This window comes from Rhinopithecus roxellana, chromosome 15 (genome assembly GCF_007565055.1).
Source record: "Rhinopithecus roxellana isolate Shanxi Qingling chromosome 15, ASM756505v1, whole genome shotgun sequence".
Classification (NCBI taxonomy): Eukaryota; Metazoa; Chordata; class Mammalia; order Primates; family Cercopithecidae; genus Rhinopithecus; species Rhinopithecus roxellana.
The window spans coordinates 48,531,429-48,792,736 of NC_044563.1; the positions used below are offsets into that span (position 1 = coordinate 48,531,429).

A 261,308-nucleotide genomic window follows, 5' to 3' on the forward strand; every position below is an offset into this window, starting at 1 on the left:
TTTGTTCTGTTATTTGACTGTCTCTTCCACCACACAAACATCCTCTCTCTTCTCTGAGACTCTTGATGATGGATATGAGAAATGTTTATTCTCTCATTTTTATTTTTTATTTGTTCTTTCAATCTTCTTATCTCTTGTACCATGTCATCTTTTTTTACCATCATGTTCCCAGTGCATAGCACCATGTACATATTAATCATAGTAGGAATACATCTCTGCATCTTGTTTGATCACATATTTGGTGAACAAATGAATTAATAAATAAACATGTATTGCATATATACTGTAAGCCAGACACTGTGCTAGACTTTGAGAATTCAGAGATGAGCCAGGCAAGGCATGGTGGCTCATGCATATAATCCCAGCACTTTGGGAAGCTGAGGCTGAAGGATCACTTGGGGCCAGGAGTTAAGACCTGCCTGGGCAACATGGCAAGAACTTATCTCCATAAAAAATTTTTAAAAATTAGCTGGGCATGGTAGTGCATGTTTGCAGTCCTAGCTAAAGGGGAGGCTGAGGTGGTAGGATTGCTTGAACCCAGGAGGTCAACACTGCTATGGGCCATGATTGTACCACTGCACTCCAGCTTGAGTGACAGAGAAAGACCCTGTCTCTAAAAAAAGAGAAGAGCCGGCCGCTGTCTTCACCCTTGTGAAACTGACAGTTCAACAGGAGAGGTGTCATGCACACAGAGAAGTGACTTTAAAAGCTAAGAGAGTACGGCAGAAGTTGGGACTAAGTAGAGAGTAGGTATAAAGGGGGCATGCTCAGGTCCACCCTGGAGGGAGTGGGCCTATCAGAAAATGGTAGGAGATGATGCTCAGGCTAAGCCTTGACAGGTAAGCAGTTACTATGAGGTAGACATAGTGGGAAGAGGCTTTCCTTAACCCCCAATTGAATTCAGGTCCTATTTTCTTGTTATATCTATTACTAAGGTAAATATATGTAATATATATATAGTTTATATATTTACCTTTAAATATAATATATATATATACACATTATTTTTTAAAATTGAGATGGAGTCTTTCTCTGTCGCCCAGGCTGGAGTGGAATGGCATGATCTCGGCTCACTGCAACCTGTGCCTCCCAGATTCAACCAATTCTGCCTCAGCCTCCCAAGTAGCTGGGATTACAGGTGCCCACCACCATGCCCAGCTAAGTTTAGTATATTTAGTAGAGACGAGTTTCACTATATTGGCCAGACTGGTCTCGAACTCCTGACCTCAGGTGATCCACCTGCCTCGGCCTCCCAAAGTTCTAGGATTACAGGCGTGAGCCACCACACCCAGCCGGTAATTTAAATTTATATCAGTGATTACTTAAAGTCTGTCTCTCTTACTACATACTCCACAAGGCTAGGATCATCATCTTGTTTCAGCATTGCATCTCCAGTGCTTGACTTTTAGTAACTATGTAATAATATCTGTGAATGAATGAATGAGGAACTTCTAGGTGAAAAAGTAACAGGCAGAAACATAAGTGATAACAAATCTTGACAAGTTTGAGGAAGGCAAGCTGGTTACTAAGACTGTAGTGAATATAGGGAGGTAGGGTTGCTGTAACTGCAAAAAGCTCGTCAGAAACCACTCAATATGAAAGGTTGTATGGCCCTCTTATTTAGGATTTGAGATATACCCAGCTTATGCTGAAATTGGCTTTAGAGCAAATCATGTGACTCGTGATTTTGAAAATTAGTTTCTGAGGAAGTTTTGTTATGACATATTATATTTTAAATCTGCTTTTCTCTGTTATGTTGATTATATTCACTTACTAATTCTGCAAATACAACTGAGCATCTACTATGTACCAGTCAGACACTGGGGGTGACCCTCATTCATAGGAACATGATTCAATGTGGGTGACATTCTTAGGAACATGAAACAGGAAGTGATCCTGCCCTTAAAAGGGCCTACTCTCTAGTAAATGGCAATATAAGTAAGAAAGCAACTACTTGTCAAAAAATATTGTTCAATATGGCTGAAGCTTCTAGATCCAACTACCAGTTTTCAGGAAATGGAGAAGATGGAAGAACATAATACTCCACTATGGGGATTCCATCAGCAAAATGTAGACTCTGGGGAATTTATAGAATGAAAAACTCCGTTTCTTCAACAAAAGAATTGCAAGAAAAAAATTGATGGAGATGGAATCTGTAGAGTAAAAGAATCTCAAAGACATAGCAACCAACTGGAATGACGGGATTTATTTGGATTCCTGATTCAAACAAGCATAGTGCTAAAAAACATGACATTTATGAGATGTTTGGGAATGTGAACTTTGACAGGAGATTTGATGATTAAGAAATTATTCCTGCTGGGCGCAGTGGCTCACGCCTGTAATTCCAGCACTTTGGGAGGCCGAGGCAGGCGGATCACAAGGTCAGGAGTTCGAGACAAGCCTGGCTAATATGGTGAAACCCCTTCCCTTCTGAAAACACAAAAATTAGCTGGTCGTGGTGGCGGGCACCTGTAGTCCCAGCTACTCGGGAGGCTGAGGCAGGAGAATCGCTTGAACCCAGGGGGTGGAGGTTGAAGTGAGCCGAGATCGTGCCACTGCACTCCAGTCTGGTGACAGAGTGAGACTGTCTCAAAAAAAAAAAAAAAGAAATTATTCCTAATTTTTTAGTCGTGATAATGTTAAAGAGTCCTTCTCTTTTTAATATACATAATGATATGTACACATGAAATAATGTGATGAAATGGTTTGATATTTGGGATTTGCTTTAAAATAATACAGTGGGGAGGGATACGGATGGGCATCAAAATGAAGAGAGATTGGCCATGAATTCGTAATTGTTGAATCTGAGTGATGGGTACATAGGAATTCATTACATTATTGTGTTTACATCTTTAGATGTCAGAGCCTTTTCATGATAAAAAAAAATTACAAAAAGACAAATTACAATATACCCTTTGAGTTCAGTAAGACTAGGGTATTATGGAAATACACAGAATGTTCATGTGACTCAGACCAGAAGGGACAGAAGACTTCCTGGAAGAGAAGTGTCTGAAGCTCTTCATGCCCAGTTCTCATGGACAACAGGTTTCTTCCTCCAGGGCTGGGAGATAGTTACAGTCTCATTCTCAGAGATAGTTGCAACCTCCTCCACAGCCCGTGGCCATGTGTAGCCCTAGCAGGCTTGGTGCTCTGTCTTTGGCTCACTCTTCTCCTATAGCCTCCCTTTAGACTCAAGATTACAGTGTCAGGCCAAGGTATATTCGCCTCTTTGGCTTTGAGGCAGAGCAGACACACAGCAGCAGCCTCTTGGTTAGAAACAGACCGGCTTTGGGTTTTAAAAATTTATTTTATTTTTTTAGAGAGAATGCCTCATTGTGTTGCCTAGGCTGGATTCAAACCCAGGGTCAAAGCATCTTTCTGCCTCAGCTCCCCTAGTAGCTTTACACGCGTACGTACGTGTGTGTGTGTGTGTGTGTGTTTAAACAAGGAGATCCATAAGCCACCACTGTTAGCTATACTAAACCTACAGAAACCAGACTCAAAGATGAACCTCAGAGATTATCCAGAACAACTCTCTTAATTTTTAAGGGTGGGATAATTGAGACCTGGACGCTTATAACACTTTGCCCAAGTGCCCTTACCTTCCTAGCAGTGGGATTTTGACAGAATGCAAAGGATTTGCCTTGTCTTGTTTCTCTCTGTTACATTTTTCTCTACGCCTCCCTCTCCAAAAAAACAGCTGCCTGATTTCATAATATGCATATTCTCATGTTAAAGGCTCTGAGAATAATTGTCATTCTATTTAACTGAACATTTCTTAAATTCGAGTACCCTCCCACGCCCACATGTTTGTTGAATACCTATTGTCCTTGAGAATTTGTGCTCTACAGAGGACACTTTGGGGGCTCCTAGTCTACACTTTGTTAGTCTCTCATTCCTCCATTTATCTATCCCTGATCTCCATTGCTGTGATAAGCAAAGAAGGAGTTGTAGCAGTTGGCAGTTGGGCCCCTTCCCCCAACAAGGAGCTCTTCTTTTATCTGTGTTTCCCATCTGCTCTTCCCTGCAGCAGAAGCTTTTCAGTGTGGATGTTTCTCAACTGGAATGGGAGCACATGGTTTGGGTAAATGTAATTAGTGTATTCCTAGGGAAATACAATGAGGTATGCAGAATCCAAGTGCTTTGCATGCTTAGAGAAACGTCATAAAATATGTGCTCCAGTACTTTTCTCTTTATTGAAGAAAAAAGGCAGATGGGGATCATGGTAATTAAAATGTAGGATCAGTAAAAAAAAAAAAAAAAAAAAAAATAGGGATAAACACACTTTCTGGTTTTGTATTCCTTCAGTCCCAAGCATTTGAAACTCCTTTCATAGGCATGAATAGCTATAAAGAAATCTGCTGATCAGAGTATCCGAATAAGAAAAACTACACGAGAGCCCCATAGCTATAATCCCTACCAAGGACCTCAGGGAGGGAGGCAGCAGGAAGATGGCACTATTTGCACCGTCTGGGAGAAAGCAGGTACTGACCTGGGCCAGGGTCCTTGTGTGGGCTGCAGCTTCTCCCAAAACACCAGTTCCCCAGATGGAAGACAACCTATAAGGGGCACATCTGAGAGTTTTGTGACCTTGGCAAGTCATCTTAACTCCTTGGATTTAGATTTCTACTTATAAACTTGAAATAAACAATTTCAAAAATACTTTGTGGTTCTAACTTTTCTTGAATTGAGAAGGACATTGGAGACATGCTCGTAAAAACTAAATTTTATGTGTTGCGTCATATGGTTTTGTTTTGTGTCCCCACGCAGATCTCATCTTGAATTATAATCCCCAGGTGTTGACGGAGGGATCAAGTGCAAGGCTATCGGATCATGGGGGCAGTTTCCCCCATGCTGTTCTTGTGATGCGAGTTCTCACAAGATCTGATGGTTTTATAAGTGGTTGATAGTTCCTCCTTCACACACTCTCTCTCCCCTGCTGCTTTGCGAAAAAGGTGACTGCTTCCCCTTTGCGATGATTATAAGTTTCCTGAGGCCTCCCCAGGCATGTGGAACTGTGAGTCAATTAAACCTCTTTCCTTTATAAATTACCCAGTCTCAGGGAAGTTCTTTATAGCAGTGTGAAAATGGACTAATACGGTATGTTATCTCGTTATTTTCTCCCATAGCAACTTGGGATGATAAGGGCCCATCATCCACAATTCCCTGATGAGGACAGGAAGGTTCATAGTCCTTAGCTGATTAGGATTAGGCAGCTATTAAGTGATCAAATCTGAATTTGAACCCAGGTCTGTCTGAGTCACTAAATTATACTTTTTTCACTTCAGGAAATAATGTTTCCCTGGGTCCTAAAAATTAGGAAAATGGAAATGCCTGTGAATTTATTAAGCATCTACAGTTGCCAGCCCCCGTGCTAGGAGGTGGAAATATAGTGGGAGCCCTGATGTAGCTAACAGCCTTGAGAGGCTTGAAGGTGTGATTTTTAAGGTTCTTCCTTGTGGCTAAAGAAGAAATACAAAAATACACTTTGATCTACCTTAAACTTATGCAGCCCTCTACAATTTCCAGGTTCTTCAAGTTCATTTTCTTATTGTGATCTTCACAATAAGTGAGAGAGGAAATAGTATAGACAGTATTAAACCCATTTTCCAGATAAGAAAATTGAGGCTTAGAAAAGTTGTAGCATGGCCAGGCGCGGTGGCTCATACCTGTAATCCCAGCACTTTGGGAGGCCTAGGTGGGTGGATCACCTGAGGTTGGGAGTTCGAGACCAACCTGACCAACATGGTGAAACCCCTTCTGTACTAAAAATACAAAAATTAGTCAGGCATGGTGGTGTGTGCCTGTAATCCCAGCTACTCAGGAGACTGAGGCAGGAGAATTGCTTGAACCCAGGAGGAGGAGGAGGTTATAGTGAGCTGAGATCTTGCCATTGCACTCCAGCCTGGGCAACAAGTGAGACTCCATCTCAAAAAAAAAAAAAAAGAAGTAGCAGAACATGAGCCTTCCTAGGCCACATCCAGTGCTCTTCTATTATACAAGGCAGCCTTTTGCATTCAGTAGGAAATCATAATTACTGTTTAATTCAGCCAGTAGTTTTTTTGTTTGTTTAGCTGTTGTTTTATGTGGTGCCAAGTAGCTTTGGTGGCAGTTTTCATTTTTCTTTGGCCTTTGTAGGCATAGAAACATCTGCCTGAAATGTTCCTGGGCAGAGGCCCACTCTGTCTGTTTGCAGGCTTCTGAGCTGGTGCCTCACAACCCAGGCAGTGGTAATGGCCCCAACTGTCACTGCCTCTTAGCAAGGCCACATTGTATTGAATAAGACCTACCTCTAGCCCAGTTCAGCCTGCATCCACACACATGGTGTCCAAAATGGTCCCAGCTAGGGCTATAATTTCTGGATCCCTCATTCAACCCACCACTCTTTTCCAGGGCTGGGCACCATGCTTGAGGAGAGGCACACATAAGTGGAAATGAATTAGGATGTATCCCAGAGTCCATGCTGCCTGAGAAGCAACTGAGGGGACTACAGAGGTTTTGAGAAGCAAACACATAGATGGATGAGGGAGGAGAAAGTGAAAATAAATATTGATTTAGTATTGTGTGTCGGGCATTGTACTAGGGTCTGGAAATAGAGCAACATTCTTGCCCTCATGGAGCATATGCTAAGTAATAGAAATAATAACTTATGTTTTTCTGAGAGCTTATCTCAGCCAGATATTGATCTGAGAGCCTCATATAAATAATCACATTTAATCTCCCCAAATCCCCTATGAAGTAGCTATTATTATCATGCTCATTTTGGAGGTAACAAACACTGAGGCACACAGGTAAAGAACTTGATCCAGATCTTCTTTTTTCAGAGACAGTGTTTCTCTCTGTCACCCAGGCTGGAATGCAGGGGCATGCTCATAGCTCACTGCAGCCTCAAACTTCTGGGTTCAAGTGATCTTCCCACCTCTGCCTCCTGAATAGCTAGGACTGCAGATGCACATACCACCATGGTCCACTAGTTTTTTGTCTTGACCAGGCTGATCTGAAACCCCCAGGCTCAAATGATCCTGCTGCCTCAGCCTCCCAAAGTGCTGGGATTACAGGCATGAGCCCCCACACCTGGCCTTGCTCCACATATAATCAGCACAAGGCAGCTGGAGGCTGACCCTGTGCTTTCAGGCTGCAACATCTGTGTGCTGAGCCACCACCAAGCACGCTGCTTTTCTAGAGTCTAAGGAAGCAGCGATAGTGTGTAAAATCCTTGCACACACAGTCTGTTTGATCCTCACAATAGGTCTGCAAGGTATGTTTTAATGCCACGATTTTATAAGTGACAAATCTGGCCGGGCGCGGTGGCTCAAGCCTGTAATCCCAGCACTTTGGGAGGCCGAGAGGGGCGGATCACGAGGCCAGGAGATCGAGACCATCCTGGCTAACATGGTGAAACCCCGTCTGTACTAAAAAATACAAAAAACTAGCCGGGCGAGGTGGCGGGCGCCTGTAGTCCCAGCTACTCGGGAGGCTGAGGCAGGAGAATGGCGTGAATCCGGGAGGCGGAGCTTGCAGTGAGCTGAGATCCGGCCACTGCACTCCAGCCCGGGCGACAGACAGAGCGAGACTCCATCTCAAAAAAAATAAAAAATAAAAAATAAAAAAAATAAAAAAAATAAGTGACAAATCTGTGGCTTGGAGAGATGAAGGGATTCGCCCAGCAGGTTAGTGTCCCACAGCCTGACCTGGAGCCCACCACAGGACCCAGACAGCGGGATCTCCTTTGTGCTGTAGTTTAAACACTCCCTGCAGTGATGACAAACTGCTTTAATAACTATAAAACAGCATTAAGGCAAAGAAAGTGGCTTTTCCTTTTGTTTTCTATAGTTAACTTTCAGGAATGAGGGCTGCCTGTATCTCAGAGACGGCATCCAGGATGCTTTGTGATCAGGTCATCTTCGGGAACAAGGTGCTCTTTCTTTCTTTCTTTTTTATTGAGACGGAGTCTCACTCTTCTCACCCAGGCTGGAATGCAGTGGCGCGATCTGGGCTCACTGCAACCTGTGCTTCCTGGGGTTCAAGCAATTCTCCTGCTTCAGCCTCCTGAGTAGCTGGGATTACAGGCATGTGCCACCATGCCCAGGTAATTTTTGAATTTTTAGTGGAGACAGGGTTTCACCATGTTGGCCAGGCTGGTCTCGAATTCCTGACCTCAGGTGATCTGCCCACCTTGGCCTCCCAAAGTGCTGGGATTACAGGCATGTGCCACCACGGCTGGCCTTCTTTCATTTCTTTATTTGCAATTTTATACTTGTGAATTATGTGCTGTGGAGAACTCAGCAGTGAAATTTCTGGAGGTATCAAGAACCATCTCAGCATTTCTGGTCAGGAGCACTCATGGATGCCTTTCCTTCTGTGTGCCCTGTGGAGTGCATGAATCTCAGAGACAACACATTTTTCTTCTCAGTTACTCACATGTCTTAGGGCAGGTTGTCCTACCTTGAAAACAACATTGGCTTTGACCAATCATATCCTTTTTTTTCACTCCACATTTTGGTAATTAGCCCTGAATATTATGGGGTGGTGGTGGCAGGGTACAGATTTTGTAGCTTTTAGAGCTGGAGAAGGTGAGAGGCCATTTGGGCCAATTCCCTTGCTTTACAAGACAAGGAAACTGGGGAAACTGAGGAATTGGAGGGGGCTTGACTTGCTTATCTAGCAAGCAGTGGCTTTTTCTGCTATCTATACTTCTTAGCTCTCTTAGTCCAACTCCTTCTTTTAAGAGATAACTAAATAGCTATTAAAATGCATGTGACTTGGTCAAGGCCAACAAGTGGATGGTACAAATGAACTAGAAGCCAGGCCTTTTAGCTCCCACTGTCAGCAGTAAAAGGGAAATGGGGCAGGTAGTTTATCTGGAGGTGATCCCAAGAAGCACAAGTGAGGGAGTAGGGAGAGTGGTGGAGAAGGGAGAATGCCCCCAAAGGTGCTTTAGTGAGGAGGCTTCACAGGGACAACTGGGGCTCAGCCCCAAGGGGACCAAGGAACTGTGTTAAATTGCCTCATCTGGAGTCGCCATCCCACCCAAACTGCATGAGCAGATATTTGTCCCAATAATGGGAAAACCATGTCCATAATCAGTGCTTTGGCCAGAAATAACTCATTTCCTCATCTAGAGTTGGAGAAACTGGAGTATTTTTCCAGACTCTTGTTCCTCATTGGTTGAAGATGATTATTCCTGGCTGGTGTTTCTGGGCTGTCCTGTATGAGTGGAGCGAGCTTGGTGTCCTGGAGAAAGCCTGCAGGTGGAGAAGTAGAGAGGTGCAGATAGAAAGCTTAAGTGTTCTGCAAACTATGTATTGAAGCTGCTTGTGGACTCCAAAGTGGCCCAACGGTATGTGGGCTGGAGTCTTGTAGTGTCTGTTATGGAATGTGATTCAGATTGGAGCCAGGAGATAGTAGAAGCCTGCCCTTTCTGTGATGCACAGCACCAAATGCTTAGCATGAGTCAATTATCTTGGGGAAACAGATGAAGGGACTGAAGCATGCATCTGAGGTGATGAGTGGCAAAACAGAGAAAGTTGCACAGACCCAAGAGCTGGATCATGAGAGAAAAAGCCTCAGGAATTGCCCAATCCTGAGCAGAGACTCATATACTTCCATAGGGTAGGTGACTAGGTCTCTAAGGGGCAACTCAGTACACACACAGCCCTTCTGTGCCCACTCCAGGCATTGGAATGAGATGTGTTGGAACAGGCGAGGTTTTCTCCCACCAGAATAAGGACTCCAGATGCAGTCTCCTGACCTGGGCCTGGCAGCAAATCCCCTCTCCTCTGCCCAGATCCCACCTGCTCTTTGAAGTCTGTGAGCAGTTCCAGGTTTGGACAAGCTCACTCACCATTTCCAGGTGTCAGCAGGGCACTTGAGGCTGCAGGAACTTTCCAGCTGAGATGACCCTTCATGTCAAATGATTTTTTGCCACACTGAAACACAGGTATTCATAGTGAAGTGTGTTAGGAAGGAGGCAATGAGAGAGCTATTTCTGGCCAAAGCACTGATTATGGACATGGTTTTCCCATTACTGGGACAAATATCTGTTCATGCCGTTTGGGTGTGATGGTGAGAGAATAAACTTGATTCTCTCGTTTTCTTTTTTTTTTTTTTTAATTGAAGTCAAGGAAAGACTGCTAAGAGCCCAGAGGAGGAAGCTGGACAGAGGAACTCAGTCCCTTTGGGTTCATTGTGTCCCTCAGCTACCAGGGCCAAAAACAGTGACTGACACAACTGGGCTGGTGGATACTTGGCCTCTTTGCTCTTGGCACAGTGGATAGGAAGACAGATGCCGTGCTGCCAGCTCTCCTAGTATTTTATCATCATTTCCTTCTCTGTCAGTGTCAGTATCCAAACAACTGAACTACTATCCAGAGAAGCAGAGAGAGGCTCTGTATGCTAAACAAGACACTGTGTTGGACTGGGAGGCAGGGGACCTGCCACTAACTGGCTCTCTGGGCCTCAGGGTCCTCATCCCCAAGCCAGGGAGAAAGATGAGAGGGTATATGTCTCCTCTTCCACATCAGAAGGTGATGCTTTCTCATTTTATTTTTATTTTTTCCCTGGGAAGGAAATCTGAGATTGAAGTTCTACTGTGAACTAAGGTTTTGTTACTTACTGTGGCAGTTACTTTGCCCTCTCTGAGGTTGTTTTCTCATCTGTAAAGTGAGGATAATAAATAAAGCCTGCTGTTTCTAGCTCAGGAGGGTTTTGAGGGAAAATCAAGTGAGATGATGATTATAAAAACGCTCTATAAACTATATAATGTTTCATTAATTCATCCATCCATTCATTCATATGATTAACGAGCATCTATGCATGCATTGGTTCCTGAGAACCAATCAGCACATGTATAGATGCAGTCCCTGGCCTTGAGGGGGTCTCAGTTTTATGTAAACATAGACAAAAAGCACACAGATTACTGTGGCTTATACTAAAATAGCTATGAGAGCACAGAAGACCTGGCAGCTCTCAGGGGCAAGCTGACACACACCCCTAACAGGAGAGTAACACATATATCCAATCTACAGCCATTTACAGAATTCGTGCTCAATATGTGTGTATCTGTCTCCTGGTTGAGGCCTGCACTTCCCTGGCTCTTATGTCACTACTTTTTTCCCCAATTCTCTCCTGTTTCTTGATATGTCTGTTTTTGGCCAGCCCTCCTTCCCAGGCCACAGTGACAGAGCAGGTGTGCTGTTCCTTCTTGGGCAAACATCCCATAGAGGGAGTGGGGCCAACTTTCCAGGTAGTACAGGCTGTTCTTATGTGCACACAGCCTCAGGGACAAGTCGGCCAAGCCTAGCATGCTTTTTTGCATATACATTGTTTATGAAGTCGTAGCATGCCATGGAATAGAAGACCAGAAATCCTAACATTTCCCCTCTCCTCATGAAGTGCAAAACTCCCTTATATCTACTAAGTATATAAGGAGCTGGGCACTGGCTCAGCGTCATGGCCACCAGCACTTTTTTCCAGATAGCAGGAAGCAAGCCTGCAGGAGATCAGAGGAACTGTGTCTGTAAGAACCTTTGAGCTTGTGGGAAAGGGCATATCAGTAGTGACCAATGGTGAGACTGCCCACTGATGACTAGTCTGAGGGGTGATCACTGCCCAGAAGAGAGAAGCCGTCTAAGAAGCATTTCTTTCTCATCCTGTTCACTTCTGGAAGTGTTGCTATATCTCTTCTACTCATCTTTTCTCCGCAAAGACCCCAGAAGTATTCCTGTGCCTTTTGTTTTTGTACTAGAAACTCTCCTAACAAACCTTCATGTTACTGCCTAACCAGGTAAACTGGGGCTCTCTCTCTCATCTGCAAATGTTCTGATTGATACCTGTGGGAGGTGAAGTTCTTGCAGCTAAGAGGCAACTCTGTTTGCATGTAGACTTTCACTCCCACTAATTGAGTTATTTTTACGCATTCTTATTGCTTACCAAGAATTAGGTCTATTGGATCCTAAACTGTTTATTCCAATTGTAGTTACTGTTGTCATGTAATTCAATATAATATTAGGTAAACTGATGAAATACAAAATAAAGCTTATTTTCACAAAAACTAAGTAGCATTTTTAAAACCTTCAATAAAAATGAGGAGTTTATAAAAATTGATATAAAGGTATAGCTGAAACAACTGGACATGATATAATAAAATTTGGACCTGTTACTTTTGTCACATCCCATTGGCCAGAGCTTGTTTCCATGGCCATGTTTAGTTGCTTGCAGGCTGGAAAATGCCTAGGAGGCCTCATGCCCAGCTCAAATCTGGGTTTCCATGACTTCAAGAAAGACTGGGAGAAGAGATACTGGGGACATGTAGCACTCTATATAAAGGCACTTTTTTCTACGATTCAGTGATTTGACCAAAAATTTTTTGACTAATGGATTATTGGCCAAGACATCCTCAGATAAGAGGATTCTTACTATATAGCTACTTTCCCTGCACCCTCACCATACTCTTCTCTAGTTTAAGTCCTATTCAGCCTTTGTCCATTCATTGGCCTTTCAATCATTCATTTATTTACTCCACAGATATTTATTGTTGTACGAGGCACTGGACACTGAGGAAACAGGAACAGGCAAGGAAGACAGGTCTGAGGTATTTTGTTAGAGCAGTACAAGAGGACTAAGACGTCATCTATAAAATAAGAGGCTTAGATTTAATAACTGCCATGCTTGTCACTATGCCATAAGTCAAAATGCTTACACTCCTATTACCAGCTTCCTAGGGCAGAAGTTGCTGGGTTTTGAGTCATGGGACTTTGCAGCCATGGTCATTGCTAAAGACTGGATGTAAGAGAGGCTAGTGGCTTCAGAGTTGGTCTGGTCTGAGATCTGTGCTTTAGGGGAAGGGGGGTCTGAGTAACTACACCAATAAAATCCTTTCTGTCAAGGAATTTGAAGGCACTCAGTGAGACACAAAGGACAGAGAAGCTCAGAGTTAGGCAGAGAAGCCAGTGACAGAGCCATGTGACTGATACAGAAGTGAAGGAACAAGGAGTTGCTGGGAGAAATAAAAACCAAGGAATAAGGGGTGCTGGTGGATCATTAGAAGAGTTGTGGTACCCAGAGTGACCATGGCTGCGATAGGTCCCTCTGCTTCCTTATTTCCCACATGGCAGTTTAGGTAATGTATGAGCTCTTGGCAATTTATTTAACAAACATCTTCATAGTGCCAGGTACAATTTTAGGCATTTTATAATTCTTATATAGGTACTATCTTTTATTTTATTTTACTTTATTATATTATTACTTTAAGTTCTAGGGTACATGTGCACAACATGCAGGTTTGTTATATATGTACACATGTGCCATGTTAGTGTGCTGCACCCGTTAACTCATCATTTACATTAGGTATATCTCCTAATGCTATCCCTCCCCTACCCCACCCCACGACAGACCCAAGTGTGTGATGTTCCCCACCCTGTGTCCAAGTGTTTTCATTGTTCAATTCCCACCGATGAGTGAGAATATGTGGTGTCTGGTTTTCTGTCCTTGTGATAGTTTGCTCAGAGTGATGGTTTCCAGCTCCATCCATGTCCCTACAAAGGATATGAACTCATCCTTTGTTATAGCTGCAGAGTATTCCATGGTGTATATGTGACACATTTTCTTAATCCAGTCTATTATAGATGGACATTTGGGTTGGTTCCAAGTCTTTGCTATTGTGAATAGTGCCTCAATAAACATACATGTGCACGTGTCTTTATAGAAGCATGATTTATAGTCTTTTGGGTATATACCCAGTAATGGGATGGCTGGGTCAAATGGTATTTCTAGTTCTAGATCCTTGAGGAATTGCCACACTGTCTTCCACAATGGTTGAACTAGTTTACAGTCCCACCAACAGTATAAAAGTGTTCCTATTTCTCCATATCCTCTCCAGCACCTGTTATTTCCTGACTTTTTAATGATTGCCATTCTAACTGATGAGAGATGGTATCTTATTGTGGTTTTGATTTGCATTTCTCTGATGGCCAGTGATGATGAGCATTTTTTCATGTGTCTGTTGTCTGCATAAATGTCTTCTTTTGAGAAGTGTCTGTTCATATCCTTTGCCCACGTTTTGATGGGGTAGTTTGATTTTTCCTTCTAAATATGTTTGAGTTTTTTGTAGGTTGTGGACATTAGCCTTTTGTCAGATGGATTTTGTAAAACTTTTCTCCCATTCTGTAGGTTGCCTGTTCATTCTGATGGTAGTTTCTTTTGCTGTGCAGCTCTTTAGTTTAATTAGATCCCATTTGTCCATTTTGGCTTCTGTTGCCATTGCTTTTGGTGTTTTAGTCATGAAGTCCTTGCCCACGCCTATGTCCTGAATGGTATTGCCTAGGTTTTCTTCTAGGGTTTTTATGGTTTTAGGTCTAACATTTAAGTCTTTCATCCATCTTGAATTAATTTTTGTATAAGGTGTAAGGAAGGGATCCAGTTTCAGCTTTCTACATATGGCTAGCCAACACCATTTATTAAATAGGGAATCCTTTCCCCATTTCTTGTTTTTGTCAGGTTTGTCAAAGATCAGATGGTTGTATATGTGTGGTATTTCTGAGGGATCTGTTCTGTTCCATTGGTCTATATCTCTGTTTTGGTACCAGTACCATGCTGTTTTGGTTACTGTAGCCTTGTAGTATAGTTTGATGTCAGCTAGCGTGACGCCTCCAGCTTTGTTCTTTTTGCTTAGGACTGTCTTGGCAATGTGGGCTCTTTTCTGGTTCCATACGAACTTTAAAGCAGTTTTTTCCAATTCTGTGAAGAAAGACATTGGTAGCTTGATGGGGATGGCATTGAATCTATTAATAAACTTTGGGCAGTATGGCCATTTTCACAATATTGATTCTTCCTAGCCATGAGCATGGAATGTTCTTCCATTTGTTTTTGTCCTCTTTTATTTCATTGAGCAGTGGCTTGTAGTTCTCCTTGAAGAGGTCCTTCACATGCCTTGTAAGTTGGATTCCTAGGTATTTTATTCTTTTTGAAGCAACTGTAAATGGGAGTTCACTGATGATTTGGCTCTCTGTTTGTCTGTCATTGGTGTATAAGAATGCTTGTGATTTTTGCACATTGATTTTGTATCCTGAGATTGCTGAAGTTGCTTATCAGCTTAAGGAGATTTTGGGCTGAGACAATGGGGTTTTCTAAATATACAATCATGTCATCTGCAAACAAGGACAATTTGACTTCCTCTTTTCCTAATTGATTACCCTTTATTTCTGGCCTGATTGCCCTGGCCAGAACTTCCAACACTATGTTGAATAGGAGTGGTGAGAGAGGGCATCCCTGTCTTGTGCCAGTTTTCAAAGGGAATGCTTCCAGTTTTTGCCCATTCAGTATGATATTAGCTATAGGTTTGTCATAAATAGCTCTTATTATTTTGACATATGTCCCATTAATACCTAGTTTATTGTGAGTTTTTAGAATGAAGGCTGTTGAATTTTGTTGAAGGCCTTTTCTGTATCTATTGAGATAATCATGTGGTTTTTGTCTTTGGTTCTGTTTATATGATGGATTATGTTTACTGATTTGTGTATGTTGAACCAACCTTGCATCCCAGGAATGAAACTGACTTGATCATGGTGGATAAGCTTTTTGATGTGCTGCTGGATTCGGTTTGCCAGTATTTTATTGAAGATTTTTATATCAATGTTCATCGGGGATATTGGTCTAAAATTCTCTTTTTTTGTTGTTGTGTCTCTGCCAGTCTTTGGTATCAGGATGATGTTAGCCTCATAAAATGAGTTAGGGAGGATTCCCTCTTCTTCTGTTGATTGGAATAGTTTCAGAAGGAATGGTACCAGCTCCTCCTTATACCTCTGGTAGAATTTGGCTGTGAATCTGTCTGGTCCTGGACTTTTTTTGGTTGGTAGGCTATTAATTATTGCCTCAATTTCAGAGCCTCCTATTTGTCTATTCAGGGATTCAACTTCTTTCTGGTTTAGTCTTGGGACGGTGTATGTGTCCAGGAATTTATCCATTTCTTCTAGATTTTCTATTTTATTTGTGTAGAGGTGTTTATAGTATTCTCTGATGGTAGTTTGTATTTCTGTGGGGTTGGTGGTGATATCCTCTTTATCATTTTTTATTGCGTCTATTTGATTCTTCTCTGTTAGTCTTGCTAGTGGTCTATCAATTTTGTTGATCGTTTCAAAAAACCAGCTCCTAGATTCATTGATTTTTTGAAGGGTTTTTTGTGTCTCTATCTCCTTCAGTTCTGCTCTGATCTTAGTTATTTCTTGCCTTCTGCTGGCTTTTGAATGTGTTTGCTCTTGTTTCTCTAGTTCTTTTTAATTGTGATGTTAGGGTGTCAATTTTAGATCTTTCCTGCTTTCTCTTGTGGGCATTTAGTGCTATATATTTTGTCTATACACTGCTTTAAATGTGTCCCAGAGATTCTCGTATGTTGTATCTTTGTTCTCGTTGGTTTCAAAGAACATCTTTATTTCTACCTTCATCTCGTTGTGTACCTTGTAGTCATTCAGGAGAAGGTTGTTCAGTTTCCATGTACTTGAGCAGTTTTGAGTGAGTTTCTTAATCCTGAGTTCTAGTTTGATTGCACTGTGGTCTGAGAGACAGTTTGTTATAATTTCTATTCTTTTACATTTGCTGAAGAATGCTTTACTTCCAACTATGTGGTCAATTTTGGAATAAGTGTGATGTGGTGCTGAGAATGTGTATTCTGTTGATTTGGGGTGGAGAGTTCTGTAGATGTCTGTTAGGTCCACTTGGTACAGAGCTGAGTTCAATTCCTGGATATCCTTGTTAACTTTCTGTCTCGTTGATCTGTCTAATGTTGACAGTGGTGTGTTAAAGTCTCCCATTACTATTGTGTGGGAGTCTAAGTCTCTTTGTAGGTCTCTAAGGGCTTTATTAATCTGAGTGCTCCTGTATTGACTGCATATATATTTAGGATAGTTAGCTGCTCTTGTTGAATTGATCCCTTTACCATTATGTAATGGCCTTCTTTGTCTCTTTTGATCTTTGTTGGTTTAAAGTCTCTTTTATCAGGGACTAGGACTGCAACCCCTGCTTTTTATTTTTTTTGTTTTCCATTTGCTTGGTAGATCTTCCTCCATCCCTTTATTTTGAGGCTATGTTTGTCTCTGCATCTGAGATTGGTCTCCTGAATACAGCCCACTGATGGGTCTTGACTTTTTATCCAATTTGCCAGTCTGTGTCTTTTAATTGGAGCATTTAGCCATTTACATTTAAGGTTAATATTGTTATGTGTGAGTTTTATCCTGTCACTATGATCTTAGCTGGTTATTTTGCTCGTTAGTTAATGCAGTTTCTTCCTGGCATTGATGGTCTTTACAATTTGGCATGTTTTTGCCATGGCTGGTACCGGTTTTTCCTTTCCATGTATAGTGCTTCTTTTAGGAGCTCTTGTAAAGGCAGGTCTGGTGGTAACAAAATCTCTAAGCATTTGCTTGTCTGTAAAGGATTTTATTTCTCCTTCACTTATAAAACTTAGTTTGCCTGAATATGAAATTCTGGGTTTGAAATCCTTTAAGAATGTTGAATATAGGCCCCCACTCTCTTCTGGCTTGTAGAGTTTCTGCCGAGAGGTCTGCTGTTAGTCTGATGGGCTTCCCTTTGTGGGTAACCCGACCTTTCTTCCTGGCTGCACTTAACATTTTTCGCTTCATTTCAACTTTATGAACCTGACAATTATGTGTCTTGGAGTTGCTCTTCTCAAGGAGTATCTTTGTGGCATTCTCTGTATATCCTGAATTTGAATGCTGGCCTGCCTTGCTGGGTTGGGGAAGTTCTCCTGAATAATATCCTAAAGAGTGTTTTCCAACTTGGTTCCATTCTCCCCATCACTTTCAGGTACACCAATTAGACATAGATTGGGTGTTTTCACATAATCCCATATTTCTTGAAAATTTTGTTCATCTTTTTAATCTTTTTTTCTCTAAACTTCTCTTCTCACTTCATTTCACTCATTTGATCTTCAATCACTGATACCCTTTCTTCCACTTGATCGAATCAGTTACTGAAGCTTGTGCCTGCATCACGTGCCATGGTTTTTAGCTCCATCAGGTCATTTAAGGTCTTCTCTATGCTGTTTATTCTAGTTAGCCATTCATCTAATCTTTTTTCAAGGTTTTCAGCTTCCTTGCAATGGGCTCGAACCTCCTCCTTTAGCTCAGAGAAGTTTGTTATTACCGATCCTCTGAAGTCTTCTTCTTTCAACTCATCAAAGTCATTCACCATCCAGCTTTGTTCCATTGCTGGCGAGGAGCTGTGTTCCTTTGGAGGAGAAGAGGTGCTCTGATTTTTAGAATTTTCAGCTTTTCTGCTCTGGTTTCTCCCCATCTTTGTGGTTTTATCTATCTTTGGTCTTTGATGATGGTGATGTACAGATGGGGTTGTGGTGTGGATGTCCTTTCTGTTTGTTAGTTTTCCTTCTAACAGTTAGGACCCTCAGCTGCAGGTCTGTTGCAGTTTGCTGGAGGTCCACTCCAGACCCTGTTCGCCTGGGTATCACCAGTGGAGGCTGCAGAACAGCAAATATTGCAGAACAGCAAATGTTGCTCCCTGATCCTTCCTCTGGAAGCTTCATCTCAGAGGGGCACCTGGCTGTATGAGGTGTTCTTCGGCCCCTACTGAGAGGTGTCTCCCACTTAGGCTACTTGGGGGTCAGGGACCCACTTGAGGAGGTAGTCTGTCCATTCTCAGATCTCAAACTCCATGCTGAGAGAACAACTACGCTCTTCAAAGCTGTCAGACAGGGTCATTTAAGTCTGCAGAAGTTTCAGCTGCTTTTTGTTCAGCTATGCCCTGCCCCCAGAGGTGGAGTCTACAGAGGCAGGCAGGCCTTCTTGAGCTGTGGTGGGCTCCACACAGTTCGAGCTTCCTGGCTGCTTTGTTTACCTGCTCAAGCCTCAGCAATGGCAAACGCCCTTCCCCTGCCTCGCTGCCACCTTGGAGTTCAATCTCAGACAGGTGTGCTAGCAGTGAGCGAGGTTCTGTGGGCATGGGACCCTCTGAGCCAGGCACAGGATATAATCTCCTGGTGTGCCGTTTGCTAAGACTGTTGGAAAAGCACAGTATTAGGGTGGGAGTGTCCCAGTTTTCTAGGTATCATCTGTCACAGCTTCCCTTGGCTAAGAAAGGGAATTCCCTGACCCCTTGTGCTTTTTGGATGAGGCATTGCCCTGCCTGGCTCCATGGGCTGCACCCACTGTCCAACAAGCCCCAGTGAGATGAACCCAATACTTCAATTGGAAATGCAGAAATCACACATCTTCTGCATCGCTCATTCTGGGAGCTGCAGGCTGCAGCTGTTCCTATCCGGCCATCTTGGAACTGGCTCTATTTTATTTCATTATACTTTAAGTTCTGGGATACATGTGCAGATGGGCCGGTTTGTTACATAGGTATACATATGTCATGGTGGTTTGCTGTACCTGTCATCTACATTAGGTATTTCTCCTAAGCTAGCCCTCCCTTTACCCTCCACCCCCCAACAGACCCTGGTGTGTGATGTCCCCTTCCCTGTGTCCATGCATTCTCATTGTTCAACTGCCACTTATGAGTGAGTACATGTGGTGTTTGGTTTTCTATTCTTGTGTTAGTTTGCTGAGAATGATGGTTTCCACCTTCATCTGTGTCCCTGCAAAGGACATGAACTCATTCTTTTTTATGGCTGCATAGTATTCCATGGTGTATATATGCCACATTTTCTTTATCCAGTCTATCACTGATGGGCATTTGAGTTGGTTCCAAGTCTTTGCTATTGTAAGTAGTGCTGCAATAAACATATGTGTGCATGTGTCTTTATAGTAGAATGATTTATAATCCTTTGGGTATATACCCAGTAATGGGATTGCTGGGTCAAATGGTATTTCTGGTTCTAGATCCCTGAGGAATCACCACACTGTCTTCCACAATAGTTGAACTAATTTACACTCCCACCAATAGTATAAAAGCATTCCTATTTCTCCACATCCTCTCCAGCATCTGTTGTTTCCTGACTTTTTAATGATTGCCATTCTAACTGGCGTGAGATGGTATCTCATTGTGGTTTTGATTTGCATGTCTCTAACTTGTGATGATGAGCTTTTTTTCACATATTTTTTGGCCACATAAATGTCTTCTTTTGAGAAATGTCTGTTCATATCCTTTGCCCACCTTTTGATGGACTTGTTTTTTTCTTAAATTTGTTTAAGTTCCTTGTAGATTCTGGATATTAGCCCTTTGTCATATGGATAGATTGCAAAAATTTTCTCCCATTCTGTAGGTTGCCTGTTCACTCTGATGATAGTTTCTTTTGCTGTACAGAAGCTCCGTAGTTTCATTAGATCCCATTTGTTGATTTTGGCTTTTGTTGCCATTGCTTTTGGTATTTTAGTCATGAAGTCTTTGCCCATGCCTATGTCCTGAATGGTACTGCCTAGGTTTTCTTTTAGGGTTTTTATGGTTTTAGGTCTTACTTTTAAGTATTTAATCCATCTTGAGTTAATTTTTGTATAAGGTATAAGGAAGGGGTAAAGTTTCAGTTTTCTGCATATGGCCAGCCAGTTTTCCCAACACCATTTAATAAGTAGGGAATCCTTTCCCCATTGCTTGTTTTTGTTAGGTTTTTCAAAGATCACATGGTTGTAGATGTGTGGTGTTATTTCTGAGGCCTCTGTTCTGTTCCATTGGCATATATACGTGTGTGTGTGTGTGTGTGTGTGTGTGTGTGTGTGTGTGTGTGTGTGTGTTTTGGTACCAGTACCATGCTGTTTTGTTAACTGTAGCCTTGTAGTATAGTTTGAAGTCAGGTAACATGATGCCTCTAGCTTTGTTCTTTTTCCTTAGGATTGTCTTGGCTTTATGGGCTCTTTTTTTGTTCCATATGAAATTAAAGTATTTTTTTCTAATTCTGTGAAGAAGGTCAATGGTAGCTTGATGGGGATGGCACTGGATCTATAAATTACTTTGGGCAGGACAACCATTTTCACGATATTGATTCTTCCTATCCAAGAGCATGGAATGATTTTCCATTTGTTTGTGTCCTCTCTTATTTCCTTGAGCAGTGGTTTGTAGTTCTCCTTGAAGAAGTCCTTCACATCCCTTGTATGTTGGATTCCTAGGTATTTTATTCTCTTTGTAGCAGTTGTGAATTGGAGTTCACTCAGGATTTGGCTCTCTGTTTATTATGTTGTGTATAGGAATGCTTGTGATTTTTGCACATTGATTTTGTATCGAGACTTTGCTGAAGTTGCTTATCAGCTTAAGGAGATTTTGAGCTGAGACGAGGGGGTTTTCTAAATATACAGTCATGTCATCTGCAAACAGAAACCATTTGACTTCCTCTTATCCTATTTGAATACCCTTTATTTCTTTCTCTTGCCTGATTGCCCTGGCCAGAACTTCCAATACTATGTTGAGTAGGAGTGGTGAGAGAGGGCATCCTTGTCTTGAGCTGGTTTTCAAAGGGAGTGCTTCCAGTTTTTGCCCATTCTGTATGATATTGACTGTGGGTTTGTCATAATTAGCTCTTATTATTTTGAGATACATTCCATCAGCACCTAGTTTATTGAGAGTTTTTAGCATGAAGGGGTGTTGAATTTTGCTGAAGGCCTTTTCTGCATCTGTTGAGATAATCATGTGGTTTTAATCATTGGTTTTGTTTATGTAACGGATTATCTTTATTGATTTGCATATGTTGAATCAGCCTTGCATCCCAGGTAGGAACCCAACTTGATCATGGTGGATAAGCTTTTTGATGTGCTCCTGGATTTGATTTGCCAGTATTTTATTCAGGATTTTTGCACCGATGTTTATCAGGGATATTGGTCTAAAATTCTCTTTTTTTGTTGTTGTGTCTCTGCCAGGCTTTGGTATCAGGATGATGCTCACCTCATAAAATGAGTAAGGGAGGATTCCCTCTTTTTTGTTGTTTGGAATAGTTTCAGAAGGAATGGTACCAGCTCCTCTTTGTACCTCTGGGAGAATTCAGCTGTGAATTCATCTGGTCCTGAACTTTTTTTGGTTGGTAGGCTATTAATTACTGCCTCAATTTCAGAACTTGTTATTGGTGTATTCAGGGATTTGACTTATTCCTGGTTTAGTTTTGGGAGGGTATATGTGTCCAGGAATTCATCCATTTCTTCTAGATTTTCTAGTTCATTTGTGTAGAGGTGCTTATAGTATTCTCTGATGGTAGTTTGTATTTCTGTGGGATCGAAGGTGATATTCCCTTTTGTTTAGAGCAAGTCCCCCAAAATCTGGCCGTAAACTGACCCCAAAACTGGCCATAAACAAAATCTCTGCAGCACTGTAACATGTTCATAATGGCCCTAATGCTGATGCTGGAAGGTTATGGGTTTACCAGAATTAGGGCAAAGAATACCTGGCCTGCCCAGGGCAGAAAACTGCTTAAAGGCATTCTTAAGCCACAAACAACAGTATGAGTGATCTGTGCCTTACGGACATGCTCCTGCTGCAGTTAACTAGCCCAACCTAGCCCTTTAATTCCGCCATCCCTTCGTTTCCCATAAGGGATACTTTTAGTTAATTTAATATCTATAGAAACAATGCTAATGACTGGCTTGCTGTTAATAAATATGTGGGTGAATCTCTGTTCAGGGCTCTCAGCTCTGAAGGCTGTGAGACCCCTGATTTCTCACTTCACACCTCTGTATTTCTGTGTTTGTGTCTTTAATTCCTCTATCACTGCTGGGTTAGGGTCTCCCTGACCGAGCTGGTTTCAGCACCCTTTATCATTTTTTATTGTATCTATTTGATTCTTCTCTCCTCTCTTCTTTATTAGTCTGGCTAGTGGTCTATTTTGTTGATCTTTTCAAAAAACCAACTCCTGGACTCATTGATTATTTGAATGGTTTTTCATGTCTCTATCTCCTTCAATTCTGCTCTTAGTTATTTCTTGTCTTCTGCTAGCTTTTAAATTTGTTTGCAGTTGCTTCTCTAGTTCTTTTAATTTTGATGTTAGTGTGTCTATTTCAGATCTTTCCTACTTTCTCTTTTGGTGTATTATACACTCATTTAGTGTATAAATTTCGCTCTGAACAATACTTTAGCTGCGTCCCAGAGATTCGGGTACATTGTGTCTTTGTTCTCATTGGTATCAAAGAACATCTTTATTTCCACCTTAATTTCAATATTTACCCAGTAGTCATTCAGTAGCAGGTTGTTCAGTTTCCATATAGTTGTGCAGTTTTGAGTGAGTTTCTTAATCCTGAGTTCTAATTTGATTGCACTGTGGTCTGAGAGAGTTTGTTATAATTTTCATTCTTTTGCACTTGCTGAGGAGTGTTTTACTTTCAATTATGTGTTTTAGAATAAGTGTGATGAGGTGCTGAGAAGAATGCATATTCTGTTGATTTGGGGTAGAGAGTTCTGTAGATGTCTATTAGGCCAGTTGGTGCAGAGCTGAGTTCAAGTCATGAATATCCTTGTTAATTTTCTGCTTCATTGATCTGTCTAATATTGACAGTGTGGTATTAAAGTCTCCCACTATTACTGTGTGGTAGTCTAAGTCTCTTTGTAGGTCTCTGAGAACTTGCTTTATGAATCTGGGTACTCCTGTATTAGGTGCATATATATTTAGGATAGTTAGCTTTTCTTGTTGCATTGATCCCTTTATCATTATGTAATGCCCTTCTTTGTCTTTTTGATCTCTGTTGGATTAAAGTCTGTTTTATCCGAGACTAGAATTGCAACCCCTCCTTTTTTTTTTTTTTTTTTCCATTTGCTTGGTAAATATTCCTCCATCCCTTTATTTTGAGCTTATGTGTGTCTTTGCATGTGAGATGGGTCTCCTGAATACAGCACACCAATGGGTCTTGACTCTTAATCCCATTTGCTAGTCTGTGTCTTTTAATTTTGGGGCATTTAGTACATTTACATTTAAGATTATAATTGCTATGTGTTAATTTGATCCTGTCAATATGATGCCAGTTGGTTATTTTGCCCGTTAGTTGATGCAATTTCTTCCTAGCATTGATGGTCTCTACAATTTGGTATGTTTTCACCATGGCTGGTACTGGTTGTTCCTTTCCATGTTTAGTGCTTCCTTCAGGAGCTCCTGTAAGGCAAGCCTGGTGGTGACAAAATCTCTCAGCATTTGCTTGTCTGTAAAGGATTTTATTTCTCCTTCACTTATGAAACTTAGTTTGGCTGGATATGAAATTCTGGGTTGAAAATTCTTTTCTTTTAAAGTGTTGAATATTGGTCCCAACTCTCTTCTGGCTTGTAGGTTTCTGCAGAGAGATCTGCTGTTAGTCTGATGGACTTCCCTTTGTAGGTAACCTGACCTTTCTCTCTGGATGCCCTTAACACTTTTTCATTTGTTTCAGCCTTGGTGAATCTGACAATTATGTGTCTTGGGGTTGCTCTTCTTGAGGGGTATCTTTGTGGCATTCTCTGTATTTCCTGAATTTGAATGTTGACCTGCCTTGCTAAGTTGGTGAAGTTCTCCTGGATAATATCCTGAAGAGTGTTTTCTAACTTGGTTCCATTTTCCCCGTGACTTTCAGGTACACCAGTCAAACATAGATTTGGTCTTTTCACATAGTCCCATATTTCTGGGAGGCTTTATTTGTTCCTTTTCCTTCTTTTTTCTCTAATCTTGTCTTCACGCTTTATTTCATTAAGCTGATCTTCAATCTCTGATACCCTTTCTTCTGCTTAATCGATTTAGCTATTGATACTTGTTTATGCTTCCCGAAGTTCTCGTGCTGTGTTTTTCAAGCCTCAGCATGGCAGACACCTCTCCCTGCACCAAGCTCGACCATTCAAGGTTGACCTCAGAATGCTGTGCTGGCAGCAAGAATTTCAAGACAGTGGATCTTACCTTGCTGGGCTCTGTGGGGGTGGGACCTGCCAAGCCAGGCCACTTGGCTCCCTGGTTTCAGGCTCCTTTCCAGGGAAGTGAATGGTTCTGTCTTGCTGGCATTCCAGGTGCTACTGGGGTATGGAAAAAAAAAAACTCCTGCAGCTAGCTCAGTGTCTGCCAAAATGTCCACCCTTTTTTGTGTTTGAAACCCAGGGCCCTGGTGGCATAGGCCCTGGAGGAAATCTCCTGGTCTGTGGGTTGTGAAGAGCATGGGAAAAATGCAGTATCTGGGCCAGAGTGCACCATTCCTCATGGCACAGTCCCTCATGGCTTCCCTCGGGTAGGGAAGAGAATTCTCCAATCCCTTGCACTTCCTGGGTGTGGAGACACCCCACCTTGCTTTGGCTCACCCTCCATGGGTTGCACCCACTGTCTAACCAGTCTCAATGAGATAAACTGCATACCTCAGTTGGAAATGCAGAAATCAACCACCTTCTGCATCGATCTCACTGGGAGCTGCAGAACAGAGCTGTTCCTATTCAGCCATCTTGCTAGCAAATCCTAAATTATATTTTTCATAAGCTGTGGAAAATTGTCAGTCATTATTTCCTGAATGTTACCTATTTTTTGAAGCTCGTCATAAACCTACTAAGCTTTTCCTTCCATTCTTCCCATTTATTAATATTTCCACTGTATTTTCCATATCTTTCTCTTTCAATGCTCATTTTCTCTGTGCTCATATATTAGACTCAGAGGATAATTTTAAAAGGTGTTTAAAGAGTCTATTTTACCCATGTGCTGAGTTTTAAAAATATTTTTAATTATAATATCTTTCATTTTTCAGGATCTAACCCACAACTTTTTGTTTTTATTTTTATAAACTCTACTTAGTACTTTTCAAATCTGTCTGTTCTTTTTGCCCAAACTTGTCTTTTTATTTTCTAAGGTTTTGATTTCTATTTTGTATTTGTTTAACTATCTTTTAAAATACTTAGTTTCTCATATTGCTCTATGCTACACAATTCTTGGAGCTCTAATTCTGCTGTTTTTGAGTCTGTTGATTCTTGTTCATGTGTTTCCTTGTGGGTTTAAAAATTTGTGATCTTCAGAATGAGAAAAAAAAAAAAAAACTATTCCAAAATTCCTTTGGAACTAAAAAAGAGCCTGAATAGTCAAAGCAATCTTAAGCAAAAAGAACAAAGCTGAAGACATCACACTACCCAACTTCAAACTATACTGCAAAGCTACAGTAGCTAAAACAGCATGGTATTGGTACACAAACAGACACATGGAACAATGGAACAGGTTAGAGAACCCAGATATAAAGCCACACACCTACAACCATCTCGTCTTTAACAAAGCCAACAATAACAAACAATGTGGAAAAGACTTCCTATTCAGTAAATAGTGCTGAGATAATTGGCTGGTCACATGTAGAAGATTGAAACTGGACCCTACCTTTCAAACGGTAATTTTTGATGTACAAAAATCAACTCAACATGGATTCAAGAGTTAAATATAAAATCTAAAAGTATAAAAACCTTAGAAGAAAACCTACTAAATGCCATCCTGGACATCAGCCCTGGCAAAGACTTCATAACAAAGACTCCAAAAGCAATTGCAATAAAAACAAAAAGTGACAAGTGGGACTTAATTAAAGAGGTTCTGCACAGCGAAAGAAACTATTAAAAGAGTAAACAGACAACCTACAGAATGGAAGAAAATATTTGCAAACATTGCATCTGACAAAGGTGTAATATCCATAATCTATAAGGAACTTAAAGAGGCAAAAAAAAAAAAAAATCAAAAAATGGGCAAAGGACTTACTTGAACATACACTTCTCAAAAGGAGACATACACAAGGCCAACAAGCATGTGAAAAAAATGTTCAACATACACTAATCATTATAGAAATGCAAGTTAAAACCACAATGAGATACCATCTCATGCCAGTCAGAATGGCTATTGCTAAAAAGTCAAAAAGTAACAGATGCTGGTGAGGTTACAGAGAAAAGGGAACACTTACACACTGCTATTGGGAATGTAAATTGGTTCAGCCACTGTGGAAAGCAGTCTGGAGATTTCTCAAAGAACTTAAAATAGAACTACCACTTGACCCAGGAATCCCATTACTGGGCATGTATCAAAAGGAATAGAAAGCATTCTGGGCCGGGCACGGTGGCTCAAGCCTGTAATCCCAGCACTTTGGGAGGCCGAGGCGGGCAGATCACGAGGTCAGGAGATCGAGACCATCCTGGCTAACACGGTGAAACCCCGTCTCTACTAAAAATATACAAAAAACTAGCCGGGCGAGGTGGCGGGCGCCTGTAGTCCCAGCTACTCGGTAGGCTGAGGCAGGAGAACGGCATAAACCCGGGAGGCAGAGTTTGCAGTGAGCTGAGATCTGGCCACTGCACTCCAGCCTGGGTGACAGAGCAAGACTCCTTCTCAAAAAAAAAAAAAAAAAAAAAAAAAAAAAGAAAGCATTCTGTCATAATGAAACATACATGTGTATGTTCATTGCTGCCCTATTCACTATAGTAAAAACATGAAATTAACCTAGATGCCCATCAATAGTTGACAGGATAAAGATAATATGGTACATATACACCCTGGAATACTACATAGTTATAAAAAAAAGAGCAAGATTATGTCCTTTGCAGTAACATGGATGGAGCTGGAAGACATTATCCTAAGTCAATTAATGCAGGAACAGAAAACCAAACACTGCAAGTTCTCATTTATAGGTGGGAACTAAACACTGAATACACATGGACACAAAGAAGGGAACAATAGACACCAGGGCCTAATTGAAGGTGGAGGTTGGGAGGAGAGTGAGAATTGAAAAACTCCCTATCAAGTACTATGCTTATTACCTGAGTGACAAAGTTATCTGTATACCAAACCCCCCACAACATTCAATTTAGCCATGTAAAAACCTACAGATGTACCCCTTTGAACCTAAAATACAAGTTGTAAAGAAAAAATAAAATAAAATTTGTGATGTTAAATAATCTACAGCCAGGCTTTGCCTATAAGAATCCTATACAGCTTGGGGGAGGGAGTGTTCCTCTAGGATGGGGTCATGGCAAAAGTACTCAGGAGCCAACTTGAAGAGGCTTCCATCTGCCAAGAATGTGAGAATTTGATAATCAAGAAGAATAATATCTATAACTGGTTTGAGCACATCATTTATGTTTAAAGCCATAAATATGATACTTTAAAAACATTTTTAGTCATTTATGAAGGATGTTCTTTCCTGCACATACTGTACCTAAAGGTAACACAAAATTGATGAGGGGGGGACGGAACAAGATGGCCGAATAGGAACAGCTTCAGTCTCCAGCTCCCAGCCCGAGCGACAGAGAAGACAGGTGATTTCTGCATTTTCAACTGAGGTACTGGGTTCATCTCACTAGGGAGTGCCAGACAATCGGTGCTGATCAGCTGCTGCAGCCCGACCAGTGAGAGCTGAAGCAAGGCAAGGCATCACCTCACCTGGGAAGTGCAAGGGGGAAGGGAATCCCTTTTCCTAGCCAGGAGAACTGAAACACACAACACCTGGAAAATCGGGTAACTCCCACCCCAATACTGCGCTTTACCAAGGGTCTTAGCAAACGGGCACACAAGGAGATTATATCCCACACCTGGCCTGGAGGGTCCCACACCCACGGAGCCTCTCTCATTGCTAGCACAGCAGTCTGTGATCTAACGGCAAGGCAGCAGCGAGGCTGAGGGAGGGGCTCCCGCCATTGCTGAGGCTTAAGTAGGTAAACAAAGCTGCTGGGAAGCTCGAACTGGGTGGAGCTCATAGCAGCTCAAGGAGGCCTGCCTGTCTCTGTAGACTCCACCTCTGGGGACAGGGCACAGCTAAACAACAACAACAAAGCAGCAGAAACCTCTGCAGATGCAAACGACTCTGTCTGACAGCTTTGAAGAGAGCAGTGGATCTCCCAACACAGAGGTTGAGATCTGAGAATGGACAGACTGCCTGCTCAAGTGGGTCCCTGACCCCTGAGTAGCCTAACTGGGAGACATCCCCCACTAGGGGCAGACCAACACCCCACACCTCACACTGTGGAGTACAGCCCTCAGAGGAAGCTTCCAAAGCAAGAATCAGACAGGTACACCCGCTGTTCAGCAATATTCTATCTTCTGCAACCTCTGCTGCTGATACCCAGGCAAACAGGGTCTGGAGTGGACCTCAAGCAATCTCCAACAGACCTACAGCTGAGGGTCCTGACTGTTAGAAGGAAAACTAAAAAACAGGAAGGATACCCACACCAAAACCCCATCAGTACGTCACCAGCATCAAAGACCAGAGGCAGATAAAACCACAAAGATGGGGAAAAAGCAGGGCAGAAAAGCTGGAAATTCAAAAAATAAGACTGCATCTCCCCCTCCAAAGGAAAGCAGCTCATCGACAGCAACGGATTAAAGCTGGACGGAGAATGACTTTGACGAGATGAGAGAAGAAGGCTTCAGTCCATCAAACTTCTCAGAGCTAAAGGAGGATTACGTACCCAGTGCAAAGAAACTAAAAATCTTGAAAAAAGAGTGGAAGAATTGATAACTAGAATAATTAATGAGAAGGCCATAAACGAACTGACAGATGAAAACCATGACATGAGAAATATGTGACAAATGCGCAAGCTTCAGTAACCGACTTGATCAACTGGAAGAAATAGTATAAGCAATTGAGGATCAAATGAATGAAATGAGTGAGAAGAGAAATCTAAAGAAAAAAGAAGAAAAAGAAATGAACAAAGCCTGCAAGAAGTATGGGATTATGTAAAAAGACCAAATCTACGTCTGACTGGGGTGCCTGAAAGTGAGGGGGAAAATGGAACCAAGTTGGAAAACACTCTTCAGGATATCATCCAGGAGAACTTCCCCAACCTAGTAGGGCAGGCCAACATTCAAATTCAGGAAATACAGAGAATGCCACAAAGATACTCCTCGAGAAGAGCAACTCCAAGACACATAATTGCCAGATTCACCAAAGTTGAAATGAAGGAAAAAATCTTAAGGGCAGCCAGAGAGAAAGGTTGGGTTACCCACAAAGGGAAGCCCATCAGACTAACAGCAGACCTCTCGGCAGAAACTCTACAAGCCAGAAGAGAGTGTGGGCCAATATTCAACATTCTTAAAGAAAAGAATTTTCAACTCAGAATTTCATATCCAGCCAAACTAAGTTTCCTAAGTGAAGGAGAAATAAAATCCTTTACAGATAAGCAAATGCTTAGAGATTTTGTCACCACCAGGCCTGCCCTACAAGAGCTCCTGAAGGAAGCACTAAACATGGAAAGGAACAACCGGTACCAGCCATTGCAAAAACATGCCAAAATGTAAAGACCATCAAGGCTAGGGAGAAACTGCATCAACGAACGAGCAAAATAACCAGTTAATATCATAATGACAGGATCAAGTTCACACATAACAATATTAACCTTAAATGTAAATGGACTAAATGGTCCAATTAAAAGACACAGACTGGCAAACTGGATAAAGAGTCAAGACCCAGCAGTTTGCTGTACTCAGGAGATCCATCTCACATGCAGAGACACACATAGGCTCAAAATAAAGGGATGGAGGAAGATCTACCAAGCAAATGGAGAACAAAAAAAAGCAGGGGTTGCAATCCTAGTCTCTGATAAAACAGACTTTAAACCATCAAAGATCAAAAGAGATAAAGAAGGCCATTACATAATGGTAAAGGGATCAATACAACAGGAAGAGCTAACTATCCTAAATATATATGCACCCAATACAGGAGCACCCAGATTCATAAAGCAAGTCCTTAGAGACTTACAAAGAGACTTAGACTCCCATACAATAATGGGAGACTTCAACATCCCACTGTCAACATTAGACAGATCAACGAGACAGAAAGTTAAAAAGGATATCCAGGAATTGAACTCATCTCTGCAGCAAGCAGACCTAATAGACATCTACAGAAATCTCCACCCCAAATCAATAGAATATACATTCTTCTCAGCACCACATCACACTTATTCCAAAATTGACCACATAATAGGAAGTAAAGCACTCCTCAGCAAATGTACAAGAACAGAAATTATAACAAGCTGTCTCTCAGACCACAGTGCAATTAAACTAGAACTCAGGACTAAGAAACTCAATCAAAACCGCTCAACTACATGGAAACTGAACAACCTGCTCCTGAATGACTACTGGGTACATAACAAAATGAAGGCAGAAATAAAGATGTTCTTTGAAACCACTGAGAACAATGATACAACATACCAGAATCTCTGGGACACATTTAAAGCAGTGTATAGAGGGAAATTTATAGCACCAAATGCCCACAAGAGAAAGCTGGAAAGGTCTAAAATTGACACCCTAACATGACAATTAAAAGAACTAGAGAAGCAAGAGCAAACACATTCAAAAGCCAGCAGAAGGCAAGAAATAACTAAGATCAGAGCAGAACTGAAGGAGATAGAGACACAAAAAAACCCTTCAAAAAATCAATGAATCCAGGAGTTGGTTTTTTGAAAAGATCAAAAAATTGATAGACCGCTAGCAAGACTAATAAAGAAGAGACAAAAATCAAATAGACGCAATAAAAAATGATAAAAAGGATATCACCACCAACCCCACAGAAATACAAACTACCTTCAGAGAATACTATAAACACCTCTGCGCAAATAAACTAGAAAATCTAGAAGAAATGGATAATTTCCTGGACACTTACACTCTCCCAAGACTAAACCAGGAAGAAGCTGAATCCCTGAATAGACCAATAGCAGGCTCTGAAATTGAGGCAATAATTAATAGCCAACCAAAAAGTCCAGGACCAGATGGATTCACAGCTGAATTCTACTAGAGGTACAAGGAGGAGCTGGTACCATTCCTTCTGAAACTATTCCAATCAATAGAAAAAGAGGGAATCCTCCCTAACTCATTTTATGAGGCCAACATCATCCTGATACCAAAGCCTGGCAGAGACACACACAAAAAAAAGAATTTTAGACCAATATCCCTGATGACCATCAATGCAAAAATCCTCAATAAAATACTGGCAAACTGGATCCAGCAACACATCAAAAAGTTTATCCACCATGATCAAGTGGGCTTCATCCCTGGGATGCAAGACTGGTTCAACAAAAACAAATCAATAAACATAATCCAGCATATAAACAGAACCAAAGACAAAAACCACATGATTATCTCAACAGCTGCAGAAAAGGCCTTTGACAAAATTCAACAGCGCTTCATGCTAAAAACGCTCAATAAATTCGGTATTGATGGAATGTGTCTCAAAATAATAAGAGCTATTTATGACAAACCCACAGCCAATATCATACTGAATGGGCAAAAACTGGAAAAATTCCCTTTAAAAACTGGCACAAGACAGGGATGCCCTCTCTCACCACTCCTATTCAATATAGTGTTGGAAGTTCTGGCTAGGGCAATCAGGCAAGAGAAAGAAATCAAGGGTATTCAGTTAGGAAAAGAAGAAGTCAAATTGTCCCTGTTTGCAGATGACATGATTGTATATTTAGAAAACCCCATTGTCTCAGCCCAAAATCTCCTTAAGCTGATAAGAAACTTCAGCAAAGTCTCAGGATACAAAATTAATGTGCAAAAATCACAAGCATTCTTATACACCAGTAACAAACAGAGAGCCAAATCATGAGTGAACTTCCATTCACAATTGCTTCAAAGGAATAAAATACCTAGGAATCCAACTTCCAAGGGATGTAAAGGACCTCTTCAAGGAGAACTACAAACCACTGCTCAGTGAAATAAAAGAGGACACAAACAAATGGAAGAACATACCATGCTCATGGATAGGAAGAATCAATATCGTGAAAATGGCCATACTGCCCAAGGTAATTTATAGATTCAATGCCATTCCCATCAAGCTACCAATCAGTTGCTTCACAGAATTGGAAAAAACTGCTTTAAAGTTCATATGGAACCAAAAAAGAGCCCGCATAGCCAAGACAATCCTAAGTCAAAAGAAGAAAGCTGGAGGCATCACGCTACCTGACTTCAAAGTATACTACAAGGCTACAGTAACCAAAACAGCATGGTACTGATACCAAAACAGAGATATAGACCAATGGAATAGAACAGAGTCCTCAGAAATAATACCACACATCTACAGCCATCTGATCTTTGACAAACCTGAGAGAAACAAGAAATGGGGAAAGGATTCCCTATTTAATAAATGGTGCTGGGAAAATTGGCTAGCCATAAGTAGAAAGCTGAAACTGGATCCTTTCCTTACTCCTTATATGAAAATTAATTCAAGATTGATTAAAGACTTAAATGTTAGACCTAATACCATAAAAACCCTAGAAGAAAACCTAGGTAATACTATTCAGGACATAGGCATGGGCAAGGACTTCATGTCCAAAACACCAAAAGCAATGACAGCAAAAGCCAAAATTGACAAATGGGATCTAATTAAACTAAAGAGCTTCTGCACAGCAAAAGAAACTACCATCAGAGTGAACATGCAACCTACAGAATGGGAGAAAATTTTTGCAATCTACTTATCTGACAAAGGGCTAATACCCAGAACCTACAAAGAACTCAAACAAATTTACAAGAAAAAAAACTCCATCAAAAAGTGGGCAAAGGATATGAACAGACATTTCTCAAAAGAAGACATTCATGCAGCCAACAGACACATGAAAAAATGGTCATCATTACTGGCCATCAGAGAAATGCAAATCAAAACCACAATAAGATACCATCTCACACCAGTTAGAATGGCAACCATTAAAAAATCAGGAAACAACAGTTGTTGGAGAGGATGTGGAGAAATAGGAACACTTTTACACTGTTGGTGGGACTGTAAACTAGTTCAACCATTATGGAAAACAGTATGGCAATTCCTCAAGGATCTAGAAGTACCATATGACCCAGCCAGCCATCCCATTACTGGGTATATACCCAAAGGATTATAAATCATGCTGCTAAAAAGACACATGCACACGTATGTTTATTGCGGCACTATTCACAATAGCAAAGACTTGGAATCAACCCAAATGTCCATCTGTGACAGACTGGATTAAGAAAATATGGCACATATACACCATGGAATACTATGCAGCCATAAAAAAGGATGAGTTTGTGTCCTTTGTAGGGACATGGATGCAGCTGGAAACCATCATTCTCGGCAAACGATCACAAGAACAGAAAACCAAATACTGCATGTTCTCACTCATAGGTGGGAACTTAACAATGAGATCACTTGGACTCGGGAAGGGGAACATCAAACACCGGGGCCTATCATGGGGAAGGGGGAGGGGAGAGGGAGGAGGGATTGCATTGGGAGTTATACCTGATGTAAATGACGAGTTGATGGGTGCTGACAAGTTGATGGGTGCAGCACACTAACATGGCACAAGTATATATATGTAACAAACCTGCACGTTATGCACATGTACCCTAGAACTTAAGGTATAATAATAATAAAAATAAATAAATAAATAAAAATACAAAAATTTAAAAAATTGATAAGAGGTCTCTCTTTATAGAAGGATCCACTTAATAAATGAGGAAATGATACAATCAGAAATCACCATTTTGCAGCTTCAAATGATATAATAGATCTAGTCAATGATCATCAATGTTACAAAGAGAAAGACAAGCAAGACAAAATGTTCTTTCAAAGGACCTACAGAACTTCACTATAACCAGTGTAACCCTTTAACACAGAGTACTTAAGTGCCACCAAGTTTCAAGTCTTAAATGGGAAAATATGGTTTTAAACATTTAAACACATGGATGGACCATCACCTACTTTGTACTGAGTTGTCAATTTTTTTGAAAAAGGAGCACTCCTTGAGATGAAACCACTTTCCTGTAACATGTAACTGTACAATTCAAATGTATCTCCTATATTCTGAAGGCCCAATTATTTGGGTGCCCAGAAACCTCAATGTGCTTCCTTTATGTGCTTCACAGGTAACAACCCATGCCTACCCATTGGGTAACCATCTGGTGTCCAGAGCCATTTGGATGACAACTTCCTGCTCTCATTGACTCTTCCCCTGGGCATATAAACTCAACCTTAAATGACCTCATATAAATAAACGGGTTGAGAAAGATGCTTTAGACACAGACATCTGCTCTTCCGCCTGCAAGTCTTAGTTGGGGCAGCAGCAGAATTGCAGCATCTAGACTTTCTGTAAACCCAAGAGTAATGAAACAATAGCACAATAGCAGTTTATTACTCATAGTCATGGGGGACACTCAGAGCCACAGATGGGAAGTAGCCAGGCCCTTGGTGAAAAAGAAAATCAGGCTTTTCCAGAGGAAAAAACCCTAGAAAAACACATTATACATGTCTTCTCTCATTACTGATATAATGAAGTTTATCAGTTTCCTTCAATTAATGATGTAAGGACCTAAGCTTTTTTTTTTTTTTTTTTTTTTTGAGACGGAGTCTCGCTCTGTCGCCCGGGCTGGAGTGCAGTGGCCGGATCTCAGCTCACTGCAAGCTCCGCCTCCCGGGTTTACGCCATTCTCCTGCCTCAGCCTCCCCAGTAGCTGGGACTACAGGCGCCCACCACCTCGCCCGGCTAGAAGTGCTGGGATTACAGGCTTGAGCCACCGCGCCCGGCCGGACCTAAGCATTTTAATTAAAGTCCTCATTTTGAATCCTCTGTGTCATTTGTTTCTGGTACATTTGGTTCCTAAGTCCTTATGTGGAGAGTTGGGGATGAAAGGTAAAGCGTTACCATTTGAATGGAAATCAAGCCTGAGAACTGATTACAGATCCAGGTGAAGTGAAAATGTAATAAACAGGCACTATCCTCTAAACAGGAAACCACTAATTAGATTTTTGAGCTTAGCATAAATGCCTCCTAAATTGCATGTTAATACAGAACCTCACTGTATATTGATTCGATTTTTCTGATGCAAAAAGTGTGCGCTGGTTGGATGTGTCCCTAGAGGCTTAATTGTGCTGGGTATCCTACAGCAATGGTTGTATTGAAATGTAAATAATAATGCCAAGAGCCATCATTTGTGTCTGCAGTGATTGGAAGCTGTTCATTCTAAATTATTATTTTTACATTTCTCTTGTCTTTGGCCTTGGAAATATGTCAGAAATGTCCCAAATGCATTTCCAGGTCAAACAAATAAATCTATATTAATTAAACACAAATCAAGTCTGTAAGTTTAAGTTTCTGTATCAGCATGATAATTCATTAATTAAGAAACCGCAGCCATCAAACAGTCTTCACTGAGGATGTAGGGTCCACAAGCCTCAAGATTGGCATCAGATCACTGAAGGAACAAAGAGCATGACCTGCTATTGACAACTGCATTGTTTCAGGAAGGAAGTCAGGAAGGATCTGAAGAGAGATCAACAAGGATAAACCTAAAAGAAGATAAGGGAAAATAAATGCAAAGTGGGAGAACTATTTGCTTGGTAGAAGTGGAACAGGGGAAATTTATAGCATTTGAAAACAAAAACCTAACAAACATTTCATCTTGAAACAGCACAACTCAGTTCACCACTGGAGTGAACTGAGGGCCAATCAGGCATACACTCAGTTCAGAGCTTGGCGAAAATATTTATATATAACTCTCCTTGAATTAGCTGTCAATCAGAGCAGTCTTCTGCCCAGGATGTTCTGGGTTTGGAGAACAATAGCAGCTGCCTGATTTGAATCTCCCCTACACTCCTCCTGACCCCACTCCACTCGACCTCCCCCCAAAAACAAAATTGACAATGAGAATGAATAAAACCATACCTGATTTGAGTCATCAGCATAACCAGAAAACAAAACATCACGACTTTCAAGTTATCTGTAAGTAAAAGGGAATAAAATTGTAATGGACTACCATGGTTTTTCGGGCATTGCAAACCTGTGAGGGGAAGGAGTGAAAGGGGAGATGTTTAAGAGATTTCATGAAAAAAGAATAGAGAGGAGCAAAGAACTTGGATAACATGTAGACAGAAGCACTTCCAGAGAGTGCCAGTCCAACAACAAATGGCAAAATACTGAACATAGGCTGGGCCTTGATAGCGTATGGCACTAATTATAGATAAGGGGCTTGAAAATGTGTAAAACCCAAAGAAGGAAATAGTAGACACTAATAGGGTCTACTTGAGGAGGATAGAGGAGAGTGGGAGGAGGGAGAGGAGCAGAAAAGATAACTATTGGGTACTGGGCTTAATACCTGGGTGATGAAATAATATGTACAATAAACCCCAGGGACATGTGTTTACGTACGTAAAAACCTTCACATGTGCCCCCAAACCTAAAATGAAAGTTAAAAAAATGTGTGAAACCAGATGAGGTAGCCCCAGGAAGGTTACTTTGTGGGGAGTATCAGGTACAAAGAAAATTGGTAGTATTAGTTGAATACAAGGCAATAAGAAGTAGATAAGGAAATAAAAGGAAAAAAAATAAGGATACTACAGAAACAACAGAAAAATAAGACATGCCAATCCTCCCCGCCACACTGCCACTGATGATACTATTTTCCACGAAAGAGACTGCAGAGAAGAAGGCATAATTGACATAAGACGTAACAGAATGCTCTCAAACTAGAATAACTGTTCATGAAATGAATTGGCGTAGAGAGAAAGCAAACCACAACCACACAAAACTATTGAAAAAATCATAAAACACAACTCAAAGAATTAATCTGTTGAAAACTTTCTCCAAAAACCAACCATAAAACTGAAGAAACCTGTAACACAAAACTCTAAGCTGTATTAAAGATACTCAAACAAGTATTTGGGAATATGGAAAACAGCATGATTCAGAAATGCAAAAATTAGGAGTAGATACAAACCTAAAAACAGAGGTGTGGAGGGAATGATATGACAGTTGATTAAACTAAGAATGGAAGTAGAAGAAAAAGATCAAATTATGTCATAAAAAAAGATATCAGAATCTGCCCCCCACTCATAGCTAGTAGGAGGAGCCTCTCAATGATCTCCATTCTTTTCATTTTTACCCTTCCTCCCCAAGTTTCCAACTCCTTCCTTCTCTGCTCTCTGTGTTTATGAAAGTAAGTCCCATATCACTCTACTACTGTTACAGCCGTTTCATGAAATTGCTAAGTGTCCTCAATACTGGAGCTTCCTTATCATCAGAGTGGAGCACCTACAAAATAATCTACTCAGAACATAATTTTATAGTATTCTTAGGCTTAAAAAAAACTCATCCAAAGAATGTCAGTTTCATTTCTTCCACATTCTCCCCTACCCCTACCACCAACCAGGATTTTCAAAGGTTGATACCACAGGGGAGAAAAAGTAGTGTCTCTTCCTCGCCCATCACAAGGTTCATTGCTGACCCCCTATAACAAAGGCAGATTAACAAGAGAAAAGGATAACAAATTTGTTTAATGAAAGTTTTAAGTGACAAGGAACCAATGACCCAGGGAAAACTATATTTTTATGGACAGTTGTACAAAAGTATGATTGGAGAATAAAAGTAAACTTAAAGAGAATCTAATAGTAATCAACTACAGAGAACTTAGCAAGGCCAGTTTGTTCAGATTCCTCTTTGAGTCTCTGTGTGACATTTATTTCCTCTGGGTATAGGAGAGACACCTGTCACATGAGGGTTTCAGGGGAGAAAGGTAGGAGAAGATCATAGAGTGACCTTTGTGTTTCTGCAGTTTTCTTAATTCCCTTCAATTTAAAATAGCCGACATTCCATACTTTGGGGTATCATAGTCTGAGCCCCAACAGTATCTTTTAAACTTGTTTTTTCTAAATAATTTAAAGTTTTATTATAAAGTGTACACGTGCAGGTTTGTTACATGGGTATATTGCATGATGTTGAGGTTTGGGGTAAAAATGATTCTGTCACCCAGGTAGTGAGCATAGCACCCAATAGGTGGTTTTTCAGCTCAGTCCTTCCTCCCTTCCTCCCTTCCTTCCTCCCTTCCTTCCTCCCCCATCTAGAAGTTCCCAGTGTCTTTTGTTTCCATCTTTATGTCTATGTGTATTCAATGTTTAGCTCCCATTTGTAAGTGAGAACATGTGCTCTTGCATTAATTCACTTAGGATAATATCCTCCAGCTCCATCCATGTTGCTGCAAAGGAAATTATTCTGTTCTCTTCTGTGGCTGCATAGTATCCCATGGTGTATATGTACAACATTTCCTTATCTAGTTCATTGTTGATGACCACCTAGATTGATTCCATGTGTTTGCTATCGTGAATAGTGCTGCAATGGACATATGAGTGTATGTGTCTTTTTTTTATTATTATCATTATACTTTAAGTTCTAGGGTACATGTGCACAATGTGCAGGTTTGTTACATATGTATAGGTGTGCCATGTTGGTGTGCTGCACCCATTAACTCATCATTTACATTAGGTATATCTCCTAACGCTATCCCTTCCTCCTCTCCCCACCCCACAATAGGTCCCAGTGTGTGATGTTCCCCTTCCTGTGTCCAAGTGATCTCATTGTTCAATTCTCACCTATGAGTGAGAATATGTGGTGTTTGGTTTTCTGTTCTTGTGATAGTTTGCTGAGAATGATGGTTTCCAGCTGCATCCATGTCCCTACAAAGGACAGGAACCCATCATTTTTTATGGCTGCATAGTATTCCATGGTGTATATGTGCCACATTTTCTTAATCCAGTCTGCCACAGATGGACATTTGGATTGATTCCAAGTCTTTGCTATTGTGAATAGTCCTGCAATAAACATCCGTGTGCATGTGTCTTTATAGCAGCATGATTTATAATGCTTTGGGTATATACCCAGTAATGGGATGGCTGGGTCAAATGGTATTTCTAGTTCTAGATCTTTGAGGAATCGCCACACTGTTTTCCACAATGTTTGAAATAGTTTACAGTCCCACCAACAGTGTAAAAGTGTTCCTATTTCTCCACATCCTCTCCAGCACCTGTTGTTTCCTGATTTTTTAATGATTGCCATTCTAACTGGTGTGAGATGGTATCTCATTGTGGTTTTGATTTGCATTTCTCTGATGGCCAGTGATGAAGAGCATTTTTTCATGTGTCTGTTGGCTGCATGAATGTCTTCTTTTGAGAAATGTCTGTTCATATCCTTTGCCCACTTTTTGATGGCGTTGTTTGTTTTTTTCTTCTAAATTTGTTTGAGTTCTTTGTAGATTCTGGATATTAGCCCTTTGCCAGATGAGTAGATCTCAAAATTTTTCTCACATTCTGTAGGTTGCCTGTTCACTCTGATGGTAGTTTCTTTTGCTGTGCAGAAGCTCTTTAGTTTAATTAGATCCCATTTGTCAATTTTGGCTTTTGCTGTCATTGCTTTTGGTGTTTTGGACATGAAGTCCTTGCCCATGCCTATGTCCTGAATGGTATTACCTAGGTTTTCTTCTAGGGTTTTTATGGTATTAGGTCTAACATTTAAGTCTCTAATCCATCGGAATTAATTTTCATATAAGGAGTAAGGAAAGGATCCAGTTTCAGCTTTCTACTTATGGCTAGCCAATTTTCCCAGCACCATTTATTAAATAGGGAATCCTTTCCCTATTTCTTGTTTTTCTCAGGTTTGTCAAAGATCAGATGACTGTAGATGTGTGGTATTATTTCTGAGGGCTCTGTTCTGTTCCATTGTTCTGTATCTCTGTTTTGGTATCAGTACCATGCTGTTTTGGTTACTGTAGCCTTTTAGCATAGTTTGAAGTCAGGTAGCATGATGCCTCCAGCTTTGTTCTTTTGGCTTAGGATTGTCTTGGCAATGCGGGGTCCTTTTTGGTTCCATATGAACTTTAAAGCAGTTTTTTCCAATTCTGTGAAGAAAGTCATTGGTAGCTTAATGGAGATGGCATTGAATCTATAAATTACCTTGGGCAGTATGGCCATTTTCATGATATTGATTCTTCCTATCCATGAGCATGGTATGTTCTTCCATTTGTTTGTGTCCTCTTTTATTTCACTGAGTTGTGGTTTGTAGTTCTCCTTGAAGAGGTCCTTCACATCCCTTGGAAGTTGGATTCCTAGGTATTTTATTCTTTTTGAAGCTATTGTGAATGGGCATTCTTTCATGATTTGGCTCTCTGTTTGTCTGTTACTGGTGTATAAGAATGCTTGTCTCCAGCTTGGGAGGCAGAGTGAGACTCCGTCTCAAAAAAAAAAAAAAGAATGCTTGTGATTTTTGCACATTGATTTTGTATCCTGAGACTTTGCTGAAATTGCTTATCAGCTTAAGGAGATTCTGGGCTGAGACGATGGGGTTTTCTAAATATACAATCATGTCATCTGCAAACAGGGAAAATTTGACTTCTTCTTTTCCTAACTGAATACCCTTGATTTCTTTCTCTTGCCTGATTGCCCTAGCCAGAACTTCCAACACTATATTGAATAGGAGTGGGGAGAGAGGGAATCCCTGTCTTGTGCCAGTTTTCAAAGGGAATGCTTCTAGTTATTGCCCATTCATTATGCTAATGGCTGTGGGTTTGTCATAAATAGCTCTTATTATTTTGAGATATGTTCCATCAATAGAGAATTTATTGAGAGTTTTTAGCATGAAGGACTGTTGAATTTTGTCAAAGGCCTTTTCTGCATCTATTGAGATAATCATGTAGTTTTTGTCTTTGGTTCTGTTTATATGCTGGATTACGTTTATTGATTTGCATATGTGGAACCAGTCTTGCATCCCAGGGATGAAGCCCACTTGATCATGGTGGAGAAAGCTTTTTGATGTGCTACTGGATACGGTTTGCCAGTATTTTATTGAGGATTTTTGCATTGATGTTCATCAGGGATATTGGTCTAAAATTCTCTTTTTTTGTTGTGTCTCTGCCAGGCTTTGGTATCAGGATAATGTTAGCCTCATAAAATGAGTTAGGGAGGATTCCCTCTTCTATTGATTGGAATAGTTTAAGAAGGAATGGTCCCAGCTCCTCCTCCTACCTCTGGTAGAATTCAGCTGTGAATCCGTCTGGTCCTGAACTTTTTTTTGTTGGTAGGCTATTAATTATTGCCTCAGTTTCAGAGCCTCCTATTGGTCTATTCAGGGATTCAACTTCTTCCTGCTTTAGTCTTGGGAGAGTGTAAGTGTCCAGGAAATTATCCATTTCTTCTGGGTTTTCTAGTTTATTTGTGTAGAGGTGTTTATAGTATTCTCTGATGGTAGTTTGTATTTCTGTGGAGTCGGTGGTGATATCCCCTTTATCATTTTTTATTGCATTTATTTTATTCTTCTCTCTTTTCTTATTAGTCTTGCTAGCAGTCTATCAATTTTGTTGATCTTTTCAAAAAACCAGCTCCTGGATTCACACATTTTTTGAAGGGTGTTTTTGTGTCTCTATCTCCTTCAGTTCTGCTCTGATCTTAGTTATTTCTTGCCTTCTGCTGGCTTTTGAATGTGTTTGCTCTTGCTTCTCTAGTTCTTTTAATTGTCATGTTAGGGTGTCAATTTTAGATCTTTCCTGCTTTCTCTTGTGGGCATTTAGTGCTATACATTTTGTCTACACACTGCTTTAAATGTGTCCCAGAGATTCTGGTACGTTGTATCTTTGTTCTCATTGGTTTCAAAGAACATCTTTATTTCTGCCTTCATTTTGTTATGTACCCAGTAGTCATTCAGGAGCAGGTTGTTCAGTTTCCATGTAGTGGAGCAGTTTTGAGTGAGTTTCTTAATCTTGAGTTCTAGTTTGATTGCACTGTGGTCGGAGAGACAGTTTGTTATAATTTCTGTTCTTGTACATTTGCTGAGGAGTGCTTTACTTCCAATTATGTGGTCAATTTTGGAATAAGTGTGATGTGGTGCTGAGAAGAATGTATATTCTGTTGATTTGGGGTGCAGAGTTCTCTAGATGTCTATCAGGTCCACCTGGTGCAGAGCTGAGTTCAATCCTGAATATCCTTTTTAACTTTCTGTCTCGTTGATCTGTCTAATGTTGACAGTGGGGTGTTAAAGTTTCCCATCATTCTTGTATGGGAGTCTAAGTCTCTTTGTAAGTCTCTAAGGACTTGCTTTATGAATCTGGGTGCTCCTGTATTGGGTGCATATATATTTAGGATAGTTAGCTCTTCCTGTTGTATTGATCCCTTTACCATTATGTAATGGCCTTCTTTATCTCTTTTGATCTTTGGTGGTTTAAAGTCTGTTTTATCAGAGACTAGTATTGCAACCCCTGCTTATTTTTGTTTTCCATTTGCTTGGTAGATCTTCCTGCATCCCTTTATTTTGAGCCTATGTGTGTGTCTGCATATGAGATGGGTCTCCTGAATACAGTAAACTGATGGGTCTTGACTCTTTATCCAATTTGCCAGTCTGTGTCTTTTAATTGGAGCATTTAGTCCATTTACATTTAAGGTTAATATTGTTATGTGTGAACTTGATCCTGTCATTATGATATTAGCTGGTTATTTTGCTCATTAGTTAATGCAGTTTCTTCCTAGCATCAATGGTCTTTACATTTGGCATGTTTTGCAATGGCTGGTACCAGTTGTTCCTTTCCATGTTTAGTGCTTCCTTCAGTATCTCTTGTAGGGCAGGCCTGGTGGTGACAAAATCTCTCAGCATTTGCTTGTCTGTAAAGGATTTTATTTCTCCTTCACTTATGAAACTTAGTTTGGCTGGATATGAAATTCTGAGTTGAAAATTCTTTTCTTTAAGAATGTTGAATATTGGCCCCTACTCTCTTCTGGCTTGTAGAGTTTCTGCCGAGAGGTCTGCTGTTAGTCTGATGGGCTTCCCTTTCTGGGTAACCCAACCTTTCTCTCTGGCTGCCCTTAACAATTTTTCCTTCATTTCAACTTTGGTGAATCTGACAATTATGTGTTGGAGTTGCTCTTCTCGAGGAGTATCTTTGTGGCGTTCTTTGTATTTCCTGAATTTGAAAGTTGGCCTGCCTTACTAGGTTGGGGAAGTTCTCCTGGATGATATCCTGCAGAGTGTTTTCCAACTTGGTTCCATTTTCCCTGTCACTTTCAGGCACACCAATCAGGTGCAGATTTGGTCTTTTCACATACCCCCATATTTCTTGGAGGCTTTGTTCATTTCTTTTTACTCTTCTTTCCCTACACTTCTCTTCTTGCTTCATTTCATTCCTTTGATCTTGAATCACTGATACTGTTTCTTCCAGTTGATCGAGTCAGTTACTGAAGCCTGTGCATTTGTCATGTAGTTCTCGTGTCATGGTTTTCATCTCTATCAGTTCTTTTATCGTCTTCTCTGCATTGATTCTTCTAGTTATCCATTCATCCATTCTTTTTTCAAGGTTTTTAGTTTCTCTAAGCTGGGTATGTAGTTCCTTCTTTAGTTCTGAGAAGTTTGATCAACTGAAGCCTTCTCTCAACTCGTAAAAGTCATTCTCCATTCAGCTTTGTTCCATTCCTGGCGATGAGCTGCTTTCCTTTGGAGGGGGAGATGCACTATGATTTTTTGAATTTCCAGCTTTCCTGCACTGCTTTTTCCCCATCTTTTTGGTTTTATCTGTCTTTGGTCTTTGATGATGGTGATGTACTGATGGGGTTTTGGTGTGGGTGTCCTTTCTGTTTGTTAGTTTTCCTTCTAACAGTCAGGACCCTTAGCTGCAGGTCTGTTGGAATTTGCTTAAGGTCCACTCGAGATCCTGTTTGCCTGGGTATCAGCAGCAGAGGCTGCAGAAGATAGAATATTGCTGAACAGCGAGTGTTGCTGTCTTCTTCTTGCTCTGGAAGCTTTGTCTCAGAGGTGTACCCAGCCATGTGAGGTGTGAGGTGTCGGTCTGCACCTAGTGGGGGATGTCTCCCAGTTAGGCTACTCAGGGGTCAGGGACCCACTTGAGCAGGCAGTCTGTCCATTCTCAGATCTCAGCCTCTGTGCTGGGAGAACCACTGCTCTCTTCAAAGCTGTCAGACAGGGACATTTACATCTGCAGAGGTTTCTGCTGCTTTTTATTTAGCTATGCCTGTCCCCAGAGTTGGAGTTTACAGAGGCAGGCAGGCCTCCTTGAGCTGTGGTGGGCTCCACCCAATTCAATCTTCCTGGTGGCTTTGTTTACCTACTTAAGCCTCAGCAATGGCGGGCGCCCCTCCCCCAGCCTCGCTGCTGCCTTGCAGTTAGGCCTCAGACTGCTGTGCTAGCAATGAGGGAGGCTCCATGGGTGTGGGACCCTCTAGGCCAGGTGTGGGATATAATCTCCTGGTGTGCCATTTGCTAAGACTCTTGGTAAAGCACAGTATTAGGGTGAGAGTTACCTGATTTTCCAGGTGTTGTGTGTCTCAGTTTCCCTTGGTTAGGAAAAGGAATTCCCTTCCCCCTTGCACTTCCCAGGTGAGGGGATGCCTCGCCTCGCTTCAGCTCTCGCTGGTCAGGCTGCACCCGCTGACCAGCACTGACTGTCTGACACGCCCCAGTGAGATGAACCCGGTACCTCAGTTGAAAATGCAGAAATCACCCATCTTCTGTGTCTCTCACACTGGGAGCTGGAGGCTGAAGCTGTTCCTATTCGGCCATCTTGGGCGAACCCCCCTCCGATGTATGTGTCTTTTTGATAGAATGAATTATTTTCCTCTGGGTAGATACCAATAGTGAAACTGCACAGGTAGTAGGATAGAATGGCTGATGGAGGTACCTATTAGATGAGCCTTAGTTCCCTGTGATCTGTTTCCAAAGGGATCCAGAAGTTATCATGTGGCCATAGAGTTGCATAATAGTGCACAGTAGTTGAATGGTTGTTCTGTTTTAGTTCTTTGAGAAATCTCCTAACTGCTTTCCACAGTGGCTGAACTAGTTTGCATTCCCACCAACAGTGTATAAGTATTCTCTTTTCTCCATAGCCTTATCAGCATCTGTTATTTTTTGACTTTTTAGTAATAGTCATTCTGGCTGGTGTGAGATGGCATCTCATTGTGGTTTTGATTTGCATTTCTCTGATGATTAGTGATGTTGCTATTTTTTCATATGTTTATTTGGCTGCTTATAGGTCTTTTGAGAAAAGTCTGTTAATGTCTTTTTTTCATGGGGTTGTTTGGTTTTTGCTTGTTGATTTGTTTAAGTTCCTATTAGGTTCTGGATATTAGACCTTTGTCAGATGCATAGTTTATGAATATTTTTCCCAACAGTATTCTTTATCCTTCAATTCTTTAGTACAGCGCCGCTATTCACATAAATGAAGCCTGTCAAATAGAAAATCTCCTGGATGAGTGTTCAGAAATATTCACTGGTTTAACATAGACTTCTAGGTCTCTATAATATGATCCAACACTCCATATTCAGGTGAGCCTGAGGGGAGATTATTTAAGGAGCACTGTGTAAAACCACACACACCCAAGGCCCGAGATTTGTGATAACTGAAACTCAACCATTGGAGATTATTTTATGTTGATCACTATTATTATTTCACCTGAAGCTCTAGAAAAGGATATTCAAATAGAACTCCTTCAGTACATTTCTATTAGCTTGTTTGTGAGCCCTGTTCTTCCTCTAAGCTCCCTCTGGGCCTTTCTCCCACTGAAATTGAAGACTAATGTCTTGCTCACTGGGTTGGCCCCACCTTGGCTCTCACTGGAACTACTGGACCTCTGCGGTCTCTGCAGCTGTGTTGAGGTTGCCGGTGTGGGTGGCCTGCTCTGCCCTCTGCCTCAGCATCTCTTCATGGATGCTGGCCACACTCACTCAAGCTTATCTTATAGAAAAACTGGAGGACACCATATAGAAGGTGACTTGCATCTGAACTTTGCCTCCCTTCTTCTCTCTCACCTCTTCTACCCAGTACCAGAAGGTCTTTGTCCTCTTACCTCCAAGAAGGGACACTCCTCATATTATGTTATAGCCCTCTCCCCTCATTTCAATCTCTTAGTCTAGTCCTGTTAGAGAAAACACTAGGGGAAAAGAAACAGAATTCGTAAGAGGTAAAAATGCAACAGGAGTTACTTCTAAAATATTATCATCTTTGTCACACACATAAAATGTTAAGCAGTCCAAGAGGCTTGTGTTAAATACTTAAGTACTTAAGGTGTTACAGAAGTTCATATGAGTTCAAAAGAAGAGCAATCATCAAAGTTAACATAGTTCAAGAAGGCTTCATGAAGACGATAGATTCAAGCTGGGTTTGGAGATTTTCATATTCCTCGTACATTCAGAAAAAACAAGAGCATTCTAGGAAGAGAAAACAAGGTGAGCAACAGCATGGCAGGTAGGAGGTGTCATGGCCCACCAGCTTGGATGGAGCAAAGGGGTTGCTTAGGGGAAGAGTGCAAGACAAGGTGAGGGCATCAATGGCCCAGTTATGATCTTTGAATGCTAGACTAGGTGCTGTCACAAGTGTTATCTTTTTCATCCTCACAAAAACCATGTGAGGTACGCAATTCCTGTATCCCACTTTAAAGATGAGGACCTAGACACTCCAAGAGATTAACTGACTTAAGAGCAAACAGCCAGTTAGTTGCAAAACTCTCTGTCATCAAGTCTTAATCTTCACATAGATAAAATAAACTCGTACTGGATTGCCAATACTTTATCTTAACCCATGATGCCCTGATGAGAAGAGGTTGGTGGTGATGTACCAGAGTCATTTTTGACCTCACCAACACACACATGCACACATATGTGGACACACACAGAGTTACTCCGAGATCAGCATAAACTCTGTGCAGTTTGAACTTCCATACATGTGTTGTAGGCATGATAGATGCCATTTTCACTGAATGCTGAAGGCAAATTGAATTTTCTTCTTGACATCTTGACATTTTTGATTGGATGTAGTTTACCAAGCAAAGGCCTTTCCATATGCCACAGGCTCTGAAAACATGACTACACAAGGTATAATAATGTAATGTTGCTGATACAAGCTCCATTTGATTTACTTTGAAATGTCATTAAAAATTGCTTCTGTCAGAGTGCAGGCATTGGATCTGAGACAGGTTTCTAGGGGTGTTGCTGGAGTTGATGGGTGATTATTGCCGTAGGCCACAGATGAAAGTCAAGCAAGACAAAGAAAGGGAAAGCCTTCAGACAGGAGGTAAATATAAGCATTTGGGGGAGCTAACAGGCATCCAAGTGGTGGGAAAGGAGCTCAAAAGGGTCCAACCTAAGACAAATCCTCCTTCCAGCCTCCACGCCATCTTATCACCTATCCTTATGATGGATAAGATTCTCAAAGCAATGTCCACCCTCTACCCAACATCTCCACTTGGAAAACTGATACAGATCTAGGTGTAGTTGAAATGTTAACACTCTACATTTCCCTTAACCTAATTACAGTTACTGCATCACAATTAGGTTAAGTGTGTCTTCTTTCAGTCCAAATCAATCTCTAGTCTAGAGGTATGGACGTTTTGATTCACATTTCTATCATTTCATTCTCAGTGTCTATTTTTAGCTTTTTCTCCGAAACTTCTTTCAGAAAGTGAGGCAGAATTATCTACTGACTCTGTATCTTAATGAACTACTGGTTCTTGCTTCTTTCTTTAAGGCCATTTTTTTATATTATGTAATCATAGTCATAAGAATAAACCCTTGCTTCCAAGCACCAGTGCATTCAACACAATGAGCAAGTGTACTAAATGTTGGTGCTTTTTAACAAATATTCAAACTGAGATTCAGCCCTGGAGTGCCACATAGAGAAGGCTATCCTAGTCATGGATGTTTACGGGAAACCCACTCCTGTACTTGAAGCTCCCTCCAGCTCTCAAATTCTCTAAAGCAGGCCAGTTTCATCTGGGTTTGACATGAGTGTTGCCGCAGTGTTTGTTTGCCTTGTTTTCTGGATTCTAGTGCAGAAAGAGGCCCATTCCAGTCCTTGTCCCTAAGGAGAGCCTGTCCACTGGTGCATATACAGAAAGTCTATTGTTGCTTTCTCTTAACTTCTGAGCATGTTCTTCCAATGACACACTCTGAATTTCTATTTTGTGCCACTTCCTCCTGTACAGATGATCCTTAAGAGCAATCTTCACACTGGATTAAAATGGCTTGTTTGCATGTCTGTTTTAAGAGACACTGAGGTACTTGAGAACAGGAACTGTATTAGAGTCTCCAGAGAAACAGAACCAAAAAAATGTGTATTAAATGTGTGTGTATAGTGATTCATTTTAGGAACTGGCTCACACAATTGTAGAGACCTAATGAGTCCAGTATCTGACTGGGGAGGCTGGAAAGCTGGAGATTCAGAAAAGAGTTGCAGCTCAAATCCAAAGGACGCCTGCTGGCAGAACTCCCTCTTGCTAGAAAGGTCAGTCTTTTGTTCTATTCAGGCTTTCAGTTTATTGGATAGCGTTCACCCACATCATGAAGGGCAATCTACTTTACTGAAAGTCCACTGATTTAAATGTAAGTCTCATCAAAAAACACTCTCAGAGAAACATCCAGAATAATGTTTGACTAAACATCTGGGCACTGTGGTCCAGACAAGTTGATGCATAAAATTAACTATAAAAGGGACTCTGTCTCATTTGCCTTTAACATCCTCAGCACCCAGCAAAGCCTTAATATACAGGGTGTTTGTTGAATGAAATGATGTCCAATGAATGCATAGTGATGCAACCTTCTCAGCAACTTGAAACATCCAGTTCACTACAGCCCCAGACATTATCATTTTCTTTTGACTTTGTATAATTATTAAAAAAAAAAAAAAAAAAAAAAAAAAAAAAAAAAAACCCTTAAAGCAGTGGCAATGTCCTATTTAGAGATGGATGAATAGTCTTAACCTTTAGGCAAAAATGTTAAGAACAAATCCTGCAAAGAGAAAAAAACGCCTGTGTCCAGGAATGAGAAAGGGTATGCCATGCCCATCCCTAAAGCTAAGACCACGTGACATTTGCTTTTGTAGCTGGTCTCTTTCACTGGGCCTCTGAGTGGGAATGGAACTGCATTCAGCAAAGGCTCTTGAGCCATCTGAACTGCAGGTAGAGATTGTGATTGATGGAGTGTAGGATTTTGTCCAATAAATTCAGAGGCTACTTCTCCACTTCCCCATCTCTTGGTCTGTATTTGACTCTTCAAATAGCCCCTGAAGCCAAGGTGAGTGTGGAGGGGAGTTGGCAGTACCTGATTTATATTAACATTATACTTAAAAAGTAATAGAATGTCCTTTGAAAGGCCTCACTGTTATAACAGAGAGACACCTGAAGGCAATCTATCTAATGAACAATAGAGGTAATTTCTACTAGAGTTGCTTGGGGATTTTGTTTATGTGATTTATTGCGGTAGTTTTTTAAAGGTATTGGTGAATTGAGCTTCTATCTTTGGACTAATTTTTGTGGTTGAAATAGAGATCTATAATTTTCAAGAAGGGAAAAGTAAGCACTTATTAATTCATTCAAAACATATTTACTGAGGCTGGGTGCTAGGCCATGAAGATACCAAGATGAATAAGACCCAGTCCCAGCCTTCAAAGAGCCTCCTGGAGGGGGACAGGCATATATGGATGGTTTTAGTAACATTACTTGTAATAATGAAAAACTGGAAGTCAACTAAATATCTCCATCAAAGACAGAATAGAAAAATAATCATTAAATAGGCTCACAGTTCCTAAACTCTGAAAGCTAAAAGTGATTTTATAACTCATTTGGCAGCAAAGCCCAACATGAGCTAACATGAGGTTATTTAGTGTCTTTATTATTCCATTTAGTGTGAATATTTTCTATATTTTAAGGAGGAATATTTATGTATTTAATCAGAAAATGCTTCTCCAGACCCTACTGGGAGTGCCATGTTATTGATGGAATAAGTATCCTATTACCTTTATGGAAACAAGCAAAAAAGTCTTTATTTGTAAACACATCTGGCCCCAGGAATTTGGATTAAAGACTTGAGGGCTATAGCCAGGTGCCATGGCTCACGCCTATAGTCCCAGCACTCTGGGAGGCCAAGGCAGACAGATCATGAGGTCAGGAGACCATCCTGGCCAACTTGGTGAAATCCCTTCTCTACTAACAACACAAAAATTGGCTGGGCGTGGTGGCATGTGCCTGTAGTCCCACCTACTTGGGAGGCTGAGGCAGGAGAATCACTTGAACCCGGGAGGCAGAGGTTGGCAGTGAGCCGAGATTGCACCACTGCACTCCAGCCTGGCAACAGAGCAAGACTCCATCTCAAAAAAAAAAAAAAAAAAAAAAAAAAAAAAAAAGACTTGAGGGCCTGTATAACCGAACAGTGGGATTGGGATTCCACTAGCTAAGAAAATGAATGATTTACAGTTACATATATCAACGTGAATGAATCTCAAAAGCAGGTTGAATGAAAGAAAGCAAGTCAAAAAAAAATTCAGCATGATACATGTTACATTAAGTTTAGATTCTAACAAACTTAACATGATACCGCTTAGGAATGCATGCATTTTATCAGTAACTAAAAGTAAAGGAATCATAAAGATACATTCTGAATGGTGGCTCCTCTCTGGGTGGGTAGGGGCCCAATTTAAAGGTGATAGCGTGGGTGGCACTTTGGCAGTACACTGGCACAAATGCTTGCTAAAGCTTCTGCAGGTAGGGTTCCTACTTGTGGCTAGTAAGAGCCAGTGGGGTAAGAGAAGGAGTTACAGGTTTTATAACCAGAAGGCTGTTGTAGATCTCCTACAATGACTTCTTTCCAAAGTTGGGGTTTTGAAACTGTGTCCAACAGGACTCTTGACTCGGTTTTCTAGGTTTTCCCTTCTCTTTGCCCTAGATTTAACTTCATATTCCCTGATGAGACTAAAGTAGAATGGGTTCAGATAGGAGCTGGCAACAGATAGTGTTCTAGAAATAAAGGCTGCAGTTGCATGGGGAGCTCTGATGAGAACGGATGCAATTAATGATCTCCACTCAACAGGAAGCCAAGGTAGAAGTGATTCATCTCTAAGTTTGCAATCCTGACTTTATGAGAAAGCATTTCAAACAATTTATGAAAACTGCTAATGAGAATGCAAACCAACTTGATATTCAGAATGATTAGCCTCATTAAAAACTAATCACATTTCTACTCTGCCCCCCTACCTCATCCTACTTATGCACACAGAAAGTTGCCTTATTGAATCTGACTGTGATGGGCAGAGCCTGGGGATGGACTTGCAGAACTCTGAGATAAATTTTACATTTAGATTATAGTGCCATCAGCAGTACTTGGAGGAGATGCAGATGTGATAGAGAACAGTGAATGATGAAAAAGAATATTTATTACATAGTCCTGAATGTATCTCACTGCAAATTTTCATTCATTCATCCATCATTCATGCTTTCCATAGACAATGTTCCAGGCACTGTGTTAAGCACTAGAGGATAAAAACACTGAATGTATTCCTTTCCATTTAAAGAGCTCCCCATTAGACAGGAATACAAAGATGAGAACGGATTGTTTATGTCATGTAAAGCTACCTTCCATTGTCAAGTAGGGCCACCTATAAAATAACTCCAGGGCCACCAGTCATAAAATACAACATGACACTGATCCCTGGAGATGTCTCTCAGGAGTACTGAGGATGGCACTGAAATTCAGGGAAGGGCTGGTGAGGACAATAAAGACCTTTAGAAGATGGTAGTGACCTGGGTTTGGAGAATGAATACAGCTGACTGGATAAAGGAGAAATGAGGGAGATACGCTTCCTGGTATACTTTTGTTCCTCATAAAATAAGGTTTATTCCTCACCTAGAATCATTTATTCATGAAGATATGTCTACTTCCTGTCAGTTCCCTTCATTCTTGAGAGAATCCAGGGGTTGAGAATCTGCAACTCCACTTTGGACAGGAGAAAATTCTACAAGTTCCAACAGACAGCGCATATGTAACTATCCTAGGAGATCCAGAATTTGAAAGCCTACAAGGAAACAAATAAATTTAAAGAATAATAAAAATAGCTTCCATTACTTGAGAGCCAACTCTGCACCAGGCCCTGGACAGGGCACTTTATAAATAACATCTTAATGAATCTTTGAAAAACCCCAAGTGGTATGTTTTACAGATATTGCAACTAAGGCCCAGAGAAATGAATTTACCTGCCCAAAGGCACAAATATAGTTGGTGGAGAACCAATATTTGTTTGATGCCAAAGCTTTGCTCTTCAGGAAATGAAGTGAATAAAGAAATAGTAAAGCTTCAAGAAATCATGCAAAGTTCTCCTTGTTCCAGACCTTTCCAATTGCAGCTTTGTAGGAGAATCTCATACATCCTACTACCTCCTATGACTCACCGAAGTACACACTTCTCTTTCCATAGGTGAAATTGAAGTGCTAGTCTTGAACTCAAGTGCTGCATATTTCTGAGAAGCATCTCTAGCACTTCCTTACAAGTACAAATCATCTATATAAATTCTAAAGAAACCAGCCAACAACAACTCTAGCTTCATTAAACTAATAGTAAGTTCTAGTGTATGGTGCATTTCATTACTAGTGAGAATTACACATTCAGATATCCCACATTCTCTAACATACAACAACAGAAGCCTAGAAGGGACATTGTCCAACAATTCAAAGGAATAAATAAACAACATTGATATTGAACCACAGCACTCCCTGGCATAAACAAAAATAAGCCGTCATTTTCTCTTTTAAAAATCCTGAGCCTTTGCTTCAGCAAACCATTTCTGTTTTTTATCTTTTATTTTTAATTGGCACAAGATAAGCATACATATTTATGAGATACAGAGTGATATTTCAATAAATGTGTAATGACCAAATCAAGGTAATTAGCATATTTATCACCTCATTTATCATGTCTTTGTGTTGTGAACATTCAAAATCCTCTCTTCCAGCTTTTTGAAAGTATGCACTAAATTGTTAACCATAGTCACCCTGTACTGTGCTACAAAACATTAGAACTTATTTCTCCTATCTAGCTATAACTTTTTAAGTGTTAAATATTCTTTATTTAATACTACACATAAACCACACTAAAATACCTTTCAATGAGTAAAAGAAACCATTTTAGATACAGGGAGTTCTAATTGGACTGGCATAGTTAAGACCAAAAATGTAAAGTAGACATTGCTACCTTATCTTCAGCCCTTGCCTTTAAAAGGCAAATGAACACAAAGCACAGATGAATCTTGCTTGGTTCTGAGATAGTGAAGGAATTTCCTCAGTATTTAAATATATTCATATAACCAGTTACATAAATCTAAATATAAAACTAATTTCCAATAGATTTTAAGATGGCATTCACCATCTTTGTGAAAATGTGAACATTACTAATGAAGTTCAGTCTTCTCTTTAGAAGTGGAAAACCATGACAGCATTTACTGAATTAGAATTACTTGACCGGGCGCGGTGGCTCAAGCCTGTAATCCCAGCACTTTGGGAGGCCGAGACGGGCGGATCACGAGGTCAGGAGATCGAGACCATCCTGGCTAACATGGTGAAACCCCGTCTCTACTAAAAATACAAAAAACTAGCCGGGCGAGGTGGCGGGCGCCTGTAGTCCCAGCTACTTGGGAGGCTGAGGCAGGAGAATGGCGTGAACCTGGGAGGCGGAGCTTGCAGTGAGCTGAGATCGGGCCACTGCACTCCAGCCTGGGCGGCAGAGCGAGACTCCGTCTCAAAAAGAAAAAAAAAAAAAAAAAGAATTACTTGTAACATTTAAAAAGGCAAGCATATTCATTTAACCACAAGTCAGTCTTAGTTAAACCAGGACTGCTCAACAAAAAATATTCTGTCATTCATGATATGAATTCTGGTTTATGAAATCAAATATTAACATACATAAAAAAGTTATGAGACATTTCTGTTTTGTAATAAATAAGGCAGTGGCCAATTCTTACTCCTTAGTAGCTTTTTTGAGATAAGCTATCAAGCCTACCCTTTCTGCCTTTCTTCTTAATGCTGCTGAAGCTCACTTTTGTTCCAGGGATATACTTCTTGGTATTCTCCAAATACTCCATCAGCGAGTACATCCTCTCCCTAGGTGGTGCCTTTATTCTTATTGGCATCTGTGTAAGAGAATCCAGCATCCTGACCTGTCTTCTGCCCAAAGATACCGTGGATATTTGACCCAGTCTTGTGCTAGCCTCCCTTTTCTATGGTGTGGCACTGGACACACTTCTCAACAAAAGTCTTCTTGCCTTTCTCAACATCACCTGTATTTAATTCTCTTTTTTGTCACTGGTGCTACGAAGATTCCCATTTGGAAGCTGGACATCCCACTCTCTCTAGCTGTGTTTTTTGTATCCATTAAGGTACCTTTACTTATCTTTCTTTCTCCAACATTTCTTATGCTCTCACAACCAGAATTCTACTCTTTACTTCTACAGGGTGTCTCTCCTTCTCCTTTTTTTTGGGAGGGGGGTCCCACTGTATTAGTCCATTTTCACACTGCTATAAAGAACTTCCTGAAACTGGGTAATTTATCAAGGAAAGAAGTTTAATTGACCCACATGCCCACACGGCTGGGGAGGCCTCAGGAAACTTACAATCATGGCAGAAGAGGAAGGAGGAACCTTCTTCACAAGGCAGCAGGACAGAGAGAGAGGGTGTGTGAAGGAGGAACTGTCAACCACTTAAACCATCAGATCTCATAAGAACTCACTATCATGAAAACAGCAGGGGGGAAACTGCCTCTATGATCCAGTCACCTCACACTGGGTCCCTTCCTTGACACATGGGGATCATGGAGACTATACTTCAAGATGAGATTTGAGTGGGGACACGGCCAAACCCTATCACCCACACATGAAGGAGAAGATGTGGCATTTATCTTTCTGCACTTGATTTACTTCACTTAACATAATGTCCTTCGGGTATATTTGTGTTTAGCAAAGCAATTATCAACTACAAACCTGAACAAAAAGAAATCCTCCTGTGTTAGTCAAGATTCTCCAGAGAAACAGAACCAATAGGGTGCGTACATAGATTCATTTTAAGGAATTGGCTCACATGATTGTGGGGACTGGCAAGTCTGATACCTCCAAGACAGGCCAGCGGGCTGGAGACTGAGGGAAGAGTTGATGTCATATTCTTGAGCTTGAAGGCAGTGTGGGGGCAGAATTTCTTCTGCCTTGTGGGACCTCTGTCTTCTCTTAATGCCTGCAACTGATTAGATGAGGCCCACTCCCATTATGGAGGGTAATCTGTTATACTCACAGTCTACTGACTTAAATATTAATCACCTCTAAAAAATACCTTCACAGCAACATCCAGATAGGCATTTGACCAAACAACTGGATATGATAGCCTAGCCAAGTTGATACATGAAATTAACTATCACATTTTCCATTTTCCAAATCTCAGTAAATGGCAGTATCTTGTACACAAATGCCCAAGTAAAAAACATAAACTCTTCTAGATCCTTTCTCCTCCCTCACCTTGCATACCCAAGTACTGAAAATATGAATTCCCAAATATTTCTAGACTTCATTCCTTCCTTTTCTTCCCTATGCCTACTGAAAAACCATTGTCTCTTACCTGAATTGTTAAAATAGCCTCCTAATAGTTCCTCCTGCCTCAACTCTCACCTTCCTGTTAAATTTCAAAACCATTAAATTGATTTCTCTCTGAAAATGCTTCAGTTACCCTCCACTGTTTACTAAATAAAATTTAACTTCCATAAGGCATGGCCCACAAGGCTTTTCATGATCTAACCCCTGATCACTTACCCAGCTTCATCTCTTATCACTGCATCTTATTTACCCCAAACCTAGACACCTACTTGCAGGCTCCAAATGCCCTGTGACAATTCAAGTGCTGCTCCCTCTACTAGTAATGTCTTGCTCTTCTGGAAAATGTTCACTCCTCCATCATCACATTCCAAATTTTCCTTCTTCCCTGGCCATGCCCACCTTCCACCCACACTTCCTATAATACAGACTTACATTCTCTTTTTTCTGAGTTTCTTTAGTATTTGGCTTACACTTCTATTGATCACATTTCATATGGACATTAAAATATGCTTACATGGTTGTCATCACCATTTGTATGTGATCTTGTTAAAGGATTATGTTTTTGTCTTTATTCATCTTTTTACCCTCAGTTCAAAAGACAAAGCCCAAGAGGGGCTTCAAGATAGCCGACTAGAGGCATATTGTACTTGGCTTCCTCCAAAAAGAACCAAAATAGTGAGTAGATCATCACACTTCAAATATATTGTCCAAGAGAAAACACTGGAATTCAATTGAGGCATGACAGGAAATACCTAAAGCAAGGCAGAAAGGGAAGTAAGGTGGCCTGCTTAGGCGAGACTGGCTGGAAGCCTGGAGAGACTCCCCAGTGTGGGGAAAGAGTAACTGAAAGACCCTCCGGTGGTTCACATTTCCACTGTGGACTACTGCAATCCTAGCCACAGGAGAACCCCTTAACCTTTGTGGCCCTAAAACTGATATAGAGAGCTGCCTAGGGAGCACACAAAGGCACTGCTCCAGAGTGGGAGCTCATGCTTGGCCCCCCAAACACCCTGAGTCATAAACAGGTATAACATGGTGCCATTTTGAAAGCCCAACCACCAACAGACCACACACTGCCCTGAGGCTCAACAGCACCTGCATCGCCACATTCCTGGAGCTCCACTGACATTACCCACCTGTATCACTGCCATGGCTGGCTGCTGCCACCTGGGCCAAGGTGCAAGCCATAGGCAGTCACTCTATGGCCTCCAATAGTGGAGCCATCACATATTTTAGTGTACCCAGAGAGAGTCCCCCAGCCTGGCTTTGCCTACATCCACCCACTCATGTCAGAGCACGTAGTCTGGGGACCTGAGGATCACCTAATCCATCACCAATGGCACCTGAGCACTCCTGCTGGGGGCCTAAAGTTGGGTCCACCCACCCTGCTGCTACCACCACAGCTGGCACCTACTTGCATACACGACTTGCAGGCCTGCAGAGTGGCCTGTCTAGTCTATGACAGCCACTGCTATCACCAGCACACATCACTCGAGACACAGAGGGTTTTCTTGCCACTGCTAGTGCCATCACTCACACCACACCTGTTGCCCATGAGCCCAGGAACCCATCCACTCATCCAACTCACTGCTGACCCTATGCAGCATCTGAGCAAGCCACTCGGATGCCCAAGAATCAGCCCACTTAGACCTGCTGACACCAGGGCCAGCATATGCCTCTCAGGAGCCCAAGGACGAGAATGCTCAGCCTACTACTGCCACCACTGGGGCCCAAAAACTGGCCCTCTCATTGTTCCAGTCCTCAGCAAAACTTCATCACAGCCTCCACCAATAACCACACCCTAAGTTGCCGAGGAAATCACAGATACCACTGACACTATTTACAGCCAAAGAACTCACACGAAGAATGCACAAAGACTAGACTACTATGTGCATTCAGTATCAAAGCCAAAGTGCCCTGTCTAAACAATACCATAGATATGTCTTCAGGAAAAAGTCTTCCCCTACAAAAGTAAATTCAAAAAATTGAAAGAAGCAACTGTTACACCAGATGTGCAGACATCAATGTAAAAACAGGAAATATGAAAAAATAAGAAAATATGACCCCTGCAAAGGAACACAATAATTCTCCAGCAACAGATACCAATGAAAAAGAAATTTACAAAATCCTATAAAAATAATTCAAAACGTTGGATTTTTTAAATTTCAACATTTGAAAAATTCAACAATAGACTAGAACAACAAGAAGAAAATGTCTCAGAACTTGAAAACAGGTCTTTTGCAGTAACACAGATAAAAAAAAAAAAAGAATGAGCAAAGCCTAAATAACATATGGGACACCATAATGTGACCAAATATTAGAATTTCTGGAGTCCCAGAAGGCACCGATCAATAATAACCTTAAATGTAAATGGATTAAGTTTTTCACTTAAAGATATAGACTGGGTGAATGAATTTGATTTAAAAAAAATGGCCCAGTGATTTACTGGTTACAAGAAACATCTCACTTGTAAAGACACATATGACTGAAAGTAAAGGGATGGAAAAAGACATTCCATGCAAATGGATCAAAAGCAAGTGGGAGTAGCTATACTTTTATCAGATAAAACAGACTTTAACTTAAAAAGCATGACAAAGAGACACATAAAGGGATCAATTAAGGAAGATGATATAATAACTTTAAACATAGACTTATTTATGCACCCAGCATGGGAGCACCCATATGTATAAAGCAAATATTACTAGATTTAAAGGGAGAAATAGACTCCAATACAATAACATTTCAAGACTTAACACCTCATTCTCAGCATTAAACAGATCTTATAGACAGAAATTTAACAAATACTGGTTACACTGTATTAAGCAAAGTAAAAAGTAAAAATAAGAAGGAAACATTGGATTTAAACTGCACTTTAGACCAAATGGACCTAACAAACATATACAGAACATTTCATCTAACAGCTACAGAATGTAGATTCTTCTCATCAGCACATGAAACATTCTCCAGGATAGACCATACGATAGGATACAAAATAAGTCTCAAAATTTTAATATCAAAATCATATCAAATACCTCCTCAGACCACAACAGACAAAGCTAGAAATCAGTAACAAGAAGACTTTGGAAACTGTACACATACATGGAAACTGAACAACATGCTCCTGAATTAGACCAAGGAAGAAATTAAAGAGTAAATCAAAAAAATTTTGAAAGAAATGAATATCAAAACATAACATACCAGAACCTGTAAGATCTAGCAAAACCAGTGCTAAGAGGAAATACTATAGCAATAAGGGCTTACATCAAAAAAAGAAAGATTTCAGATGAACAATCTGGTGCACCTCAAGGAACTAGAAAAGTAAGAACAAACTAAACCAAAAATTAGCAGAATGAAATAAATAGTAAAGATCAGAGCAGAACTAAACAAAACAGAGACTTTTAAAAAATTACAAATGATCAATGAAAAACTACAAAGGATCAATGAGATGAAAAATTGAAAAGATGAACAAAATTGATAAACCACTTGCTAGACTAATCAAGAAAAACAGAATAACTACATAAACAAAATCCGAAATGAAAAAGGAGACATTACAACTGACATCACAGAAATACGAAAGATCATCAGAAACTATTGTGAATAACTATACACTAACAAATGGGAAAACCAAGAGGAAATGGAAAAAATTCTGTGCATACACAACCTACCAATATTGAATCAGGAAGAAACAGAAAACCTGAACAGACCAATAACAAGTAATGAGAATAAAGCAGTAATAAAAAGTCTCCAACAAAGAAAAGTCCAGTACCAGATGGCTTCACTGCCAAATTCTACCATACTTTCAAGGAAGAACTAATACCTGTTCTCCTCAAACTATTCCAAAAAATTTAAAAGGAGGGAATTCTTTCTAACTCATTCTACCAGCGTTACACTGATACCAAAACCAGACAAAGACACAAGAAAGAAAGAAAGCTGCAGGCCAATCTTCCTGATGAATATAGTTGTAAATATCCTCAAAATACTACCAAACTGAATTCAACAGCACATCAAAAAATAATATAGAGCAATCAAGAGGGATTTATCCCAGGGATGCAGGGATGATTTAAAATATGCAAATCAATAAACATAATATATCACATCAACAGAGTGAAGGACAAAAACCATATGATCATCTCAATAGATGCAGAAAAAGCATTTGATAAAATTCAAAATCCCTTCATTGTTAAAAAAAACTCTTAACAAACTAGGCGTAGAAGGAATGTACCTCAACATAATAAAGGCTATACACAACAAAATCTCAGCTAACATCATACCAAACAGGGAAAAGCTAAAAGCCTCTAAGAACTGGAAAAAGATAAAGACGCCCACTTTCACCATTCCTATTCAAGTTATTACTGAAGTCCTAGCCAGAGCAATCAGGCAAGAGAAGGAACTAAAATGTATCCAAATTGGAAAAGACGAGGTCAAATTGCCCCTCTTTGCTGATAATATGATCTTACATTTAGAACAACCTAAAGATTTCACCAAAAAAAAAGCTTTTTTAGATCTGATAAATAAATTCAGTAAAGTTGCAGGATATGAAATCAACATAGAAAAATCAGCATTTCTATACACCAATAACGAACTAGTTGAGAAAGAAATTAAGAAAGCCAACCCATTTACAATAACTACAAAAAAATTAACATACCTAAAAATAAAGTTAACCAAGGAGGTGAAAGATCTCTACAAGAAAAACTACAAATTGCTGATAAGAGAAGTTGAAAAGGACACAAACAAATGGGAATAAATCCCATGCCCAATGATCAGAATTAATATAGTTAAAATGATGACCATTCTGCCCAAAGCAACCTACAGATTCAATGCCATCCCTATCAAAATACCAACATCATTTTTCAGAGACTTATTTTTAAAAATCCTAAATTCATGTGGAACCAAAAAAGAGTCCAAATGGCCAAAGCAATCTAGAGGAGGAAGAACAAAGCTGGAGGTATCATACTGCCTGACTTCAAAATATATTACAAGGCTATAGCAACCAAAACAGTGTGATATTAGTATAAAACCCACAGACTAGTAGAACAGAATAGAGATTCTTAAAATAAACCTACATATTTACATATTTACTTTGATTTTCAGCAAAGTCACCAAGAACATACATTGGGGAAAGAATATCCTCTTCAATAAATGGTGCTGGGAAAAATAAATATCCGTATGCAAAAGAATGAAACTAGATTCCTGTCTCTTACCATACACAAAAATCAACACAAGAGAAATTAAAGACTTAAATATAAGTCCCCAAATTATAAAACCACTAGAAGAAAACATAGGAAAAACACTTCAGGACATTGATCTAGGTAAAGATTTATGGCTAAGACCTCAAAAGCACAGACAACCAAAACAAAAATAGACAAATGGGACTACATTAAACACAAAGCTTCTGCACAGCAAAAGAATCAACACACTGAAGAGACAATCTGTTGAATGGGAGAAAATATTTACAAACCATTCAGCAAGGAATATCCAAAACATACAAAAAAACTCAATAAGAAAATGAAATAATCCCATTTAGACATGAGCAAAGGACATGAATAGACATTTCTCAAAAGTAGACACACAAATGATCAATAGGTATATTTAAAAATGATTACCATTAGTAATCATCAGGTAAATGCAAATCAAAACTACAATGAGATACCATCTTACCCCAGTTAAAGTGGCTATTAGTTAAAAAAACAAGAAGCAGACACTGGAGAGGATTCAGATAAAAGGGAACTTACACACTATTCTTGAGAATGCAAATTAGTATAGCCACTGTGGAAAACAGTATGGAGATTTCTCAAAACACTAAAAATGGAGCTGCCATATGATCCAGTAATCCCACTACTAGGTATTTACCCAAAGGAAGATAAATCAGTACATCAAAGGGATACCTGCACTCACATGTTTATTGCAGCACTATTTACAAGAGGAAAGGCCCTTTCGCAGCCATCACCGAAGCAGGAGCGGCCAAAATGAAGTTTAATCCCTTTGTGACTTCCGACCGAAGCAAGAATCACAAAAGGCATTTCAATGCACCTTCCCACATTCGCAGGAAGATTATGTCTTCCCCTCTTTCCAAAGAGCTGAGACAGAAGTACAATGTGCAATCCATGCCCATCTGAAAGGATGATGAAGTTCAGGTTGTAGGAGGACACTATAAAGGTCAGCAAATTGGCAAAGTAGTCCAGGTTTACAGGAAAAAATATGTTATCTACATTGAACGGGTGCAGCGGGAAAAGGCTAATGGCACAACTGTCCACGTAGGCATTCACCCCAGCAAGGCGGTTATCACTAGGCTAAAACTGGACAAAGACCACAAAAAGATCCTTGAACGGAAAGCCAAATCTCGTCAAGTAGGAAAGGAAAAGGGCAAATACAAGGAAGAAACAATTGAGAAGATGCAGGAATAACGTAATCTTACGTAAAAGCTTTGATTAAAACTTGAAACAAAGAAAAAAAAAGGAAAGATATGGAGTCCATCTACAGATGAATGGATAAAGAAAATGTGGCATTCATACACAATGGAATACTATTAAGCTATAGAAATGGATGAAATCCTGTTAGTTGCGCAACATGGAGGAAACTAGAGGTCATTATGTCAAACGAAATGAGCCAGGCACGGAAACACAAACATCACATAGTCTCACTCATATGTGAGCTAAAAAGTTGATCTCATGGAGTTAGAGAGTAAAATGACTGATAGCAGAGGCTGGAAAGGATGTGTGTGTGGGAGTGAGAGATGAAGAGGGGTAAAAACATATGGTTAGATAGAGATAGAAGATATACATTCTTGGGGAAAAATCTAATTGGATTAAAAATGGGCAAAAGATCTGAATAGACATTTCTCAAAAGACATGCAAATGGCAAACAGGTATATGAAAAGGTATTTAACATCATGAATCATCAGATAAATGCAATAAAAACTGTAATAAGATATTATTTCACCCCAGTTAAAATGATATATCAAAAGACAGGCAATAACAAATGCTGGTGAGGATGCAGAGGAAAGGGAATCCTTGTACACAGCTGGTGGGGCTGTAAATTATTACAACCACCATGGAGAGCAGTTTAGAGGTTCCTCAAAACACTAAAAATAGAACTACGAATGATCCACAATCCCACTGCTTGGTATATATCCCAAAGAAAGGAAATCAGTGTATCAAAGAGAGATCTGCACATCCATGTTTGCTGCAGCACTATTCACAATGGCCAAGATTTGGAAGAAACCTGAGTGTCCATCAATAGACAAATATATAAGGAAAATGTGATACGTCTACACAATGGAGTGTATTCAGCCATAAAAAGAATGAGATCCTGTCACTGGGAACAACATGGATAGAACTGGAGATCATTACATTAAGTGAAATAAGTCAGGCACAGAAACTTTGCAAGTTCTCACTTATTTGTGGGAGCTAAAAAAAGTTAAAACAATTGAACTCATGGTGATAGACAATAGGATGATAGTTACCAGAGGCAGGGAAGGGTAGTGGTGGATGGGAGAAGTGGGGATGGTAAATGGATATAGATACACAGTTAGATATAATGAATAAGATGTAGTATTTGATAGCACAATAGGATAACTGCAGTCTACAATAATTTGTTGTATATTTTAAAATACCTAAAGAGTACAATTGGATTGTTTGTAACACAAAGGATAAATGTTTGAGGAGATGGATACCCCATTTATCCTGATGTGATTATTATGCATGGTATGTCTCTATCAAAATATCTCATGTACCCCATAAATATACACATCTCTTATGTACCCACAAAAATTAAAAATTAAAACATTTTAAGTAGAAGTTCTAATGTGCAATAGCAGATTAGGGTGACTGTTATCAGCAACAATGTATTGCATGTTTCAAAGTAGCTTGGTGAGAGGACTTGAAATATTCCCAATAAATAGAAATGATGGATAACCCTAATACCCTGACTCGATTACATATTCTGTAACAAATACTCAAATGTACACCACAAATGTGTATAATATTATGTATCAATAAATACATCAAAGGGAAAACTTATAAGACAAAATCCAGTATGGTGCTTATCACTTAATAAACACCCAACAAAGGTTTACAATGACCTTTTCACTTGTTTGTAAACATCTCCTTCTAGAACTAAGCTTCTTTTGGGGAATAACTGGTTTACCTTGTGCCTTGCAAAGTACTTGGCATATAAGAGACATCTAATAAAGATACTTCAAATGAATGAGCACTTAGTCATTAAATTTGATCATCTCAACCTCATGTATGTTTCCCATTTTTCTTATACTAAAATATTCAACTAGGTAGAAAGGTTCTCCTTGGCATGGACTAGTCTTCCACCTTTTTGTGTTCTTTTTTCTACCAATCCCCACCCATCTTAGGGAGTAGCATGGTATCAGGTACATGGTAGGAATATAATTATTTTTGTGGATGAAATGATGAATAGGTTATACATTTGTGCATTCTTTTCTCTGAATCAGAGCTTTCTCATGTCAAAACTTATGCCTGACCCTTGCATCATGAACTATGGAAAACCAGGCTGAGAGAGTCTATCCAACTAGGTCAACTCTGCCCAGGAGAGATGAAATCACTGTCTCTTGTGATTAACCTATACACATCTCAAGAAGGCATGCACTCATACTCTCCAGGAGGATTATATTTCATCTTGATGATCAGATGAAGGATGAGGACAGGAAGAGTCAGAGGGAGGAAAGCCACTGCTAAAGAAGAGATACATGTACCTTGGGACTAAAATGAAGCCATAGCTAACCAGGGTGAATTAACTCAAAGGAAGTTGCAGCTTCATATAGAGCCAAAAAGCAATAGCTCACCTTGAATGCAGAAACACTATTACATCTTGGGCAAGCAGCACCAAGGTGATAAGCCCTTTATATGGTCTTTTATCAGAGTTCCGGGTTTCCTGTCCCTATTTACAGCTAAAGTCCTGGACTCCCTCAGCTTATTCCCACCTTTACTACTTACTTCTCTATTCCTTCTGACTGTATCTTCTCTTTTGAGGTCCAAGGTCAACTCTCCAGACAAATATGACTTCTCCAATGTGGTCCTCAGCCCCTCTCTTGGAAATGCTTTTATAGGATAAGCAGTGTAGCAGAATGGAAAGAGTAGGGGCTTTGGGGTAATCAGATCGGCACTTAAATTCCACTCACAAGCTGTCACCTTGGATAAGCATCTTAACCTCCAAAGCCTCTGTTTCTTAATGAGCTTAATAATATCTACCCCATAGGGTAGTTTTGTGTATCAAATGAGATTAAAAAGAGTAGTTGCTATAATCAGCATCATTAACCCTCTTTCTTTATTGGCATCTGTCCTGAGGTAAACACCTTTCCCACCCGGCTTCAGTCCTGGAGAATCAACCCTACTTTTCCAGGTACCCCTGGTGAGGAATAAATTCGACAGAAAAGTTATCTGTTTGGGTTATTGTTGGTTCCTTAAAACCACCTTGCTGTTCACAAGACAGCTTTTAAAACTTGAGCACTTACTATATACACACACCTCAATGAACATGCCCATCTAAGCCCATCTACTTGTAAGGTTCTTAAGGTGCTCTGCCCTAAAATGGTGGATGAGAATGAAGTCCCCACCTTTCCAGACAGGGCTGAAAGCTTAGGAAAGTCACACAGATTGACACAGATCCAATAGCTGCTGTCTCCCTCCTGTTTAAAGCACAGCCTGGAGAGTCTGACCTTGCAGCTGCCCAGGTTTCTGGTGCTAATTCACAGTCCCTAAGAAAATCAGCACCCTAGGGCACATTAATCATTCTCTTTCACAGAGATAAAATATTTTCTCTACTGATCCTGGACACGGGGCTTGCCTAGGAATGATCTGCATTCTAAGGTCACTCCTTTTAATCTTCTTGTCTCATGGGAATGTCTTTCCATCCAGGGTTCTGCCTGCATCCTGGCACTTCTCATAATTTACCATGGTACTATGGTATTCAGAGATCTCAGAAGTTATGTAATTTAACCCCAAATTTGTACATAGAAAGAAACTGAGGCTCAGAGAGGGGATAAGGCATGACCAAGAGGCAGAGCAGTCAGAGGCAGACTCAAGTCCAGATACTTGTCCAGCTGCCTGTCCCACTAGACAAAGGGCAATCATGCATTGCCAGTACCGCCAATACCACACATTAGAAACCAGCTACTGTTAAGAGACTAGGCTTCAAGGATCTCTTTCTTTCTTTCTTTCCTTCTTTCTTTCTTTCTTTCTTTCTTTCTTTCTTTCTTTCTTTCTTTCTTTCTTTCTTTCTTTCCTTCCTTTCTTTCTTTTTTTTTTTTTTTTTTTTTTGAGACGGAGTTTTGCTCTGTCACCCGGGCTGGAGTGCAATGGCACATACTCAGCTCACTGCAAGCTCCGCCTCCCAGGCTCACACCATTCTCCTGCCTCAGCCTCCTGAGTGGCTAGGACTACAGGTGCCCACCACCCTGCCTGGCTAATTTCTTTTTGTATTTTTAGTAGAGACGGGGTTTCACTGTGTTAGCCAGGATGGTCTCAATCTCCTGACCTCGTGATCCACCTGTCTCGGCCTCCCAAAGTGCTGGGATTACAGGTGTGAGCCACTGTGCCCAGCCTGTTCATTTACTAGAAAGGTAAGCTTGAGCAAGCTTTTACCTTCACCAACCTCTGTTTCTACACCTGTAAACTGAAGCTAATAATGCATCATGTGGTGGTAATGCATCATCTCAGGGAGATAATCAGTAAAGTACTTAGCACAGGGCCTGGCACATAGTATACATTCCCACCATCATTGTAATCTTCGTCATCATCATCATCATTGACAATCATGTCAATGTCACTCAACAACTGCAACTTGGGAAGGTTTCCACATAGGAAATTTGGGGAAGGCTTCCTCATCAAGAAACCATTCCACTTGGGACGTCTTCTTGATGAGAGACAGGACAGGAACTTCTCCTTCTAATGTGAATAATCAACTGCAGCCTTCATTTCCCTCCTGTGAAGACATGTTTATGAGTGGTAAGTAAATGCAGCTTTCTCCTATTTAAGCCAGACTTCTTTAACTCCTTACTAGTTTCCTTTAGCCTATTAAGTAAAATTTCATTTTTGTTATAGGTTTTTGTAGGGAAGAGTTCAAGATACTTACACATAGCCTGACAAATGTCCTTTTCTCCTTCTCCAACTGCACACAAATAATGGCATTTCAGCAACTGAACAGCTATGTTCAGTTTACAATTACTAACTAGATTTTGACCAAGTTTTCATGTAATCTGCAATGTGAATTCTCCATGAGGGCTTTGCAGAATACTAGGATTCTAACTCCCTAACTTATGCCCCTGCCCCCAAAATTATACCAATTGAGCTGCCTCCATCTTTCATATCAGAATAAGTTCCAGAAAAGGAGATTCAACTCAGCTCACATTTTAGTGTAAACACTATATTAGCTCAGTGCAATCCTTAGGAATAAAACTTAGAGACCTTTGATAACTTAGTAAATGATATCTGAGTGACCTTGGTAACTTGCCCAGAGTCACACAATTGGTCAGAAAAGATGACACCCAGGTCTTAAAACATACTAAAGTTGCAGAGTGCAGTGTCTCCTAATTCCAAACACCATGTTTGTTCTTCCCGGTGTTTAACCTAACCTCTCCTACTTTGGTCTAAGCCTATCTATCCACTCTTACTTTGCCACTGACATAGCACTAAAGATTTCTAAGTCCAACCCCATTGGTCTCAGAGTTCACTACCTTTGACTGAGAGGAGGTGAACCAAGGTGTGGTATGTTCATTCCCTTAAGAGCTGGGGTAAAGAAATGGGCATCCTGTGAATTGTGAGGATCCTGACATGATAATCTAGGTATCTGTCTCCGAGCAACAGAGAGCACAGGGAGTAATTATAGGCTCTTGCTTTTGTACTGCACTCAACAATGTTCAAAGGACATCCACATCCTGTTGAGCCTTCCAACCATCCCATGAGGAGGGCAGAGCAGGAATTATGATTAATGAGGCTCAGAAAAGGCTAAATGATTTTTCCAAAGTCAGAAAGCTAGTGAGCAGTCAGGCTGGGACCAGAGCCTAAGCCAGGGCTTTCTCTCACACACATTGGAAAAGAAAGCTCAGGATGGATCATCCCTTAAGCTATTATTAGAAATTCTCTGATCATCAGCTGATGCTTTAATGGGGCTGAGCTAGTGGTCAGCTGTGAATAAGAATGGTACACAAATCCACCACCATGAGAAAGCCTGGGGAGGGGTAGAATAGAGAAAAGGAGAGAAGAAGAGGGTTCCAAGGACAAACATCTTAAACTCCAATCCACCCTTTTATTGAAGACTAGATCTGACAGTGCCAAACCAACCCCTTTGCAAGCTTTTCCTCCCTCGGTTCCTAGACTAGGTGCTCCTGGGAAACAAGAGCTTTGCATCTCCAATAGTCAGTGCCTTGCTGGGCACAGGGCAAAGTCTCATATAGATTTGATGAATGGATAAATGAATGAATCACTATGTGTCCACACTAACTCCAGGTTTTGTCTTTCACAATGATTCTTGCACACACCTCTGGTTCCACCCCTCCCCAACCCTGCATCCTCTCCAATGTCTGACCCAGGTCAGTGTCAGGGCTCCAAATCCAGAAAAGAATTATAGTCTAATAAAGGTCTGAGCACAAGCCCCTGTCATCCTGAGACAGCAGTTTTCAGTTGAGACAACCCAAGCAATTCTATTCCTCATTCCCTTCAGGCATATCAGATTGACATTTCTCCTAGCAGGGGTATTTCTTGTTTCAAAGCAAAAAATCAATACAGTTTTATTAGCCATCCAATGTAATAAACTTGCCACAGATGACAGCTTCTAGGTCCAAATCTGATCAATCCAAGATGAGTCTGAGATACCAAAGGAGTATATCCAAATAGTCTCCAGTTCCCCTGCCCTCCCCTCTCTCTCCTGAGCACCATCAGCCTGATCTTGTTCTTTATCACGTCTGCCTGACCTTCTGCACAGTCTCTTAATCACTCTCCAGGGCTCCAGGCTCTCCGCTCTCCAGTTTTTCTTCCATCTCATATGAATTTTTTCCTCATCTGTATTATATTTGAGGTCCTTCCTAATGTGACCTACCTCTCCTGACTGATTTCTCTCCACTCCTCCCAATCATGCTACAGATCAACAGAAGCATTCCCCAGAGAGCACATGAATTCCCTATTAGGAATTCTCAGCAGGAGAACTCCTCATTTTTCAAGGCCCACTTACTCTGGGAAACCTCCTTCAAAGGCCCCCAAAAAGGAAGTTACTCTCTTTTCCATGATCTGTTAGTATTTTATTCATATCTAATACCTGGCACATTATCATAATTTTGGCTTACAGGCATACTTCATTTAATTGCACTTTGCTTTACTGAACTTTACAGATATTGTGTGTTTTTTAACAAATTAAAGGTTTATGGCAGCCCCATGTTGAGTAAGTCTATCAGTGCCATTTTTTCTGATAGCGTATGTTTACTATGTGTCTGTGTCATATTTTGGTAATTCTCACAATATTTCAAACTTTGTCATTATTATGATGTCTGTCATGATCTGTGATAAGTGATCTTTGATGCTACTGTTGTAATTGTTTTGGGGTGCTATGAATTGAACCAATATAAGACAGCAAACTTAGTTGATTAATGTTGTGTGTGTTCTAACTGCTCCAGTGACCAGCCATTCCTCCAACTCTCTCCCTCTCCTTGGGCCTCCCTATTCCCTGAGAAATAACAGTATTAAAATTAGGCTAATTAATATCCCCACAATGACCTCTAGTGTTCAAGTGGAAGGAAAAGTAGCATTTCTCTCACTTTAAATCAAAACCTAGGAATGATTAAGCTTAGTGAGGAAGGCATGTTGGAAGTCAAGATAAGTGGAAAGCCAAGCCTCTTACACCAGTTAGCCAAGTTGTGAAAGCAAAGGAAAACTTCTTGAAGGAAATTAAAAGTGCTGCTCCAGTGAATACACAAATGATGAGAAAGCAAAACAACCTTATCACTGATATGAAGAAAATTTTAGTGATCTGGATAGAAAATCAAACCAGCCACAACATTCCCTTAAGCCAAAGGCTCATCCAGTACAAGGCCCTAACTCTCTTCAGTTCTATGAGGGCTAAGAAAGGTGAGGAAACTGCTAGCAGAGGTTGGTTCATGAGGTTAAAGGAAAGGAGTTGTCTCCAGAACATAAATGCGCAAGGTGAAGTAGTAAGTTCTGATGTAGAAGCTATGAAAATTTATCAAGAAGATCTAGCTAAGATCATTGATGACAGTGGCCACACTAAATGACACATTTTCAATACAGATAAAATAGCCTTCTGTTGGAAGAAGATGCCATTTGGGACTTTCATAGCTAGAGAAGTCATTGTCTGGCTTCAAAGCTTCAAAGGACAGACTGACTCGCAGAGGCTAATGCAGCTGGTGATTTTAAGTTGAAGCCAGTGCTCATTTACCATTCTGAAAATCCTAGGACCCTTAAGAATTATGTAAAATCTACTCTGCCTGTGCTCTAGAAATGAAAAACAAAGCCTGGATGACAGCACATCTGTTTACAGCATAGTTTACTGAATATTTTAAGCCCACTGTTGAGACCTACTGCTCAGAAAAAAAAGATTTCTTTCAAAATATTCCTGCAGGCCAAGCATGGTGGCTCACACCTGTAATTCCAGCACTTTGGGAGGCCAAGGCAGGTGGATCAGTTGAGGTAAGGTGTTCAAGACCAGCCTAGCCAACCTGATGAAATCTCGTCTCTACTGAAAATACGAAAAAAAATTAGCCAGGTGTGATGGTGCATGCCTGTAATCCCAGCTACTAGGGAGGCTGTGGCGTGAGAATCACTTGAACCTGGAAGGTGGAGGTTGCAGTGAGCTGAGATCGCATCACTGCATGCCAGCCTGGGTGAAAAAGCGAGACTCCATCTCAAAAATATATATGTATTACTTCTCACTGACAATGCACCTGGCCACTCAAGAGCTCTGATGGAGATATACAAGATTAATGCTGTCTTTATGCCTGCTAACATAACACTCATTCTGCAACCCATGAATCAAGGAGCCATTTCCATTTTCAAGTCTTATTGTTTCAGAAATATATCTCCTAATGCCAAAGCTGCCATAGATAGTGATTCCTCTGATGGACTGGAGCAAAGTAAATTGAAAACCTTGTAGAAAGTTTTCACCACTCTAGATGCCATTAAGAACATTCACGATTCATGGCAGGAAGTAAAAATATCATTAACTGGAGTTTGGAAGAAGTTGGTTCCAATCTTCATGGATGACTTTGAAGGATTAAGCGGAGCTCAGGTTGGACTCAGTGGCTCATGCCTGTAATCCCAGCACTTTGTGGGGTGATCACTTGAGCCCAGGAGTTCAAGATCAACCTGGGAAACATGGCAAAACTCCATCTCTATAAAAAATACAAAAATTAGCTGGACATGGTGGCACATGCCTGTAGTCTCAGCTACTCGAGGCTAAGGTGGGAGGATTGCTTGAGCTCAGGAGGCAGAAGTTGCAGTGAGCCATGATGGTGCCACTGCACTCCAGCCTGGATGACAGAGTAAGACTGTCTCAAAAAGAACTGGAGAGATGTGACTAAATTGTGGCAATCTCATGATAAAACTTGAATGGATGAGGAGTTGGAGTTGCTTCTCATGGATGAACAAAGAAAGTGGTCTCTTGAGATGGAATCTACTTCTAGTGAAGATGCTGTGAATATTGTTGAAACAACAATATTAATAAAGCAATAGAAAGCTCTGAGAGAATTGACTTCAGTTTTGAAAAAAGTTCTACTGTAGTTAAAATGGTACCAGACAGCATCATGTGCTACAAAGAAATCTTTCCATGAAAGGAAGGCTCAACTGAAGTGGCAAACGTATTTTATTTTACTTTATTTTATTTTATTTTATTTTATTTTATTTTATTTTATTATTTTATGGCAGGATCTAACTCTGCCACCCAGGCTGCAGTGCAGTGGCACAACCTTGAATTCCTGGGCTCAAGCAACCCTTCTACCCTACCCTCCTTAGTAGATGGTAGTATAGGCATGCACCACCACGCTCAGCTAATTTTTTTTTTTTTCTGTAGACACAGGGTCTCACTATGTTGCCCAGGCTGGTCTTAAACTCCTGGCCTCAAAAGATTCTCCCACCTCAGCCTCCCAAAGTGCTGGGATTTACAGGTATGAGGCAATATACCCAGCCTGTTGTCCTATTTTAAGAAATTGCCACAACCACTCCAACCTCCAGCAACCACCACTCTGATCAATCAGCTGCCACCAAAATTGAGATAAGACTCACCAACAGTAAAAAGATTACAAGTAGCTGAAGGTTCAGATATCATTAGCATTTTTAAGCAAATAAAGTACTTTTAAATTAAGGCATGTACTTTTTTGTAGATATAATGCTTCACGCACTTAATAGAGCTTATAGGGTAAGCATAGCTTCTATATGAACTGGGAAACCAAAACATTCTTGTTACTCACTTTATTGAGATATTCACTTTATTGTGTTAGTCTGGAACTGAACCACATTATTTCTGAGCTATGCCTGTACTTGTCTCTTCCCCTACTCATAAATTCCTCTAAGGAGAGAAGTTGTCTCCAGAACATAAAAGTACAAGATGAAGGAGCAAGTTCAGGTGTAGCAGCTGCAGCAATTTATCCAGATGATCTATGATTATTGATAATGGTAGCTGCACAAAACAACAAATTTTCCATGAAGATTAAATAGCCTGCTGTTGGAAGAAGATGCCATCCAGGACTTTCATAGCTAGAGACGAGAGTACAAAGCCTAACTTCAAAGCTTCATAGGACAGACTGTAGGCTAGGTTTGGAGTGTTATTCAACCTTCAGACATTCTTGAACACCCCATGCCTACCATAGTATCTGTACCGAGCACACAAAGTGTATTGGGCTGGACTGAAAGAGGTTACTGAAGATTGTCAAAATGTCAGGCAATTCACATGTTGCATACTCGTAAGAGCTCTTGAAAGCTAAAGAACACCTACCTAAGAGTATGTAAATTATTAAAACATTTTAGAGGGCAATATAGCAATACATTCCAACATTTTAAATATGCAAACTCTTTGACTCAGCCATTCCATTTCTAGTGCATTCTTACATACATGCACTAAGAAATATCTACAAGGATGTGCAGTACAGCTTTGTTTTGTTTATAATAACAAAAAAGAATACAAAGTATCCATTAATAGGAATACCAGTTAAATATATAATGTATTACATGCTTATACCATGTAATACTATTGAGTTATTAAGAATGAAATAGAATCATATGTGCAAACTTGGGAAAATGTCCAAGATATAATGATAAGTGAGAAAATTAAGCTGCAACACAATGGAAAGAAAGTGCACCAATCCATTAACAATATTATCTTCAGGGTAAGGAATTAGAGAATAATTTTATTCTGAACTCTATACATTTTCATACCTTTTTATTTCTAAGGAAGCAATACATTTATAATAAAAAAAATGCATTTTCTTAAAAAGTAGAAGCCCACCCTCCACTCCATCCCCAGCTTCCCTTTTGGATGCAGCGGAAGATGATAAGCACTGGGCTGTTCATGGGCTGGAAAAGCTAGAATCTGCTTTTCTCCAGGTGCTCCATGAGAGAGGCACAGCTCTGATGGCCGCTCCCTCCCAGCTGTCAATCACGCCCTCTCTTCCTCTGATGATTCTACTGTGGGATGGGGGGAGAGCATAGAACAGGATAGGCAGGAGAGGGGCAGGTAGGTGGGAGAGCTCTAACATCAAAAACTGCCTCTGCCTGTCTTTCCTCTCAAGTCTGACTTGTCAAGTCCAAAATTAGAAGAGAAATGAACTGTAGCTAAATCAGCTAACTGAACCAAGAAACAGCCCTCCACCTTTACTTCCGGTGACATCGATCCAGTGATATGGACAGGGTCCCCCAGCAGTAGAGAGTTCTGCAGACACACAGGCTGACCTGCCCAAGTACTGCCTGTAGAAGACAGATGGGAACATAGCTACTTGAAAAGGAAAGGACAGAAACAATTGAATGAATTCCATGATTGGGAAATTGCCTAATCTAATTTTTCTCTTTGGATGAGTGTCCTTTGTCTCTGCTTCAAATGGTGGAAAGGGGCACCAGAGTGAGGCTGCTGCTAGCTTTCTTTAATGACATGCTGGGACCTAGGCCTGGTATTACCAATATTCCAGAATCTAAGGAAAGGGCATTATGCCAGATGAGCCTCTCCCTCCCTCCCACTGTGTAAGCTTTAGAATCTGAACTGGACTGAGAGGGCCTGAAGATTACACTTCTGGTAAATAAAAATAATTCTAATATTATATTATTAGCTCTAGTAATGCTATTATTAGTTAGGTAATAGCTCAATAAATATCACCTTCTTACTCTGTGTCAAATACTGTGTCAGGTGCTTTGTATGCGTTATCTCACTTTAAAACAATCCTATGATAAGTACGATTATTATTCCACTTTTAAAAATGAGAACACTAAGGCTCTACTAAATAACTTTCACAACATCACTCAACTAGTAAGAAGCAACACTAAGACTGGTTTAGTTCCGTTTTTAATCATGAAACTGTGGTGGTTTGCACAGCAGAATCTTGGCATTCATGAGGAATACACCAAAATGAAACCAAAATACCCTACTAAGAAAACAAACTTACCTCCCTCTTAAAATTTTGCAAAACTGCAGGGAAGGATATTTTGAAAAAAATAATAAACCAATTAACATGAGAGGCATTGGGTATATTGGGTAAATACCCAGACACTAGAGTCAGACTACCTAGGTTCAAATCTCAGCTCTCTACCATCTACCAGCTATGTGACCTTAGCAAACCATTTAATCCTCTGAGCCTCAGTTTCTTCATTTTTAAAATGGGTTGTTTTGGCCGGGCATGGTGGCTCACACCCGTAATCCTAGCACTTTGGGAGGCTGAAGCAGGCGGATCACTTGAAGTTAGGAGATCATGACCAGCCTGGCCAACATGGTGAAACCCCGTCTGTACTAAAAATACAAAAGTTAGCTGGGCGTGGTGGCACACACCTGTATAATCCCAGCTACTCAGAGGCTGAGGCGAAGGTTGCAGTGAGCTGAGATTGCAACACTGCACTGCATCCTGGGCAACAGAGCGAGACTCAATCTCAAAAAAAAAATAAGGATTGTTTTGAGGGTTAGAAGAGTTCATATAGTAAGTGTATTTGTTTCCTATTGCTTCTATAACAAATTACCACAAACTTATTGGCTTAAAACAACACTAATTTATTACCTTACAGTTCTGGAGGTCAGAAGTTCCAAATGGGTTTTACTGGGCTAAAGTCAAGGTCTGTGTTTCTTCTGCAGGTTCTAGGGGAGAACTGATTTCTTTGCCCTTTCCGGTTTTTATAAACCACTTGCAGTCTATCTTCAAAGCCAGAATCTTCACATCACTCTGACCTCTGCTTTCCCTGCGCATTCCTTTTTCCAACTCTGACTCTCCTGCATCCCTCTTTCCCTCATAGATATCCTCGGGTCCACGTGGATAATCCAAGGTAATCTCCTCATCTCAAGAGCCTTCATTTGCTCACATCTGCAAAATCCTTTTTACCATGTAAGGTAACATATTCATAGGTCCCAGGGATTAGGATTAGGATGTAGACATCTTTGGAGTCATTGTTCTACCTGTCACAGCTAGATATATATAGAGATAGAGATATATATAGATATATACGTACTAGTAGCAACACTAAAAATGTAAAAGATTACCCATAACCAAATCAGAACTTTTAGGGAATTCCTGAAAGATTAAAACAACAACAACAACAACAACAACAAGTGCGATTATATTGACAATATAATCATAGCTCAAAATAACGATGAGAAGATTACTAGGGATAGTTCCAGAGAAGCACCAAGCTTGGAGTCAAAATATATAAGGGATAGAAAGGACCCTGCTCAATTAAAGCACTTCAGTGCAGTATTTGAGTCTGTGGGTCCTGCTGCACCCCCTGCTTCTTCTAAGAGGCAGATGCAGAGTTTTCCCGGTGAGGGTGAGTTGTGTGGCGTGATGGTCTAGACAGATGGGGAGCCCCACACTCAGCACACAAGCTACCAGCACAAGCCTATTAGCAGCACCTCTTGCCTCTCCTCTGCCACAGTCACAGAAGCAGAAAACATAATCAGCATTCAAAGACTCTAACACTGACAAGGTATCAAGAAAAAAAAAAAACTACAGCCCCAAATGTATTTATTAGAAAATAAAATAGAAACTAGATGGAGGAAGAACAACAGTAATTAAACCCATGAAAAGTAAACAGAAATTTTAAAAGTTTTTAAAAAGCAGAAAAAGTTAAGCTGATTAACAAAAATCAAAAGCTAATCCTTGAGAGAACTAATAAAATAACAAATCTCTAATGAGTCTAATCAAGAAAAATAAGGCATCAAAGCTAGTGTTAACACAAACATAGGGTGATAACTATAGCTATGGGGAAGATTAGAAGAATACTTTTTCGAATAGATTTGAAAATCTATGTGAAAGGGACTCTTCTGCTAAAAAACATAAATAATCAAAAATGACTCAAGAAAAGGTATGATTCCTGAATAGACCACATATAACCAGAGAAAATACTAAAAGTCTCAAAATATCCCCTTTCAAAAGACACCACATCCAAACAGTTTTGCCAGGGAATTCTACCAAACCTTTAAAGGAATAAATAAAATGCAATAATAACAACAAAGAGCTATAAAATATAAAGAAATAAGCTTACAAATAATATAAACAATAATAGTATAAAATATTAATATGAAATAATAACATGAAAATAAAACTTATTGAATGACATACAGTAAGGTTAGTCACACTATCTACTGAATTGGAAGGCTCAATAATATCAAAACGTCTATTCTCCCCAGTCTGTAAATGTAGTTCGCAATCTTAAGTTCATTTCCAAGGGTAACTCCAGCTGGATTTTTAATGGAATTTGAAAAGAATACAGAATACAAAGATCTTTCAAGTCTTCAAGTTACAAATATCATCTCTGCTTATAATTTTCTTTAGAAAACTTCTATTTCCCAGCTAAAATAATCACTTCTGTATTTCCTCTTGATTTCCATAAGCAGTAATAACAATTGGTTTTCTTTTAACTATATTCTGCAAAAAGACTACATTTATGATATTTATGAGATCAATGTATTTAATATTGATTATATTATTTGCATGATATTTATTACATGCCTCACCCTCTGCATGAATGTATAAGGCATATATTATCTCATGTAATTCTTGCAATCCTGTGTTAAGATATCTTCCATTTTAAGAGGTACCATTGCCAAATGCGGTGGCTCACACCTGTAACCCAAGCACTCTGGGCGACTGAGGCAGGTGAGTTCAAGATCAGCCTCACCTTTTAGAGATGAAATTCCGTCTCTAAAAAAATACAAAAGATGAGCCAAGTGTGGTGGCACATGCCAGTATTCCCAGCTGCTTGAGAAGCAGAGATGGGAGAATTGCTTGGGCCCCAGAAGTCGAGGCTGCAACAAACCATCATCATGCCACTGCACTCCAGCTCGGGTGACAGAGCCAGAAATATCATTTATTTATGTACCACCAAGAAAGAAACATCCTTGTCATCTTGTCATTTAATCTACACATATCCATTTTACAGTTGATAAAACTAAGACAAAATGCATCTTGGAATCAATGAAGGATGGTAATATCCCTGTGGTAAAAGTAAGAACATGGAAGCTTGTTCGGGGATTGAAGTAACTTCTCCCTGTTTCTTCTGTGCTCTAGCTTGGAATTGTCCTGCATGGATTGCATTTCTCCTCCCATCCCTGCTACACACCTAAGAGACAGTTGGCGTTTTTTCATTTGTTTTCAATCAAGCATGTCCGTAAAAATTACACCACACTTTTCCAACTAGAAGCATCCCTAACTGAGCAACTCCAAAAACAAAAACAAAACAAAAATACTACAGAAGCCCTTCAAATAGTTTAAGAACACAGTCCTGTCCCCCTAGGCTTATATAGATTAAACTACACAGTCCCTTCAATCCTATTTTGTGTTATGTGATTTTTCGACACCTCAAGGACCCAGCTACCCTCATGGAAAATTCCATTTGAAAATGTCCCTTTAGAATGATACATACCACTAATGGTCAATATAGAAAGAAAAAAACTGACAGATCCCCAAAAAATATTCAGAACCTAAAAAAAGAGGAAGAATTATTAATACTATCTCTCTGTTTTAGAAGTGGGAAAACATTCTATGCCATACATTACATTAAAAAGAAAAAAAATCAGACCAGGTGCGGTGGCTCACGCCTTTAATCCAAGCACTTTGGGAGGCCAAGGCGGGAGGATCACTTGAGGTCAGAAGTTCGAGACCAACCTGACCAACATGGTGAAACCTCGTCTCTACTAAAACTACAAAAGAAATTAGCCAAGCATGGTGGCACGCGCCTGTAATCCCAGCTACTCAGGGGGCTGAGGCAGGAGAATGGCTGAAACAGCCAAGATTACACCACTGCACTCTAGCCTGGGAGACAGAGCAAGACTCTGTCTCAAAAAAAAAAAAAAAATTAAGAGCCCCAATTATATGGTTTGGCTCTGTGTCTCCACCCAAATCTCACCTCAAATTGTAATCCCCATGTGTTGAGGGAGGGACTTGGTGGGTGATTAGATCATGAGGGTGGATTTCTCCCTTGCTGTTCTCATGATAGTGAGTGAGTTCTCACGAGATCTTGTTGTTTGATAAGGTCTGGTGCTTCCCCTTCTCTCTCTCTCTCTCTCTCTCTCTCTCTCTCTCTCTCTCTCCTGCCTCCATGACTGTAAGTTTCCTGAGGCCTCCCCAGCCATGCAAAACTGTGAGTCAATTAAGCCTCTTTTGTTCATAAATTACCCAGTCTCAGGTAGCATCTTTATAACAGTGTGAGAATGGACTAATATACTAAATGTTAACTAGAAAAAGGATATGAACCCAAAATTCAAACAAGAGGAATTACAACTAGTGAAAAGTTAGAGAAATAATTAACCTCAATAATCAAAGAAATGAAGACTTGACATGATTATGAGATGCCATTCTATATGTCAAATTAGGAAAAAAAGGGGTTTTACAATGAGTACACATGAACATACAGAGTAGAATAATAAACATTGGAGACTTCAAAAGGTGGGAAGATAGGAGGAGGGTGAGAAAAATTACCTATTGAGTATAATGTTCTATACTAAAAGCTCAGACTTCACCACAATGCAATATATGCATGTAAGAAATCTGCACTTGCACCCCCAGAATATATAACAATTAAAAAATTAAAATGAAGAGAGTTTTGTCATGATAATATCCAGTGTGGGTGAGGGTATAAGACACTGATGCATTTGAAAATACAAACAGCACGATAAATTTATACCACCTAATTGGAAAACAATTTGGCAAAATATATAAAGAGCAATCATAAATGTTTTTTGTTTGTGTGAAACAGTCTCGCTCTGTCACCCAGGCTAGAGTGCAGTGGCACAGTCATGGCTCACTGCAACCTCTAACTCCTAAGCTCAAGCGATCCTCCCACCTCAGCCTCCCAAAGTGTTGCTATTACAGATGTAAGCCACCGCACCCAGCCTCATAAATGTTTATATTCTTTGATCCAATAAAGTCAATTTTGGGAATTTATCTTTAAAAATAAAAACATTTTATATTGTTTATAAAAGAAGACCAAAATGACCAACAATAAGAGATTGGTTTAAAAAATTCAATCTACATTGTTTAATGGTTTAAAAGTCCCTATAGCCACATAAGAAAATGGCAATAATACACAATTTGCATTGAATAGTGAATCAGCAGTTAATAGTTTCTTTAAAAGAAAGCTATAAAATTATACATATACACTGTTAAGTATTGTAACTATATTTTAATGAAAAGGACTCATAAAAGACTGTAAAGAAATACACTAAAATGTAAACATTGTTTAATTGGGATAGTGGATGATTTTTATTTTCCTTTCACTTCATGGAGGAATACATGGTAATTGTACTCTGGTGTAGTGTGTATCCATGTACTCTAGGAGGCTATAACTGCAGAAATATCTAACACCTCCACAGGAAAATTCAGTTAAATGAATATTTGCTTTGACTAAGGAATTTTATCAAAAGGGCTTAAGAAATAACAACACATTTATTTCAAAAGCAAGAATGCCAAAAACAATTTTCTTAAAATCACTTTCCTCCTGTATCTGAAGTGTGGTAAAACATACCGGTTTTTGAAGGATGCATACATATTTGTATGAAAAGATGCCATGGCTATTTTCATTTGGGAACAGATCTTGTAGTGGGGATTATAAAGCCACTCTGTTTTTCTGTTTTACCAGAAGAAGATAAAAATATTAAAAGGACAACCTGGGTAATATCTCATTAGGAATAACTTCTCAAGCAGCTCTTTGAGAATATTTTACTCTAATTCATTTGTTAGGGATGGTAGAGATGGTCTGAGAAACTTGGAACCTAATCCTAATTTTGACAATAAATAACTATAAGACCTTGAGCAAGTTATTTAACTTCTGTAAGCCTCAGTTCTCTCATCTGTAAAATGGGAATGATGATAGTTACAAAGGTGCTGCAAAGAATAAATGAGGCCAGGTGCGGTGGCTCATGCCTGTAATCCCAGCACTTTGGGGGGCTGAGGCAGGCGGATCACCTGAGGTCAGGAGTTTGAGGCCAGCCTGACCAACATGGAGAAACCCCATCTCTACTACTAGCTGGACGTGGTGGCGCACGCCTGTAATCCCAGCTACTCGGGAAGCTGAGGCAGGAGAATCGCTTGAACCCAGGAGGCGGAGGTTGCAGTGGGCCGAGATCGCACCATTGTGCTCTAGCCTGGGCAACAAGAGTGAAACTCCGTCTCAATCAATCAATCAATAAGAAAGGGTATGACCTTTCAAGGACTTACCAAAGTGTATGAGGCAAATAGTTGGGTACAGCACCCCATGCCCTCCCAATGCACAAGGTTCCTGAGGGAATATGCACGCATGGCAAGGTCTGGCAAAAGAATACCCCTGGCTATGAGGCCACACAGGCCAATGCAGCCAGGACTAGGTGAAGCATTCCTTTGTCTAGACAGCCTGGATCATGGTTTCAAAGCTAAGTGGCCTCTGTTAGCCTACAGAAGAATGCCACATCCTACCACTTGGGTAGGGAGGACAGACCAATGCAGAAAGAAAGAGTACAATCAGATAAAAGAGCATGCATAGCTTGCCACGGTGGCTTACACTTGTAATCCCAGCATTTTGGGAGGCTAAGGCAGGCAGATTGCTTGAGCCCAGGAGTTTGAGACCAGCCTGGGCAACATGGTGAAACCCTGTCTCTACAAAAAATGCAAAATTAGCTGGGCATGGTGGTAAACAGCTACTTGGGAGGCTGAGGTGGAAGAATAGCTTAAGCCCAGGAGGCAGAAGGTGCAGTGAGCAAGATTGCATCATGGCACTCCAGCCTGGGCAACAGAATGACAGAATGAGACCTTGTTTCAAAAAAAAAAAAAAAAAAAAAAAAAAAATATGCATGGCCAGGCTAGAGAGCCTAGGCAGGCCTGCCTATGCCAGAGCTGGTCTGGGCTGCATTGTCAAGGCCTTCACAGGCTGGGGCAGTAAAATCAGCCCCTGTCCTGTTCTTGCCTCCACAGAGCATGGGAAAGATGCTAAAAGGGCATAAGAGACCAAGAAAGAGAGAAAGCTGTGGTCTTCACTAAGCAGGAGAAACCCAACCCTTCTGGAAGGAAGAGGCTCCCAAGAAACCAGCCCTACCTAAGCTCTGACTTTAAATACTTAGCTAAACCCAGTGGACGCTCCACTCTCCAGTCCAACAAAATGAGTTCAGACATGAGTGATCTGTACAGCTCTCCTCCTATGTAGGGTGGGGAGAATGAGGCAGCAGCAGGGACTGGTGAGTCTTCCCCAGTGATTCATACATAGGCCCAATGCACAGTCAATTGCACAAATGCTGTTTCTCTTCCCCCACTGAACTCCTGACGTTACTAATAGAGAAGTAACTGTAGAGCTTCTCTATTCCAGGAAGCAGGGCTGGGTCACAGTTAATTAGGAGTAGAGAGGATTCCAGAGCAAGTCTTCACCAACTCTCACTTGGAAAAGCTCCGAAGAGTGTACCAACCCTGTTGCTGATCTCCTCCTCCAGTCTTGTTCTCCTCATACCCATCGTCTACACTACAACCAAGTTACTTTCCAAATTACTCATTTGATAATGAGGTCTTTCCAAATTACTAATTTGATCATGCTACTCCCCTGCTGAAGGTGCACCACTGTTCTCACTGTATACAGAATACAGCTCCAGTTCTTCGGCCTGACATTCCAGGCCCTTGCCTTCCATGTCAGCCTCATCTCCCACCTCACCCCTGACACTCCATGCTGTTGCATGCTCTGCCACTTACTAGCTCTATGGCCTTCAGTGAGTTCATTAACCATTCTATGATTTTGTTCCCTCATTTGAAAATTAAAATAATATGGTCCCTATCTCACAGAGATTTGTGTAAGGATTAAATGAGATAACACATGTGTGGTACTCAGAACAGTGCCTGACACATGGGAAACACTCAAGACTTTTTAGATATCATCATCATCAACACTATCAATATTATATGTTTTTCCCTTTATATGGAATAACCTACTTGCCCTTGTATATCACCCGGCTCCTACTCACCCCTCAAGATTCAATCCAACACTGTCATACTGTCTTCTCCAAGCCCTGCCTGGATCCCCTAGGCTGGGCTAAGTGACCCTTTTTGTAATGCAAAGTTCTCATTGCTTAGTTCTATGTACGTGTCTCTAACCTGTCTCCCTCTCCAATCTGGTGAACTCCTCAAGGACAGGGACTGAGTCTCATTTATCTTTGAAGTGACAGGCCCAACAGCATAAATGATACATAGTAAGTAGTCAGTAAATGTTTGCTGTATTGAAATGATACTGAAAGTATCACGCATCCAGCAGCATGTAACATACTGTGAGGGAGATAAGAGGAGACAAGAATGAATCCTTGGACTGGAAGAGTAGATACGCTTGTTGGCCAATCCCAAATCTCTGGGTTGTACATAGAAGAGCTCCAAGGTGGTTGTGAGATGAGGTACATTCATTCCTAAGGCCTGAGGACACATGGACTGCCCACCCTGGGTCAGACACCAAGTCAGCCCATGCAGCCTGGGCTCCAAGGGTCTCATCGTCAACAAGCCGAAAAGGAGGCTGGCTGTGACCACACACTTAAAAGCATCTCAGAGGGCTGTGGGGCCATAAGTCAGGTTCTTGCTGCTGCTGGCTCTGTAAAGTTGTCATAGCATTTGGACAAGCTCAGTTTACTAAGGCCATTTCTGAGGGAAATTGCCCTGCCCACACTCCCTACTGAGGAATGAAGTCCTGCTCTGAGCCCCAGATTTGTCCTTCCTTCTCTGGCCAGGTGGTTTAGAAGTGAGGGGACAAGGATTAAAGGACAGCCAATCCAGAGACTGGCCAGCAACCTGTAGAGGAAACTCTACCCAGACAGGGACAATGGTAGTTAACTGAATCCATCTGATTCCCTCAGGAACTTGGCTGGAGAGGAAGAAAAGTCAGACATCTGGGAGAGAAGACTCTAGAATACCTTGCTGGTTATTCTCTGCTTGCCCTTGGCCCCACCACCCCTGATCCATTCTCTATTCTCCTCTCCTCTCCTTGCCTGTGGGGCTGACCTCTATGAGTGCATTCCCAGGGTCCCTTACCCTCTAGCTTCTAGCCAATGGGGCAACTGGCAGGAGGCTGAAGACTTGAGGGGGGAAATTCCATGGTATTTATTCCCCCACCCACTCCATCCCACCATGTCTGCCTTCCTCTGTGGCCACAGTTCCTGTCAGGCAGCCTTTAAATGGCTCCAACTTCCAATCAGCCTCCAAGACCACCATCTCCCCAGGCCTCAGAGTGATAATGGCTCCTAGTGTTGTGAGTGTCTCTGCCAACACCTTTGCAAATAGTCCCTGCATTAAAAAGTTGCTTCAAAAATCCTAGCCAAGGAATGCCATCTGTGTCCTGCTGGTCCCTAGAATGATCCAAAGACTTCCAAGAGAAACCTAGTGGTGCAGCAACATGGTGAGAAGCTACAAGGTCCTACTCCTGCAGCCCTGGATCTTGAACATCCCTCCTGTCCCAGGGCTCATTCTGCCAAGCTGTGCTGAGGACCCCTCCCTTCCCCTGAGCAGAGGCTGTGTCTCTGCACCTAGGGCTGGGCTCATACCTCTGTTTTCCATATTACTATCTGTCTTTTTAATAAATATTACTGACAGGCAGTTCCCTCACAGCTGCTGTGGCTGGGAGCGCTGGCATAGCATTTGGGAAAGCCTGCTTTATGGCAGCCACCTTTAGCTTAGCTCTGGGCTCATCAGAAGGAGGAAAGGACCACTCGGAGCCTGGATATGGACTCAGACTTGGGCCCAGAGACACCACACAGTTATCAAGGAGACAAAAATAGACAAAGCAGGAGCAATTAGTGCCCTGTTAAAAGGGAGGCTCATCCACACACATTTCCTTCTGTTTAAGGTGGTATCCCCTCAGCTGTTTTTCCTGTGATGATTATCTTCCCATCTCATGTCCTTCAGAGGGGACTCAGCTCAACCTCACAGATTTGTTCACAGCTTCAAAAACCTAGCATATTAACGAAGCTGCTGTGGGAACTAAACTGTTGCAATTCCTTTGTGTCCTGATTTCATTAACATTTTTAAATTCGCTGTTACTAAATTTTCTATTACACCTGTTTGCATATTTTATCTGGGAGGCAGCCTGCCACAGAGTATTGACCTGTAAAATGAGAACCTAAAGACTAAAAAAAACAAACCAAGAATCTAGATAAAAGCTAAAAATAACTTCAATCACTCTTCAGAGATGCTGGAGAGGAGAAAGTTTGTGCAGCCATCACCGTTGGATTAATGAACTTCTAAGTCCCCTTTCAGCTCTGAGAATGTTTGAGAGAGTGGCTTTTGCCTAAAAGGTTCAGTATCATGCTGGTAGGCCCAGCCACATCCATTGCCAGGATCTGCACCCCTCGTACTCCGGTGATGAGTTGGAGAGTGTTCCTTAGCTTCTATCTGAAGTAACATTCTCACCCAGCCTCTGAAACAGGCATGATAGTTTCTTCCTGACCATCTCTGCATTGTTCCCTTGGATTGTCAGTGTCCCAAGGGCAGGGACTGTGTCTCTGCACCTCTCCTTGCTCAGGTCCTGGACACGTAGGCTCTCAGAGAATGTGTGCTGAATGAATGAGTGACCCTCCCTATGCCTAACCCATATCCTCGTAGGCTTCCTAGCAGCCCCAGACACCATGAGTTGGTTTATTCGAGCCCCTCTTTGGTGTTCCACACGAAGACTACAATACTAAATACACTATTTTCCAAACCTTTTGTCACCTAGATTATGACTGTGATTCAGTTTCTCTAATCAGAAGCATTAGTCTGAGGCTAAAATTCAGAACTGAGTTGCATGGGGAAAGAGCCATAGCAGGAGGCAACAATTACCTTGTACAGATCAGAGCTGAACTGACTTGGCTGTGGAGCCAAGAACTGGGGCAGCAGCTTCCTGATTTTGGCAGAGGCAGCAACTCTGCAGTGTGATTTTGGGGAGCCATTTCTAGAAGGTCAATTTAGATTGCTTCTTCAACTCTCCCAGCAATTCTGTGAGCTACAAATGCTTTTTCATAAACCTCTTCCTGCTTAGCCAGGTAGAACAGATTCTGTTATTTCTAATTGCACTGCCCTGACTGATCCCTTCACACCCTCTCAAACTGTTCCTGGCCTTCTACCTTTCAAAGTTTTTTCCCACACTCAAATTCTCAAACTCCAGTGCAGCTTAGCTTACCTAAGCTATATTAAGAACTCATTCTGCTCCAGGCCCTGGGCTAGATGCTGTAATACATGACATTATTTATGTGGTCCCTGACATTATTATGGGTCCCTACCGTCCTGGAGTTTGCAGTCTAATGAAGCAACTAACCATGTAATCAAATAATTTGTCAACCAGAGACAGGGAATCCAAGACCATTTAAATGGAAGACACTGATGTTTCTGCATGTCTTAAATGGGAGATGCTTACATTTTGGGAAGGCAGCTCATCTCTGGTCCACAAGTGTTCATGAGCACTACTCTGAGCATCTTCTAGAAAGTAAACCAAGGACCAGTAAACATTTTATGAGGTGATGGATTTTGAAATCTACCACAAACAGAAAAGAAAACACGGCTCACCACAGTCAGGCTGACTTCCACGAGCACAACAAAATACATCCATGCTCCACTGACTCTAGCCTGTTCCTTAGTAACAAAGGCTTTCTCACTCATTGCTTACAACAATGCATGGGACCCTCAAAACTGTTACCCACATTTTCCTTGGAAGGAAAATGCTGTCTGTCTTGGGGTTCTGAGGATTTTGTAGTATTCCAGCTTTATCTCCCATTAATTGCTCCATTCATCCTGAGCTTTGGGCATATCTGACCTTCCCCACCCTGAAAATACAAACTGCCCTGTCCCCATCCCTATGCCTCACTCTAATCCTCCATACCACTCTCCTGCTTTGTCAAAATCCTACCTACCCTCCATGGCTCTGATAAATGCCACCTGCACCAAAAGCCTTCAACCAATTACTAGAGACAGTGTTAATTTGTTCTACATCTGTACTATAGACTCTTGACATTTACAAATTTTAACATTTTCTATTTTGACTATTTTCAAGCAACCCTAAAAGTCCAAGACCCAGACTGATTCAGAATTTCGTTGAGGACAGAATTTGAATCACAGCTATTGAAAGGCAGGTGTACAGGAAAATGTCACTGAGCCAAGAGGGTAGTGAGAAGATTTGGTATAAATGAGGCCCTGGAGAATAAAAAGGACAGAGAATGACAGAGCATCCTATTTCTACCTTCACCTTTAACCCACCCAGATAGAGAAGATGGGATTGGAAAGAGAGTGGGATCGGTAAGAGAGTGGGATCTAGTTTTTAAACCACAGTAAAAGGGTCTGGGGGTATCAGAAGTTACAGGCCAGGCCCTCTAATAAGGCAAAAAAGGAAGGCTGCCTAGGGGAAATGGTCAAACACTGAGGGAGCAGGACTGAAGTACTGCTGGTCAGGGGCCAGGGCCCAGGCACCAATTGTTAAGTAGGAGCTCGGGGCTGTAGAGCCAAAGGACTGACCAGGTACCCAGGAGTCATGCATCTCTATTTCCATAAGCCCTTGTTACATCTACTGATCAAGCCTGTCCTATAGAGGATGCCCCAAGAGAATAGGTCCCAGAGGCCTTGGCAGTTACCCTCTAAATGTGAATGTCTACTGGATTTGGTGAGTGCCTCCCTCGCAACACCCATCATCTAGGGAAGAGGGGATCCTGCCTCTTCCCCCTCTAGACTGGCCAGGGCCTCATCGTAGTGAACCTTGTATCTATATATAAGATCACAGATCAAAGTGGAATAATCATGCACTTGTCCACTTGACCAGGTTGATTGGGCCAAGAGTGGAACCAAACTTAACTTGGCCTCCAACTCTTTTCCCCTCAGATATTTGGACTTGGAACTAGGGAACATTTAGTCAGTATCTCTCTGGTGCCTGAAGTCAGATGTAACATGTAAGAGCTGTCAGAGCCTATTTTCCTACCATCTGGAAAAAGCCAGTCTGCATTCAAATAATATAAATAACACCAATAACAGCTAACACTTATTAAGCGCCTTCTATGTATCAGGGACTGTGCCAAACCCTTTAAGTGCATTAACTCATTTAGTCCTCGCAACAACTCCAGGAGATAAATGATATGATCGTTCTTGTTTATAGATGAGAAAACTGGGGTGCAGCAAGGTTAAGTGACTTGCTCAATATCACACGGGTAGTAAGTAACAACAACCCTCTGGCTCCAGAACCCATCATCTCAACCACTACTCTATACCTGGCAGAGCTGGCAGGGAGAAGGGAGTACCACTGAGAGATGGCAAGAGGCGTGGTCATTTTCAAGCCCCTGTTCCAGTAGTTTCTGAAGCCAGACTGCATCTGCAACCATGCTGCCATGTATCTATAGAGGAGGAAGTTTGTGCGACCAAAATGGGGTTGGTTCACAACATAAGTTTCTGTCACTAGCAACTAAAAAATTCCTGACAAGATACTATCTCTCTAGCATGTAGCATGCTGCCCACCAACAACCTTCTCACCCTGCATCTTATTCTTCCCATCTCCACCGGGCAGCCAAAATGAGATTTCAGTTCCAAATGAAACTGTATTCTTAAAACCCTTCTATATCTTTTTAAAATCCCAGGAGAAAGTCCAAACTTTTCTTTGTAACATACAAGGCCTTTCAGGATTTCTCTCCTGCTTCATTTCTCACCATTCCCTTGCCCTTGCCTCCTTTCCATGGCACTCTACACCTAGAGGGAGAAAACAATAATTTCTGAACTCCCCTGGGTTCACCTCCCTGCCACCATTTTGTATAAGTTCTCTCCAGGGGCTCACAAATGGCTCTCCTGATTAGCATCTGCCTTGCTATTTCCTACTCCAGAGGCAAAAGCCAAAGACTATAAGGTCAGGACCTCAGCACACCCACATAAAGACTGCTTACCTGGCTGACTCCCAAACATTGTACCTCGTCATTTCTGTCCACTGTGCCTCAATTCCCTGGGACCCTGATGCCTAATTGAAATGACATATGAGGAAATGCGTTGCACGGTACCTAGATCATAGTAGTCGCTCATCATGTGATGTTTCGCTTCCCTCCTTCTTCCCTTCTTCTTCTGGTAACCCTATTATCAAAGGATTATTGTCCTCATCCTGCCCTGTGAAAGCATCTCAAGCCAAACTCCCCACATCATCTGCCCTGTGGCATATCTGAGAAATACCAACTCCTGTCCAAGTTCAGGGATCTGACAAGAAAAACTTTAAGCCCTAAGGCCTTGGGTCACAATTGGTGCTACTTTGGGGTCTGGTTCTGTGTCTGCAGGTGGGTGTCAAAGGGTCCGGCCATGCAGAGAGAAGAGGGAAGAGTTCCAGTGGTGCTCACACAGCTCCTTTCCCTGACCCTAAATTCACTATAAAAACAACTAGCTCAAAGCAAGCTGTTCTTGAAGCATCATTCCATCTTCATAACAATTCTATTTGTGTCTGCAGAAGAGGGCTGGAGCACCTCATTCTGCTACAATTGGAACAATTACCCCATAAATGTGATAATTACAGTTTGATCATTTTGTAGGCAAAGGGAGACTGGTTCCAAGATTTGCTCCTCCTTGTTGTAAATTTCTATGAAGAAACTGCTTATGTTCCAGGGCCACAGACTTCATATTTCAGAATCAGATGAGTGTCTTCTAGTTCTTTCCTTTCCAAAATGACACAGATTTGGACATTTCTCTTTTGTGCTGGCTGGACTGCTAAATTTAAGGGTATTGTCTAAGGTAATTGTCTCAATATTTTAAGCCAGTAGGATTAGGTTCTTTGCACATGCCCGTCAACTCAAGAGCCAGCTGTCTTGTCAAAAACCATACTGTCATCTTGGCACCAATTTGACCAACGTGGCAACATAAGTGGTGTCTCTCTCAAGGCCCTAAATACAGAAAAAAGCTATATTCAGATTGCATTTTTTATGGCAAGCTGTGTACCCGGTGTGCCCATTCTTGAAAACAGAAACTTATCTGTAAAATTCAAAGTTTGGAACCTTATAATGCCTGCAAAAAAGTTGAGAATAAGCAAGCCCATGCTATGGAATAACCTCTATACATACTACTATGCAATTTATTTAACCTTAAGTATACATATTAATAAAACCAATTATATCCACCACAGTGGAGTAGGACTGGATCTTTAGGAATGGTGAATCCCTTTATCTTTAGCTATACCTTCAGGTATGTCTAAAGACACATTTCTGCCCCATTCTTGTCCAGAAGGTCTCCATCTGTCATCCTGATTCTGCATTACGATTCTTCTCTAGGCCCCACAGGGCCCATGTTCTACACATCTGACTTTAATGTCCACCTCCCAGTTTTGAGAATTTGAGAATTTTTAGTCTGTCTATTTGTAGCAGTTCCAAGTTCATACCTTAAGTGTGAATTGGGTCACTACCTCAATGTTCTAATGGGTCTAGTGGCTTTTATTCCTAATATACCAATGCAAATAACCACAAAATGTTCAAAGAGGTTCACAGCCCTGCTGGCATATCTGCAGCTGCTGTGGAGCTGAACAGTGTTGCATGTGTCTCCTTCTAGAGAGAAGAACACCACTTACAGATGCAAGTACTACCTTTAGAAGTTTCCTACACTATCCAGAGGTCCTCTACTATAGAGGCTACTTCCAGTGTTTCACAGACATCCCTGTCTGCCTATAACAGCTTAGAGTATTGGAGTTTCTCCATTTCAAATTCTCTCATGTCTGGTTCACAGATGTTCTCGTGAAAGCTGAAAAGGATACGCTTTGTCATCTCTGGGTCTTCCACCAACAAATGTTCACCTCTTTCACAAAGGATTATCAATCCACTTCCCTCCAAATGGTCTTAGCAGGAATGTATAATGTGGCTCTCACAGTTTTCAGTCAAAGATTAGGTGACCAATCTAAGTGGAGCCAATCAAAGTCCCTTCCCTGGCAACTTGAAATTGGAACTAAGTAATGCCAGACTCAGCTGGCTACTCCCTTAAACAGGTGAGATAAAAATGCAGACATTATGGCATACCATTTTCTATCCCATGCACTAGATATCAGAGAAAACCAATCAACGTAGAGAAATAAGGCAGCAGACATGAGAGAAGTATGGGTAAGAGATAGAGATAGAAAATTTCCTGGTTCTTAGAAACTTTCCAGGCTCCACTTCCAATCCTTTCTGAGACCTTCATGCATTACTGCCTTTGGATTTCCTGAACTATTCTTATAGAGTTATTATTTTATATTCTCCTTCTATGATTTCTGCATTTACCAGTCAAAGTGATCCTGATAAATGCTATGCTGTTATTGTGAAAAATCCCATAACAAAAGCTGGCCATTCATTTCTCATGAAAGGTCAACAACATAGCTGACAGCAGCAGCCTAGAAAGTTCTTGAGGAAGACTGCTTGGTGTAGCAGAAAGATGTTCTTTGGGGTCAGACATCCAAAGCTTCAAATCCCACCACTAGAAGCTACATGGCACTGAACAAGTTCTCTAACCATTCTAGACTTCAGCTTCTTTATCTATAAAAGGGGTATAATAATTACCATTAGGCAGTGTTATTCTGGGGACTAAAGCTCATGTCCAAAGAGTGCCTAGCACTGTCCTTGGCACATAGGATGGATGTGGTAAGAGAGAACTACTATTTCTTTAAATGCCTATTTTTGGGTTTGCCTCAGAGAAACTGTAACTGTAATGGATAACCCTGGTTTAAAAGTTTCCAAAGTAAAGCCAGATGTCAAAATTATACAGCTCAGAAAAGACTGCCTTTCTTCATGATCAACATGTACATCTACATCCAATAAGATCAAACAAATAGAAGTGGATCTTTTAAATGTAGAATTACCACACGACCCTGTAATTTCACTCCTACATAGATACTTAAAAAACTGAAAAAAGATATTCAGACAAGTACATGTATGCACATGCTCATAGTAGTATTATTAATAATAGCCATAAAGTAAAAAGACCCCAAGTGTCTACCAATGAATGGATGGATAAACAAATCACGGTACTGTATTATGTGCACTAGAATACTGGCCATGAAAGGAATGAAGTACTGATGCATGCTGCAACGCAATGAACTTCCAAGACATTTTGCTAAATGAAAAAAGCCATATGCAAAAGGTCACATGTATGATTCAATTTACATGATATATCCAGAATAGATGAATCCATAGAGACAGAACGCAGATCGGTGTTAGTCAGGGGCTGAGAGGAGTGGGGAAGGTGAAAAACCTGCTAAATAGGTCAGGAATTTTACTTTGGAGTGATGGAAATATTTTGGAACTAGATAGAGCTGGTAGTTGCACAACACTGTAAGCGTACTAAATGCTACTGAGTTGTTCACATTTAAATGGTTAATTTTATGTTAGGTGAATTTCTCAACAATTTTTTTAAGAAATGACCTAAATTACACAAAGAGCTGACAATAAAAGAAAGACCTTCTTGATGATAAGAGCTGAAAACAGGGTAAGGCTGGCAGGAGTAAAATCAATCAAGGGCCTCCAAATTCTCCCCACAGTAGTATACATCAGTTCTTAGAGACAGCTTTGTGGAGTCAAGGGCTCTTCCCCAGAGCCTAAGGAAATAGCAGGAAAAGGCCTGAGGTAGGAGTCAGGAGCTGTGACTGTGTCACTAAATAATCAGTGCCTCTCCCCTGAGCTTCAAGCATCCTCAATTGCAAACCCAGAGAACTACCTCCTGGGGCTGTTGTTGTGAGGCTCAAAGCACACAGTGAATATGAAGATTTTCATTACCCATTATAAAAATGCAAAGTTTTCCACGTGGTTCAGGGTTGAAATTCCAGCTTGTTGTGTGTCCCTGGACAAGCTACTTAACCTCTCTAAGTCTTGTTTTTGTCTCTACCTACCTTACATGATTGTTGGAGAATTAGAAATAATACACGCAAAGTGCCTGGCACCCAGTACAGTTGTTGAAGCTATTGTTAAATGGGTGGGAACAGTTTCAGCAAGGAAGGGAAGGAATAAGAGAAAATGAGCAAAATGGGTGTTGGGATGATGGTGGGAGTCAGTGAAAATGTCATGGCCAGTGCAGGATTATGGCAGCCCAAGGGGAATATAAGGTCTAGAAATGGCTTATGTGCTGCCTCCTTTCTCTCCTGCATTCATAGCAGATATTACCAATCAATCATGTATTCTTTACTGCTGCACCAAGGTGTGGCCTCACAACACTCATCACTGTGTTCTAAGCAGCCACGGTCAATTGAAGGGTGTTGGCATGAAGATGAAATCCATTTGTCATTCCTGTACTAACAGTTTCTTGGAGGATGAGAGATGATGTGTCCCTAAGAGTACACATAATTTCACAATTTGTGCCATGTACCAAGTGAAAACAAATTGGGGGAAGGAACAGGGGTAAGTTACCTGTGCATGTGCAGCATGATCAATTATGAGTTCTACCACGTACTAACTCTGTGACCTGGGACAAATCACTTCAGCCTTCTGAATCTCAGTTTTCCCACCTATAAAACAGGAGCGATGGTACCCAGCTAATGGAGTTGCCCAGGAGCTCAAATGAGCTCATGTGTGTGAGATAGGAGATAAGGCAACACCTACATATGAGGAATTTTTGAGGAAGAATGCCCCACATTTTTGTTGGGGACAGGAAGGATACAGGCCATGCTGAGAGTTTAGTGAGATTTTTCAGCTCTGCTATACCCCAGTGCAGAAAATGAACTCCAAAGTTAAGACCCCAAAGTCCTATTTCCCTGGTCTTTACCAGTGAGGTCCGAGGCAGCCAAGTCATACAATGCGGAGGACTTCTCCAATCAGGTACCTTGAGGCTGGAGCTGTAGGCTCTGCCAGGCTAGGGGTCTTCTCTGACCAGGAAAGGGGCAGATGTCTAGGATTTTCCAGATCAGTACATAGGACAGGGAACCTAGGTGAAATACACAGCTTTGATGGCTAAAGGACTCAGCAAAGGGCAGGAAAACACCCTTTTGGTTTTTTTCCTTTTCTTTTCATGTTTTTGTTTTTGTTTTTGAGACAGGGTCTCTGTTGCCCAGACTAGAGTACAGTGGTGCAATCAGGGCTCACTGTAGCCTTGACCTCCTGGGCTCAAGAGATCTTCCCGCCTCAGCCTCCTGTGTAACTGGGACTATAGGCATGTGTCCCATTGCCTGGCTAATTTTTTTAAAAATTTTTATAGAGACAGGATCTCACTATGTTGCCCAGGCTGGTCTCAAATTCCTGGGTTCAAGTGATCCTCTCACCTCGCAAACTGCTGGGATTACAAGGTGAACCACCATGCCTAGCCACCTTTCTTTTCAAAGCTACTCCCTAGCCTAATGCCCTTCAGTGATTCCTCTTACTCATGGATTAAGTAAAAAAGACCTTGAAGTCACCTTTTCCAACCTCACTTTCTGAATTTCCCTACCCTTAACCCATTCCAGGCATTGTCTCCATTCCCAAATGAACCAGGCTCTCTCGCACACACTTCCTGGCTTTTGCAAGTGCTGTTGCCTTTTCCACACAACATACTCCACACCACCATTCACCACATCCATTTAACCAAACTATCTTTCACACATCCTTTCAAACTAAAGCCTTCCCACGGATCCCTGCTTAGGGTAATATAAGCCTCTCTCATGCATTGCCTTGGAAGCCGATACTACCCTTCATCATATTTATTACAATAGACTGTTGACAATCTGAGAGCAGGACTGTGTTTTATGTTTATATCTTCATGGCTTAGCACAGTGCCTGGCACAATAAATAGTGTTCAATAAAGAGTCATTCAAAGAATAAATGAGTAATCAATGAGAGATACCAGGTTATGATGTAACATTGCAAAGTATATAATGTTTTCACAGCTCTTTCTTCTTGTTTTCCACCATTCTTTTAACCATTCTTTGATTTATTTTAATGGGCAAACTCAGAATCAGGTGTCATTGCCAGCCTCCCTGTAAAATTAGGGGAAAAAGAAATCCCCAGATTTGCAGGGAATAGGGGCTAATAGTCACTTTCAAGCCACGCAAACTGTGAAATTAACATAAAGCTACACAAAGCTTTTGTGACAATGGGCCCTCTGACTCAGCTTCGGAGACCAGAGCAAAGAATTGTCTTTTGTTCTTTTCATATACTCCCCCTAGTGGCAAGTAAGCTAAGGAAGAAAATGAAACCCATTTGGTCCAGAGCTCTCTCTTTCTCAATTCCTTATTCACAGGCTTTAAAACACATCGAGATTCCTTCACATCACCTATTACAAGAGAAAATGACAAACATGAGTGGTCCAGGCTGCATCCTCTCTCCGTGAGGTCACCAGAGCTACAGTCGTAGTCCTGAGTGATCTCTGGTCATCTGATAGAACTGTGCCCAAGCTGGGACCCCGACCTCTAAACATCAGAGGAAACAGTATTGGGGCAATGGGGTCCTCAAGAGGATTTGGACATATTAAAATGCCTCAAAAAATTGTATTATCGCTGGAGATGAAATTGGAAACCACCGAAGAAATTGGCAAGTATCTTCACCTTCCTCTGTAAATTTATCAGCTTACTATTCAATCAGCACTGCTTATCTCCCACTCACCAACAGTAGCTTATCTTGAATTAATGGAAAATAGGAAAATAAGTAGTGGCTTCATACATGTTGTTGGTAAAGAGCATAAGCTGTGTTTAAATGGGAGCTTATAAAGGTAAAAAATAATAAAAGTGGTTCTTTGCAATGAAAAAAACCAGGACCCACTTCCCTGCTACCCTGTTGGCCTTTGAGGTTTAGATAAACTAGGCTGCTTTCAGCAGGGGAGCATTTCTCATGGCCAGGCCACCTCACCAGACATTGGAAGAGGAAAGGATTCATTTGCCTACACTAGCGAATGGCAAATAGTTATTTTCTAGAAAGAAACTCAAACTGATTTTTATCTATGTTAGCTCAAAAAATTTCAAAATCTCCTGCAAGTCCACTATATGAAATTCAATTTCCTTGGTCTTTTTTTATTCTACCTTTTTCATTTTATTCACCCCAATTCCACCCAATCTCCATAAAATTCCTACGCCCCAGCCTACCAAGTTTCCTTACCAAACTATGACCATATTTTGAACATTTATTCATTCAACACATATTTACCAAAAGTTTGGTATGGCCCAGGGGTGGTAAGCACTGGAGACACCATGACAGATATGGTCTCTACAATCATGGAGAAAACAAATATTAAGTGCAGAGACATGGGAAGACTGGGCTGCTGTATGAGTCCATAACAGAAGTACCAAATCTGCATGTTGTTTGAGTGGGAATGACTTCTTAAAGAGTCACTCTAAAGAGTCACCATTTAAACAGGGATCTGAAAGATATAAAGGAATTGGCCAGATAAAGAGGAGAAAGGGCTCTGAGTAGTGATGCCTTACCATATGCAAAGTCCCTGAGGAGGACGGAGCAAAGAGATGAGTAAATTGTACTTGCTTACTCCAATCCTCTCTCCTGGACCTTTTGCCTTACAACCTCTACTAACGAAAAACCTTTAGGTTCAAATCCTATCTCTTCTTGATAACCATTACCAAAAAGCATTTAACCTTCAACTGAATTGTAGGATTTATTATTTTCTTAACATTTACATGACACTGATCTATTAAAGCTGTGTTGAAGGCTGCTAAAATGCTTTTTCTATTCTCTCAGTTATTAATATATTACAAATTACTGGAGAACAGAATTTTTTTCTATCTTTGTGTATCCCAGCAGAAATCATTGAACATAGTAAGAACTTGAATAGTTGTTGGATTGAACTGGTTTTCTTTACACTCCTCACAACATCTAGCCTTAAACCTAGCTGGCACTCAGATATTTCTGTAAGTAAAATTGGAAAAATGAAAAATGTTTAAAAGTTCAGAGAAGAATAATACTGTGAAGGGTCTGAGATCTTACCCTACTGGCAAGCTATCAGGTTATCCTGTCATGGTTGCATGCATGCTGGTAGAAGACATGAGACTCCTTGCTAGAAACAAAGAACTCAATTACTGATGGTGCAGCGAGCAGCATGAGTATCAGCATACTTGTGTCAGCTCCCCTTGGCCCCAAGTTCCATGGGGATGATGCAGCTGGGGCTACATAGACGCCTGAGCGTGTGCAGTACATTGCATTACAGAGAGGAACCCTGACCTATATGAGAACACAAATCTTTTATAATAGGCAATAAGCATGAGGGCTTTTGCTCCAGAGAGAGATGCTATATTTCCTAAGGTTGCTCATTATACAAAACTGCCACAACAAAAGGCAGAGAAGACCTCTGGAATTTGCAAAACATACAGAAACATAAGAGACCTATGGAAATTATTTCCTAACACTGAGTAAGCAGATATTATTATTGTTTATTGGGTGCTTGTATGTGCCAGGTCCAGTGCTAAGTATTTTATATGAATCATCATCTCTATTCCTCTCAACAAACATATGAGAAAACATTAACAAAGTTATGGAAAAATATTTTATAAATTAAGATGCTTAGCAAACAAACCATCGCAACAAAGGAGAATCTGAAAACACACAGGAGCATTAGGAGGTCCCTGAAGGGGTGGCCTGCCCCTCCACACTTGTGGGCATTTCTCATTAGGTGGAACAAGAGACTTGAGAAAAGAAATAAGACACAGAGACAAAGTATAGATAAAGAAAAAGTGGGCCCAGGGTACCGGCGCTTAGCATACAGAGGACCCGTGCCAGCATCAGTCTCTGAGTTCCCTCAGTATTTATTGATCATTATCTTTACCATCTTGGAAAAGGGGAAGTGGCAGGACAATTGGGTCATAGTAGGGAGAAGGTCAGCAGAAAGACATACGAATAAAGATCTCTGTGACATGAATAAGTTTAAGGAAAAGTGCTGTGCCTTGATGTGCATATGCAAACATCTCCATAAACATTTTCAATGCATAAAGAGCAGCATTGCTAGCACGTCCCACCTCCAGCCCTAAGGTGGTTTCCTCCTATTTCAGTAAATGGAACATACAATCGTCCCACCTCCAGCCCAGAGGCGGTTTTCTCCTATCTCAGTAAATAGAACATTACACTAAGACGTTCCATTGCCTAGGGATGGACAGGAGACAGATGCCTTTGTCTATCTCAACTGCCCAGAGGACTTCTTTCCTCTTATACTAATCCTCCTCAGCACAGACCCTTCACGGTGTCGGGCTGGGGACGATCAGGTCTTTCCCTTCCCACGAGGCCATATTTCAGACTATCGCATGGGGAGAAACCTTGGACAATACCTAGCTTTCCTAGGCAGAGGTCCCTGCAAACTTCGGCAGTGTCTGTGTCCATGGGTACTTGAGATTAACAGAATGGTGATGACTTTTAACCAGCATACTGCCCTCAGGCACTTGTTTAACAAAGCACATCCTGCACAGCCCCAAATCTGTTAAACCTTGAGTCACCACAGCACTTGTCTCTTGCAAGGACAGGGTTGGGGGTAGGGTCACAGATTAACAGTATCTCAAATACAGAACAAAATGGAGTCTCTTATGTCTACTTCTTTCTGTATAGACACAGTAACAGTCTGATCTCTCTCTCTTTTCCCCCGCAGTTCTCAGAGAGGAGCTGTATCTATTAGCTGAATACCATCTGAACTCACTTCATCTGCTATTCCTGCTTTTCCTTCCTGTACTCCTCTGGCCCGCATGGTAGGTTATGGATGCCCCAAGCGCCTGAACTCACTTGATATAGTTCCAGCCAGCCTCAGAGAATGATTAAGAATCCCTGGATCTAATTGCAGTTCCATCAAAGAGAACATAATTGGCCCAACTTTGATAATTAACACTGTATATTTGTGTTACGGAGATAGCTTTATCATAAAATAAATAATAGTAACATGTATTAATATATAAAGAGATCCACTTTTTTCATAATTACTTAAAGTAAGTAAAATATTGTGATAACACTTACTGGTCTGTATCTTCCACTAGCCTGTGAGCTCCTCCAGAGCACGGATCCTATCATTTGACAGAATTATAATCATGTATATAATTATAATTATAATCTTGTATATAAGAATTATACAGAATTATAATTACGTATACACATGTATAAGGATTTTCCTGTCTCTAAGATTATTTTTAAAAATACTTAATTTTTGTATAATATTCCAAATTGGTACGCTTCTGCAAGTTATTTAATCACTTTTGAATAGACTATTTTCAATTTTTCACTATAAATAACATTGCAATAGTCATCCTTTTCAAAAATCTTAGCTACAGATGTGATTATTTACTTTGGATAGCTTCTTAGAAGTGAAACTCTGGGCCGGGTGCGGCGGCTCACACCTGCCTATAATTCCAGCACTTTGAGAGACCGAGATGGGTGGATCACCTGAGGTCAGGAGTACAAGACCAGCCTGGCTAACATGGCAAAACCCCATCTCTACTAAAAATACAAAAGTTAGCCGGACGTGGCGGTGCATGCCTGTAATCCCAGCTACTCGGGAAACTGAGGCAGGAGAATTGCTTGAACCTGGGAGGCAGAGGTTGCAGTGAGCCAAGATCACACCATTGCACTCCAACCTGGGTGATACAGCAAGACTCTGTCTCAAAAAAAAAAAAAAAGTGAAACTCTGGCTATTCACTTTTTGGAGTTTCATAAATATATTACTAAATTGCTACAGGCCAAAACTGGAAGCACATTCCCCTTGAGAACTGGATACAAGAAAAGGATGCCCATTCTCACCACCCTTATTCAACACAGTGCTGGAAGTCCTAGCCAGGATAATCAGGCAAGAAAAAGAAATAAAGGTATTCAAATAGGAAGAGAGGAAGGTAAACTATCTCTCTTTGCCAACGATGTGATTCTATGGCTAGAAAACCCTAAAGACTCTCCCAAAGGCCCCTGGAACTGATAAACGAATTCAGTAAAGTTTCAGGATACACAATCAATGTACAGAAAATCAGTAGCATTTTTATATACCAATAATGTTCTAGCTGAGAATCAAATCAAGAACACAATCCCATTTACAATAGGAACAAAGAAAATGGAATACTCAGGATCACCTAACCAGGGAGGTGAAAGATCTCTCTGCAAGGAGAACTACAAAACACTACTGAAAGAAATCAGAGACAACACAAATAAATGGAGAAACAGTCCAAGCGCATGGGTTGGAAGAATCAATATAGTTTAAATGGCCATATTATCCAAAGCAATTTACAGATTTCACGCCATCCTTATCAAAATACCAACATCATTTTTCACAGAACTAGGAAAACCTCTTCTAAAATTAATTTGGAACCAAAAAAGAGCCTGAATAGTCAAAGCAATCTTAAGCAAAAAGAACAAAGCAAGATTTCAAACAATACTATAAGGCTAAAGTAATCAAAACAGCATGATAATGGTACAAAAACACACATAGACCAGTGGAACAGAATAGAGAATGCAGAAATAAAGCCACACACCTAAAACCATCTGGTCTTCGACAAAATCAACAAAAATAAGCAATACAGAAAGCATTCCCTATTCAATAAATGGTGGTGGGATAACTGGCTAGCCATATGCAGAAGAATGAAACTGCACCTCCCTACCTCTCACCATATACAAAAATTAGGCTGGATTAAAGATTTAAAAGTAAGACCTCAAACTATAAAACTCCTAGAAAAAAACTAAGAAATACCCTTCTTGACATAGTCTTTGGCAAAGAATTTATAGCTAAGTCCCCAACAGCAATTATAACAAAAATAAAAACTGACAAGTGGGACCTAATTAAATTAAAGAGCTGCACAGCAAAAGACACTATCAACAGAGTAAACAGATAGCCTACAGAATGGAAGAAAATATTTGCAAACTATGCATCTGACAAAGGTCTAACATCCAGAGTCTACAATGAATTTAAACAAATCAAGAAGTAAAAAACAATCCAATTAAAAAATGAGCAAAAGACATGAACACACACTTCTCAAAAGAAGACATACAAATAGCCAACAAATGTGAAAAAATCCTCAACACCACTAATCATTAGAGAAATGCAAATCAAAACTACAATGAGATGCCATTTCACACCCATCAGAATGGCAATTATTAAGAAAAAAAAAATCCACATATTGGTTAGGCTGTGAAGAAAAGGGAACGCTTACACTCTGTTGATGGGAATGCAAACTAGTTCAGCCACTATGGAAAGCAGTTTGGAGATTTCTCAAAGAAGTTAAAATACAACTACCATTCCACCCAGCAATCCCACTACTGGGTATATACCCAAAGGAAAATAATTCATTCCATCAAAAAGACACAGAGCTGGGCACCGCAGCTCACGCCTGTAATCCCAGCACTTGGGAGGCCTAGGCGGGTGGATAGTTTGAGCCCAGGAGTTCTGGACCAGCCTGGGCAACACGGCAAGTCTCCATCTCTACAAAACATACAAAAATTAGCCGGTTGTGGTAGCGCACACCTGTAGTCACAGCTACTTGAAGGCTGAGGCAGGAGGATCAGTTAAACCCAGGAAGTTGAGGCTGCAGTGAGCCATGTACGACTGCACTCCAGCCTGGGTGACGCAGCGAAACCTTGTCTCAAGACAAAAAAAAAAAAAAGAACACATGCAATTGTATGTTCATTGTGGTGCCATTCACGATAGCAAGGACATGAAATCAACCTAAGTGCCCATCAACAGTGGACTGGATAAAGAAAATGTGGTACATATACACCATGGAATATTATGCAGCCATACAAATAAGGAAATTACACTCTTTGTAGCCACATGGATGGAGCTGGAGGCCATTATCCTATGCAACCTAATACCAAGAACAGAAAACCAAACACACATGTTCTCACTTAGGAGCTAAACATTGAATATATGATGGTAAACATGGGAACAAGAGACATTGAATATCATTAGATGAGGAAAGGGGGAGAGGCACAGAGGGGTATGGGCTGAAGAAGCACCTGTTGAGTACTATGTTGGGATCGTTGGGACCCCAAACTTCGACATACTCTAAGGTTCTGCTTTTTGTTTTTTGAAACTGGTGAGATTAAACTTTTTTCCCTTTTTTTTTTTTTTTTTTTTTTTTGATGGAATCTCGTTCTGTCGCCCAGGCTGGAGTGCAATGGTGTGATCTCGACTCACTGCAACCTCCGCCTCCAGAGTTCAAGCGATTCTCCTGCCTCAGCCTCCCGAGTAGCTGAGATTACAGGCATGTGCCACCACGCCTGGCTAATTCTGTATTTTTAATATAGACAGGGTCTCTTCATGTTGGTCAGGTTGGTCTCGAATTCGCGACCTCAGGTGATCCGCCCACCTCGGCCTCTCAAAAGTGCTGGGATTACAGGTGTGAGCCACCACGCCCAGCCATCCTAATGTTTTTAATAGCGATTTATATTTCCTCTTCATGAATTGTCTGTTAAAGCACTTGTGGGCAGAAATCAAGTTTTGTTCTTCTTTCAATGTACTTCGGGCCTTAGAAATGGTGTTTGTTATGTAGCTCTCACAAAGCTTTGAATACATATAGATAGAAACCTAGCCGTAATTGTTTAGAATCTTGCGAGAATAAGCCACTGCAACCGCACAACTGTGTGCCATTTTAGGATTTACCGAGAATATTCATGAGTATTGGTGCATTTTAATACAACTACTGTGCATTGTTGCTTTCAGCATTTTACTATGCGGAGTAAAGTCTTGAGTGAGGTCTGGGAAGGATAAATGGTGAAAATTTAAGGAATTTTTCGTAGAAACGGAGGAATTCATCTTCCCTAAGGAAAGGATATACCGACCAAAATTAATTGGTCCTCCCGTGCACCAGACGGCGAAGCAGCAGGATGTGACGCTGCACGATAAGTGAGCGACTGGCTGGACTACACTTCCCAGAAGGTTTGTTTGGCATCCGCACTACGCAATCACCCAGAATGCTCAGCGGCCGAGAACTTCAGGTCCCAGGCTGCTGTGCGGCTAAATACGACTCCATTTCCCCCGACCCAAGCGCTTAATGGCCGCTGGCAATCTTGGGGGAGCCAGCTGTTGGACTATGCCCCGCTGGCAAGAAACAGGCGCCAGAAGATTCTCCCACAAGATCCCGCTTTCCTAGGACGGTAAAGGCGTTCACAGGTCGGGAAGGGGCGGTGGGAGTAGCGGGAGAGCGCTGAACATTGATCGTGAACTGTGGGTCGGCCTGCGAAGAGGCCCAGTTTCGTGGCACCACGGTGGCGCCCGCACTGGAAGGTGGTCATGTGACAGAGCGAAAACTACAATTCCCAGCATTCCTGCGGTGCCAGAACTACCTTGCCCGAAAGCCTGTGCTAGATTTACCCCGTCTTCCGCCTCCCGCCCGCCGGAAAACTGAGGACATGAATAGTCGCCAGGCTTGGCGGCTCCTGCTCTCCCAAGGCAGAGGGGATCGTTGGGTTTCAAGCCCCCGCGGGCATTTCTCGCGGGCCCTGCGGAGAGGTGAGGCAAGGTGTCGTGTCATAGATGTCTGAGTGCTCTCTAAGGAGACGATGCCCGTGGGTGGCGCTTGCTGGAGCGAACGCGCCTGCTCGAGCGAACTGGAAGAGAAGGTGCCACGCCTTCCTCCCCGATTCACGCCTTGTGCTGGCGACACAGCTGCCTGCTGCCCCGACTTGCCCAGCTCGCCCCAAGGGGCGAGGACTGAGGAAATCAGTGCCTTTCTGTTCTTAAAGCGAACCTTTGAAGGCCAGGGCTTCGCGCCCAGCTTCTTTCTCAGCCCTTGTTTCCCTTTTTTGGTGACAAGAGGCTAGTAATCTGGTAGGTTTGTCTGGAGGCAGCGTAAGGTAGTCTGTGCTTGACGGTGTCCTGATTTCTTTTGTGGCCTGATCTTTAGATATTGTTTTTTTAGGTGCTGGCCTCGAGCCCAGGTTTTTGGTAGACAGCATCATAAATTTCAGGTCACGTCTGCCTTATTCTCGCTGGAATTCTCAGTACTTTTCAGTCACATTGTAGACTTTGGAAAAAAAAGTGAATACTGGAACCTACAAGTTTCCAACCGGTTGGCACCCTGTTAACAGGGTGTCCTGAAGACATCTAACTTTATTCCGAGAAATGTTTCTAGGGCTAGGTTTTTCTTGTCGTTTTTTACCCCCCGTTTTTAAACTTCCCTCCTAGTTTTTAAACCGTTTTAAGGTTGTCCACAAAATAGGCGAATAGGCACCTCTTATCAACCTTAGCATTCTCTGTTCACCTTCTTGAATCTTCAGTGCCAGGTACACTGAGCCAGTCGGTACCCAAACACTTCCACGCTGTTATTTATGCTCCATATTGTTACTTGTGCTGTTTTGCTCATTGTTTCATTTTAATCCACACCAGTAACAGCTGCAGTCAAAACTGCAGTTGTTGATCCTCCGTCTGTAAGATTGCTCTTTAGCTGCCAGGGTCATTCACAAGGTCTCTTTTGTTAGGTATTTGGGTGTTTAGCATACATACACATGATGGATTTTACAAAAAGGAGGGAGCACTTTTGAATTCCAGGAAATCGTCCAACTGTCATCTTTGTTGACTTTTACAGGCGTGCTTTACATATCCAAATGAAAACAAAATTAAATGTTTTTAGAGAATGAACTTTGAAGTGCATATCATAATGGGAAATACATGACCATAAGTAAATGTTAATGTTTTAACATAAAAGTTTTCCCACTTGAGTCTGAGTGTTCTTGGAGAAACCTTAAATCTCTTCTTACAACTAGTAGGATTTGTATCCTTCCTCACTAAACAAATATTGAATGTTTATTGTGTACAAGTAGTTTAAACTTGCCTAATAATGTCAATAATCGGGATTTGAAAACCTTGACCTCTGACCAATGGAAGGACCTTAGTTATTATGATGAAACTAGTGTAGCACGTTAGTAGACCAGCATGTAAGAATATATGCTGTAATGCCTGTTCTTTTGAGTTCCTGACAGAAAAGTAACTGACTATACACTGAAGTGTTTCAGCTGTAAAATTAGCAGTAAATTCATATAAAACTTGCAACTTAAATTTAGTGGGACAACATTTTACATGTTTGTTTGGTCGTTTGTTTGTTTGTTTCAAAAGTAAAATTTGAACTTTTCCAGCAAAGAGGAGCTTGGTGCAAGATAGGCCAGAGTTCCAATCCACAATCTATGACTTAGTAGTTTTGCCAAACTGATTAAACCTTTAAACCCTTGAGTTTGTATCTCACTATTACAAACAGACAAATCCGCAAGATATAGCTATCAAAGAATCAAAAGTAGTAACAAGGAAAGTAAAGGTTTGGAGGTTTGTACAGATGTTTGAGCCTGTACAAAACTTTTCAAGCTATTAAGGATCTGTTATTCCACTATGAGCTGGAAACACTGATTCTGGGCACTTCATCTCCCCTACCTATTAATATGGCTGCGAAGACTTATTTTTTTTATTATTTTTTATTTTTTTGAGACAGGGTCTCTGTCACTCAGTCTGGTGTGCCTTGGTGCCGTCTCGACTCACTTGCAACCTCTGCCTCCCAGGCTCAGGTGATCCTCCCACTTCAACCTCTCAAGTAGCTGGGACTACAGGCTCACGCCACTATGCCCAGCTAGTTTTTGTAATTTTTATAGGGACAGGATCTTGCCATGTTGCCCAGGCTGATCTCGAACTTCTGGGCTCAAGCGATCTGCCTGCCTTGGCTTCCCAACTGCTAGGATTACAGGCATGAGCCACTGTACCTGGCCTGTAAAGACATTCTTAATGAGCGCTTATGCATTGAACTGCTCATGACCAGTTGGAATAGTGATTATGAAACCCTACCATGAATATCCAGTGGTTTTTCCAGTTGCTTATGGCTTCCAAAGTGGAGTGAAACTCAAAGTTCTACTGCCAGTGGGTGTCAATACCTACCTCATAGGATTGGGAGGACTAAACAAAATATTATGTGAATATCTTAGCACATTTAAGGAATAATGTTTTACATATCCTTCTGCATTCTCAGCTCTCCTTAGCCCCATAATAAATAGAAGCCAAGAGAATAGCAAAGGCAGCCCATGCCTAGATTTTGCTGATTTCATTCATCCTGTCTGGATAACTTCTTTTTTTTTTTTTTTTTTTTTGAGACGGAGTCTCGCTCTGTCGCCCAGGCTGGAGTGCAGTGGCCGGATCTCAGCTCACTGCAAGCTCCGCCTCCCGGGTTCACGCTATTCTCCTGCCTCAGCCTCCCGAGTAGCTGGGACTACTGGCGCCCACCACCTCGCCCGGCTAGTTTTTTTGTATTTTTTAGTAGAGACGGAGTTTCACCGTGTTACCCAGGATGGTCTCGATCTCCTGACCTCGTGATCCGCCCGTCTCGGCCTCCCAAAGTGCTGGGATTACAGGCTTGAGCCACCGCCCGAGCCACCGCGCCCGGCCGATAACTTCTTTAATATTTAATGTAGCTCTACCATCATCCAAATAGTCATTCTCGATCCTTTATTCTCAAGTAGGGCCAAATGCGTCTCCTTTGTATTATTCATCATGGTGTATACATAATGCCAAGCACAGTGCCTTTCATTCAGCAAGTATCTATGTAGCATCCAGATTTGTGTAGGCATTGGGGATTCAGTAGTGAGCAAGAACAAATGTGGTCCCTGCTCTCAAGAACTGTATAGTTTAGTGCAGGGGTTGACAAACTTTTTCTGTAAAGAGCCCAATAAATATTTCAGGCTTTGTAGGCTGTAAGGTCAGTCACAACTATTTGCTTTGCCACTGTGGCATGAAAGTAGCCATAGAGTAATCCATAAATGAATGAGCTGTGTTCTAATAAAACTATCTAGTTCTAATGAATAAAACTAGAAAAACAGGTGGTGGTAGTCTACAGGCTATAGTTGGCTGACCGCTGGTCTCTTGGGGAGACAACTGAGAGTCACATAAATGTGTGAATTGTGAGAGGGTTTGCAAAAGAATCCTATGCAGTACTATGAAAAACCATCACAAAAGAGACATAACCCAAAGGAGTCGTCAGGCTTTCCAGAGGAAGAAACATTCAGACTGAGCTCTGAAGGATAAACATGAGCAGGCAAAGAAAAAGAGAGCTTTCTGAACAGGGCAGGGGCTGGGCAAAGGCCCTGAGAAGGTAAAGCACATGGCATGTTTGTGGAATTAAAATCAAAGAGCCCTTGAAAGAGGACCAGAGAGAGCATAGCAGGACATGAGACGAGCTACACCCTACAAAGATTTATTGGCTTGTTAAGGTATTTGGTCTCTATCCCAAATTTAGTAGGAAGCTGCTCTTTGTGCAAGGTATTCAGAGTGTTTGTTGACTAAGTCAGAGGAACTGTACTAATCCGCCTAGCTATGAGACCGTAAGATCTCGGACTGATTACATACAGACAGTCCTCAACTTAAGATAGTTTAACTTAAAATTTTTCGACTTTATCATGGTGCAAAAACAGTATGCATTCAGTACAAACTGTACTTTGAATTTTGATCCTTTCCTAATCTAACAATAATGCATTGGCAGGGGCAGCAAGCCGCAGCTCCCCCAGTTAGCCATGGATCACAAGGGCAAATAACCAATACTTAGTATTGCCAGGGTTTTTTGGGTTTTGTTTTTGCATCCCATAATGTTTACAAAATGCCCATTTGGGTGTCTACATGAAATATTCAACACTTTATTGTAAAATAGGTTTTGTGTTAGATGATTTTGGCCAACTATAGGCTAATGTAAGCGTTCTTGGCATGCTTGAGGTGAGCCCAGCTAAGCTGTGATGTTCAGCAGGTTAGGTGTATTAAATGCATTTTCAGCTCAGGATATTTTCAATTTATGATGGATTTAATGGGACATAACCCTTTTATAAGCTGAGGAGCATCCATACTTAGCCCTGAGCCTCAATTTACCTCATTCATAAAATGAGAATTTTAAGGATGGGGTAATAGATGTGAAAACAGTAAAATATTATATAAATATTATTACTGATTTTTTTTCTAAATCCAAATAAACTTCTAATCAGGGATATGTAACTAAGAGTACCATCACTACTCCTAATGCAGTTGTTATTGAAATTACTGAAATCTGCCCCTCTTTCCTCTAATTTTTCTTTTTCTCTCCTACCTTAGGTCTGGTATTTACACACAAAGGCATGTTTCTTTACCCTACTAGATGACATTCAAGTGAAAAAGATTACTGACCAGTATACCAATATGTGTGTTTTAAAAAATTGCGCCACTTTTATTTACAGCTACTTTTATCTCTTCAGTTAAATAGAATTTTTTGGAATATTTTAATGAATCTTTTATCATTTGAATTTAGAGTTGATTGTTAGGTGTTTTTAAAAAACAGTATCTCTTTCCTACCTTCTAGTCTATAAAATCAGTGAGAACATCATTCATGTCTGGTTTTGCTTATCATTTTACCCCTGTGCCTGGCACAAGTTCTAGCACTCAATAAATATTCATTAGGCTAGAAGGATATAAAGAAGGAATCACATTTGTCCTACACAGTACTGGTGGAAAAATAATGCCTGCAGTTGCAGTCTTTTTTCTTTCTTTCTTTTTTTTTTTTTTTGAGAAAGAGTCTCGCTCTGTTGCCCAGGCTGGAGTGCAGTGGCGTGATCTCAGCTCACTGCAAGCTCCGCCTCCCAGGTTCACGCCATTCTCCTGCGTCAGCCTCCCTAGTAGCTGGGACTACAGGCGCCTGACACCATGCCTGGCTAATTTTTTTGTATTTTTAGTAGAGACGGGGTTTCACTGTGTTAGCCAGGATGGTCTCCATCTCCTGACCTCGTAATCCCCTGACCTTGGCCTCCCAAAGTGCTGGGATTACGGGTGTGAGCCACCGCACCCGGCCTGCAGTCTTTTAAATATCTGGATATTTTAAGTGGCTTAGGATAAATAAGAGAGACAGCATGGAGTGTAAGATTTGGAGTCAGAAGAATCTGAGTCTGAATCCTAATTCTACCATTGGCTCTATAAAGGTAACTCCTTTACCTTTCCTAGAAGTTGTTTATGGGCAGAGTACCTTATAATAAATTCATCAGCAATATACAGAAAAGGTCTTTACTGTGTCTAGGTTAAAACTTGGGGAATTTATTGAAATAGGACAAGAAGGGTTATTTCAGAAATGAGAATTTTTTCTTAGGGTTCTTATATTGATAACAGTAAATATGCCCATGATTTCAAATCAAATTCATTGATTGAATCAACAGTAAAACTTTGTGGCCCAAATATGTGCCAAAGCACTGTTCTAGGTGCTAAAGATACAGTAGTGAAAACCACAGTCAAAGCATCATGGAACTTCCATTCTGATCCAGAGATACAAACAGCAAACAAGATAATTTCATATTGGAGCTGAGAACTATGTAGGAAATAAACTATGTAGGATATACAAGTGAGTGGGAGTATGGAAAGCTACTTTAAACAGGGATGTAAGTGTAAAAAATTTTCATAGCTCTTGAAAGACTGAGCACAGAGAAAAATTGAATTGTGTAGTTTCTGCTTTACAGTAATTAGAGCTGAGGTGGTGATATCCAAAGCATTTGATGTATTTTATTACAAGTTTATACTAACTCTTAACATTCCTGAATACCAAAGGAGGGAAAAGAAACATTTATTGAATGTTTAGTATGTACAGAAAAACGTCAGAGACTTTTCGGATAAAAGAGAGGCTCAGAGGAGTCAATTAACTTGGGTGAGATGACAAAACTAGAAGAGCTGGAACTATATCATAAATGGATGGGGAAAACGCTTTGTAAGCTAAAGTAGGAAACCTCTATCAGTTACTACAAGAGAAAAAAAATGTCTTCTCTTTTCAGATTTCTTCACCACCACATCCAAGGAGGGATATGATAGGCGGCCAGTGGATATAACTCCTTTAGAACAAAGGAAATTAACTTTTGATACCCATGCATTGGTTCAGGACTTGGAAACTCATGGTAAGAAACATGGATACCTCCTGAAAGAAGAAAATTAATAGCACTCATAATAATTGCCTAGTCAAGACAGTATCACTGTTATGAACAATTAAGAGTAACTATTTAAATAGACCATCCAATGAAATATTTTATAGTCACTAAAAATGATACTGTTTGAGAAATATTTACTGATATGAGGAATGTTCAAGATATGTTAATTGAAAAAAGCATATGAAATATGTACAGAATGATTCCAATTAAGTGAAAAAGAAACTAGTTTCTAGGCTAATACTAAAGTCCATGTGGAAGTACAAATGTTTGAGATTAAAAAATCAGAAAATAAGCACAAAAAATTACCTGATAGCAAAACAGTAATTTAAATTATGTGATATTAAAGGAATAGACTAATAGAACAAAATGGTATTCAGAGACACAGACATGAATTTAATGTGATGAAGGCATTACAAATTAGGGAAAGGAAGGACTACTTAATAAATGAGATAATAAATGACTAGCCACTGGGAAAAAATATATTAGATCCCCTTACTGAAAACTAAATTTCAGATAGATGAAAAGCTAAATAAATGTAAAAGAATAAGCAGTTTTACAGAAAAAAGGGGGCAAATGCTATAAACAAGCATAACACAGAAAAATAAATATAAATAACAAAAAGTATATGTAATGCTTAACCTCTCTACCAACCAAGGAAATGCAAATTTAAGTAACATGAAAATAACAATGTAATACAATTTTTTTGCCAATTACTCAAAATAAAAAGTCATATCTAGTGTTAATGTAGATGTGGGGAGATACAGAATGGGAATTAAAATTATAGAGTACTTTTGGAGAGTAATTTAGCATTATCTGTCAATTTTTAAATTGTAACCATTATTTTAAAAAGAGTATAACAATTTAAATGTTGAGGAGTTACACGCTGTTTATTTTGATACGGATATACACTTTAAAATACCTATTTGCTGCCTACAGGATTTGACAAAACACAAGCAGAAACAATTGTATCAGCATTAACTACTTTATCAAATGTCAGCCTGGATACTATCTATAAAGAGATGGTCACTCAAGCTCAACAGGTAATACACTGATTACTACTATTTCTGATACTTTCATTAGACAGTCATTTCATAACTACGTCTCTGTCTACCTAGTGACCTTCCAAACACGCTCGTATCTTCCTTGTTCTCTCTAAAGGGACCACACACACACACACACACACAAAACACTGAATAAAGTCAATATTTAGACAGACTGAATAGTTAGAATAGTTGTAATAATGTTGTGGTAACAGGGATGGTATTTTGCCAAATCTTTGATGGGATGAGATCATTATATTGTGTTATTCATGAGTGGTGGTAGATTGTTAGTGAAACAACTTTTTCCCTCAAGAAAGCTCACCACAGAAGAGCTAATCTTTCTATATATTAAGTATGTTTTATTGCTGCTATACATACTGGTTAATTTTCACAGACATAGCTGGAAAGGACTTACATGGCTGAGAAGGACTTTATAAATTGCCTAAGATGCCTTAATTTGACTGAATATAAAAATCCTAAAGTCAAATGTAAGAATTTAACATGTAAGAGGCACAATGCTGTGTACTTTTCATATATTATTTAATCTCTAACAGCCTTGAAAACTAAGCAGAATTCTATTTGGCCACTGAAGACAGGCGTAGAGAGACTGAGTAGTTTACAGGAGTTTTCACTGTGGTGATATGGACAAAAAGCAATAATTTTACATAAAGGACTGAATAAATGAACGTAACTAGAATAATTTCATACTTGATATGAAAGCAAGTCAGCTAGCAGGATGAGGGGGGAAAAAAGAAAATAAAGTAATAAAGTCTTCTTATTCTGAGAATTTGATTATATTGTGATTGTGATTCAAATCTGAATATTCTCTGATGGATCCATACTAGTTACAAAAATCACACTTTTAATATATTTGGCTACTTAACAATGGATTATGTCTTTACATTTAAAGTTGTTAAAGATGGACACCTGTGCAGTTTTGTAGGCTTTTTGAGTCTGTATTTAAAGGAAGAATGAGGTAAAAAGAGGCTCTTAAGAGCCACATTAAGGCCGGGTGTGGTGGCTCACGCTTGTAATCCCAGCACTTTGGGAGGCTGAGGTGAGCAGATCACTTTAGGTCAGAAGTTAGAGGCCAACATGGCAAAATGCTGTCTCTACTAAAAATACAAAAAAAAATTAGCTGCGCATGATGGTGGGTGCCTGTGGTCCAAGCTACTCGGGAGGCTAAGGCATGAGAATCGCTCAAACCCAGGAATTGGAGGCTGCAGTGAGCCAAGATCATGCCAGTACACTCCAGCCTGAGCGACAGAGCAAGGCTCTGTCTCAAGGAAGCCACAATACAATCCCTTATTTTCAGGTTCAGACTCCACAAGTATGAAGTCTGTAATTAGCTTTCCAACTTTTGCCTATGTAATAGGCAAAAATCTCAGTAATAAGAATATATTATTTTTAATGTCATATAATTCCTTTATAGTGATATTTGGGGCAAACAGGACTGCCAGCCCCTAGAGGCCACATCTGTGTGACTTCTGAATTCTCATAAATATGTCAAGCAGAATTGAATAAAATGAACAACCCTCCTGAGTAATATATGAGGTTTAGAAAAGGCATGAGTCAGCAATGTCTGTTGTACACAGTTAAAAAACTTGTATATAAGAAGTCCAAACTTCCTCCACATTAATACATTAGCATTAGACTATCGTGCTTCAGTCATTAGATCTCTGTCCCATCGGTAATAATAATAGTTAACATTTCAGTGATAACCATATGCCAAGTACTATCTTAAGCATTATACATACATAATCTCATTTAATCCTCAAAACAACTCTTCAAGGTATACCAGGAACTGTTACTATTTCCATTTTACCAGTGAGGCGACCAGAGAAGTTAAATGACTTGCTAGCATCTCACAGTAAATGGCAGAGTTTGGATTCAAAGCTTGACAGCCTGACTCCAGAACTCATACTGTTTTTTGGGGGGGCTTTCTTGTTTTATTTCTAAACTGTTATACAGAGTCCTTAATAAGGTTATACCTCATCTGCTTTTTCTTTTGGTAAAGGATAGATAAATTAGCAAGCTACATGATTTTAAGAAGTATAGTGCTACAGGTTGAATATCCCTTATCTGAAATGCTTGAGACCAGAAGTGTTTTAGATTTCAGATTTTTTATTTTAGAATATTTCCTTTACACTTACCAGTTGCACATCCCAAATCTGAAATCCAAAATACTCCAATGCGCATTTCCTTTGAGTGTCGTGTTGGCACTCAAAAAGTTGCGGATTTTGGATTTCAGATTTTTGGATTAGGGATATTCAACCTTAACAGTTATATTTTCTTTGTAAGGCTGTCTTAAATCATTTCTACAAAATTGTCCTCCCTAACGAAGCAAAAGCATATAGATCTATCAGGTAAATGCTACCTTTTCTTTCACATATTCTTTGTAGTGCCAAATATAGGGAAGATACCCAGGAATTTAAACAAAATTGGTTATGTTGTGCTGACAAAGGGCAATTATTTTAACTATACATCTATTTTGTTTTACTACCTGACTTCTGAGTCGTATCCAATACCATGGAATTTTCCAGTGGTAGAAAATCTCAAAATCAAAGTAATAAGAGATAAAACCCTTTCCATTTGGTTATTCAAAAAACAAGAACAAAACATTATTTTTTTGAGGAACTCTTAGGGTGTAAGGAAGCATTTTATTGAGATTCTTTTCATTCAAAGACTTACACATTTCTCTCCCCTAGGAAATACCTTTTTCTTCTTTGAATCTCTTTCTTTTCATATTGATATTTCAGATATGTAAGTTTCATATTTACTTAACCAGTCAGCATTATACCTTGTAGCATGTTAACAAATTCATTTAAATTTCATGAAAACAATTCCATAAATAAAAGATGGCTTTCTGTGAATCACTAGGTTATTTTTATTTTGTTTTCTAGGAAATAACAGTACAACAGCTAATGGCTCATTTGGATTCTATCAGGAAAGACATGGTCATCCTAGAGAAAAGTGAATTCGCAAATCTGAGAGCAGAGAATGAGGTGATGCAAATTTTAATTTATTACTCATAAAATAACTGATCTCATAATAAGCATCCTACTTAGTGAATAAGTTAGTAAGACCAAGTAATAATTCCATGTGGTTAGTAAACAATAAGTTTTTAGATTTAAAAAGTACTATTTGTTTAACCATACCTAATCTTTTTCTATATAAATCATAGTGCTTTGCATACTGAAGAGAATAAGAGTTACATTTTATACATGTAAAACCACATAAAACAGAAAATCTTTGAGCTATATATATAAAATTTCTATATAATGGTTTCAGAGCTGAGAGTAATGTGGCATTTTCTATTTTATTTAATCCTGTACTAAATGTCTTTGTGACTTGAGAAAAGTATATTTCTGTAATTAAGTCAGAATTTTAAGTTATGTTATCCACTATAGCTTTTTAAATTTAGAAAATCAATTTTTAAAAGTATAATACAAAAACAAATGCATTTTGCTCATAAGAATTATTTTCTGAATACAGTGGCTTAGTAGTTTCTTTTGAAGATTTTTTTCCTTATCAATTGTGTATTAGAAATCCATAGATTGTGCAAATTTTGGTAATCTAGGGTTTCAAATTTTTTTAATCATAATATAGACTTGGTTTAATGCTAATTACATATGATCTTTCCTGTACCTAGAAAATGAAAATTGAATTAGACCAAGTTAAGCAACAACTAATGGTAAGTGAATTTTTTTCTAGCTGTTAATTTCAGAACAAATATTCATTATAAGATCATTTTTTAAATATCTTTATTTTCTTTAAAGCATGAAACCAGTCGAATCAGAGCAGATAATAAACTGGATATCAACCTAGAAAGGAGCAGAGTAACAGATATGGTATTGTGCTTTTAAATGTACTTTCTTGGTTACTTATTCCTTTTTAATTTTAGTCTTTTTTTTTTTAACTTCCTGCTGCTTCATATCCTATAGTTTACAGATCAAGAAAAGCAACTTATGGAAACAACTACAGAATTTACAAAAAAGGTAAGGTAATATGTAAAAATGTCTCTTTTGTACAGTTCCTGTGCCTTGTATAACTGCTTTTATGTGTACCAGTTTATAAGTCTGGACTTTTAAAAACTAGCCCTATAGAATCTCTGGCTTCCTCATAACTATTATAGTTAGCCAGCACTTCCGGGGAACCTGGCACCAAGTAGATCGTCATCCATGAGCCATGACCTTGAAGTAAGAATCAAGCTTTCCACATAGTGTGCTTTTTTAAACGAAATTACTTCTATAATAGAAAATAACTATTTTTTGGGCTAGGCACAGTAGCTCACACCTGTTAATCCTGCACTTTGGGAGGCTGAGGCAGGAGTTCAAGACCAGTCTGGGAATAGAGCAAGACCCTGTCTCAAAAAAAAAAAAAGAACTATTTTTTAAAAGACAAAGATTCACTATTGGTATTTCATAATTGGTACTTAAATTAGTGCCTAGGTTCAGTTAAATAATTATCTTAAGGTTTTAAAAAAGCTACATATTAATAATATATAAATACTCATATTTAGTATTTATTAATGTGCCAGATACCATTTTACATGCTTTACTTATATCTGTTATATTTGTTAATTCACTTAATATTCATATCAGTCTGTGTGACATAGGCACTATTATTCCCATTTTAACAATTTGGAAAATGAAGCACAGAGGGGTTAAGGTCCCACAGTTAATAAGTGGTGTCACTAGGGAAAGAACCTGGATTCTAAATCCCTAACTTGGAAGTACTGCTCTCCTTCTCAGTAATCCTACAATGTAATCATGACTTCATCTCTGTGGCTTGAGTAAAACCCAGCTTTCTGACTCAGCTTTGTCCTTTTCTTAAAAGTTCAAAGCCATTTGTCCACATTCTAACAGAAAATATGTCACTCTTGCTTATAATTTAATAGAAGAGAAGGTCACATTTGTTCTTTCAAAGATCTTACTCTTTTCCCTTACTTCTTGGCCAGATAAAGGAGACAGGCAAGGAAATCATCTTATATATTTAGGTATCAAATATGTTATTATGAGGTTTTTAGAATATGCCCAGTATGTGATACTCCTAAAAGATGATCTCCAAATATGAAAGTAGAGGGAATGTAATTCGTCAGTTTATAGTGTTTTTTTGTAATTTTTTTTTGATACTTTAAGTTCTAGGGTACATGTGCACAACATGCAAGTTTGATACATAGGTATACATGTGCCATGTTGGTTTGCTACACCCATCAATTCATCATTTACCTTAGGTATTTCTCCTAATGCTATCCCTCCCTCAACCCCTCACCTCCCAACAGGCCCCACTATGTAATGTTCCTGTATCCAAGTGATCTCATTATTCATTTTCCACCTATGAGTGAGAACTTGTGGTGTTTGGTTTTCTGTCCTCGTGATAGTTTGTTGAGAATGATGGTTTCCAGCTTCATCCGTGGCCCTGCAAAGGACATGAACTCATCCTTTTTTATGGCTGCATAGTATTCCATGGTGTTTATGTGCCACATTTTCTTAAACCAGTCTGTCATTGATGGACATTTGGGTTGGTTCCAAGTCTTTGCTATTGTGAATAGTGCTGCAGTAAACATATGTGTGTATGTGTCTTTATAGTAGCATGATTTATAATCCTTTGGGTATATACCCAGTAATGGGATGGCTGGGTCAAATGGTATTTCTAGTTCTAGATCCTTGAGGAATCACTACACTGTCTTCCACAATGGTTGAACTAGTTTACAATCCCACCAACAGTGTAAAAGTGTTCCTATTTCTCCACATCCTCTCCAGCACCTGTTGTTTCCCGACTTTTTCATGATTGCCATTCTAACTGGCGTGAGATGGTATCTCATTGTGGTTTTGATTTGCATGTCTCTGATGACCAGTGATGAAGAGCATTTTTACCTGTGTCTGTTGGCTACATAGATGTCTTCGTTTGCGAAGTGTCTGTTCATATCCTTTGCCCACTTTTTGATGGGGTTGTTCTTTTCTTGTAAATTTGTTTGAGTTCTTTGTAGATTCTGGATATTAGCCCTTTGTCAGATGGGTAGATTGCAAAACTTTTCTTCCATTCTGTACGTTGCATGTTCACTCTGATGGTAGTTTCTTTTGCTGTGCAGAAGCTCTTTAGTTTAATTAGATCCCATTTGTCAATTTTGGCTTTTGTTGCCATTGCTTTTGGTGTTTTAGACATGAAGTCCTTGCCTATGCCTATGTCCTGAATGGTATTGCCTAGGTTTTCTTCTAGGGTTTTTATGGTTTTAGGTCTAACATTTAACTCTCTAATCCATCTTGAATTAATTTTTGTATAAGGTGTAAGAAAGGGATCCAGCTAGCCAGTTTTCCCAACACCATTTATTAAATAGGGAATCCTTTCCCCATTTCTTGTTTTTGTTAGTTTTGTCAAAGATCAGGTGGTTGTAGAAGCATGGTGTTATTTCTGAGGCCTCTGTTCTGTTCCATTGGTCTATATCTCTGTTTTGGTACCAGTACCATGCTGTTTTGGTTACTGTAGCCTTATAGTATAGTTTGAAGTCAGGTAGCGTGATGCTTCCAGCTTTCTTCTTTTTGCTTAGGATTGTATTGGCAATGCTGGCTCTTTTTTGGTTCTATATGAACTTTAAAGTAGTTTTTTCCAATTCTGTGAAGAAAGTCATTGGTAGCTTGATGGGGATGGCATTGAATCTATAAATTACTTTGGGCGGTATGGCCATTTTCATGATATTGATTCTTCCTATCCATGAGCATGGAATATTCTTCCATTTGTTTGTATCCTCTTTTATTTTGTTGAGCAGTGGTTTATAGTTCTCCTTGAAGAGGTCCTTCACATCCCTTGTAAGCTGAATTCTAGGTATTTTATTCTCTTTGTAGCAATTGTGTATGGGAGTTCTTCACTCATGATTTGGCTCTCTGTTTGTCTGTTATTGGTGTATAAGAATGCTTGTGATTTTTGCACATTGATTTTGTATCCTGAGACTTTGCTGAAGTTGCTTAGCTTAAGGACATTTTGGGCTGAGACAGTGGGGTTTTCTAAATATACAATCATGTCATCTGCAAACAGGGACAATTTGACTTCCTCTTTTCTTAATTGAATACCCTTTATTTCTTTCTCTTGCCTGATTGCTCTGATTGGCCCGGCCAGAACTTCCAACACTATGTTGAATGGGAGTGGTGAGAGAGGGCATCCCTTGTCTTGTGGTAGTTCTCAAAGGGAATGCTTCCAGTTTTTGCCCATTCGGTGTGATACTGGCTGGGGGTTTGTCATAAATAGCTATTATTATTTTGAGATACAACCCATCAATACCTATTTATTGAGAGTTTTTAGCATGCAGGGCTGTTGAATTTTTCAAAGGCCTTTTCTGCATCTGTTGAGATAATCACGTAGTTTTTGGTTTTGGTTCTGTTTATGTGATGGATTACGTTTATTGATTTGCGTATGTTGAACCACCCTTGCATCCCAAGGATGAAGCCGACATAATGGTGGTGGATAAGCTTTTTGATGTGCTGTTGGATTCGCTTTGCCAGTATTTTATTGAGGATTTTCGCATCAATGCTCATCACAGATATTGCTCTAAAATTCTTTTTTTTGTTGTGTCTCTGCCAGGCTTTGGTATCAGGATGATGTCAGTCTCATAAAATGAGTTAGGGAGGATTCCCTCTTTTTCCATTGATTGGAATAGTTTCAGAAGGAAACTATTTTGTACAGCTCTTCTTTGTGCCTCTGGTATAATTCAGCTGTGAATCTGTCTGGTCCTGGACTTTTTTTGGTTGGTAGGCTATTAATTATTGCCTCAATTTCAGAGCTTGCTATTTGTCTATTCAGGGATTCAACTTCTTCCTGGTTTAGTCTTGGGAGGGTGTATGTGTCCAGGAATTTATCCATTTCTTCTAGATTTTCTAGTTTATTTGTGTAGGGGTGTTTATAGTATTCTCTGATAGTAGTTTGTATTTCTGTGGGGCTGGTGGTGATATCCCCTTTATCATTTTTTATTGCGTCTATTTGATTCTTACCTTTTCTTCTTTATTAATCTAGCTAGCGGTCTATCAATTTTGTTGATGTCTTAAAAAAATCAGCTCCTAGATTCATTGATTTTTTTTGAAGGGTTTTTTGTGTATCTCCTTCAGTTCTGCTCTGATCTTAGTTATTTCTTGCCTTCTGCTAGCTTTTGAATGTGTTTGCTCTTGATTCTCTAGTTCTTTTAATTGTGATGTTAGGGTGTCAATTTTAGATCTTTCCTGCTTTTTATTGTGGGCATTTAGTGCTGTAAATTTTCCTCTACACACTGCTTTAAATGTGTCTCAGAGATTCTGGTATGTTGTGTCTTTGTTCTCATTGGTTTCAAAGAACATCTTTATTTCTGCTTTCATTTCGTTATTTACCCAGTAGTAATTCAGGAGCCAGTTGTTCAGTTTCCATGTAGTTGTGCAGTTTTGAGTGAGTTTCTTAATCCTGAGTTCTGATTTGATTGCACTGTGGTCTGAGAGACAGTTTGTTGTGATTTCTGTTCTAAGTCTCTAAGGACTTGCGTTATGAATCTGGGTTCTCCTGTATTGGGTGCATGTATATTTAGGATAGTCAGCTCTTCTTGTTGAATTGATCCCTTTACCATTATGTAATGGCCTTCTTTGTCTCTTTTGATCTTTATTGATTTAAAGTCTGTTTTATCAGAGACTAGGATTGCAACCCCTCCGTTTTTTTTCTTTCCATTTGCTTGGTAGATCTTCCTCCATCACTTTATTTTGAGTCTGTGTGCATCTTTGCACGTGAGGTCAGTCTCCTGAATACAGCATACTGATGAGTGTTGACGCTATCCAGTTTGCCAGTCTGTGTCTTTTAATTGGGGGCATTTAGTCCATTTACATTTAAGGTTAATATTGTTATGTGTGAATTTGATCCTGTCATTATGATGTTAGCTGGTTATTTTGCCCATTAATTGATGCCCTTTCTTCCTAGCATCAATGGTTTTTACAATTTGGCATGTTTTTGCAGTGGCTGGTACCGGTTGTTCCTTTCCATGTTTAGTGCTTCCTTCAGGAGCTCTTGTAAGGCAGGCCTGGTGGTGACAAAATCTCACAGCATTTGCTTGTCTGTAAAGGATTTTATTTCTCCTTCACTTATGAAACTTAGTTTGGCTGGATATGAAATTCTGGGTTGAAAATTCTTTTCTTTAAGAATGTTGAATATTGGCCCCCACTCTCTTCTGGCTTGTAGAGTTTCTGCCAAGAGATCCACTGTTAGTCTGATGGGCTTCCCTTTGTGGGTAACTCAATCTTCCTTTCTGGTTGTCCTTAACACACTTTTTCCTTCATTTCAAACTTTGTGAATCTGACAATTACGTGTCTTGGGATTGCTCTTCTCAAGGAGTATCTTTGTGATGTTCTCTGTATTTCCTGAATTTGAATGTTGGCCTCCCTTGCTAGGTTGGGGAAGTTCTCCTGGATAATATCCTGAAGTGTTTTCCAACTTGGTTCCATTCTTCCCATCCCTTTCAGGTACACCAATCAAACGTATATTTGGTCTTTTCACAGACTTTCATATTTCTTGGAGGCTTTGTTCATTTCTTTTTACTCCTTTTTCTCTCACCTTGTGTTCTCACTTTATTTCATTCATTTGATCTTCAATCACTGATACCCTTTCTTCCACTTGATCAAATTGGCTGTTGAAGCTTGGGCATGCATCACGAAGTTCTGGTGCCATGGTTTTCAGCTCCATCAGATCATTTAAGGTCTTCTCTATGCTGTTTATTTTAATTAGCCATTCATAATCTCTTTTCAAGGTTTTTAGCTTCCTTGCGATGAGTTTGAACGTCTTCCTTTAGCTTGGAGAATTTTGTTATTACCGACCTTCTGAAGCCTGCTTCTGTCAACTCGTCAAAGTCATTCTCCATCCAGCTTTGTTCCATTGCTGGTGAGGAACTGCTATCCTTTGGAGGAGAAGAGGCACTCTGATTTTTACAATTTTCAGCTTTTCTGCTCTGGTTTCTCCCCATCTTTGTTGTTTTATCTATCTCTGGTCTTTGACATTGGTGACCTATAGACGAGGTTTTGGTGTGGATGACCTTTTTGTTGATGCTGATGCTATTCCTTTTTGTTTGTTAGTTTTCCTTCTAACAGTCAGGTCCCTCAGCTGCAGGTCTGTTGGATTTTGCTGGAGGTCCACTCCAGACCCTATTTACCTGGGTATCACCAGCAGCGGCTGCAGAACGGCAAATATTGCTGCCTGATCCTTCCTCTGGAAGCTTCGTCCCAGAGGGGCAGCCACCTATATGAGGTGTCTTTCAACCCCTACAAAAAGATGTCTCCCAGTTAGGCTACACGGGGGTCAGGGACCCACTTGAAGAGGCAGTCTGTGCGTTCTCAGAGCTCAAACGCGGTGCTGGGAGAGCCACTGCTTTCTTCAGAGCTGTCAGAGACATTTAAGTCTGTGGAAGTTGTCTACTGCCTTTTGTTCAGCTATGCCCTGCCCACAGAGGTGGAGTCTAGAGACAGTAGGCCTTGTTGAGCTGTGGTGGGCTCCGCCCAGTTCAAGCTCCCCAGCTGCTTTACCTACTCAAGCCTCAGCAATGGCGGACACCCCTCCCCCAGCCAGGCTGCCGCCTCACAAGTTCCATCTCAGACTACTGCGCTAGCAGTGAGCAAGGCTCCATGGGAGTGGGACCTGCTGAGCAAGGCACAGGAGAGAATCTCCTTGTCTGCTGGTTGCTAAGACCTTGGGAAAAGCACAGTATTTGGGCGGGAGTGTCCCGTTTTTCCAGGTAGTCTGTCATGGCTTCCCTTGGCTAGGAAAGGGAAATCCCCTGACCCTTTGCGCTTCCTGGGTAAGGCAATGCCCCGCCCTCCTTCAGTTCACCCTCTGTGGGCTGTACCCACTGTCCAACCAGTCCCAATGAGATGAACCAGGTACCTCAGTTGGAAATGCAGAAATCACCCATCATCATCTGCGTCAATCACGCTGAGAGCTGCAGACCAGAGCTGTTCCTTTTTGGCCATCTTGGAACGCTTAAAATTTTTTTATACCACTATGCTTTTACTGTTTCCCCAACTAAGACTTTTGTATCACAATTAGCCCATAAGTGAGGGTTTCTAATGTAAATGCTTTTGTCCATTTAATACACAGGAACAAAATTAAGTTCTCTTATTTATTCTGGTTTACTACAGGACACTCAAACCAAAAGTATTATTTCAGAGACCAGTAATAAAATTGACGCTGAAATTGCTTCCTTGAAAACACTGATGGAGTCTAACAAACTTGAGACAATTCGTTATCTTGCAGGTAAGACTATCAGAGAAAGAAATTGCTGCCATCTCATTTTCCTGTTAGTTCCTACCTACCAAGGTAACTGAGCAGGCACAGGAGAAAAAGGAGGAGCTATTTATTGCTTGGTCCCCTGCAGTGCTTAAAGAAGGTCCTAGTCTCAGGATATATTTTTTGGATTATTGGGTTTTTTTTTTAAATACTTCTAATTTTTATTATAGCAGATTCCAAATTAGACACAGCCAAATAGGGTGTAGTATGGGACAGTTCTATTTTTTTTTTTTTTTTTCTTTTTGAGATGGAGTCTCGCTCTGTCACCCAGGCTGGAGTGCAGTGGCCGGATCTCAGCTCACTGCAAGCTCCGCCTCCCGGGTTTACGCCATTCTCCTGCCTCAGCCTCCCAAGTAGCTGGGACTACAGGTGCCCACCACCTCGCCCGGCTAGTTTTTTTGTATTTTTTTAGTAGAGACGGGGTTTCACCGTATTAACCAGGATGGTCTCGATCTCCTGACCTCGTGATCCGCCCGTCTCGGCCTCCCAAAGTGCTGGGATTACAGGCTTGAGCCACCGCACCCGGCCGGACAGTTCTAAATGTTAAGCTTCTTTCATCCTCACAGATATGTTACCCTTCAGAATATAAGTTTAGCAGGCAATTCTGCAGCTTACTGATAGAAAAAGCATGTGGATATAAAAGAAATATATAAACACAAGCACAAAAATGATAGAAGGATAAACTGGGTATTCCACAGTGAAAAAAAAAAAAATGAAAATTTTCTTTGTATTGCTTATGTTCTTCCATAAAGATTTGAATGAGGTTAGAGAAAAAAGATCAAAAAAGTAGGTATAAGCCCATTAAAAACCTGGAGGAGGGGGAGATGACCTTACTTTAAATCAACTGATTCAGCACAGATACTACCCCAAAATTAGATTATTTGTCATATACTGAGCTCCTCAAGTACCATTTGACCTGACCCAATTACAGGGCCCAACCCAGTGATTTAGGAAGAATGCCCTAGTCAACTATTACTTGTCTTTTTTCTTTCCTTTTATAAAAATTAATGTATTTTCATTATAAACTATTCATAGAATTCAAAAGCAGTAAAAGTGAAAGCCCCTCCCCATGTATATTTACTATTAGTAGTAAACATTTTCTAGGCTTTTTCTTCTATATATAAACATCTTACATACTTTATAAAAATAATTAGATCACGTATTTTTTATAGTCTACAACTTTTAAACATTTGACCAAATGTCCTATTTCTTTCCACATCAATTCACACAGACATCTTTTTATTAGAAAGCACAGTATTCCCTATATGAAAATGCCACAATTTATGTATCCAGTCCTCTCTTAACAGGCATTCTCCCTCCAGTTTTTCATTATTAAGGACAATACTGTATTTGAACAGCCATATATATGTGTTACGTTTGAGTAAATACACACATATCTTTGTACCCCCATGCTAGTATTTCTATATAACAGCTTGCTATGTACATTTAAATTTTGGGGTCAAAAAGATATGCACATTTAAAATGTTTGATATTAACAAATTGCTGTCTAAAAGAAAACTGCCGATTTATACTCTTAGTCATTTTCTGGGCAGTCACCACTGATGTTGAGGTGCCAGCAGGGTTGAAGATGGAGCCCCCAGTCATCAGCTGAACCATGGAAGGGGCACAAGTAAAATAGCCTACCTACAAGCCTAATTGGAATCAGAACTTACGCTTTACATCTGTCAATGTGTGCCTCACTTTCTCATACCAGCTTTCTCCATAGGTTGGAAGCATTAGCACCTAGACTCTTTTATCATTCTACTTTAATCAGGAGAGATTGCCCTCTTTGCTTAGTTCCAATTTGTGATATCCTCAGAAAGAAGTCTGAATGGTTCATCTTGGGTCAGACACCACCTTTTGACCCAGAACACTGCCACCAAGGAATAATAGCAATTTCCATTTAATCTATGTAGATAATGTGGCAGATTTTGCTCTTGGCAGATAAATAATGAAAGCTAATGTTTACAGTGTGCTTAAAATGTACCAGGCACATGCTCACCTAAGCATTTTACATATATGTAGAATGTCTCCCTAGACAGGGTATAGAGGATAAACAGCAAACTTAAAGAATTTGGAGATGGCTCCATAGTTACAACAACAACAGCCATGAGAAATAAAAGCTGAAATAACAGCAGCAAGACATGAGAGAGAAACTTAAATGCAGTAACAATTGTATACTCTACTGAAGGAACAAAATACCTCCCACCTCACAATAAGTAAGTGTTCATTTGGTTATCTAAAACTTAATTTATCGGCTGTTGACTCAGCAGAGGATGTAACCACTTAGATAGCACTATGTGACTCAAATAAATGACAGATTGAGTCTTTCAGGTGTCACAGGATATAATAAGGATAACAAATTTTTTGTGTGTGTTTTTCTATTAAAAGAAAAAAAACGGCATTGGAGTCAAGTACACTTAAGTCTTTTTTTTTTTTTTTTTTTTGAGATGGAGTCTCACTCTGTTGCCCAGGCTGGAATGCAGTGGTGCGATCTCAGCTCACTGCAACCTCCGCCTCCCAGGTTCATGCCATTCTCCTGCCTCGGCCTCCCAAGTAGCTGGGACTACATGCGCCCGCCACCACGCCCAGCTAATTTTTTTTTTGTATTTTTAGTAGAGACGGGGTTTCACCGTGTTAGCCAGGATGGTCTCGATCTCCTGACCTCGTGATCTGCCTGCCTCGGCCTCCCAAAGTGCTGGGATTACAGGCGTGAGCCACTGTGCCCAGCCCAAGTACACTTAGTCTTAAATCCTGGCTCCACTGTTTGCTAGCGATATAACTGGGTGTATTACCTCATCTGTACAACAACAATCTGTACAAGATTGTAACCAATCTCATGGTTAGTGTGTAATTGCTCAGCGTACTAGCATACTACTCGACACATGGCAAATAGTAGCAGGATCAAATGGGAGAATACATAATTGCCCAGTGGCAGTAAGACAAGAAACTGTGTGTTATTACTTCTCAAATGTCCTTCTCTGTATTTCTTAGAGATGCCTAATCCCATTTATTTATTAAAACTGAGAAAATGATCTTATCATTAACCAAGTTTCAGTAAGTAGTAGGATCAAATGGGATGGTGTACAAATGGGTTTATACATTATGAATAACTTTACTTTGAAAGGCTAATTTCTTGTGTCTTTATTCATAAAAGTTTTCTCTTCATCTCTAACTTGTTTTTAAAATTCATTCATTGGTATTTTAAACAAACTGGAAACTAGGGAGTCCCTAAAGGCCACACACAGATTTACCTTCTAAAAGCTGGGAAAACTGAATTTTTTGTAATCCAAAATTATGTAACATAAAGTACAGGTAGTATATTAACTATTTTAAAAACCTGATGCTTCTTCTGCCTTTTCTTCTACCTCATTGAGTTTAAAGAATTTTTATTAAGATTTTTTTTTAAGAATTATGAGAAATTATTTTAAAATGTACTGAAAAGGCAATTAAAATTCTCTTCTCATAGATATATGTATGTTTTACTAGCCTAACTACATAATTTTTAATACAAGAAAGATTTCATTTATCATGAGATCTGAAATTAGAGCTTATAATTATTTAAAGTAGTCAATAATGCTAATGTTAATGATTTTAAATAGTTTATATGTTCTAAATGACATATAATTTACATTTGAATATACAGGCGCTTTTAAGAATTGGGCATTAATGCTGTCCTTAAGAATGTCTTTCATCCTTAATTTTCTAGGGAATAAAAAACAGGATAGAAAATTGCTTGGATTTCCTGTTTTTTGCTCTTCACTTAAAGATAACATTATTCTCGTTAGCTCTGCAAAATAATACAAATACAAGACCTATAACACAGTTTCTTCCTTTCACAGCTTCGGTGTTTACTTGCCTGGCAATAGCATTGGGATTTTATAGATTCTGGAAGTAGTAGTAATGCTCATACTGCCATGGCTGTTGGCTTCTTAGAACACCAAACCAGGAGAGATTTACTTTGAACATTGTCAGTTGCAGCAAAAATTTACTACACAAGATTATTCAAAGTATATATGGACTAAAAGAAGAATATTTTAGAAAGAGATAGTTTGTCTTTATTGTGTGTGTCTTTAGAATATTGAAAAGCTGTCATTCAGACCTGGTTTGAGATAGAAGAGCATTTCGTCCTTTTTGATAGTTCATAGACATCGAACCAGAGGTTCCTTGTGTTTGCTTGAACAATTGTGTAAATCATACAGGATTTTTGTTGGTATTGGTTGAATATTTGAAAACTATTCCCTAGCCTACATATTTATTACTGAATTAACTTTCCTGATAACCATTGCATAATTACATTTTTTCTATAAAATAAAAGATTATTACAACAAAGTTGTGTGGGTTTTAAAAGTGACTTACCATATAGTTGGAGATTGATTTCTTTTTGGTAATGAACTAAAACAATAAATTTTAAAATGATTGATAGGCCAGGCATGGTGGCTCACACCGGTAATCTCAGCACTTTGGGAGGGTGAGGCAGGCGGATCACTTGAGGTCAGGCGTTCTAGACCAGCCTGGCCAACATGGTGAAACCCTGTCTCTACCGAAAATACAAAAATTAGCCAGACGTGGTGGTGCATGCCTGTAATCCCAGCTACTTGGGAGGCTGAGGCAGGAGAATTGCTTGAACCTGGGAGGAGGAGGGTGCAGTGAGCTGAGATAGCGCCACTGCACTCCAGCCTGGATGACAGAGCAAGACTCCATTTCATAAATAAATGTGTGCTTTAGTGCAAATGTACACCACTTAATATGAAATCTGTAGAGTTGCTAAATATTGAGCTCTGATTACATGTATTTTTAAAATATTTGATACTCAAAAACCAGTTTATCCCTGCTTCTTAATCTAGTTTAAGTTAACCCATATTAAATTTATTACATAAAACAAAGCTTTCCTTAATGACTTAAATTCAGCAAACATTTATTGATATCTAGTACCTACTCTCAAGAAACTCATAGGAAAATTTAAATTCTAGTTTTGTTATTAGATGTATATTTTTTCTTACAAAGTAATATCTATTAGTAAATCACATGTAATTTCAAAGAAATTTTAAAATGTCCTTTTCATCTTAGTTCTTCAGTTTTATCCAGATCAAGAAGACAAGACCAAAAAGTAAACATTTTGATTTCATAATGCCTTGGTAATAGCTATAAAAGTTGGACAAAATCAGTTATTCAAAATAACCTTGTCATTTGTTTAGCTATAAACAGGGAATCTGCAGCATAGAATAGTCAAGAGATTGGTCCATATGGTCCAGTGAGTGAGAGTCAGAGGCTTTCCAACTGTATTTTCCTCAGAAATCTAACTGCTGGTTTGTTTTCAAAAGAAAAACTCTTGACATTATCCTGTTGCATTCTGGTTCATTTTTATCTCACAATCCTATTGCCTAAGAGAGTTCATGCACGTTGTACATGAATTTTCACTGGGTCAATTAATAAGTGACCATATATATTAAAGTCCACTGTAACAAAGTACACTGCATTTGTTCAATTAACCAGTATGACTGCCTGCTATATGCCAAACAGCATGCTAGTCCCTGTGTGCACAGAGATAAACATGGTTTTATTCTCATTGAATTGACAATCTTAGTAAAGAAGAGAGACATTAAGCAAGTAAATAAATTAGTGGTCTGTTAAGATTTAAAATACTCTAAAATATTAAGAGGGAATGTGTCTTTCCTCCATGTGAAGGAAGCTCCAGTAGCCTAACATTGTCGTCATTCTTCATCCCCTTATCCAGTCTGCCCTAGGTAAAGTGACTTGCCCAATTGTAAATCTAGTAGGAGAAACAAGGTGCAATTAGCCCACTTCCTCCCCACTCCTGTTTGGGACCAGCCTATCTGAAGAGACATTCATTCTATTCTGCTTCTATGGGATCAGGTTCTGCCTCTGCAGAGACAGGGTCTCATGTGTTGCCAGGCTGGAGTGCAGTGACTATAGGCATGATCATCTTTAGCCTTGATGAACTCCTTGGCTCAAGCAATCCTGCTGCCTCAGCCTCCGAAGTAGCTAGGACTACAGATGTGTGCCACTGTGCTCAGCAAGAGAATATGGGTTTTATCTTAAGGCCAGTAAGCTTCCTATCACTGAACTCTAGAATTGGACAGATTTACCCTGTCTCAAGCATTGCTCTCCTGGGCTAGACCCTTAACCTGCTGAACTGGTTTCAGCAATCAAATGCACTGTTGTCACAACAAACTATTTCTGGTGATACTAGGTCAGAATGACTTTAGTATCCACATGAAGTACATGCAAGGGTCCAAAGGGTGGGCAGTCTATGGAATGGTGAGATGGCTGCTGCCATGGAAGCCCAAAATCAGTGACAGATCTTCAAGGGGAGACAAGAGCGACACAGCTGGCCCCAAGAGAGTCATAAATCTTTCCTAGCTCATGGAAGGAAGAGAAGAGAAAAGAGGAGGGGGTAGGAAAAAAGAGGGAATTGAAGTCAGAACTGAACTGAAAACCCATAGCTGTTTTTTAGTTAGCCAAGCACTAATAACCTTTAAGATCAAAGGGAAAAAGAGGAAAAACTAAAGCCAAGTGTTTCTTATCCTGACCAATCTGCCTTTTCTCTATATTCTTAAAAATCTTGCAGTTATGTCATTTGAAAAAAAATTTTTTTTTAAACATATCCACACTAGAAGTGAAGGGTACTCTCTAGAAAGTGAAAGAAATAGAAGATGGCTGAATAGGAACAGCTCCAGGCTACAGCTCCGAGCATGAGCAACACAGAATACAGGTGATTTCTGCATTTCCAACTGAGGTACCAGGTTCATCTCACTGGGGCGTGTCAGACAGTGGGTGCAGGACAGAGGGTGCAGCCCACCAAGCGAGAGCCAAAGCAGGGTGAGGCATCACCTAACCCAGGAAGTGGAAGGGGTAAGGGAATTCCCTTTCCTAGCCAAGGGAAACCATGACACACAGCACCTGGAAAATCGGGTCACTCTCACCCTAATACTGTGCTTTTCCAAGGTTCTGAGCAAACGGCACACCAGGAGATTATATCCCACACCTGGCTTGGAGGGTCCCACGCCCATGGAGCCTCCCTTATTGCTAGCACAGCAGTCTGAGATCTAACTGCAAGGTGGCAGTAAGGCTGGGGGAGGGTGCCCGTCATTGCTGAGGCTTGAGTAGGTAAACAAAGTGGCCAGGAAGCTCAAAAAGGATGGAGCCCACCGCAGCTGAAGGAGGCCTGCATGCCTCTGTAGACTCCAGCCAAGTGTAGACTCTGGAGATAAGGCATAGCCGGGGACAAGGCACAGCCAAACAAAAGGCAGCAGAAACCTCTGCAGATTTAAATGTTCCTGACAGCTTTGAAGAGAGTAGTGGTTCTCCCAGCACAGAGTTTGAGATCTGAGAAAGGACAGACTGCCTCCTCAAGTGGGTCCCTGACCCCAAGTAGCCTAACTGAAAGGCACCCCTGAGTAGGGCAAACTGACACCTCACACGGCCGGGTACCCTTCTGAGCCGAAGCTTCCAGAGGAACGATCAGGCAGCAACACTTGCTGTTCAGCAATATTCACTCTTCTGCAGCCTCCGCTGCCAATATCCAGGCAAACACAGTCTGGACTGGACCTCCAGCAAACTCCAACAGACCTTCAGCTGAGGGTCCTGACTGTTAGAATGAAAACTAACAAACAGAAAGGACATCCACACCAAAACCCCATCTGTACATCACCATCATCAAAGACCAAAGGTAGATAAAACCACAAAGATGGGGAAAAACACAGCAGAAAAGCTGAAAATTCTAAAAATCAGAGCGCCTCACCCCCTTCAAAGGAATGCAGCTCCTCGCCAGCAACAGAACAAAGCTGGATGGAGAATGACGAGTTGAGAGAAGAAGGCTTCAGATGATCAAAATTCTCCGAGCTAAAGGAGGAGGAGATTCAAACTCATCGCAAAGAAGCTAAAAACCTTGAAAAACTTAAGACTAATGGCTAATTAAACAATGTGGAGAAGTCCTTAAATGACCTGATAGAGCTGAAAACCATGGCATGAGAACTACGTGACAAATGCACAAGCTTCATCAACCGATTCGATCAACTGGAAGAAAGAGTATCACTGATTGAAGATCAAATGAATGAAATGAAGCAAGAAGTAAAAATAAAACGAACAAAGAATAAGAATAAAAATAAATAAATAAAAATAAATAAAATAAATAAACATAAAAAATAAAATGAAAGAGTAAAAATAAACGAACAAAGCCTCCAAGAAACATGGGACTATGTGAAAAGACCAAATCTACGTCTGACTGGTGTACCTGAAAGTGACAGGGAGAATGGAACCAAGTTGGAAAACACTCTTCAGGATATTATCCACGAAAACTTCCCCAACCTAGCAAGGCAGGCCAACATTCAAATTCAAGAAATACAGAACACCACAAAGATATTCCTCGAGAAGAGCAACTCCAAGACACATAATTGTCAGATTCACCAAAGTTGAAATGAAGGAAAAAATGTTAAGGGCAGCTAGAGAGAAAGGTCGGGTTACCCACAAAGGGAAGCCCATCAGAATAACAGCAGACCTCTCGGCAGAAACTCTACAAGCCAGAAGAGAGTGGGGGCCAATATTCAACATTCTTAAAGAAAAGAATTTTCAACCCAGGATTTCATATCCAGCCAAACTAAGTTTCATAACTGAAGGAGAAACAAAATCCTTTACAGACAAGCAAATGCTGAGAAATTTTGTCACCACCAGGCCTGCCCTACAAGAGCTCCTGAAGGAAGCACTAAACATGGAAAGGAACAACCAGTACCAGCCAGTGCAAAAACATGACAAAATGTAAAGACCATCAGTGCTAGGAAGAAACTGCATCAAATAACAAGCAAAATAACCAGCTAACATCATAATGAGAGGATCAGATTCACACATAACAATATTAACCTTAAATGTAAATGGGCTAAATGCTCTAATTAAAAGAGATACAGACTGGCAAATTGGATAAAGAGTCAAGACCCATCAGTGGGCTGTATTCAGGAGACCCATCTCACGTGCAGAGACACACAAAGGCTCAAAATAAAGGGATAGAGGGAGATCTACCAACCAAATGGAAAACAAAAAAAGGCAGGGGTTGCAATCCTAGTCTCTGATAAAACAGACTTTAAACCATCAAAGATCAGAAGAGAAAAAGAAGGCCACTACATAATGGTAAAGGAGTCAATTCAACAAGAAGAGCTAACTATCCTAAACATATGTGCACCCAATACAGGAGAACCCAGATTCATAAAGCAAGTCCTTAGAGACTTACAAAGAGACTTAGACTCCCACACAATAATAATGGGAGACTTTAACACCCCACTGTCAACATCAGACAGATCAACGAGACAGCAAGTTAACAAGGATATGCAGGAGTTCAACTCGGCTCTGCACCAAGCAGACCTAATAGATATCTGCAGAGTTCTCCATCCCAAATCAACAGAATATACATTCTTCTCAGCACCACATCACACTTATTCCAAAACTGACCACATAGTTAGAAGTAAAGCACTCCTCAGCAAATGTACAAGAACAGAAATTATAACAAACTGTCTCTCAGACCACAGGGCAAACTAGAACTCAGGATTAAGAAACTCACCCAAAACCACTCAACTACTTGGAAACTGAACAACCTGCTCCTGAATGACTACTGGGTACATAACGAAATGAAGGTAGAAATAAAGATGTTCTTTGAAACCAATGAGAACAAAGATACAACATACCAGAATCTCTGGGACACATTTAAAGCAATGTATAGAGGGAAATTTATAGCACTAAATGCCCACAGGAGAAAGCAGGAAAGATCTAAAATTGACACCCTAACATCACAATTAAAAGAACTAGAGAAGCAAGAGCAAACACATTCAAAAGCCAGCAGAAGGCAAGAAATAACTAAGATCAGAGCAGAACTGAAAGAGATAGAGACACAAAAAAACCCTTCAAAAAATCAATGAATCCAGGAGCTGGTTTTTTGAAAAGATCAACAAAATTGATAGACCGCTGGCAAGACTAATAAAGAAGAAAAGAGAGAAGAATCAAATAGACGCAATAAAAAATGATAAAGGGGATATCACCACTGACCCCACAGAAATACAAACTACCATCAGAGAATACTATAAACACCTCTATGCAAATAAACTAGAAAACCTTGAAGAAATGGATAAATTCTTGGACACATACACTCTCCCAAGACTAAACCAGAAAGAAGTTGAATCCCTGAATAGACCAATAACAAGCTCTGAAATTAAGGCAATAATTAACGGCCGACCAACCAAAAAAAGTCCAGGACCAGACAGATTCACAGCCAAATTCTACCAGAGGCACAAAGAGGAGCTGTACAAAATAGTTTCCTTCTGAAACTATTCCAATCAACGGAAAAAGAGGGAATCCTCCCTAACTCATTTTATGAGGCCAACATCATCCTGATACCAAAGCCTGGCACAGACACACACACACAAAAAATTTTAGAGTAATATCTGTGATGAACATTGATGCGAAAAGCCTCAATAAAATACTGGCAAACCAAATCCAGCAGCACATCAAAGAGCTTATCCACCATGATCAAGTGGGCTTCATCCCTGGGATGCAAGGCTGGTTCAACATATGCAGATCAATAAATGTAATCCAGCATATAAACAGAACCAAAGACAAAAACCACATGATTATCTCAATAGATGCAGAAAAGACCTTTGACAAAATTCAACAGCCCTTCATGCTAAAAACTCAATAAATTCGCTATTGATGGGCCATATCTCAAAATAAAGAGCTATTTATGACAAACCCACAGCCAATATCATACTGAATCGGCAAAAACTGGAAGCATTCCATTTGAAAACTGGCACAAGACAGGGATGCCCTCTCTCTCCACTCCTATTCAACATAGTGTGGGAAGTTCTGGCCAGGACAATCAGGCAGGAGAAATAAATAAAGAGTATTCAGTTAGGGAAAGAGGAAGTCAAATTGTCCCTGTTTGTAGATGACAAGATTGTATACTAAGAAAACCCCATCGTCTCAGCCCAAAATCTCCTTACGCTGATAGGCAACTTCAGCAAAGTCTCTGGATTCAAAATCAATGTGCAAAAATCACAAGTATTCTTATACACCAATAACAGACAAACAGAGAGTCAAATCATGAGTGAACTCCCATTCACAATTGCTTCAAAGAAAATAAAATACCTAGGAATCCAACTTAAAGGGATGTGAAGGACCTCTTCAAGGAGAACTACAAACCAGTGCTCAATGGAATAAAAGAGGAAACAAATGGAAGAATATTCCATGCTCATGGACAGGAAAAATCAATATCATGAAAATGGCCATACTGCCCAAGGTAATTAATAGATTCAATGCCATCCCCATTAAGCTACCAATGACTTTCTTCACAGAATTGGAAAAAACTACTTTAAAGTTCATATGGAACCAGAAAAGAGCCCTTATTGCCAAAACAATCCTAAGCCAAAAGAACAAAGCTGGAGGCATCACACTACCTGACTTCAAACTATACAACAAGACTACAGTAACCAAAACAGCATGGTACTGGTACCAAAACAGAAATGTAGACCAAAGGAACTGAACAGAGCCCTGAGAAGTAATACCACACATGTACAACCATCCGATCTTCGACAAACCTGACAAAAACAAGAAATGGGGAAAGGATTCCCTATTTAATAAATGGTGCTGGGAAAATTGGCTAGCCCTACGTAGAAAGCTGAAACTGGATCCCTTTCTTACACCTTATACAAAAATCAATTCAAGATGGATTACAGAGTTAAATATTAGACCTAAAACCATAAAAACCCTAGAAGAAAACCTAGGCAATACCATTCAGGACATAGGAATGGGCAAGAACTTCATGTCTAAAACACCAAAAGCAATGGCAACAAAAGCCAAAATTGACAAATGGGATCTAATTAAACAAGAGCTTCTGCACAGCAAAAGAAACTACCATCAGAGTGAACAGGCAACCTACAGAATGGGAGAAAAGTTTTGCAATCTACCCATCTGACAAAGGGCTAATATCCAGAACCTACAAAGAATTCAAACAAATTTACAAGAAAAGAACAACCCCATCAAAAAGTGGGCAAAGGATATGAACAGACATGTCTCAAAAGAAGACATTTATATACCCAACAGACACATGAAAAAAATGCTCATCATCACTAGCCACCAGAGAAATGCAAATCAAAACCACAATGAGATACCATCTCACACCTAGTTAGAATGGCGATCATTAAAAAGTCAGGAAACAACAGGTGCTGGAGAGGATGTGGAGAAATAGGAACACTTTTACAGTGTTGGTGGGACTGTAAACTAGTTCAGTCATTGTGGAAGACAGTGTGGCAATTCCTCAAGGATCTAGAACTAGAAATACCATTTGACCCAGCCATCCCATTACTGGGTATATACCCAAAGATTATAAATCATGCTGCTATAAAGACACATGCACACGTATGGTTATTGTGGCACTATTCACAATAGCAAAGACTTGGAACCAACCCAAATGTCCATCAGTGACAGACTGGTTTAAGAAAAATGTGGCACATACACACCATGGAATACTATGCAGCCATAAAAAAGGATGAGTTTATGTCCTTTGTAGGAACATAGATGCAGCTGGAAACCATCATTCTCAGCAAACTATTGCAAGAACAGAAAACCACACACCACATGTTCTCACTCATAGGTGGGAATTGAACAATGAGAACACTTGGACACAGGGTGGGGAACATCACACACCGGGGCCTGTCATGGGGTAGGGGGTGGGGGGAGGGATAGCATTAGGAGATATACCTAATGTAAATGACGAGTTAATAGGTGCAGCACACCAACATGGCACATATATCCATATGTAACAAACCTGCACGTTATGCACATGTATCCTAGAACTTAAAGTATAAATAAAAAAAAAGAAAGAAAGTGAAATATAACTAGATTTCTTTTGATTACTATACCAGCTAATATTTTAAAGCTTATGTAAATACTTGTAAAATTAATTACTCATAAATCTCTTGTCTTGCCTGTGTAGAGATATATAAGAATAATATCAGGAGAAGGTGTACAACTGAGTCCATGTCATTTTAAAAATCTCTAAATCTCTTTAATATAACATTTCTGCCTTCAGAATTGGAATAGAAGCATATCAGAGTAATTCTGAGAGTTTGTACAGATTTACATTTATATCAATTTTTTTAATGAAAGAGAAAAATCTAGCAGGTTAATTTAGTCATTTCACTGATTAGTACCTTCTCACAAACACTCCTCCAGAAGAAACCTTTTTTTTTACTCGCCTCTTCTCTTTGTTTGACTCACAAGAAGCACTGTCTTCCTATAAAGGAAAAGAGGGTCAAATACAATTTTCATGCTAGCACACATTTTTGTCTTTCTACATTGCCTATTCAAAAGAAAAAAAATTAGCCATGCTAGTATTTTCAACTCTGATTAAATTTCTTTTAGGATTTTATGTGAATAAATTCCCAAATCTGAAGTACCAGTGTATTATATTGTGCTGAATCGTATGACTAGGAGGCACCTTAAGAACTAGAGAAAGAATATAGAAAATTTAGTGGGTAAGAGGTGGCTACTTGTCAGATATAGCCAATTTTCACTGTTATCTCATTCAGTTTTATCTCTACCTAAAATCCCCAGACACTAATATTTAACAAGATATTGGTAACTGAAAATGTTAGTATGTCATCTTCTGGATTCTTTTGCCAGTCCCATAGTGCTGCGAATCATTCCCTAGCTTCCCCATTCCCGCTTTTGTTTTTGTACTGGATCCGTCTACTGCTCTAGTCTCATTGTACACTTTGCCTGGTCTCCTGGTCTCACTGTTTCTGAATATTTCTTGTCCATCTTGGTATTCTCAAGACCCAGCATGGAAGAATCAATAAATACTATGGTAAGGAGCAAGCAGGACTAGAAACACAATGAGTGGTCACTAGATGTTAATTATCTTTGAGTAATTCTTCCAATCAAAAATGCTCTGCATCTAGTTAGGCAGGACAGCTCTGAACACAGAGGCTCCAAGAACAGCACAAGGACCATGTCCCTGGGGAGAGCCCATGGCTGGAGTTAGTTCCCCAGGGTGTTCCTGCCCACACCTTTTCTAAGGAGTCCAGTTAGTTTAACTCAATAGTGTGTGAACATGGAAGTAAGCTGCCATTATCCAACACCACCTGGAAAAACAACCATGCATCTGGTCCCTCCCATATCCCTCAGCTGCAAACTTGAGAGTAGGATAAACTTCCAGCTTTCTCTTATAGTGGCCAGGTGTTTGTGGGCATAGGGGAATACAGATGGTCTCTTCTCTTGGAAAAAAAGCTTAGCGGCTAGTCTGAAGAAAAATAACAAACCTTTGACTGGGACTTAGCATATGATACAACTGTTCTTCATACTATACATACAAAATAAAGTGTAGTGAGTAGCATTACAAATATTTTAAAGATGAGGCCAGGTGCGGTGGCTCACGACTATAATCCCAGCACTTTGGGAGGCCAAGGCAGGCAGATCACTTGAGGTCAGGAGTTCAAGACCAGCCTGGCCAACCCTATCTCCACTAAAAATACAAAAATTAGCTGGGCTTGGTGATGCATGCCTGTAATCCCAGCTGCTCAGGAGGCTGAGGCATAAGAATCACTTGAACCCAGGAGACAGAGGTTGCAGTGAGCCGAGACTGTGCCACTACACTCCAGCTTGGGCAACAGAGCAAGACCCTGTCTCAAAAGAAAAAAGAAAAACACTCAGGTGGGGCAGGAGTTTAACCTAATCTAACTAGATGGAATTACAGAAAGAATATAGAAAATTTAGGGGGAAGAGGTGGCTACTTGTCAGATATAGCCAATTTTCCAGTGCTTTAATAAGAGTTATGACTTCCAGAAACAGGCAGGGTATGGTGGCTCACATCTGTAATCCCAGCGCTTTAGGAGGCTGTCGTGGGCAGATCGCTTTGAGCTCAGGAGTTTGAGACCAACCTGGACAACAATCCCCCCTCTCTACAAAAAATACAGAAAAAATTTAGCTGGGCATGGTGGCTCATGCCTGTACTCCCAGCTACTCACGAGGCTGAGGCTGGAGGATTGCTTAAGCCTGGGAAGTGGAGGCTGCAGTGAGCCGAGATCACGACCCTGAATGCCAGCCAGGGCACAGGGTGAGACCCCGTCTCAAAAAAATTAATTAAAGACTTCCAAAGACAGTAATACTTATTTTTCTTTACCTTTTATATATTAGAAGAGACCTTAAGGATTCCAAATTTTCTAGAAACAGTGGTTAAATAACAAAGTCCCTCCTAACACCAAATATGTAACTTGTTCTATCAAACCAAGTCTTAAAATACAACTACTTCAAAAGAAAATATGTGCTTGGCATTCAACAGGCCTTCCATAATTGTTCACTGAAGGTTCCGTATCTCCAAATTTCTAAAAGTTTCTGCATTTGGAGAACATTTTTCACCAAGATTACTCGTTTCTTTATCTTCCATTATAGCCAAGAAGTATATTTCTCCCTATTACATGTTTTCTCCTAAGCTCAACAGAACTATATATTAAGATACTAAATACATGAATCATAATGCTTAAGCACCAAAAGCAATTCTAAATGTAAATGCAGTCTATTACTACAACAAAATTAGACAAAAATCCTTGTGGTGAAAATGTATATATTTTTTTACCCTGAAAGAATTAACAGGTTTGTCGAACAGATTAAAATTCTACACATAAAACTGTTGACTTTGTAGATCTACCATTTATTGCTGGGATATATGGAATTCTTATTTTTCAAAAAGCCTATGCACTCTGAAAATTCTAGACAGCATATGAAACTATAAGAGAATTCCACCTTCTTGCTTACCAGTACAGACTCTTAACAGTGTCAAAACCAACCCTTCTCCCCCAAAAAAGTAGGGTATAAACAAAGAGAAAGAAAGGCATATCACAAACTTTTAGAACTTCCCCAAGCCAAGAGTTGAATGTGGATAAACTCCCTGAAATCCTCAAATTACTCCACGGGCCACTCTAGGTATATAAGCTAGGATGTCATAGGTCAGAGAGAAGCCCAGCAGAAACCATATCAAAGTTCAACCTTGTTCCAGACCTTTGCAGGTAGAAAATAAGGTTAAGTGAAACATGGAAGGTAACCGTGGAATATTGCCAGTTCCCGGTTAGCCATTCTTGATTAGCAAACATGGCCCAAAGCTGTAGATCAAGGACTTACTGAAAAATACTGGTTCTGGAGATAGAAGCTATGAGTTCAGTGCTACATAAATCTCTCTGTGGACAGACAGCTCTGCCAAAGCTATTACATTATATTTAAGTATATATTTAAAAATATATATATAAAATACTTAAAACATTAGTTTAAATTTAATGTTTTAAGTACAATATATATCAAAGAGCACAAAGAAAAAAAAGGTACAGCTTGATGAATTTTTACAAAGGGAATACACCCCTGTGACCATGACTGAGATCAAGAGACTGGATATTACCAGCATCCCAGAAGCCTCCATTTGCCCCTTCCTAGGCACTACTGACTTATCTTACCAATTTGTGGACTACATGGAATCATACAGTATGTACTCTTTCATATTGCTTTCTTTTAGTCAGCACAGTGTTTGTGAAATTCATTCGTAGTGATGTGTAGAGCAGCAATTCATACATTTTCATTGCTATATAATATTCCATTGTATGAATATAGCAAAATGTATTGATTATTACTGTTGAGGGAATTTTTAGATGATTCTAGTTTGAGAGATATATATAATAAGGCTGACAAGAACATTCATGTATATATTTTTTGGTGTCCACCTGTGTACACAAAGAAACATGTACTAATTCCACTAGGAATTTAATTTTCCAAAGTGGTTAAGCCAATTTACACTGCCACCATTGGTATATAAAATCTCCAGTTGTTCCACATCCTCACCAACATTTGGTAACGTCCATTTTAATTTTTGCCATTCTGATGGGTATATATTGGTATCTTGTTTGGGTTTTAATTTACATTTCTAATAACCAGTGATTTTAAGCACAATTTCATGTTTACTGGCCCACTTGGATATCTTCTTTTGTGAAGTGCCTATGCAAGTCTTGCCCAGTTTTTTTACTGGACTGTCTTTTTCACATTGATTTGCATAAGTTCTTTATATATTCTGGATATAACTTTTTCAGATAGGAGAGAAGAAAGAAAAGCAGAGAGAAAGAAAGGAAATATGTTTTTCTACACTTTGGCTTGCCTTTTCAAATCTGTTCATATAATCTTTGATGAACTGAAGTCTTATTTTAATGAAGTCCAGTCTACCCATTTTTTCCTACCCCAAGGTCATGAAGATATCCTATGTTATATTTTATCATCTCAACTTCCAATTTAAGACATATCTTGAAATATATGTTTGAACTTATAGTGTAACATTTTAACAAAATTATTACCAATTTTTAAGTTTTCATAAGTAAATTAACCCTATTAAAAAGCTATCATCAGGCCAGGCACAGTGACTCACACATGTAATCCCAGCACTTTGGGAGGCCGAGGTGGGTGGATCACAAGGTCAGGAGTTCAAGACCAGCCTGGCCAAGATAGTGAAACCCCCGTCTCTATTAAAAATACAAAAAAATTAGCCAGGCATGGTGGTGGGCGCCTGTACTCCCAGCCACTCGGGAGGCTGAGGCAAAGAATTGCTTGAACCTGGGAGGTGAAGGTTGCAGTGAGCCAAGATCGCGCCACTGCTCTCCAGTCTGGGCAACAGAGCGAGACTCGTCTCAGAAAAAAAAAAAAAGCTATCATCAGAAGTTTTCAAAGAAACATTTTCAAAATAAATGTTCCTAAAAGCACAGAAAGAGGGAGTGTGAGGGGTTTATAATAGCAGTAACAAGTGGTGTTAAAAGCATAGACTTGGGGCTAGACAGGTTGAAATCATGGCTAGCCATCTAACAAGCTTTGTAACTTTATAAATTGTTTATTTTATCTGAGAGTTGATTTCTTCATTTGTAAAATGAAGATGGTATCTGCTGAATATAAAGTCTTAACACTAAGCCCAATATACTCAAAACCTGTCCAAGAATGATGTTATTAACATAAGTTAAATGATCTCATAAAACTTAGATTTTCAGTACTGTGGGTAAACTAAGTGCCCAATCATGCTGTACTACAAATGACAAGAAGCCCTCAGACCAGTACAAGGTGCTTGATGGAAGGAGAGATCACGTGTGACCAGGGAGACTAGGAAAGGGGTGATAAATGAGATGGTTCTTAGGGGATTTTACAGAGTCAACAGGCAGTTTTCAAGATATATGGACAAACTGAACAAAGGTTTAATGATGGGAAAGCATAGGGTAGCTTAAGAAAAAATAAGCTATTAATATATGTAGGAGAATAGACAAAAATAAGGTTGGTGAGGTAGGTTAGGGCTGAATGTCAAACTGAAGAATCAGTACTTATTCAGGTAAGGAAGATTTTCAATCCAAGGAGGACAAGAAAATCAGGCTGACCACTGTGAGTCAAATGGATTTGGATAGGGAAGGAGTAAATACCAAAATTCTATCACAGTAGTTCAGATAGAAAGATACAGAAACCTAAACTAGGGAAGCAGTGAAAGTAGAGAGCATGTTCCCACCTACGGGATGGGCTCACTTTTTGTATGACCTAAAGGAGAAAACATGGCTAATCATTAAAAGTCCAAGACTGGGTAGTTGAGAAAATAGTGATGCCATTAATTTAAATGCAGAGATAGGGGAGAGAATCTGGTCTTGATAATGAGCTTGGTTCTGAACATTTTTTTTTTTTTTTAAATTCAAGCACCACTGGGAATTTCAGGTGGAAATGTCCAGTTGACGAGCAGTGAGAAATACAGGTGGGGAGCCCTGGTGGGGACAACAGTACTAAAGTATGGATTTGATAGTCATTTCCACAGAAGTATTAGAAAAATATAATCTGGAGGCAGAGATTCTGAGTTTGCTCCTGCCTTACACTAGCTGTATGCTCTAACAAGACTCTCAACTTCTCTGAGCCTCTGCTTTCTCATTTATAACACAGGATCAAATATATATATATATATATATCATTCTACCTCCTCATAGGGTTGATGCAGACTAAAATGAGATAATATCTGAGAAAGTGCTATAAAAACAGCTGTTATCAAAAAGCTATTTAAGTGCTTTATATATGTCAAACTATCCTAGGAAACTATTCTAAGAATTTTTTTCTCAGTAAAAATTGTACTATTGCTGATTATTTTGGGGTCTGAGGATCTTAAAGTACAATAGAATGCAATCATAGGTCCTGACCAGAAGGTGGCAGGAGAAAGACTTAGAGCTTCTTGAGGATTCCATATTTATAGTTCTGAATAAGTTCATTTTACTTATACTTTATATATAATTAGACTCCCAAATAAATTCTTCCTATCCTTAGCTGCATGTGGCTCTACACATTTATTTATCCACTGACCATATCAATTCATCTGTAATATAGAAAATGGAAAAAAAGAAAGGGAGTAAATAATACAATGACTACTACTATATAGTGAATACCTCTATAGGTATATAGAGGTATACCTATATAGTATAGGTAGAAACCTATACTAGAAACCGCATTCAGGATTTCTACATAATATTCCATTTAACATCAATACAATCCCAAGAGGTAGGTATTATTATTCCTCATTTTAAAGACAAGGAAATTGAGATTCAAGCTTTTGCAAGTGAAAATAAACAGTGCCAGAGTTGCAGCTGCCATGAAAGCTCAGTGACATTTGCTTATTTACAAAAATTAGGTATAACCTAAAGCAAGAATGCAAAAAACAATGAATTCTGAGCACAGGGACCTTGAGTCAGCTCTCCTGAAAGCCTACACATTGTTGGTAAAGTGAAGTTTTAGGGAAGCAAAACTATGGAGTATGAAACCAGATCCAACCTGAGAACAGATGCTTCTGAGTAAGCAAAGAGAATTTCTAAATAGCTAAAAGACAGAAAACATTTCTAAGTAGACAGTTTGGAATGGTTCAAAAGAAAATGTGCAGCTTGGGTGACCACCCCAAAATATTGTCCCACCTAGGCAGCTGAAGAACAACAACTTAGCCTTGACAACAAAGCAAGATCCCAACCTTATAGAAAAAAAAAAAAACACCTAATTGGCCAGGTGTGTTGGTGCATGCCTATAGTCCCAGCTACCTGGAAGGCTGAGGCAAGAGGATCACTTGAACCTAGGGAGTTTGAGGCTACAGTGCCCTATGATGGCACCACTCCACTGAAGTATGGGTGACAAGAGCAACACCCTGTGTCAAAAAAAGACAAAACAAAGAACAACAACTTACCTTTCTACTTTTGAGGAGACTGGGAGTCACAGAGTCCCTGCCACAAGGTGGAGAGGTAACAGATTTGATTGGAAGCAGTAAGTTATAAATGGTACTGTGTCCTGTAGCCCTCTAACCAACACATGACTGTACAGCTGGCCTCTCTGATACTAAAGTTTCCCCATGTGCTAAAGGTCATACAAGAAGAGGGTCGCAAAATGAAGAGAATAGATTAATTATTATAGTTAATTATATTTCTTGGAAAATCAACCACTGGTGAGATACCAAAACCCAGAGAAACTGAGGAAGTGATTATATTTGCATATGCATAGACATACACATACATGTTTGCAGATACATAGAATTTTGTCTAATATGGTATGTACTAAATTGTTAACAATAACTTCTTCTGGAGAGTGGAACTTAGTGTCAGAAGGAACATCTGTTTTGTTTTTAACACTATACAACAAACATGTTTTATTATTTTAATTTTTTTTTTTTTTTTTTTTTTTTTTTTTTTTTTTTTTTTTTTGAGACGGAGTCTCGCTCTGCCGCCCAGGCTGGAGTGCAATGGCCGGATCTCAGGTCACTGCAAGCCCCGCCTCCTGGGTTTACGCCATTCTCCTGCCTCAGCCTCCCAAGTAGCTAGGACTACAGGCACCCGCCATGTCGCCCGGCTAGTTTTTTTTTTGTATTTTTTAGTAGAGACGGGGTTTCACCGTGTTAGCCAGGATGGTCTCAATCTCCTGACCTCGTGATCCACCCGTCTCGGCCTCCCAAAGTGCTGGGATTACAGGCTTGAGCCACTGCACCCGGCCTATTTTAATATTTTTAAAGTGGTTATTGAAGAGACCAATGACTAGTTTGTGCAAAATAAAAAGAAGCCAGGAAGATTCTATAATATTAATAGATCAGATTTGAGGTGACACAAGCCTCAAACAGAATTAATTCATCCATGATGACTGATGAAGAAACTTCCCTATGGAAAGAAAATATGGATTCCATTCAAAGCACTTTATTTTGGTTATTTAGAATATTAAAATATACATATCCTCTAGCTGTCTTAGAATTCTTATTGATTACTCTGCTTATGAGAATATTTTCTCCTTCTATGGTACAATATTAACAATAATACTTAGGAACCAGGCTGCTGTTTGAAGATAGATAGATAGATAGATAGATAGATAGATAGACAGACAGACAGACGTGTGTGTGTATATAGAAAGTTACATAGTTACATATAGTGTGTGTGTGTACATATATTCCTTTAATCCTGTCATCAGCTCTAGAAAGTATAAGTTATCATCGCCAGTTTATAGCTGAGGCACAAAAAGGTTAAATGAGTAGCCCAAATCAAAAAAGACTATAGCCAGGATTCAAGTCCAAAGAGCCCCAGCCCAAAGCTTGTACTCTTAGCCACTCTTGTATATATTTGTTGAGAAAAATAAATGTATTAAAAAGGACACCAACCATAGCCACAAAGCTGGGGACTTGAATTTTTTCCAGTGTTTCCCTGAGTTGATCAACTTCTGCTCGGTATTCATCAAGCTGACATTCTAATTTTTCTCTACGTAGTCGTTCATACTCCAGCTGGCCCTGTAGTTCTTTGATGGTCCTATCAAAAACAAAAATTTTTAAAAATCAATCACCAATGTCAACTAACTATTTTTAATAGTGGAAAGCATTCATGCATTGTATTTAAGGCAAATAAAACAAAGAAATCATTTATTCAACAAATATGTATTAAGGTTCTACTACGAACGAGCACTGACTTAGGTACTGGGGATACAGTGGTGAACGAAAGGCCCAAAATCTGCCTTCCTGGACCTTACTACTGCATAGTAGAGATATGCAGACAATAAGGAAAATAAATAAGTAAAATATATGGTATGTTGGAAGGTAGTAAGTGCTAAAGGAGAAAACAAAAATAAAGCAGGAAAGAGTAGTATAAAATGTTGTGGAAGAGGAGCTTAACATTTCATACAGTGGCTAGGGAAGGCTTTACTGATAAAGGGGCTTCTAAGCCAAGCCCTGAAGAAAATAAGAGAGATAACCCTGTAGACATTAGAGGAAAAGCATTCCAGACAAAAGGAACAAGTGCAAAGGCCCTAAAGTAGAAGTATGCCTGAAGAAGTACAAGAAAAACAGAGGCCAATACGATAGAATTGTTTAAAGAATAAAAGGGAAGCCAGGCATGGTGGCTCATGCCTGTAATCCCAGCACTTTGGGAGGCTGAGGCAGGTGGATCATTTGAGGCCAGCCTGGCCAACACGGTGTAACCCTATCTCTACTAAAAATACGAAAAAAAAAAAGTCAGATGTGGTGGCACACACCTGAAATCCCAGCTACTTGGGAAGCGGATGCATGAGAATCACTTGAACCTAGGAGGCGTGGATGCAGTGAGCTGAGATCATGCCGCTACCCTCCAGCGTGGATGACAGAGCAAGACTCTGTCTCAAAAAAAAAAAAGAGAGAGAGAGAGGCCAGGCACAGTGGTTCACGCCTGTAATCCTAGCACTTTGGGAGGCCAAGGCAGAAGAATTGCTTGAGCCCAGGAGTTCAAGACCAGCCTGGGTAACATAGTGAGACCCCCATCTCTACCCCCAAAAACATTTTTTTTTTAATTATCTGCATGGTGATGCACACCTGTAGTCCTAGCTACTTGGGAAACTGAGGTGGGGGGATCCCTTGAGCCCAAGAGATCAAGGCTGCAGTAAGCTGTGATCATACCACTGCACTCAAGCCTGGGTGACAGAGTGAGACCCTTTCCAAAAAAAGAAAAAGGAGAGGGACAGTAGTGTGAGTCAGAGACGTAAAAGAGAACCAGAGTAAGTAGGACCTTTTAAATCATAGTAAAGACTTTGGCTTTTACGCTGAAGGAAATGGGAAGCCACTGGAGGGTCCGAGCAGAAAAATGGCACAATCTGACCTGTAATGATTGCCCTGGATACTGTTTTAATATGATTACAATGGATATGATATGATTACCCTGTTTTAATATGATTACTCTGGATACTGTGTTGAGAATAGACTACAGGGTAGGGGAGTGGGGGATATGAAGGCAGGGACAGGAAGTAGGAGACCTATTAGGAGGATGTCACAATAATCCAGACAAGAGGAGACGTAATTTGAACCAGGATTTTTCTACCTTATGGCTGGATGGTGAGGGGAAACAGAATTCCCAAGGCATGTTAGGTTGGGTCCCAGAAGGGCAATCTAAGAATATACAGTAGTAGCTCTGGTACAGAAGTGAGTAAGGTTAAGATTGGGGATAGAGAGGAAGAATGTTAATTGTGGAAGCCTAGAAGTTCCGCAATTAAGAAGGGAATATCATCCCCAGGACAGAGTAACACAAATATGTTTTATTGTATTGAGAGATTGGTCTAACTGATGGACAACAACAAAAATCAAAAGATATCCCTCAAGCCAATACTTGCCCAGTTTTTCTTTACAACTATATCTAAGATCAGGAGTTTGTACCCAAAGAATAAATGTCTTAAGATGCACTTAACACAGCGAGGTGTGGTGGCTCATGCCAGTAATCCCAACACTTTGGGAGGCCGAGGCAGGTGAATCACTTGAGGCCAGAACTTTGAGACCAGCCTGGCCAACATGATGAAACTGTATCTCTACTAAAAATGAAAAAAAAAAAAAAGTCAGTGTGGTGGCTCACGCCTGTAATCCCAGCACTTTGGGAGGCTGAGGTGGGCAGATCACCTAAGGTCAAGAGTTCAAAACCAGCCTGGCCAACATGGGGAAACCCCTTCCCTACAAAAATACAGAAATTAGCTGGGCATGATGGCACGTGCCTGTAATCCCAGCTACTTGGGAGGCTGAAGCGGGAGAACTGCTTGAACCCAGGAGGTGGAGATTGGAGTGAGCTGAGATCACACAATTGTACTCCAGCCTGGGAGACAGAGGGAGACTCAGTCTCAAAAAAAAGAAAAACAAAAACAAAACAAAAAAAGATGCACTTAACACAAAGTGGAGAACAAATGCTAGAGAAGAATTAAAACTCACTCAGGGTGGAATTTAGAAGAAACACTGCCATCTTAGCTGATATGAAAATGCATTCTGGCACAAACATAAAGCATTTTTTTAAAAAAAACTCTGTTCAAAAATCACTTACATTAATAATATTTCACACTGAGAGACTAATCCATAACTATTCGACTGAAAGTTCCATTAAAGACTATTAAAATTATAATGATCTTAAACAGGGTTAGAATCATAGACTTAGGCTCAAATCCTGGCTCTACCCACTCTGTGACTTTACCCAAGTTACTTAACCTCTATATTAAGTCTTGGTGTCCTAATCCGTATAGCTCATGGAGTTGTGAGGATTGCCTGAGATAAGGTATCTAAGGGGCTTCTCTGGTGCATAGCATATAGTAGTGCTTAGAAGTAATATAAATAGCTGTAGTGGTAGTATAGTAATCTGCTTTAGGAGAAAAGTAAAGGAAACCAAAATTTAAAGCTCATTAGTAGGAAATAATTTTTCCACCATGAAGTACTTTTCTAGACTACAAAGAATCTAAGAACTTTCAGCTAGGCTCTTAGACCAAGGCTAACACTAAAAAAAATTCTACATCTCAAAACACTTCAAACAATATAGAGGCAGGGGACAGCCACCTATATGATATGATTTGTGAGATACCAAGAAAGCCCCTGATTTAAAACAAACAAACAAAAAAAATCAGTCTGCCACAGCTTCCTAGTGTCTAAAATCAAAATCACATCAAGAGATAGTTTCAGTTAATAGGGTAGCAGGGAAAAAAAAAAAACAGAAAAAAAGAGTATTTTGGCCTAATGTTTTGCCTTCTGTTTAAATTCCCAAGTACCCATCCATGGAAGAATGACACATTAATCCTTATTTTTTTTTTCTTTCTTTTAAACTAGAGCCAAATGTCAGCTTAACCACATTAATCCTTATCAAAGATTTAGATGTTACTCTGAATACAGTTCGCAGACCTCTTTCAGAGCTCAATTCGGAAGTGGGTGGAAAAAGGGAAACAGGCAGTTCTAAGAGTGTGACGGAACAAGACGCAACCAAAGGAAAGGGCAGGAAAAGCAGAGAACAAAGAAGGGAATCCATGTGTGGTTCTCTTTCCGGACCCATGTTTGATTAAATCCAAAGTTTTCTATCTCTTTCTGTTCCCTGTCCATTCTGGAAAGCAGATAGACAAGCAGAGACAGTAGGATGAAAGAAGCTCATGGCATCCTCTATCCCAGCAGCTATTAACTACAGTAGTCCCTCAGTATCAAAGAGGAATTGGTTCCAGGAAGCCCCAGACACCAAAACCCACAGATGCTAAGTCCCTTACATTAAAATGGTATAGTACATATGTATCTGCATATAATCTATATGCATTCTCCTGTATACTTTGAATCATCTCTAGATTACTTATTGTAGTAGTATAAGTTGTTGTAGCACATTATTTAGGGAATAATAACAAGGAAAAAAACTCTATAAATGTTCAGCAAAGACACAACCATCCTTTTTTTTTTTTTTTCCTGATTATTGTCTCTCCAAGTTTGGTTGCATGCACGATGTGGAGCCCACAGATACAGAGAGCCAACTGCAATTAGAGAGGTACCCATCATCCAGAGAGCCAATTTAGGGTGCAGAAAGTGAAAGGTAGAGACAACCATGCACTTGCTCACTGCCTCTAGATGCAAGAGCATTCTCTGATGGGTACTATAATCAGTGAACATAAGACCTAGTCTCAGATTTATGAATGGGCAGTGTAGCCTGATGGAAATGTTCAGAGACTACATTAGAATGTCAGTTTTGCAAGATGAAGAGAGTTCTGGAGATTGGTTGCACAACGATGGGAACGTACTTAACACTACTGAACGGTATACTTAAAAATGGTTAAGACGGTAAATTTTATGTGTATTTTATCACAATTATTTAAAAATCTTAACTCCTTTGCCATCTGGGGGCTTAGGAGAAAAGCAGGATGGAACCTAACACCCTTTGGCAAGATGAAAGAAAAAGTTGCTGATGAACAAACCCTCACATGGCATTTACAGAGGTATTTAAAAACAAATCATTAAAGTTTTGAGGACATTACTTTTCAGACTCGAGCTGTTCTTTCTTCTGCTTTAAATCTTCTTCTGTTATGCCTCCCAAGTGTTTGTAGTTGCTCTCGGCAATTTCCAGGAGGTGTCTCAATTCTACAATTTTCTTGTAAGCTCTCACTGCAAAACAGAGTTGAGTAGGAACCTAGTTAGACATATAACAGCTCATGTGTCCACTGGGTGCTGGTCTTCTTGAGCGTATTCTTCTTGTAGACTAGTGTCTGTATGGTTTGGAGAGGGGGTGGAGGAAGGTTGGTATATACAAAGAAGGATAAATATCAGTAACAGAATACTAAAATGAGCATGCAATGAAATATCTAAATGGAGGATTCTTTCCCTGCTACTGGAGCATGTATCAGGTTGTTATGACTATTAATGCTACGAACAAGAATGTTTTAAAAGACTAGCAGTATTGGCCAGGCACGGTGGCACAGGCCTGTAATCCCAGCACTTGGGGAGGCCGAGGTGGGTGGATCACCTGAGGTCAGGAGTTGGAGACCAGCCTGGCCAACGTGGTGAAATCCCGTCTCTACAAATAATTTAAAAAAGTAGCCGGTGTGGTGGTGTATGCCTGTAATCCCAGCTACTCACGAGGCTGAGGCAGGAAAATCACTTGAACCCAGGAGGCGGAGGTTGCAGTGAGCCGAGACCATGCCACTGCACTCCAGCCTGAACAACAGAGCAAGACTCCATCTCAAAAAAAAAAAAAAAAGACTAGCAGTGTTTTAGTACTAATGGTGGATTACAGGACCATGTGCAATCTACTATGTAATAGAAAATTAGAAAAACTGAAATAAGTACCAGCCACAAATTTTGTGATTGGTCACTTGTAGCACCTATGCAAGAGAATAGTAAGAGAAGGAAGTATATTGAGAGATATTCTGAACTATTCTCCAACTATCAGAACCATGACATCTCCATCTTTTATGGCAGTGGTTCTCTATCTGGGGTGATTTTCTTCCTCAAGGGTCATTTGGCAACCTCTGAATAAGTTTTGCTTGTCACAGCTTGGGAGTGGGAACAGGGAGGTGCTGCTGGCATCTAGTAAGCAAAGGCTCAGGATGCTACTAAACATCTCACAGTGCACAGAAAAGCCTGCCTCAACAAAATAATTATCTGGCCCAAATTGTCAAGAGTATAGAAGTTGAGAAACTCTGCTTTACAGGACCAGCTTAGCAAATCACAGCCTCTTCTTCCTAACACCAATGATTTATCTACCAACAGGTTAGAGCTGCAGGTTCTAAACTGCATACACCTGAATCAAATGGGATGCTTTTTAAAAATGTATGTGCTTGAGCCCCATTCCAGACCTACAAATTCAAGAATATGTACTTAATAAAAGCTCCTCGGTCAGGAGCAGTGGCTCACGCCTGTAATCCCAGCACTTTGGGAGGCGGATCACTTGAGGTTGGGAGTTCAAGACCAGTCTGGCCAACATGGTGAAACCCCATTTCTACTAAAAATACAAAAATTAGCTGGATGTGGTGGCATATGCCTGTAATCCCAGCTACTCGGGAGGCTGAGGCAGAAGAATCACTTGAGCCCGGGAGATGAAGGCTGCAGTGAGCCAAGGTCATGCCACTGCACTCCAGCCTGGGCAACACAGTGAGACTTTGTCTCAAAAAAAAAAAAAAAAGGCGGTCAGGCGCGGTGGCTCACCCCCGTAATCCCAGCACTTTGGGAGGCCCACGCGGGCAGATCACGAGGTCAGGAGATTGAGACCATCCTGGCTAACATGGTGAAACCCTGTCTCTACTAAAAATACAAAACAAAATTAGCCGAGCATGGTGGCTGGTGCCTGTAGTCCCAGCCACTCGGGAGGCTGAGGCAGGAGAATGGCGTGAACCCGGGAGGCGGAGCTTGCAGTGAGCCGCGATGGCACCACTGCACTCAAGCCTGGGCGACAGACCGGGACTCTGTCTCAACAACAACAACAAAAAAAGGCTCCTCAGACAATTCTAAAGGGCAGACAGGTTTGGGAACCACCATAACCACTAGTAAGAAGGTACAGGGGATTAAGATAAAAAATGTCAGAAAAGAGTGAAAGAGCAGTATTTAGCTTATATAATAATTTCTTTATTATTTCAGAGTCTGTGTTTCGTAAAGCCTGTTTTATGGGGTCCTCAGAGGTAAGAACTAAGATTAATTGGAATTAGCTCCAGGAAGAAAGATTTCAATTCAACAAAAGAGGAAATTTCCAATGAAAACAATAAAAATCATGTATTTATGCAGTGTCTGTGATGTCGAGACACTACACTAAGTACCTTATACAGTTTAATCCTCACAGAGAAGAAATGCTTCTCAAAAGAAGACATACACAGAGCCAACAAGCATATGAAAAAATGCTCAACATCAGTAATCATTAGAGAAATGCAAATCAACACCACAATGAAATGCCATCTCACATCAGTTAGAATGGCTATTATTAAAAAGTCAAAAAACAACAGATGCTGGGGAGGTTGTGGAGAAAAGAGAACATTTATGCACTGCTGTTAGGAGTGTACATTATTTCAACCATTGTGGAAAGCGGTTTGGCAATTTCTCAAAGAACTCAAAACAAAATTAACACATGACCCAGCAACCCCACTGTTGGTATGTACCCAAAGGAATATATATCATAGTATAGTCATACTATATTCACACTATATTCATACTATAAAGACACATGCACACATATGTTCATCGCAGCACTATTCACATAGCAAAAACATAGCATCAACCTAAATGTCCATCAACAGAAGACTGGATAAAGAAAATGTGGTGTGGCTGGGCACGGTGGCTCATGCCCGTAATCCTAGCACTTTGGGAGGCCAAGACGGGCAGATCACAAGGCCAGGAGTTCAAGAACAGCCTGACCAACATGGTGAAACCCCATCTCTACTAAAAATTCAAACATTAGCTGGCCATGGTGGCACACACCTGTAGTCCCAGCTACTCGGTAGGCTGAGGCAGGAGAACCACTTGAACCTGGGAGGTGGAGGTTGCAGTGGGCCAAGATCGCACCACTGTACTCCAGCATGGCAACAGAGTAAGACTCTGTCTAAAAAAAACAAAACAAAACAAACAAGAAAAACTTACTACCATTCACCGAATTCCCCAGGCCAGAAATCTGTCATCCTTGATTACCCTCTTTTTCTAACACCTCATAGCCACATCTATCAGCAAATCCTATCATCTTTCTCTTCTAAATACACCCAAATCTCACCACTTCTCATTATCCCCATCATCTCCACTCCAGTCCAAGCCATAAACAACTCTCTCCTGAACTATAGCCACAGCCCCCTAACTGATTTCCCTGCTTCCACTCTTGCCCTATGAAGGAAAATGGGCTTTCCACAACACCAGAAATCTGGAGGCAAAAACAGTCAAGGCCAACAAGATCTTGGCTTGGCTTTCACTCTATCTTCCCAACAAAGTATGATCTTACTGATGCTGATTTTTTTCAAGAACCAGGATATATATATATAAATTGCCTTAAAGAGAATACATAGAATGTTAATGTAAGCTCTTCTTAAATGGTGATGAAAGCCTCTAGTATAAAAAGGCGGAAGCAAAACAAGAATGGAGATGTCCTATGTAGGTAGGTACAGGCCTACATCAGAAACTCTAGGAGCCCAGGAAATCTGTGCAGATATTCTACATCTGCTCTTGTACAATTCTAATTTAGTATCCTTGGCATCAGGATATAATTATATCAGGAACTTCATCCAACCTTATATAGTTAGGTGGGTTATGTTCTTTTCCCACTTAATTCATACCCCATATGAAATGCTATGCTCTTGTCCACCTCCCAGTCTATCACCCACTCAACAGGTAGAGTGACACTGTTTTTAAATGTGAATCAGATCACATCATTCCCCACCCTGAATCCCAACAATAGCTTTCTATTTAAAATAAAATTTATATGCTGAGATTTTGTAGTGAAAAAAGAGGAAAAATGAACAAATAAAAATCTAAAACTAAAATCCTTATTAGGCCCTAAATAATCTGACTGGGTCCCTGCTTACCTTTCAAACCTGTCGCCACTTTCTTAGGGATTCTACTCAAGCCACACTAACCATTCTCAATGCTACATAACGGCCTTTACGTGCACTGCTCCCTCTGCTGGCATGTTCTTCCAAGATCTTAATATGACTCATTCTCATCACTCAGGTCTCTGCTCAAACATCACCACCTCAGAGAGGCCTAATGACTTTCTTATCTATAGCACCACTCTACCCTATTTTCTTTATATATCTATTTTCTTATCAATTATTTATCACCCTCTCCTTGACTACCACCATTCGAATGAAGTTCCTTTGTATTGTTCACCATTATTTCAATACCTACAACAGTGTCTGGCACATAGTAGACAATAAATATTTGTTGCTATTATTATCTATAACAATCATTTGCCAACTAACCATGGAAATCCTTGAGATGTCTCTTTCCCTGTTTCCTTGATCCACTGAAGAAAATACTTGAGTATTTTCTTATATAACTTTCCACCCCCGAGGGACAGAGATTATGCCTTATACTTTTTATATGTTCAACAACCCTAGTACAAAAACTTATATTAGTTCTGGTTCCTGCAAAAATATCAAATTATTTTACTTGTAGGCAGTATTTGTCTTTAGAATAGTTTCCAAACTTGTGGTAAAAAGTGGCTATGTTATTTCGGAAAGGATAAATCACAACAGAGGCAGCATACTTACTTCTGGCATCTGTTTTATCCAAGTCACTCAGACATAAATCATCCTTGGCATCAGTGCTTCCCTCAACACCATGTCTTATAAAATATTTCACATCATTTTCATCAATTTCATTTTCATCATCTATATCATATTTCTGTAGCTCCTCTAACAGCTTCACTGCTGCCAAATGGGCAAACCTGTAGAAAAGAATCAATAACTAACCAGATCCACAGTCTTCCTGAAACTGAAACTGCAGCTTGCACTTAACTTAGGGAATTACACTCTGTACACTCTGCCATCAATCCACTCACCAGCCAAGGAGCCAAAATCTGAAGGTCAGTGACAGTTTGACATATATTCAACTATGTGAGAAACTCAGTTACTTGACACTAAGGACAATTATTCATATTAAACACTGATTCCATAATTTTTATTGGCAAAAATACACTGGGAACGGAGATCCAATATCAAAGGAATATGTGGTATGCTCTCAAGCAGAGCTGCTCAACTGAATAGAAGACCCAGAACCACCCACCTTGATTACCTACAGTTATTGCCTTTTCTTGGCCTAATTTATAGAATTCATTTTCATTTCAGTTTTAGGGCGAACTATTAATATAGCTCTAACCCCCTCTATCTTCACCCTTCCTCAAGCCAAAGCATTTGGTATGACTTTGAAATTTAATGAAAAAATAATGACCTTTCCATTCATGTTTTTTTTTTTTTTTTTTTTTTTTTAAGACGGAGTCTCGCTCTGTCGCCCGGGCTGGAGTGCAGTGGCCGGATCTCAGCTCACTGCAAGCTCTGCCTCCCGGGTTTACGCCATTCTCCTGCCTCAGCCTCCGGAGTAGCTGGGACTACAGGCGCCCGCCACCTTGCCCGGCTAGATTTTTGTATTTTTTTAGTAGAGACGGGGTTTCACCGTGTTAGCCAGGATGGTCTCGATCTCCTGACCTCGTGATCCGCCCGTCTCGGCCTCCCAAAGAGCTGGGATTACAGGCTTGAGCCACCGCGCCATTCATGTTTTCTAATTCTTAATCTTTCCTGCATCTCTATGAAGGTTCCAGTAAGGTACTCTTGGTTTTGGAGTTGTTGTTGTGATTGTATGTAACCTGCAAATTTTTCCACAATTTTTCTAACTGGAATTTTTAATATATTTTCTTACAACTTGAAGAATTACTAAACATAAAAACCTTAAATCCTATTTTCTCATATTTACATAACCAAACACGCACATTACCTCCTACCAGGTACTGCATATCATTAAAGACACAATAATAGTAATAAACATATGCAGGAAGTTGTAAGGTTTATAGAATTCATTATCTCTGCTACTAGGTTGTAATTTCACAGCTGTCATTTACTGAGTGCTTACTTTACGCTAGATTCAAAGTTATCTCTAAAATAACACTATACCCACATCAAGCATTTTGGTGCATGAGAAAAAAATGTGGGCCCAGAAATTATGGAAAACTTCAGATACACCTATAGTATTCAATCACCTATTTGATGCTGATACAAAAATATACAAATAGATCAATGGATAAAATAGTTCAGAATTAAGCCCACACATACATCAAGAACTGATTTTAACAAAGGCAGTATAGAAATGATAGTCTTGCCGGGCGCGGTGGCTCAACCCTGTAATCCCAGCACTTTGGAAGGCCGAGACGGGCGGATCACGAGGTCAGGAGATCGAGACTATCCTGGCTAACAAGGTGAAACCCCGTCTCTACTAAAAAAGATACAAAAAACTAGCCTGGCGAGGTGGCAGACGCCTGTAGTCCTAGCTACTCGGGAGGCTGAGGCAGGAGAATGGCATAAACCTGGGAGGCGGAGCTTGCAGTGAGCTGAGATCCGGCCACTGCACTCCAGCCTGGGTGACAGAGCGAGACTCCATCACAAAAAAAAAAAAAAAAGAAATGATAGTCTTTTAAACAAATAGTCTAGAACTGGATATCCATATGCAAAAAAAGAACTTGGACTCATACCCACACCAAGCATTTTGGTGCATGAGGAAAAAATGTGGGCCCAGAAATTATGGAAAACTTCAGATACACCTATAGTATTCAATCACCTATTTGATGCTGATACAAAAATATACAAATAGATCAATGAATAAAATAGTTCAGAATTAAGCCCACACATACATCAAGACCCCAATATAAAAGCTAACACTATATAACTTCTAAAAGAAAACATAAAAGAAAAGTTTTATGATTTTGTGTTAATCAGACTTCTTTAGATATGACACCAAAATCATAATCCATAAAAGGATAAATTAGTAAGAAATTTTGCTCTTCAAAGACATTAAGAGAATGAAAAAACAAGACACAACTGGTAAAAAAGGGAAATATTTGCAAAGTATATATCTGAGAAAGAACTAGTATCCAGAATATACAAAGAACCTTTAAAACTCAACATCAAGAAAACAATTCAATTTTTTAAAGTGGGCAAAAGATCTGAATAATCACTTCATCGAAGAAAATATAAGATGGCAAGTATGTATATTTAAAAGATGCTCAAAATCATTTTTCATTAGAAAATGCAAATTAAAACCACAATGAGCTACCACTACATACCTATTTCATTACTGGAATTAAAAAAAGACCCTAACAATACCAAATGACGGTGAGAATGTGGAACAACAGAAATTGACATCCATTGCTGACAGAAATGCAATTTTTTTTTTTTTTTTGAGATGGAGTCTCGCTCTGTCACCCAGGCTGGAGTGCAGTGGCGCGATCTCGGCTCACTGCAAGCTCTGCCTCCCGGGTTCACGCCATTCTCCTGCCTCAGCCTCCCGAGTAGCTAGGACTACAGGCATCCGCCACCATACCCAGCTAATTTTTTGTATTTTTAGTAGAGACGGGGTTTTGCCATGTTAGCCAGGATAGTCTCGATCTCCTGACCTCAAGATCCGCCCACCTCAGCTGCCCAAAGTGCTGAGATTACAGGCGTGAGCCATCGCGCCAGGCCAATTTTTTTTTTTGAGGGTCTAGCTCTGTGGCCCAGGTTGGAGTGCAATGGTGCAATCTAGGCTCACCGCAACCTCCTCCTCCTGGCTTCATGCAATTCTCCTGCTTTAGCCTCCCAAATAGTAGCTGGGACTATAGGTGCATGCCACCACACACGGCTAATTTTTTTATTTTATTTTATTTTATTTATTTATTTATTGAGACGGAGTTTCGCTCTTGCTGCCCAGGCTGGAGTACAATGGTGCAATCTCAGCTCATGGCAACCTCCACCTCCTGGGTTCAAGCAATTCTCCTGCCTTAGCCTCTTGAGTAGCTGGGATTACACACATGCACCACCACGCTTGGCTAATTTTGTATTTTTAGTAGAAACGGGGTTTCTCCATGTTGGTCAGGCTGACCTTGAACTCCCAACCTCAGGTGATCTGCCCGCCTCAGCCACCCAAAGTGCTGGGATTACAGGCGTGAGCCACCATGCCCAGCCTGATTTTTTCTTTTTTAGTAGAGATGGGGTTTCACCATGTTGGCCAGACAGGTCTCAAACTTCTCACCTCAAGTGATCCACTGCCTTGGCCCCCCACAGTGCTGGGATTACAGGCATGAGCCACCGTGCCCAGCCCATAGAAACACAAATCTGTATGGCCACTTTGGGAGGCACTTTGGCAGTTTGTTATAAAATTAAACATACACTTCGCATATGGCCCAATAATGCTACTCATAGACTTATCAAATAATTGAAAACATGTTAACACAAAAACCTGTATAGGAATGTTTACAGCAGCTTTATTCATAACCACCAAAAAATGATACAATCAAAATGCCCTTCAACCTGTGAGTGGATAATCGAATTATGGAATGCTATGGAATTCTACTCAGCTGTTAGAAGGAAATGAACTACAATCAAGATGTCCTTCAACCTGTGAGTGGATAATTAAACTATGGAATACTATGGAATTCTACTTATCTGTAAGAAGGAAATGAACTGCTAATACACATAGATGAATCTCAAAATAATTATGTTGCGTGAAAGAAGCCAGACATAAATATATATTGTATGATTCCATTTATATAAAACTCTAGAAAATGCAAACTAATCTACAGTGACAGGAAGCAGATCAGTGGGAGCAGTCAAAGGGAGAGAGATTATAAAGTGGCAGGAGACTTTGAGGGTGATGAATATGTTCACTATCTTAATTGTAATGGTTTCACAGGATATGCATATATCAAAACTCATCAGTTGTACTCTACAAATATATGCATTTTATTGTATGTCAATTATACCTTAATAAAGTCACTTTAAACCAATAAAATAGACTTGAGTTGATAATGATCCCAGGTACATGGTACAACAAAACCACACTCCAAGGCATCAAAGAAATTCCATAAACAAAATTTTAGGGAACATGAGCTCACAAACAAAAGTTGCATGGCAACTTAGCAAATGATTGGACCAGAGCATACTGTCAAGCCTCATCTGCCATTGTTAGCCCATACTCCTAGTTTAGATTCCAGTCTTCTAATCCACATGCAGTTCTTCAAACATACAAGGTGTTATCTTACAACTCCTCCTTAGGTTTACACTTATGCTTACAAGTATCAAAATAAATGTTTCTTTCTCAAAAAAAAAAGTTTTTTTCTTTGACCTCTATCTAAATTCTGTCCCCATGCAGTTTCCTTCATAACTTTTACCATCCTCTGTATTAAAGTTTCTCCCTTACAACTTTCAAACAGAAAGACTTTTTTCTATGTTCTTAGTGTACCTTACACATACCATGTAATACAGTATAATGATTAGAATTAATAAGTATTTTATTTGCATATTTATCTCTCCACAATACTGTAAGCTCCTTGAGGGCAGTGACTGTGTTTTCTCCCCTTTGTATTTCTACCACTAATCACAGAACTTGGAACATGGTAAATATATGGGAAGCTGAATGAAAAAACAACCAAATGAACAAACAGATGGACTAAATATTTCTTGAGAACCTAACTTGAATGAGCTGGCTATGTTTACTAATACGTGCTATATTTAATTCAGATGTAAACTGCAAAATATGTTTCAAAATCCATGTCATTTATTTTTCTATTATTAATGCTATTTATTTTTATCACATAGCATTTCTTAACAGGGAATGCTACAGGCATTTGGATGGGACAAATAGTGCATTACAGTTCTGAGCACTGCAGAACATTTAGCATTCCTAGACCTGACCTCCAGTTGGTGAAGGTCTCCTGACCTCCAGTTGGGGGTCTCCTTCCCCAACATTTCCAAAGACCCCTCCCATGAGAAAAGGGGAAAATATTACCTCCCAGTTGAGAATTACTGCTTTAAATAGAAAAGCTGATATAATGATGGCTGTAAATTCAGCTTGAAAATTGTCATTCCATCTATATTTGATTGACTCCTCTAAAATTCCATCAAATCTTCAGAGATTTTTGAGTCCAAGAAAGTATATGCAAAACTTTAAAGCAAAAGAAAGCAGTAAAGAAGACAGATTTATACCTCTTTGCCACATCACTGGGTCTCTCCCCTGCTTTGTTGGTAATATTACTGTCTGCTCCCATTTTAATTAACCATTGCAAACACTCTATGTGGCCTTGTCCAGCAGCTGTTCAAAAAAAGGAAAAATAACAGGAATTACAAAAAAAGTTAAAGTAACAATTTTCTAAAATTTTGGATAGTACCATTATAGAGTACTCACTTAAGTATTGATCCTTGCAGTAACTGGCAAAAGTACGTTGGGCAAATATTATTTTCTCTATTTCACTTACTAATTCATTAGACAAACATTTAATCAACTGTGTTCAGGCCCCATACAGATAATTTTACATATGGATACAAAAGCTGAAACTCAAAAAGTTTTTCTATGTATTTATTTAAAATCACACAGCTAGTAAAAAGTAGTTTGAAACTAGAACCCAGGCTTTTCTAATACTATCCAGCACTTATCTCCTACTGTAAATAGCTTCTAACCAATCTTGTATTTCACAAGAACGTGAGCACATTCTAACCATAAGAACCTACACAGACTTCAAAAAGTCTTGCTTCAGCATATATTTATATGATAGATGTATGGTATATATGTATTCTTCTGATTCTTACAACTCAAAATTTATAGGCCTGTGAAACCACACTTGATTACCTCAACTGTTTACCACCTTTGTCCAAATCTTTACCTCAAAACACATGCTGTCTTTATTTTCACCTTCACAACTCTGCTTAATGTGTCTTCCCACCTAAAGCCAATCACTCAACAATGTGCTCATTTAACCTGTAACTATTCTTCTTTATCCATCCTGAAACTCAAGGAAGCTGAAGAAAACAAACTGAATAGACTTAAAAGAAAGACTTGAGTTTAAGTCTATTAAACAATAAGATGTGAGGACAAGGCTGTAATCTTCATATCCCCAGAACATAGCAAGTGGCTGCAACTTATAGACGCTCAATAAATGCCTAAATAGAGTTGATGAGTGAATGAATACATTTTAAAAATGAAATCTCAGCTCTGCTATTACTAGCTATATATCTAACCTCAGTCAAGCCACCTGACTTCTCTAAACATCAATTTCCTCATCTTTTACATAGATGATTATTTCATAAGCAAAGCACATTGCTGCTTTATAAAACTGCAATAAGGATTAAATGTGATAAGAGCTTTTCACTCTGTTAAGTAGTATATAAACATCAGGTATTATTACCAAATCCCTATGAACAGTTCCTCAATAATTTGATACTTAGCAACTTCTTCACCCTTCAATTCCTATTCCTATGACATGTATTTTAACAACCTAATTATTTTTTGCCATTAATTGCATCCTATCTTAAAAGAAATCTCGGCCGGGCGCGGTGGCTCAAGCCTGTAATCCCAGCACTTTGGGAGGCCGAGACGGGCGGATCATGAGGTCAGGAGATCGAGACCATCCTGGCTAATACGGTGAAACCCCGTCTCTACTAAAAAATACAAAAAACTAGCCGGGCGACGAGGCGGGCGCCTGTAGTCCCAGCTACTCGGGAGGCTGAGACAGGAGAATGGCGTGAACCCGGGAGGCGGAGCTTGCAGTGAGCTGAGAGCCGGCCACTGCACTCCAGCCTGGGCGGCAGAACAAGACTCCGTCTCAAAAAAAAAAAAAAAAAAAAAAAGAAATCTCTAGTTCTTTTACGGTATAATTATGTAACTCTTTAACAGTAAGGTCCAGATCTCATTTTGGCTCACAGTACAGGCACATGGTTGGTGCTGAATATGTATACATGACCTTGCAAAATGAATCAAAGAGCAAGAACTTTTGGTATTTATTTGGTGCTTTAAAAAGCAAACCCACCTCCATTACTGGCAACAGAGAGGACACAGAGCAGTATCAAGGGACTAAACAACCCTATCACTACAGTCCTACAGCCCAGCTGGCAAGTCTGTAAGAACTCTTGTTCTGTTGTCCTCTGCCTCAGAGCCATCTGCCAGATTACAGGCTGGCTTCTGCAGAGTCTGGGGCTTCTCTCTTTCCCACAGAGTCTGGGGCTTCTCTCTCTCCTACAGCCTATCTAACCCACTAACACAGAAACTTCACGATTTCTCAGACCTCTATTAATAACCCCACTTTAGACAAAAATGGCAACATATTGATCTTTTCTGTCATTAAGAATCACAAAATCATATTTATGAGCATGGATAATGCAGAATTTTACAAGACAGAATGAATTTAGCCCAACATTTCATTTTATCACATGGGAAATGTTTAAAAACAGGAGGAAGGGAGGTTAAGTAATATATCTACAATGAAATGCAATAAGAGGATTTACCTAAGATTTTTATTGAATATTGATTAGGATATGTTGACTAATTTGACCAATGTTTTATAAGGAACAAGATAAAATTATACAGGTGTTAGAAATTTTTAAGAAATGATGAAATAATTATGATTTAAGAGCAAGTTTAAAAAGGGGAAGTCATAGATCTAAACAATTATTAAATAACTAAGAAGAATGCCTCAATAATAAATACCACAGCTTATCTTCTAAATGCAATTAAAACTACAGGAAAAGGCAGTCTGACAAAATGTGAGAAACATGAATTAAATTATAAACAGATATCAACTTTTATATGACCAATTTTAGTACAGTATAAACATACAGATGGTACCCAAGAAAAGGCTAATGTCTTAATGTACTTCTGAATGACTGGAGGATCAATGAAAAAATTAAGAAGGAAGTTGAAAAATTTCTTGAAACACATGATAATGGAAACACGACATACAAAAACCTATGAGATACAGCAAAAGCAGTACTAAGAGGCAATATTGTAGTTTTAAGCACCTACATCAAAAAAGAGAAAAAACTTCAAATAAAAAATCTAATGAGGCCAGGCACTGTGGCTCATGCCTATAATCCCAGCACTTTGGAAGGCCGAAGCAGGTGGATCACCTGAGGTCAGGAGTTTGAGAACAGCCTGGCCAACATGGTGAACCCCTGTCTCTACTGAAAATACAAAAATTAGTCGGGCATGGTGGTGTGTGCCTGTAATCCCAGCTACTCGGGAGGCTGAGTCAGGAGAATTACTTGAACCTGGGAGGCAGAGGTTGCACTGAGCCAAGATTGCACCACTGCATTCCAGCATGGGTGACACAGTGAGACTCCATCTCAAAACAAACAAACAAAAAATCTAATGATGCATCTTAACAAGAAAACCAAGAGTAAGCCAAACCCAAAATTAGTAAAAGAAAAGAAACAATAAAGATCAGAGCAGAAATAAATGAAATTAAAATGAAGAAAACAATGCAAAAGATCAATGAAACAGCTGAGTTTTTTTTTTTAAAGTTAAACAAAACTGACAAACCTTTATCCAGACTAACTAAGAAAAAAAGAGAGAAGATCCAAACAAATAAAATCAGAAATGAAAATGAGATATTACAACTGATACTGCAGAAATTCAATGGCTCATTAGTGGCTGCTATGAGTAACTATATACCAATAAACTGGAAAATCTAGAAGAAATAAATTCTTACACACATCCAACCTACCAAGATTGAACCAGGAAGACACCCAAAACTTGAACAGACCAATAATGAGTAATGATATCAAAGCCATAATAGAAAGTCTCCCAGTAAAAAAAAAAAAAAAAAAGCCCGGAACCTGATGGCTTCACTGCTGAATTCTATCAAACATTTAAAGAAGAACTAATACCAATCCTACTCAAACTATTCTGAAAAATATAAGGGAAAGGAATACTTCCAAACCCATTCTACAAGGCCAGTATTACCCAGACTCCAAAACCAGACAAAGACACATCAAAAAATAAAACTACAAGCCAATATATCTTATGAATATTGATGCAAAAATCATCAACAAAATACTAGCAAACCAAATCCAACAATACATTAGAAAGATCATTTCATCATCACCAAGCAGGATTTACCCCTGTGATGCACAGATGATTCAACATATGCAAATCAATCAATATGACACATACCAATAGAATGAAGAACAGAAACCATATGATCATTTCAATTGATGCTGATAAAAGCACCTGACAAAATTCAACATCAAAACTGGGTTTTTCTTAATATTTATTTACTTTATTTTTTATTTTTTTATTTTTATTAATAAAACTGGGTTTTATGTAGAAGGGACATACCTCAACATAATAAAAGTCATATATGACAGACCCACAGCTAGTCTACTACTGAATATGAAAGCCCTTCCTAATTTAAGACCTGGAACACAAGGATGCCCACTTTCTATTATTCAACACAGTACTGGAAGTCCCAGCTAGAGCAATCAGACAAGAGAAAGAAACAAAGGGCATCCAAATTGGAATGGAAGAAGTCAAATTATCCTTGTTTACTAATGATATAATCTTATACTTGGAAAAACCTAAAGACCCCACACAAAAAGACCTATTAGAATTGATAAGCAAATTTAGTAAAGTTGCAGAACACGAAATCAACATACAAAAATCAGTAGCATTTCTATATGCCAACAGTGAACAATCCAAAAAAGAAATCAAAAAAGTAATCCCATTTATAATAGCCATAAATAAAATTAAATACCTAGGAATTAACCAAAGAAGTAAGGGAGTTATGTAGTGAAAACTATAAAACATTGATGAAAGAAACTGAAGAGGACATCAAAAAATGGAAAGATATTCCATGTTCATGGACTGGAAGAATCAATATTGTTAAAATGTCCATACTACTCAAAACAATCTACAGATTCATTGCAATCCCTATCAAAATACCAATGACATTCTGCACAGAAATAGAAAAAAAAAAAAAAAAAACCTAAAATTTATATGGAACCACAAAAGACCCAGAATAGCCAAAGCTATCTTAAGCAAAAAAAACAAAACTGAAGGAATCACATTACCTGATTTCAAATTATACTATAGGGCTATAGTAACCAAACAGCATAATACTGGCATAAAAACAGACACATAAACCAATGGAACAGAATAGAAAACCCAGAAACAAATCTACACACCTACAGTGAACTCATTTTTGACAAAGATGCCAAGAACATACACTGGGAAAAAGAAAGTCTCTTCAATAAATGGTGCTGGAAAAAAAACGGGATATACATATGCAGAAGAAAAAAACCAGACCCCTATCTCTCACTAGATACAAAAATCAAGTCAAAATGGAATAAAGACTTAAATCTAGGACCTCAAACTATGAAACTACTAAAAGAAAACATTGGGGAAAGTCTCCAGGACATTGGTCTGGACAAAAATGTTTTGAGCAATACCCCACAAGCACAGGCAACCAAAGCAAACATGGACAAATGGGATCACATCAAGTTAAAAAGCTTCTGCACTGCAAAGGAAACAATCAACCCACAATCAACCCACGAAGTGAAGAGACAACCCACAGAATGGGAGAAAATATTTGCAAACTACCCATCTGACAAAGGATTAATAACCAAAATACATAAGAAACTCAACTCTATAGGAAATACTCTAACAATCTGGTTGTTGTTGTTGTTGTTGTTGTTGTTGTTACAGAGTCTCTCTCTGTCACCCAGGCTGGAGTGCAGTGGCGAGATCTTGGCTCACTGCAAGCTCCGCCTCCCAGGTTCACGCCATTCTCCTGTCTCAGCCTCCCGAGTAGCTGGGACTACAGGCGCCTGCCACCACGCCTGGCTAATTGTTTGTATTTTTAGTATTGTTAGTTTCACCGTGTTAGCCAGGATGGTCTTGACCTCCTGACCTCATCATCCGCCCGTCTCGGCTTCCCAAAGTGCTAGGATTACAGGCACGAGCCACCGTGCCCAGAACAATAATCTGATTTTTAAATGAGCAAAAGATCTGAACAGACATTTCTAAAAGAAGACATGCAAATGGCAAACAGACACATGAAAAGGTACTCAGCATCATGGATCATCAAAGAAATGAAATCAAAACTACAAATAAGATATAATCTCCCCCCAGTTAAAATGACTTATATCCAAAAGGCAGGCAATAACAAATGCTGGTGAGGATGTGGAGAAGAGGGAACCCTCGTACACTGTTGGTGAGAATGTAAATTTGTACAGCCACCATGAAGAACAGTTTGGAGGTTCCTCAAAAAACTAAAAATAGAGCTACCACACAATCCAGCTATCCCACTGCTGGGTATATGCCCAAAACAAAGGAAATCAGTATATCACCTTCACTCCTATGTTTGTTGCAGCACTGTTCACAATAGCTAAGATTTGGAAGATTTGGAAACAATCTAAGTGTCCACCAACAGATAAATGGATAAAGAAATGTGGTACATATACACAATGGAGTACTAATCCGCCACAAAAAAAAAGAATAAGATTAGCTGGGCGCAGTGTTTCACACCTGTAATACCAGCACTTTGGGAGGCCAAGGCAGGCGGATCACGAGGTCAGGGAAACGAGACCATCCTGGCTAACACGATAAAATCCCGTCTCTACTGAAAATACAAAAAATTAGCAGGGCATGGTGGCACACGCCTGTAGTCCCAGCTACTCAGGAGGCTGAGACAGAAGAATCGCTTGAACCCAGGAGACAGAGGTTGCAGTGAGCCGTGATTGCGCCACTGCACTCCAGCCTGGGCGACAGAGCAAGACTCCGTCTCAAACAACAACATGGATAGAACTGGAGATCATCATGTTAAGTGAAATAAGTCAGGCACACAAAGACAAACCTATTTGTGGGATCTAAAAATCAAAACAAGTGATCTCATGGACATAAAGAATAGAAGGATGGTTACCAGAGGCTGGGAAAGGTAGTAGGGGAGTCAGAGGAAGGTAGGGATGGTTAAAGGGTACCAAAAAATAGAAAGCATGGGACTGGATGTAGTGGCTCATGCCTGTAATCCTAGCACTCTGGAAGACCAAGGCGGGTGGATCACTTGAGTCAGCAGTTCGAGGCCAGCCTCGGCAACATGGCAAAACCCTGTCTCTACAAACAATACAAAAAATTAGCTAGGTATAGTAGCATGTGCCTGTAGTCCCAGCTACTCAGGATGCTGAAGTGAGAGGATCCCCTGAGCCCAGGAGGTAAAAGCTGCCGTGAGTCGTGATCGCCCCATTGCACTCAAGCCTGGGCAACAGAGTGAGACTATCTGATAGCACAACAGAGTGACTATAGTCAATAATAACTTAATTATACATTTTTAAATAACTAAAAGAAGGTAACTGGATTGTTTATAACACAAAGGATAAATGCTTGAGGGGATGGATACCCCATTCTCCGTGATGTGACTATTTCACATTCCACGTCTATATCAAAACATCTCACATACCCCATAAATATATAAACCTACTATGTACCCACAAAAATTAAAAAGAAAAAAATGATAAATGTCCCCCAACAATGCCCTTTTCCAGCTGTAGTGACTTATAATCCCCCTCCACCACACCATCTGATCCACTCCTAGCCCTAGGTATCCTTGATGGATGGACTCATGAAGAGACGGTGAAGAGCAAACTCTTTTGGCTCCTCATCACATTCACCTTCCCACCTTCCAACATCTATATTAAAAACACCTTGTTGTTGTAGAACAGTCTCTTTAGAACCTGCTTCCAGATCCCTCATTTCTCTCTCAGTTCAAGTGGTGAAGAAATGAGTAGGACAGGCTGAAAACTAGCCATCAAAGAAATTTAATTTACTGTCCCCACAAAGATGCACTATGAGCACCATGAGTGAGCCTATCTTTTGCTACTGTGTCTAAATGACACCCCTCCACACACATTAGCAATAAAAAACATATCTAGGATATGAAATGGGGACTGTAAAATGGATGTTATAGGAGGAATTGTGTTCCCCTCAAAATTCATATGTTGAAGTCCTAAACTCCAGTACCTCAGAATGCAACTGTATTTGGAGATAGGGCCTTTAAAGTGGTAACTAAGGAAAAATAAGGTGATGTGGGTGGGCCCTAATCCAATCTGACTAATTTACTTACAAGAGGAAGAGATCAGGACACAAATATGGTCATGCACAGAGGAAAGACTATGTGAGGGTATAGCAAGAAGGCAGCAGGCCTTCTATAAGCCAAAGAGAGAAGCCTCAAAAGAAACCAAACCTGCTGCCACCTTCATCTCAGACTTCTAGCCTCCAGAATTCTGAGAAAATAAATTTATGTTTTTTTTTTTTTTGAGACGGAGTCTCGCTCTGTCGCCTGGGCTGGAGTGCAGTGGCCGGATCTCAGCTCACTGCAAGCTCCACCTCCCGGGTTTACGCCATTCTCCTGCCTCAGCCTCCCGAGTAGCTGGGACTACAGGCGCCCGCCACCTCACCTGGCTAGTTTTTTTTTTTTTTTTTTTTTTTTGTATTTTTTTAGTAGAGACGGGGTTTCACAGTGTTAGCCAGGATGGTCTCGATCTCCTGACCTCATAATCCGCCCGTCTCGGCCTCCCAAAGTGCTGGGATTACAGGCTTGAGCCACCGCACCCGGCCAAATTTATGTTGTTTAAGCCATCCAGTCTGCAGCATTTTGTTATATCAGCCCTAGTAAACTCATACAGGGGTTTTGCTCCAAGAAACCACATTTTTTTTAAAAAAAAACTTTATGTACATGTTAAGCCTCCTCCCCATTCACATATCTCACAGTAGAGAGTTTAACTCCTGGATGGCCAGCAGAAATGGATGGAGTGAGATATTCCAAACATAGGGCACAGAGCTCATCCATCTGTGGACTCTTTCTGTGTAGGAGAAAACATCCTCTGCATCCCATCTCTTCCCATTTCCCCTGCTTATAAAACTACTGGTACACATAGCACTTAGATTCTATACTTTGAGATACATTATGGATTAAACAATGTAAGCTAAAAACCTAACCAATGGGAACATAATATATGATCTGAGGACTGCCAGAAGTTAATTTGTGAAATAAAGTCCAATTTAAACACATGATTATATTAATAAGCCTACTATCATTTTGCTCTAAGAGTTTAATAAGAATCACCTGCCATCAGGCCAGGCTCACGCCTATAATCCTGCACTTTGGGAGGCCAAGGCAAGCGGATCATTTGAGGCCAGGAGTTCAAGACCAGCCTGGCCAACATGGTGACCCCCCATCGCTATTAAAAAGACAAAAAACTAGCCGGGTGTGGTGGCACATGCCTATAATCCCAGCTACTCAGGAGGCTGAGGTGGGAGGATGACTTGAGCCCAGGAGGTCTCCACCTGCACTCCAAGCCTGGGTGACAGAACAAGACCCGGTCTGGAAAAAAAAAAAAAAAAAAGAGAGAGAGAGAGGGATGATTTCTATTTTAGTATTAATTAAAAGGTCATTTAAAAAATGTTATCCTAAGAAACTTCTCTAGTAGTACATTTCACATTTAACTAACATGACAATGTCGCTATAGAAATTGTATTGGAATTACCCTTGAATAAGATAATGCATGAATATCTGGCATCATAAAAGAAACATTACACTTGAATAGAAAATTTAGGCATTCTATATACCACACAAGGTAGACTGATATCTGCTAGGGCACCAGAAAAAAGTTTTATGTTTCATGTGTTTCTGATTGATATTTACTTTAAAAGATTAGTAACTCAGGCCGGGCGCGGTGGCTCACGCCTGTAATCCCAGCACTTTGGGAGGCCGAGGCGGGCAGATCACAAGGTCAGGAGATCGAGACCACGGTGAAACCCCGTCTCTACTAAAAATACAAAAAACTAGCCGGGCGTGGTGGCGGGCGCCTGTAGTCCCAGCTACTCGGGAGTCTGAGGCAGGAGAATGGCGTGAACCTGGGAGGCGGAGCTTGCAGTGAGCCAAGATCGCACCACTGCACTCCAGCCAGGGGGACAGAGCAAGACTCCGCCTCAAAAAAAAAAAAAAAAAAATTAATAACTCAGCAGCTATCGTTGAGTTAATAACTCAGCAGCCAAACTGAAAGGAGGAATCATAACTCACCTTTATGCATAGGAGTTGATCCATTATCAGCACGCTCATTAATATTGATTACTCCATCTTCTACTAACTTCTTAAGCATCCCCAAATCACCCTTAAAGGCAGCCACATGACCTGGAAATGCTAAAGCTATGAATAGAAAAATTCAGCATTTCAATAAATATGAGTTTATTCTTTTCCCTGTCTTAAGCTGTCATATATTTCAGGTTTCAGTATTTTCTCAAATAAAAGGCTACTGTAATGGAATGAGTTCAGTTGATGACTAGCAGTAAAAAGAGAATTATCAAATAAGATTATTACTAATCAATCTACTCTTTTTCCCCTCAGGACTTCAAACATGCCAGAAGTATTGTACCAGGACAATTTTTAGCCACATTCTCTTTCTCTCTCATACCACCACAAAACACAGGAGATGGTCATTTAAAACCCTTTGTATAAAGACACACTTGGAAGCTGGGCGTGGTGGCTCACGCCTGTAATCCTAGCACTTTTGGAGGCTGAGGTGAGTGAATCATTTGAGGTCAGGAGTTCAAGACCAGCCTGGCCAACATGGTGAAACCCTGTCTCCACTAAAAATACAAAAATTAGCTGGGTGTGATGGCTCATGCCTGTAATCACAGCTACTCAGGAGGCTGAGGCAGGAGAATCACTTGAACCTGGTTGCACAGACCACTCCTTCTCTGCTTGCAAGACAGTGAAGACAGCAAAATAGACTAGAAGCAGATAAGAAGTGTATATGTGCACATACATATAGAGTCATCCCTTGGAATCCTAAGGGTTCTAGGACCCCCCAAAGATACCAAAATCTGTAGATGTCCAAGTCCCTTATATAAAATGGTATATTTGCAGATAACCTAGCACATCCTCCCTCCCATATACTTTAAATAATCTCTACATTACTCACAATACCTAATACAATAGAAATACTATGTAAATAGTTGTCACACTGCTTTGTTTTGTTTAGAGATAGGGTCTCACTTTGTCACTGAGGTGTGGTCACGGCTCACTGTAACCTTGAACTCCTAGGCTCAAGCAATCCTCCCGCCTCAGCCTCCCAAGTAGCTAGGATTACAGGGATGCACCATCATGCCCTACTCTTACTGGTCTTTGTTGTATTCTGTCTTACGGATCTGTATGTCTGTTTGCCATTACTACACACTGCCTTGATTACTGTAGCAATATAGTAAGTCTTAAAATCAAGTAGTGTTAAGTCCTTCCAACTTTGTTATTTTACAAATATTCTTTGGCTATTCTAGATTGTTTATTTCCATATGTAAAAATGAGAAAAGCCAGATTTCAGATTTGTTGAGAGGGTAAAATTATGCAATTTTTTGGTATCCAAGTATCAAGAAGATCTTATTTTAAAAAAAGACAAAACAATGCAATCCTTACAAGTGCTTACTACCATGTCTGGCATTCTTAGTAAGGACTCAGTTTATGTAGTTACTATCATTAAAGACATTTTATTAAGCATCAACTATATGCTAGGGATAAGGTTAGGTGTTTCCAGTTGTGTGTGTGTGTGTGTGTGTGTGTATGTGTGTGTACACATGTATGTGTATAGATGCACAGCTGGCCCTCCATATCTGCAAGTTCCACATCTGCAAGTTCCACATCTGCAAGTTCCACATCTGCAGACTGAACAGATGGAAAACACTTGAAGGAGAAACCAATAAAAATAGCAATACAACAATAAAAAATAATGCACATAAAGAACAATACAGGGTGGATGCAGTGGCCCATGCCTGTAATCCCAGTGCTTTGCTGGGAGGCTGGGGCACGAGGATCACTTGAGGCCAGGAGTTTGAGACCAGCCTGGGAAACATAGTGAGACCCCAACTCATATATACAACTAAAATATAAAACCACAGAATGGAATGAAAAATCTAAAATAATAGTTTACCCTTGAGGAGGAAAAAAAGGTGATGGTAATTAGGGAGAGAGATCCAAAAGGCTTCAAATCTATATTTTATTCTTTTCTTTTCTTCCAAGATGGAGTTTTGCTCTTGTTGCCCAGGATGGAGTGCAATTGTGTGATCTTGGCTCACTGCAACCTCCACCTCCTGTGTTCAAATGATTCTCCTGCCTGAACCTCTCGAGTAGCTGGGATTACAGGTGTTAGCCACCATACCTGGCCTCTATATTTTATTCTTAAATTTAGTGATTCACTGCTCATTATGTTAATTTTTTTTTTTTTTTTTTTTTTTTTTTTGAGACAGGGTCTCATTTTGTCACACAGGCTGGAGTGCAGAGGTATAATCAAGGCTCAGTGTAGCTTTGACTTCCTGGGCTCAATCTATCCTCCCACCTCAGCCTCCCAAGTAGCTGATTACAGGCATGCCTCCACATCCAGCTAATTTTTGTATTTTTTGTAGAGATAGGGTTTTACTATATTTCCCAAGTTGGTCTTGAACTTCTGGGCTTAAGCAATCCACTCACCTCAGACTCCCAAAGTTCTGGGATTACCAGCATGCGCCACTGCAACCAACCTCTACACATTTTTGTCTAAAGTATTTTATAATAAAGAATCTGCCCAATACAGGAGCACCCAAATTCATAAAGCAAGTCCTTAGAGATTTACAAAGAGACTTAGACTCCCATACAATAATAATGGGAGACTTCAACACTCCACTGTCAACATTAGACAGATCAACGAGACAGAAAGTTAACAAGGATATCCAGGAACTGAACTCATCTCTGCACCAAGCAGACCTAATAGACATCTATAGAACTCTCCACCCCAAATCAACAGAATATACATTCTTCTCAGCACCACATCGCACTTATTCCAAAATTGACCACATAATTGGAAGTAAAGCACTCCTCAGCAAATGTACAAGAACAGAAATTATAACAAACTGTCTCTCAGACCACAGTGCAATCAAACTAGAACTCAGGACTAAGAAACTCAATCAAAACCGCTCAACTACATGGAAACTGAACAACCTGCTCCTGAATGACTACTGGGTACATAACGAAATGAAGGCAGAAATAAAGATGTTCTTTGTAACCAATGAGAACAACGATACAACATACCAGAATCTCTGGGACACATTTAAAGCAGTGTGTAGAGGGAAATTTATAGCACTAAATGCCCACAAGAGAAAGCTGGAAAGATCTAAAATTGACACTCTAACATCACAATTAAAAGAACTGGAGAAGCAAGAGCAAACACATTCAAAAGCCAGCAGAAGGCAAGAAATAACTAAGATCAGAGCAGAACTGAAGGAGATTGAGACACAAAAAACCCTCCAAAAAATCAATGAATCCAGGAGCTGGTTTTTTGAAAAGATCAACAAAATTGACAGACCGCTAGCAAGACTAACAAAGAAGAAAAGAGAGAGGAATCAAATAGACGTAATAAAAAATGATAAAGGGGATATCACCACCGACCCCACAGAAATACAAACTACCATCAGAGAATACTATAAACACCTCTACGCAAATCAACTAGAAAATCTAGAAGAAATGGATAATTTCCTGGACACTTACACTCTTCCAAGACTAAACCAGGAAGAAGTTGAATCCCTGAATAGACCAATAGCAGGCTCTGAAATTGAGGCAATAATTAATAGCCTACCAACCAAAAAAAGTCCAGGACCAGATGGATTCACAGCTGAATTCTACCAGAGGTACAAGGAGGAGCTGGTACCATTCCTTCTGAAACTATTCCAATCAATAGAAAAAGAGGGAATCCTCCCTAACTCATTTTATGAGGCCAACATCATCCTGATACCAAAGCCTGGCAGACACAACAAAAAAAGAAAATTTTAGACCAATATCCCTGATGAACATCGATGCAAAAATCCTCAATAAAATACTGGCAAACTGGATTCAGCAGCACATCAAAAAGCTTATCCACCATGATCAAGTGGGCTTCATCCCTGGGATGCAAGGCTGGTTCAACATTCGCAAATCAATAAACGTAATCCAGCATATAAACACAACCAAAGACAAGAACCACATGATTATCTCAATAGATGCAGAAAAAGCTTTTGACAAAATTCAACAGCCCTTCATGCTAAAAAAGCTCAATAAATTCGGTATTGATGGAACATACCTCAAAATAATAAGAGCTATTTATGACAAACCCACAGCCAGTATCATACTGAATGGGCAAAAACTGGAAAAATTCCCTTTGAAAACTGGCACAAGACAGGGATGCCCTCTCTCACCACTCCTATTCAACATAGTGTTGGAAGTTCTGGCTAGGGCAATCAGGCAAGAGAAAGAAATCAAGGGTATCCAGTTAGGAAAAGAAGAAGTCAAATTGTCCCTGTTTGCAGATGACATGATTGTATATTTAGAAAACCCCATGGTCTCAGCCCAAAATCTCCTTAAGCTGATAAGCAACTTCAGCAAAGTCTCAGGATACAAAATCAATGTGCAAAAATCACAAGCATTCTTATACACCAGTAACAGACAAACAGAGAGCCAAATCATGAATGAACTTCCATTCACAATTGCTTCAAAGAGAATAAAATACCTAGGAATCCGGCCGGGCGCGGTGGCTCAAGCCTGTAATCCCAGCACTTTGGGAGGCCGAGACGGGCGGATCACGAGGTCAGGAGATCAAGACCATCCTGGCTAACACGGTGAAACCCCGTCTCTACTAAAAATACAAAAACTAGCCGGGCGAGGTGGCGGGCGCCTGTAGTCCCAGCTACTCGGGAGGCTGAGGCAGGAGAATGGCGTAAACCCGGGAGGCGGAGCTTGCAGTGAGCTGAGATCTGGCCACTGCACTCCAGTCCGGGTGACAGAGCGAGACTCCGCCTTAAAAAAAAAAAAAAAAAAAAAAAAAAAAAAACCTAGGAATCCAACTTACAAGGGATGTAAAGGACCTCTTCAAGGAGAACTACAAACCACTGCTCAGTGAAATAAAAGAGGACACTAACAAATGGAAGAACATACCATGCTCATGGATAAGAAGAATCAATATCATGAAAATGGCCATATTGCCCAAGGTTATTTATAGATTCAATGCCATCCCCATCAAGCTACCAATGAGTTTCTTCACAGAATTGGAAAAAACTGCTTTAAAGTTCATATGGAACCAAAAAAGAGCCCGCATTGCCAAGACAATCCTAAGTCAAAAGAAGAAACCTGGAGGCATCACGCTACCTGACTTCAAACTATACTACAAGGCTACAGTAACCAAAACAGCATGGTACTGGTACCAAAACAGAGACACAGACCAATGGAACAGAACAGAGTCCTCAGAAATAATACCAGACATCTACAGCCATCTGATCTTTGACAAACCTGAGAGAAACAGGAAATGGGGAAAGGATTCCCTATTTAATAAATGGTGCTGGGAAAATTGGCTAGCCATAAGTAGAAAGCTGAAACTGGATCCTTTCCTTACTCCTTATACGAAGATTAATTCAAGATGGATTGGAGACTTAAATGTTAGACCTAATACCATAAAAACCCTAGAAGAAAACCTAGGTAATACCATTCAGGACATAGGCATGGGCAAGGACTTCATGTCTAAAACACCAAAAGCAACGGCAGCAAAAGCCAAAATTGACAAATGGGATATGATTAAACTAAAGAGCTTCTGCACAGCAAAAGAAACTACCATCAGAGTGAACAGGCAACCTACAGAATGGGAGAACATTTTTGCAATCTACTCATCTGACAAAGGGCTAATATCCAGAATCTACAAAGAACTCAATCAAATTTACAAGAAAAAAACAAACAACCCCATCAAAAAGTGGGCAAAGGATATGAACAGACATTTCTCAAAAGAAGACATTCATACAGCCAACAGACACATGAAAAAATGCTCATTATCACTGGCCATCAGAGAAATGCAAATCAAAACCACAATGAGATACCATCTCACACCAGTTAGAATGGCAATCATTAAAAAGTCAGGAAACAACAGGTGCTGGAGAGGATGTGGAGAAACAGGAACACTTTTACACTGTTGGTGGGATTGTAAACTAGTTCAACCATTATGGAAAACAGTATGGCGATTCCTCAAGGATCTAGAACTAGATGTACCATATGACCCAGCCATCCCACTACTGGGTATATACCCAAAGGATTATAAATCATGCTGCTATAAAGACACATGCACACGTATGTTTATTATGGCACTATTCACAATAGCAAAGACTTGGAATCAACCCAAATGTCCATCTGTGACAGACTGGATTAAGAAAATGTGGCACATATACACCACGGAATATTATGCAGCCATAAAAAATGATGAGTTTGCATCCTTTGTAGGGACATGGATGCAGCTGGAAACCATCATTCTTAGCAAACTATCACAAGAACAGAAAACCAAACACCGCATGTTCTCACTCATAGATGGGAACTGAACAATGAGATCACTTGGACTCGGGAAGGGGAACATCACACATCAGGGCCTATCATGGGGGGGGGGATTGCATTGGGAGTTATACCTGATATAAATGACGAATTGATGGGTGCTGACGAGTTGATGGGTGCAGCACACCAACATGGCACAAGTATACATATGTAACAAACCTGCACGTTATGCACATGTACCCTAGAACTTAAAGTATAAAAAAAAAAAAAAAAAAAAAAAGAATCTGGATGAATGTATCGGCAATGATATGTAATAAATTTTAATATGTTATATATTAAACATGTTTATATTTTTACATATAACATATATAACATTTGCCTTATATCTTCTTTTCCTATTTCATTGATTCTACATCAATGAAATTATATCATTGTATCATCATCATCATCATTACATTATATGCTAGAACATATCACTTACTTACTTTCCTGATCTTCTAAATCTTTTCCTTCATACTCAGCCCCCTGGATAAACTGTAAAATGTTCTGCTTGAAGAACCTCTGGGCCAAATCCAATACATTTTCTCCGTTATCATTGAAAGCTTTTAAAACTTGTGTCACACTGCTCATTCTACTGAATAGGAATTTGAAACAGTGAAGGTGGCCTTCCATGGCTGCTAAGTGAACTAAAGGAAAGAAAAAAAATTTAATATTTTTAAAATATGTATGTATGTATATATTTAGAGACAAGATCTTGCTCTGTAACCCAGGCTGGAGTGCAGTGGCACAATCATAGCTCACTATAGCCTCCAACTCCTAGGCTCAAGGGATTCCCCCCACCTCATCCCCACAAGTGGCTGAGAGTACAAGCAGGAGTCACCATGCCTGGCAGAATTTATTTTTTAAATTGAAACTAAAATAACTTGAAAAAAGAAATAACACATTAGCTCTACTCCTCATAGGGAGATAACTATCCCTGCCCCAAATGACAGGAGCAGAGATGAAACCTTTCTCCCAGCCTGTATTTCTTTATAGTCAGCCTTCTAGTCACTTCAAAGCAGTGAGTAAATGGTTCAATAGTTACACTTACCGTGAGTCTAGAGAGACCAGATGAGGGTCACCAAAGAGCAGGCCCAGAAAGTTATCTTAGAAAGTGAAATCCCAATTATACAGTTTATAATTACATGATATAATTATATGCTTATTATGTAAGTAAAATAAGTAAAATTTTGGGAAAAAATGGAAGAAACCAATCACTCTGCAAATAAGAATATTATTTTATCACTATGCATTTGTCACTTTTCTATAATAATTTATTCTTTTTATTATAAACAAGAAGAATGGATTGAAATGCAGACTAGGTATATACACTGACTTCACCATTTATAGCCTTTCAGAAAATAACAGAAAAGGTATTTTTTAAAGCTATAAAAAAGTAAAGAAACAAACAGGAATGCTATGAACAGACAAGAAATTTTAAGGAATCCCTGAAAGAAGTATATTGGATGAGACTCAGGGACAGCCATAACCTAAAATTTTATGGGGGAAAAAAAAGGAATGAATCTGGAGTTGTTATAAGCTTCGAGGCAATGATTACAAAGACCAAGACAGTCTTTACACTTAAGAAATGACCACTTGGGAAATAAGCCCAATTCACATATCTTGATTATGGAGAGGCAGGGTAATGCCCAAGTGGCCAGTATAATTCAGGCGAAACAAGAAGTCCCAGATAAGAAGTCCAGAAGATAAATTGCTGGCACATATCAATCTATCCTCCCTCAGCTGCCCCTCATACTAACCCCTGCCCCCCGAAACTGCAGATTCCTCTAACTGCTTACTCATCATTTACACTTAAAAGTCTTATAGGCATTTCTAACATAAGTCAAAAGTTGAGCTCCTTAGCCTCCTCACACACATTTTCCTTATATTGTCTCCCCATCTCGGTTAATGGAAGTTCTCTCAACATTGTTCAGGCCCATAAGCCTTGGAGCCATCCTTGACTCCCCTTTCCATTACTCCCCACATCTAATCCATCAACAAATTTTACTGGCTCCTTCAAAATATACACAGAACCTGATTACTTCTCAGTACCTTTGCTGCCTCTATACTGGCCAACCCAAATAGTAGCCTGAATTATTGGATCAGGTTCCCAACTGCTCTCCTATTTCTTACCCGTGCCACTACCACACCCTCAACTGCAGTCTATTATAAACACAACAGCCAAATGATCTTTTTATTTTTGTTTTGAGACAGGGTCTTCCTCTGTTGCACAGGCTAAAGTACAGTGGCACAATCTTGGCTCACTGAAACCTCCACCTCCCAGGTTCAAGCGATTCTGGTGCCTCAGCCTCCCAAGTACCTGGAATTACAGGTATGTGCCACCACACCCAGCAATTTTTTGTATTTTTAGTAGAAACAGGGTTTCACCATGTTGGCCAGGCTGGTCTCGAACTCCTGGCCTAAAGCAATGCACCCGCCTTGGCCTCCCAAACTGCTGGGATTACAAGCATGGGCCAGCGTGCCCAGCCCAAAATGATCCCTTTAAACAACAGGTCAGATCATGTCACTCCTGTGATCAAAACCCTCCACAAGGCTGGGCATGGTGGCACATGCCTATAGTCCTAGGTATTCAGGAGGCTGAGGCAGAAGGTTTGCTTGAGCCCAGGAGTTCGAGTCTAGACTGGGCAACATACTGAGAAAGATAGAAAAGATGGAAAGAAAAAACAAACAAACCCTCTAATGGCTCCTCTTACTTCTCCAACCATAACATCTAATATTCACCCCCTCACTTCTGTTGGAACTACACTGACTTACTATTACTCAAACACACCATGCACATCCCTGCCTCCGGAGATTTATACTTGCTGTTACCTCTACCTGAAATGTTCTTCCTCCAGGATATCCACAAAATCTGCTTCCTTAACTCCTTCAGGTGTTTACCCAATTGTAACTTCCTCAGTGAAGGTTTTCTTGATGACTTATTTCAAATTTCATCCCCTCTCATACTCTCTACTCGCCTTTCCTACTTTACATTTATCTAAACACATATCTCTATATAACATATATTTTGCTCATTCATTTAGATGATTATCTGTCTCTCCCCTCACCACCACATGTAGGTAGGACTTTGTCTTTTATTTGCTGTAATATCTCCAGCACCCTGAAGAACTGACACATAGTATGTGCTCAATAAACGTATGTCAAATTAATAAAAATTTTTTAGAGAGTTTCTACTTCCAAAATGGCCCTGAAGACGCAAGCTAATTTCACGCTCTACTAAAGAAAACAAAAACAAATATACAGCACTGAGATTATCACTAGCAATAGCCCAGAATTCAAATATGAGGATGAGACAGGTCCTGGGGCCACAGTCAAGTGAAAAACCTCTGAGCAGACAGTAACAGAATCGGACTTCCATATCCAAGACATGCCTCCCCCAATTCTGCCCAGCACAAAGCTCATGAAAATTTCCCCCAACTCACAGTTTTTATACTGGAAAAAGTGAGATCAAAGTAAGCGGCTTCCCTATCATCTTGGGCTCCCTGGCATAAGACCTGTCCCTGCCTCAAGCCATAGGAAGCACTAGGAGTGCCTGAAGACAAATATATCCCTGAGAATAGCCAGAGACAAAGGGGAGAGGTAGGACTACCATCCTCAGTCCTGGAAACTCTGCTCTGTAACTAAGCCAAAGGAGACACCAAATCAGAGTGCCTGTTTAGCATCACCATACTAAGGTTCTTTCTACAGGTCCCCTCGGCACAAACTGCTAGCAAGCATTCCCATACTGCTGAGATATCCCTTTTGGGACCTCCCCAGTTTGGAATGGGCTACACTCTGATGGCTTATTTACTAGAGTCAAGGCAAACCTGAGCATGAGGTGCCATTTAGGGCCAAAAAGGAAGCAGAGACCTACCTGGAAAAAGAAAGAAAATCAACAAGAAAATCACAAAGAATCTCTAAATGAACATACCCCATAAAAAACAAAAGAAGCCAAACAGCAAAGACTGGAAAAACCAATCCCTCAATGCAAAAACATAGATGTACATCCAAGGGAAACACAACCTACCCAAACAGACATAGCAATAAACCACTGACTGACTCCAACAAGATGGCGATATGTGAGTTCTTGAAGAATTCAAAATAGCAGTTTTAAGGAAACTTAGTGATCTCAAAAAAAAAAAAAAAAAAAAAAAACACACAGAAAAGCAATTCAGAAACTGATCACAGAAATTTAACAAAAAGATTTTAAATAATTTTTAAAATCAAACAGAAATCTTAAAATTGAGAAACATATTTGCCAAACTAACAAATTCATTAGAGTCTCTCAATAACAGAATGAATCAAGCAGAGGAAAGAATCAGTGAGTTCAAAAATAGGCTAATTGAAAATACCCAGTCATAGGATTAAAAAAATGGAAAGAAATGAAAATCACCTACCAGAAACAGAAAATTATCTCAAAAGACCAAGTCTAAGAATTACTGGTGTTCAAGAGAAAGTGAGCAAGAACAAGTGGTAGAAAGTTTATCCAAAGAAATAATAACAGAAAACTTTCTGAAGCTTGAGATAAATATAAATATCCACAAATAGTAAGGTCTCAGAACACCAAACAGATTCAACCCTAGTAAGACTACCCAAGGCATATAATAATCAAACTCTCAAAGGTCAAAGACAAAGGAAGGATCTTAAAAGCAGAAACAATAAAGAAACAAATAACATATAAAGGAGCCCCAGTTTGTCTGGCAAAAAACTTCTCAAGAAAAACCACACAGGTCAGGAAGGAACAGGACCTTTTCAAAGTGCTGAAAGGAAAAAAACAAAACAAAACAAAACAAAATCCTGCCATCCAAGAATCCAGCAAAGCTTCTTCAACTATAAAGAAGACAGAAGGGCTACCCGTTCCGGGCCCCTTCCACGCTGTGGAAAGTTCGTACTTTCACTCTGCTCAATAAAGCCTACAGCTTTTTCTCTCTATTGGTTCGTGACTCACCGCAGTCAGCTGCCACACCAATTCTTTGGCGTGGCTAGGCAAGAACCTTAGGTGTTATATTTTGCGAGGTAGCCAGAAGTCTCCAGGAAAGGCATCTACATCGTCATGTGGTGAGTACAATCAGACCTCTTTCGCTTCCTATTCCGTCCTGTCCTTCCTTAGAATTCAGAGGCTAAACCGGGCACCTGTCAGTCACTTAAAGGCAATTAGCGCAGCCACCACACTAAAGACATGGGTGTCAGGCTGTCTGGAAAAGGGCTCTCTAACAACCCCCGACCCTTTGGCGTTGGGAGCATTGGTTGGCCTGGAACCAGTTCCAATTCTTTCGCTTTCCGTGGTGGTCCCAAAGCACACCCAGGAGTGCTCAGTGGACGTCTTAGTCTCCTAGATATCCTGGTTGAGACCATGGTCCCGCAAGAATCTCTCCCTGCATGGGTTACTGAGCGTGAGACAGCCACATCTGTCTCCTGCCTTCTGCCTCCTGGGTCCTAATGTCTGCCGGCTAGACTTCTTTCCTCATCTCACAAGCAAGGTTATTCCCCCTAGGCAGGATCAAGATTCCCTATTTAGAAGTCTTGAATTCTTGGGGTGGTGCCCAGAAGATCCCTGTTCATGGTGCCCTCCAGGGTTTAGGCAAGTGTCGCCATTTCATGGCCATTTTGAAGGGCCAGTTCCCCACCATAGTGTATGGTCCCCCACATCAGGACAATTTAAAGACAGGTCTGTAATTTTCATGTGGATAGTAGAAAAGCCTTAGGACATTTCCTCCATTGCTCCCCAGATAAACTTACCCCTTTCTTGGGGCCTCTCAAGTACAATCTGTGGTGCATAGGCATGGGTCTTAAAGCCATTGTTGTTTCAACCATTCAATAATTGGTATTAGAGGGAAGAAAATACAGTCAGTTGGGACACAGGATACTGCTACCACCTTGAGAGGGGGGCTTACTCCTTTGATGGCAAGTGGGGACAGAAGGCTAAAGTACAGCAGCTGTTCTCTCGGCCCTGGCCTAGAGGACATCCACCACCCCCTTTAAGCTTACTATACACCTCCTGTCACTAAGTCAGAGATTTCTCCTTGAAGGACAGTTTTATAGCCAGGACCACATAAACTGGGCTTTAGCATGCAAGCATCAGTGGTGTCCCAGACCCAGGCCTTGCCACCCTGGAACAGGTAGGACGCATTGGCAGAAGGAACACAATAAATCCAACAGTCCTTGTGCCCCATTTAGTGGTCAACAGGTGCACGACAGGGGCAAGGGAAGTTTCCATCCCACCGGTAAGCATGGTTAAATCCGGTAGATGAAGAGCTCAGGAAAAGGGACCATGAGCTTTGAACACAATTGGACCTGACCCTTAGGGGATGCCCTTAGGGAAGACGAGTCCCAGGACTAACCAGGGTGCGAACATCCCTGTGTTTAAAATTCCAGATAAGCACCACACCTTCCAAACCGGACACTCCCTTAAGATGTATCCTGAATTACTGGGACAAATTTGACCCTGAAACCTTAAAAAAGAAGTGGCTAATTTTCTTCTGTACCACTGCCTGGCCACAGTATTCCTTACAAAATGGAGAAACTTGGTCCCCTGAGGGAAGTATTAATTATAGCATCCTTCTACAACTCGCTCTTTTTTGTAAACAGGAAGGTAAATGGAGTGAAGTTCCTTATGTACAGGCTTTCTTTGCCCTTCATGACAATACTGCCCTGTGCCAAGCCTGCAAGCTTTGCCCAAATGACAGAGGCTCACAGTTACCTCTATACTCAGGGCCTCTTCCCTCAGCCCCACTCTCCTACCCCACTGACTCTCCTCCATCCAGCCCCACCAAAGTGTTAAAGGCACCCCAGAAAGAGAACACAAACTCCACAAACCAGGCACCCAAACTATGTCCCTTACAAACAGTAGGAGGAGAATTTGGGCCCATTCACTTTCATGCACCCTTCTCATTCTCAGATTTAAAACAAATAAAGGCAGATTTAGAGAAATTCTCGGATGATCCCTATAACTATATAGATGTTTTACAAGGGTTAGGGCAGTCCTTTGATCTAGCATGGAAGGACATCATGTTGTTCCTTAATCAGACCTTAAGTCCTACTGAAAAGGAGGCAGCTTTAGCAGCAGCCCAGCAATTTGGAGATTTATGGTATCTTACCCAGGTAAATGATCGAATGACCCTGGAGGAAAAGGAAAAATTCCCCACAGGGCAACAGAGAGTACCCACTGTAGACCCTTATTAGGATACTGACTCAAATCATGCAGATTAGAGCCACAGGCATTTGCTAACTTGCATTTTAGAAGGGTTGAGGAAGACTACGAAAAAGCCTATGAACTACTCAATGTTATCCACAATTATGCAGAGAAAAAGAGGAAAACCCTTCGGCTTTTCTAGAAAACTAAGGGAGGCCCTAAGAAAGCACAACTCCCCAACTCCGGACTCCCTGGAAGGCCAACTGATTCTAAAGGATAAATTTATCACCCAATCAGCGGCTGACATTAGGAGAAAACTCCAAAAGTTTGCCTTAGGCCCCGAACAAAATTTGGAGGCATTATTAAACCTGGCAACCTCGGTGTTCTGTAACAGGGACCAAGAGGAACAGGCCAAAAGGGAAAAGCGAGATAAGAAAAAGTCTACAGCCTTAGTCATGGCCCTCAGACAGGCAGACCCTGGTGGCTCAGAGGCAACCAAAAGAGGAGCAAGCCAATTTCCTAGTAGGGCTTGTTATCAGTGTGGTTTGCAAGGACACTTTAAGGAAGATTGTCTAACCAGAAACAAACAGCCCCCTCGCCCTTGTCCAATACGCCAAGGCAATCACTGGAAGGCACACTACCCCAGAGGACGAAGGCCATCTGGGCCAGAAGCCCAAACAGATGATTCAGCAACAGGCCTGAGGGTGGCCAGGGCAAGGGCCAGCTCATGCCATCACCCTCACAGAGCCCCAGGTAAGTCTGACCATTTAGGGCCAGGAAGTGGACTTCCTCCTAGACACTGGCACGGCCATCTCAGTTTTAATCTCCTGCCCCAGATGACTGTCCTCAAAGTCCGTTACTATTCGAGGAATCTTAGGACAGCCTGTAACCAGGTATTACTCTCACCTCCTCGGTTGCAATCAGGAGACTTTGCTCTTTTCACATGCCTTTCCTGTTATGCCCAAAAGTCCCACACCCTTATTAGGAAGGGACATATTAGCCAAAGCTGGGGCTATTATCTACATGAATATAAGGAATAAATTACCCATTTGTTGTCCCCTACTTGAAGAAGGAATCAACTCTGAAGTCTGGGCCTCAGAAGGACAATTCGGAAAGACAAAGAATGCCCATTCAATTCAAACCAGGCTAAAAGACCCCACCACTTTTCCTTATCAAAGGCAATGTCCCTTAAAACCTGAAGCTCACTAAAAATTACAGGATATTGTTAGACATTTAAAAGAGGAGAAGGAGCTTGAACATTCAGTACCCTGGAATATGTTTAACCAATGGATATCTGGGCTCCTCCCCTTTCTAGGCCCTGTGACAGCCATCCTATTATTACTCGTCTTTGGGCCTTGCATTTTTAACCTCCTTGTCAAATTTGTTTCCTCCAGGATCAAGGCCATCAAGCTACAAATGCTCTTACAAATGGAACCTCAAATGAGCTCAACTCACGGCTTCTACCGAGGACCCCTAGATCGACCTGCTGGTCCCTGACTGGCCTAAAATGTTCCCCTCTGGAGGACACAACAACTGCAGGACCCCTTCTTCGCCCCTAACCAGCAGGAAGTAGCCAGAACGACTGCCGCCCAGTTCCCAATAGCAGTTGGGGTATCCTGTTTTAGACGGGGAACTCAGAGGAGGGCTAGTTGGGCTTCCTGGGTCAAGTAGGGGCTCAGAAAGCTGTGAAACTCACTCATTTCCTGCATCAGAACTTACTTTGGTCCTGGATGGATAATATTGAAGATATATGGTTAAAATATTCCTAACACCAAAAAAAAACAAGAAGAAGAAGACAGAAAGCCTTTCCCAGACAACAAAAGCTGAGAGTTTACGATCACCAGAACCATCTTGTAAGAAATGTTAAAGGGAGTTCTTCAATCAGGAAGAAGAAACACTAATGTGCAAATGGAAAACATTTGAAGGTATAAAAATCACTGGTGAAATTAAAAACATGGACAACCCTAGAATACTCCAATAACGTAACTGTGGTGTGTGATAACTCCAGTATGAAGACTAAAAGACAAATCTAACAAAAACAATAATAGCTATAGCAACCTGTTAAGAGATAGGAAATACAAAAATATATAAATAAGTGGGGCGCAGTGGCTCACACCTGTAATCCCAGCACTTTGGGTGGCCAAGAAGAGTGGATCACTTGAGGTCAGGAGTTCGAGACCAGCCTGGCCAACATGGTGAAACCCCATCTCTATGAAGAATACAAAAATTAGCCTGGCATGGGGGTGGGTGCCTGTAACCCAGCTACTTGGGAGGCTGAGGCAGGAGAATCTCTGGAACCCAGGAGGAGAAGGTTGCAGTGAGTCAAGATCGCACCACTGCACTCCAGCCTGGGTAACAGAGCGAGACTCCATCTCAAAAAAACAAACAAAAAACCTCAAAAATATGTAAATAGAGACAATAAAAAGGCAAAATGGGGGAGAAACAGTTAACATGTAGGGCATTTTGGTTTTTCCTTGTTTCTATTCCTTTCTTTGTGACCTAAGGTAAGTTGTCATCTCTTTAAAATAATCTGTTATATCTATAAAATGTAAGACTCATGGTAACTACAATGCAAAACCTATATTTACTAAAAAATAAAAAGCAAAAAATAAAACATACTACCAGAGAAAATCACTTAACCACAAAGAAAGACAAGAAGAAAGGAACATAGGAGTTACAAAACAACCAGAAAACAAGCAACAAAATGGCAGCTGTAAGTCTTTACCTACCAATAACAACACTGAATGTCCATAGACTTAACTCGCCAATTAAAAGGCACAGAGTATAAAGAAACATGACCCAACTACATGCTGCCTACAAAAAACCCACTTCATCTATAAAGATACACATAGATTGAAAGTGAAGGAACGGAAAAGATATTCCATGCAACTAGAAGAAAAAAACAAACAAGAGTAGCTAGATTTATATTATATAAACTATAAGTTAATTCCACTACTGTGTATATATCCACAAGAAAAAAATGTCATTATATCAAAGAGATAGCTGCACTCTCATGTGTATTAATACACTATTCACAATAGCCAAAATATGGAATCAACCTAAGTGTACATCAATGATGAATGAATAAAGAAAATGTAATGTATATTCACAATGGAATATGATTCAGACAAAAATGAGTGAAATACTCTCATTGCCACAAGATGGATGGAATTGGAGGTCATCATGTTAAGTAAAATAAGTCAAGCACAGAAAGACAAATATAATTATATGTTTTCATTCATATGTGGGAGCTAAAATATGCTGGTTTCATGAAGATAGAGAGTAAATTGATTGGTGGTTATCAAAGGCCAGAAGGGTAGCATGGAGAGAGGAAGAACAGAAGTTGATTAATGGGTACAAATATAAAATTCGGTAGAAGAAATAAGATCTAGTGTTTGACAGATCAGTAGGGTGATTATAGTTAACCATAATCTATCGTGCATTTCAAAATAACTAGAAAAAAATTATTCGAATGTTTCTAGCATAAAGAAAAGAACTATTTAAGGGATGGCTACCCCAATTACCTTGATTTGATCTTTATACATTACATGAATGTATCAAATTATCACACGTACACCAAAAATATGTACACTTATCAATAAAAAATAATTTTATGAGAGTGATTTGAACACAAGCAGCCTAGACCTAAGGCCACATTCTTTCTTAACATCTATATTATTATAAATACTCTACCTGGTTATAAATAAAAGAATTATACCTGTTTAAAGAAACAATTGGATTTTTTAATGACCAGACGAGACTAACAAAAATGATCAAGTATACTTGATAAAGGACAATACAAAAATAAAACTGACCCCTACCTTGTATTACACACAGAAAAGTCAGTTCTAGGAGGATTGGGAATATAAATGTGAAAGTAAGATAATAAAATTTCTAAAAGATAACATAAAGGAATGTCTTCATGATCACAGAATAGGGAAAGTACAAAAAGCACTAACTACAAAGGAAGAGATTATTAAAATGGATTACATTAAAATTAAAACCTCTGGCCAAGTGTTGAGGCTCACACCTGTAATCCCAGCACTTTGGGACGCCAAGGTGGGTGGATCACAACATCAGGAGTTCGAGACCAGCCTGGCCAACATGGTGAAACTCTGTTTCTACCAAAAATACAAAAATTAGTGTGGTGGCACACGCCTGTAATCCCAGCTACTCGGGAGGCTGAGGCAGGAGAATTGCTTGAACCCAGGAGGCAGAGGTTGCAGTGAGCCAAGACTGTGCCACTGCACTCCAGCCTGTGCAACAGAGCAAGATTCCATTTAAAAAAAAAAAAAATTAAAACCTCTATTTATCAAAAAATACCAAAGAATGAAAGAGCAAGCCATAGAGTAGAAAGATCAGAAAGATATTTGCATGAAAAGATATTGGTAATAAATGTAACTGACAAAGGGCTTGTATCTAGAATATATAAAGAACTCCTATGACTCAATAAGAAAAAGACATACTCCAACAGCTAATAGGCAAAAGATCTGAACTCCTACTTCACAAAAAAATAACCAAATAGCCATTAAAAATATGAAATGATGTTTGACATTTTTAGTCATCAGGAAAAATGTAAATTTGAAACTGCAATGAGATACATCCATCAGAAAGACTAAAACTAAAGAAAAACTAATAATACCATAAATAATACCATATGCGAAAATGGAGCAATTGAAAGCAGTCTGAAAAAGTGAAGGAAGCCTAGCACAAAAGACTTTTTTTTTTTGGTTTTTGGTTTTTTGGGTTTTCTTTGCAGGTTTTACAGTTTTATTTAAACATAAAGTATGCACATGAGGTAGCTACTCATTTTCTTCACTGCGCAGCCTGGCATTGGGGTTGATGACTATGATGGCCAGCTGGGCAGCTCATTCCACAATGGCTTTGCGGTTCTTGGAGGAAACATCTCAGCACAGTAAGATTTGTTGTACATCAGCAGCACTTCCAGCTCCTTGACATTGTGGACCAGGAACTTCCAGAAGCCACTGGGCAGCATGTGCTTTGTTTTTTTTGTTGCTCCCACAACCAATGTTGGGCATCAAGATCGACCCTTGAACCTTCTATGAACCCCGTTGTCTATACCTCTGAGTTTCTGCCAGTTACACTTAATTCTGACATATCGGTCAGTCTGGTGCCGGATGAACTTCTTAGTTCTCTTTTTGATGATCTTGGGCTTCATAAGGGGTCTAAGGGTGGCCATGATGCCGAGGAGGAGATGGCTGCCACCTCTGTAGGCAGTGCCGAGAGAGGGGCTTTTTGTTTTTTGAGACTTTAATTTAAATTTTACTTTACACACACACAAAAAAAAAACTTACAAAATACAAAGTAAAAATAATGAGAACAAAATAAATTTTCAGATACACAAAAATTGAAAAGTTCATACCAAAAGACTTCACTAAATGAACACTGAAAGATGAACTTCAGAAAAAAGCAAAATGATCATGGACAGTAATGTAAAGATATAGAAAGATGAGGCCATGCAGATAGGTAGGAGCCAAATTATGTAAGTCCAGCATGCCAAGCCAAGGAATCAGAGGCTCCACAGGGATCCAGGGAGGTTCTAAATAGCAAAGTGATTTGATCAGTCCTGTTCATATTATTCTGCCCTTCCTCTTTCTGTGTTTGCTTCTTTAATTTTTCATTCATTTTCACTCCAATCTCACTGTGATCTATTCTTTAGAATTCTTTAGAATTTCTAGACCACTTTTTAAAGAAGGTGGAGTCTAGGTCTCCACTGGCCACTTTACTGTAGGTTAGACAACTGAAGTAGCAAATTAACTAGTATCCTCCATTTATGCAGTACTGTTTAAAAAATGAAAACGTTGGGCCAGGTGCGGTGGCTCCTGCCTGCAATTCCAGCACTTTGGGAAGCCGAGGCAAGCAGATCTCTTGAGGCCAGGAGTTCGAGACCAGCCTAGCCAACATGGTGACACTCCCTCTCTACTAAAAATACAAAAAGTAGCCAGGCGTGGTGGCAGGTGCCTGAAACCCAGCTACGAAGGACGCTGAGACATAAGAATCACTTGAACCTGGGAGGCAGAGGTTGCAGTAAGCTGAGAGCATACCACTGCCACTCTAGCCTGGGCAACAGAGCAAGACCCTATCTCAAAAAAAAATTAAAAATTTAAAAATAAATAAGTTGTCTATGAGGCAGAGAGAGGTGAAGTTAAAAAATAAAAACACTAGATAGCAGATGAAGGAAACTGCTGGCAGGAAGAGCAAATCTATGTTTAATTTTGCCAATTTATCTTTTGCTGATATGGTTCCAGAAAAAAATCAATCAAATGTAAGGTACATAAGATGGTGTGATGTAAGATAAAAAATGTTCACGTCAACATATACACTACTTCATTTTGTGAGGGACTAACAGAATAATTGGTTTCAATGTCTTTATTTTTTAAGAGATGGGGTCCACTTTGTTGTACTGAAGTGCAATGGTACAATCACAGCTCACTGTAGCCTCCAATCCCTGGGCTCCCAAATCCTCAGCCTCCCAAGAAGTTAGACTATAGGCACACACCACAACACCCAGCTTTCTTCTTTCTTTCACTTTTTTATTTTTTTGTAGAGAGAGGGTCTCACAATGTTGCCCAGGCTGGTCTCAAACTCCTGGCCTCAAGTGATCCTCCTGCCTCAGCCTCTCAGAGTGCTGAGATTATAGGTGTAAGCCACCATGCTCAGCCAACAGTTTAAATTTCTTAAACAAGATCAAACATTTAAAAGTTTACATCAATGAAAAACTAAAATATTTGCTTTATTTAAAATACCTGGAAGGTTTCCATTGTAGTCCACATCTTCTATGCTACAACCCCATTTAACGAGAAGTTGCAAGCAGCCAAGCCGTCCATGAAAAGCTGCATAATGTACAGGTCTCCATTCTCTCTTATCGGTCACACTGGGATCCTAGAGGTAACATTCACAAGGACTTAGTTTCTCCCTATTTTGTAGGGAAAACACTAAACCTAGCAGCTTAATTCTATAAATAAGAATTGGAGGCTGCTCTTAATACAAGAAGGCAAACACTTAACATAATAGAAAAATGCACTGCAACCACTAATTTGAATATATGAGCTAATAAAATACTAGTAAAATTTTATACAACAGGCTTTTCAAAAGAACGAGTCACATAAAATAGTTTTTAAAAAGGAACTTAACTAGTCATCTTACCAGTCAGATTCCTGACCAATAAAATGAAAGGGATAGATTGAATGATCAAATACTATCATTGAGAATATAAACAGAATTAATAAAAAATATTTAATAAGTTTTCACTCTTTCTCAAACTATAGAAACACCAGCTCTCACCACAATGTCTTCAATATATGTAGTTCTCTTCTTCTATGTTATTTATTACAACTACTACAGATAAAATTAAATATTGCAATAAACAAAATTTCTGAAGAAATAAATCACTTTCTAAATCAGTATATGAAATAAGAGTTTCAAAACAAACACATAGGTAGACATACAAAAATTCATAAAGATTTACAATCACCTGGTTAAGATTTGTTTGAAGCTTCGTAATCTAACCAGTTAAACTCTGAACTGGCATGAAGAACCCAAAACCTCTCAAGTACTTTGTAATACTAAATTGTTTTTTGGGGGAGAAGAGAAGATTTGTCTGAATTATTGCTTCTATGTTTAAAGATAGAAAAGGTAGAGAGAAAAATTAAATTAGCTTCCCAAAGTCATATAAGAGATCTAAAAAGTCAGGAAGAGACAACTAGACTACCAAATGCTATTCCATCTATATTATCATACATTAGCATATATTAATAGGAGCCACTCACCACTCCACTTCGAAGCATTATTTGTAAAGTAAAAGAATGTCCGTGAGTTGCAGCAAGATGTAAAGGAGTGCATCCCCGGTCATCCTGGGCTGTCAGATTTGCTCCATTCATTATAAGAGCCTAAAAATAGAGAAATAGGAACGACTTTACATGAGTATAGATGTTAAACCATAAACGCAGATGCAGATTATACAAAGGCAATTTATTAATCTATAGCTAAATTATGTATGTTCTTACATGTGTGCTACAAGCAAATCGTAAGAAATTCTTAGCTAATACTAAGAAAATGTTTTGTTTTGTTTTGTTTTTTAAGATTATAGAAACTTCCTGTCTAATCAAGGCTTTTAACATGAACAGATTTCTCGAATAAAATGGAAAGTTTCCAGTACACTGAAACATAAATCCACAAGTCGCCTGGCAGGATAAAACAAAAACCTGGCAGGATAAAACACCTGGCAGGATAAAACAAAAACAGCAAGTTTACATGATCCCTGTAACACCCATGGTCTCAAACTCAGATGCTTCCTCCATCTGCCAACTGTGTTCTGGATACAGAGCACATCGTGGCTTCTGGGATCATACTCAGCTGAGGCTGTGGGTTCACAGAGCACTCATCTGGCTGGGCTATGGTGGTGGTGGCTCTACTCAAGAAGCAAAGCCGTTAGTAGCACATTCCAACAGTATATGGAACATATTTTAAATATCAAAGTGAGAAACAAGAAGACAACATAATAATGTTATCAGAAAGGTGTTAGGAAGTAAGGACAGCTGTGTAAAGCTTGAGGCTGAAAAGCAGCTTGCCAGCTTCCTTTCTTTGGCTTCTTGGGTAGTGGGCGCCGGAACAGCAAGATGTGACGTTCTGGTTCATGGATCATATAATGGACCCATCCCTGACTCTGCTGAATGCCAAGATTCCTCCATTCAGATTCAGACATCAAATGGGTTTTACGGACCAGCTTGGCTATGTCCGTGGGCAGCATGACATGTCGATACTCAAACTCCTCATCGTCATATTTGTCTGAATAGTAAATTTGTTTGTGCAACATGATCACTCGGTTTGCTAGCCTTCAGCCCCGTGCCGCCAAGCAACAACTCCCAGCAGCACGTGTTCCCACCCACTTTGGCCTCAAGAAAATGTTTTAACATTGCCTAGAAGACATTTATAATATTGGTTTTACATTTTGATTTGAGCATGTGTATATAATTTATAAGACACATCTTTCATGAGCACAGATAGCCACTAAGTTAAATTCTTTAATTCTAACCTAATAAAACTGAAATTTAAATGTTCACTAATTCAAAAGCAGAATCCTTGGTTAACAGGTTTTTGGACTCAATAAAAGAATTAATTATTAAAGTGACGAGTTCTAAGCTCCAAATCAAGTTTCTAAGTACATCTAAAGAGGTCCCATCTGCATTTGCAATTGGCCCAGTTTCTATATATGGGTTATACCATATACAGAGTAATTGGCTTAAAAGAATTATTAGTCCCGGCCAGGAGCGGTTGCTCATGCCTGTAATCCTGACACTGTGGGAGGCCGAGGTGGAAGGATCACTTGAGCCCAGGAGTTTGAGACTCTTCTATACTTCACCATTCCTATAATCTTTATCTCCAGCCCCCTTTTCAACCGCCTGGACCCTCTTCTACCTGGATGACCTACAGACACATTAAACTCAATGTATGCCAAATTGAAATCAACATCTGTCTTCCCAGTGTTCCTTGCTTTTCAGATTTCCCTATTCATTCCATCATAATTATGTTATTCTGACTCAAAATTTGAATTTTCACTACACTCTGTCAATGTTTGCTTTGCAAGATATCTTAGCTCATTTTCTTTCTTTCCTCTGCCACCACCTATTTTTACCCTCTCTGGTTCGTGATTACAGCAAAAAATCTCTAACTGACCTTCTTGTCTTTAAACTCTTCCTTCATCCTAGTAATCCTGGACACATTTTGCTAGAATAATTCCCTGAAATACTGTTTTCATTATCTCATTCCCCTGTTAATGTCCATGTGGATGCTTATGTGTATGTATAAATATATATATATAGACATATTCACACACACACACACGCACACACACATATAATGTATCATCAACTCTCTTTTCACAGCCAGATGCAGTGGCTCATGCCTGTAATCCCAGCATTTTGGGAGGGCAAGGCAGGAGGATCACTTGAGCCCTTGAGTTCAAGACCAGCCTAGGCAACATAGGGAGAAACCCCCGACAGACATCTCTACAAAAACAATTAGCCAGGCGTGGTGAAGCATGTTGGTGGTCTCAGCTACTTGGGAGGCTGAGATGGGAGGATCACTTGGACCCGGCAGGTTGATGCTGCAGTGAGTCATGACCAAGGCACTGCACTCCAGCCAGAGCGACAGAGCAAAACCCTGTCTCAAAAAACAAAAACATAAACAAAACCTCTCTTTTCTTTCCAGGTAATCACAGGGTTGAGGAGGGGGAAAAAAACTATCTTTCTATAAAATGAATCCAAAATCTTCATTCTATTTCTGAGGCACTTTACAAAACTGGTCTACCCAAGCATGGTTCTTAACAGTCCACACCACAAATAATCTATACTCAGTCAAACTAACATAATGGTATATCCTCTGAACATAGCCCAATTTTCCAATTCAGAAGCTTCTTACAGGAGTATAGCATAGAGATTAACAGGACAAGTCTAGGTTCAAATCCTAGCTCTGTCACTTGCTTAGGCAAGGTACTTAACAGTCTGAATCTGTTTTGTAACCTATATAAAAGCGAACTCATAGAACTGTTTGTGTTGGATGAAATGACACATGAGAGACTGACTGACACACAATAAATCTTCAATGAATGACAATTATTATTTTTATTTGCTCCTAACGTATTGCCTGCCTCTATAATACTTCCTCATCACTTAATCTTTAAAATCAACCCACTCTTTTGGGCTTAACTGATGTTTTATTTCCTCCATTTATGATCCCTCTACCTCCTCCTAAATTATACAATTCTTCTCATCTGTATTTTTCACTAGAACTTTAATTATAGATTTTGCTTTGTATCGTTTTGCAACTCACTGAGTAGAGCTCCTGACCCTTCAAACAATCTCATGCTTCCTCCTGGCAGGAACTGTGATGTGGATTGGCTGTGTCCCCCCTCAAATCTCATTTGAATTGTAGTTCCCATAACCTCCACATGTCATGGGAGGGACACGGTGGGAGGTAACTGAATCAGGGGGTGGTTACCCCCATGCTGTTCTCATGATAGTGACTGAGTTCTCACGAGATCTGATGGTCTTATAAGAAGCTTTTCCCCCTTTGCTCAGCAATTCTCTCTTCCTGCCATCCTGTGAAGGACGTGTTTGCTTCCCCTTCCACCATGATTGTAAGTTTCCTGAGGCATTCCCAGCCATGTGGAACTGTGAGTTAACTAAACTTTTTTTCTTTATAAATTACCCAGTCTCGGGTATTTCTTCATAGCAGTGTGAGAATGGACTAATACCAACTGTTTGCTTATATGACTCTGTATTCCTCCAAATTCCAGTCTATTTCAAAACACTGAATAAATTACTCTAATATACTAGATCCCACCATATATTAATGTGTCACCCTGGTCAGGCAATACATTAAATACGAAATTTTAGGCATGGCCAAATGTCTTAGTCTGTTTAGACTACTATAACAAAGTATCACAAACCAGGGAGCATATAAACAACAAAAATTTATTTCTCACAGTTCTGGAGGCTGGAAAGTCCAAGATTAAGGTGCTGGCAGATTCTGTCTGGTGAGGGCTCATTCTGCATGGATAGTGCCTTCTCACAGCATCCTCATATGGTGGAAGAGGCTAGTGAGCTAGCTCTCTGAGGTCTCTTGCATAAGGACATTAATCTCATTTATGAGGGCAAACCCCTCGTGACCTAATAACCTCCCAAAAGGCCTCACCTCTTAACACCATCACCTTGGGGTTAAGATTTCAACATATTTATTTTGGAGGACACAAACATTCAGACCACAGCAGCAAGGTATAAAGGAGATAATCTGGTCATGACTGTGAGATCTCACAAAACAACCCAGATAGCCAACTACATCAGAGATAAAAGGATTTCTGGTTGCATACCATTTATTTAAGTGGATAGCTGGTATCAGAATATCTGAGTTGTAGAATCCAGTAAGTTATTGTTTAGAACATAAAACTAAATCTATTGAGTCAAATAATTAGAATAATAGCAATAGCCCAATAGAACTATGTTAAAGTAATTGAGCTTACTGAAAAAAAGTAATAAGGTATTATTACCTGTACACAAGCATCCTGACCCCTGATTGCAGCTATGTGAGATGCTGCCCAACCTCTCGTTGTTACGTGTGTGATATCAGCTCCATGCCAGAGCAGCCAATGAAGACACTAAGAAAATAACCATGTTAACAAGTGATAAGGTGGATGTTTTTAACATTTTTATCTTTTAAATTTGGTCTGTTATCATAAAATAACAGACTGTAGGGCAAGAAGTATCATAAGTGAATGAGAGATCCATGTATAAGAAAAACAAAAGCACAAGCACAGTGACACGGCAACCAACATTTGGCCTCACTGTGGGTAAACGATAGAGACTAGTGGGAACCGTGGCAAACTGGAGACCATATTTCTTGTCTGTAAGGTGGAGACACTACCAATTACAGTCAGCGGTTGCTATGAGTGAAATGCTTATCCAATGTTTGTAAATATTCTGTTTGACCAATACTGTGCAGGCCAAAGAAAACAGATCTAAGAATCAAATTCACTCAAAGGCTACCAGTTTTCAATCTTGAACATAGATCTTTAAATGGGTCCAGAGATTTTGCATCGGAGCAAACATTGTTATTCTAGTGATTCTAAAAAACAAATTGTTTTAAAAAAAAAGAGAGAGAAGTCAAATATATCTTTTAAGATTTTTAAAAATTAATCTAAATCTCAATATAATACAGTACTTAAAGGTCTGTACCACATACAGTGTTACTGTCTTTGTATAATCAAGTTTGTATATTCTACCACCTTTCTTTTTAAAAGAATTGATCATATCATTGGGATACGTTGTCATAGAAGTCATAATCATATTATTTGATAAAAAAGCTTATCAAGTAAATATCATTTGCCTATCACAGAGACTAATGACAATAAAATATAAAAAAACCTCAATCTCAATAATTATCATAGTAAGTCATTCATTTATTCAACAATATTTATGGAAAGACTATTATGTGCATTGTTCAGGTACTAGAGAATAAAGCCACTGTCAACATTCATGTACTGGTTTTACATTTGTCTTGGGTGATTATATAGAAGTGAGATTGCTAGGACATAAAATAAGTATATATTCAACTTTATTGTAAAAACTGCCAAACTGTTTTCTAACATGGCTATACCTCTTTACATTCCCACCAGCAATGTATGGGAGTTCCAGTTTCTTGATATCCTTGTAAACACTTTGTATTGTCATTTTTTTCAGGTTTTGTTTTTTCTGCTATTCTTACAGGGATGCACTGGCATCTCATTGTGGTTTTAATTTGCATTTGCCTAATGGCTAATGATGTTGAACATCTATTCGTATGTTTAATTGCCATCCATATGTACTCTTTAAGAAAGTGTCAATTGAAGTCTTTTGCCCATTAAAATTTCTTTCTCTTACTGCTGAGTTCTGAGAGTTCCTTATATAATCTGGTTACAAGTTCTTAGGTACATGATTTGTAAAGGTTTTCTTCTCTATTTTTCTCTATAAGTTTTATAAGTTTTACATTTATCTACAATCTGTTTTAAGTAAATTTTTGCATACGGTACCAAGTATGGCTCAAGTTTCATTTTCTTTATTTTTTTAATTTTAGATTCAGAGGGTACATGTGCTAAGTTCGTTCATTTCATGGATATATTGCATGATGCTGAGGTTTGGGCTTCTATTGAGCCCATCTCCCAAATAGTGACCAGGTTACCAAACAGGTAGTTTTTCAACCCTTGCCTCCTTTCCTATCTACTTTGTCTACAGTGTCTATTGTTCCCATCTCTTTGTCCATGTGTACCCAATATTTAGGTCCCACATATAAGTGAAAATATGTGGCTTTTGGTTTTCTGTTTCTGTGTTAATTCACTTAGGATAAAAGGTTCATTTTCTTACATATGAATATGTGTAATTGTGCCAACATCATTTAATGAAAATATATCTGCTCTCCACTGAATTACATTTGCATCTTTGTTAAAAATCAATTGACCGGCCGGGCACAGTGGTTCACATCTGTAATCTCAGCATTTTGAGAGGCTGTGGCAGGTGGATCATTTAAGGTCAGGAGTTCAAGACCACCCTGGCCAACATGGTGAAACCATGTCTCTACTAAAAATACAAAAATTAGACAGGCATGGTGGCAGGCACCTGTAGTACCAGCTACTCAGAAGGCTGAGGCAGGAGAATCACTTGAACCCAGGAGGCAGAGGTTGCAGTGAGCCAAGACCATGCCACTGTACTCCAGCCTGGGCAATAGAACCAGACTCTGTCTCGAAAAGAGAAAAGAGGCCAGGCGCGGTGGCTCAAGCCTGTAATCCCAGCACTTTGGGAGGCGGAGACGGGCGGACCACGAGGTCAGGAGATCGAGACCATCCTGGCTAACACTGTGAAACCCCGTCTCTACTAAAAATACAAAAAAAAACCTAGCTGGGCGAGGTGGCGGGCGCCTGTAGTCCCAGCTACTCCGGAGGCTGAGGCAGGAGAATGGCGTAAAACCCGGGAGGCGGAGCTTGCAGTGAGCTGAGATCCGGCCACTGCACTCCAGCCCGGGCGACAGAGCAAGACTCCGTCTCAAAAAAAAAAAAAAAAGAAAAGAAAAGAGAAAAGAGAGACCAGAGAAGAGAACCGAACCAGATGGAAATTCTGGAGTTGAACAGTATATCTGAAATGAAAAGTTTACTATGGGCTCAAGAGCAGATTTCATCTAAAAAAACTGAAGTCCAATAAAGCATAGTTTTCACCAATTGTTAATTTAGTGATTATTTCTCGCAACCAATATATAAATACCAAAAATCTTAAGAAAATTCAGAAAGGATGGAAAACTGTAAAGGTGTTAATGTAGTGCTCAAGTAAAGATTTAGGACCAGGCGCGGTGGCTCACGCTTACAATCCTAGCACTTTGGGAGGCCGAGGCAGGTGGATCACAAGGTCAGGAGTTTGAGACGAGTCTGGCCAACATAGTGAAACTCTGTCTCTACTAAAAATACAAAAATTAGCCGGGTGTGGTGGCACATGCCTGCAGTCCCAGCTATTCGGGAAGCTGAGGCAGAAGAATCATCTGAACCCAGGAGGCAGAGGCTGCAGTGAGCAAAGACAGCAACAGAGCAAGACTCCCTCTCAAAAAAAAAAAAAAAAAATTTAGGAGATGACCTTTAAGTGGGAATAGAGGAAAGCACTAAAATCTTTGGTTTCTGTTTATGTTTGGTAAAATCCAACAAACAGGCTGGGGCATGGTGGCTCACACCCGTAATCCCAGCATTTTGGGAGGCCAAGGCGGGTGGATCACTTGAGGTCAGGAGTTAGAGACCAGCCTGGCCAACATGGTGAAACCCCATCTCTACCAAAACTACAAAAAATTAGACAGGTATGGTGGCACATGCACCTGTACTCCCAGCTACATGTTAGGCTGAGGTGGAAGAGTTGCTTGAACCTGGGAGGCAGAGGTTGCAGTGAGCTGAGATCACACCACTGCACTCCAGCCTGGGAAACAGAGCGAGACCCTATCTGAAAAAAAAAAAAAAAAAAATCCAACCAATATTTATTGAACATCTGCTGGGCACTGTGCTAGACACTAAAAATATGAACAAATAAATTTAATTCAACAAATTCAGCAAAATGAGAAACATTTATTGTGAACCTATGATGTGACTCCTATAATATGCTAGACACTACGCTAGGTATTGTGGAAAAAAAGACAAATAAGACTCAAATGGTATCTTCAAAGAGCTCAAAATCTAACAGAGAATAAAATTTAAAGTGATACACTTTTTAAAATTTATAAGATTTAGAGGTAGCAATAAGGAGTCAGTAACCAGTTGGGAGATATTGAGGGCGAAAACAGAAAGCTTTACCAAGTGGATACTGACTGACCTGGATTTCAACCAGGTAACCAGTGGGAAGAGATGAGACAGGCAGATAAAACAGCATGTGCATACTGCCCAAAGTAATTTACAGATTCAATGCTATTCCCATCAAGCTACCATTAACTTTCTTCACAGAATTAGAAAGTACTTTAAATTTTGTATGGAACCAAAAAAGAGCCTGTAGAGCTAAGGCAATCCTAAGCAAAAAGAACAAAGCTGGAGGTATCATGCTACCTGACTTCAAACTATACTGCAAGGCTACAGTAACCAAAACAGCATGGTACTGGTACCAAAATAGATAAATAGACCAATGGAACAGAATGGAGTGCGCAGAAATAACATCACACATCTACAACCATCTGATCTTCAACAAACAGGACAAAAACAAGCAACAGGGGAAGGATTTCCCATTTAATAAATGGTGCTGGGAAAACTGGCTAGCCATATGCAGAAAACTGAAAGTGGATCCCTTTCTTAAGCCTTATACAAAAATTAACTCAAGATAGATTAAAGACTTAAAAGTAACACCTAAAACCATAAAAGCCTTAGAATAAAAACTAGGCAATACCATTCAGGACATAGCCACGGGCAAAGACATCATGACTAAAACACCAAAAGTAATTGCAACAAAAGCCAACATTGACAAATAGGATTTAATTCAACTAAAGAGTTTCTGCACAGCAAAAGAAACTATCATCAGAGTGAACAGGTAACCTACAGAATGGGAGAAAATTTGTGCAATCCATCCATCTGACAAAGGGCTAATATCCAGAATCCACAAGGAACTTAAATTTACAAGAAAAAAACAAACAACCCCATCAAAAAGTAGGCAAAGGATACGAACAGACACTTCTCAAAAGAAGACATTTATGCAGCCAACAAACATATGAAAAAAAGCTCATCACTGGTCATTACAGAAATGCAAATCAAAACTACAATGAGATACCATCTCATACCAGCTAGAATGACAATCATTAAAAAGTCAGGGAACAACAGATAATGGAGAGGATGTGGAGAAATAGGAATGCTTTTACACTTTTGGTGGGAGTGTAAATTAGTTCAACCATTGTGGAAGACAGTGTGGCGATTCCTCAAGGATCTAAAACTAGAAATACCATTTGACCCAGCCATCCCATTACTGGGTATATACCCAAAGGATTATAAATCATGCTGCTATAAAGACACATACACACATAAAAAAATAAAATTAATTAAATCTAAGGACATGGTTACGAGGATGGAGCCCAAGGTTCAGATTTGCATTAAAACACTCACTAAGTAGTTTGTACTAGCTAAAAATTGAAACCAAATAAATATCCAACAATACAAAAACCGATAAATTCTGATACCAGTCTAAGAATAGAAAAACAACATGGCTGAAGGAAATGAACTAGAGTACATATATGTAACCACACGGCTAAAACTCAAAAACATATTGTTAAACAAAAAAAGCAAGCTAAAGAATAATACACATAATGTGATATCATTTATATAATGTATAATGTCATTCAAAACTGATATAATCATATGTAATAACAGCATAAAACATAGATGGGAATAATAAACACCAAAATCAGGGTAATAGTTATCTCTGGAGTTGGAAGCAGAGGAATGGCACCTGAGAGGGGTACTTAGGGACTTCAAATGTACCTGCAACATTCTATTTCTTTTCTAAAATCTGACGCTACTAAAGCAAAAATGTTAGAATATGTATTCATTATATTACCCACTCCAAGTTATCCTCTATGCTTGCCTCTGGAACCCAGTCACCATATTGTGAGGAAGTACAAACCAGCTCACATATAGAGTCCTCACAAACAGGCCCACAGGGATGAAGTTTAAGGTGCCTAATCCATAACCAGCATCAACCACCAGAGACATCTTGAGTGAACAAGCCTTCAGAAGAATCTAGCCCCAGCTTTTTAATATTCCAGCTGAAGCCCCAAATATCATGGAGCAGAGACAAGCTGTCTCTGGGATACAAATTCTTACGTTTGTTCACGAGTATAACTAAATCATTATTTTATTACGCTAAATTTTGGGATAATTTGTTATAAAGTCCTAGCAAAGTGGAATACCCAAATATTAAACGACTATGACTGAAAAGAAAATATATGCAGTACCTATCAGAAGTCTCAGCCCTGTTTGCTAAATTTACAAAACTGTTATAGCTATAAACTTAACCTCGGTTTAGTGGTATGTATAGTTCCTTACCTCCAAACTGCCAGAATGTGCTGCCCAATGTAAAGGGGTAAACTTATGGAGAACATCAACTTCATTAATGCTGGCTCCACGTTCCACTATTTCTGAAAGCTGCTTTACATCTCCAGCTCGTACTGCGTCATGTATGCTGCCAAAATGCACCTTCTTCCTGGAACCTACTGAAAAATCAAATTATTTACAATGTACTACAAAACTGTGAAAGAAAAAAAGACTAAAACAGTGATCTAACAGAAAGCACAAAATTACTTTGGTTTTCCAAATAATTTACTACAAAGACGTTTGTCATTAATATCTTAAACAGACTTCTGGTTCCAACACTGACATGTAAAAAGCATGGAAGCTGACATTCCCATCCTTATAGGGAAAAGTGAATAAACAGAAAATAAACAACTTTTCTTGGACCCATCAGAGAACTGAGGTCTCAGGGCAAACTGCTACCCCAAATCTGGAGAGGCAAATACAGAAAAATATAGTCCTGGAGCAGAAGCACTGGAGTCATAAAGTGATAGAAGCACTTACATGGTATTTTGATGACTTGCCAGAGGTTGAGTACATACTGGTCAAAGAATGAGAAACTTCTAGGGGTCACATTCTTACTTAGGGAGCTAGTACACTTTCACAGATTTTACCTTCACAAACCTCACCAGGTTACCATGGTGAAAAGCCAGGAACTCATGTATTTGGCAGTGAGAAGGAGAAAGTAACCATTTTGAAATAGGCCTAATGTGTTCTCCATAACAAAGGCCTCCCTAGTGAAAAAGACTTCGCCAGAGCCTCCTCTAATACATGCAGATATATTTTATCAACATCTTTCTTACATTTCTAATTTATGTCTTACACTAAGAAAGGAATGGCAGGCTACAATTTTTAATTCATATACTCTTAGTGCTTCATATTTTATAACTTAATTAATAAGCATTGTGAACCAGAGACAATAAAGGTATCTAAGCATGAACAGACAGCTATTAGAGAAGGATGAAAGAGTAAGCAGTTCAACTGCAGCATTTTCTAAATAAAACAGGCATGATTCCTGACCTGAAGTTGATTTGAAAACAGCTCACCAACACTTCTGGCAAATGATCTGTGCAACCTTGTACTACTATTTATCTATGTACATATCCTCTCTCCACAATCAAAATATTAATTTCTTAAGGGCAAAAATCATATTTTACACTGGAATTATATCTTACTTTTATAACATCTTTTTATATACTCTATCTTTGCTCTTAGCAAAATGCTATAAATGTACTCAAAAAGCCTTTCTGAACATCTACTGTGAGTCAAGCACATGATAGAAAATTGACATGGATTTAATACTTTTTTTTCCACCAACACATTAAAATCTATTTGGATAAATACATAAAGAAAACAAAAACCTGACAGCAATGTCCTCAGAGAGTACAGGTAAAATTAAGGAGAAACAAAACAAGTCATACAGGAGGAAACATTCGAGCAAGACCTTGAGGAACAATTAAGATATATGGCAAATAGGAACAAGAGCTTATGTAAGGTGTGCACAGACACATACACACACACAACCCTTTAATAAACATTCAGTGATGTTAATCCATAGGCTAGAACTTCATTCTTCTCCTTTAAACTAGCACAGCTAGACCTACAAATGATGTTCTATCCACTCTACTTATTTTACACAGACACTCCTCTAATCCATCTTATACAGACCAACTATCCTGATCACTTCATGCCCCTACTCTAAATTGCTACCGGTTGGCCACTGCTAGTCTACAAAACAAAACCCAGACTCTCAGTATGACCTCTATGGCCTCCCATAATTTGGCTCCATCTAATTTTATGGCCTTTTTTCTCACCATATTCCATCCCAATTTATTCACTCATCCACCCATCCATCTACTCAACATTAAGTTTGGTATCTACCATAAGAATAAAAAGATGAAGACACCCTCAAGGAACTCACAGATTAGTAGAGAAAATACAAACACAAAATACAAAATAATGTGGTAAAAGTAATGATGAAAATACTCATAGGAACTTGTGGAAGCACAGATGACTTCAAACTCAGCTAGGGTAGGAGGGAAGGGGAACAGAGAAGGATTCCTGGGGAAAGTAACATCTAAGATAGAATCTTAGTAGGAGCAGTGAAAGGCCTTCTAAACAGCATGAACTGTCAAGAAATCACTCACACACACACACACACACACACACATACACACACACAAATCCTATTACTAAAGTATTAAGGGGAAATATCGCCTAGAACTAGACAAGATACAGACAATGGTGAAACTTATTTTTAAAAACTTGGACTTGAGCAGACAGTGGAGAATCACTGAGGAATTTTAAACAGAAGAATTATAATGATTGAGAGTTGTAAGGCTGAGTTTACAAGGCTAAATTCAGGGAAGAGAACTTACTGAATGGGGAGCAAAAAGGCCAAACTAGAGAGTAGGTTGATTGGCCCGGCGCGGTGGCTCACGCCTGTAATTCCAGCACTTTGGAAGGCCGAGGTGGGCAGATCATGAGGTCAAGAGATGAGACCATCCTGGCTAACACAGTGAAACCCCGTCTCCACTAAAAATACAAAAAATTAGCCGGGCATGGTGGCAGGCGCCTGCTGTCCCAGCTACTCCGGAGGCTGAGGCAGGAGAATGGCGTGAACTCGGGAGGCAGAGCTTGCAGTGAGCTGAGATCGCACCACTGCACGCCAGCCTGGGGGATAGAGCGAGACTCTGCCTCAAAAAAAAAAAAAAAAAGAGCAGGTAGATCATGTAAAATACAGTTTACAATAGTCTAGACCAGAAAAAATGAGACCCTGAACAGTGGGAAAAGAAAAGGAGACAGATTCAACAAATATTAATAAAATTAGAATGAACTAAACTAGAATGGATTCAGTGGGTGAAATAAGAGAAAAGTAATGAGATAACTCCAAGATGTCTGGCTTTGTCATCTGAGTGCTGTGGTGCCATTAGTTGAGACAGCAAACACTGAAGGACAGAGAGGATATATAGATACAAAATTACAATTACAATTTGGACATGCTGCTCTTGAGGTACCCAAGGAAGATACCCAGAAGGGAGACATATATATACATCTGCAGCTCCGAGGAGAAATAGAATTCAGGTCTCAGTGTTACGTGTGTCTCTGCATTAGAATGCTTTTTCTGACACCCATACTCACCCCCTACTGGAATTAGTAGCATTCTACCATCTTTTATAACACTCACCTCACTTGTCATTATTTGCTCAGTATTTATCTTCCTCACTAGAAGGTAAAGAATGTGCCTGTCTTCTTTACTGATAGTTCCTTAACACAGAGCACAAAGTAGGCACGCAGTAAATATTTACTGGATGGTTGAATGAGTAATAGATTTGAGGGCCATCAGTAGGACTGAAGTCACAGTAAATGACAAGAAGAAGAGAACCAACGATGGCACCATCAAGGGGGGAAAGCTGTATTTAAGAGGGCAGAAGAAAAGAAAATGGCAAAGGAAAGGGTCACTCAATGGAGTGAAAGAAGAAAACTAAGTAAGTACTAATTTGTCGTCTCCACAGGGTCAAATGCTTCAGGGAAGCCACGGAAGAACTTAAAAGAGTCCATAAGACTGAACAAGAGTTGATGTCAAGCTGGGCAAGAAGACTCGGAGGACTGGTGTGGATGGAAAAAAGGAAAGAAAGCTGAAATAATACAGAACAAGGGAAAGTTGACAGCTTTGGTACCAAACAAATTGGTATTTGTTTGGTAAAAACAAATTAGAAAGGGAAACGGGGAGCGACACCTGAGAAAAGGAAATGCCAGAAAGGGCTAAGACTGTTGCACGCTTAAGTAAGAAAAGGAATGTGGCAGAGATGAGGGCCAACGACATAGTCTGACTCACAGGGGTTTGCAGTCTCCCTAGAGGAAGTGGAGGGGCCTGAATTGGCCACCCCGGGCATGGTGCAACACCTCCGACTCTGGGGAGGAGTTGAGTCCAGGCCCCTGATGCTGCCGCGGTCTTCACTTGCTCTCACCCACGGGCCCTCTTCTCCGTCGTCACTAGGACGGGGCCCAAGGTCCTCTCTTGCTCTCTCCCAGAAGCTGCAGCAGAAACCTTCGTCTTCACTTTCTCTCTCCCAAACGCCACTGAGGCGGCAGCTGGCGTCTTCACTGCCGCTCACACCGGAGGAGTCGCTGGCTGCGTAGCCGCGGTCTTCACTTACTCCCTCCCAAGAACTACAGAGGCTGTGGCCGCCATCGACACTCCCTCCTTCCCAGGAGCCACTGAGGCGGCGACTGCGATCGTCTCTGACTCTATACCCGAAGTCACTAGTTCGCGGGTCCCGGACGTCACTGCCTCCCTCCCAAGTACCACTTAGGCGGAGACCTCGGTCTTCTCTGGTAGGTCCCCTGGAGTCGGTAGTTTGGTGGTCTCCAACTTCACTAAAATTCACGTCGCTGCTGCAGAAGCTGCGGTCTCCCCTAACTCCCTCCCAAGAGCTTCTGTGACTGTGGCCACTATCCCCCCTAACTCTCTCCCCAGAGACGCTGTGGCAGTGGCCAAGGTTTTCACTGACCCTTCTCAAGTCACTGCGGGACAAGCCGGCGTCTCCACTTAGGCTTCCCGCAGCGACCCTGGAGCGGCGGTCGCCCTCTTCACGTTTTCTTTCCCCGTCGTCGCTAACTCTTTCCCTTGACTCGGCGCTGGAATGGCCGTGTAGGCCGTTTATCCTCCACAAGTGGTGGCTAGTGCGGCGGCCGCCGTCTTCGTCTGCTACTCCCTGCGAGTCGCTCTGGCGGCGGCCGCCTTCGGCTGGTACTTTCTCGGAGTTGCTTTCCAGCCTCCCGACTCCAGTCAGTTGGCTGGAGAGGCAGCAAGGCCGTCGCCTTGGAAACGAGTACACTTCCGACGTGCTGAGGTCATTTCCCGTTCCTCACGGCTCACACCATTTCCGGTTTCCTTTCCCTCAGCTGTTTCTTGGCTTTTCGTCTGGACAAATCGGGTGGTGGTGTGAACTGATTTTCGGTAAAATTCAGCTCGGCCTCACACGAGCCTATCTAGGTCCGTCTCTGGAGTGGCCTGTCATCGATCGCGCCCTCCATCGCTGAGCAACACAAGTGGAACCTCCCAGGACTGCATTCTGCGTAGGTGACCTGTGTGGCGCGGACCGGGCGGGGCCTTTTTGTCCTTGAGCAAACCTAGTATACTTTCTCAGTGGCGGTTGGAAGGAAATTTGTTACCCTGTCATTTCGCAAGTATGGAAAAAGACCTAAAGGAGAATTTAGCAGCTGCAGCCGCTGTTTTTATTGAGTACTTTACTAGCGCCAACTCTTAAATAATCGCTTGTTAGATGTTACCCCTATTTTATAGGTCAAGAGACTCAATATGTCGGTACTTTGGTAAGGCCAGGCAGCAGGTAAGTTGTAAAACAAGTATAAAAACACAGGTCATTAGTCAAAAGACTGCTTCAGGTCTCCTGGCTCCAAATCCGAGGCTCCTTTCACTGTAGCCTGTTTACTGCTCAAATATTTCTCTACAACCCTATTGCTTTACAACAGGAATGAATTGTTTCATCATTTGTTGGAAACATATGGGTCACGTTTTGTACCAGCAGCAGAAAATACAGAAATTAGTAAGAATTCTCTGCCCTCCAGGGGCATCACCAACCCAGATTCCCCTCTCAGCCCAGTTTTTCCACCCTTATTGCCTTCTCCCTTCTGGAAGAACGAACTGGTCCTAGAAACATACCATACTTTTTAATATCCCTCTGCCTTGTTATGTGCTGTTCGTCTTACCAGGAAACTACCCTGCCTTTCCCCCAGTTTTTGTCTGTGAACACATTTAGGGAATTCTTCTGATCCTACCTCTACTCTCTTGAGGTACAGTAAATTGTCTTTGACTTCCATCACCTTTTGTAATATTACTAATTGCCATTTATTGAGTTCCTATGATCTGCCTGATACTGATCTAAGTGCTTTATATTAGTTTTCTTGTTCTTTTTTTAATACCAACATAAATGAGTTTGACTCAATTCTTACTATAACCTGCCAAAATAAGTATTCCTCTTCCTTTTTACAGAGAGATAAACAAGGAACAAAAAAGTTAATTGCCTGAGGATACACTGCTAGTGTTGCGGGACAAATGAGAGACGGGAGAGGCCGAACAGAGTTCAGGAGAGCCCTTTATTATTAAGGTGATCACTGGCTCAGTCGGACTAGGGCCCAGAAAGACTGAGTCCGGAACAAAGGGATCAGTTACCTTTTAAGCAGTTTATGGCGGAAATTTCGTGCTGCAGGAAGCCTATTTGCAGAAGCAAGAACAAAGGCAGATAATTACTCTTACATTTGTTACACCACATGTCTTACATCCTTGGGAATACATGCTTTTGTAGCAATTGCTTATCAACCTTGTGACTTTACAGCTGCTCTGGGGAGGGAAGCAAGACCTCGCTGTGCCTCAAGGAATGTGAAACCATGGAACACAGATAAGCGTCTCTGTGCATAGAGGAGAAATAAGCAGTTAATATTCTTTCCTAACCCAGGCCTCCAGACCAGGGGGCTATGTTACATTCTACCTCTAAGGAAGAATAAACTTTTTGACTAATATACTTATAAAATTCATTAATTCCCCCTTCACTAGTAAGTATTAAATACCTGACTTAGGATTCCAACATAGGTCTTGGATTTTGCTGCAGGAGCTCCTCAAAGTCTCTGAATTCCCACAACCTTTTATTAGATCACTTATCCCGTTGTATTATAATTATCTGTTTAACAATTTTTCCTCAACCCTCAAGGACCCTGAGCTTCTGGAAGATAGGGATTGTATCTTAAAATCTTGGCATTTCTGACATCTAGAATATTTCATTTAAGAGAAGGGCTTAGTCACTGTTGTGTGGGTGAGTGGGTGGGTTGATCAGTTGTCTGTCAGGCAGGTGGACTAATAGGCTGAAGATAAAGTTTTTCACTGTTGGAAGTGAATTTGGGATTAGTCGTCCTAATCCCCTCACTTTTAGAAATGGGGCAACTGGCTCGGGCACGGTGGCTCATGCCTGTAATTCTAGCACTTTGGGAAGCCAAGGTGGGCGGATCACCTGAAGTCAGGGATTTGAGACCAGCCTGGCTAACATGGTGAAACTACTAAAAATACAAAAATTAGCCAGTCATGGTAGGAGGAGCCTGTAATCCCAGCTGCTGGGGAGGCTGAGGCAGGAGAATCGCTTGAACCTGAGAGATGGAGGTTGCAGTGAGCTGAGATCGGGCAATTGCCTTCCAGCCTGGGTGACAAGAGCAAAACTCTGCCTCAAAGGAAAAAACAAAACAAGAAATGGGGCAGCTGAGGCCTTTTGTATACCAGGCATTTATCGAGTTACTCGTGTGGACCAGTTTCTGTGATAAATGATTTGCAAATAATATCCAACCTAATCTGCATTGTTATTTTTATTTTTACAGACGAAGAAACAGCTCAGATTTGACCAAGATCACAAAAGTAGGAGTTGAGGAATTGGAACCCACTATGACTCCAAATTAATAGTGTTTATAGCCACTTACATAATAATGGTAAAGGTTTTATTTTTTTCACTATACAATATGTAGTAGATAAATTTACTAAGGAAATGAGACATCATGTGACAAATCCTTAAAGGATACACACATAACAGGAAGGATTAGAAGAGGAAACAGAAACAGGTAACAGAGAAGCAGAAAAAGTAAAATCTCACAAAATAAAAGTAGAAGGAATTAAAAATAAAAGCAGAGGCCAGGTGCAGTGGCTCACGCCCAGCACTTTGGGAGGCTGAGGCAGGTGAATCACTTGAGGTCAGGAGTTCAAGACCAGCCTCGCCAACATGGTGAAACTCCATTTCTACTAGAAATAAAAAAATTAGCTGGGTGTGGTGGCGTGCACCTGTAATTGTGGTTACTTGGGAGGCTAAGGTAGGAGAATTACTTGAACCCAAGAGACAGAGGTTGCAGTGAGCCAAGATTGTGCCATTGTACTCCAGTCTGGGTGACAGAGCAAGACTCCATCTCAAAAATAATAAAAGCAGAAGTTAATGAAATAGAAAATAAAATTGATGATAGTGGTGTTTGAAAACCACTTGATATAGCTGGTGTTTGAAAAGAACAATAAATAGACACTTAACAAATCTGACGAAGAAAAGGAAAGAAAATGATACTGGAAACAAAGGAGCCCATGGAGGGAGGATGACTTGAGCCCAGGAGGTTGAGGCTGCAGTGAGCCGTGATTGCACCACTGCACTCCAGCCTGGTCAGCAGAGCTAGACACTCTCAGGAAAAAAAAAAAAGAAAAGAAACAGGCCGGGCATGGTGGCTCACGCCTGTAATCCCAGCACTTTGGGAGACCAAGGCGGACAGATCATGAGGTTAAGAGATTGAGACCATCCTGACCAACATGGTGAAACCCCATCTCTACTAAAAATACAAAAATCAGCTGGGGTGGTGGCAGGCACCTGTAGACCCAGTTACTCTGGAGGCTTAGGCAGGAGAATCACTTGAACCCAGGAGACGGAGGTTGCAGTAAGCTGAGATCGCGCCACTGCACTCCAGCTTGGCGACAGAGCGAGAATCCGTCTCAAAAAAAAAAGTAAGGGCAAAGGACATATTACAGATATGAAGGAGACTTTGAAAATCCGAAGCAAATTATTTTGTGTAACATACACGTTGAGCACCACTTACCCAAAATGCTTAGGACCAGAGTGTTTCAGATTTTGGATTTTGGAATGTTTGCATATACATAATGAGATGTCTTGGGTATGGGACCCAAGACAAAACATGAAATTCATTTGTTTTATGTACACCTTATACACATAGCCTGAAGGTAATTTTTTACAGCATTTTAAATAATCTGGTACATAAAACAAAGTTTATGTTAAGTATTTATGTGTGGAATTTTCTACTTGTTGCATCATGGCAGTGCTCAAAAAGTTTCAGACTTTGGAGCATTTAGGAGTTTGGATTTTCAGATTAAGAATGTTCAACCTTTACTAATCTTGAAAATTCGGCTGGGCATGGTGGCTCACGCCTATAATCCCAGCATTTTGGGAGGGTGAGGTGGGTGGATCATTTGAGATCAGGAGTTGGAGACCAGTCTGGCCAACATGGTGAAAACCCATCTCTACTAAAAATATAAAAATCAGCCGGGCATGGGGACAGGCACCTGTAATCCCAGCTACTCAGGAGGCTGAGGCAGGAGAATCACTTGAAGCCAGGAGACAGAGGTTGCAGTGAGCAGAGATCACGCCACCACACTCCAGTCTGGGTGACAGAGCAAGGCTCCGTTTCAAAAAAAAGAAAATTCACTTGGCTAATTTTCTCGGAAAATACGAATTTCAAAATATTGGCTCAAGAGTCAAAAAAACTTTAATAAATTGGCAATTATAAATGTCGTAAAGTAGTCAATCCCCAATAAGTGTCACCAGGAACAAAGCATAGAAAAGGATGGAGTACTTCCCAACTCTAAAGCTAGCATAACCCTAACAGCTCTAACCATGTCAGAATTTCAAATTCACATTGTCCATGAACCAACTGGTGGTGAGATCTTCAAAATAACTTGCTCAGATATATGTAGTATGATAGTCACCATAAAACTTTGTGAATAATTAGAAATTTTAATATCTATCAGTAAAAGAATAGCTAAATTATGCTGCAGTCATACAAAATACTACACAGTGGTAGAAATGCAGATCTATGTACCTTAATCTACATGGAAAGAGTTGTAAGGTATAGGCAATGAAAATGGTGCAAAACAATACATATGTGATCTCATTAAATTTTTAATATTTTAATTTGGAAAGGGTCTATACTGAATTGTTAACCCAGTGGTCACTTTATAGACCAAGAAAGAGGGTATAGAAGGAGACCATATTTTATACTTGCATTATTTGATTTTTAAAATGTTAAAGAAGAGAAAAACATGCCATCACATGAAGCAAAAAAAGATAGTTCTAAAGTGAGTGTGGGCTGGGCACAGTGGCTCACACCTGTAATCCCAACACTTTGGGAGACTGGATTACTTGAGGTCAGGAGTTTGAGACCAGCCTGGCCAATGGGGAAACCCCGCCTCTACTAAAAATACAAAAATGACCTGGGTTTGGTGGTGTGTGCCTGTAATCCCAGCTACTCAGGAGGCTGAGGCATGAGAATCATTTGGGGGTTTGAGGTTGGGGGTCAGAGGTTGCAGTGAGCTGAGACCACGCCACTGCACTCCAGTCTGTTTTGAGACTGTGTCTCAAAAACAAAGTGAGTGTAATCCAGAAGAGATTAAGAAGCTAAGAAAAGCACACTGGTTTTAGCAAGAAGTCATTGATAATAAGTAATTTTAATTAAAAAGCTAAGATGCAATATCCAGACTGCACAGGATTTCAAGGTAAGTGCCTGACTATGGAAGAGGTTTCTTACGTGAAACAGGGTTCTGAATACATGCTGGAGTGGTCATCTCAGTATTCTCAAGAATTGGAACCTTTTGCGAGTAGGAAGGTATGATTCCAGTTAGTAAATATGACTAGTCCTCCACTTCTATCTCAGTATTTCCATAGTGGGGTGATAAAGCAGGAGATCATAAATCAGCTTTTTACATCTTGTTTCAGAGAAGGGAGCAGGGCCAACCCCAGGCAAAAAAAAAAAAAAAAAAATGAAGTGGATATTGGTGACAGTCTGTACTCCTTTCTGCCTATATGCCATTTTCTCTTGTTTCCCAGTCATTCTTGTTCTCCCTTTGGTGCTCACTCCCAAATCCTCACTGGGATACTTCATGGGTACCTTTTGGCTCTTATTTAGCTACTCTTCCCCACCTGCTCAACATAATGCCCATTATCTCTGGGAGCTGACACCATTTAGGATAAGGAAAAAACTTCCCAATTCTAAAAGAGTTCAGATCTTTCTTGATAATAGTCTTTATTTTCCATTTCTACCTCCAGTTTACCAGAGTCAGCTACATTTTTCCACCTGCAGCATGGTAGATGCTTCCTTAGAGTTTCCTGAATATTTTGTATAAACCTTCATTAGGGTACTTAACTTGGTACTGAATTGTAAGGTCAGTTGTAAAAAAAATATGTATATACTAAGCTGTTATATGAGAATTTTAATTTTTTATATATAATTATTTTTCTTCCCAAAGCTTATTTTTAGCTGAATTGCAATGAGATTGCTTTCTATTTTCCAAAGCATCGAAGTTGGAAATTTTCAGTAGGAAAATTACAGTAAAACCAGGAGGATATATACTTAATGAAATCTTTAGATTTTAGGAAACGTATGCTATTCCTTTTATTTGTTCTCTAAAACTTCAACTCAATTTAAAAGAAAATGTTCCATCATCTCTGAGGCTTCCTTTAGCTTTCTTTACTGCACTTTATGGTGTGAGATTACTACTTCTAGCTAACAGTGTTATGTATTGACTATTTTATCTTTGGGGATGCTGTTGATCTGATGTTGATTTCTGAATTATTTACCTGATCTGGCTGTTCATTAGAAAAAACTATGGAGCTTCTTAAATACTAGAAGTGCCTCGGATGAGAATCAACTCAGTGAGACTCTCCAGAGATTAGGAATCTCTTAATATAATTCACTAATCCTAAGCCAGGTGTAGTGGTGTGCACGTGTAATCTAGTTACTTGGGAGGCTGAGGTGGGAGACTGGCTTGATCCCAGGAGTTCGAGGCTAGCTTGGGCAACATGGTAAGGCCCCATCTCTAAATTTAATATTAAAATTTGTTTTAAATTCACTATAAGTAATTCTAATGCACAGCCAAATATGGGGCAGAACTGGATCACTGCCTTACCTCTGGCCTCCTACCTCAAAGAGAAAATAAGAATTGAACCCAATCCCAACTGTAAATACTAGTGGCCACCTTGGAGAACACTGGCCCACCTCCATTCCAAAGCTAATCCTTCCTGTGCTTTCTTTTTTTTTTTTGCAATGTCCCTCTGGTTTTTCATATATTTGGTAGAGACAGAGTTTCACCATGTTGCCCAGGCTGGTCTTGAACTATACTCAAGCAATCTACCCACTTCATCCTCCCAAAGTGCTGGAATTACAGGCATGAGCCACTCACTGCCCAGCCCCTCCTGTGCTATTGTTGATGCTATTTCATTACAGCCTTGAGACTGGTATGACTTTATTTTGTTGACTACCTTGTCCATTGAAATTTTCTTCCCGCTCACACCTGTAATCCCAGCACTCTGGGAGGCCAAGGCAGTAGGATCACTTGAGCCCACGAATTCGAAACCAGCCTGGACTACATAGACTCCCATTTCTACTAAAAAAAAAAATTAAAAACAATGGTTCATCATAATATCCTATTCAAAACTACTGAGTTTTAACCATAAGAAGTCAACTTTTGAAAGCACAAAGTATTTCAAGCCTTTACATTTGCTGTTTTTCCAAAGATAACCCTTTCCATCAGTATGGACTCTACTCCTGGTTATCCTCCAAGACTCAAATTATCACCACATTTGTAGTATCTTCCTTAAGCCACCTTCCAGTAGTTTGGTGTGCTTATTTCTATCCTATTTGGGGTATCTTTTGAAATTGCAGAAATTGTATGGAATTAGATGAAACAAAGCCACGTTCAAAGTCTAATAAAAATTTTAAAGTGAGTGGCTTAATGTCATCTGTAAACTGGGGACACCATCTACCATGTAGTTATTGGATGTGAATACCAGAGAAAATACATGTAGAAAGTGCTAGTGCCTGCCACACAGTATGTGCTCAATAAAACTCAGTGTTGTATGTGCCTATGTCCAATAAATGGCAGAAAAGACTAACCTGTCTCAGAGTGCCTGGCTCATAGCAAGTACCATGTTCATGTTTTAAAAAACAGATGAAAGACAACAAAAAAGTCACATTCTAAAGCTTTTCAAGAAATAAAGAAATACAAACAAAGTTTCTTCATCATTCTATTTATTACATGTATGAATATTAACATCTCATGGTGTCCATCTAAGTCAAAACCAACAAAAGAAAAAAGTTAACCATATCTCAAGCGAACATTCTTACAGATTCCCGTTACTTAAAATAGAAATATGTTCATCTGCATTAAATCATTTGACAATTTGAAAAATGTCTTCCAAAAAAAATCACCTTTAGTACTTAAATATATTTGTTAATTGTTTGATGGCATCAGTGTCCAAGTTCAAGAATAAAAGTTGCTTCATTAGATATTTTCAAAAGTGAACATCTGGATGGTTCTCTATAGCTGGAGGTGTGTGTGTGTGTGTGTATATATATATATTCATATATATATATATATCTGCAAATATGTCCTATTTTGTCTTTAAAATTTTTTCAAAATCTGGCTTTTCTATTTGAGAAAAGCCCTACGGTGCTCTCTCACAATCCCCTTTTGAAGGATGAAACTTCAAACTTTGCTTCTTTAATCAGTGGGAGGCTACTAGAAAAAAAATCTTATGTTGAGGTTGCTGTTCAATTCCATTTTTACCCAATAAAAAGTACAGAAACTATTTGATGGTGTGCATAAATATTACACTCCATGAATAGCAAAAATATTTTTTATTTATAATTTACAGTTGCACAGTGAAAAATCATACATTTTTACACATACAATTTCATTTTGTTAAATTTGCACACATCTACAGAACTTTCACACAACAAGCACCTGAAACTCTGCAGGCAGTAGGAAATGCAAATACTAAAATGTATTTATTAACCAAATGATAGCTGAAGGCCCTGCCTCAGCTAGACAATTTATATAGATATGTCTATATATACATAAAAAAATTCTTCACCTTCTAGATCCAACAGCAGCTTTTTTAAAAAAGAAAAACATACCTTTCTCATTTTATTTAAACTGACTCAATTGTGTCATTTTCTGTTTTAATTTCAGAGGGTGTTGCTATGCTTTCCTCTGTACAAGCTGGTGGTGTATCAATTCGTTCTTCCTTAACTTTGGGACTTTCACAGGGTTCCTGCAATTCGTTTTTGACAATGTTCAACATAATATTCAGGGGGTTTTCAACTGGTGTCTTGCTGGGAGATGGTGTACAATCAAATGAAGATGTCTACAAAATGAAAGGCCCTATGAGTACTGATGAAAGTTAAAAATTCTCACATTAAATGACATTTAGTTTTGTAAGACCCTTGTATGGACAAGAGAACACACAACCAAATGCAAATGAAACACCTGCCTCCCAACAAAATGTGCCATAAAGACAACCAAAAATAAAATATATATTGCACATTCAATATGTACTCAGCAGTGAGCTAAGCAGTTAGCAGCTAAGTTGGAGGACGTTATACACCCAAAAAAAGTTGATTAGACATGCTTCTACATTTTAATCTCTACATAGATGTTAAACTCATACATATATCCTGGGGCTTGTTACTACCCTAATTTCAAATAGTCTGAGGATTTTTTAAATCCCCACAAACCATGATCCTCAAGACTAGTCTTCTGACAACTTAAATAAACCTTCCAAAATGCCTCCAACCCCTTATCTCTAAAAACCTATTTGTTCCATTACTTGGTTTTAAAAACAGCCTACAAATATGACCATTTGAACTTTTTTTTTTTTTTTTTTTTTGAGACAGAGTCTCACTCTTGTCGCGCAGGCTGCAGTGCAGTGGCATGAACTCAGCTCACTGCAATCTCCACCTCCTGGGTTCAAACAATTTTCCTGCCTCAGCCTCCCAAGCTGGGACTACAGGCACCCACCACCATGCCTGGCTAATTTTTGTATTTTTAGTAGAGACAGGGTTTCACCATGTTGGCCAGGCTGGTCTTGAACTCCTGACCTCAGGTGATCCACTCGCCTCGGTCTCCCAAAGTGCTGGAATTACAGGCATAAGCCACCACGCCCAGCCGACCATTTGAACTTTTAAGGCCAACAACTGGTATCATTTTTAGATTCCATATGTGATCATTAAAAGTATACCTATTTTGGCCGGGCACGATGGCTCATGCCTGTAATCCCAGCACTTTGGGAGGCGAAGGGGGGTGGATCACTTGAGGTCAGGAGTTCAAGACCAGCCTGACCAATGTGGTGAAACCCTGTCTCTACTAAAAGTACACAATTAGCCAGGTGTGGTGGTGCACGCTTCTAATCCCAGCTACTTGGGAAGCAGGGGCAGGAGAATCACTTGAACCCAGGAGGTGGAAGTTGCAGTGAGCCGAGATCGTACCACTGCACTCCAGCCTGGGCAATAAAAGCGAAACTTTGTCTCAAAACAAAACAACAAAAAGAATATACCTATTTAGGTGGCTGAATAGAGACGGAAGGAAAAAAAAAAAGTAAATGCTACCCATAGCTCTAGAAACCTATCCCCACCATGATCCTTATCTTCACTTTTCCTCACATTTCTTTGGGCCTAGTGGACTAGTAAAAGATACCATGATTCAAGTGAATAAAATGCAAGGAATGATGAATTTCAAATTTTTAATTGTTTGCATATCACAGAAAATGATATTCATATGTCAATTCTGTCACTCTGGCACCAGTTTTTACTAAACAACCTAAATGCTACATCAAAAAACAAAAACAGTTCAATATATTAAGTTTAAAGTAACAATATTGCTGATGCAAAAAAAAAAAAACTGAAAAGCAAAATTTATTAATGCAAATGAGAACAAATACAGTAACAAAAAACTTACATTTTGATAATCTTCATAACATGATGGATGATAAATCTGAAACAAAAAGAAAAAAGTAAATATGTGCATATTCATTTCTAGTGGGCTATTCTGATACGATTTTTCTTTTTAACTTTAAACCAGAAGATAGTCTTAGGAAAAAGACAAAAATTATTTGGTCCCAAAATGGATAAAACCAAATTTTCATCCTTATGCTTAAAGCGTCTGAAAAACTCGTGGCCCTAGTATTTAAGTATCTAGCCTAACTTGCTTTGTTTTCAGCACAGTACAGTTTGATGATGAAACATAAATCCACAATCAAAATAGTGTGGGTGGACAGAAAAACGACTAGATTCAGAAGACCTAGTCCTGGGTCTGTCACTGACTAATAGTGCAACCTCCTATGTAAAGTGAGTACAGGCCGGGCGCGGTGGCTCAAGCCTGTAATCCCAGCACTTTGGGAGGCCGAGACGGGCGGATCACAAGGTCAGGAGATCGAGACCATCCTGGCTAACATGGTGAAACCCCGTCTCTACTAAAAATACAAAAAACTAGCCGGGCGAGGTGGCGGGCGCCTGTAGTCCCAGCTACTCGGGAGGCTGAGGCAGGAGAATGGTGTAAACCCGGGAGGCGGAGCTTGCAGTGAGCTGAGATCCAGCCACTGCACTCTAGCCTGGGCGACAGAGCAAGACTCCGTCTCAAAAAAAAAAAAAAAAAAGTGAGTACAGAACCGGGTGACTGCTAAGATCCCTTCTAATTCAAGCATTCTATTACTAAAGTCTAATACCTTTTTTTATTACGACCAAAAATCAAACAAAAAGTATTACGAACCCCCTCCTTTCAAAGTAATGTGTTAACTCAACAAAAAAATACTAATCTTAACACTTCCTTATAAAGAAATGAAAATTACCTTTCCATCTACTCTAATAGCATTTTTCAAATGCCATTCCTCCTCTTCTTCATCCCAGTATTGTTCAAATTGTTCTTGACAGATTTCACAACTCTAAAATATAAATCATATAAAATGAAATTTACATAATAGGCCATATTTAACCCCATTAAGTAAAAATATACAAACATTTTGTTAAGTGGAGTAAGCAATTTATGAGTGTTCCAAACGTTTGAATAATGTCCAATATATACTATGATTCAAAATACATTTACAGGATTCTGTCAATCTTTCCAGCAAAAAGAGGAAACATTTCACTTCTTGTGGCCACTGTAGTTATGAAACTCAAAGCTAGATTATAAAAGTAAAATTGAAGAGTAGAGCTTTCAAGAAGTCTTAAAATCATTAAAACAGGGATATAAATATAGTGATATGTTTATGAGTATTTACTTAAAGGAAGTGAGGGACACTCCCACTGGGAGAAAATTTAAACGTTCTTCTCTTACCTCAACTGCTCCAGCTGGTCCAGCAGGTACACTTTGGAACTCTTTTTCTTTAGCAGCCTCTTGAGTTTTGAGCACAACTTCTTCATGCACCTTTTCAAAAAACTGGCTCTTTGCCCGTTCTTCCAGATCAGCTATCTCCTCAAATTCTATCCAGTCCTTAAAAGGAGTTGATTTTCAAAAGATTATTCCATTTATTTCTAAATTTTTACTGTGCATCTTCAATATAATGCCATTTAAAGGTAGGGGTACGTTATTTTCTACATTATGCTCTAATATTATTTAAAATTATGCTTTGAGACATATAACTAATGACAACATAAAACAACCAATAATTAAGATCTTTTCCAGTAACTTTGTACTTACAACTACTAATTCAAAAAAGGTTAAGTTTCAAGTACATTGTTTTTTACAAAAAACAGTGCCAGAGCCTTGGAATTTTAGAGCTAGAACAAGCCTGTATGCTACACTCTAATCTCAATTTAAAAAAAAAAAAAAATCTTCAAAATTCACTTTTAAAAAAATCTGTTTCTATTCTAGAGGTCAAATTTTATTCAGGAAATTTACATGTTAGAGTCCAGCAATTATTAAAATTGTTAAATTTTAATTATTGAATTATTAAATTATTAAAATCATTAAATTTTAATAATTATTAAAATTACTAAAATTAATATACTTTTAGAATGATATAATTTAAGCCTAAAAGATACTATGGAGGCACATGGGTTACTTACTGTTAAACTGTAGTACCAACGTCTATGAGTGACTTTTCTGCTAACATCCTTTTCAGTTCTATTTTGCCGATAATGCCAGTCCAAATGATCCGCATAAACATCTGTCTGTGATGTTGTAAACCTCATTCCACAAGAGTAACACTGAATACCAGTGTATAGTCGATTTATAACACTGTCATAACGTCTATTTTGAAAAAGAAATAATCTTTAGTGTTGATAATATGGCTTAATGGCTTTTAAAAGCCAATTACAAATATTTCAGTTTTCCTTTTTTTTTTTTTTTTTTTTTTTTGAGGCAGAGTCTTGCTCTGTCGCCCAGACTGGAGTGCAGTGGCGCAATCTCGGCTCACTGCAAGCTCCGCCTCCCGGGTTCACGCCATTCTCCTGCCTCAGCCTCCCGAGTAGCTGGGACTACAGGCGCCCGCCACCACGCCCGGCTAATTTTTTTTTCTGTAATTTTAGTAGAGACGGGGTTTCACCATGTTAGCCAGGATGGTCTCGATCTCCTGACCTCGTGATCCGCCCGTCTCGGCCTCCCAAAGTGCTGGGATTACAGGCTTGAGCCACCGCGCCCGGCCAGTTTTCCATATTTTAACAATGGTGAAACCAAGAGCTGTTTGCTGAAACAGTTAATACCCAAAGATCAGTATTACTCTCTAACAATGTGATTGACCCTCTTTACCTTAACTTTGGTGACTTTTGCAACATGGAGCCTGTCTTCTTATTGATAGCCCTAACCCAGTTATTTATTTCCTTTTAGCTAAAAATGAAATGATCCTGTGCTAACTAACAAGGCAATAGTTAGCTTATTCTAGTTTGGAGTCAAGATGGACATGCAGTACAGTTAAATTTCACCTCTCTAGATCTTTGGCATTCTGAATAATTCAACTTCTCCACTCTGGTGTAACAGTGAAAAAAGTACAGAAGAAATAATAATAGTATGGATAACTAAAAAGAAAACTTAGAAGACCATTGGGAAACAATAGTTTCCTGTGGTCAGCAAATAATTAAGTTTTTTAAATTCTGGGCTCCCTATTTGGGAAGAAACAGGTATATATAGAAGACAAAGTAAGAGAACAAACAGAGCAGTTATTAACTCCAAGAAAAAAAAAATAGTCACGGTGGCTCACACCTGTAATTCCAGTACTTTGGGAGGCCAAGGCAGGAAGATCACGAGGTCAGGAGTTCAAAACCAACCTGACCAACGTGGTGAAACCCCATCCCTACCAAAAATACAAAAATTAGCTGTGTGTGGTGGCACACGCCTGTAATCCCAGCTACTCAGGAGGCTGAGGCAGGCGAATCACTTGAATCGGGAGGCAGAGGATGCAGTGAGTCAAGATCACGCCACTGTACTCCGGCCTAGGCAACAGAGTGACACTCCATCTCAAAAAAAATTAGTAGAATAAAGCAAAGAACACTGGTACTTTGTTATAGCAATAAACAAACATCTAGTCACAATATTAATACTAAATAATAAAAAACAGTCTTATAACTACATGGAGGGGAGTCAGTAGGACAGGACAAGAGCTAGCTAAATCCACCCCCTGCCCATTTTTTCAGAGACGGAGTCTCGCTCTATCGCCCAGGATGCAGTGCAGTGGCCCGATCTCAGCTCACTGAAGCCTCCGCCTCCTGGGTTCAAGCAATTCTCCCTGCCTCAGCCTCCTGAATAGCTGGGATTACAGGTGCCCACTACCACACCCAGCTAATTTTTGTATTTCTAGTAGAGAAAGGGTTTCACCATGTTACCATGTTGGCCAAGCTGGTCTTGAACTCCTGACCTCAGGTGATCCACCTGCCTCAGCCTCCCAAAGTGCTGCGATTACAGGCATAAGCCACCACACCCGGCCTAAATCACTTTTAGAAAGAGATTATGTCCAGATGTGATAAGTCAAGAAACAGTAAATTACGTATATTGTAAGAAATAGGTGGCTCAAACCTATAATCCCAGCACTTTGGGAGGCCGAGGCGGGGAAGATCACTTGAGCCCAGGAGTTCGAGAACAGCCTGAACAACATGGTGAAACCCCATCTCTACTAAAAATACAAAAATTAACTGGGCGTGGTGATGGGTGCCTATAATCTTAGCTACTTAGGAGGCTGAGGCAGGAGAATCACTTGAACCTGGGAGGTGGAGGTTGTAATGAGCCAAGACAGTGCCACTGCACTCCAGCAAGGGTGACAGAGCAAGACTCCGTCTCAGAAAAAGGGAGGTAAATGCCAGAAAAAATAGTTTGAAAAGATAAATAAAATGATTGCCTCTAGGGTACAGTGTTGGGTGAAGGAGAAAGGAATGCCATATTTTATTAAAAGCCTTTATGTGCAAGTATTACTTTGAAAAAAATGATTTTACATTATAGTATCTAATTCAAATTTAAAAAATGATTCTAAGAATGAAAAACTCAGTCGCTGTTTTATTTTTTATAAAGTACTCCAGGATTAATGAATTCATTCACTAGAAAATGCTTTAAATATTTTTTATAATACAATTGAAAATTATGAAAAGATATGCACCAAATGTTAACAGCTGTTATCCATAAAGTGAGAGTTGTATGTTTTCCTGATTTTATTTATAGTATGTTCTAATTTCCACAATTAACATTACTTATAAAATGAAACATAGATTTTAATTATAAATGCTGGACTATGAAAATCTCATTTCTAAACCTCAAAAATGTAAGAATATCAATACAGAAACGATGATAAACAGAAAATGAAACTAAACAGGAATACATGAATTATCAATACCTAGTATTTAAACTCCCTAAGTTTTCTGTATCACAAATTAAAAAATGAAAATTTTGAGGGGCCAGGTGCGGTGGCTCACACCTGTAATCCCCAGCACTTTGGGAGGCCAAGGCAGGTGGATCACTTAGAGTTTAGGAGTTCGAGACTAGCCTGGCCAACATGGTGAAACCCTGTCTCTACTAAAAATACAAAAATTAGCCATGTATGGTGGCGCACGCCTGTAGTCCCAGGAGAATCGCTTGAACCTGGGAGGCAGAGGTTGCAGTGAGTCAAGATCACACCACTGAATGCCAATCTGGGCGGCAGGAGTGAGACTTTTGGGGGTGGCCTTTGGCCAAAGTACTTGTACACCAGATATATTTTAAAAGAAGATTTTAAAAAAGGCTTCCCAAAGACTATGTTATGTGTATTTTACCACATTTAAAAAAAAAAAAAAAAAAGACTTCCTCAATGTTAAAACAGTAAAAGGGATAAAGGGAAAGGGAAAGCACTAATAGTAACAATGTCCACTGTAATAGGGTTATTAAAGTCACTGCCTCTTTATCTTAAAGAAAATTAGATTACATACTGTTTCAATTCTTCAACTGTAAAATTAGTAAGATCTGGAACATCTTGATCTTCATTTTGATCTTCCTCCTCTTCAGGGGGAGGCTGAGCAGCTACTTCACTTACTTCTTCAATTAGGAAGAGACACACAAATTTCTTAATACCATTCTCCATGTATTCTTATAGAGAAATCCACCTAATCTATTCAGTGTTTCTGATCTCAAGTTTACTGGCCAAGGAACCTAATACAATTTTTTATTTTGATATGTGATATTAACTCTGTAACATAAAATTACTGGTAAAAAGCCTGCACATTAGGTATATTAGTTAACTGAAACACATGTCCACTATAAGGTAGTTCAATCTTGGGAAATCTAAAAGAATTTCATTATAAACCAAAAATCAAAACTAAAAGGTATACCTATGAATTCAATTATTATAAGGACCTTTATCATAACTTATATCATTATATTACATCATACATCTCAAAAACTTAATGAAGCTTTGTGTACATTTAAGTATAAAATCACACTTACGTGTTGTAGCTGAATCGGGTTGGGACAATTTGAGAATTCCTGTTTTCAGCAATTTTGAAAACAATTCATTTACATCCACTTGACTGAGATGATTATCAGGATACGCCTTAGGGAGGGCTCCTAACAGAAAAAAAAGAAAAAGAAAAAGAAAAAAAACACTCTTAAAGTGAATGTAGAACTTAAAGATGCAAATTATACTAAGCATTTTTCAAAGTTTTCTTCAAGATGTCCTGCCAACAGTAAATCTGATAAAACCTTATTAGTTTAATTTCAAAAGCCCCTAAGATTATCCTTTTAATTTAGGTCTACAGGTCAGCACTACTTGAGAATATATTCTTTTTTCCTTTTTTCATTTTTTATTATATTTTTAAGTTCCAGGGTACATGTGCACAACGTGCAGGTTTGTTACATAGGTATGTATACATGTGCCATGTTGATTTGCTGCACCCATCAACTCGTCATTTACATTAGGTATTTCTCCTAATGCTATCCCTCCCCCAGCTCGCCACCCCCCGACTGGTCCCGGTGTGTGATGTTCCCTGCCCTGTGTCCAAGTGTTCTCATTGTTCAATTCCTGCCTGCAAATGAGAACATGCAGTGTTTGGTTTTCTGTCCTTGTGATAGTTTGCTTAGAATGATGGTTTCCAGCTTCATCCATGTCCCTGCAAAGGACATGAACTCATCCTTTTTTATGGCTGCAAAGTATTCCATGGTGTATATGTACCACACTTTCTTAATCCAGTCTATCACTGATGGACATTTGGGTTGGTTCCAAGTCTTTGCTATTGTGAATAGTGCTGCAATAAACATACGTGTGCATGTATCTTTATAGTAGCATGATTTATAATCCTATGGGTATATACCCAGTAATGGGATTGATGGGTCAAATGGTATTTCTAGTTATAGATGCTTGAGGAATCGCCACACTGGACTTGAGAATATATTCTAAAACAAATGATGTGAACACTGAAAACAATGACCCTTTATGCTCCCTTCTCCCATGCAATGCAGCACCACCCCTATCTCCAACTTTCCACCTTTCTAATTCTCTCTTCCTCATCTTCTAAGTATACTGGAAAAGGTAGTTTTATATAGATGAAATAGTTTATCACCTCTTAGCACTAAGCCTAAGTGGAAGTACTCCTGACCTCAGTGCTCCCTGACATAACAGAAGAACTGAAACAGGGAGATGAATCAGAGTATACCTGCTCCTATGACCTTTGCTAAAAAGTATACTGCCCTTGCAAAGCAGCTCAGGCTATTGCTGAAAAGGTGTCATGGTTACTAAAGCTTCAATAACTTGAATAAATTAGATAAGCCTAACAATCTTGTTTTGCTTGATGAGGAATCCTCATCGGTGAGGAATCATTCCAGTCCCATATTTTTCCAAGCGCTATTCTAGTAATTGTGATTCTTTGTGTGTGTGTGTGTGTGTGTGTGTTTGTTTTGAGATGGAGTCTCGCTCTGTCGCCCAGGCTGAAGTGCAGAGTGCTCGGCTCACTGCAAGCTCCGCCTCCTGGGTTCACGCCATTCTCCTGCCTCAGCCTCCCGTGTAGCTGGACTACAGGTGCCCGCCACCATGCCTGGCTAATTTCTTTTTGTATTTTTAATAGAGATGGGGTTTCACCGTGTTAACCAGGATGGTCTCGATCTCCTGACCTCGTGATCTGCCTGCCTTGGCCTCCCAAAGTGCTGGGATTACAGGTGTGAGCCACCGCATCCAACCATAATTGTGATTCTTTAACTCAACAATGAAAACAATACTTTAGGCCAGGTGCAGTGGCTCACAGCTACTCGGGAGGCTGAGGCACGAGAATCATTTGAAACCGGGAGGCGGAGGTTGCAGTGAGCCAAGATCTCACCACTGTACTCCAGCCTGGACAACAGAGCAAGAAGACCCTGTCTCAAAAAAGAGAAAACAATATTTTAATGCATTTGTACGTCACTGTGATGCATCTCACTACACCTACGGAAAAGTTCTGAACCACTAAAAATTCCTCTTAATGGCAAAAATTCAATTTGCATCCACATACACATAATCCCTACCCTTAGACACTGTATACTCTACACTTATCCTACTGCCTTATATATAGTAGGCTAATTAATGTCTGTTCAAACTAAATGTCTGAATACATGAATGAATAGATCAACTTCAATAGTTAATCAATTACAGTAACATTTAGCTCACTAGTTTAACCTTTACTTTCCATTAAATTAGCTATTTATATGCCTAGGATGCATAATTAGCTATTCACATGTCTGAGGGTAGGCAAGTCTAGTAACCAAGAGCATAAACCGTGGAACCAGACTCCTGGGATTTTAACCAGAAATTCCACTTTCTAGTTGTGTGACATAATCAAGTTCCTTATCTATGCCTCAGTTTCCCATGCCTGTACAAAGGGTAATAATAATTCCTACCTAAGTACCAATCCTAAGATTGTTATGAGGTTAAATGAATTAATATTTGTAGGGAACTGAGGTGTTTGGCATTATTATGTGGTTTTTGTTAAACCAAAAAAAAAAAAAAATCAGTAGCCTTTCTATACTATAAAGCTCTTTGAGGTCAAGTGTGGTGGCTCCCAATACTTTGGGAGGCCGCGGTGGGAGGACTGCTTGAGCTCAGGAGTTTGAGACCAGCCTGGGCTACATAGTGAGCACCCTCTTTAAAAAATAAATAAATAAATAATTTTTTAAAACTTTAAAAATAAAGCTCTTTGAAGGATGAACTTTATTAAATTCATCCTAGCATACAGCAGATGACTAATATATGTCTGAATGAATAAATGAACATGGGTATACTTCCTACTAGAAAAGGGATGTTTACACTTTCAAATTAGAGAAGGAACCTTGAGAGAAGCTAAATATAGCACACTGAAAACTGCTGACACCTCTTGTAAGAGTAAGAAGAACTTGAAGAACAAAGACACACCTAATGTCCCATTCATGTAACCAGGGGAATAATTGCGATTTCCTCTGTTACACTGCTATGCCCTGTACACATACACATATAACCCAAGGTTGTAAAAGCAAAACAAGGCTGGGCACAGTGGTTCATGCCTGTAGTCCCAGCACTTTGGGGGGTCAAGGCAGGTGGATCACCTGAGGTCAGGATTCAAGCCACCCTGACCAATATGGTGAAACCCTCTCTCTGTTAAAAATACAAAAATTAGCCAGGTGTAGTGGCATGCACCTGTGTAGTCCCAGCTACTGGGGAGGCTGAGTCCAGGAGAATTGCTTGAACCCGGGAGGAGGCTGCAGTGAGCTAAGATCGTGCCACCACACTCCAGCCTGGGTAAGAGAGCAAGACTCGGCTGAAACAAAAAAAAAAAAAAAAAAAAAGAAACAAGAAAATTTGTAGATTCTGTAGATCATCTCATGCCACTAACGCCAACATAACAAATCCTCTGCTCAACAACAAAAACTGAGTTCTAAAGGAAAATACATTAACATAACACTTGACAAGTTACAAAGTACTTTTACATATACTGTATCATTTGATTCTCTAAAAAAAAAAAAAAACTGATACTACCATATCCTGCTTTTTTTTTGGTTTTTTTTTTTTTTTTTTTTTTTTTTTTGAGACAGAGTCTCACTCTGTCGCCAGGCTTAAGTGCAGTGGCATGATCTCAGTTCACTGCAACCTCTACCTCCTGGGTTCAAGTGATTCTCCTGCCTCAGCCTCCTGAGTAGCTGGGATTTCAGGGGCCCACCACCACACCCAGCTAATTTTTATATTTTTAGTAGAGACGGGGTTTCACCACATTGGCCAGGATGGTCTCCATCTCTTGACCTTGTGATCCACCTGCCTCGGCCTCCCAAAGTGCTGGGATTACAGGCATGAGCCACCATGCCCGGCCCATATTCTGTTCACAGAGGAAAAAACTGAACCTCAGGGGATACTTGCTTAAAGCCTGTCCATTTATAAAGTAACAGAGTAGAGATTCCAACCCTGGTCTTCTGGGCTTTAGATCCCAAATTCTCTCCTTCTCTTTTCATTATAGTAACAAAATAATAATAACAAATATTAATTAGTCATAATTATCCATGTAGAAATTAAAAATTAAAAGCTTCCAAATTAATTGAATTTCTTGACACAATTTAAGAACTAATGTATACTGGCCGGGCACGGTGGCTCATGCCTGTAATCCCGGCACTTTGGGAGGCCAAGGCGGACGGATCACGAGGTCAGGAGATCAAGACCACGGTGAAACCCCGTCTCTACTGAAAACACAAAAAATTAGGCAGGCGCGGTGGCAGGCACCTGTAGTCCCAGCTACTCGGGAGGCTGAGGCAGGAGAATGGCGTGAACCCGGGAGGCGGAGCTTGCAGTGAGCCGAGATCACATCACTGCACTCCAGCCTGGGTGACAGAGCAAGATCCCGTCTCAAAAAAAAAAAAAAAGAACTAATGTATAAAAAAGATATTGGCTAGGATTTCCTAATTACTTCAGAAGTTTTGGAAAACTCCATAAATTTACTGTAAACTGATTAACTCAATGCTACAGTAAAACATGTTTCTGAAACAGCTGTTTCACTGATTCAGAAATGAAAGCAAGTATCACTAATGTATATACTTCCCACTTACCACATATTAAAACTAAAATTCATTCTGCCAGGCATGGCGGCTCACACCTGCCATCTCAGCACTTTGGGAGACTGAAGGGGGCAGATCAGTTGAGGTCAGGAGCTCAAAACCAGCCTGGCCAAGATGGTGAAACTCTGTCTCTACTAAAAATACAAGTTAGCCGGGTCTGGTGGCACGCGGCTGTAGTCCCAGCTACTCAGGAGGCTGAGACAGGATAATTGCTTGAACCCTGGAGGCAGAGGCTGCAGTGAGGCAAGATCGTACCACTGCACTCCAGCCTGGGTAAGAGAGCAAGACTCTGTCTCATAAATAAATAAATAAATAAATAAATAAATAAATAAAATTAAAATCCATTGTAAAAGTCCTTTTATCTAGTACTAAGCCTCACCCCATAGTAACAAAGATGCTTATCAGTGTACCTGGCTAGGAAAGCCGCTTTTTGCTATTTAAGTGCCCATAAAAACATAAAAATTAATCAACTTTATTAATGCAGTATCCTCAGTATTCACTTAATAAATGTTTACTGGATCATAACACATACTTGAAACATCAAATAATTGAGATTTCTGAGGTTTGTCATTTATTTCATTTTGTCTCAACACAGATGTCATACCTTCCTTCCCACCTCCCAGTTTCCACCAAATAGGTTTCCTTCCCTCTGGTTTGTGGACTACAAGTCCCCGCTAACCATCTCTAGCTGTAAATAGGTACATCCACAATGTAAACAAACTTAGAAAAGGAACAAAACTATGTCAGCCAGATTAAATTTCTCTAAATTAAATATACCTTTGCAAAACTCATTTCCTAAAATTCAGCAAGTTAGCTATTCAACAAAACAATAATCATTTGTCTTTTGAAAAACAAAGTTCATAAAGTACATACCTGAAGGATTCTGAACAAATCCAGGATTTTGTGGATGAACTGGTAAAAACTGTTGTCCTTGACCAAAAGCTACTGGCTGAGCAACACCACTCAGAACCTTTAAGAAAAATCTTAATTTTAAGAACATACTTTCTACATTTCAAGTAAAACTTTGAACATCCTAATTACATAAAAATATTCATAGATGTCACAAGGCCTGGCTTAGATTTAAAAAGGTAACTAAAGATTTAGTTAGTTTTAGATTTAGGAAAGTAAATCTAAATAAATAAATAAAGATTTAGAAAGGTAACTTGGCTGTATCACTTCACTTCTAGGTCTTCTACAAACAGGAACAATAAAACCTTCCCTTACCCATTTCACTGAGGTATAAGTTACTGAGAATGGGTTAAAACTTCTTTGAGGCCGGGCGCGGTGGCTCAAGCCTGTAATCCCAGCACTTTGGGAGGCCGAGACGGGCGGATCACGAGGTCAGGAGATCGAGACCATCCTGGCTAACACAGTGAAACCCCGTCTCTACTAAAAAAATACAAAAAAGTAGCCGGGCGTGGTGGCAGGCGCCTGTAGTCCCAGCTACTCGGGAGGCTGAGGCAGGAGAATGGCGTGAACCCGGGAGGCGGAGCTTGCAGTGAGCTGAGATCCGGCCACTGCACTCCAGCCTGGGCGACAGAGCGAGACTCCGTCTCAAAAGAAAAAAAAAAAACTTCTTTGAAAAGTTTAAGGTACCTACTAGAGAGGCAAAGTAGCCCCTCAAAAAGGAAAATGTATGATACCATGCAAACATAAGGTAACTAGCTGTGTTACTTTACACAAGTCACTTTACCTTGCTGGTGCTTTCCCTTATTTCACAAATAGAAGAACTGACATAAAGCAATATGACCTATACACAATCACAAGGGCCAGTTAGGAGCAAAACTGAGGCCAGAACTCCTCACCCTTGCCCATTTTCCAGATATCAAAAGCCTGTTTTAATTAGCAATCTGAATTACCAAGCAGGTAAGTATCCTGCTTGGCCATTATCTTTGCATACAGTTATAGCTACATTACAAAGTAATCCTGTAAAAGGTCTTGTAAAAGATGTCAAAGGGAATGTTAAAAAATAGAACAATCATGGAGCAAGAACTGCACTGGCAGACAAATACAGTATTTGCAGTCCAGAGGGAGGCAGGACTTCTACATGTTGCTGGTATGTAAATAAATGTCCATTTATAATCCTTCTTCAGTATATATGTGGACTTTTGGTGGTGAGTACACATAATAAAAACCCCACCAATTCTGTGCAATGTAGAAACAAGACTAAATAAGTACCATTCTAGAGTATGTGTCAATTTCTTTCAAGGATATACAGTAGAGTAGATCTAGACAGGCCAACTGTTTTCTCATACGATTAGAGATGAACAGAAAGACTACTTTCTACTAATAATGTTCCTAATGTGCTTTTAAAATCTTTCTTATTTTGTATTTTCTTCCATACAATCTTACTACTATAAAATATATCTGTCCTAGTAAGAAAATGTCAGCAACTGGAAAAGAAATAAAACTCAGCCCAGGAGAATTTCAGCACGCAAGCAAAAGTAGTCATTCAAAACCAACCAAGTTAATCACAAATTGTAAACATACTACCTTAAAGTTATTTCAGTATGCATTTTAAAATGTATACAGAACAAGTGTAAAAGAATACCAACAGGTAACTGCATGCTTCATAACCAGAGTGTATTTGGAAGGCTATTTGCTACTAAGTTTGCTACACTGACATTAATATCAAACAATTGTGTTTAACTGAAGTGACTGGAAAGGTGGTAAAAAGTAGAAAAACAGGACAAAGAAAAAGAATTGCAGACTATGAAAGCATGGACAAAATTTGATCTTCTTATTTAACTCAGGTTAATGAAATTCTTGGTCAAAGAACAGTCCAAGCAATCAGTTCCATGGCTACTTTAAAGCACATCAGGGCCCAACAGTTCTACAATGCAGACCTCTATGAAACACAATTATGTAATATTTCAAAAGCTTTAAAGCAAAAACGAAACAAAACAAAACAAAAAGCAGAGTTGGGGGTGGGGGTTTGAAAGAGCGAAAATCAATTTTGGATTTAAGCTGCAAATTTCATTCCCAAAAGACGCTCATCCCACTTCCTTAGCAGGTGGCTTTAGAGTACATTAAAAACTTCTTCCCAATCTATACAATAAACTATGTCCTGAAAACCTTTCTAGAAACATTAAAAACTGGTTATCTGCATACAACACAAATTTAGAAAAACAGACTTACCTGTTGAGATGCCTGAATATTTCCTACTGTCATTGGAGCAGGCATATTGCCAAAGTTTCCAAATTGAGAACTCTGAAGATTTTTTTCATCAAAATAGTGTCCAGAAGCTCTGTTAAGTGGATTAGAGAAACTCTGGTTTCCAGGGCCATGTGGTCCATTAAAATTTGGTCCTTGAGGTGAATCAAATATTTGTTCATGTCTTTGGAACTGTAGTCCTTGGGATGGGGCATTAAAAGCATTGCCAGGTGGATCATTATATGGACCAGTCTGATTGAAAGATACTGATTCAAGCCTTTGTGAAGGGTGATTGTCAAATCTTGTGCCTTGAAGACCAAGAGGAATATCAAACCTTGATGTCTGCTGATGTTGTGGACCATCAAATCTTTGAGGTACACCATCAAATCTGGGCTGAACCTGCTGTCCAGGTGGTCCATCAAACCTCTGAGGGCCTGGCTGACCAGGAGTCCTTTCAAATCTAGGACCTGGCTGACCATGTAATCCATCAAATCTTGGCAAGAGTGACGGCTGACCTGGCTGCCCATCAAACCTTAAAGCATGACAACCTTCAAATCTTGGACCACCTTGACCCAGAGGCCCTTCAATTCTCAGGCCACCTCCTGGTACAGAAGGACCCTCAAACCTCATTCCACCTCCTTGTTGGACTAAAGGGCCTTCAAACCTGATACCAACCCCTGGTTGGCCATGTGGACCCTCAAACCTAAGGTTCCCACCAAGTTGATTATGTTGTCCCTCAAATCTCAGACCAGCTACTGACTGACCATGAGGGCCCTCAAACCTCATTCCAACTCCTTGCTGTAGCAAAGGGCCCTCAAATCTGATTCCACCTCCTGGCTGACCATGAGGTCCATCAAACCTAATCGCAGCCCCTGATGGACCATGACCCCCCTCAAATCTAAGTCCACCTACAGGCTGACCTCGGGGATTATCAAATCTAAGTCCACCCACAGGCTGACCATGAGGTCCCTCAAACCTTAGACCACCCACGGGTTGACCACGATGTCCCTCAAACCTCAGACCACCCACAGGCTGGCCCCCTGGTCCCTCAAATCGCAAACCACCTGCAGATCCCTCAAACCTCAGACCAGGGGAACCTTCAAACCGAAAACCACCTCCTCCTGCTTGACCAATTGGGCCCTCAAACCGCAGAGGTGTCCCCACTGGTCCTGGAGGACCTTCAAATCTCAAAGGACAACCACCTCCTAGCTGACCTTGTGGCCCTTCAAATCTCAAAGGGCCTCCTCCCCCCATTTGTCCTGGTGACCCATCAAACCGAAGAGAAGCTGGTGTGGGAGGTCCATCAATTCGAGGGCTTAATTTATTAGGTCCTTCAAAAATCATCTTGGTTGGGCCATCTCTTGCTACTGATGGCCTACTAGGTCCATCAAATAATGGTCTGTCTTCAGCTAAAGCTGTAAGTCGCTGATTTGTATCCAGGCCAGAGAATCTTGATGCTGGGCTATCTACAAATGGTTTATCTGAATCTTCGTATCGAGGTCGCTTAAGTGGAAAACGATCATTGAATGGAGATCTCTGCTCTTCTCGCACACCTTTTAAAAAGGAAAAAAATTATTTTCACTAAATCTAAAGTTATCTTAAAATCTTCTCTTTTCACATAAATGTTTAGCCAAAGATATAACTATCTCACTATATTAGAGGGGCAGGAAGAGACAGACAGCATAAAGCAGCAGATAAGACTCTAGAGTCAGACACACCTGAGGAACAAAAAAATTCCCATCCTATCAACATACTACTTATTTCATTTTGAGAGCAAGTTATTTAACCTGTCTTTTATTTCCTCTCTGTAAAATGGGGAGAATATATACTTCATTGTGTTGTTGTGAGGATTAAATCAAATTACATATTTAAAAAACCTAATGAAGTACCTGACACACAACTGGCTTTAGAAATATTAGCTCCCTTCCCTTCCCTTTCCTTAAAGGGAAAAAAGTAATAAAATAAATGGGAAAAAAATGGTACTCTGAACAGTCACGAAAGTCCATCCCCACTTAGCTTGTTCATTTTCCCTTCACTGCTGTGTGATTCAATAGGCATAATCTGATTTAACTTTTTCTACCTTTAGCAGAGACTTGCTCGTCATGTCTTCTCCGGCCCTCATGGGGTGAAAGATTCTCAGCATAAGTACGACTCCCAGATATAGGAGAAAGACGTCTTGCTCTTTCACTAAATTGTTCTTTTCTGTCAAACTGTGCTCCACTATTCCTACTTGCATGTTTACTTTTGGATGGCTCACATTCTATTCCAGACAACAAGGCATCAGTCAAAGGGTAGTCAAAAATATCAGGATCTAAGAGATCAAGTCTTGGAAATGAATGCTGAACCTGTGTCCTTTTCAGTTTTGCTTTATGTTCATAGTAGGTTAATTCAGCATCAGATAAGAGAGGTTTCTTTTTTAATCCACCTTTATTTTCTTCTGTAGGACTATCCCGTACATTGCATCTATGTTTACCTTCTTGATACTGAAATAGCTGTCGAATTTGATGCACAACAACAAGGAAGTCATCCTGTGTAATTTCACCAGATGCTAAACGTTCACTCGTCTGTATAGGGGTGATAAAAGGAAATAAAATTATTTTAAATATAAAAAAAAAATAGACAAAAGAGAATAATGACATGGGATTAATCATAGTAACTACCTTTTGAAGTAATTCTCTTTTGCTTGCAAGAGTTAACTCTTTAGGAATCTGAAGATTGGCATCTACACTTAATCGATGCTGTTGCTGTTTTGGGGCTCGAGGTGATAAAATTCCTTTAGTGCTTGACCAGCTCTCCCTATGCCTCAGATGAGGAGGTTTACTATGTTCATCAACCTGCTGTAAGCTGAAACCATAAAAGCAGTATGTTACTTTGAAATGTTTTTTAAAAAAATACTCAGGACCATATTTAAAGATTCTTTTCAAAAGGATATGGTTAAAATGGGCATATGTAATCACAAAAAGTAATTAATTAAATGATTAAGAGTATGAAATATACAATCAGCAAAAACAGATATGAATTCTGATTCTTGCATGTCCTGGACTGCAGCCTTAGGTAGATTAGTTAACCTTTCTAAACTTCAGTTTCCTTATCTGTAAAATAGAAGTAATAATAGTACTTAACCCACAGAGATATAAGAATTAGATGGAAAAAAGTACTAACAGCACCCAATAAACATTTTCCAATTTTTAAATTAGCACTATCTTTTGAAACATATACACTATTACACTTGACTTAAAATGTTAACATCATACCTTTTATTTTCTTCCCAACCAGATTTCCATCTTTTGGCAGACTTGGAACTTTGCCAGTTTTCTACATTCTCCTTTGGTTCAGTGCCTGACTTTGTAGAATGCTGATTTGTAGTTTCTTGTGGCCGCTCCTCTTCAGTCTTTTTCATTCGCCTTGGATCCCGAATATCCTGTTTAGTACTTCTCTTAGCGTTTCTGTCTTCCCTAGAAGGTGGTGTAAACTCTTCCATATGTGACTGCTTAACTCCAGATTGGCGAATCTTTCCAGCTTTAGGTGTTGACGTTGGAGACATACTTCTTTGCCTTCGTTTGGGTGACCGCCTATCTCTTCTCTTTGGGGAATGTATAATTGGTGACCTAGACTTGGGTGATCGAGATCTTGATCGCTTTCTAGTACTCGATCTCCCTGGTTTTGTCCCCTGTTTTTCTGACTCTTCTGTTATTGTATCCTGTTTTTGTACAATGCCATTTATGATTTTATTTCTACTTCCAGCCAGTCTGTGTTCAGATGACTTCATGTGCTCATCTTTATCCTTTTTTTCTGCAGTTTTTCTCTTCTCTTTCACATCATCATCTTTGCCATCAGTCTTATCCTGAAGATGTTTTTTTAATCTTGGGTCTCTCTTGTTCATATCAGACAACCTCATACTTTCTGATTCTTGATTTTTCAAGTCTTTTGTGTGAGATAATTTGTTTTTCAAAGGTGATGGTGATTTCGATTTCGATTTTGATTTAGAATCTAATTGTTCAAGTTCTTTCTTGGTTATTTTTTCACCTGATTTACTTTTTTCTTGCTTGGATGAATTTAGTTTTTCAGCGGGTATAGTTTTACTTGTCTTAATATCAGACTGGTTTAATGTGTTCATTAGAAATTCTTTCCTGTGACTTTGATCTTTTCCATGAGAATGTTGGCTTATCCTGTTCAGACGAGGATCCCGGTTAGTTCCTTTCACATCCTGAATTTGTAAGGATGGTCCTGGACGGCTTTTCTCAGATTGCACAGGAACCTGATGAGGAGCTTTAACTGCCATAGGGGGAATCTGTGAAACATGTAATTTGGATGGTGCAGATCCAGGACCTAAATTGGATGTTTCCTGCTGAACACTAAGAGAAACTGCCTAAAACACAAAATAAATGTTCATGTCAACACTGTAAAACTTGAAGATTGTCAAGAAATTGCAAACAACTGAAGAATATAATGCTTTATTCAATAAATATATTTACTCAATACTGTATTTAAATTGTACACTTCTAATGAATTGAGATTACAATGAAAAGAAAAAGTCCATGATTTAAGTTGCCCATTATTTCTTACTAGTATTTTTTGAGATTTTATAATATTATCTCTAAATAGAATGAAAAAAAATTGTTTCTCTTTCTAATTATTCAGGATTCTGAGCCATACTGCTCCTAAGTAATTGCTAAACCACTACACTCCAGCTGCACAAGAATCAGAGTCATTTCAGCTAAATTCTAAGTCCTAAAATTTAGTTTCTCCCAAAGTGGTGCTATTAATGAACTTATAAAATTCTGCCTTCCTGTACCTCACTGTCGAATAAGCTCAGATGCTAAGCAAAATAACTTAGTATAAAGTCGTTCATGTGTAGAAATATATAATCTTCCTGGCCTCCTTAATTTTGTCATTCTGCTCATGAAGTATAAGCTCACAAAACATTAAAGACTATGCAAAAATATTAGCCACAACATGCCTACCATCTTGGGACTGAAATATTAAGTCCACATAATGTAATGATTAAACAAAACTAAGATGCTACTTTATAAGATAGCAATCTAACAGAAAACTATTTGGAGGAAATAGTGTAGTTTTTTGTTTTGGGGGGTTTTCTTGAGACAGGTTCTTGCTCTGTCACTCAGGCTAGAGTGCAGTGAAGCAATCATACCTCATTGCAGCCTTCAGTGATCCTCCCAACTCAGCCTCTCAAGTGGCTGGGACCACAAGCATGCACTACCACACCTGGCTAATTTTTTTTTTTTTGGTAGGGCCTCACTATGTTGCCCAGGCTGGCCTCAAACTCCTAAACTCAAGCGATCTTCCCACCTCGGACGTCCAAAGTGTTGAGATTACAGGCATGATCCACTGCACCTGGCCTATGTGGTTTTTAATCAAGTGAATTTTACAATAAAGATATAAAAGTATAATCTAATAAATATATTATGATTTGTAAAAAAAAAAAGTTAAAAGAGTACACTACTAATAAAAGTAACGTTAATAAAATTCAAACATAAACATTACTTCTGTATTGTCACACAGGTTTAAAATATTTAAAATGCCAATCTCCCTTACTTACCAGTTGTGCCTTAGCTTGCTCTAGCTCAAGCTCCAGCTTTTTCTGCTGAAGTTCTAACAACTGTTTTTGCTTTGCCAGTAACTGCTGCCTTATTAGTTGTTCTTGTGTAAGATTCTTTTGTATATCAGGAACAATTGGAGGAGTGGAGATGCTAGGGGAACTGACCACTGTACCAGGTGTTGAGGGCTCCTCGGGCTATAAGAAAAGACAATTTGTTAAGAAAAATATCTCAGCTAAAAAGGAAGCTAGGGAGTAAATAAAAATTATCAGTTTAACTCTCAATGATTATCCAAATTCCTAAATATCACACAGAATTTAACTCTTTAATAATTATCCAAATTCCTAAATATCACACAGAAAACTTATCAGGAATTTAAAAGCCAAATTAAATGTTACATAATACCTAAACAAGGTGAATACATTTCTAAATAAAAATTCCAAATATATACATATTTTTTTTTTCAGATTGAACCGATTCACTATAGTCTATTTTGGCTTTCTGGCATTAAGTTCTCTAGAAGAATTCAAAATGTGATACTTAAAAGCATGTTACATACTATTCGTATTAAAACTTACCGATTTATTTAAAAATTTAGGATTCACATGGATGCTAGACGTATTCACATTGGGGGGTAGAGGTTTAATAGGCCAAGCAGGATCTAATGAATTGACTCTGACATCCAGGGCATAAAGTTTCTTCAAAGGGAATATTTCATCCCATGTGGAACGTAACTTAAATAAACTTTTTCTAGTATTTTCATCCACCTAGAACAACAGAACAATTCTATGGCTTGTTAAGTTACTATAGAATATTTTATATATTAAATGTAAGTTATATAAATCTGCTCTACTTCACATATAGAACTGTACTACCCATTGGTAAGTATATTCAACAGTAATAATTTATTAAAGGTGCATTTCTCCTTCAAAAACAGAATAATTAAAGTCATTTTCACCTAGCCTTCATGCAAGGAACCAACCAGGCGAGCCTTTCTATATACAAAACGTTTCCACATCTTAGAGCTTAGTATAATATTCCTAACATTACTCTTACTCTGGAAAAAAAATATAAAACAACTAGAAAATATAAAACTGAAAAATATAAAACAACTAGAAAAATTGATTACCTGATGGCTTAAATGTTTTAAATTATTTACATAGTAGTACAAAGTTAAAATTAAGGCAAAACTATCTCACTAACCAATGCTCAGCAATACTATATGGTTGGGTACCTAGGAATAAGTTATTGTGGTGTGGAAAGCACTTTAACAACTGAAATTTACAAAATCTTAACCACTGATAAGCCTTAGTTTTAAATAACTTATCTGTTCACGTTTGTGATGGCCTAACAATTTTTAGAAAATCTGCCACTGCCAGGCACGGTGGCTCTTGTCTGTAATTCCAACACTTTGAGAGGCCGAGACAGGTGGATCACCTGAGGTCAGGAGTTCAAGACCAAACTGACCAACATGGTGAAACCCTGTCTTTACTAAAAATACAAAATTAGCCAGGCATGATGGCTCATGCCTGTAATCCCAGCTACTCGGGAGGCTGAGGCAGGAGAATCACTTGAACCTGGAAGGCGGAGGTTGCAGTGAGCCGAGATGGCGCCACTGCACTCCAGCGTGGGCAAAAAGAGCAAAACTCCATCTCAAAAAAGAAAAAAAGAAAAAGAAAGAAAATTCACCATCAAGAAACCTAGAACTTGTGAAAACCGAGTTACATTTTAAACATTACAACAGATAGTAAAGCCTTAACTATATTCGTACGTTTTCATATAATAATGTATTTATTATAAGGTCATTTTAATCAACTGTCATGTTAATGCCCAGTTAGATTCAGTAAAGGTATGCTACCAAACACCCAAGTGAATTTGAACATACTGAAACTGAAACCAAGAGGTTGGTTAAGCTTCTCCTTAAGACTACAGCCTCTGGTTAGCAGTATTCAGCAAATGTCTACAATATTCTATTAACAAGCATTTTAATGCTATCTGATACGGAGCTTTCCAAATTTCTTCTATACATACTATTTCTTTTCTCTAAGAACTTAAAAACATTTCTCAAATAGCAACTACCTATTTTCTAATAAACATGTAAAATCTAATAATAGTTCTTCCAAAAAAAATTCCAATTCTACAAATCTGACAACTGACACAGAGGTGTTCATCCACTAAAATATAACTACCACCAAATACTGTCATTAGGAAACAATCTTTAAACCTAAATATCTCATAAGTGCCTTTTTGCTCAATGTGAAAGATACAGCCTGACAGGCAGAGAATTACCTCAGCAAATCCCTTGTCTTCCTCAACATAATACTGCTGTAACCAAACCACCACATATGTTACAATGTTATGAAAGAAATTTACAATCTCTAGATATGAAAAATAAGCCTAATTTCTGAACACTAAGGTGGGGGGAAAAGTATTTCCAGAATAACCTACAGCAATTAACTGGTCCACCACTGACACATACCAACAACATTCACCTAAAACATACTTGAACAATGTAACAAAAGAGTAAACATTTCCAGAAAACAAAACAAAAAAACACAGAAGTTTCAGGAACCAATCACAGGTTGAGACACTGAGGGATTATGCTTTTTTCCCCCAGAGAACAGTCAACATCCTAACACCAGAAATTTAAACAATGAAATTTTAATTACTCTTGACGATTTCAGATCTTTTTGCCTGGTTTATAAGTGATGAAACAGATGTTCAAATGAACAAACTCAATTTTTTTAAAAAGCACAATTCTAAAACCAAATCCATCTATTCTTAAATGGACAATGTAAACCCCTAGAATCTGTTCTAAAACTCTAACATAAAACATTAACTTCAGCCTCTTTCTTTGAAATGGTACTAACAATAAATGTCCAAAAGTATAAAACATTTCACCACCCAAGAAAACCCAACACAAAGCAAGTATTTATTTAATCAGGAACACATTTTAAAAAAAAAAAAAAAACACAAATGTTTCTAAATGCGTATGTACCTTTTCAAACACACAAATAAATGTTGCAACTAGATTTTTAGTAAAGGCAGTGAGATACTCTCTTCCAACGTTTTTCACAATAGAATCCATAAGGTACATAACAGGAAGCTTCTCTGAGGAAGGAGCCTGAATAAAAAGAAACTGACAAGTTTAGTATAATGAATTACCACCAAATAATTACTTTTAAAAGTGAGTTTTTAAACCTACAATACAGACCTCTATTTTTGTTGATACTAAATACTTTTGAAGTAATCTTTATGAAACTTAAGTGTTCAATCAAGTTCTCAACTCTTACAATCCTTAGTTGAGCACACAAAAGCTCAGAATTACCAGGATGAACAACAGCTGTAATCCCTAATATACTCATTTAACATTCAATGAAATTTCAAGTTCATGTGGTAAAAAGACCTGTGTTTTAAGTGACAAAAATAAAGAGGAGGCGAGGGAAAATTACTTTATGTAATCCAAGTGTCAGTTTTGGGACCCATATTAATTTAACAATGGTGTGCCTACACTCAAAGCAGTTTTTAGACCTCTTGTAGAAACTAATTTCCATAGGCATATTTTGTATGTTCAAGTCTATGAAGCTTTTGTTACCTGTAAAATCACTAGGATTACTTCTCTATAATCCAAATGAACAAAAATTAAAAACACTTCACCTAGGAAGTCAATGGCAAAACACTGAAACTTGCACAACAACATGCAGGAAGTTGCAAGTTTGTTACTCAGACAAGAAAAACTGGATGGAGCAGCCGCTGAATCATGTAAATCAGGTTGAACTTGACTCTGGAAACCAGGATTTGTCCTGAAGATTTTCTTCACAGCCTGGACTCTCCGCCGATAGTTTCCTCTGACATGCACAAACCAGGGGTTATAAATTTGTGCAGAGCCAGTGTGGTGATGCTGATATACAGGTGGCCCTTTCCAAAGTAAAGAAATGTTGCCCCAGTTCAACGGCAATGCCTACCCACCACTGGCTTTTAGAAGGCACAGCAAGCTTCCAGAAAGCATCAGCAGGTTCACAGACTTGAGGAGCATTAAGACACACCATAATAGTCTTAACTCTGACTCCAAAGGAGTACCCATGATTTTTTAAATACAAAAAACTTAGGTTATCCCCATTTACCCACGCCACGTGTATAGGAATCTTAACCCTGAGTAACACTTACCCATAGCTGCCTGAAGCTAGGGTAGGCTCACAGTTCTGGAGTACACAATGCCATATTTAATAAAACCAATTGCCCATACAAGTGTGTGGAAATGCTCTTGCTTCTGATAACACCTTTACGACCAAAAGTTGGCTAAGGAAACCTTTGAATAACTTTATGAAAACTTTCTTTTAAAGTACTGTCCAATAAAAGGGTTCACCCACTGCATGTGGGTCAACTATATTAAGTACGAACATGTCAAATGGTTTACCGCTGTGTCTTTACCTTACCATGTCATGTTTTACACCACTTTAGTCATTATGGTACTTATGAAGATAAACAGGCTCTCTTTAACACCAGTCTGTTAAGTAGACTAATTTTTTATTGTACAAGTGAAGTCCTTATATGTATTATTTTTTGCTACTGCTCTCTTGGGAGGAGTCAAAGTAAGTGTGAATCCTTTAGTAACGCAGAGAAGCTAAAGAATAAGGACACAAACATTCACCTCCAAAACACAAAACCAGGCCAGTTTGCTACCAAATAACGGAAAATCCCTCCCCTCACCCTCGATCCCAACCAGGATTAAGACAGTTCCCCCAAAGTGACTTTTACATCTTTTCCTCAATCTGGCTTTACAAAAATAAGCAGGAAACGTGTGCCCCCAAAATTTCAGTCTTTTACCAGCAAATAGCCCATCTATTTTCATCACTGTGTAGCGATATACAAAACACAAGTTTTATGTGGTCACTATATTCAGCATTTAGTTTTCGGTTCTCGAAGGTCTTCTGGATCCATTAAAAACCAGCAAGGAAACTGTTCTTTTGAGTGACAACCTGAGCTGCTCAATATTAGGCGCTGTGGAATATTAAATCCCAAGATACGAGGTAATTAATTTTAAAACTCAATGTTTTTGCCTTAAAAACACGAGTGCTTTAAGGCATTTAATGTCAAGTTAAGCCTTCAACAAGGCAAAAACTAAGTTTTCATGTCCAAGATGTTTGTGGTATCAATAAAAAGCATGTTGAGTATGAGGAATGCTTCCTTTTTAAATCTCATACTTAAAAAAAAAAACAGCTGTTTTACATACACATTCACAGGAAAAAGTGAACGAAAACTTGTATTTTAGCTGTCAGACTGAGCATGATAAACTTGTTGAGGCCCTTAAAAGAAAAAAGGAAAAAAACCTTCCTTTTCGTCCTCTTTAAAGTATGAAAGGACCACCTGAAACCGTGTATCTTGTGAGGAGGTTTACCCAAAAGAGTGGATGGAACCTAAAGAAGAATGAACCCAAGTCACTTAAAGACTTTTGTTTAAAACACACAACCACGTAGATAAAAATAAGTCTTGGAAACAGATTCTACACCTTACAAAGGTAAATAAAAAAGACAAATACATATTTTATATGTTTTATTCACAAATTTTATAATACCAGTCACACATTTCAAAACCATTTATTAAAGTCAGACCACTCAGTTTTACACTAGACAGAAACCGTCTCTAAACAATATATTGGTGGTTGTTGTTAAAGTGGCCTTTAAAAAGGGGTTCACTCTGCTAAAAGGAGGCTCATCCTGATAATTGCAATCACTAACAACTAGAAAAAACTAAACCGTAAGTACAAGCTTGAAAAATAAAATGTAGCACTGGGACGCTATTAAAACTCATTGTAACTAAGTTTAACAGTAACTTTACTTAAATGACATATCGCTCCCATATGAATCCACAGAAGAGGAGGACTACAGGGAAATATAAGGTGGCAGAGGACCACTTCTGTCAAGGGGTAAAGAAAAACACTCCTTCGCTATCAGGGAAGGGAGAAAAAAAGAGAAAAGGAAGAGGAGGAGGGACTGAACTTTTCAGAGAAACTGCAAGTACTTGTTACCCTCTGGGCCAGTTCTCCACCTACAGGTTGGATAAGATCTCCTCCCCCCACCCAAACCCCACCCTCAACCCCACTTGCCCCTATTTTGGGACAAATTAGACCCTCCAATAGGAGAATAAAAGTTTTATCTAGCCGCCCCCACCCCAAAATGGGGCTGACGGGTGTGAGCAGCTGCCTGGCTGGCAGGGAATGGATTCTCCTCTCTTCCCTTTCGCATCATGTGCTTTTCAGGCGCCATGTTGGGCTCCTAACAGGCGGCTGCTCCACTCGGGGCCAAATCCCTATTCCCACCCACCAACAGCTCGCTCCCAGGTCCCCCTTCACCTCCTTCCAACCCACAGAACACAATTACCAAAAAGGGTGCTGGGGGAAAATGGGAGACCCACTCTCCCACTTCCCAGGGGATTAAAATGGCTTATGTTAACTCTTACTTCCCCAAACCACAAACTGCCTTTAAGTCTCCCCCACCCAAAAGGGCTCTATTCAAAGCGTGTGTGTGTCGGGATATACAATGCGGTGGCCTAAAAAGAGAGTTGGTAAGCGGAAGTGGGACTCCACCCTTTATCCTCCCCACTCCCTCCCCCCGAGAGGCCCATGCTCCAAGCCTGGGCCAAAGACCGAGCCTGAGTTGGAGGGGGGTGGAGGGTTGGAGAGAAGGAACACTGTCCCCCTTGGGATGGAAGCGAGACCTGGGATGAGGCTGACACTAAAATCAGGGAGTATTAGAAGAATAGGAGGCTGCGGGGTGTATAAAAACCTTGGCGGTTTGGGCCTCGATGAGAGAGACGATCTCCTTGGCGAAGGGCAGGTTCTCCTCGGCTAGAATGGTCAGCATATTGATGTGCGGCTTGCTATTGAAGGTCAGGTCTTCGAGCGATGACTGATAATCCCGACAGGCGTCCTCCCGGGCCCCCGCAGCACCGGCCTCGGCCGGCGTCTGCTCTGACATTGCGCCGCGGCCCCCCTCCGAGGTCCGCCGCAGCTGAAGCTGAAGCCGCTCTAGATACCCCGCCTCCCTTCCGACTCCTCTTCCTCTCCCCTGATCTCTCGCGGCTCCGGCTTCACCACATGCTGACCGCGGAGGGGGGATAGGGGACGACACAGGGGGAACCTCGGGTATGAAACGCCGCCGTCTCGCGGGTGATCTCCGTCCACTTCCAGCCGCCACAGAAGCTTCTTTCTCCACAGACACAAAATGGCGGCGGCAGTGGCGACTCCAGCTCCGAAAATGTCTGTGTTCCCAACCGCTGCGTCGTGCGAAATGAACTAGGGGAGGGGAAATGTGCGGTAAAAGGGCGGGGCCGCTGATAAAACCAGGCGTGATTGGCTGGCCCGGTAACGTCACGAGCCCCGCCCCCGGCCCTTCCGCTGGACGTCCTGGCACCGCCTTCTTCTCCGGCCTCTACCCGGACTTTCGCAACATCTACGGCTCGGAGGTGCGCTGGAAAAGACGGCCCTTCTCATTGGCCGATTCATAAGGGACTGTTCGGTCATTTGTTACCATAACAACCCATTCAGGGAAGCCAATAGGCCTGGGGAAGGCAGTTCCCGAGGCCCAACCCAACCACTTTAAGAAGAAGGCTCAGCCGTCCCCTCTTCGTCCCTCCCTCTAGCTTCCCAGCCACTGAGCGGGCGTGTCAATCATCTTTCCTCCCGCCTGCCCCGTAGCTGCCACCGACGGTGGGGGCTGGAGGGGGCGGAGGCTTTCTGCCGCCGCACCCACTCTCCGTTAGCGTCTCAGGTGCTCTCGAGAGCCTGGGAGGGTCTAGCTTCCCGGGCCGGCTACCCCTCTGGGAACTGGGAAGTGAGAGGGAGGTGCCGAATTTACCCGTAACCTCGAAAAGCACTGCTGGAGAGTTTACTCCAGCACGCCAGAATACCTAGGCGAGCTTGCCTGAGTTGAATCCCCAGGAAAATGCCTTTTTAGAGGTTAAGTGTGAAAGGCTTTTTCCTTGGGGATTTGGAGGAGCTCTTTAAGGAGCCCACTCTGAGCTCTAGGAAGAGTGTTTCTCAACAGCCACACCCAGCCGGACCCTAATATCTCCACTGTGAATCTGCATTTCAGAACCTACTTAGCATACACTATTTGGGGCAAGTAGGAAAACACACACGCATACACTTTTGTTTTAAACTTGTGGGGCTCTCTCCCAGGTTGGAAATGATGCTCGCAAAACACACAAAGCTTTCAAATAAATAGTTCACTGTGGAGCTGCGACATAACACAAACCGAACGTAATTTTTTCATTGAGTAGCGATATTGACCTAAATATAAGCTTTTTAAATGTGTCAATTACGGGCTGGGCGCGGTGGCTCATCCCTGTAATCCCAGCACTTTGGGAGGCCGAGGCGGGCAGATCACGAGATCAAGATATCGAGACCATCTGGGCCAACATGGTGAAACCCGGTTTCTACTAAAAATACAAAAATCAACGGCGTGGTGGTGTGCGCCTGTAGTAGTAGTCCCAGCTACTCGGGAGGCAGAGGCAGGAGAACCGCTTGAACCCGGAAGGTGGAGGTGTCAGTGAGCCTAGATCTCGCCACTGCACTCCAGGCTGGTGACAGCCAGAGTCTGTCTCAAAAAAAAAAAAAAGTGTCAATTACCTCAAATTGCTTTTCCATTGCCTTCCGTAGACTACTAGGCATTTGAGAGATAATTTGTTGCTCCCCAGAAGAAATTGCTCTTAAAAAATAAACTTAGCCGGGCATGGTGGCGGCCGCCTCTAATTCCAGCTACTTGGGAGGATGAGATGAGGCAGGATCGCTTGAACCAGGGAGGCAGAGGTTGCAGTGAGCCGAGATCGAGCCACCGCACTCCAGGCGGGCGACAGAGTAAAACTCTCTCTCAAAACATAAACAAACTACCTTGTCCCATAGAAAGTAACATTTTCGTTTCTTCTTTTTGTTTGAGTTTTTTAGTATCTTTATTGATGTATAATTGAAACATAATACTGCATAAAATGTGCTGCAAAGTTAAGTTTTGACATGTATTTTCCATTTTTTTCTTAGCGTGATATCACACATGAATGAAAAGTAAAACCTGGGGAGGAAAACTGGTCTTCCCTCATTTGAAGCTAAGAAATATTGTTGAATAAGTATTTATAATCCCAGTAATTTCACACTATTGTTATTGGTGATATTTAGATATACTAGACAGTTTAATAACATTCAAAGGTTTTGTTTTCTGGAGGGAAATGACCAGGGTGAAATAGTCCTCTGTTCATTTCCTTTTCATTTTAAAGGTGAATTTCATTATAGAAATATCTGTCTTTTACAGTTTTTAGCTTTCTTTTAACAGCAAAGTGAACTTCTAAAAAAAATGAAAGGCTGCAAAGCTCTGATTTGGCTTTTATTGTATCCCTCACAGACTATATACAGAGTAAACAATTAATATATTTTAGCACATAAATCAACAAACCTATGTCCCCACAAATGACATGGAAAACTCAAGTGACTAGCAATCATTTTCAAATCATGTGCTATACTGTAACAAGAATATTTTTTCTTTAAATACTCAGGACAGGGCACAAACTAGATAACTGAAATTTTAAATACAAATAAGTGCGCAAAAATTCTCTCATGGATTTTCACTGCCAGTTCTTTCGTCAGAATATGCAACTAATTTACTTTCCACCAACATTAAGCCCTGGTTATTTCCTATCTCTATGCTAGGTGCAGTGGTGAACAAGATAGCCCCTTGGCCATACCTTCATGAAATACATACCTCAATCATAATCTCATGTAGTAATGCAAAAAAGTACTACATTTGTCCAGGAACCAGTGGTATCCCAGAACTATTTTCAATAATCAAATCCACTAATTATTGTGTTTCTGCAGAATATGAAGCATTTCCATTGTTTTTGAGGAAAATAACTGTACCCTTCCCTGGGTTCACAGAGTATTTACAAGAGGAGTTAATTCCTCCTTTAAAAAAACCTCTCAGCCTGGAAGTGGTAATAATTATCAAAAGATTAATTAAATTTTTAATTTAAATTTTAAAAACCTCTGTTCTATCTAATCAATAACTTTTCTTATGTAAGTTTTTGATATCATTAGAAAGATAGAAATGTGGATACTAAACACAAAAATACAAAGGATAAAAGGCCAGGTGCCATGGGTCATGCCTATAATCCCAGCACTTTGGGAGGCCCAGGAGGGCAGATCGCTTGAACTCAGGAGTTCGAGACCAACCTGGCCAACATGGCGAAACCCCGTCTTCTACCAAAAATACAAAAAATTAGCTGGGTGTGGTGGTCTATGCCTGTAATCCCGGCTACTCGTTTAAAATTTATAGACCGGGTGCTGTGGCTCATACCTGTAATCCCAGCATTCTGGGAGGCTGAGGTGGGAGGATCACTTGGGCCCCAGAGGTTGCACTGAGTTGAGATCATGCTACTGCCCTCCAGCCTGGGCAACAGAGCCAGACTGCGTCTCAAAAAAAAACAAAAAAAGGAAATAAAAATTAAAAGCCAATCCCTTTAAAATTAAATAGTTATCAAGCACTGTCAGCAGGTAGAATTTCCCCCTTTTATGTGTAAATCCAGTGTGTGTAGATAATATGCAGCAATATTTACCTGTTATATATTATATATGCATATACATTTATTGCTAGAAATATGTAGTTTACTTATATAAACTTTTTTTTTTTTTTTTTGGAGACAGGGTCTCACTCTGTCACCCAGGCTGGAAAGTGCAGTGGCGCGATCTGGGGTCACTGCAACCTCCGCCTCGGGAGCTCAAGGGAGCTCAAGGGATCCTCCCACTTCAGCCTCCCAAGTAGCTGGGACCACAGGCCTGCACCACTACACCTGGCTAGTTTTTTGCATTTTTGATAGAAGGTGGGTTTTCGGCATGTTGTCCAGGCTGGTCTTGAACTCCTGGGCTCAAGCAATCCTCCCACCTTGGCCTCCCAAAGTGTTGGGATTACAGGAGTGAGCCACTGCTCCCTGCAACATTATTATTTACATGTTTTATAACCACAAAAGAAATGCATGCTTATTTTAAAGAATTCAAATACAAGTACACAAAGAAAAAATGAAAACTCCCTCTCTCTGCCCTTGACCAACATGGTGAAACCCCGCCTCTACTAAAAATACAAAAAAAATTAGCTGGGCGCGATGGTGAACGCCTGTAATTCCAGCTACTTGGGAGGCTGAGGCAGGAGAATTGCTTGAACCCGAACTTAAGAGGCAGAGGTTGCAGTGAGCTGAGATCACGCCACCTGCACTCCAGCACTCCAGCCTGGGCAACAGAGCATGACTCGTCTGAAAAAAAAATAAAAAAATAAAAAGGGTTGTCTGCTTTGTGTGCCTAAGTAAAATATAATGTTGCCTAATGAAGGGTAACAGAGTGGAAATGTCATGGGGAAAAAGTAAATGTACTGTATATCATATATTTGGGGGGTTGCAATATTGTTTATTTTACACACTGTCATGGTTTGAATGTCTATTTTTTGTTGTTGCTTCTTTTTCTTTGTCAAATATGCTATTTTGACATATGGGTTTGGTTATAAAGTTTACTCTAAAACTTATGTGAATTAGCTGTTTTTGTTTCTTTTGAGACAGAGTCTTGCTCTGTCGCCCAGGCTGGAGTGCAGTGGTGTGATCTCGGCTCACTGACAACTTCAGCCTCCCAGATTCAAGCGATTCTCCTGCCTCAGGCTCCCAAGTAGCTGGGACTACAGGCACGTGCTAATTTTTGTATTTTTAGTAGAGACAGCTTTTCACCATGTTGGCCAGGCTGGTCTCGAACTCCTGACCTGAAGTGATCCGCCCACCTTGGCCTCCCAAAGTGCTGGGATTACAGGCATGCGCCACCTTGCCAGGCCTAAAAATTATGTGAATTAGTTTTAACTGCATTATATTCTAAAATTCATTTCCTAGCTGGGCAAGGAGACCCCATCTCTATGGAAAAAAAAGTTTAAAAAAGGAAAAAAGTAAAATTCATTTTTCCAAATTAGTGGTGGTTTCTGTGAGTCAAAATAAAAGAGCTCATTCTCATCACATAAGTGGTTTTCTGCTACTGATTTTTGCTTGAGAGGCCTGGTTCATCTGCTTTCTCCAGAGCTGTCCTGTGCCAGGAAATAACTTAAGCCAAGGCAAACATAGAGCCTGTTATCAGAAAAGTGAGTTAAACCAAAGGGATGTATACAAGGATTATTGCATGGAGAAACCATAATCAAAATAGTGGTTTAAAGCATGAAGTCTGATGAAATGATTGATTGTCTCTGCAGCAGCTTCTTAGCCTCATGACTTTTAGGAAGTTATTCAACTTCTGTAAGCTTCTGTTTTCCCATATTTAAAAAGAAAATGACAACTCTCACCTCGTAATGTTGTTACAAAGACGGAATGAGATGACATAACCTATTGTGAGACTTTACTATTATATATTTGACCCAGCAAACTCACTAAAGACAGATTTACTCAAACACCGGGAAATAAAGTACATAGGTTATGCATTTCAGGATAGTTTCAATTTGTTGTCACAAATTGAAAACAATTTAAGTCTGGGTGGTGGCTTATGACTGTAATCCCAACACTTTGGGAGGCCACAGAGAGAGGATCACTTGAGCCCAAGAGTTTGAGACCAGCCTAGGCAACATGGGGAGAACCTGTCTCTACAAACTTTTTTTTTTTTTTAATTAGCTGAGTGTGGTGGTGCACACCTCTGGTCCTAGCAGCTACTCAGGAGGCTGAGGTGGGAGGATCACTTGAACCTGGGAAAGAAAGGCTGCAGTGAGCCATGATCCTGCCACTGCACTCCGGCCTGGATGACACAACAAAACCCTGACTCAGAAAAAAAACACAATTTAAATGTCCAGTAGTAGAGGACAAGTTTATTTATAGTACCTGTATGCAACAGAACAGCAGTTCTCAAACTTTTAAGTCTCAGGGCCATGTTATACTCTTAAAAATTAATGAGGACCCCAAATAACTAGTGTATATGGATTCCATATATTAATGTTTATTATTTTATAAATTAGAATTTATAAATTATTTAAAACATGTATTTAAAAATAACAATAATAGGGCCGGGCACAGTGGTTCATGCCTGTAATTCCAGCACTTTGGGAGGCTGAGGTAGGCGGATCATGAGGTCAGGAGATTGAGACCATCCTGGCCAAGATGGTGAAACTCCATCTCTACTAAAAATAAAAAAATTAGCCAGGCGTCATGGCATGCACCTGTAGTCCCAGCTACTCAGGAGGCTGAGGCAGGAGAATCACTTGAACCCAGGAGGCGGAGGCTGCAGTGAGTCAAGGTCACACCCACCGCTGCACTCCAGCCTAGGCGACAGACCAAGACTCTGTCTCAAAAATAGATGAATAAAAATAACAATAATAAATCCTTTACATGTTAATATAAATAATGCTTCTTGAAAAATAACTATATTTTCCAAAATACAAAAAATCAATGAGAAAGGCTGCATAATTCACATTTTTGCAAATTTGTTTATAATATCTGGCTTAATAGAAGGCAGATGGATTCTCAGGTCTGCTTCTGCATTTACTCTTGCAATAACACAGGTCGTGTACCTTCTGGAAAGCTCAATTGTACTCTAGTGAAAGAGTGAGAAAGGAAAATAACATCTTAAGCTCCTTATGAAAATAATTTTTACTTCAAGCCCAGCTGTTACGTTGGTGACTACTGCGTTGAAATATAATACTATGTGCCTTTTTAAAAGAAGGAAGAAACTCTGCTACTGTAGAGCAATCTTTAAGATATATTTCATTTCAACTATACCACAAGGCAACCATTAAAAAAAAATGCATTCATTGAAAAAATAAGTAAATAAATAAAGGCAAGATACAGAACTGTTTATATGGTATTCCAACACTGCATTAACTAAAAAAAATTCAAGGGAAAATAATATATGCATGTAAATATGTATTTGTATGTAGATGTAATATCACTGGAAGAAAATAAAAAAGAACTGGTAACAATAATTGCCTATGGACCAGGCAACCAGAAGACAGGGCAAGAAGAAATCTTTTCAGTTAGTTCTCTTTTTAGTGTTTTAAGCTTTTTACCTTAAGGGGCTGGGCACGGTGGCTCATGCCTGTAATCCCAGCACTTTGAGAGGAAGAGGCCAGTGGATCACCTGAGGTCAGGCGTTCAAGACCAGCCTGACCAACATGGTGAAACCCCATCTCCACTAAAAATACAAAAATTAGCCAGGTGTGGTGGCACACGCCTGTAGTCCCAGCTACTTAGGAGCCTGAGACAGTAGAATCGCTTGAACCAGGGAGGTAGAGGTCGATGTCAAAAAGAGAAAAACAAAAAACAAAAAAAAAACTTTCTGCCTTGTGAAAGTATTAACAAATCTTAAAAATAATTTGTTTTTAAATAAAGAGATTATATTATATATATAATATAATATATAATATAGAGATTATATTATATATATAATATAATATATAATATAGAGATTATATTATATATATTATTTATGCTTTCCACATGCCTGGTAGATGTTCAGTTAATATAATGCCTTTTGATTCTGAGATAAAACCATCATTTAAAAAGTTTTTTTAACAACAGGAAAAATGTAAAACATTTGAGCATCTTTTATCCTGAATGCACACTTATTAAACTGCTTTAGAATTAAATTCACAAAATCCAAATATCCTGATTATTGCAGTTATTTTAAATCTAGAATGATCATAATTGTGGAGATAGCCAAATATGACTCTAAAATAATGTCTAAGTCAATCAGGCAGTAAATATGAGCTATCTAGTCAATCCAATGAAGAAACCTGAAGGTGAATTATAAAATTTCATAGAGCTAGGTCAGCATAAACTTTTAAAAAATGTTTTATAAGGGCTGGTGCAGTGGCTCATGCCTGTAATCCCAGCACTTTGAGATGCCAAGGCAGGCAGATCACTTGAGGTCAGGAGTTCATGACCATCCTGGCCAACATGGTGAAACCCCATCTCTACTAAAAATACGAAAATTAGCCAGGAGTGGTGGCAGGCACCTGTAATCCCAGCTATTCCAGAGGCTGAGGCAGGAAAATTGCTTGAACCTGGGAGGTGTAGTTGCAGTGAGTCGAGATTGCACCACTGCCTGGAGGAGATTGATACTCTGTCTCAAAAAAAAAAAAAAAAAAGCAAAATGTTTAATAAGAACAATTGATTTGAAAGTTTTTGCTGCCTATCAATCAAGTTTAAACTCTCGATAGCTTATAGCCACAAATATGTATTTACTCTCTCATAGTTCTATAGGTTGGCTGTGGTTCTCCTATGCTTGGCTGGAATCCACTGGGCTTGACTTCAGACTGCTGATTAGGTTCAAGGCTGCTCTACATATTTCCTCATTCTCCTTGGACCAGTGGCTACCTCAGACATGTTCTTCTCATGAAGGGTCACTGGAGTCGAATAAAGTAAGCAGAAACTTAAGATGCCCCTTGAGATGTTGGCCTGGAACTGGCACACTTGTCATTTTGGCCCATATCTCATTGACCAAAACAAGTTACAAGGCCAAGCACATCATTAGTTGGGAGAGGAGAGGTATCCTCTGCTTAGTCATGTGAAAGACAATAAAGAGTTATGTGGTAAGGATATAGATGGAGAATGCTAATACAGGTAGGTCATGAAGCATTGGAATAATATTCCAATGGTATTATATTATAATATAATCCATATTATAATAATATGAATAATTGGAATAATAATTCAATCTATCACATCATTTTAAAAGAGCTAAACGTGGTCCTTAATGGCTCAAGAACAATGGCTCTGGGTATATGCAGCCCAAGACACAAAATCTCTGGTCCGTAAACAACTTCATTCTGCTGAGCTGGTAACCCCAGTTTCCTTGGATTGGTAAATAGAGAGACAATGAAGTAAATCAAAACCATATAGGGATCATCTGTATGTATTTGGTATTTAAAGTCCTTATTGGAGGAGAAGGGAACAAGAAAGTGGCAGCAGTAGGGGTTTGCGGCCAGGGTAAGCTGCCACTTTGCTCTGTCACCCAGGCTGACTCGTCAGCCTTTCAACCTTATTGAGTATGTTAGCTCAAGGTGCTGTTGCCCCCACACACTGAGTCATCCTGGAAGACGGGAAGATCCAGCAGCAGGATTTTGGCTAAGCGTGTAACAGAGCATAAAATTGAAACCCTCTATTATACATAAAATCTGCATTTCCCTCGAGACATTTGAAACCAAAGATGAGATGAAACTAATTAAAGATGCAGCCCATCCCTGACCAGTTCAACTATTGATTGAATCAAAGTGATCAGTTCCTAGGCCGGGCGCGGTGGCTCAAGCCTGTAATCCCAGCACTTTGGGAGGCCGAAGCATGCGGATCACGAGGTCAGGAGATCGAGATCCATCCTGGCTAACATGGTGAAACCCCGTCTCTACTAAAAAATACAAAAAACTAGCTGGGCGAGGTGGCGGGCGCCTGTAGTCCCAGCTACTCGGGAGGCTGAGGCAGGAGAATGGCGTAAACCCAGGAGGCAGATCTTGCAGTGAGCTGAGATCCGGGCACTGCACTCCAGGCTGGGCGACAGAGTGAGACTCCGTCTCAAAAAACAAAACAAAACAAAACAAAAAAATAAACAAAGTGATCAGTTCCTTACCCTAGATTCCTGACAGAAAGAAAAAGACATGTCCTGGGTCAGGGGTAGCAGGGTGTTAAATTATATACTTCAGTACATAATTTGGTTGGCTAGTGGCATGTTTTGTTCAGTTTTGTTTTGTTTTGAGACAGGTTCTCTCGCTGTGTTGCTCAGGCTGGTCTCCAACTCCTGGTCTCAAGTGATCTTCCTGCCTCAGCCTTCCAAGTAGTTGGGACTACAGGCACATATTGAGTCTATGTTTTTTTAAACAATATCTTGCAGGCAGAAATTAAAAATTAAAAAATTTAAGATGATGCAGGCAACATGACTAAAAAATCAAAGGAGAAAGAAAGGTCAATAAAAGCAAATGACCCAGATGGATTAGCGTACAAGGACATTAATAAACTACTATAAATGTATTCAAGGAATATGAGAAGATATAAATGAATGAATAGAAAGAGAAAGAATTTCAACAGAGAAATGAATATCTAAAGCAAGAAAAAAGGACCAAATGGAAATCTCAGAAATAAAAGAAAAAAATCTAAAGTTAGAAATGTAATTCAGTAAACTTCTGGCCATTATATCCAAGTCACCTTGATTACATAAGTGAGATAGTTTGACATAACTGATAGAGACTTGAGAAACACCTTGATCTCATCAACAGCACGTTAACATTCTAGCTCTTTAGTGAATCCTTTGCTCAGAGAATTTGCTTCCTTTTCTTTCTCTTGGTGCGTATTTTACCTTTTACCAAAAGTCTGTTTTGGACTCATGATCTCCTTTACACCTTCACTATCTAGAACACTTAAGAGGTATTTCTATAACAATGAAGCAAATACATGACTTTATTTTTAAAATAGTTTTTATGTTTATAGATTAACACAGAAAAATCAGCTGCTCTATAATCAGAGAGGAGCCAGGATTTTCATATTTATTTCTGTTTATTTTTTTTCAAAAGAAATATATATTTCTATTTACTCACTTCATTTGTAATCAAAGAGATTCTGTTTGCAAGTTTCCATGGTCTTATTTGTACCATCCATGGGAAATGTTTTTACTCCTCCTGTTACAAATCAAAGGCCTCAACAACCAAAGACTCTAGGAACTTGCTACCTCTGAATCAGAATTGTGACACCATACCTCAAATAATCTATATCTCCAATGATACATTCAGAGACTCTTGTATTTGAGATGTGTGGTGTTATTTAAATAAATTGAGTATTATATTAATTTAGGCATGTCATTCTTAACAAGTACTATTTATAATTTTAGATAACTTTGCATTTTAGATTATCTGACACTTGACCTTCCAATTCACAATGAAAAATATGTAACTGAGTGATTGATTTTAGGCTTATAAAATAATTTTACTGTTTATAAATAGTATTCCAATATTTAAAATAACTTAAGAACTTAGAAAGGTTTTGCTTATGTGGCCAACCATTTAAAGTGCTTAAAAGCAAATAAAATGGGCTGGGTGCAGTGGCTCACGCCTGTATCCCAGCACTTTGGGAGGCCGAAGCAGGCGGATCACGAGGTCAGGAGATCGAGACCATCCTGGCTAACATGGTGAAACCCCGTCTCTACTAAAAATTCAAAACCAAAATTAGCCAGGTGTGGTGGCAGGTGCCTGTAGTCCCAGCTACTCGGGAGGCTGAGGCAGGAGAATGGCCTGAACCCAGGAGGCAGAGCTTACAGTGAGCCAAGATGACGCTACTGCACCCCAGCCTGGGGGATGGAGCGAGACTCCGTCTCGAAAAAAAAAAGAAAGAAAAAGAAAAGAAAATGTATTAAATTTATAAATGCAATTTAAGTGTTTAAAGAAACTCAAGTTGAAAATAGGTTTAATTTAAATTTTTGATAAAGATTTATTTATTCAAATTGAGTTGATTGAACATTAATAAGGTAATTTAAATATTTTACAATATATACATAGAATAATTAACTTTATTTTAATTCAAAGTCCTTCAATTGTCATCTTCATATATGGAATATTAATTTTTTTAAACTCATGAAAAGTCTTTCCCATGTATAAAAACAATTCTAGGGCCAGGTGCAGTAGCTCATGCCTGTAATCTCAGCACTTTGGGAGGCTGAGGCAAGCGTATCACTTGAGGTCAGGAATTCGAGACCAGCCAGGCCAAAATGGCAAAACCCCATCTCTACTAAAAATACAAAAATTAGACAGGCATGGTGGTGCACACCTGTAATCCCAGCTACTTCGGAGACTGAGGCAGGAGAATCACTTGAACCTGGGAGGTAGAGGTTGTAGTGAGCCAAGATCATGCCATCGCACTCCAGCCTGGGTGACAGAGCAAGCGAGATTCCATCTCAAAAGAAAAAAAAAATTCTAGAACTGTTTAAAAATTCACATTAACAAAATCCTTTGTTAAGTCAGATTAGGTAATAAAAGTTAAAAGTATCTCTTATTATTTGAAAAGAATATATCAAATTTTTGTTTAAATACAATAATAATCAGCATGTTAAATAATGCAACCTTCAGATGCATTCCTGACAATCTGATATTCTTCATTTGAAACCATCAAATAACTTGGAGGCTACACAGTGTACTGTGGGTTCCTATTTCTTTATTCCGCAGCCAGAGCCAGCGTTCCAAACATGTGTGGCAAAAACTTAAATTTTTTTAAAAATTTTTATCCCACACTACACTGATGTAGTGCTGCAAAAACTTAAACCCCTCTACAGCTTCCCATTGTCCCCAGGATCAAGTCCCACATCCTACAAGGTACCACTTACTCTGGCCCTTGCCTACCCCTTAAACCTCAGGAAGCCAGTCTTCCTTGGTTCTCTCTCTATTCCAGCCACATTAGCCTCCTTTTCACTAGGGCTTTAGCAATGCCATTTCTTCTGCTTGGACTGTTTCCCTCCAGCATTCCCTCCCCGAAACATATACTTGATTAATGTCACTTTCCCAAAGATGATTTTCCTGACACTCCAGACTTAGTGAGGGACCCCTGGTTTTAAGTTTTTGAAAAAGCTTAAAAGAAATCACTTCTCTTTGTCATAGGTTGTTCAGGCAACCTTAACCTCTCCCTTCTGAAGTAAAATATATTTCAGTTGTTTATAGTATTTTGCTATTATAAACAATGACCCAGCTAACACCTTTGTACATTTATCTACTACAACAGATGCTGTGGGTGCCCCACTGATAGTCCCTTGGCACTCATTGTTTCCTTAAACATAGTGAAATATTTCCTTCGACCACCTGTGACTATGCCTTAGGCTTTCTCGGTGGTAGGAGACAGCTTGGTCCACAGTGGGCAGAGCATTAACAGCCCCCTCTCCCCAGTAGCCCACCATCCAGTGATGGATAGGAATTTGTAAATATCCCAACTTCCTTGGGTAAGGCACCGCTGAGGCAATTTTTTTTTTTTTTTTTTTTTTTTTTGAGACGGAGTTTTGCTCTTGTCACCCAGGCTGGAGTGCAATGGCACGATCTCGGCTCATTATAACCTCCACCTCCCGGGTTCAAGTGATTCTCCTGCCTCAGCCTCCCGAGTAGCTAGGATTACAGGCACCCACCACCACGCTGGCTAATTTTTTGTATTTTTAGTAGAGACGGGGTTTCACCATTTTAATCAGGCTAGTCTTGAACTCCTGACCTCAGGTGATCCACCTGCCTCAGCCTCCCAAAGTGCTGGGATTACAGGTGTGAGCCACCATGCCCAGCCCAAGGCAAATTTTATGTAGTCTCCTTGAGTGGGATTGAGTCTCAGTTTCCCACATCAGTAACCTTGCATTCTGTATGGTCTACCTTCCCTTTCCTTTCTCATTTCGCCACTTCTTCAATAGTGATTCTGGGGTTACTGTCCAAATACACTACTTACACTCAATGCCTTGTCTCAGGGACCGTTTCAGGAAGAACCCAGCCTAAAATACTATATTTTCTTATTTAGAGTCACTCAATAATTACAAAGGTGGAATTGCCACTTCAAGGGTTAAGCATTTTAAATTTTGATATGTAATGCCAAATGGCTCTCTATAAAAGTTGGTGTAAGAGGCTGGACACAGTGACTCATGCCTATAATCCCAACACTTTGGGAGGCCAAGGCAAGAGGATCACTTGAGTACAGGAGTTCGAGACTTGTGTGAGCAATATAGTGATACCTTGTATCTACAAAAAATCAAAAAATTTGCCAGGTGTAGTGGTGTGCGCCTGTGGTCTCAGCTACTCGAGAGGCTGAGGCGGGAGGATTGCTTGAGCCTGAGAGGTCAAGGCTGCAGTGAGCCATGATTATGTCACTGCACTCCAACCTGGGCAACAGAACAAGACCTTGTGTCAAAAAAAAAAAAAAAGTTGGTGTAAGAAACGCCTATTTTGCAAGGACCACAACATTTTTATTATTTAAATGTATATTCTATTTTATTTCATATGGGATTCAAGATACATTTCTAGCACTGAGCAACTGTTAACCAAATTACTACTAGCATCTTTTGGTAACCTGTTGAGGGAACAAGGGCTTTGGAGTCACAGAAACCCAGGTTAGAGTTCCACGTCTTACTTTTTAATTATGTGTTAATATGACTTCTTAACTATGTGACCTTGGCAAGTTATTAATATATCTAAGCATGAATTTCTTTATGTCTAAAACAAGCAAAACAAACAAAAAGCAATACCATAGATTATTTGAGGAATAAATGTGATGATATATTTTAAAAACAAAGAATGAAACTTAGTATAGTGCCTGGCAAGTAGTTAGAGCCCAATACATGGTAATTATTACTGTAGCAAAAGAACAATGACATTCGTATTCATGTCCTATAGTGCTAACGACAGTAACTAGGACCTAGAAAATGCTCAAATGTTATTGAACTGAATTACCTAGTCTATACAGTTATTGTAGAGATCAAATGACAGAATGTGTATAAAAGTGTTTCAAAAACCAGAAAATATTGGAGAAATTTGGTGCTACCTGTCCCCTACCAATGAGTCAAAGCCTCAGTTTTTATTTTTCAGGAACAGTTGGCTAGATATGTGTCCCTCTTCCTGCTCCTCTCTAAAATCAATATTTTGAGGCATTTTTAGACTTCACTGTGTGAAACTACCATTTCTCCACCTATCCTGCTTGCAGCTGCCCCACTTAGCTGTCAGGAGCAACTGCCTTCAGTATGGAATCTTACTGCCAATCATCCTCCATCAAGCTCCTCTAAGCCAGTGGGTTCGTGCCACAGGCAGTCATATTGAAGCCAGGAGTATGTAATTTTGATTTGGATATTTTGAGACAGTCTAAATTTCAAATATTCTGATATTTTATTTTATTTTGTTTTATTTTATTTTATTTTGAGACAGAGTCTTGCTGTGTTGCCCAAGCTGGAGTGCAGTGGCATAATCTCTGCTCACCTCAACTTCCTCCACCCAGGTTCAAGCAATTCTCCTGCCTCAGCCTCCCAAGTAGCTGGGATTACAGGCATATATCAACACACCTGGCTAATTTTTGTATTTTTCGTAGAGATGGGGTTTCACCATGTTGGCCAGGCTGGTTTTAAGTGATCCACCCACCTCAGCCTCCCAAAGTGCTGGAATTGCAGGCATGAGTCATTGTGCCTGGCCTATTATGATATTTGAAACTGATTTTTGTGAATTCTTATAATCCATTTTATATAAATTTACTATTATCAATGTATTTGCTCTATCCTTGGATTTTTGTTGAATACCTATCATGAGATAAGCACTGTCACAATATTGAACAAGACAGACATGATCCTTGTCCTCAAGAAGCAAGCTCTAGATGTGGTTTAATTTTTATGTTTTTGTAAGACTTTCCATATGAATAAATTCACAAACTGGAAAAAAGTTTTTCAAAGCTAGTGTCCAGATTTTTCATTTGTAAAAATATGGCCACTTTAGTTGTGGAGAGACACAAAGAAATATAACTTTCTGAACAGTCCTCTCAGAAAATAGAGGAGGAAGAAAGAGAATTTTACTTTAAAACCAGGCACTTTACTTAAATTATCTAATTAAATCATAACAACTTGTGAAGAAAATGTTCTTATCTCCATTTTAAGAAGAACTGAGACTTAGGCTAATAGTCTTGCCAAAGTCTACCACTAACAAATGCCATTACTAAAATTAGAACCCAGTGTTTCCTGGTTCCCCAACCCAAGCTTTTTCTCCAACTCCATTCTACCCCAAAGCAAGCAACCAACTATTAAGCCAGAGAAGTATTATGAAACGTTACTTACAATGGGTGGGATATAAAAGAACATGGTTCTTAAATACAAGGGGCTGAAATTTGGTTGAGACACAAAAATAACGTGAACTAAGCTAAGCAACTTCAAACATATTAAGAGTTCCTGGGAAGTACAAATGGGTATATTGAAGATTTCAAGGTAGTTTTCATAGAAAATATATAAATTGCCCTAAATTCTCCCAGGCATCTGTATTTCCCATACCACTAGGTGATTTCTCTGATCACATTGTATTCCATTTGTTTTCTTGTCTTTCTTCCCTCCAAGAATGTGAACTCTGTGAGGTCAGAAACCGTGTTTGTGTATCATTAACCTTGTGGCCCCATAATCTAATGCAATGTCTACTTCATAATAGATAGTAGGAGTTTGAGAAAAGTTGAACTAAAGTGAGATGTCACTTGAGAACTGGGTATGAAAGCATGATTAAGATGAACAAGAGAAGAGCAATCCAGGTGGGGGCACTAGTGGAGGAAAGAAGTGAGGAAGTAAGATCAAATGTGGTATGTGTGGTAGTAGTAATCTGGATGGAGCAGAGGTAGAAGTCTGAAAAATTGAAGGCCATAGCTATTCCCGTGTTGATGGGGCCACCTGTGAGCTGGAAGGGAAGACTTCCCAGTCCAGAAAGCAAACTTGGGATATTATAGGCCCCATAAGTGAAATGGGAAAAGGTATCCACAACCATCATGAGAACAGAAGCAGTAGGAGCACTGGAGAAACTTGCAAAGTGCTCATGATCTCCCAACAACAACACAGACTCTCTGTGTGCAGCCTGCCCAGAGGAATCAGACTGTGGCAATTGCTTCATCAGTGCTGCTAGACTGCATTCCAGGGCTGAGTTAATGATCCCATCTTTCCATTTGATCCTAAGTATAGCTCTGGGCGAGGTCCAAGAAAACATCCCTGAGTGCTAAGGGTAGCAATTAGAAAGCACCTCTTCTGGCCAGATGTGGTGCTCACACCTGTAATCCCAGCACTCTGGGAGGCTGAGGTAGACAGATCACGAGGTCAGGAGATTGAGACCATTCTGGTCAACATGGTGGAACCCTGTCTCTACTAAAATACAAAAAATTAGCCAGGCATGGTGGCGCGTGCCTGTAGTCCCAGCTACCTGGGAGGCTGAGGCAGGGGAATCACTTAAACCCTAGAGGCAGAGGTTGCAGTGAGCTGAGGTCATGCCACTGCACTTCAGCCTGGTGACAGGGTGAGACTCTATCTCAACTAAAAAAAAAAAAAAAAGAAAGAAAGGAAAAAAAGAGAAAGCACTTCTTCCATTGCAATCTTCCCCCTGTCTCTTCATACGCCCTTCCCACTAAATCCTGACTGTCCCTTAGAACTCAGAATCCATTGGCTGAGTTGCTGAATTCTTTAGCCTACTAGAGCAAATCAGAGTGAGACTCAAAGGACCAGCGCAAAACAAAATGAGTGTGATGCTATTTTCTTTCTCTCTTTCTTTCTCTCTCTTTCTTTTTCTCTCTTTTTCTCTTTCCTTTCTTCCTTCCTTCCCTTCTTTCTCTTTATTTCTCTCTCTCCCTTCCTTTCCTTCCTTCCTTCCTTCCTTCCTTCTTTCTTCTTTCTTCTTTCTTTCTCTTTCTTTCTTTCCTCTTTCTTTCCTTCCTTCCTTCCTTCCTTCCTTCCTTCCTTCCTTCCTCCTTCCTTCCTTCCTTCCTTCCTTCCTTCCTTCCTTCCTTCCTTCCTTCCTTCCTTCCTTCCTTCTTTCTTTCTTTCTTTCTTTCTTTCTTTCTTTCTTTCTTTCTTTCTTTCTTTCTTTCTTTCTTTCTTTCTTTCTGATGGAATCTTGCTCTGTCACCCAGGCTGGAGTACAGTGGCTTGATCTCAGCTCACTGCAACCTCCGCCTCCCAAGTTCAAGTGACTCTCCTGCCTCAGCCTCCCAAGTAGCTGGGATTACAGGCGCCCACCACCATACTTGCCTAATTTTCACATTTTTAGTAGAGATGGGATTTCACCATATTGGCCAGGCTGGTCTTGAACTCCTGACCTCAAGTGATCTGCCTGCCTTGGCCTCCCAAAGTGCTGGGATTAGAGGCGTGAACCACCACAGCCGGCTATGTTTCTTATCTTACTCTGAAGAGGCCCAATTTTGAGAGGCTGAGAGGAGGAGCCTTCCACATGCTGGAGCCATTTAGCCCAATTTTCAAGCACAAGAGGCATCAGATTTTGGCTACTGTTTGGTGTAAATTTTTCAGAGGGTAGGGAAAGGCCTTATTGTAAATATCAATCCTAAATACACATATGAATCCCTATGACAAGCTATATTAAAGGGAAAAAGACTGATTCAAGATAAGGGGTCCCAAAATTTGAAAGCTGTTCCAGCTTCACGGAGGCTCTTTCAAGATCTAAGAATAGAGAACAGACCAAAACTACTGCATATTTATCTATGTGCCTAGAGAACTGGGAGGAGAATTTTATGGGGATTATTGTTGTCTTAAAAAGGACAAACTCTCTACTTGGACAGCTTTAGTTTGTTCTTGCCTAATAGTACAGTTTACAAAAAAAGCTTTTGTCCACAGTTGTTGACTTGAGCTTCACAACAGCCCCGCGAGGTCATTATATCACAGTTTATAGATGAAGGGTCGGATGTTCAAAGAGGCTACGGTCGCTGGGTAGGAAGCTCCAGGATTGGGACCAGAATCCAGGTTGTCCTTCTCCTGGTGCAACGCAGGTTGGGGTTTTGTTTGCTACTAAACATGTAATCCAAAAGTGTCTTTATAGTTTTTATTTCCCACTAGCAGATTCAAATCACATCCTCAGATCTGTGATCTTACTAAGAACTTGGCAAACATATACCGAGTCTGACCATTAGCCAGGGATTAGGCCAGGCATTAGGCCAGGTCCTAAGAACACAGGGGTAAGTCAGTCATATACTTTACCCTTAAGGTCCCAGAATCCAGTCTAAGAGGCAGACATACAAACAATTAGTTGTAATGCAGTGTGCTAAGTGCTATAATTCAATTAAGAATTGGATATAGAGTTGAATAAAGAAAGATAAACTCTACTTGTGGTGACTGAGGGATAGTCTCCTGGAGAAGGTGATGATTAAGGGAAAACTTTAGAAATATGTACGAGTGTGTCTGGTAGGCAAGGGGGAAAAGACATTCTTGGCAACATTAACAGTTCAAGCAAAGGCATAGAAGTATGAGACAGTATGATGAGTTCAGTGTTTCATTATACACTAATGGGTGCAAAAGTTATACTTCCTGATGTGACTCTTTTGAATCAGCAGTGCCCACTCCTGCAGTCTGCAGTTCCAAGCACCATTCATTCATTTAGCAAATATTTACTGAATCCCTACTATATGGTGAGCTCTGTTCAAGGGGCTAGAGATACAAAAATCCAAGCAAAGTCTCTGCCCTTAAAAACTCTAGTGGGAAGAAACAGGCAATAAAAAATAATAATACATTAGGGGGTGATAAGGGTTATGTAAACAGGTAGCTGCCACCACCACAGAGAATATAAGTTCTGGAAATACATTATTCAAGATTATTTTGGCTACGCATAACAGAAAAATCCAATATAGTAGAGATTTACACAATGCAGAATTTATTTCTCATGTAAAAGAAGTCTTGAGATAGATGGTTATAGCAAGTTATCAGATTATCAGAGGCCCAGGCCCCTTCTCTCTAGTCCACATCCTTAGCAGGTGGCTTTAATCCTTATGTTCCAGGACAGATGCTGGAACTCCAGGAATTCTATCATCGTATAGACAGCAGGATGGAGACACAAAGAAGGGTGAGCCTTCTTCCTTTTAAAGAGATGTAAGAATAGGCAGGGCGCAGTGGCTCATGCCTGTAATCGCAGCACTTTGGGAGGCTGAGGCAGGCAGATCATGAGGTCAGGAGTTCAAGACCAGACTGGTCCACACGGAATACAAAAATTAGCCAGGTGTGGTGGTGCACACCTGTAATCCTAGCTACTCAGGAGGCTGAGGCAGGAGAATTGCTTGAACCTCGGAGGTGGAGATTGCAGTGCGCTGAGATCGCACCACTGCACTCCAGACTGGGTGACAGAGAGAGACTCCGTCTCAGGAAAAAAAAAAAAGAGAGAGAGATGTACGAATCATATATCATTTC

General features: G+C 40.0%; 3 protein-coding genes and 3 pseudogenes across 14 annotated transcripts; 2 read left to right on the forward strand and 4 right to left on the reverse strand.

Annotated features, from left to right (window-relative positions):
• Window positions 1–54,387: 54,387 nt before the first annotated feature.
• LOC115893630 lies at window positions 54,388–61,949 on the reverse strand (annotated as a pseudogene).
• A 16-nt stretch (window positions 61,950–61,965) lies between these two features.
• LOC115893658 lies at window positions 61,966–62,409 on the forward strand (annotated as a pseudogene).
• Window positions 62,410–102,407: 39,998 nt separating this feature from the next.
• Window positions 102,408–168,500, forward strand: CCDC90B (coiled-coil domain containing 90B). 6 transcript variants are annotated; one of them, XM_010362862.2, is made up of 10 exons: window positions 102,408–102,950; window positions 109,241–109,360; window positions 110,327–110,430; window positions 113,334–113,435; window positions 114,083–114,124; window positions 114,210–114,281; window positions 114,375–114,428; window positions 121,563–121,677; window positions 150,128–150,168; window positions 168,375–168,500. In XM_010362862.2, exons 1-10 carry the CDS (start codon window positions 102,851–102,853, stop codon window positions 168,483–168,485), a joined length of 861 nt encoding a protein of 286 aa, XP_010361164.2. In that variant the 5' UTR covers window positions 102,408–102,850; the 3' UTR covers window positions 168,486–168,500. The 6 variants fall into 6 exon arrangements, with proteins under 6 accessions (XP_010361164.2, XP_010361166.1, XP_030774669.1 ...); XM_010362864.2 differs by lacking the exons at window positions 150,128–150,168; window positions 168,375–168,500 and adding an exon at window positions 147,907–148,044; XM_030918809.1 differs by lacking the exons at window positions 150,128–150,168; window positions 168,375–168,500 and adding an exon at window positions 123,749–124,135.
• Window positions 134,752–204,452, reverse strand: ANKRD42 (ankyrin repeat domain 42). Of its 4 annotated transcripts, XM_030918807.1 has the most exons (12): window positions 203,460–204,452; window positions 199,598–199,764; window positions 193,568–193,675; window positions 189,291–189,410; window positions 188,268–188,403; window positions 174,815–175,015; window positions 168,051–168,176; window positions 158,191–158,296; window positions 152,734–152,909; window positions 148,033–148,159; window positions 143,426–143,570; window positions 134,752–135,004 (listed from the first exon to the last, which is right to left on the reverse strand). In XM_030918807.1, exons 1-12 carry the CDS (start codon window positions 203,515–203,517, stop codon window positions 134,915–134,917), a joined length of 1,560 nt encoding a protein of 519 aa, XP_030774667.1. In that variant the 5' UTR covers window positions 203,518–204,452; the 3' UTR covers window positions 134,752–134,914. The 4 variants fall into 4 exon arrangements, with proteins under 4 accessions (XP_030774667.1, XP_030774668.1, XP_010361160.1 ...); XM_030918808.1 differs by lacking the exons at window positions 134,752–135,004; window positions 152,734–152,909 and having other exon boundaries at window positions 143,432–143,570; XM_010362858.1 differs by lacking the exons at window positions 134,752–135,004; window positions 143,426–143,570; window positions 148,033–148,159; ... (2 more) ...; window positions 168,051–168,176; window positions 174,815–175,015 and adding an exon at window positions 184,504–186,726 and having other exon boundaries at window positions 199,598–199,761.
• On the reverse strand, window positions 190,031–190,336 carry LOC115893538 (annotated as a pseudogene).
• An 8,004-nt stretch (window positions 204,453–212,456) lies between the features above and the next one.
• On the reverse strand, window positions 212,457–241,737 carry PCF11 (PCF11 cleavage and polyadenylation factor subunit). 4 transcript variants are annotated; one of them, XM_030918812.1, is made up of 16 exons: window positions 241,207–241,737; window positions 237,420–237,545; window positions 235,000–235,188; window positions 234,424–234,618; window positions 232,118–233,232; window positions 231,524–231,707; window positions 231,337–231,427; window positions 228,849–230,416; window positions 226,584–226,680; window positions 221,118–221,237; window positions 220,604–220,706; window positions 217,286–217,469; window positions 216,555–216,710; window positions 216,070–216,162; window positions 215,181–215,216; window positions 212,457–213,591 (listed from the first exon to the last, which is right to left on the reverse strand). In XM_030918812.1, the coding sequence occupies exons 1-16, from the start codon at window positions 241,396–241,398 to the stop codon at window positions 213,376–213,378; spliced, it is 4,665 nt and encodes a 1,554-aa protein (XP_030774672.1). In that variant the 5' UTR covers window positions 241,399–241,737; the 3' UTR covers window positions 212,457–213,375. The 4 variants fall into 4 exon arrangements, with proteins under 4 accessions (XP_030774672.1, XP_010361169.1, XP_030774671.1 ...); XM_010362867.2 differs by having other exon boundaries at window positions 220,604–220,709; XM_030918811.1 differs by having other exon boundaries at window positions 230,944–231,427.
• Window positions 241,738–261,308: the final 19,571 nt, after the last annotated feature.

Coding starts and splice junctions, on each gene's coding strand:
- CCDC90B (XM_010362862.2), top strand. CDS start 102,851: ATGAATAGTCGCCAGGCTTGGCGGCTCCTGCTCTCCCAAGGCAGAGGG. Junction 114,125..114,209: donor AAGTTAAGCAACAACTAATG/GTAAGTGAATTT, acceptor TTTTCTTTAAAG/CATGAAACCAGTCGAATCAG. Junction 114,429..121,562: donor CTACAGAATTTACAAAAAAG/GTAAGGTAATAT, acceptor GGTTTACTACAG/GACACTCAAACCAAAAGTAT.
- PCF11 (XM_010362866.2), bottom strand. CDS start 241,398: ATGTCAGAGCAGACGCCGGCCGAGGCCGGTGCTGCGGGGGCCCGGGAG. Junction 226,681..228,848: donor ATATTCAGGCATCTCAACAG/GTAAGTCTGTTT, acceptor TTTTTCTTAAAG/GTTCTGAGTGGTGTTGCTCA. Junction 213,592..215,180: donor GTTATGAAGATTATCAAAAT/GTAAGTTTTTTG, acceptor TTCATTTTGTAG/ACATCTTCATTTGATTGTAC.
- ANKRD42 (XM_030918807.1), bottom strand. CDS start 203,517: ATGCCCGGGGTGGCCAATTCAGGCCCCTCCACTTCCTCTAGGGAGACT. Junction 189,411..193,567: donor GTCAGGATGCTTGTGTACAG/GTAATAATACCT, acceptor CTCTATTTTTAG/GCTCTTATAATGAATGGAGC. Junction 148,160..152,733: donor GGATAAAACAGATGCCAGAA/GTAAGTATGCTG, acceptor TCTGTTTTGCAG/TGAGAGCTTACAAGAAAATT.